Consider the following 288,358-nt stretch of genomic DNA (forward strand, 5'->3'; position numbering starts at 1 on the left):
GTTTGTGGTGGTAAATAGACAGCTATAATAGACAAATATAGATGAAAACTCTCTTGGTAGATAGTGTGGTCTACAGCTTATCAGGAGGTACTCTACCTCAGGCAAGCAATACCTCGAGACCTCCTTAATATTAGACATTGCGCACCGGCTGTTACTGACAAATAGACACACACCACCACCCCTCGTCTTACCAGATGTAGCTGTGCTGTCCTGCCGATGCACGGAAATCTACATGAGCTGGATGAGCATAAGGCCCTTAGTGTGTTGCACCTCTGGGGGGAGAAGAGGGAGTTCTGTGAGGGAGTTCTGTGAGGGAGTACAGTCCGGGTGTTCCTGCAGCTCATTCATTATGACCGGAGGAGAACAAACAGACATCAGCTAAACACACAGTGGACATAATAAAAGATGAAAGGTGGGACAGAATGTGACCTTTTTATATACCGGCGCTGTTGAGTGGAACAAACTCCCACAGCAACTCAAAGCCATGCCGACCATAACTCCATTAAAAAGAATGCCAAAAGCTGGCTAATGATCAAGCAAAATAGAAAAAAAACGGTTAATGTCTGTATGGAATGCTCTAGGCCATGACAATGTCGTCCTGTCCTTTGTTTTGTTTTGTGTTATATGTGTAACCCAAGTATGCCTCATAGGCTAGGTCTACTGCGTAGTTTAGGACTACTATGGTTGTTTGTTTATTTTTTTGACCTTTTATTTAAGAGGACACACAATTCAAACTTTTTTGTGTCGTCCCCGATCATTATATTGTGTCTGTCTGTCCCTGTGTGCCTGAAGATGATATTACAAAAAAACACTAATTCTAATTGTGCAATGAAATCACAAAAGGCTGATGAACATTCTGATTGTAAATGATGGCATCATAAAGGGCTGTTGAAAATTCTGATTCTACTCAATGACATCACAAAGGTCTGTTGAATGTTCTAACTGATTCAAATTGATGACATCACAAAAGGCTGATGAACAATATAATTTATTGTATATATAACATCACAAAACAATCTTTAATCCATATAGAACATTTCTAGAATATAATTCATAGGCTGCACCTCCGTCACATGCATCATACCATTGTTATGAACATTATCAAGCCACCCTCTATTGGTGCCATAGTGGTGCCCTAAAGTGGTGATAAGCCCAGTCATTCTGGACGGAGGCTAACTACTGTTAGGTCTAAATCACACAATATTTAGTAGGAAACAACTTTGCCAGCATTATCATGTCATCAAATTTACTTTAGACAGATGGCAATGTTGTCATTAGTTAGCAAAGTTTGTCAAAAATAGCTTGCAAAATGATGACAAAAGGTTTTTCTACTAATTATAGCACAAGAAATTTCCACAATGCAAAGGGTTGATCTTGCAATGCAGCCATGGTGGCATCTCTGTCCCTTCTTCTGACCAGTGCTGTGTGGGTGATTGCAGGGTTATTCAAATGTTAGTTGTAGATGGTGTCCACATAGTTAGCAAACCATTCTGACTGTGCATGTTATGGAGTGCAGATTGATGGAATCAATCTGATCAGAGCTTTGAGCTATCAGTCTCACAGTATTAGCTTTAAACACATAAGATTACCTATGATCAGATAACCCGATCCCCAATCCAATACATTAACCATTACGGAAAAAAATCTGACCCTGCAACAGTTGTAAGGAGCAACTTATACCTTCTCTCAGTGTCAACAAATCCATCATGGAGAGGTGTGGCCTTCCAAACCAGGGGGCTTGTCCTAGCAGAAACCATTATCTTTAAGAGAGGTAAGGGTTATGTCAAGATACTGTAGGTTTACGGTAAAGTTTGCTGATGGTGTAATAAACCTTTGACACGTTTACCAGAGGTATAGTGATTGTGGAGCAATAAGATGTGATAATGAAAAAGGTCATTTAGCAGATATTCTTATCAAAAGCCATTGACATTCAATTGTATGCAGTGTTTGTGGCCCTTGCTCAGACCTTACAGGCCCCGCGAAACTGCGGTACACAACTGGGGTCATCTGTTTGTTCATCTGCACCCGCCTGCAATTGCTATTAACCCATCTGCAACCGCCCGACTATATGTAATAATGTGAACATTTTGAGGCCTGCACCTGAACCTAACCCGCAAATATAGAAAATGCACTGTAGGCTACAGTCAGAGACGGTGGAACGATTTCTTGACAGGTGGTGCAGGATTATTTGTTAGTCAACTTGTCTATAATTAGATACATGCAGCTTCTCTTCTGTCGTTAGCCAATATGTTGCCCTAGAAATGCCCTGAAGCTTAAGCTTATGCACTAATGCCAGATAGCCTAAAAATAATGAAAGAAAAACCTCAATGTAGCCTATAGAAATAAATTGCACAAGAATGATTCATTTATACATGTTTGTATGCATTGTTTTTCGTTTATTTGACCCGACCGCCACCCGCCCTTCATCCATACAATTTTTTGTGATCTTAAACCCGACTGCCCTGGTTATGAGTCAAGTCGTGCATCACTAGCATGCATGTACTGTGTGTGTCGGTGTGTAATATGGAAAAAATTAATGAATGAATTAGTCGATGTCCAAGCTAAAGCAGGGATGGGCAACTAAAGTCCCGCGGACTCACGGGCCCCCTTTTTATTTTTTAAATTTTTATTTCACCTTTATTTATCCAGGTAGGCCAGTTGAGAACAAGTTCTCATTTACAACTGCGACCTGGCCAAGATAAAGCAAAGCAGTGCGACAAAAAACAACAACAGAGTTACACATGGGATGAACAAACGTACAGTCAATAACACAATAGAAAAATCTGTATACAGTGTGTGCAAATGAAGTAAGGAGGTAAGGCAATAAATAGGCCAATAGTGGCGAAGTAATTACAATTTAGTAATTTACACTGGAGTGATAGATGTGCAGATGAGAATGTGCAAGTAGAAATACTGGTGTGCAAAAGAGCAGAAAAACAAATATGGGGATGAGGTAGGTAGTTGGTTGGATGGGCTATTTACAGATGAGCTGTGTACAGATGCAGTGATCGGTAAGCTGCTCTGACAGCTGATGCATAAAGTTAGTGAGGGAGATATAAGTCTCCAACTTCAGTGATTTTTGCAATTCGTTCCAGTCATTGGCAGCAAAGAACTGGAAGGAAAGGCAGCCAAAGGGGGTGTTGACTTTGGGGGTGACCAGTGAAATACACCTGCTGGAGCGCGTGCTACGGGTGGGTGTTGATATGGTGACCAGTGAGCTGACAGGTGGAGCTTTACCTAGCAAAGACTTATAGATGACCTGGAGCCAGTGGGTTTGGCGACGAATATGTAGCGAGGACCAGCCAACGAGAGCATACAGATCGCAGTGGTGGGTAGAATATGGGGCTTTGGTGACAAAACGGATGGCACTGTGATAGACTGCATCCAATTTGCTGAGTAGAAAGTTGGAGGCTATTTTGTAAATGACATCGCCAAAGTCAAGGATCGGTAGGATGGTCAGTTTTACGAGGGTACGTTTGGCAGCATGAGTGAAGGAGGCTTTGTCGCGAAATAGGAAGCCGATTCTAGATTTATCTTTGGAATGGAGATGCTTAATGTGAGTCCGGAAGGAGAGTTTGCAGTCTAGTCAGAGGCCCTCTGATCAACAAAAAAGAGTAATAATCAGTCTTGGGCTCAACTTACTGTTGCGAGGTAGAGTAGTAGAATACGCAAGGTGCAATTTTGAAAATTTGGTTCTGCATCAACAGTTTTTCTCTTATGTCAGTCTCTGTGATAGTCACTCAATTAGCCCATGTCAGCTAACATGTTTTAGATTGGTAAGATAGTCTAGTGGCCAGCTATCTATATTTGTAGTAATCAAGGTACAATTAGAGGCCGAGGGGCCCCCAATGATTTTGTTTGTCAGTCTCACTCCGATATCATATATTAAAAACTTCAAATATTTCTCTCCACCCTATGGCAAAATTTGTAGAATTGCAGGAAATTAGCTGTAAAATTGCAAATTTTCCTCTCTGCCCCATGGCAAAATGTGTAGGGTTGAAGAAAAATTAACTCTAAAACGTATAAATATTCTCTCCATATAAATGTTCTATAGGTAGCCCGGTAACAGTTAAAAATATTATGGAAGTATATATGGAAGTAGTTAGGTGTCCAAAAAAATATGTAAATAATTTCCTGATCTTTCTTTTAGTCTCTAGGGGTTTAATGAGTGACTATTGAAAGGCCATGGTCACTGTCTCTCTGTACACACACATAGAGGGAGAGAGAGAGTGGCAATAAAAGCTACATCCCCGCCCTCGCTATATTTTTCCTGGCAGCAGACAGAAGGCTTCCAGTAAGTTACGTGCTGGAGTCACATTCTGGCAGCCTGCCAAACACACCTGTTAGACAGGTATGTTGATCTAGCGGGGAGGTGCAGATACCCTTTGTCACCTCACTAAGGTGTGTGTGTGTGTGTGTGTGTGTGTGTGTGTGTGTGTGAGATAGTGTGAAGAGGGAATGAGGGAGAGCTTTGAAATCCCTATAGTGTTTGTTAAAGGTGAAAGGACTTTTAGTCTTGTGTTCTGCACTTGGAAAACCACAGCGCTTTGATTTATGCATGTTTTCAACAGTGTTTCAACTGTGCTTTCAACACATCACATTACTACCCGCAGTGGGCACAGACATCAATTCAACGTCATTTCATTGAAAAAGCGTTGATTCAACCAGTGTGTGCCCAGTGGTCAATCACAAGATGATTTTGATGCTCTCATTAATCCTGGATGTTTCAGTGCGAATTCTTCCAGGCCTAAATAAGGCAATATCTTGATTTGTACAGGAACCTATGACCCAGCTCACCCAATGAAGAGTCTGGCATAGAATGGAATGCCCAGAAACTCCCTGCCAGAGTGTGGAGGTGTGTCTTCCTTAAGTGTGTGTGAATGTGTATGTGTATGTGCACGTGCATGCATGCGTGCGTTTGTGTGTGTGTGTAGGAGTGAGCATCAGACTGAGATGTAAACCATGTCGCAGCAGTGAACCCAAACTCAACCTCAACACTCTCCTGGCAACAGCGGAACCCTTGTAAAAAGTAACATCTATAGTCTCGTCTCTGAAACGTCACACAACACATACACTCTCATCCACATGCATCACGTGTCCTTAAACATGCGTCAGTCAATGAAAAGTGTGCCTTTGAACTTTGATACTTTGAACTTTTAACTAATATTTTAAGTAGAAATTGTGCACCAATATTGCATTTTAAAAGCCGGCACCGGAATTAAAACACGTATTACCTTTATGTAGTTAATAAATCCAACGTGAAAAGTGATAACTACAGTATCCTTAACTAGCATTAAAAAAGTTAATTCATTCTTCTCTAATTTAAAATCTCTCCCTTGTTTCTGAATCAAACTTGTAATGTCAGCAGGCTACGGTAGCCTATGTTTCACAGGGGCAGGTAGCTTGCACACGCAGGTAATCTACACATTTTCAGCTGGCAGGCAGACACTAGAATATGTTTCTGAGTGACAGAGTGAGGGCTTTGCATAGAGCTTTTTTTTTGTTGCGTTTTTTTGTCCAGGAACGTAAAAGAACGTTATTAACCGGTTCCCATGCATTTAAAATAACGATTATGTTCCAGAAAAGAATACATCACTTTCGTTCCCAGTTCTGATTCTGTTCCTTGAAAAATTGTTTTTTCCGGTTCTGTTCCCTGAACCGGTTCCAATCTCTGATGGATACTTCAATAAATCCGATTTTTTTGTACATGAAAAAGTGGCAAAATTATGTATTTTGACATGTCCCTCCTTGCACCCTGTATGACTTCTGGAAGATTTTAACCCACTTAACTCCAAAATGTTTAAAAAAAAGTCAGTGGAGAACAAATTCTTATTTACAATGACAGCCTAGGAACGGTGGGTTAACTGCCTTGTTCAGGTGCAGAACAACAGATTTGTTTTACCTTGTCAGCTTGGGGATTTGATCTAGCTACCTTTCGGTTAATAGCCCAATGCTCTAACCACTAAGCTACATGCCACCCCACATCATCAACAAAAGCTTTAGTTATTTTGTTGCTTTGACCAAGTCATTCATCATTTATTTACTGTGATTAGTGATTCATTTACGTCAGTCCCTCATTTAAGGTCAACCTTAGGTGAACTGAGCTCTCATTTTAATGTGGTGAAACTATTCCTTTCTACGTGCTTTTTATTTTATTTTCAAAAGAAACATTGAACATCTAATAGTCAAATCATAGTGTAAAACAGATGAGCTGGTTCTACTATTTTTTGCCCTTTTCTGGTGTTTTGTGGTGGAATACTGAGTGGGTCGAGGATATCACGTCAGGCTAGAAATGTTTCACTACTGAATGATTTTGTGAAGCTTGCATCTGATTGCCCCTCCCTGTTGCACACAACAAGCTTCCATTCCCCCTGTCACAAGGGGATTCATGGCTGAGTTATGATGAAGTCATCAAACCTGTTACGGTCAACCCTGTTACTTTATTTGGCACTTTTTTATTTAACCTCTTGAGAGGGGGGGACATGTATTTATGAAGTTGAACATGTGCTCTTTATGACAGAATGTGAAAATGAGGTGAAATCCAACGTATTTTTTTAACAAGTTATACTTCTGAAAGGCACCGACTTGGTGAAACGGCCCTGCTATAGACAGACAGTCTGTCACGATTGCATGGTGTTTTTACAACATGACAACAAGAGCTGCAAGTTCCATTCAGCTCCATTTAACACAAAAGAGAATTAGGGCTCTATTCAATTTGTATTGCTGAAGCGTTACTTATAACGCAATAGAATTGTAAAGGACATTTCTAATTGAGCCGACATCTGCAGCATTTACAGTGAAAGTTGTCTCTGCTAACACAGGAACATTGCCTTTGAATTTCAATCACGCTGTAAAGCTGAATCTTAACCATAAGGACTGAATAGAGCCCTTAAACCAACACACTCCAGTCGAGCCATCTCCAATCAATCCAGAATGCTGTGTGTTTGTGGGTGTAATGAGAGAGAGAGAGATTGTGTGTGTGTGTGTGTGTGTGTGTGTGTGTGTGTGTGTATATACATACATGCATACTGTACACTATGTGTTTGTAATCAGTAGCCATCAGTTATTTGTGTAGGCTGGGAATTGTCCCATCTGCCACACTACTCTACAATATGTCCTCTCAGTAAATACATTTGAATTGAGCCTGTCCATGTACTGATGGATCATGTTTGAACAGCGAGCTTACTGTTGCGCTGTAGCAAATCCGAAGGGTAGTTGATGTTAAAAAGCAAACACAGACAATCAGTCATTACTGTCGCCAGGGTGATGGTAGCTCTAGGAGGAGTATAAGCTTACTCCTGCGCCAACCAGAGACAATTGCAACTGAGAGACGGGTTCAAAGCACTGCTTCTTGTAAAGTAGAAACTTGACATGGATCTGAAAACGGCAGTCGATTCAATTTTGATTACACACCTAGGATGACCTCTGTGCTAAATGTCTTGTTCTGTAAGTAAATAGGCCTTGACCGAGCCAGAACGGCCCAACTTCTGTTGTTTGTTGTCCTCCAGATGAGATGTTATACTGAGGTTAAACAGGTGGTTGAGACGTGAAAAAGACATGTCAAGGGAGAGAATATAACTTTAATATATATTACACCGATTGAATTAGGAGTGCTTTTAATTTAAGTTTATGTTCAGTTGGGGTACTATGTGATTTTCTTTCAAACATAATAGTCAGTTTTGTACCAAATACACAAGGACACTTACATTATTTAAAACAGTTTATTTCCGTAAAAAGGCTCTTAACTTTACAAAGCAAGACAATGTGCTGTACATACATGCGTGTGAAAATATCACAAACGATACGATCTGAGATTGAATTCTCATACTCATGATATTGAGTGATCTAGAAGGAAACAGACCAGCTGCATAACAGAATTAAAAATCATGAAGAACAGGAGTTGAGTCGCTGATTTGTTTTAATCTGACGTAGGTCTCGTCTGGTGAGATACAAAAATATTAATATGGCTACAAAGGACACATACCTCATAGACAACATTCACGCTGAAACAGCGAAGTACACAACGTCGTATCACCGATAGTTTATAAATGAGTATCCCTTCATTTTGTTCCCTCTTCTCTATATTTTGTTTGTCCTCCATTTTGTCTCCTCCCTCCTTCATATCAGGTTTACAATTTAACACAAGACCTTCTATACCCATAACTCCTAGAAGAGTAAAACACAACATGAGGCTCTTCTAACCATTGGCTCAATTTAGAAGTCAAAAGTTTGGCAACTAGCCATCTTGCAAATAGACATAGAAAAATGATAGGCTGCACAGGGATAGACTGTCACTTGTTAAATATCAATAGAAACAAAAAACAATACAAAACATATCCAGTGCTTACATTGCCACAGTAAAAATCATAATGACCAGGTGGTTGCCATAGTGACACACAAGGTGAGTTACACCCACACAATGTAAATGCCTTTATTGTTATATTAATCAGACACTTTCATCCAAAGCGACTTACAGTCATGCGTGCATACATTTAACACATAGGTGATCCCGGGAATTGAACCCACATTCCTGGCATTAGCAAGCACCATGCTCTACCAACTGAGACATCCAGTCATACAGGACCACTATTATCTAGAATATAACTGAAAACAAATGAACAGACACACCATCATACCTACCACTGGTAGGCCCAGAGCGATGTCCACAACAATGCCTGATTCAAAATCGAAATACACATAATTACTGTACAATAACTATATCGGTTCATAAAACCTACTGGAGCCAAAAACACTGGCTTAAATTTTCTGCAACACCTCCCCTGGAAGAAGAGAAGTAAGTGTCTTTATATTCTTTCAGGTAGAGTAAAGCTGTCATCCAGAGACTGGGTCATCCTATCTACAATAGGGCCCAGTGGAACTGGTCTGTCCAGTTTATACCTTCGCCACTCTTGGCCATTGGTCTCTACCTGTCCTGTCTCCTGCCTTGTATCTCACATGCCATGCAGCTCGGTCTCTTCCACCTTCCAGCCGGTGGAATTCTTCCCAAACTTATAGACCAGCCGTCTACCATCCACTCTATCCAGGATCTCTCTCTTATAGTAGTATCTATAGGAGGGAGGAAGGAAGGAGAGCCACAGGTTATTCTTATGACCAGGCAATGGTTTATCATTGTCGACACAATAAAAAATCTAACTTCATCCTCAACCGGTTAGCTCTGTTTAGCTTGGTTGCTAGGATTAGGGTTTCCATGGCTAATTGCCATGATGGTGCTACTATATTACCATGGTTTCCTACCTCATGGCGCGGCTGAGTTTCTCATAGGTCATGCTGCTGTTCTTCTTCTTCTGCCCCCACAGCTGGGCCACAGCCTCAGACTTGAGGAACTTGAAGACACCCTCACGGCGGTCCTCCCACTTCATCAGAGCCTGGTTTTGGTTCTGCTCTGGGTGGATCAGGATGTCCCTAATGAACTCCCACAGGTGGGTCCCACGAGGCGCTATAGGGGGAGAAGGGAGATCTACCGTTAGGTGGGTGTAAGACAGCGCAGGTGTGTGCGTGTGCTTAAGCAAGCAAGGAGGAGGTAGAGCAGGTGTGCTTGTGTGTGTGTGCGCATGCGTGGGTGTGTTTGTGTGTGTGTCCGTGCGAGTGTGCATGTGTGGTTATTGGTCTATTTTGACTGTGGCTGTTTTCAGTACCAGATGCAAAAATGTATGCAAATCACGTGACTGATAAAACTGTGCTTCTACAGAGCACCATTGAAAACAGTTGTTGACGTGTGTGTGTGTGTGTGTGTGTGTGTGTGTGTGTGTGTGCGTGCGTGTGTTAGAATGAGAAGAGCCACTCACCATGTTTGCTCTTTGTGGAGGTCTGGTAGAAGTGTTTGGGGTCTCGGCTGAGTTTGGGAGGTCTTCCTCTGCCTCTCTTCTTCATCTCTCCCCTCTCTGTCTTTATGTGCACTTCTGTCAAACACAACGAGTTTAGAACACCAGACCGGCTTTCAAAGAGACATGCACTTTCAAGGCTCACCCATCTGAAGATCAAGAATGTGACGTCCACTTATGAAAAGTTGTACTCACTTGCGAACTGAGGGTAGGAGAACTCTGGGTCAGACTCACTGCTCCTGGATTCTGGAGAGCTGAGGTTCTGGAAGCTCAACATTCCACCTGAGGGCAGGGAGAGAGGAAGGAAAACACTTTCAACTCGGCCGATCCTTCGTCCTGCATTGATCGATTAATAAGGCCATAGGCTCAGTGATACAGGCCAAACCAATCACACACTGATCGAGTGATGTGAGAAGATTTGGGGGAAGAGGAGATGAGAGGAGTGATGATAAAGGAGAAGAAGAGGAAAGAGGGACACCGCTCACCTGACGAGGAGCTGTGCATGCTGTCGGACTCGTATCCGTTATCGCTGAGCGGCTTCATGTTTTCGAAGTTCTTGAAGATGTGTGAGAAGTCAGTGTAGCTGGTGTCTCTCACAACTGTAACAGTAACATCACAGTGTCAGCAAATGTGTCCTACTAACACTTGAGGCTTTGGCGTGGTAGTAGGAAGTGGGAAGAAAAGACGAGAGGAGGTGTTTACCTTCGTTCACTTCTACTGTGCTGAGCAGAGGGAAGTCTGGGAACTCCTCCAGGAAGTTGTCCAGAAGCTTACAGGTCTCATTCAGATCTGGAACCAAAATGACAGACACAAAAATACATTTAATGACTGGATCATTACTATATTGACAAATCAATTGTCTAAATTAAATTACTAAAATGTCTGTGTCTGTTCCTGGAGCCAAATCTAAGATTCCCCCTTTTACAATCATCAATAAAGTTGATTCATTTCACTTCCATCAGATCCTTACCATATTTGGCCTTGAGTTCCACCAGGCTCTGGTAGAGCTGAGTCCCGAGGGACATTCCAAACATGTTTAACAGCTGATCTCTGGTCAGTTGGCATAGTGTAGGTCCATCCGTGGAGCAGTAGGACATGCTCAGTGTGCTGGCATCAAACTTACTGCGCTCCACGTGAAAACTGATCCACTCCAAAACGTTCTGCTTGCTCCAGTACTGAGGGTTCAGGTCATACCATTGAGCTAGAGGAGGACACAGAAGTGAAGGGGGGAGTTAGATTTGTGCACTGTGTGTGCCTGTGTATGTTTGTGTGCGTTCATATGTGTGTTTTTTTTACAGCTTTTTCTTTTGTTGTTACATCTACATTTTATGTGGCACTTTTTTTTTTTTTAACTACAGTTACATAGCAAGAATAAAGTAATTTGATATAGATTCAATCTGGATAGATAGTAATTACACATTATGTTTTCAGTCATAACTATTATAGAACATTTAAAATATGAAACCTTTGTCAATCTAACCACCCACAAGATGATAACTAACTCACGTTTTCCAAATAAATGACAACCCACCAAGAACGCAGATCCTGATCTGGACCTGTGAAAATCTGATTTTGCGGTTTCGCCAAGTCAGAATGTCTGGCTCTAGTTTATCTCTGCTCTGCTGACGCTCTGTCTAGTCACCACTTATCACTCGCTATAGGCTACGGCAAATAAAATAAAGCTTGAGACGTCTGAAAGATGAAAAGACTCTATTAAATACAAGTTAAACATTGTCCAGGTTAATGATTTAACAGCCTTCTAAATGAGGTCATTGCAAAGTTCAGCCAATCCCCTGTCTGTCTGACAGCTTCGCTTAAGGATATGCAGTATGTTTAATGTGTGCTTCGACTGAGTGTCTGCCAACACGCTCAGCCAATAGGTCTATCCAGGGTGAGACAATGGGAAATATCCACGGACTTCACCAGCCGACACAACAACTAAAACGAAACAACCGCCAAAACTCATGACTGAATAAAGATCCTTGAAGAAAACTTTACACACATCCATACTGTGGTTTCCCAGGTGATCAACACACAATGACATATTAGGGACTAAAGTATCCCACATGCTGATAACAAAGCAGAGAAAGTTACACATCCTCCTCTTCTGTCATGATTCAGTTTGTGTCTATTGTTTCTTCCGTCAATAGACATCATGGTTATATCATCTTCTGGGTGTTCTCAGTTATTATGAAGAGGCATTGTTATAAGACGCCTACAGGGTCCAGGTGACCGCAGATGGAAATGAGTTGTTAGCTAAATCTGGTGAAATGCAGAATTTCTCAGTATATTGGGAATTCTTCTTTTTTTTTTGTACACTGTCCCTGTCAAATAAATACATTTTAAAAAGGATTAATTACTGTTCTCACCCAGTATATTGGCACTGCATGAGGAAAGGTCTGAGAGGTGCAGCAGGTCTCCTACGGCGGGCAGAGACACAGTGGTGAGGCTGGGCTGCAGCGGCTCTGAGCTCCCAGTCTGGTACATGGTCATGTTAGCGTCGGTCAGGATCATACACAGCTCACTGGCAGACGACATGGGCTATCTACAAGCAGGAGACAGTCCAGTTAGTAAGACATTACAATGCTGTTTATGGACACAGATTCATAAACAAACATGTACATGTTTTCTCTAACTAGGAGACAATTGAGTGAGCCCTTCGGTGCGTATACAAGGACGATCAACATGTGGATATTGATGTGTTAGTGAAACATTCATTGATTTGAAGTGGGTCACTGTGGTTGTACTTTGCATGTATGCGAAATATTTGTCTGTGTATGAATACACCGTTTTCGTTTCCTTTCCTCCGCTGTGCATGAATATACGCAAAACATATGTTGTCAAGATGCTTGTGACCCCCGACCAAAACACCCACCCCATTACTCCCCAAAGAGCAACTCCATCTCCACACGTACCTGATTCTGAGGCGACCGACAGGTAGCGATGAACAGGTAGCGATGATAATACTCCACAGTTTGATTTAGAGTCCGGTGTTCGGGATTCACTCAGAGAGCTTGTCAGTACACGGTTAATCTTAACTCGATTTCTTCTCTCTCTCTCCCTTTAGCTCTCTCTCTATAAAGTAAAAGATGTACCTGTTGCTAGATTTACCTGTGTAAGGCTTTATAGCCCAGTAAGACAGGTGGGAGGGGCCAGGTCAGGGTAAACTGGGGGGGAATTCCATGGTACCATTAAGCCATGGCATGGGTCACACCCCCCTCTCTCTTCTCTCCACCTCCCTCTCCCTCTCTTCCAGAGAACAGTGAAAAACAAAACAAACCTGCCCTCCCGCTATGCCACCCCCGACACACTCCACATAGTGCCTCCCGCCTCCCTCGCTCCTTCTCTCCATGAAGAAGCTCAAGAGCGTTGGCGGGTGTGTAGAATGGAAAGACAAAGACAGAAGGAAGGGGTGGAATGGAGGGGGAGTTGATGGGTGAAGAGAGTGAGGCTGGAATGGAATTAATGGGACGGTGTCAAACACATGAAACACATCGAAACCACATGTTTGACTCTGTTCCAATCATGCCATTCCAGTAATTTCAATAAGCCTGTCTTCCTATAGTTCCTACCACCAGCCTCCACTGGGGTACAGGTACAGCATTCAAATTAGTTCATATCATGTTTACCGTCACTTTGTTTGGCTGTGACAATGCACAACAAAAACATAAGTTTCAAGAGTATTGAGAAACGATGCGTCGCACCAGATTTAGCTACTTTCCCGACATTGATACCTGCCACACACTCACTCACTTACACATGAGTACACACACACACACACACACACACACGCACACACTCACACACACACACACACACACACACACATCACCACTTCTGACGTTTACATTTATGTCTGAGGAATTAAGTCATTTGTTCCAACATTTGCTGTTGACCTTAGCTCAGTGGACTGGTTCAGCCACAGCTCCACACATGTTTACCCAACGCAAGGACCTGACACTGCAAGTCATTCACTTGATATGGTTACCATGACGCAGGTTCAGTGGCCATTTTAAATAAGATATCCCAGAGAAATTGTCTGGCTTGCCAAAACAAACACAACATTAACTTTTCTGATTGGCTTTGTTTGCAGGGTCATAGTGGGACTTGTTAGGTGGTGGCAGAAATGTTGCCTTAAGAAATTCATCCTGGATCCTTTGTTTGAACTTCCCTAGTTAGCTGCAACAAAACACTGATGCCGGAGAAGAGGTAGAAGGAGCGGGGCCCTAGTCAGACTCAGGTGGCTTGCATACCATCCATCTATTCTGAGTATATTACTCGCTAATGTTCAGTCCCTGGACAATAAAGTAGACAAGCTCAGGTCGAGGATCTCCTTCCAGAGAGACATCAGGGACTGTAACATACTCTGTTTTACAGAGTCATGGATCTCTCCGGATATATTGTCCCCGTCCATTCAGCCAGTGGGGTTCTCCGTCCATCTCATAGACAGGAAGAAAGAACTGTCTGGTAAAAAGAAAGGAGGGTGGGTTTGATTCATGATTAATAACTCATGGTGTGATTGTGGTAACATACAGGAAATCAAGTAATTTTGTTCTCCCGATCTGGAATACCTCACCATCAAATGCTGATCGCATTACCTCCCAAGATAATTGTCTTTGGTCATCGTCACTGCCATTGTACAGTTCCAGTCAAAAGTTTGGAAACACCTACTCATTCAAGAGGTTTTTCTTTATTTTTGCTATTTTCTACTACTTTCAGCTTTGCTCACTCTTAGCTGTCATGCCTTCTCCTGCTTTCGAGGGTGCGCCAGGCTGCCCAGCACTATGCACTCCTACCACAATCATTATGCACACCTGTTTCCCTCGTCACGCGCATCAGCGATTCATTGAACTCACCTGAACTCAATCACCTGCTCTCATTACCTCCCCTATATCTGTCTGTTCACCAGCTCTGTTCCCCACTTCAGCATTATTGTCGTCATGTCGTTTTTGTTTCCCTTGTTCTGATGCTCTTCCTGTCCTGTTCCATGTCCTTTCATAATTAAATATTCACTCTCCGTACCTGCTATTCTACTCCAGCATCGGTTCTTACACTTGGCGTTCTCTCAACCAGCTTTATGATGTATTCAACTGCAATGCATTTCAATTAACAGGTGTATCTTGTTAAAAGTAAATTGATGGAATTTCTTTCCTTCTTAATGTGTTTGAGCCAATCATTTGGGTTGTGACAAGGTAGGGGTGGTACACAGAAGATAGCCCTATTTGGTAAAAGACCAAATCCATATTATGGCAAGAACAGCTCAAAGAGAAGCAAAGATAAACTACAGTCCATCATTACTTTAAAAAATGTTTTACAAATAAAGAAAAATCGTTGAATGGTGTCCACATTTTTGACTGTATATTCCCCCTTATTCCGACACCTCAACGGCCCTCAAGGAACCTCATTGGGTTATGTGCAACTTGGAAACTGCCTATCTGGAGGCGTCATTTATTGTAACTGGGGACTTTATTAAAGGAAATCTGAGGAAAATGTTACTGAAATTCTATCAACACATCTCCTGTACTGCACATGCAACACAGACCCTGGATCATTGCTACTCTCCCTTCTGGGATGGCTACAAGGCTCTCCCCAACTCTCCCTTCAGCAAATCAGATCCCACTCCCCCCCCCCCACCTGTAGGTAGAAACTTAATCAGGAAACTCCAGTGGTAAGGACTGTTCAAGGTTGGTATGACCAATCGGAATCTGTGCTTCAAGATTGTTTTGATCACTAGGACTAGGACATGTTCTTGATTGCTTCTGAGAATAGTATCGATGTATACACTGACTCTGTGACTGGGTTCATCAGGAAGTGCATAGAGGATGTTGTTCCCACTGTGACGATTAGAACTTATCCAAACCAAAAACTGTTCATAGATGGCAGCAAAACTGAAATCACAAACCACCGCATTTACCCATGGCAAGGTGACTGGGAACATGGATGTGTACAAACAGACCTGGTATGACCTCTGTAAGGCAATGAAAGAGGCAAAATGACAGTATAAGGACAAAGTGGAGTCTCAATTCAACGGCACAGGCACAAGACGTATGTAACAGGGACTCCTGACAGTCACAGATTAGAAAGAGCTAAACACCTTCGCCCGCTTCGAGGGGCCCACCATTGCTTACAAGGACTGTGTGCTCTCATTCTTCGTGGCAGATGTGAGCAAGTCATTTAAGTGTGTTAAGGACCATATCACCTTCACCTTGACCCACTACGATTCGCATATCGCCCCAACAGATCCAAGGACGATGCAATCGCCATTGCACTGCACACTGCCCTATCCCACCTGGACAAGATAAATACCAATATAAGACTGCTGTTCATCAGTCTTGTACACCACAGTGCCCTCCAAGTTCAGGGCCCTGGGTCTGAACCCCTCCCTGTGCAACTGGGTCCTGGACTTCCTGATTGGCCAACCCCAAGTGGTGAAGGTAGGAAACTGCTTGCTCAGCCCCACCTGTATTCTTCACCCATGACTTCGTGACCACACACTTTTCAAACTCAATCATCGAGTTTGCTGATGACACAACAGTGCTAGGCCTTATTACAAAACAATTACGAGACAGCCTATAGGGAGGAAGTGAGAGCCATGGTGGAATGGTGTCAAGAAAATACCCTCTCCCTCAACAAAACAAAGGAGCTGCACATTGGTCTTCTCCCCAGCCAGCTTATCCAGCACCCATGCCTCGGCCGGCCCATCAGGCTCGCCCAGGTGGGATGCCGTGTGGCACCCGGGGTACTGTCACTCTTGCTCCCACTCTCTCTCTCTGGCGCTCGAGGGTGCCAGGCTGCCCTTCATTACACACACCTGTCACCATCATTACGTGCAGCAACGCTCATTGGACTCACCTGGACTCCTTCCCTTTGTTGATTTTCCTGTCTATCACTGTCTGTTTCTCTGTGTTTTCCCTGTGTCTGCATTAATGTTGTTATGTGTTCTTGTGCAGACGCTGTCTTGTCCTGTTCCGTTCCATGTCTGTTGATAATTAAATGTTCACTTCCTGTACCTGCTTCTCGTCTCTACCAGCATCAATCCTTACACATTCCTGCAGTCAGCATGCCAATTGCACGCTCCCTTAAAACTTGAGACATCTGTTGCATTCTATTGTGTGACAAAACTGCACATCTTAGAGTGGTTTTTTATTGTCCCCAGCACAAGGTGCACCTGTGTAATGATCATGCTGTTTAATCAGCATCTTGATATGCCAAACTTGTCAGGTGGATGAATTATCTTGGCAAAGGTGAAATGCTCACTAACAGGGATGTAAAGAAATTTGTGCACAAAATTTGAGAGAAATTAGCTTTTTGTGCGTGTTGAACATTTCTAGAATCTTTTATTTCAGCTCATGAAACACGAGACCAACACTTTACATGCTGCATTTATATTTTTGTTCAGTATATATTTATATTCCGCTCTCTGACATTGCTCTATCTGATATTTCTTAATTTATTTATTTTTCTGGATTATGTGTATTGTTTACAAATATATATATATTGCTTTTATTTTATTTATAATCCTATACGCTTTTCTGTTTATACACATGTTGGGGTGCAGCATGTTGATAACAGTCTAACTGGAATCTACTGAGATGTGAAACTAAGGGTGAGCACCAGCTGGCAACTAGTCAATGTGTCATTAGCTGAAACTGTGTCTGGCTCAAAGAGAGCTGCACCGAAACTTGGACACAGAGCAGAGGCAGTCATTTGATTGTAGACTGAATGGGCAATTAGACAATAAACCACCCCTCAAATATACCTAATCCTTCCATTGTGTGCTGCAGAGCCTGGAGCCGTGTGGCTTTGGTGTGTGGTTTTTATTGTCAAGCCGATGGGGTACAAGGGGTTGTTGTGGCTCACTGTCACCTCTTAGTGACTGATAAAGGCCAATACACGTATACTGTAGGATTCTTCGGCGCAAAGACAGAGGCCTGAGTATCTTAGCTCATATCATTCAAAGGGTGATAATGGTTTTAGTTCTACTTCTATCTTACAGTGTAACAGGTTAATGCATGAAATCTCTTGCGCGTCATTTATTTTGCATGGGAAAAGGGAAAGAGTTCTTAAAGTGCTCAAGTTTGCATTTGAGTGAGGTAAGGCGTTGACTGTAGAGGTCAAAGGTTATCCTTGCCTTCCTGAGAAAGCAGATAAGTAGCATTATAAATAGCATTTCCAGTCACAGCATTGGCATGTTGTCAGTATACAGTGGCTTTAGTAGAGGAGTTTGATCAGAGGTTATAGTGTCAATGTATGGCAGGGGTGGGCAATAATATCGGCTCGCGGGCCACATCAAGATTTCAAAATTCAGCAGAGGGCCGCGCAGATTTTTTGGGGACCGATTTGTTTGTCAAAACCAATTTGCGGGCCAGAAAAAGAGCAGGTATTTGAAAATGTATAGGTCCATTATAATTACTGCATACTTTATATCTAGTTTTAAACATTCAAGAATGACCTGGTGTTTTTTTATTAACCTGAGATAGTAATGCCCCCCCCGGGCACAAATTGAATGGGCCACTCTATATGGTTATTGCCTGATGTGTGTAAACAGTTACGCAGGTGAGGAGTTATGTCATAGCAGCTTTGAAGTTGTGACCTCCTGAGTGATCTCTGCTGATTACCTCTACCTGTAAAGAAGGTAATCATTTTTACCCAAATTTCACAACGCCAATTGTCCCCTTCCTTTCCATGTTAAAAGAGAAAACAGCGGTTAGGCAGGAATTCTGCCTGACAAAGGCCATGCACCCGAAACACGTCAGAGTTTTGAAACTGTATTTCCATTGAACATGCCATACAAATAAAGGGATTTGAATTCATTATACGAAGAGTGCCTTGGTCCTCCTTTCATTTTGATGACCAATTTACCCCTTTTACCAAAGAGCCCCTTCTGTCTACCACAATCTACTACTGTGTACCTTAGCAGCGCTTCCCTTCCTCCTTTTTCTACATAGGCTGGAATGCTGTTGGACTGGATGGTGTTGAAACACTGGCTTTTGTGTAATTCCACGACTTGTTTGTCAGTCTCTCCTTCTTTCTTGCCTTTGACATTACTCACACCTACTGTCATTGCTAGAAAGACTGGGTTGCCATGCTTTCCCTTAGAAGAGGGATGAAGCGTGAGAAAGGAAAGGAAGATAATTGGAAAGGAAGATGATTAAGAGTGTGCAGATAGACAGGTCTACGCATGCGTGTAGGGGTGCGCTGCTGCTTTACACATCCTGTGTGTGTCATATCTTTGAGTGTGTGTGTGTATTTGTAGTAGTTCACGTAGCAGTAGTAGCAGTAACAGTAGTAGTAGCAGCATTAGTAGTAGTAGTAGACCAATGAAGAGAGACCATCATTTCCCCCTTATAATTACTGAAAGAGCATTTCCTTTCAACATGTAACTACAATTCAGGTTAAACAGTGATTGTGAGATCTGTGTTAGTGAGCTTTGGTTTGCTGGTGGTTTTGCAAAAGGCCGTTAGAAAACCCCAGTTACACATTCACTAACCCTGGCACACAGGCCAATGAGTCACTGAGGAATCTCAGCATTGAGGTGGTCTGGAGGGCTGAGAGAGAGAGAGAGAGAGAGGGGACCAACTAGGGTCACCCAGCCACATAATAATACACACAAGCACAAATGACCTGAGACCACAGCACTCAAGGGAGTGATTGATAAAGCTTCTTCTACATTCCCCAACGTACAAGTGGTTATCTCCTCCCTGCTAACACAAAAATACCATCCTGCTACAATACAGTGGGTCAATTCAAGTATTTCCCGTGACTATGTCTCAAAACCAAATGTTTACCTGGCCCACAACTACACCCTTGACTTGAACAGCCTTTATGACCAGGTTCACCTATACAAGGCAGCCCCCCAACTCCCGCAAAAAGAGCCTCCACATGAAAGTCACACATACACACAGGCAATGAGCAGGCAAACAGGCCCAACCCCCACTCTTACACTAGCCCAAGCCAATGACATAAATCAGATGCTCAGCAGGCTCTGCTCACACTTGCTGTTCTGAGGCCAAACCACACAATTAACAACATTGGACACTTTATGGAACACAAAGCCTTCCCTATCTCATCCTGGAATATCCAAGGCCGGAGGTCATCTGCCATTGGCCTAACAAGCAGGAACCTGGACTTCACCAAAGAAATTAGAAATGCAGAAATTGTCATCCTACAAAAAACATGGTACGGTATAGAGGATATAGACCCACTGGTTGCCCTCTAGGTTACAGAGAGCTGGTAGTCCCATTCACTAAACTACCAGGTGTGAAACAGGGAAGAGACTCAAGGGGAATGCTAATTTGGTATAGAGCAGACCTAACTAACTCTGCTTAAATTGATCAAAACAGGAACATTTTAGATTTGGCTAGAACTTCAAAAGGAAATGATCTCAACAGAGAAAAATGTCCTCCTGTGTGCTACCTATATCCCCCCACTAGAATCCCCATACTTTAATGGATACAGCTTCTCCATCCTAGAGGGGGAGATCAATCATTTCCAAGACCATGGGCATGTACTTGTCTGTGGTGACCTAAATGCCAGAAATGGACAAGAACCTGACACCCTCAGCACACATGGGGACAAGCACCTACCTGAAGGTGACAGCATTCCCTCCCCCATATTCCACTCCAGACACAACTACGACAACATAACCAACAAAAACGGGTCACAACTCTAACAGCTCTTGCATATCGTGGGTATCTACATAGTCAATAGTAGGCTTCGTGGGGACTCCTACAGCAGCAACACCTATGGTAGGTACACCTTTAGCTCATCTCTTGGCAGTAGTACTGTAGACTACTTTATCAAATCAAATCAAATGTTATTTGTCACATGCGCCATATACAACAGTTGTAGACCTTAGAGTGAAATGCTTACTTACAAGCCCTTAACCAACAATGCAGTTTTAAGAAAAAATAAGAAATAAAACAAATAATTAAGGAACAACAATAAATAACAGTAGCGAGGCTATATACAGGGGGATCTGCTACAGAGTCAATGTACGGGGGTACCGGTTAGTTGAGGTAATATATACATGTAGGTAGAGGTAAAGTGACTATGTATGGATAACAAACTGAGAGTAGCAGCAGAGTAAAAATGAGGGGTGGGAAAAATACAAATAGTCCAGGTAGCCATTTGATTAACTGTTCAAGAGTCTTATGGCTTGGGGGTAGAAGCTGTGCAGTAACAGAGAGAACAGTCTATGACTAGGGTGGCTGGAGTCCTTGGCAATCTCTTGGGCCTTCCTCTGATACCGCCTGGTAAAGAGGTCCTGGATGGCAGGAAGCGTGGCCCCAGTGATGTACTGGGCCATATGTACTACCCTCTGTAGTGCTTTGCGGTCGGAGGCTGAGCAGTTGCCATACTAGGCGGTGATGCAACCAGTCAGGATGCACTTAATGGTGCAGCTGTAGAACTTTTTGAGGATCTGAGGACCCATGCCAAATCTTTTCAGTCTCCTGAGGGTAGGCGTTGTCGTGTCCTCTTCACGACTGTCTCGGTGTGTTTGGAACATGATAGTTTGTTGGTGATGTGGACATTATGGAACTTGAAGCTCTCAACCTGCTCCACTACAGCCCCATCATTGAGAACTGGGGGCGTGACCGGTCCTCCTTTTTCTGTAGTCCACAATCATCTCCTTTGTCTTGATCACGTTAAGGGAGAGGTTGTTGTCCTGACACCACAAGAGGTCTCTGACCTCCTCCCTATAGGCTGTCTCATTGTTGTTGGTGATCAGGCCTACCACTGTTGTGTCGTCTGCAAACTTAATGATGGTGCTGGAGTTGTGCTTGGCCATGCAGTCATTGGTGAACAGGGAGTACAGGAGGGGAATAAGTGTTGCTTGCCTCAAAGCAAGTATAGAAGTTATTTAGCTCATCTGTTAGGCTCGTGTCACTGGGCAGCTCTTGGCTGTGCTTCCATAATCTGTAATAGTTTGCAAGCCTTGCCACATCCGACGAGCGTCTGAGCTGGTGTAGTATGATTTAATCTTAGTCCTGTATTGACGCTTTGCCTGTTTGATGGTTCGTTGGAAGGCATAGCGGGATTTATTTTTAGCGTCCAGGGAAGAGTCCCGCTCCATGAAAGTGGCAGCTCTACACTTTATCTTAGTGCGGATGCTGCCTGTAATCCCAGGCCTTTGGTTGGGGTATGTACGTATGGTTGCTGTGGGGAGGACTTCATCGATGCACTTATTGATGAAGCCAGTGACTGAGGTGGTGTACTGTACTCCTCAATGCCATTTGAAGAATCCCGGAACATATTCCAGCCTGTGCTGGGAAAACAGTCCTGTAGTTTAGCATCTGCGTCCTCTGACCATTTCCTTATTGAGCGAGTCACTGGCACTTCCTGGTTTAGTTTTTGTTTGTAAGCAGGAATCAGGAGGATAGAGTTATGGTCAGATTTGCCAAATGGAGGGTGATGGAGAGCTTTGTAAGTGTTTCTTTGTTTGGAGTAAAGGTGGTCGAGAGTTTTTTTCCCTCTGGTTGCACATTTAACATGGTGGTAGAAATTAGGTAAAACGGATAAAAGTTTCCCTGCATTAAAGTCCCCGGCCACTAGGAGTGTCGCCTCTGGATGAGCATTTTCTTGTTTGCCTATGGACTCATACAGATCGTTGAGTGCCTTCTTAGTGCCAGCATCGGTTTGTGCTGGTAAATACACAGCCATGAAAAATATAGATGAAAACTCTCTTAGTAAATAGTGTGGTCTACAGCTTATCATGAGATACTCTACCTCAGGCGAGCAAAACCTTGAGACTTCCTTAATATTAGATTTCGTGCACCAGCTGTTATTTACAAATAGACACAGACTGCCACCCATTGTCTTACTGGAGGCAGCAGTTCTATCTTGCCGATGGACCGAAAACCCCGGCAGCTGTGTCTTATCCATGCCGTCCTTCAGCCACGACTCGGTGAAACATAATATATCACAGTTTTTAATGTCCCGTTAGTAGGATATCCTTGATCGGAGTGCATCCATTTTGTTATCCAATGATTGCATGTTGGCTAATAGGACTGATGTTAGAGGGGGTTTACATACTCGCCCACAAATTCTCAGAGGGCAACCCGACCTCCGCCCCATTTTTCTCCGTCTTTTCTCAAATGATGGGGATTTGGGCCCATTCCCGAGAAAGAAGTATATCCTTTGCTTCGGACTCGTTAAATAAAAAATATTTGTCCAGTTCGATTCGAGTAATTGCTGTTCTGATGTACAGAAGTTATTTTTCAATCATAAGTGATGGTAGCAGCAACATTATGTAAAAAATAAGTTAAAAAATAAGTTACAAACAACACGAAAAAAACAAACGAAATAGCACAATTGGTTAGGAGCAGTAAAACGGCAGCCATCCCCTCCGGCACCATTCACCGACCTCAACCCAGAGTATCTCAGAGCGTTCATAGTCAGCCCACTGACACCACTATCAGATTACAACCAATCACAATCTACCTGAACAGAGCAATAATCAACCATGAGGCATCGAAGCCAAACAAACAGCATACTATTAAGCAATGCTATAGATTGAAGGAAGGTAGTGTAAAAACCTACCAAAAAAACAATTGGCCAACAACAAGTCCAATCCCTCCCAGCCAACTTCCTGGACAAAATTTTATTGTTTTTCCTGTAAACGTGTAAAATTAGCAGTAGGAAGCCTGGACAATATATTGGACTTATCAGCTAGCTAACATATCAAATTGAAATTCTGTCAGAAAACCCAAGACACTGAGAAATGGTTTGATAAAGAATATGAATCCTGAGAAAGAAATTGAGGAGCCTATCCAATCAGAAACAGAGAGAAACAGAAAACCTTAGATTATGCCTTCACTATGGTAAAACACTAAAATAATACAGAAATACACTAAGAAAAAAGAAGGAACAGCATGACAGAAAACAGCTCATTGTGATTGAAGAATCCATAGAATCAAATCACTTCTGGGGAAAAGTGGACCACACTAAACAAACAACAACACAAAGAGCTATCTATCCAAAATGGAGATGTATGGATAAACCACTTCTCCAACTTTGTGCATATAACAAGGAACGAATAACAAAAACATAGATTTGGCTATTAAAGACTACCAGAACCCACTGGTTTCTCGAATTACATATAGAACAAAATACAAACCCTCCAACCCAAAAAGGCCTGCGGTGTTGATGATATACTATACAAAATGATTAACTATACAGATCACAAATTCAAAGTGGCTATTCTTCAACTCTTCAACATTATCCTCAGCATTATCTTGGCATCTTCCCTAATATTTGGAAACAAGGCCTGATTACCCCAATCCATAATAATGGATCTGGCTACTTCAATCAGTTATCGAACCCATTGCCCTCTATGGTTGTGAGGTCTGGGGTCCACTCACCAACCAATAATTCACAAAATGTGACAAACACCCAATTGATTGCAAAGCCCCAAACAATGTATGCAGAGCAGAATTAGGACTATACCCACTAGTTATCAAAATCCAGAAAAGAGCTGTTCAATTCTAGAACCATCTAAAAGGAAGCAATGGCCACACATTCCACCACAAAGCCCTCACCTACAGAGAGATGAACCTAGAGAAGAGTCTCCTCAGCCAGCTGGTTCTGGGGCTCTGTTCACAAACAGGCACCACAGAGCCCCAGGACAGAAACACATTTAGATCAAACCAAATTATGAGAAAGCAAAAATATAATTATTTGACATACTGGAAAGAATCAACCAAAGAACTGACCAAATTGGAATGCTATCTGGCCCTAAACAGAGAGTTACAGTGTCAGAATACTTAATCACTGTGACATACCCTAAATTAAGAAAATCCTTGACTATGTACAGACTCAGTGAGAATAGCCTTGCTATTGAGAGAGGCGGCCATAGGCAGAACTCGAGAGATGACAGGCTATGTGCACACTGCCCAAAGAATAAGGTGGAAACTGAGCCACACTTCCTAACCTCCTGCCAAATGTAAGACCACATTAGAGACACATATTTCCCATAGATCACACAGAGCCATAAAGAATTTGAAAACAAATAAAACATTGATAAACTCCCATATCTACTAGGTGAAATACTGCAGTGTGCCTTCACAGCAGCAAGATTTGTGGCCCGTTGCCATGACAAAAGGGAGCACAAACAACATTCTAAATACAACCTTGAATTTATCTGTTTATTTATTTTCTCCGTCATACTTCAACTACTTGCACATTGTTACGATACTGTACAGAGACAATAATATAACATTTGCAATGCCTATGTTCTTTTAAAACTTTTTGTGAGTATAATGTTCACTAATGTGTTGTTTGTTCATTTCCCTTTTGTTTATTGTCTATTTCATTTGCTTTGACAATGGAAACATATGTTTCCCATGCCAATAAAGCCCTTTGAATTGAATTTCATTGAGAGAGAGAGAGAGAGAGAGAGAGAGAGAGAGAGAAAGAGAGGGGGAATTAGAGAGAGAGAGAGAGAGAGAGAAAGGTAGAAAACAAGAGTGAGAAAGAGAGTAAGAATGAAAGAAGGAAAAGGAGAGAAAGAAAGGGCCGTGAAAACAGAACCTAGCCTGAGAGAAGAGAGGGGGGCTACAGCTCTCTGACCATGCCTACCTGGTTAATGATCACACAGTCATGTGGTGTAATGCCTGAGAATCTCGGTACAGATTAGCATGGTCAACACAACCACAAATGTTTGAAATTACCTCATCTGGTTTGTGTGTGTGAATGTGTGTGTGTGTGTGTGTGTGTGCGTGTGTGTGTGTGTGTGTGTCTGTGTCCGTGCGTGTGTCTGTCTGTCTGTCTGTCTGTCTGTGTGATCTACTTCCCTTTCTCTTTCCTTTGTGCTTCTCTATCAAATTGAGATGTATATTATTTAGGCGAAACCTTGCCTGAAGCCTCAAAAAGTCAGGCTCAACTGCTGCAAGGTCAAATCACATTGGTCTCAGACGGGCTCTTAGACAAAGTTTCTATTGAATTTCAATTGTATAGAAAATCAACGTCTGCGTTCATCTTCTAGTGAGCTCTTATCTCACCATGGTCTAGACCAGGGTTTCCCAAACTCTGTCCCCCAGCACTACACAGTTGATTCAAGTAACAAACTTATCATCAAGCTTGGATTATTTGAATCAGCTGTGTAGGGCTAGGGTAAAAAACTAAACTTGGGGGGGGGGGGGGGGGGGGGGGCAAGGACCGAGTTTGGAAAACCCTGATCTAGACTACTATCCATTTGCAATCTTGTTTGTTCATTCTTGAGAGGTGTGGGTTATTAGCCTCGTACGAACCATCCTAATCTCGCCAATTTACATTGTGTTACCGTGTAGCGAAACAGAGTGAAAGCTGGCGAGACCAGGAGGGTTCATACGAGGCTAACAACCAGGGAGGGAGGGAGGGAGGGAGGGAGGGAGGGAGGGAGAGAGAGAGAGAGAGAGAGAGAGAGAGAGAGAGAGAGAGAGAGAGAGAGAGAGAGAGAGAGAGAGAGAGAGAGAGAGAGGGAGAGAGAGAGGGAGAGAGGGAGAGAGAGAGAGAGAGAGAGAGAGAGAGAAATAGTGAAAGAAGGAGAGAATGGCTCCTTAAATCATAGGCAATGAACTGTCCTCTTCTTGTAACTACTGTACACAGACACATTCATACTCCCCCCTAGTGGAAGAGTCATGAAAGTGCATGACAGTTTTAAACTACCCGCTAATGCTGTAATGGCATCAAACTCCAAACTTCAAATCCCATCAAAGCAGAATTTAATATGAGGATAATTTAATCATCATAGCATCATTGGTGTAAAATAGAGCTGATATCAGGACTATATTCAGTGGTTGACTATTTGACTGTATGTTTCAATGGTGACTGACTGGCTAATTCTGTTCGCCATTTGGCATTTTGCAGCGCCACATATAACCCTGAGAGCACCGTTTAGGGAGCTGGGAGCAGGGCAGGTGGTGTTGGAGATGGGAAAAACCCCTTCAGCATTAAGTTACACAGAGACAGATTTACTGTTGGCTAAATCCATTTGAATTCAGTGATGGGTACATCCATTTGAATTCAGTGTTGGGTACATCCATTTGAATTCAGTGTTGGGTAAATCCATTTGAATTCAATCACTTTTTGACAGCAGCCCTTTTGATTTGAACAAAACCTTCCATACTATTTGCTCATTGTAGAAGTACTCAGAAAGCGTACTTCTGCACCGTGAGACACGATGTCTGCATCACAGGAAAAGATACATGGTTGCGATTGATATAATTTACAAGCTTACAAACAGGGTCGTCAAACTGTTTAATTAAACGTCAATTATCTAAAAGCACGGTGCTTAGACCCTTATTGACATCGTCTGATGATTTTGTGTTGTGTCCGCCATGCTCAACAAGCTTTTGAATACGGGTGGGTTTCATGTTTTGCCTGAGAAATGTACAAACATTTTTGTCTTTTAAATGGTTGGAGGTCCACACATCAGAGACTGTTGACTTGAATGGGAATATCTTTTGTTTTAAATTATAATGTCAACCCTCCATAGGAAACCTATTGAAATCATAGAAACATAGATAATAGAATAGACATTACCATTTAACTTGACATCCGAAGGTGAGGGAACTGGCGGCCATCTTTGTGTCAGTAATTAGAAGTTAACATTACATTTCAATTTCAATGGTGTACCAGCTTAATTGCAGTGGTCTGAAGGTATAGATCCATTCTATGAATTATATTTCCATGATTGAAATGACACCCACCCTTTATTCAAGAGCATGTTGTGTCTCAACCAAATGCGGGCATAACACAAAAACTCTAGACGGGATACAGCTTTTGTAAAATTTGACTTCAAAAGCATATTTTTTTTAGCATTTCACCTAATTATCCTAACCTGCTACGCTAGTTCTCTTAACCTGCTGCGTAAGTTCTCCTAAACCTGCTACGAAAAGTACATTTTGACAAAAGCTGTATCCCTTCTAGACAAAACCCACAAAAACCTCAGAGGATGTAAAGTAGGGCTTAAGCTACGACACATGTGAATATGAAATTGTAGTTTACTTTGCTGTTGATGGTATGTTCAGGGTGCCAAGGCTAAGGCTGTGAAAGCAATTGAAAGTAAACAGGTTTAATGTTTATTTTATTATATTCACTTGCAAACCCATATGGTACACATCATGCACTGAGTGTACAAAACATTAGGAACACACTCCTAATATTGCGTTGCATCCCCTTTTGTCCTCAGATACAGCATCAATTCGTCAGGACATGGACTACAAGGTGTCGAAAGCATTCCACAGGGATTCTGGCCCTTGTTGACGCCAATGCTTCCCAACGTTGGGTCAAGTTGCCTGGATGTCCTTTGGGTAGTGGACCATTCATGATACACACGGGAAACTGTTGAGAATAAAAACCCAGCAGTGCCTGGCACCTACTAGCATACACAGTTCAAAGGAACTTCAATATTTAGTCTTGCCCATTCCCCCTCTGAATGGCACACATACACAATCCATGTCTCAATTGTTTCAAGGTTTAAAAATCCTTCTTTAACCTGTATCCTCCCCTTCATGTACACTAACTGAAGTGGATTTAACAAGTGACATCAATAAGGGATCAGAAATGTCACCTGGATTCACCTAGTCAGTCTATGTAATGGAAAGGACAGGTGTAATAGAGCTGGCGGGATTTTCCATGTAGCGGCAGAACAGAGAAGCTACATCTTTTTGTCAGTAACAGCTGGTGCGCGATGTGTAATATTAAAGAAGTCTAGAGGTATTGCTCACCTGAAGTAGAGTACCTTATAATAAGCTGTAGACCACACTATCTACCAAGAGAGTTCTCATCTATATTATTTGTAGCTGTATATTTTCCACCACAGACCGATGATGGCACTAAGACAGTACTCAACCAACTCTATAAGGCCGTAAGCAAAAAATAAGATGCTCATCCAGATGCGGCGATCTTAGTGGCCGAGGACTTTAACGCAGGCAAACTTAAATCAGTTTTACCAAATTTTTACCAGCATGTCACATGTGCAACCAGAGGAAAAAAAACTCTAGACCACCTTTACTCCACACACAGAGATGCATACAAAGCTCTCCCCCACCGTCCATTTGGCACATCTGACCATAATTATATCCTCCTGATTCCTGCTTACAAGCGAAAACCAAAGCAGGAAGTACCAGTAACTCACTCAATACGGAAGTGGTCAGATGACATGGATGCTACGCTACAGGACTGTGTTGCTAGCACAGACTGGAATATGTTCCGGGATTCATCTAATGACATTAAGGAGTATACCACCTCAGTCATCGGCTTCATCAATAAGTGCATCGGCGACGTCGTCCCCACAGTGACCGTACGTACATATCTCAACCCGAAGCCTGCATCGAGCTATAGGCTAGAGCTGCCGCAGCGGGACATTAATCCGGACGCTTATAAGAAATCCTGCTATGGTTTAAACTGAGCTTTTTTGTTTAATTTCTGTTTGTAAGTTTGTTTAAAATAATAAAATAAAAAAAAGAATAAAAAAAAAAAAAAAAAGAAATCCTGCTATGCCCTGAGACGAACCATCAAACAAGCAAAGCATCAATACAGGATTAAGATTGAATCCTACTACACCGGCTCTGACGCTCGTCGGTTGTGGCAGGGCTTGAAAACTATTACATACTACAAAGGGAAACCCAGACGCAAGCTGCACAGTGACGGAAGCCTACCACACGAGCTAAATGCCCTTTATACACGCTTTCAAGGCAAGCAACACTGAAGCATGCACGAGAGCACCAGCTGCTCTGGATGACTTTGTGATAACGCTCTCGGTAGCCGATGTGAGCAAGACCTTTAAACAGGTCAACATTCACAAAGCCGTGGGGCTAGATGGATACCAGGACGTGTGCTCAAAGCATGCGTGGACCAACTGGCAAGTGTCATCACTGAAATGTTCAACCTCTCCCCGACTGAATCTGCAATACCAACATGTTTCAAGCAGTCCACCATGGTCCACCCCCCAGTCCACAAATGATTTCCACCCCATAGCACTCATGTTGGTAGCCATGAAATGCCTTGAAAGGCTGCTCATGGCTCACATCAACAGCATCCTCCCGGATACCCTAGACCCACTCCAATTCGCATGTCGCCCCAACAGATTCACAGATGACGGAATCTCAATCGCACTCCGCACTGCCGTTTCCCACTTGGACAAAGGGAACACCTGTATGAGAATGCTGTTCATTGACTACAGCTCAGCATTCAACACCATAGTGCCTACGAAGTACATCACTAAGCTAAGGACCCCGGGACTAAACACCTCCCTCTGCAACTGGATCCTGGACTTCCTGACAGGCCTCCCCCAGGTGGTAAGGGTAGGCAAGAACATGTCTGCCACGCTGATCCTCAACACTGGGGCCTCTCAGGGGTGTGTACTTAGTCCCATACTGTACTGCCTGTTCACCCACGGCTCCTTGGCCAAACGCGACTCCAACACCATCATTAAGTTTACTGACCAAATCAAATCAAATTAATTTATATAGCCCTTCATACATCAGCTGATATCTCAAAGTGCTGTACAGAAACCCAGCCTAAAACCCCAAACAGCAAGCAATGCAGGTGTAGAAGCAGGGTGGCTAGGAAAAACTCCCTAGACATGCCAAAACCTAGGAAGAAACTTAGAGAGGAACCAGGCTATGTGGGGTGGCCAGTCCTCTTCTGGCTGTGCCGGGTGGAGATTATAACAGAACATGGCCAAGATGTTCAAATGTTCATAAATGACCAGCATGGTCAGATAATAATCACAGGCAGAACAGTTGAGACTGGAGCAGCAGCACAGCCAGGTGGACTGGGGACAGCAAGGAGTCATCATGCCAGGTAGTCCTGAGGGCTCAGGTCCTCCGAGAGAGAGAAAGAAAGAGAGAAAGAGAGAATTAAAGAGAGCATACTTAAATTCACACAGGACACCGGATAGGACAGGAGAAGTACTCCAGATATAACAAACTGACCCTAGCCCCCTGACACATAAACTACTGCAGCATAAATACTGGAGGCTGAGACAGGAGGGGTCAGGAGACACTGTGGCCCCATCCGATGATACCCCCGGACAGGGCCAAACAGGAAGGATATAACCCCACCCACTTTGCCAAAGCACAGCCCCCACACCACTAGAGGGATATCTTCAACCACCAACTTAACATCCTGAGACAAGGCCGAGTATAGCCCACAAAGATCTCCCAAGGGGGGGTGCCAACCCAGACAGGAAGATCACATCAGTGACTCAACCCACTCAAGTGACGCAACCCTCCTAGGGACGGCATGAAAGAGCACCAGTAAGCCAGTGACTCAGCCCCTGTAATAGGGTTAGAGGCAGAGAATCCCAGTGGAAAGAGGGGAACCGGCCAGGCAGAGACAGCAAGGGCGGTTTGTTGCTCCAGAGCCTTTCCGTTCACCTTCACTCTCCTGGGCCAGACTACACTCAATCATATGACCCACTGAAGAGATGAGTCTTCAGTAAAGACTTAAAGGTTGAGACCGAGTTTGCGTCTCTCACATGGGTAGGCAGACCCTTCCATAAAAATGGAGCTCTATAGGAGAAAGCCCTGCCTCCAGCTGTTTGCTTAGAAATTCTAGGGACAATTAGGAGGCCTGGGTCTTGTGACCGTAGCGTACGTGTAGGTATGTACGGCAGGACCAAATCAGAGAGATACGTAGGAGCAAGCCCATGTAATGCTTTGTAGGTTAGCAGTAAAACCTTGAAATCAGCCCTTGGCTTGACAGGAAGCCAGCGTTGGGAGGCTAGCACTGGACTAATATGATAAAAAATGTTGGTTCTAGTCAGGATTCTAGCAGCCGTATTTAGCACTAAATGCAGTTTATTTAGTGCTTTATTCGGGTAGCCGGAAAGTAGAGCATTGCAGTAGTCTAACCTAGAAGTAACAAAAGCATGGATACATTTTTATGCGTCATTTTTGGACAGAAAGTTTCTGATTTTTTACAATGTTACGTAGATGGAAAAAAGCTGTCCTTGAAACAGTCTTGATATGTTTGTCAAAAGAGAGATCAGGGTCCAGAGTAACGCCGAGGTCCTTCACAGTTTTATTTGAGACAACTGTACAACCATTAAGATTAATTGTCAGATTCAACAGAAGATCTCTTTGTTTCATGAGACCTAGAACAAGCATCTATGTTTTGTCCGAGTTTAAAAGTATAAAGTTTGCAGCCATCCACTTCCTTATGTCTGAAACACAGGCTTCTAGCGAGGGCAACTTTGGGGCTTCACCATGTTTCGTTGAAATGTACAGCTGTGTGTCATCTGCATAGCAGTGAAAGTAACATTATGTTTTCGAATGACATCCCCAAGAGGTAAAATATTTAGTGAAAACAATAGTGGTCCTAAAACGGAACCTTGAGGAACACCAACATTTACAGTTGATTTGTCAGAGGACAAACCATTCACAGAGACAAATTGATGTCTTTCCGACAGATAAGATCTAAATCAGGCCAGAACTTGTCCGTGTAGATCAATTTGGGTTTCCAATCTCTCCAAAGGAATGTGGTGATCGATGGCATCAAAAGCAGCACTAAGGTCTAGGGGCACAAGGACAGATGCAGAGCCTCAGTCTGATGCCATTAAAAGGTAATTTACCACCTTCACAAGTGCAGTCTCAGTGCTATGATGGGGTCTAAAACCAGACTGAAGCATTTCGTATACATTGTTTGTCTTCAGGTAGGCATTGAATTGCTGCGCAACAGCCTTTTCTAAAAATTTTGAGAGGAATGGAAGATTCGATATAGGCTGATATTTTTTTTATATTTTCTGGGTCAAGGTTTGGCTTTTTCAAGAGAGGTTTTATTACTGCCACTTTTAGTCACTTTTAGTGAGTTTGGTACACAAACTACAAAAAAAGTCGGGCCAAACATGCCCCCATTAACATCAATGGGGCTGTAGTGGAGCGGGTTGAGAATTTCATGTTCCTTGGTGTCCACATCAACAACAAACTATCATGGTCCAAACACACCAATACAGTTGTGAAGAGGGCATGACAAAACCTTTTCCTCCTTAGGAGATTGAAAAGATTTGACTTGGGTCCCCAGATCCTCAAAAGTTCTACAGCTGCACCACCGAGAGCATCCTGATCGTTTGCATCACCGCCTGGTATGGCAACTGCTCGGCATCTGACCGTAAGGCGCTACAGAGGGTAGTGCTTACGGCCCAGTACATCACTGGGGTCAAGCTTCCTGCCATCCAGGACCTATATAATAGGTGGTGTCAGAGGAACACCCATAAAATTGTCAGAGACTCCAGTCACCCAAGTCATAAGACTGTTTTCTCTGCTACCACATGGCAAGTGGTACCAGACCGCCAAGTCTAGGAGCAAAAGGCTACTCAACGGCTTCTACCCCCAAGCCATAAGAATGCTGAACAATTAAAAATGGCCAACGGACAATTACATTGACGACCCCCCCCCCCTATTTGTTGTGTACACAGCTGCTACTCGCTGTTTATTATCTATGACTTCACCCCTACCTACATGTACAAATTACCTCAACTAACCTGCACCCCTGCACACTGACTCGGTACCGGTACCCCCTATATATAGCCTCGTTATTGTTATGTTATTGTGTTACTTTTTATTATTTTTTACTTTAGTTTATTTGGTAAATATTTTCTTAACTCTTCCTGAACTGCATTGTTGATTAAGGGCTTGTAAAGTAAGCATTTCATGGTAAGGTCTACCCTTGTGACAAATAGAGTTTGATTTGATTTGTTCCAAATGTTTTGTGCACTCAGTGTACAAACCCGGCTCCCCACTTCCATCTTTATAACCATCCCCCTGCAATAACAAACACATTAATCAAGGCTCTCATGTTACATCGTACACAATAAATCCCTATCAAGCCTTTGCCCCCCCTTGGGGTCCCTCCCCGCTTCCCCCTCCCTCCTGCCACAACAGAGGGGAATCAGGGGGGTGGGGGGGTGGCATCAGGGGGGAGTCAGGGCCGATCCCCTCCCCCTGGGTCTTTTAATAGACCTGGCTGGAGTTAGAGCAGCAGCTGCCGGAGTGTGTCTGCACCACCTCTCCCCTGTCCCTGTCTGTCCCCTTATCCTGCTTTCTCTCTCTCTCTCTCTCTTTCTGTCTCTGTCTCTCTCTCTCTCTCTCTCTCTTTCTCTCTCTCGTTCCCTCTCATTCCTTCTCTCTCTCTCTCTACTACCCCTCCTCTCTCTTTCTCTCAACCCCACTCCTCATCTCTCTCTCTTTCTCTCTGCTACCCCCCTTCCTCTATCTCTCTGGAACTCTCCTGTCCTCTTTCCCCTATCTCTGCTTCAACCCCCAAACCCTTACCACCTCCCCTTCTCACACACACTCAACTGCACACCTCACAATCACACACACCTCACACACAGGACTACCATTCCCGGACCAGTCCCCATGGCCGACAAGAAGGGCGCTGCTGCCAGCAGCAAACTGTTGGTGAGGAAGAAAGAGAGGACGACAAAGACAGCGGTGACTGTGGAGGTCAAGAAAGAGGTCAAGAAAGAGGTGAAGACGGAGATGAAGATGGAGATGAAGAGGGAGGTTAAGTCGAGTTTAGTGAAGAAGGAGGAGAAGGTCCTGGCAGTGGGGGAAAACGTGGAGGGGAACGGAGATGTCCCAATGGAAGAGGGAGCCACAGCTAACGAAGACGTGGCTAATGGGGAAGCGGCTGCGGCTAAAGCTAACGGAGAAAATGGGGAGTACGAACCCATTGAGCTGCCCCCTTGGGAGATCATCGAAGGGTGGGTGACAACAGATACCATGTGTGTGCGTGCTGTATGTCTGTTGTCGGCAGCTGGTGTGCTGTCATTCTCATTTCATTATACATACAGTGCCAGGGACTTGCCTTTCATATCATTACTATTCAAGTCTTGTTTCCTACAATACAGCTGAGTAGTTACATAGTAGTTACCAAAGTACAGAGTAACTTACTACTCTATATGGCAGTTACTATGTTCAACTGAGTAATAACGTAGTTGTTACCAAAGTAGGCATAAAGAACTGAATGTAAAGTGTTGCCAAATGACCTTTAGAGGGATGGCGAGGGTTACTTTTCCTACTCTGGAGAGAAACATCCACTGTCATTCCAACATGACGGGAAGAAATGGCTTTAGAACGTTGTGAAACACTGAAAGACATTGTAGAACATTGTGGAATGTTCTACAACTCTGTTGAACACTGGAATGTTCACAGTGGTTTTGTTGTGTCTGTCCATACGACTCAACATTGTGACAGCAGTGAAACTCTTAACTAAGTGGTCAAATGTTAGGTAGGAACACAGCCACTGAGTTTTACCATAAAGTCAAATTAAATCCAAAATGAAGGCATACTGTTTTGGATCGTTTCCAACCCATTGAGGCCAGACAGAAAATGTATGGAAGTTCCATTATCATTACCTTCACAGTGATGTCTGAGGGCTTAAATATGCCTCCACAGATTCCAACCGGCCCAGTCATTGGTTATCCACCAGAGGCCTGGATAGTAAAGTTGCACAGTCATTGGTTGATCACCTGTGAGTTTGTGTGTTAGCGTGGTGGGTCATGTTGCAGCAGTGAGGGGCTTGGTTCAGATATAGCTCAGGGGGATTTTTCCATTCTGAGATGATCTGTGTTTGGGTTCCTGTTTAGGGTGAGATTTAAGGGTCTTGGTTTCGGAGGTCATCTTGGGACTGAAGGGCCCAGAGCCCGGAAATACCCTCTGATTTTGTTTTATCACCCCTCCATCTGGTGGATCTGTTGTCATCCTTTGGGTATGGCTGTGATGGGGGTTACATTTGTTAACACTGCAACAAATGGAATATAGATGGTGCATATGTTGCGAAACCAAAGGGATAAAGTGTAATACTTCCCAGTCACCCACTTTGTATGCGTTTCAGCTATGTTTTTTTTATTACTTCAGATGTGTTGTCTTCTTGAAAGTGTCCTGACTTGGTTCAAACCAGCATGACAATATACATAAAAGGAACGCAATCAAAACCAGCACGACAACATGTCGGAAGGAAGGTGAACAAGTGATAAGAAAAGAGTCATTCTCCATATTTTTGGGACAGGGCTTCTGTGTCTGTGAGTGTCACGTCTGGTAGAGCACAACCTGACTAACAGGAGATCTGCCAGTCAAAGGGGATTAAGACTGTTATGAGTTTGAAACACACGGCCCTCTTAAAACAGGACATGCCCAAACAACAAACCCTCAGCCGTTTCTGTGGACAGAGCCTACGCATTACTCAGTGATTACTGGTGTATTCACTTCACAGTTGACTCAAGACATTCATTAAAAGCCTACGGTTAGACAAACAAAATAGCTGACTCATAATCAAAACATTTGGACTGGGTCAGGTTTCCGGAATGCCTGTCATGATATGGACCTGCCTTCCAGAGAGGACTCCTGAAGAGCTGTGACAGCTTGGGAAATAAATGATCGTAAAAGTAGTATGCACTTCGTCTAGTTTACGGTGAGGCACTAAAACTATTGTATTCAACAAGCGACTGTTCCCCTTCACCATCTGACTACATCACAATATACAGTAGCATAGATTATTACTAGACAGGGTAAAAATGGAAAAACAATTGAAATAGATGAGCACAAATATGAGCTTTTTGCTCTTGATTTTGGGTTAGGGCGATGATAAAGGTTAAGAACAGGGTTTGTGAATAGAGTTGTGTCCATAGCTAGATAGTGTAGTCCTGTCCAGTTAGTACCAACCACGTACCGTACCAATGGGGTGATCTTGAGCACCTCGGGCCACACAAAGCCCTGGACGCCATGGTTAATGTTGATGTGGGTCATTGAGTCAGAAGGCTAAAAATACAGAGCTGGCATTCCACGCTAAGCCACACCAATACCCTAAAATTAGTCCTGCGTACCCCCGTCTGTCTGATATAAGACATCATTTCTTATTATATACATTTTTTTACCCCTTTTTCTCCCCAATTGGTAGTTACACGGACTCAGGAGAGGAAAAGGTCGAGGCACATGCGTTCTCTGAAACACAACCCAACAAAGCCGCAGTGCTTCTTGACACAATGCCCACTTAACCATGAAGCCAGCCGCACCAATGTGTCAGAGGAAACACCTTACACCTGGCGACCATGTCAGTGTGCACTGTCCCTAGCCCACCACGGAAGTCTCTGGTGCGCAATGGGATAACAATATCCCTGCCGGCCAAACCCTCCCCTAACCCGGACGACACTGGGCCAATTCTACACCGCCCCATGGGTCCCCTGGACACGGCTGGCTGTGATTGAGCCTGGACTCGAACCCATAATCTCTAGTGGCACAGCTAGCACCTGCGATGCAGTGCCTTAGACCACAGCGCCACTCGGGAGGCCCTTATAGGAGTGATTCTGTAATGATAACTGTATAACACTTGTACTCTTAGAACAAACACTTCTATATATATACGTTTGGGTTGACAAAATGTTCCAAGGTTAAATAACCTTGAATAGAGACCTGAAGGTAGAGAACCCTTCTCCCATTTGTTAAATTAAACCCATCCCCATATTCCCTCTCCATCCAGGGACCGCATCGACCCGTTCCAATTCAAGTTCCAGTTCAAGAACGTGGAGTACTCGTCAGGTCGTAACAAGACGTTCCTGTGTTACCTGGTGGACAAAGGGAAGGCTGATGCCGGTCTGATGAGAGGTTACCTGGAGGATGAACACTCAGGAGCCCACGCTGAGCAGGCCTTCTTCCTCCAGACACTCCCAGACTACGACCCTGCTGTCAAATACACTATCACCTGGTACGTACACTACAGGTCAAAAGTTTTAGAACACCTACTCATTCAAGGGTTTTTCTTTATTTTAAAAATGTTCTCCATTGTAGAATAATAGTGAAGACGTCAAAATTATGAAATAACATATGGAATCATGTAGTAACCAAAAAGGTGTTAAGAAAACTTCTGAAGCCAGCTAAATAATTATAAAAATGATGGATATTACCTAACATTTAGGTACATATAAGTGTCTTATATTGGTTGAAAGCTTATATTCTTGTTAATCCTACTGTACTATCTGATTTACAGTAGCTATTACAGCGAAAACATGCCATGCGATTGTTTGAGGATGGCGCCCCACATCAAAATATTTTTCCACTGGCACAGGTTTCATAAATTTACAAACAGCGATGAAATATTCACTTTTTGAAAATCTTCCTCTGATTTGTCATCCAAAGGGTCCAGTTATAACATGTAGTGTTGTTTTGTTAGATAAAATCCTTCTTTATATCCCAAAAAGTCAGTTTAGTCGGCGCCATCGATTTGAGTAATCCACTCGTAAAACATGCAGAGAAAGGAATTTGAAAATCTACCACTAAACTTTGTTTCAAAAAGTCAAAATATGTTTCTATATACTCCTCAGATACCCTAAAATTTTATCAAACGATAGTATTTCTTACAGAAAGAACTATGTTCAGTAGGAAACCGATTTTAACAGGTGTGTCCTGTCTTCATGGTGCACGCAAACACAAGACTGTGTCCCTGTACTAAAACTGATATTTCTTATTAATTTTTTCTAAAGTTACAAGCCTGAAACCTTGAACATAGACTGCTGACACCCTGTGGAAGCCATAGGAATTGCATCCTGGGAGCTCATTTTCAGTATGCCCTTATACTTGCCATTGTAAGAGCATGGTCTCTCTCAAAAAACTTCTGGTTGGTTTTTCTTTAGATTATCTCCTACCATATCTGTTGTGTTATTTTCTCTTCCATTATTTTAATATTTCTACAAACTTCAAATTGTTGTCTTTCCAATGGTACCAATTATATGCATATGCTGGCTTTACGGCCTGAGCTACAGGCAGTTTACTTTGGGCACGTCATTCAGGCGGAGATTGAGAAAAAAGGGGCCTAGCCTAAAGAAGTTTTAAGAAAAACCCTTGAATGAGTAGATGTTCTAAAACTTTTGACCGTTAGCTTTCAGTATCTCTCGAATACGCTGTCACCTGATATGTATCTCTCCAATACACTGTAACCTGGGACATATCTCTCAAATACACTGTAACCTGGGACATATCTACAGTATTACTCAGTCAAGTACACTGTCACCTGGTACCTATCTCTCAAACACACTTTCTCCTAGTACATATCTATCAAATACACTATAATCGGGGACATATCGCTCAAATACATGGTCTCCTGGTACATATCTCTCAGACACATATCTGCGAAATACACCTGGTAACTATTGGCCTTCACACAGTCACCTGGTCCATATCTCTCAAATATACCGTGACCTGTGAAATCTCTCTCAAATACACTGTCACGTCCATACAGTATCTCCGCAGAGAGCTGTGACTCGTTTCACAGAAATTTAGCAGCACTTAATGAAACAATTAGAACCCTAACTATGACCTCATCATCTGTGCCTAATTCAATTTTACCTTCTCCCCTGTCCCAGGTACATGTCATCCAGTCCCTGTGCGGTCTGTGCAGCTAAGATCGCAGAGGCCCTTCAGGCCAGGAAGAGCATCAAGATGACTCTCTTCTCAGCCCGGCTCTTTGAGTGGGAGGATCAAGACATCCAGGCGGGGCTGAATGCTCTGTCTCAAGCAGGGTGCAAGCTGAGGATGATGAAACCCATGGACTTCACCTATGTCTGGGACACTTTTGTGGAGAATGACGACCTAACGTTCACCCCCTGGGAGGACTGCCAGGACAACTACGAGTACTACCACGAGAAACTGGCAGACATCATGCAGTGACTACAGTGAGTTAATGTAGTGTTACTGTAGTATGACTAGAGAATCTGGCCGATATCATGCCGTTATCGCTGTGAGTTACTGTGGTATTACGATCAACTGGTCGACCTTCAAGGCATTCCTAGTAGATCACCAAACATTTATGTAGAAAAGCCAACGATTAAAGGCTTGCTCTCCTTTTGTTCTTCGTGCTGCACTGTTGGTGCACTTGATTCAGAAGCCCTGCACACTGGGTAGGCAAAGTGTTCCCATTTTGAACCATTTCATTTGTCTGAATAGAAAAACTCTGCCTACACGGCAGACGGGGAGATCTGTGGCTAACTCCAGTGCATCTACTTTGCTGGCCAATTGGATATCTCAAATCACTGTGCATACCTACAGCTTCCATGACCCCGTCCACAGCAAAGTGTGATGCCACGTGAGATTTCGTAACTGTCAAAGAGCACAGCAAAGAGAGCCTGCCAAATATAGCAAAGAGCTGCAGTTTTTATGAGTGAGTTTTATTCAACACTGTCAACACTGTTTCTATTCAACACTATTACAAAACTTAAAACAAGCTTCTCTCTACTTCGACTCCCGCTGCAATGTATGCGAAGCCAAGTGTATAGATAGCCCTGCGTTTGTATTATTATTAGCAGCTCGTCGTGTCTATTTTAATATCGAGGAGTATTTCACTTTCTCTGGTCATAGGAACAACATGAATTTGTGCCTGAGGCGGTGTGACTCGAGGTGGTTCGCCTTCAGGTGGAAGACTGTGTCTTCTCTCTAGTCAGTCTCACTGGAGGAAAGAGCAGGGACCGTGAGAGGCAGACCCTCTGCTGCTCTCTCCCTCCCTCGAGACTAATGCCATTGTCGTGTCTTTACTATCATTTACTGAAGACCGATAGTTTTTATCAAAGATTCTCTGTAATTAGTTACTACGCGATCAACTGATTAATCACGTAACTAATTAACTATGAAATGAACCAAGGAAAAATGTTCAGATTACAAAGTTATAATTTCCTAAAATAACTTTTCAGATATTTGATCTGATCAATTAGTCTTCAAATTAATTAATTATTTACTTTACCTCACGTTAGTCTCATTCCAAACGTCGTAATTTGTTGGTTATCTGCACGAACCCAGTCTTCACTATGAGTCACCCATACATCAATTGTCTTAAATAATTTATTTATTACTAACTAAGTAATTCACAGAAATGCATAAACAAACAAACAAAGGTAAATGTAATGATAGGAGGATGTGCCCTAGTGGGCTAAACCGGCATGGCGGCTTGTTAGACAAAAGGGGAAGTGGGGGTCAACTAAGAAGTCACTACAGAGTTAATAATTATAACAATTGAAATGCTAATCCTTTACACATGAACGCTCACTCATTCAGGAACAATTGCAATCAATATATATATTTACGCTCAGTGTGTCGTCTTGATGGCTGGTGAAAAGTCTTTATTTTGTAGAATTGTCCATCTCTCTCTCTCCCTCTCTCTCTCTGTCTTGGTTAGAGGGGATAGTTCAAAGTGACATTCGTTATAGAATGGATGTTTCGGCGCTTGTCGTTCTTCGCGTTCAATGATACCGAATTCCGCAATGGTCTGCAACCTTTAGCCATCTCGTAATTGAGGAAAGCTCGGTCTGGTGATAATTTCTCAAAGTTGGGTTTTATACGGAATGGCAGGAAAGGGCTGTCCCAGGATGTCTGACCCTAATTGGGCTCAGGGGCGGTCCTCTGATTTAGTTCAAATCCAATTCCCTTTTTGAGTTTTCCTTCATTAAACAGTCCAAAATCACACTGTAAAATTGTGTAAACAGTATCATACTCACTCATTCATCTTATACAACAATTAGATGTAAACCTTATATCTGGGGCTATTATATAAACAGCGTTATGGTAATGTGGCCAACCCATCTCGCATGAGCTTCCCAAGTTGTGACAAATGGACCAGTTCGTAGCTGGATTCTTCACCGATCTTTTACACTTTCTCCAAAACATGAGATGTGTTCGTACCTCTGTGAGTTCTGTGAGGTGGGAGGATTTCCTTTGTCTCCATGAAAAACTACTCTCTATAACTGTGTGTCCATGAGGTCTTCTCAGGAATTTACGACCTCTGACCACAGCAGCCTAGTTGAAGGAGGCAAGGATGGGCTTGCTATACCCGAAGAGGCCAACGTCATGACACCATGTTCAAATTATTATATATATATTTTTATTTAACTAGTCAAGTCAGTTAAGAACAGTGACGGCCTAACCCAGACAACGCTGTGCCAATTTGCACCGCCCTATGGGACTCCCAATCACAGCCAGATGTGGTGTAGCCTGGATTCGAACCAGGGAGTGACACCTTTTGCACTGAGACACAGTGCCTTAGACTGCTGTGCCACTCGGGAGCCCGATTGGCAACTCGGATATCTCAGACTTCCGACTTCAGTGCATTCAAGACATCTGGGAACTCAGACCGACCTGAAGTTCACTGTTGTCATGATTTTGTTTTTTTTCCCAGCTGTCTTGAAAGTACCATGACCATCAGACCAGGTACCATCAGACCAGCAAAATAAAAAAGCAAATGATCTGCAAATTATTTTAATTTATGCTCAACTGTGCCTCTACACCAACTGATCTATTTTGTTATCACATTTAATATGGTCTGAGAATAACAATATTGGCAGGCCAGGCATATAGTTAATATGCTGTGATAATGTATGAGGCCTACTGCACAAACCACATTCCTACAGAACTGTTTTCTGAGCGGTAGAGCTCACCTTGCTTTTTGACTGCGAAAGTGATCTTGACTCAGAAATTGTCGGTGAACACTGCTATAGTAAAACTAGATACACTGACTGACATCATGCAGTGATCACAGTGACTTACTGTAATATTACTGTAGTATAACTAAAGATAAACTGGCTGACATCATGCAGTGATCACAGTGAGTTACTGCAATATTACTGTAGTATAACTAAAGATAAACTGGCTGAAATCATGCAGTGATCACAGTGAGTTACTGTAATATTACTGTATAACTAAAGAGAAACTGGCTGACCATGCAGTGATCACAGTGAGTTACTGTAATATTACTGTATAACTAAAGAGAAACTGGCTGACATCATGCAGTGATCACATTGGGTGGAGGGAGAGGAACACACATACAGGCCATAGGCCAACATATGCACACTTATGCAGGCACAAATACACATGCAGGTATTCAGGGATGCAGTCATTGATCTCAGAAATGTGTATTTTTCTCATGCAAAACCAGTGAGGGGCCAGAACAATGAAGCCAACGAGGATGACGCCAGAGAGAAAGACAAACAGATACAGTTACTGTTTTCCCCTGGCTGATCCACTGCTGCCTAATGGGGGCAGCTGCTAACATTTCTGGGGAGACTGGAAGAGGCAGAGGAGAAAGGAAGAGACAGGGGAGGTGGGGAGGTATGGAGACAGGGGAGGTGGGGAAAAGCAGGAAGGTAAGGAAAGGCTGGAAAAGACAGATCAGGTAGGGGCAGGGAGAGGCAGAGGGAGGCAGGGGGAAGCAGAGAGGTGCCTTGGGAGAGAGGCTGGAGATACAGGGGAAGGCAGGGGTATACATGGAGGCAGGGTGTCGATAAGCATTGAATGTTAGGGCCATGAGAAGGGGTAGAAGAGTCATCAATCAGCCTCATAACCAGTCAGTGTGGGCTTCAACCCTGGGGTTCTGATCCTCAGAGAAAGCCTAAAGGTTAGTTAGAGTCAACAGAGCGTGATGTGTAGTATTCCTGTCTTTCTGATGAAGCGATATCAATAACTTTTGAGTTGTTGTGGATTTCAATGCTCGCTCATTCCCTCCTCTCTCTCTCTTTTTTGTCTCTCTGTCTCTGTTGATCTCTCTGTCAGGAATGTTGTCAGCCCAGAATTATCCCATCACCTGCCACCTCCACTATCTAAGGTCCTCAGTGATGTGCACAGGACTCAACCAATCAGAGGGCAGTTTGTGTGCTTGTGCGTCAAGCCGTCCTGCTGTGTTTGTTTGCCTTTATGAAGCCAGTTCCAGACCACCTCCTCCACATGGAACTCTCTGTCCCAGCTTCCACTCGCTATTCTGGGGTTGTCCTCACAGGACACATGGATCTGTGGATCAATCCTCAACCTCAAGATAACAGCTTTGCAATTATGTACTATTGGTTATAATTCAAGTATAAAAAGTTATTTTATTACAATTTAAGTTATAATAATTCATCCTTCTCCTTCTGTCCTGAAAGGACGTTTCATAACTGCACCAATGTTGCCTCTGTCATCCAGAGGACTAGAATGATATTCTATGCATGGATATTCATATAGATATTGTTCATGACAATACCCCAAACTGTTAAGTTCTAGAGAATTAACAGACATGTTTGTTATTGTTATTAGGAGTAATTCAACATTTGTGAGTTATGAGATACGTTCAATATCTTTTACACATTTTAATGAGGCAAAAAAAAAAACATGAATGTTACTTGGTGTTCGTTTTAAATAGTGATTGAATGATCCAACATTTCTTACAGAAAGACTGAATAGAGATTGTAGCGTGAGCATGAGCACACGATTTCAACTTCAAGATTATATCGATCTGCCTGTAGAAATTTAAGCAAAGTACATTATTTATACACAGTGAAAATAAAGAAGTGTGGAGTTTTAAAAGTGTTGTCTTTTTCTCATTTTTAAGTCATTGTTAGCACAAATAGAACTGACAATTTGGATTTGAAATAAATGTGGTTGACCCCTTTTTCTTGTTGTGACAACTAAAGTCATCTACTTCCCTTTAAATGATACTTCCCTTTAAATGATACTCCCCCCCCCCCCCCCCCGGTCTACAAGTTTCCATATAATCATCTCGACTAATAGGTTGAAAACCCAGTTAGAATCCATGGAACTCTGAGAGCAGAAACCCTTGGCTGTTGAGTTATCTCCAGCCTACTCTTAAGAGGACTGCCTCTAGTCTCCTGATGGGACAACCGAGCGCCAATCAGCCACTATTCACAGATTAGAGTGGTTCTATAATAGAGGGGTTCTATTAAAAGACTGTGGAATGTTCATCGCACAATATTTACAGCACTGATACACTGGGAATATGTGAACGACCAGCAGAGGCAGGGGAGTCAAAGCAATCTGCAGATATTTCTGGGTCTGGGTTAATAAAGAAATTCAACAGAACATTAGAGTAAATTAAGAATCAATTAAGAATGATTGCGATCATCAGCAGATAAAGAAAAAGTATTTTAATGAGACGACCATGCATTGTTGCATACAGCACTAGTTGACATTTACAGTACATCTTCACAGAGATCCAACCTGGTCTCAGAGCATTTAGTATTACTCTGCATGTAAATCCGAGTCACTCCATTTAGTATGATATGCTACCTTTGATATCACATTATCACATGTATTGATTTGTGGATGTCCATCACCCATTTCATATGATTTGTTACAAATTAAAATTCATATTATGTGTTACGAATTTACAAAATGTACAATATGTTATGAATTTGAAAAACATACAATATGTTATATTTTTCAAAATGTATGATATGTTACGAATTCTAACCAGGTATCTAACGTTAGTTAGCTGGCTAAAGTTAGCTAGAATAGGGGTTGAGGTTGGGGTTAGAGTTTAGTTGAGGAGTTATGTCAAAGGGTTAAGGTTATAGTTAGGTTTAGCTAAAAGAGTTAAGGTTAGGGGAACGATCAGCTAAAAGGGTTAGGGGAAGTAGCTAAAATGTAGTAAGTAGTTGAAAGTTGCTAATTAGCAAAAATGCTCAAGTTCTCCTTGATGACATTTAAACTCGCAACCTCAATCGCGTTACACGCCCCACCCACCCTACTTTAGTTTATTTGAGTGTCCCGTATTTACATTTACTATGTTACGTCTAGTCTATGAGACCAGGCTGAGAGATCTGATGGGTGAAAAACATGCCAAAAATAGCAGGCTCAAAGCAGATACCCATTAATAAAAGTCATGGTCTATTTTATTTTCATGTGCAGACTTTTAGTAGGCTAACATACTCATTGACAATCAAAGCAGCGACACAGAATGCGAAATAGAGATGGTTCTGAGAGTTGCGGGGTCTATGGTTCCCCCTCAGAGAGGTCCATGAGGTTGGGGCTGAAGAAGTTTTTCATAAGTCTCTCCAGTGACCCCTTGTGGTTGTTGCTGGCCTCCCCAGATTGTGAGCCAGCAGAGTGTGGTTTGAGGGCAGGGGAGAAGCCCGGGGTGTAGCGCGGGATGGGGTTAAGTGCGGTGGGGGGCAGCAGGGAGGAGGAGCGGGTCTGGGCAGTGTGGAGACCCTCCATGGCACTGGACAACCAGATGAGTCTCTTCAGGCTCTGGATGGTCCTGCCACGGTCATGCATCAGCTGGTGCTCCGTTACCGCTCGCCTGCTGGAGTGGAGAGGAGGGGAGGAGTGGAGAGGAGTAGAGGAAAGAGGAGGGGTGAGGGGGCAGAGATATGTATTATTGAGCAGGGAGGGAGAGGAGTACATTAATATCTTCAGGAAAATAATGTGATAGAAAGATGATAAAGGAGGAGAGACAAGGAGGAGAGAGCTGTAGTGTGTAGTTTGCTCGCAACAAATACAAGGTGTGAAAAATAGACTTCAGGAACTTTCAGCATGTTTAAAAGTATATATAAAAAACAATAAAGGAATTAACCTTAAGAGGAACCAGAGACTTACCTTTCATTCTCCTGACAGTGACCGACTGTGAAGACGACAAGAACCATGACAGCAACGGCCTGCACATGCTTTTGGGATACCAGCATCGTCTGCAGAGATCGAACGTTCACAAAAACTTCATGTAATTCCTCAAAACTCACTGGGGCCATACTTACGAACATTAGAAAAAGTTTCATTTCAAACGTTTTCTGCGTCTCAAAATGCGCGTCAGCCAATTAAAACCGTTGAAGTAGTTGCACATGATCAAACGCTACATGTTAGCTGTTCCCATTACATAACCTGGCACATGTATCCCCATGCTAACCTGAGCAGTGACAGTGATTATTTCCTGTAACAAATTCTGCATCCTTGACTAGTGTAACAGGTTGAAGTTTGTTGTTCTTGAATACAGCCTTCTGCCTCTGTCAGTCAAAGGTGTACCTCGTTCTATTTAAGGGCGTGATTCTGAAATCTGTGCTTCACTTTTGTTTCAGAGTATACCCTAACAATGGTAAAGGCTGACATGTCATAGGAGGATGGGAGAGGCGCCCATGGTGCAGCGAAAATAGATTTGAATCATTAGTGATGTTCTATGGTGCCCATCTCCGTTGGTGCCGCTCTCCTTCTCCCCTGGCGTCCCCTCCTGGGTTGTTGGTATGTTTTGTATGTTGGCCGGAGTTAAACAACTTAAATATGATAGCTTGATTATTTAATAATGGGTGGTGGTGATGATGATTGAACTGATCAGAAGATTCTTTACAGAGTGGAAGGCGCTGAAGATGTTCCAGTCTAAACTTTCTATTGTGAATCACATAGATGTTTGTTTTATACCTGGTCTGTTAATTCCCATGCTCCACATTTAAAGAACCTGTGTTTTAGTTTCGGTAAATCCCCCACTTTATGTTTGACGACAGTCGGCAGAGAACGGAGCATTGGAATATTTTAAGCGTTAAATTAGATCATTTGAAGGTAATCTTTTTTAGCATAGACATGGGATAACTATAGTTTGAAGTATGCTTTGTGGAATGTAATGATTGAGTCGGTGGAACAAATAGCTTAGTTTGAGGTGACTACATATTTGTGGAATGAGTATGCTATTCCAATCTGTCTGACCGTCCTATTTGAAGAGTTTCAAATCTAAAACAAAAGACAAGGTGGGATCTTTTTGGGGTTTGCACAATTCATTATGTGAGAAATGGCGGTGGAAACGCTTTCATGCGCAAATATTGATATAATAACCATCATATCGAAGTAAACTTGGAGTCACCTAATGACATTTTGTGTGGTCCTCGTACTACGACTCGGGATGACATGCCGTTTTAATAGGCTACAGATTAACTAAATTATGATGAACATCACAAGGTGGTAAAAATGCAAGGCGATGAGCTTGATGCACCTTTCCAATAAATATCGAGGGTCTTCTTCTGGTGACATGATAATCGATCTTTGGCTGCCATTTGATAAATTGGAATAATCTCGCTCTCTTTTAACACGTTTAGATGGTTTTTCGGCCAGCTAACTTGTCTATATAAAATATGTTAGCTGACATGGGCTAATTGACTATGCTAATCAAACTGCTGACGCACAACCAAATTTTGAAATTGCACCTTGTTTATTCTACTCTCCTTACTCGCAACAGTAATTTGAGGCCTGTACTGGGGGTAGGGGGGTTTGGTTGAACCGAGGGCCTTCAAAAGGGGGGCCAGTTGCCCATCCCTGTTATACCCGCAAGCTGTTGGTAGGAGCGCACCTGCCAATAGCAGTGGGCACGTTTGTTATATGACGCAACAATTTGTTCCGTGAGGTCATTCTACTGCCAATGTTTGTCTATGGAGATTGCATGGCTGTGGGCTCGATTTTCTACACTTGTCAGCAACGGGTGTGGCTGAAATAGCCAGGTCCACTCATTTGAATGGGTGTCCACAGACTTCTGTTCATATACAGTGCATTCGGAAAGTATTTAGACCCCTTGGCTTTTTCTAAATTTTGTTACGTTACAGCCTCATTCTAAAATTGATTAACTTGTTTCTTTCCCCTCTTCAATCTACTCACAATACTCCTTAATGACAAAGCGAAAACAGGTTTTTAAAAATGTTTGCAAATGTATGCAGCAAAGACAGAAATACCTCATTTACATATGTATTCGGGCCCTTTGTTATGAGACTTGAAATTGAGCTCAGGTGCATCCTGTTTCCATTGATCATCCTTGACATGTTTCTGCAACTTGATTGGAGTCCACCTGTGGTAAATTCAATTGATTGGGCATGATCTGGAAAGGCACACACTTGTCTATATACAGTGCCTTGCGAAAGTATTTGGCCCCCTTGAACTTTGCGACCTTTTGCCACATTTCAGGCTTCAAACATAAAGATATAAAACTGTATTTTTTTGTGAAGAATCAACAACAAGTGGGACACAATCATGAAGTGGAACGACATTTATTGGATATTTCAAACTTTTTTAACAAATCAAAAACTGAAAAATTGGGCGTGCAAAATTATTCAGCCCCCTTAAGTTAATACTTTGTAGCGCCACCTTTTGCTGCGATTACAGCTGTAAGTCGCTTGGGGTATGTCTATCAGTTTTGCACATCGAGAGACTGAAATTTTTTCCCATTCCTCCTTGCAAAACAGCTCGAGCTCAGTGAGGTTGGATGGAGAGCATTTGTGAACAGCAGTTTTCAGTTCTTTCCACAGATTCTCGATTGGATTCAGGTCTGGACTTTGACTTGGCCATTCTAACACCTGGATATGTTTATTTTTGAACCATTCCATTGTAGATTTTGCTTTATGTTTTGGATCATTGTCTTGTTGGAAGACAAATCTCCGTCCCAGTCTCAGGTCTTTTTGACAGTGGGGATGGTGTGTTCAGCTGTGTTGCTTTTACGCCAAACATAACGTTTTGCATTGTTGCCAAAAAGTTCAATTTTGGTTTCATCTGACCAGAGCACCTTCTTCCACATATTTGGTGTGTCTCCCAGGTGGCTTGTGGCAAACTTTAAACGACACTTTAAGAAATGGCTTTCTTCTTGTCACTCTTCCATAAAGGCCAGATTTGTGCAATATACGACTGATTGTTGTTCTATGGACAGAGTTTCCCACCTCAGCTGTAGATCTCTGCAGTTTATCCAGAGTGATCATGGGCCTCTTGGCTGCATCTCTGATCAGTCTTCTCCTTGTATGAGCTGAAAGTTTAGAGGGACGGCCAGGTCTTGGTAGATTTGCATTTGTCTGATACTCCTTCCATTTCAATATTACCGCTTGCACAGTGCTCCTTGGGATGTTTAAAGCTTGTGAAATCTTTTTGTATCCAAATCCGGCTTTAAACTTCTTCACAACAGTATCTCGGACCTGCCTGGTGTGTTCCTTGTTCTTCATGATGCTCTCTGCACTTTTAACGGACCTCTGAGACTATCACAGTGCAGGTGCATTTATACGGAGACTTGATTACACACAGGTGGATTGTATTTATCATCATTAGTCATTTAGGTCAACATTGGATCATTCAGAGATCCTCACTGAACTTCTGGAGAGAGTTTGCTGCACTGAAAGTAAAGGGGCTGAATAATTTTGCACGCCCAATTTTTCCGTTTTTGATTTGTTAAAAAAGTTTGAAATATCCAATAAATGTCGTTCGACTTCATGATTGTGTCCCACTTGTTGTTGATTCTTCACAAAAAAATACAGTTTTATATCTTTATGTTTGAAGCCTGAAATGTGGCAAAAGGTCGCAAAGTTCAAGGGGGCCGAATACTTTCGCAAGGCACTGTAAAGGTCTCACAGTTTACAGTGCGTGTCAGAGCAAAAACTAAGCCATGAGGTCGAAGGCATTGTCTGTAGAGCCCCCGAGACAGGATTGTGTCAAGGCACAGATCTGGGGAAGGGTACCAAAACATTTTTGCAGCATTGAAGGTCTCCAAGAACACAGTGGCCTCCATCATTCTTAAATGGAAGAAGGTTGGAACCACCAAGTCTCTTCCTAGAGCTGGCCGCCCTGCCAAACTGAACATTCGGGCCTGTACAGTAGAGTGGCCAGATGGAAGCCAGTCCTCAGTAAAATGCATATGACAGCCAGCTTGAAGTTTGCCAAAAGCCACCTCTGGTCTGATGAAATCAAGATAGAACTCTTTGGCCTGAATGCCAAGTTTGGAGGAAACGTGGTATCATCCCCACGGTAAAGCATGGTGGTGGCAGCATCATGCAGTGGGGATGTTTATTCAGTGGCATTGACTGGGAGACTAGTCAGGATCAAGGGAAAGATGAACGGCGCAAAGTACAGAGAGCTCCGTGATGAAAACCAGCTCCAGAGTGCTCAGGACCTCAGACTGGGGCGAAGGTTCACCTTCCAACAGGACAACGACCCTAAGCACACAGCCAAGCCAATGCAGGAGTGGCTTCGGGACAAGTCTCTGAATGTCCTTGAGTGGCCCAGCCAAAGCATGGACTTGAACCTGATCTAACATCTCTGGGGAGACCTGAAAATAGCTGTGCAGCAATGTTCCCATCCAACCTGACAGAGCTTGAGAGGATCTGCAGAGAATAATGGGAGAAACTCCCCAAATACAGGTGTGCCAAACTTGTAGCTTCATACCCAAGAAGACTCTATACATATATATTTTTTATACCTTATGTTAATTTTAGTGCTAAATGGATATTGATTACTGCATTGTTGGGTTTGGAGCTTGCAATTAAGGCATTTCACTGTACTTGTGAACATGGCATTTTAAAACATCTGGAAAACTGCAATTCATTTTATGATACCTGAACATACTGAACAGTATAATTCAAAGCCATTTGCAAAATTTGCAAACAGTAATTTGGATGATTAAAAAAAACACTTTGAAAGTCCTTGTTCATCTGAGGGCAAGTGTTCTTGTTTCAAACACACTATGCCATCTTTAGAGATCGGTTACTCAGAATACAAAGTAACATGATTTTCAACCTACCTTGGCTGTAGTCAGGGCCAGATTACCAAACGGGGGCCCCACCTTAAGGGGGCCCACAACCCCCCCCCCCCCCCCCTAGCAAAAGGTGTAAAATTACAGGATTACAACTTTCTCAACCCCATGGAAAAATGTGTAGAAGAACCAAAACTTAGCTTTAAAATGGCAAAATTCTCTCTCAGCTTCCTGTCAAAATGTGAACAAAAGCATGAGATGAGCTATAAAACAATACTATTTTTTTCTGCCCAATGGTAAAAAGTGTAGAATTGCAGGATATTAGCCGTTTTCTTAAAAAAAAAAAGGTCTGTTCCTCGGGGCCTCAAATGCTGTAGTCCGGCACTGGCAGTAGTTGATTCAAGCAGGCAGTCACCCTTTCAAGACTTAATAGCCATGCTTTGTTACTGTTAGCATTCTCAGTAACACTTTACATTGTTATATAATACTTTGGTAATTGCATAGCAATGAGCTGAGAGTACACAAGGAATAGTGACTGTAATAATGCCATTATTATGCGATTTACAAAGTCCTATGCCACAATGTTTCTATTGTAATCAAAGTTACTACACATGTGTAGTAACTTTGTCAAGTGTTACTGCATTACCTTTGTCTCACTCATTATGAAATATATCTGTTAGTCATTTTGAAGCTACAAAAGTGGTCTGTACTAGTGTTGAGGTGATTCCATTTCCCTCAGAAATTGCGCTTATGATCATAGGGGTGGCAGGGTAGCCTAGTGGTTAGAGCGTTGGACTAGTAACCGGAAGGTTGAAATTTCAAACCCCCGAGCTGACAAGGTACAAATCTGTCGTTCTGCCCCTGAACAGGCAGTTAACCCACTGTTCTGTCATTGAAAATAAGAATTTGTTCTTAACTGACTTGCCTAGTTAAATAAAAAATAAAATAGATTTAGACTAATTCAACTAACTGTTGTAGTTTTTGGTAGCCATCAATTACACCGTTTTCTCATTCAAATAACTTAACTATATTCCAAATATTATTTGTTTTTCTGAGACCTGTATTTGAATATAATTGTTTGGGTTGCCTATTAGTTAACTTTATATAAACTATTGTATTGGTCAGTGGCGATTTTAGCATGTAAAACTTTGTGGGGCATTTTTTTTTATTTTTTGATGCACACCAGCAAAGCCACTGCACTACACATCATAACACTAAACAATACATGAATTGCACTATAATGGTGACAAACCGTGCCAACAAACTGTTAGGGTTTACATAAAACTGTCCCAACAGCAGTCCCAACACCTTACCACTGCTACACCTGGCTTTCAGCGGAGCCTTGTCTGGCAGCGAAACAGTTAAATTCAGCCTCATTCACTTCCTGGCATATTACATGATTTATGCAGCAGCATAAACTACACTTTTGGACTCCCATTGTTTTTCTATGCTCACTTGAACAGGAAGGTGTGGTGGTGGTCCTTCATGGTCTGTCATTCTCTGGATTTATGGTGCTTTCAAGACAACTGGGAACTCTGAAAAAAAACAGGGTTGAATCATGATGACGTCAGTGAACTTCAGGAATGAGGTCCGAGTTCCCGACTTGCAATTCAGAGTTGGATAACCATTCAAAAAGTATTTTCCCAGTGGAAGCTCGTTTTTTTCCGAGTTTCCAGTTGTCTTGAACTCACTGAAGTCTGAGATTTGCAGTTGTTTTGAGCATGGCAGAAGTCATGCTGGATTGACAGCATGGCCAATGTTGAATGTTTATCCTTTTAAGCTTGGAGAAGAGACCATTAAAACCAGACTTGGACCACACACCCACTCCATTGAATAGCAGGCTAGTGATTGCTTTACAATGCTTGTAGTTAGCCAATGATTCCTTCCAAACCACTCTTTGTGAATTTATGATTTCCAACTTGTTGTGTATTGTTTGTGTCCAATGGCCGATGATCACCGATACATTTGATCTATTATTTCTCTTCATATGACAAGAAATTAAAAGGATTTGCCAGTAGATTGCCTTGATTCATGATGATGAATGCTAGCTAAGATTTGATTTTGAAAGTATGATGTCCAATCAAAGCTACTGTAGGTATGTGATTTTACATCATTTTATCTGTGGCCAATGACTTTGAGCCTTCTTGGATGGGCATTTTCGAGCTCTATCCGTAGATTTTGTGGTGACATAGTGTCCCCATGAGTGACAGAACACTGAGCCAATCACAGCGCAACTATAGAACATTACCAACCCCTAGGCTCTGTAATTTCCGCTAGCTGCCCCACCACCACAGAAAGCACTGAGCTAGGCTGGAACACCTGCATTTTGGAGATTCCTTATATAAGAAAGCAAAACAATAGACCATGTTTGTATGCAGCTTTATTAACTCAATGATTATTTAAAAAAAAAAAAAATGTTTTAACATTATTTGCAAACTGATTAATTCCAAAATAACGTGCAAAACAGGCACTAAACAGGTTTGGCTCAAAACAGGTGCTCTGATCCACCTGCCCTTGATGACGGGTCGCTACTGGTATTGGTGCATTATGATTTTGTGTGCGGCCCTGGGTTGGCCTTGGTTTTAGGGAGCCTCTGAAGCCTGGTGTGCGCTGTGGTGTTTGGGTGAGTGGGATTGAGATGCGCTAAGGAGCGGTACTTGGCACGGTTGTGTCCATAATTCCATCACAGTGTGTGTGGCTTGGCGGCTGGGTAAGTAGGTTGGAGGTGTCACTGCCATGAGGGAAGTTGGAGGGGATGTTGCTGAGAAGAGTGCTTCTCTGTTACAGAGTTTATGGCTGCCTCAGTGACAAAACACGTTGAGCATAGAGGGACTGGGCTCTTCGTTTGGTTTGGCTGTGGGGTGCAGGCCGAGAAATGGCCCATGCCATCAGTGTAACCAATGAGCGCGTAAGAGCCGCTACATGGTCAATCTGACATCGTCTGCAGTGGCCGTGTAGCATTTCCGCAGAAGTCAGAGCATTCTTACTTCTTGTGTTTCGCATATCTGTTGCGAAGGGAGTTGCCAAGGAAGTGAGTTTGTGTTTATACAGAACCTCCCGCCCTCATCTACCATCAACCAGTCATGTCGATACGGACCGCGCCGCATTGTTACAAAATGTGGGAGGCACATGGCGATTAAGTACGAAGCACGAACCCCAAGTAAGGAGCCTCCAGATTGCATTTCCAGAGCAAGCATAACTTGGCTTCAAGTGGCTGACGAGGAACTCCAGTAAGTAGGTCTACTATTGTTAACATTTGGCAACTGATCCTATGCACCAAGTATTTTTTGAAATATAATTATGAAGATGAAACAAATGATCTATGAAGATAACTGTGCCAGTGTGTGCAAGAGAGTAGGGTATGATGCATTATAGAATCTGGCGAGCGACAGTACCAGTCAAAAGTTTGGACACACCTACTCATGCAAAGGTTTTTCTTTATTTTTACTATTTTCTACATTGTAGAATATTAATGAAGATTTCAAAGATATGAAATGACATATGGAATCATGTAGTAACCAAAAAAGTGTTAGATTTTATATTTGAGGTTCTTCAAAGTAGCCACCCTTTGCCTTCATGACAGCTTTGCGCACTCTTGACCTTCTCTCAACCAGCTTCATGAGAGTCACCTGGAATGCATTTCAATTAACAGATGTGCCTTGTTAAAAGTTCATTTGTGGAATTTCTTTCCCTCTTAATGCATTTGAGCCATTAGTTATGTGACCAGGTAGGGTTGGGATACAGAAGATATCCCTATTTGGTAAAAGACCAAGTCCATATTAATGACAAGAACAGCTCAAATAAGCAAAAGAGAAACGACAGCCCATCATTACTTTAAGACATGAAGGTCAGTCAATCTGGAAAATTTCAAGAACTTTAAGTTTCTTCAAGTGCAGTCACAAAAACCATCAAGTGCTATGATGAAACTGGCTCTTATGAGGACCGCCACAGAAAAGGATAGGTTCATTAGTTACCAGCTTCAGAAATTGCAGCCATAATAAATGCTTCAGAGTTCAAGTAACAGGCACATCTCAACAGCAACTGTTCAGAGGAGACTGCGTGAATCAGGCCTTCATGGTCAATTTGCTGCAAAGAAACCACTACTAAAGGACACCAGTAAGAAGAGGCTTGCTTGGGCCAAGAAACACGAGCAGTGGACATTAGACCAGTGGAAGTCTGTCCTTTGGTCTGATGAGCCCAAATATGAGATTTTTGGTTCTAACCACTGTGTCTTTGTGAGATGAGGAGCGGGTTAACGGATTATCTCTGCATGTGTGGTTCCCCACCGTAAAGTATGGAGGAGGTGTGATGGTGCTTTTCTGGTGACACTGTCTGTGATTTGGAATTCAAGGCACACTTAACCAACATGGCTACCACAGCATTCTGCAGTGATATGCCATCCCATCTGGTTTGCACTTAGTGGAACTATCATTTGTTTTTCAACAGGACAATGACCCAAAACACTTCCAGGCTATGTAAGGGCTATATGACCAAGAAGGCGAGTGATGGAGTGCTGCATCAGATGGCCTGGCCTCCACAATGACCCGACCTCAACCCAATTGAGATGAGGATGAGTTGGACCGCTGAGTGAAGGAAAAGCAGCCGACAAGTGCTCAGCATACAGTATGTGGGAACTCCTTCAAGACTGTTGGAAAAGCATTCCAGGTGAAGCTGGTTGAGAGAATGCCAAGATTGTGCAAAGCTGTCATCAAGGCAAAGGGTGGCAACTTTGAAGAATCTAAAAAATATACAATATATTTTGATTTGTTTAACACTTTTTTGGTTACTACATGATTCCATGTGTTATTTCATATTTTTGAAGTCTTCACTATTATTCTACAATGTAGAAAAGTCAAACTAATGAAAACCCTTGAATGAGTGGGTGTGTGTTACGTTCGTTGGATGAATTAGACCAAGGAGCAGCGTTGTAGGCGAATATCTTACTTACTGCGAGTGAGGAGGCGCACTGGAGGCCTGATGCAGGTGGCACCGGGCTGAGTTCGGGGAGGTAGCACAGGACGTACTGGGCTGTGGAGGTGTACATCAGGGCGAGTGCGGGGAGCAGGGTCAGGACGTGCCGGACTGGTGACACGTACTTCAGGGCGAGTACGAGGAGGAGACACAGGACGTAGCGGACTGGGGAGGCGCACTGGAGGCCTGATGCGTGGGACCGGCCCAGATTGCACCGGACTGGTGACACGCTCCTCCAAATGCCTACGTTGCCGCATACTCCTCACCAACTCCATTCTCCGGTATCCCTCCTCGCACTGTTCTACTGAATGCCAGACGGGCTCTGGCACTCTCCCTGGGTCGACCGACCCCCCCCCCACACACACACACACACACACAATTTTTTGGGGGACTGTCCTTTGGGCTGTCTTTGTGGACACGAACCCCGGTGTTGTCGTTGTTCCTCCCTCGCTGCCTCCGTCTGCTCCCATGGAAGGTGATCCCTTCCGGCCATGACCTCCTCCCACATCCAGGATCCTTTACCATCCAAGATATCTTCCCATGTCCAGGATGTCTGCTCCTCCTGGCCACGCTGCTTGGTCCCACGCTGCTTGGTCCGTTTGTGGTGGGATCTTCTGTTACGCTCGTTGGATGAATTAGACCAAGGTGCAGCGTGGTAGGCGAACATCTTACTTTATTAAAAATGAACACCGAAAAACCAACAAAATACAAAACGATCGTAAAGTTCTGCAGGCTACACAGCACCTATACAAAATCAAGATCCCACAAACTAAAGGGGGGAAAAAGGCTGCCTAAGTATGATCCCCAATCAGAGACAACGATAGACAGCTGCCTCTGATTGGGAACCATACCAGACCAAACAAAGAAATAGGAAAACTAGAATGCCCACCCAAATCACACCCCGACCTAACCAAATAGAGAATTAAAAAGGCTCTCTAAGGTGACAGTGATGAAACTTTTGACTGGTACTGCATATGGTTATGGTTCCCAAGTCAACTGACTGGTGATGAGATTTCATACCTTTTCGCTCTGTCTTTTTGCATGGTGGTTTGATATTTACTATCCCTTAAGTATCTCTTGAGTGTGCCTTTTGCATGATATTTTTTGACCAAACCTTTATTTATATGGTGTGTTTTTGCATTATTACCCTTTATCCTTATTGTATCCTTATTTCTTTCAGAGATTTTGAGTAGAGTGCTTATTTTACTTTGTGTCGAATATGAGGACACATTCCAAAATTAAGGTGGAAGGGATTGAAGTTTGTTGTGGTTCTTGAACACAGCCTCCTGCCTCTGTCAGTCACAGGTGCACCTCAATCTAATAATAAAAAAAGTAAGTCGATAGATGCGCCTGTGGCCCGTGAGTCAAACAGTAACATCATTTTGGATATTGAATAGCTCTCCATGTCTTTATGCTAGAGCCTTACCGTTTGATGGAGTGGCTGCAGCTCAATCACCTCTTTTTGCCAATATAAAGATTGCTTTCACAATCCCCATGTCAGGCGCAATGTTATCTGCACATGAGAGGATTCGGACAATAAAATTGTCACAATCGTCTATAAAATCTGAACCGTTTGAGCTACAAACTAATAAGTCACCAATATTGAAAGGTATTCAGGGGAGTCAACTGAAGGTAACCCATTATATGGCAAAGTGCATAGGGGGTCAAAAGTGGCACAAATAAAGTTACCCAACAGCTCTCTTTCTCCGTTGACATGCCCTCCTGGGTTGTTGGTATGCAGGTTTTGTATGTTGGCCAGAGTTCAACAGAACTTAAATGGGATACCTTGATTATTGAATGACGATGATGATGATATTGATGACGGTATAACTCTGATTCCTTGGCCAGATGATTCTGTGCAGAGTGCTAAGCGCTGAAGATGATAGTTCCAGTCTAAGCTTTCTATTAGTCCTATTATGAATCAAATCTATATTTGTGTATTATACCTGGCCTGTTTATTCCCAGACTCTACTCCTGATTTGAAGAACTTGTGTTGAAGTTAAGTACTGAGGACTTCCCGCTCGTGTATAACAAAGGCGGTGTAGTATTGGCTACGGGAATAGATATTTAGGTGTAAATACCCCGCGCTACACTAGGCTACTACTGAAATGAGACAAAATTCTAAAAGGCATGTTTTCACATATGACAAAATCACACGTTTTTGCGAATCTGTTTCGTACACAATCCATGTGTTTTAATGAGAAAAAAACCCCCATAAAAGTCTATACAACATTTAAATGTATCGTACATCATTGACCATGGGTTCGAGCCCCCCCTCCCCATCAGCCATTTTCTTTTTTTTAAAGGAAAACACTGTTCACTTCTGGTCCTCGACGCTCGATTCAAATAACGTATATGTGGCTAAGTGGGTGATTATAATAATGGATATAACATGTTGTATACGGAATTGTAGGCCTAAACATCTACGTAATATAGCCTATAGTAGAGATGGTCATTTAGGTAGCGTTGCCAGTAGCCTGTGTGTTGGTCTGCAAGAGGGACTCCAGCAAGAAGCTCCTCATCAAATGTATTCGTAATCTTCATTTACAAGGTTTTGGCGGCACTTCTCTTCTCAACACACTAACACAATAAATGTAATTCTACATTTCAAAGAAAAAAATAAATACATATGAGTTTTGAGCCCATTCCACAATCTGCAACAATTTCAAAGAGCTAGGCACTCTATACAGAGCGCTGTTGGAGAAGTCAGTCAAGCGCGCATAATCTCATTGTTTCGGATTATCACAACGTGCCGTTGGACTTCTGTTAAGGGCGCTTTCGTGAATGAATGTTGGATCAGGTCCAACTATGCCAACGATTTTATTTGGCTGATATGAGATTTGAACCGGATATAATCCCGGCCAGCTGTGCAGGTTAGCGCAGAGCTCTGTTGGGAATAGCTAACGAATATATTTGATCTCTCGCAGCTACGTCAACAATTGTAATTAGCTGATGCACATTTTGAGACGGAGAAAATTGTTTAAACTGAAACTTTTTCTAATGTTCGCAAGCAATGGCCCAAATGTATTTTGCATCTGCATCCTACTGTCTCTCTGCCTCTATTTGCATATTCCTTTGAGAACGAGCAACATTTTCGGTGTTCTAATGTTAATCCATCGTTTAGGTGTTAATCTGTTCATCATCAATCAAACTCTCAGAAACACAAAAAAAAAAGACATGTTGACTTTTAGTAATTACCAACTGGAGTAATACAGAGTTTGTTTGCATAGCCCTTGGAGAACACACAGTTTGGGAAACCTCCTTTTTGAATAAAATTATGTCATGCAGACATACATGGTAATAGCAGATACTGTGAAATAATGTTGAAATGTAATAACAGACTTGACACATTTAAAATGAGTTACCAAAGTGATTACTACGTAGTTACTCAATTCACAACATAATGTATGATAAATTCCTGAAACAAAGTTAGTACACACGCCCGGAAATCAAGAATCTCTAGTCAGTAATGGTCAATTCTAATTTGATCTCTAGCCAGTTTACCTGTGGGGAAATTAGAGGGTATCAAGGTGTACTTACATATTCCCTGATACAGCTATAGTCTTCCCTGATTCCTCAGACTCTTACTGTATTAGCCCCCAGAGAGGGTGACATTAACCTTTTATACCTCTCCCTGACACACGCCTGCACACACACCATAGCTGACCTCACACATACACCCACACCCCTCGTTAATTAGGCTACACAGTCACACGTCACACTGCTAAAGATAAAATGTCACTCCGTTTTTTTCCCTTCCTCAAATAGAGACACAAATAATTCCCTGCCATTGATATGCTAATATACAGTATGTTCAAATTGCCAAGTCAATGTAGGAATAAACTCCAATCCCAAAATGGATTTTCAAAGCTTTTTGTCTAGTGTCTTTACTCTTTTGACTGGTGTTTTTCCCAGAGGAAGTAGGGTTGTGAGGGGAAAACGTGCAATTCATCAGATTATTTGTATCAGCATAATTGAATTCCTCTGATGTTCAGGATTTGGGGTTTGGATAGCTTTCATCAGTTGAGGTATTGTCTACATTGTCTGGTTTAATGAAAGGTAGGAGGAGGAGAGGATTTATCAGCATTGTCCAACAATTTCTCTCAAAAACAGTTTTGAAAGACCATTAAATCAAAAGAGAGCGCTTTGAATAGGGGTGCTTGTCATTCCAATGCATACCAAATCAATCTTATTTACAGTGTTTGTGAAGTACAAGACAAAGGCTATTCAGCAACATCTTGATGCTTTGGGTCCTTGGGTATTGTGAGGAGCATTCAGATTCAACTTGAGTGTCAGTCAACAAACTGTAGCACAAGCATGAAGAAACAGAGAAGAGACTGAGTGGGCAGTAGGTTGAACTTCTCTGTTAGCATACCCACCTCACCTCACCACTAGTTAAGATGCCTGGGCCTTAGAGCTGTTTTGTTCTTCAGCTCTCTGACATAACACAACCCTCCCCCTAATGAACCTGCCACAGTGGAGTCTCCCGTTACCACGGCACTGAGAGAGTTGCCATTGGAAATGCAGTCGTCTTGACACCTTCCGGGCCAGGTTTCCCTAGGTGAGAAATGCAGCCCGCCGTTAAAGGTCTGTGGGCGAGAGAGAGAAATGAAAAGGAAAAAGAAAAGAGCTTGGGCAGTTACGGTATGCGTTTATAATGCTGGATTCTCTCACTGTTGAAGACCTCTGACCAGCAACCAACTACACTGAACACTAGTGTAAAGTGTTGGTCTCGTGTTTCATGAGCTGAAATAAAAGATTCTAGAAATGTTCAACACGCACAAAAAGCTTATTTCTCTCAAAGTTTGTGCACAAATTTGTTTACATCCCTGTTAGTGAGCATTTCTCCTTTGCCAAGATAATCCATCAACCTGACAAGTGTGGCATATCAAGAAGCTGATTAAACAGCATGATCATTACACAGGTGTACCTTGTGCTGGGGACAATAAAAGGCCACTAAAATGTGCAGACATAATTCAGCTGGGTTAATGCTTTGAATTTCTCAACGGTCACCATGTTGGCATTAAAAGTTCCAACACGATTCCATTGTTGTGAGACGCCAACCTTGTGTTTTCAAATCAGGTTGAGGTAACAAAGCTACTTTTAATTGATTTAAATGAAAGATTCACCCATTTGAAATATTATATCTTATTTGTGCATTTTTTAGCAATGTTCTGTCTTTCCTTTAATTGTCCAACTGAGTTTAGCTGAACAACAATATTGGGTCTCAAAGTTTCTTCAACCAATCCATTTTTTCAGAACATTGATTACTTCTAGGAGGGAAGGAAGTATGCAGTATTCATGCACAGCCCTGACCTGACCTACTGTGGCTCCATTGATAAGGGAGTATGCAGTATTATTGCACAGCCCTGACCTACTGCCGCCCATTGATTCAGAAAGTATAGTCCCTCTAGTGGTGTGATGGTCTTACTACACCCAGGCTCTACTGCCCGTCAAATCAAATCCGGTACCATACTATCAGTACTATCCACCTGGGCGCAGTTTTTCAAAACATTTAATCCAGATCAAATTATTGTGTGTTGCTTCAATCCAGGTCTCATATTGTGTTCCTCCTTCAGTATTGTATAAAATGTTCTTGGTTGTATCATTTGATGTGATATGTTAGAGATTTTGTTCAGTAAAATTGCATCCAAAGTAAGGATGGACCACATCTGAAGGGGAACAGAATTGAACCCAACACAGGATAATTTTGATCTGGATTCATTTTCATTTTGAAAAACTAGGCCCTAGTGACCCTGTAAACACACTCAAGCTGCCCGCTTGAGAACAGAATAAGACCTTGTGCTGTTGTTCTCATTTGGTAGGTAAAGATAGATCTGTACATCTGTTGCTCAAATATCAGTTCAATTGATAAATCAATTGGCTATGTACATAATTTCTTAGGCCATAGACTAGGAAAACCTAAATGTTTTAATGCTGGAATCTGAACAGTCCTCTTTCAGCTACAAAATATGGTACAGAGAATTTGATTGATGGCTTGATTGAATACCAATGTTGGAATACCAATGTTACCCACACGGTGGTGCTGTTTGATCATTTATTTGATGTCATTAAAACCCTTTCTGACCTTGACTTCATGAAAGAGAAACAAAAAACTGTATATTTGCGAAAATGAGAAGGATCCAGAATAAAAATAAGTTGATGAACATGAAAAGAATGGACTAAGAGGATAAATAAATTACTCTTTCTTACAACTCTTCGAGCAACATCTCTATTCTTGAAAAATCAGCATGGACTTTTTCCATAACTAGAAGGCCTGAATGTTTAGAGAGGAAGGATAAATTGTGATACTGTATCAGAGAATAAAAAATAAAAAAAACCTTCAGTGAAATAGTGATTGAACACAAGATTGGCTGACTTGAATCACAAGACAATGAACCATGACAAAAAGAATCACGCTGAAACCAATGTATTTCAAATTCCAATGGCTTTATTTTATGTATATAGATTTGTTTATATATATATATATATTTATAATAACTTTCACCTCAATTGCTTGATTATCATTTTTTTTTGTTCTGTTAAATTCAAAACAACAGGACATAAAGACCAAGGCATTCCACATGATCGTATATTACAAAAGAGTAAAGAAAAATTCAGGGTGCGTGCACATCGTGCACACACATACATAATACACCAGCTTTTCTTTTAGTATAAAGAATTGAAATATGGGAAACGACTGCATCCATTGAGACATAAACAAGCACACAGACAAAAAGAAAGAGGCGCGAGAGGGAGAGAGGAGGAGAGCGTTAGAAGGTCCAATGCAGCTGTTTTTTTTTATCTCAATAGCAAATCATTTCAGAGTAACAGTTAAGTACCTTACGGGGATTGTTTTCAATTGAAATGGTCAAAAATAAAGTACAAATAGCTTCTTAGCAAAGAGCAATTTTACTAGGAATGTCTGGGAGTGGTTTGAGTGAGGAGGGGAAAACTGAAAACTAGCTGTCATTTGTCTATTAACTCATTTACTGGTGATATCACCAGGCAGGCCTAAACTCCATCCCACCAAAACAGCCTAAGATTTCAGGTGGTCTTTTCAACAGCTCTTACACTGAACAGTCATTATCATCATTTTCACAATTTCACAGTAGGGGAGACGGGTAAATTGAGCCATTTTTTATATTCAGCATCACTCTGTCAAGGAAATAGTATTCTTTCTAACAAAGATATCTACATGTATTTCAGGATGTTGTGTATCCCTGGAAATAGTCAGAATTAATGTACTGTAAACATTACAGTTTTTAAAACATAGTTTGTCCCCAAAAAGTGGTCTCTTAGCACATTTTTTCCAGGGTATGGGATAAGTTAAACCTCCTACAATTATCTGTACTAAATTAAATATTATCCCTACCTTTCTAAAACCATGCCTATCTTTTGTTTCCCAAATTACAACTCAACACAATCACAAATCGCATTTTTTTGTATTTTAGTCATTTTGAAGCATCTTTAAACAAAGGCTTTAATACCTCAGAAAAACGTTGTGCCATTTTAAACACCGCTGTTACTTCATATCCCAGCGGTTATGCCTGGGAAGAAAACACTTCAATTTGCTCAACTTGCCATTGGCTCAACGATGGGCTCAACTTGCCATTGGCTCAACGATGGGCTCAACTTGCCATTGGCTCAACGATGGGCTCAACTTGCCATTGGCTCAACGATGGGCTCAACTTGCCATTGGCTCAACGATGGGCTCAACTTGCCATTGGCTCAACGATGGGCTCAACTTGCCATTGGCTCAACGATGGGCTCAACTTGCCATTGGCTCAACGATGGGCTCAACTTGCCATTGGCTCAACGATGGGCTCAACTTGCCATTGGCTCAACGATGGGCTCAACTTGCCATTGGCTCAACGATGGGCTCAACTTGCCATTGGCTCAACGATGGGCTCAACTTGCCATTGGCTCAACGATGGGCTCAACTTGCCATTGGCTCAACGATGGGCTCAACTTGCCATTGGCTCAACGATGGGCTCAACTTGCCATTGGCTCAACGATGGGCTCAACTTGCCATTGGCTCAACGATGGGCTCAACTTGCCCCAAGGCAAACACATTTGGACTATATTAGCCCACACAGCTACAAGGATGCACTTTCATGCTTGATTTAGGACCTCATAAATGTAGCTTTTAGAGACTGATGTATAAAACATCTTAAAATGATCTACTTTGGTTTAGATACAAGCATCATGAAACCTCTACACAAAAGGGTTTCCAAACAGTTTTGTTCCGGGACCCCATCTTAAATATTTTAAATCAATCGCGACCCCACCATATAAAGACAATAATGTAATCAATTGACAATGTTAACTTTGTAATTGGGCTATGACAGTCTATTACAAATCAGTCTGAAAGTATTTTTGAAAGTATTTAATGCTGCTGGAAGTATGGGTTGAAGTGACTAAAATGCATCAGAAAGGTATTGGGAAGTTCAGATCCTCAGGCAATACTTTTGTATGATCTTCTGTGTAGAAAATAATGTATTGTTGATGATTTTCCTTTTCCAACAGCCTGACTTATTGCCTGGTCTTGTCCACTCTGTTCTATTGAGTCATTGTGGGCATTGTAGAGGGAAACAAAATACTCTTTCTAAACCGTTAGAAAGAGACACACACATTAGGAAGAAAACAAAAATGGCTCTGTTTTTTTACAACCACTTCCAGCGGCTACGGACCTAATGTTTTGATTATTGTCAGAGTTTCTCTCGCGACCCCATTTTCAAAAGACTCCTAGTTTGGGAAACGCTGCTCTGACACAATAAATTCATTTGATTTGGCTAAAATCTGTTGTTTTTAAAAAATCTAACTGGCTTACCACTTTTTCCATATGGTTTCTACCTTCAGACTCCACGAAATTACTTTCTTAAATATTTAGTCAAATTATAATTTATTTTTATGATTTCCTTAACACAATGGTTGCTCAACTTACCCCATAGGCTCAACTTAACCCACTCTCCCCTATTATTTCAACCTCATAGTGTGGAAATATATATAAAACACACGAAAATCACGTTTGACTGCACTGGGCCTTTAAGAGAAGAACTGTGAAAATAACTAAACAACAGTATTATAATTGTAGAATATTGTTGCATAGTTTGAAGCAAACATGGGTGACATTTTAGAATGATAATGAATCTTATTTACAAAAGGGGGATATGGAGAGTACAGCGAATGTGTGTTGTGTCTGTATGTTTGTCAGGTGAGACACACACTGAGGAAAAGTGCTGCTCAAAAGGACCTCCAAGAACTGTTACAGACCGTTACTGTGCCCACAGAAAATGAGCTTCAATACAAACCCTCACACACATATTCGCACATTCATTATTATGCGTGCGCACACACACACACACACACACACACAATTCAAGGAACCACAGCAACGTATTTAATGAACAATTTCAGCCAATTTAATTCCTCCCTTATCTTTGATGCTGCGGTTGTTTCTCCTGCGTCAATCAAAAACAACAGGCCTGACTGTTTCAGTATCTCAGCGCTGTGGGAACATGAAGCCAAAACGCATTTCACTTTAACGCCAAACCATGCCGAGTGCCTGTCAGAATTAGTCATGATTGCATTAACGTCAGCACAGGCCAGGGTGATGAAACAACGGCTCATCCAAAGTGCGAGAGAAATTAGCAAAACACATTTCAAAAGCTGTCAGTGTTAACACAGTTCAACATAACAAAACAAGACAGCGCTCTTTGAAATGGTTGTACAATTATGTTCACACCAAGCCAACCAATCAGCCAGCCGCCTTCTCGGACAGGTCTCCTTGGGAACAGAAATATTTTCGGTCTATGGAACTGCCTGGTTTCAACAGCATAGCTATGAAGAGAGACACCAGTTGAAAGCGGTGTTCAAGACGAGGCACAGCTGTGATGGTCACAGTAGCTGGTGATGTAAACGACACCGACTCAGAGGAAGAACAGAGGAGAAGCTCTCCTTCTCTCTCTCTTATGCCTTACTCCTCTGGACCAGCAGCTCAACCCACAGAGTAGAAAAGAAGAGACAAGCTAGGCTGCGGTCGACACTAGCGGAATACCATTCATTTGTTACCGAGATCGAATTCTTCTCTGGTGCAAGTTGGCCACGTTTTTTTAACTAGACAAGAGACGTATGGCCTCAAACATCTCTGCTCTGCCCCATAGCCCTTGGTGACTGCACGCAGACACACACACACACACACACAGAGATCTGAGCCCTGGTAATCTAAGCAAGTCTGGGCAGATGGTGCAGGACTATCAACATGGAAAGCTGGGGCCCCAAGACACAAAGAGACAAAACACACAGGTCTCACCGACAGAGCAACAGCCTTTCTAGGAAAAAACAACTAGCGAAATATCAAAAGGGAGAAAGACAAACTGTGGTGGTCGATTTGTGTACGAGCCACAAAGCATCAACTAAAAAGAAACCATAATGGATAGAACTGTTGAATAAACCAGTGAAGAATCTCAGGCATCTAGATGCTGCAGCTAGAAGAGAGGTTGACTGCTGTTTGGCACTGACAGATGAGCGCTGTCCTTGGATGGATGGAGATGGAATGAGAGAGGAGAGTTGGAGAGTTGAGAGGAGAGTTGAGGGAGGGCAATGAGGAAATCGATTTATGTGATAGGTGTGAAATGAGTTGATGAGCAAATGCCTACCTTGGTAGAGAGTGATTCTCCGTGGCTGTGGCTGGATGATGGAATAAACAATGAACAGCGTGGTATCATAATTACTTCTCATTTGGTGGTGAAATAGATTCAGCATGGGGGGTACTGATTTAGGAATGTTCTAAAATGCCAATAAAACCTCAAAGTAATGACTCCTCACATGGATAAATAAAACGAATATTAACTGCAAAACTATTATTGCGTTATGCATGATAAACAGCAGTGTTGTGTGTATGGCGTTTTTGTTGGTTATCACGTCGGGCCTCTGTGGTGAGATGGGGTAAAGTAGGATGGTCGACTGCATGCCTGCTGGGAGACACATTGGGAATGAACAGACACAGGATACAGTCAAGAAGTACCTTAGCTAATAACCAAGTAGGAATCATTCAACACTAGTGATGAAGCACCCATCAGGGACTTGCTACCTACAGATAAAACCCTTCATTGAACAGATCTTTGTGCAACTGAATTTAAGTCCCGTTCACTCGCACATCCATCCATTCCATATCTTCAAAGGCAGCATCCTCTCAGTGTATGTTTCACGGGGGACAGAAACGGAGTCAAAATGTGTACGAGTTTGTACGTGCAAGTTTTGTTTTGAAAGCAAGTCAACGTTTGGGATGTCTCATTCCATACTTAACCATGCAGAACATTGAACACATATATTAAACACTACAGTCTTTTTTTTCCTCTTTTAGTACAGCGTGGTTTAAGCTACACAGAACACGAAAGTACCAATCAACCAGGTTGGACATATTGCTTTAAACCACACATTTGTTTATACATCATGCATGCCACATAGATGGTATTATGTTTATACAAAAATAACACCAGTGTCTATTACTGTGCATCATATCAATGACAGAAAGTTATTTTTCGGTCTTTTCTCAATGAGATACAATTGAAAATGTATTAAAACACAAGAACTGGTTCGGGTAAATATCGTCCTACGTAAAATAAGGGGTTATGACTTTAAACTGTGATATTCCAGTTTTCAAACCGTTTTTTTTTTTTTATTATTATTTACAACTGCGGAGAAGCTTCCCCAAAGAAATCCCCCAAATCGAAAGAAATAAAAAGCTATCTAAGAAAGAGAAGCTTTAGAGAAGCAATGCAGTCCATTACAGTTGACAGGTATTGCACAATGCCTTCGCAATTTCATTTTGTCATACATGAGTCATTATTGAGACCTGTGCAATGAGAAGGAACAGATCTTACAGATTGGTCAGACGCCACGGTGGGCTTATCCATCAGAGAAACCAAACATCGGCTTTATCAGGTCGGTCTAGCCGTTTTTTAGTTCTCCCTCCACCTCAGACATGCAGACCTGTTGGTCTGCTTCTGTTGTACAGTTGTGCCAAGGTACAAATAAACAAAAACAAAAACAACAAACAAAAACATTGGGGTGTTTCTAGAGGATGGAGTATATGTTCACCTGTGGGATGGAATGGGAGGGCAACCAGTAAGAGATCACAACAGCACAACCAAGGCCATGGCAATAGAAGAGGGACAATCTTAGTGACGCTTCAAGCTCTTTCTATTCTCTGTCCACGTTTACATGCAAAAACATGAACTATTTTGGGAAGATGGAAAACAAGGAAAACGCCTTCACCTGACAATAATCGTTTAAAACAATCTGTGCAAAAATAAAAAAGGACAAAAAAGCAACGATTGTACAAAGCAAGACTTTGGCAGAACATTCTTAAAGCTATGCTCGGTGATCCCTGACTGGTTGCCCCCTGTTCATTACCAAGAGTTATAAGTTAAGTTCAAAATCATCCTATGACAATATTTACACATACTGAATGTATAAGCGCAGTCTTCCAAATAGAGTAAGTCAGAAGAAAAGAAAGGATTCCAATTGAAAATGTGTCCCCAAAATGAGACTGTCTAATGGTCGAACGGACACCACAACGAAGGCATCTAGTTTCTGTTTATGGACAAAAACAGGAAGAGGAAGTGATGTCACTACCAGTTTAACAGCTCTACTCTCTTCCCATAAACAGTGTTCTAAGCCATTAGAATTAAAAGGGTAATGCTGAATTTGGATGAAATTCATGCCCTCTTTGACAAGTCGACTAACGTCACTACACAGGCATCCGAGAGCACCGATCCTCTCACAAAATAAGTTAAACTCGCAGTCATATTAGTCTGAAAGAACAGAAAAAAATTAACAAAATACATTTATATAGAGATTAAAAAATATATATATATACCCCCAATTAATTTAGCAAATCTTCAATGTTCTGTATACTACCATGTTCTATTTCACTCACTTTCATTGGACCACATTTGATTTAAAGGGATAGTTCGGGATTTTGACAATGAGGCCCTTTATTTACTTCACCAGAGTCAGATGAACTTGTGGACACCGTTTTTTTATGTATCTGGGTGCAGTTTGAAGGAAGTTGCTAACTAGTGTTAGCACAATTGCTTTAGCATTAGCCCCCCGAAACTACCTCTAATTTCCTTCATACTGGACGAGGATACATAAAAAACAGTGTCCACGAGTTCATCGGACTCTGGGGAAGTACTGTAGATTTTCTATTTATTTATTTTTATTTTACCTTTATTTAACTAGGCAAGTCAGTTAAGAACAAATTCTTATTTTCAATTACGGCCTAGGAACAGTGGGTTAACTGCCTGTTCAGGGGCAGATTTGTACCTTGTCAGCTCGGGGATATGAACTTGCAACCTTTCGGTTACTAGTCCAACGCTCTAACCACTAGGCTACCCTGCCGCCCCAGATAAAAGGGTCTCATTGCCAAAATCCCGGACTATCCCTTTAAGCTATTGAAAGAAATAACAGAATTTAAGATACTCTCTTTAAGACTGTATATAGTGAAAGGGAAAGGGGCGGCAAGCCTAGATTGCTGAAAGAGTATGTCCGATCACATGACCTACAGTGAGTAAACAATTTATTTTAATTTAGTTAGCCCCAGCATCAGACGACCAAGCATGGTTTACAAATGTGGCATAAATATACTGTATATAGAACGGCAAAAACATGTTACACTGTCGATTGATCTTATTCATGGTCTGTACTGTCATCAAAACTCTTCAGCCTATACATATTTATATATTTCCAAAAAGTACTTAATATAAAAATACAGAAGAAGAATTGTAAAAAATGAACAAAAAACATTGAGTTTCTATGAAAATCATGCAAGAAAGCTTCCCCATAATTATGTACTAAGACTCACGAAAGCAAGGGAATGAAGGAGACTAGCCGGTTGGAGTGAAGTGCAGCGGGAGCAGGCTTACTGCATCAGGCTGACTATGTTCTGTAAACATCGTAGTGGTCCATGACTTATATACTGTATCGGCAGTGACACATTATTTTGTCTTTGTTTTTTTTTTGTTGGTCAGGGGGAATAGAAAGGAAACCTCAATAACGATGGGATACAAAACAACAACGACAACCTAGAAAATATGGCTCTGAGTAAGTAGAAAAGGCGTATCACCAGAGGGTTCTATCGAAGTAAGCAACCTAGATATGAAAATAAGGTTGAAAATATGGCAGTAGTACATTACTGGTAATCGATAGCACACGTCCTGTCGAGGGCGTCACAATCTCTGTCACAGAGTTGGTGGCCGGAGGCGGAAAATGGGGTCAGCCCAAGTTAACACTCTCTCTACCATCATATACAACAATGACCAGGGGAATCATGCACCCCACACATCTTAGGGGGCACAAAGTACGTGAGGATGGCTGGGGTGGTGGTCCGGAGGGGTGGTAAGCCCCCCGACCATAAATTGGAGAATTTAGCATTTTTCAAACATCTGAAGCAGCTTTTTTTCCTGTAATCTAGAGCCATAATCATTATGCTTAATTCTATGTAAAAAAATGTATATTTTTCTGAATATTTAAGCATACCAATTGAGCTGTCTGTATCCTTCTGACTGGTGGTTCTTAAAAAAAAACAAAAAAACAAAATATACTTCTCTGCATCTCTGGTACAATATTGAAAGGAATGTGAGTCTTATTCAGTACATTTAGTTATTGCTTGCTTTTCTGAAGTCTACCAACCTTGCCAGCGGGCATGCCAGCTAAGAGGACGACAAGCTAGCTACTCTAACTGTATTGATAGCCTGAAATGGTTTCTTGGTAGCTAGTTATATAAAATTGCTAAGTGCCTAGTAGTATTACAGAGAGAAAAAAAAAGGCCCCCAAAAAAAGATATTTTAAACATGACAAATCTGAGGGAGCACGTGCCCCTGTGCCCCCTACGGGCATGACACCTCTGACGACAACATACACTACTGAATACAGGAGCTCTCATACACATCTCTGGTTGAGTCTTTTTTTCTTCTTCTTGTTAGAGTATTCCTCTTATTGTTACACCATTATCTGTGGTTGGTTGACATGTGGGGATGTGCTGTGTCCCTATCCTAGCAGCCCGGAGGAGGGAGGGTGGGAGGGAGCGGTGCGGGGTGAGGAGGGAGGGGGAGATATTGGATTTATATCTGTGCCGCTCACGGTTGGCTCTCCCAGAGGCATGATGGGAGAGATCGATAGTCCCCTGTGTCACTCTGCAGCCAACACAGTGATGCTCGATAACAACATACAACACACGCACACTGGAGCTAACAGGAACAAGCCCAACGCCCCTTCGTCGACAGTGTAAAACGAGGACTAGATTTGTCTTGTTAAGGTACAGAATGTATTTGTGTGGACTTTTTCATTTTTGTGGATTTTTTTGTTGAGACAGACTAAAGCAAAAACAATTACCCATTTCTGTCCACAGGAATACGTACGTCCTAACCCCACCCCAAAATATTGTTTCACATAACCCATCTCTAAATTCCCATTCTACTCAACACAGATGAAACACGGATAATATACGTCATGCATACGAGCGATGGGGGTGAAATATCATTCACTTCACTCTGACTTTCTTAATCGTACTCCATAGAGGCAGTTTCATAAGCTGTCAACTTACTCTCAAGGGGCTGGGGAAAACCAGAACCCTGATTGGATGAGATAAGGATGAGGTCATCAGATGAGGGAGACCTCCACATCGTCTTGCCATGACCCTGCTCCACAGAGAGGGGGTGCCCTCTGGCTCTAGCCTGCTGCAAGCTTTACTTTGAAAATGTTGTTTTAAGAGAATTCACTTTTCTGTTAAAATATCATAGCATTCTTTACACTGTCCTTCAACAAAAACAGGATAAATCATAATGGAATCATGTCAAAAATGGACCCAGAAGAACCAAATTAAAGTGAGAGATGTTTAGATGATTGAACCTATATCGTTGAAACGCTGTAGTGTGTCAGAATCAATGAAGACATGGTTTCCTGCATTGAACTGAGTAACCCATTAGTACATCCTGCTTCAAAACAGATCAAATGCGTACATGCTGTACAATTAAAACACAGATTGAGAAATAGAGAAGAGAAACTTAGTAGCTGAAAGCTGTTAATCACATGGGCCATGTACATCTGATCATCCAATCAGCTTGGAGCGTTGAGCCTATAAAGCATATATACAGTTAACTGCCAAAATAAAGGAAACACCAAAAGTGTCTTAAATAGGGCGTTGGGCCACCACGAGCTGCCACAACAGCTTAAATGCGACTTGGCATAGATTCTACAAGCGTCTTGAACTCTATTGGAGGGATGTGACAGCATTCCTCCACGAGAAATTCAATAATTTGGTGTTTCGTTGATGGTGGAAAATGATGTCTCAGGCGCAGCTCAAGAATCTCCCATAAGCGTTCAGTTTGGTTGAGATTGAGGGACTGAGACACGTACACACACTTTAAACCCCCTATGCTCCTTTGAGGCCTCTTCTTCTAACCATCGAAGCCAAAATAATGGGCAACTGGATATTTGTATACATGACGGGATGTTAATTGCTTAATTAGCTCAGGAACCACATCTGTGTGGAAGGACCTGCTTTCAATATACTTTGTATCCCTCACTTAAGTGTCTTCTTTATTTTGGCAGTTACATGTATGTACATACAATATTAATGTACACATGGGTATATTCTTAAAGTTCTGTGCCAGTTAGTGTATGCAGAGTATAAGCTAGTACAGAAGGATAAACATGTTGCGTTTCAGTTCTAGGCTACTCTGAGGTTTAAAAAAAAAAAAAAAAAAAGAAAATGATATAAAACCCCAAAGATGGACAGAAGGACAGGCTACGGCCTTTGACGGAGCAGATTGGTGGACCCCAAATGGTCCTTCCCACCCATGAGTTAGGGGCACAATGTGATTGGATGCTCTGCATGTCACTCTTCTGCACAGACTTAAAGGGCACACGCGACACAGTCAGTGCAAGCCGATGAGAATGGCAAGGTGGGGGTGGTCAGGTGAGAGGTGGGCGTAGGGTTCAGGAAGTTGAGGGAAGAGGTGAAGAGGGGGAGGCGCTGGGACCGGGACCCCTTGCCCACTCTGGGTGCACCCTCTGTGGGATGAGTCTAAGGATCTGAGGGGCGCACCGCTGGTCCTCCTCATGGTGGAGGAGAGGAACTGCAGGGGGGGAGCCAGCTGGCCGACGGGTGGATGGATAGATCAGAGCGGAGGAGAAGAGAGGAGGTGATCAGCAGGAGGTCTCGTGGCTGACGTCTGGAGCTTCTCCCCCCCCAGTCGAGGAGCTGGGGATGGGCTGGATCTCCATATCCACCTCATCGCTGCTGGACTCCTCTCTCTCAGGGATCTGCGCCTCCTCCTCAGACAGGGGGACAAACTCAGGGTGGGCCATGAAGTTATGGATGGAGTTTCTGGATTCTGGGTTCTCTAGCCCCGGGTAAAGGGAGCTACGGAACGCATTGACCACCTTAATCTTTTAGAGAGACCGAAGAGAGAGAGAGGGGGAGAGACAGAGAGACAGGGGAGATAAAGAGGGGAGAGATGGAGAGAAAGAGAGATAAATAAAAAGGACAGTTAGTATGAGGGTCCTGGCTCGGTCTTCCTGTGTTGATGGTGATGAGAGGAGTCAGGCAGACAGGCAGGGGTTTATGGGTAATCTGCTGGGGGGGGGGGGGGGGGGGGGCAAAAGGTGGTCAGTGAGAGGTGGGATGTGAAGGATTCTGGGATGTCATGGTCGCTCTTTGCAGTCTCGATCACTCACCGATCATTAAATCAAACAGCAAGCAAAAGGAAGACAAACAACCCCCAAATCATACACACAAAAACCTCCAGTCCACTACAATACAGTACATAAGAGCGAAGTGGAAAATAGAGAAGGAGCACCACAAAACAAATAGAGCACAAAAACACAGAATAATACTAAAATACCAACTTACGAGGTGGGAACACTTGATGATGACGGTGGACGGATATTTAGCAAGCATCAGGAGCACAACCACACAGCTACTTAATTCTACAACACCCCCCCCCCCCTCCCCCAAACACCCTGACACATACAGTGCTATCTGAGGCTACAAGCTGCAGTCTCTTATCACTGTGACGCTAGGATGCACACCAACACACCAGCCTACACACAGCTACAGAACAGCACAGCTAGCTGGCAGCATCTCAATGTTCTTCAATGAATAAAGGGATGGAGGGAGTTGTCTGTTGGGCTCCCTGGTTGACGACCAACGACGAGTGGGATATTTGGTGTGATAGGTGGGAGTGTGGTGAGGGAAAGTGCAGGAAGAGCTAGATGATGAGAAGACGTTGGTAGCGGGCATGAAAGGTTGACGCTGCAATGGGGGAAAAAACATGCACTTCATACACACAAACACACACGCACAGTACACACTCAGCCTTTCACACAGAAACACGTATAGTACACACTCAGCCTTTCACACACAAACACACATGCTCAGCCTTTCACACACAAACACACTCAAAGATACTTATGAAGCTGATGGTACTCAACACTCCCTACAATAACCTAATTAGATTATAATCTGTACCACACCACAATGTCTCTCCGTCTAGTTGCCTACACCACCATTCAAAAGTTTGGGGTCACTTAGAAATGTCCTTGTTTTCCAAAACATACATGAAGGGAAACAGAAACCGCACACTGCTCGATCGTATCACTGATCTTTAATAAGCTTATGCATCAGCCTCACGGCCTTCGTCAGAAGGCGGAAATGGCTCCAATTAAGCGCCGTCCACAGGGTATGGCATGGTGTTGCAAAATGGAGTGGTAGCCTTCCTTCTTCAAGATCCCTTTTATTCTGTACAAATCTCCCATTTTACCACCACCAAAGCACCCCGACCATCACACGGCCTCCACCATGATTGACAGATGGAGTCAAGCACTCCTTCGGCATGTTTGAATTTTTTCTGCAGCTCATGAATTCTTTGTGATCCGAACACCTCAAACTTAGATTTGTCTGTCCATAACACTTTTAACCAATCTTCCTCTGTCCAGTGTCTGTGTTCTTTTGCCCATCTTAATCTTTTATTTTTGTTGGCCAGTCTGAGATTTTTCTTTACAACTCTGCCTAGAAGGCCAGCATCCCGGAGTCACATCTTCACGGTTGACGTTGAGACTGGTGTTTTGCGGGTATTATTTAATGAAGCTGCCAGTCGAGGACTTGTGAGGCGTCTGTTTCTTAAACTAGACACTCTAATGTACTTGTCTTCTTGCTCAGTTGTGCACGGGGGCCTCCCACTCCTCTTTCTATTCTGGTTAGAGCCCATTTGCGCTGTTCTGTGAAGGGAGTAGTATACAGCGTTGTACTAGATCTTCAGTTTCTTGGCAATTTCTCGCATGGAATAGCCTTCATTTCTCAGAACAAGAATAGCCATACAATGTTTTGAAGAAATGTCTTTGTTTCTGGCCATTTTGAGCTGATGCTACAGATACAAATGCTGATGCTCATGATACTCAGCTAGTTCAAAGAATGCTGAGTTTATTGCTTCTTTAATCAGAACAACAGTTTTCAGCTGTACTAACATAATTGCAAAAGGGTTTTCTAATGATCAATTAACCTTTTAAAATTATAACCGTGGATTAGCTAACACAACGTGCCATTGAAACACAGGAGTGAGGACTGCTGATAATGGGCCTCTGTACGCCTACGTAGATATTCCATAAAACATCTGCCGTTTCCGGCTTCAATAGTCGTTTACAACATTAACAATGTCTACACTGTATTTCTGATCAATTTGATGTTATTTTAATGGACAAAAACAAGGACATTTCTAAGTGACCCCAAACTTTTGAACGGTAGTATGTGTGTGTGTGTGTGTGAGAGAGAACTAAGAAAAAATGAAAAAGGGTCAAATCCAATCATTTCCATTTCCACAGCATTCTCTGGCATGATGCGGCTGATTATGACGAGAAATGAGCTCTACTTTGGTGGACTGTATGTGGACCTCATCTCTACAGACTATCCAATCAGCATCCAACCTCTGTGATGATTCGGGATATTTAAATTCTTATTTCAGGCAGACTTCTCTGGCTATGTGTGTATGTGTTTAAGAGAGCATTGTGATGTCGAACAAAATATATTTCCATTTTTCATTGCTCCATTTCCGTGCCAGGAAGAAAATAGTCACACACACACACGGTAAAACAAAGATGAAAACTACTGGTCTGTTATTGTTACCCTGTAGTCAGAAAGGAGAGCGTCTTGGGAGAAGAGAGGGAGACAGAGGAGTAGAAAGAGACATACGAGTGGGAGAGGATGGAAACATACGCAGAGCGAGAGAAGCAAGAGATGAAGGAGGGCAACATGGGGAATAGTATCAGAGAAAACAGAGTGAAAGACAAATAAGAAAAAGAGCAAAAGGTTTGGGAATCAAGGCCTGCAGCAATTGGATCAGAAAGCGAAAGGAGAAAAGGTCATGGGTGAAAAAAAGACGTGATCATGTTAAACGACCACCATCCAGCAGCTCTAAATGTGTGCATAGATTGGGGATGGGGTCAGGGGTGAAAGGTAGAAGGTGACCGCTTGCCTCAATACCGCATGAGCCTTTAAAGCGGATACAAATTCCTATGAGTTACGGGAAAAAAAATAACAGCTACTTCAATTCCACTTTGTATTCTCAGTCTTACATGACCCATTTAATATATTTAGATATTTTCCACACTGTATTCTTCAGTCCTAACCATCTTTTCTTTCTATAATCATATTCACATGTTTTCCAGAGACTTTAGTTCTAGTTTGCAAATCCGTTACCTGCACCACCTCTTCCTTTACTCCAGAACCCCAGTGTGTGACGAGTGTCTCTGCAACCTTGCCTCTTAAGCCCAGGGCTTTAAGTCCTCTAATATGGGTTTGTGTGTGTGCGCGTCTACATTTGTGTATAGTTCTCTAGGTTTCTAAGTCCTCTCATATCCATCTGATCTCTGCGTGCCTCTCGTGTGAGCGTGTTGGCGGTTGCGAAGATACACCAGTGTACCACAGGCATCCATCCCCTTTTTTACATAACAAAATGTGGTAGAAATTTATGGCTATCTTTCTTCCCCATAAATCCCTTTTGGTGAGAAAAAAGCAGTGAGATGCAGAGGCTGTCATGGAGGAAGAAGTCAGCTCTGAGGTTGCCAGCCAAGTCTTTAATTTTTTTTATTTTATAAAACACACACTGAGTCATAAGTCCTCCCTGAATAGCGGACTGACAGGGAGAGGGAGGAGAGAGAGGGAAGAGAAGAAGACAAAGACAGAAAGACGACAAGACGAGAGAGATGGAGAAAGAGAGATTGAGGGCAAGGGAGAAAGAAAGATGCATGTGAAGTAGAAAAACGAGAGGGCCTCATCCAAACATATGAGTTAGGGGGCAACTGGAGAAGAGAGAAAGGGGGAAGGAGAGAGAAGGGAGTAGCTGCAGCATCTGTCAACCATCTCCCTGCAGCCCTCTGAGGGTGTGAGGGTGTGTGTGCGCGCGAGCGAGTGTGTGTGTGCGTGTCTCTCTCAGTACTCTGTTGCTGGGCAGACGGCATGTGTGTGTCTCGGAGGGGGGGAGGAAGTGCTGTGTCGTGGTGTGAGGAATGACGTCCCCCTTTTCTTCCCTCTCACCTCTCCATCCCTCCCTCTAGCAAAGGGCAAGGTCATCCCCCATCCCTCTGTCCCTCTCATCCGTACAGAGGAAGCTGCCTATCATATCTCACATGACTTAGCTCATCTCTCTTACTAAAACAGTCCAACACCATCACCGGAACTAATGGACTCTCTATACACTAACCACGCAGATGACTGCATGACTTCTGACACAGAATCAATCACTCACACACTCATTCAGTTATACACAGACTTTCTCCTTCTCCACACATGTATCCTCAGGGCTGGACATGGAGATGGCTGAGCTATCAGTGACCAACTGTGACCATAGCCCTTTAAGGTGCCCCGTGTGTCTTTAGTAACAGTTGGAGAGAAGGTAGAAGATACATGCTTTCTGATATGTTGCCACTGGAAGTAGAAAACAGGAATCTGAAAAATACTAAACACTGCTCACCCACCCACCCACACCCACACACACACACACACACACACCCCCCCCCCACACACACACACACACACACACACACACACACACACACACAGAGAGTGACAGAGAGAGAAGTGCTGAGGCAGCTCAGTAAATGGAGTGATGCACGGTTATTAGACAATGCAATTAACCCTTCGATATTAACCCCCGTGAGACCTCCTGGGCCCTGCTTCAGATAACAGCCTCTCAGATTAGGGCCTGCCTTCGGGATTTAACCTTGTCAAATTATACCCTATGTGAGATTAGCCAGTCCAATTATCTCTCTACCAAGGCCGCTGTATTGCCGGACAGCCAGGGAAATAAAATGGAAGTCAGGATTCCAGATGATAGGATTTTCAGAGTAAGGACTGAGACAGATTTGGCTCTTTGTAATTCCTGACAATTATTTTAGGTTGATCTCATCTCACGGCGAGGTCTCACCTGGGTTAATACATGCAGATCATATATTAGGAGTTTGGAGAACTCCAACCCCCAGGATGCACTGGGAAAGCCATAGGAAAGCCAGAGTGAACCGAGGAGAGAGTGAAACCGAGGAGAGAGTAAATAAAACAACGAGAGAGAAAGGGAACAATGCAGACATAGAACAAGAGAAAGATAGAAAGACAATCATAGAGAGGAAGTAGTCAGCAGGCATCGGCAGGCTGTGGATGGGTTAATGACGGCATGTCAGCAATTCAATCAAGAAATCAAACAGTCAGTCATGCAGCATTCTGACTGGAGGAGAGGGAGGAGGAGGCGGCAGAGAAAAGATAGCTTGTTGTTAAGGGGTCGCCATCGCAACCGCTCACTCACTGCCTGCAGTGGAGGGGGAAGCAGCGGCGGCGGCTGCAGGAAGGGGCGGGGCCCCGGCAGAGTTGGCAGACAGGGAGGAAGAGGAAAGCCCTACGTGGGTGGGGCTAGAGACAGTTTTGGCGTCGTTGTGCTGGCTGACCACAGAGGGCTGGCGTCTCAATGCCCCCGGGACCGGAGCCTGACCCGTCTGGAACGTATAGACCACGTCCATCTGCAAACAACAGCCCACAGCATAGTCACAAGAAACAGAGAGACGTAGGGAGAGAAAGAAAGAGAGAAGGGGGCAAGGAGAGAGGGAGAGATAGAAAGAAGGGAGAGAGGAAAAGAGGAAGTGAACAGAGGAAGGGAAAGATAGCAGAAAGAAACATTGTATGGGCAGAGCAGACAGTGGTTATTGCACAAATTTAGAAAATCCCTAAATCGTTAGTTGGAAGGGACAGAACAGGGGATTGGAGAGATTGAGGAAGAGTGGAATGAATGGAGAGGGAGAGGACTGGAAGGCCTGCCACTGAATGAAAGGGGTAATATTTTGTGACAGAGGAAAAAGGCTGAGGGCACTGGTAGGAGCGAGGGAGGGAAACAAACGAAGACGGCAGAGAGTGTTCCTACAGGCGACTGATAAGTTTGGTGCAAAGTCGTCCTCCTCTTGCCAATTATGTCCTGGTTGTATTTGATAGGGAAGTTAAACTGAGGAAGTGGAACGTCGGAATGGGAATTAGAATCCGTCTCGAACGACACAGAAACCAACTTGGAAGAAACGAATAAGAACGGTCAATTATGGCGTTGTGTCCCAGTAAATGAGGAACATTTGTCAACAGTCAAATATGTTATTCAGTTCTAAATCTACACACATACGAATAAATACCTTAAAACACAATATAAAAGACAAAACATATATTTCTTTATTATTCTGGTCAACCGTATTGAGAGTCTTTCCATCATTAAAAAAAAGACAGTTAATGGACAATAGCAGAGGGAGAGAGGGCTAAAGGACGAGAAGAGAGAGAGAGCAACCAATTCAAGAAGAGAGAAAGATTCAGAAACAAATGTGAGACGAAGAGTTGCATACTTCAGTTGAAGAAGAGGGTAGAAGGTTAGTCAGTTACAGGGTGCACAAACAGTATAGGCTTCTGGTGTGTGTGTGTGTGTGTGTGTGTGTGAGTGTGTGAGAGAGAGAGACAGAGAAAGAAAAAAGAGAGAGTAAGTGAGCGAGAGAGAAACAGACACTAGAGAGACAGGACTGGAGTCTTCCACAGCCCTGTAGATAATGAAATAGTTAAAAAGAAGAACCACGTCCCTCCAGCCGCACCCCCAACGGCAGACCGAGAAAGACTGAACTCTTTTTTGACCCACTGTACGAGAGGGACGTATACGTTTACATCCAAACAACACAACAAGCTAATCATCCTTCGCCCACTCTACAGGGGTTTTTGCTGCAGGTATGTTGTTTCAGCGTTAGCGAAGGCTAATGAGGCCCACAGGGACACAGAAATAACCTCTGTACATGCTAGCGCTATGATTGCCTATAGCTCACTCCTGTAGGAGGGGAGAGCAGCACTGCCGAACCAAAGCTCGGCTTCTGGAAACGTCTCCATAGGCCCACTTTATTGTAGCGTTCACGGCCTAGGAATCCCACTCACGGGGCCGAAGAAAGGACCCAACTTGGCCGATGCATTGTCGGGGAGAACGGGACCTTCTAAAACACACGGAGAGAGAAGAGGAGGTATTCTAAAAAGGGGAACACCGGACACCTTTTAGGTTTGTTTTTGGGAAAACAACTCGAAAATAAACCATGACATTCTCTTCTGTTAGTTCTGAATGTTTCAAAGAATAAAAGCATTGTGTTTGGGACAAATCGTTCAATAAACCCTAAACCTCAACTGAATCTTGTAATGAACAATGTGGAAATTGAGCAAGTTGAGGAGACTAAACTGCTTGGAGTTGCCCTGGATTGTAAACTGTCATGGTCAAAACATATTGATACAACAGTAGCTAAGATGGGGAGAAGTATGTCCATAATAAAGCGCTGCTTTGCTTTCGAAACATCCCCATCAACAAGGCAGACCCAACAGGCCCTAGTTTTGTTGCAGACGGACTACTGTCCATTCGTTTGGTCAGGTACAATTGGCCCAGAACAGCGCAGCATGGCTGGCCCTTAAATGTACACGTAAAGCTAACATTAATAATATGCATGTAAATCTCTCCTGGCTCAAAGTGGAGGAGAGATCGACTTCATCACTCCTTGCGTTGACTTGTCGAATGCACCGAGCTGTCCATTTAAACTACTAGCACACAGTTTGGACACCCATGCACATCCCAGAAGACATGCCACCAGAGGTCTCTTCACAATCCCCAAATCCAGAAGAGTATATGGGGGAGGGTGCACAGTACTACATAGAGCCATGACTACATGGAACTCTATTCCAAATTAATTAACTCATGCTAGCAGTAAAATGAGAAAAAGAAGAGCTAAAAATACACCTCATGGAACAGCGGGGACTGTGAAGAGACACAACGATGCATTTTGTATTGTAGATATGTGACAGTAGAGTGGTGGCCTGAGGGCACACACTTAATCTGTTGTGAAATGTATTGTAACATTTGTAATTATATAGAACTGCCTTAATTTGGCTGGACCCCAGGAAGAGTAGCTGTGAAATCTGGTGGGCATGGGAGTGGTGCCATCTCTACTGCACTGTTTGTGTGTGTATGTATGTATGGAGACAATGGACCTCGGCTTCCTCTCCACCTCCATTAGTCTTGCCACTGATTTCTTTGAGCAGTGGTGGCGCATGCAACAAATTTCCCGCAATTCTACACGGAACCAAGAGACAATTCTGCAGTTTGAAAGCTAGTTTCTTGCAATTCTGCACATTTTACCATTGCCTTTTTTTGCTATCCATGTGCCTCAAATATGAAAGTGCCCCGTTCCATGACATTTTGGGGAATTTCAGATTCACCCTGACTGTGTAGGTTTTATTCTGGAGGCTGTTAGTTCTCAAAGATGATCTAATAAATATATAGGTCCATTATCTTTTCTACAAACTTTATATCTGGTTGTAGTCATTTAAATTTACACTGAAACTGTTTTACCATCACAAAATGTACTAAAATGTACCAAAATGTACGGGGGTGTGTATGTGTCGCCTTCCGATACACCCACAGAGGAAACACAGTGGAGTCCCCTGGCAGTTAAAGGGTGTGTGTGTGTGTCCTACTACATAAGGCAATTGGAGACCTGGTGAAAAGCTCTATTTGAATACAGTCTAAATATAAGCTAGCCAATGGTGTGTGTGTGTGTGTGTGTGTGTGTGTGTGTGTGTGTGTGTGTGTGTGTGTGTGCGCAACAGGCAGTAAGTGTGTTTCTGCTCCCCATCTCCCATCACAGTAAGTCTCTTCAACCCCAAGGCTGTGTACACTGAGACAGTGAAACAGAGTTGGAGAGAGAAAGAAAGCGAGAGAGGGAAGGAGGGAGCGAGAGAGGGAAGGAGGGAGCGAGAGAGGGAAGGAGGGAGCGAGAGAGGGAAGGAGGGAGCGAGAGAGGGAGGGAGGGAGCGAGAGAGGGAGGGAGCGAGAGAGGGAGAGAGGGAGGGAGCGTGAGAGGGAGGGAGCGAGAGAGGGAGGGAGAGAGGGAGGAAGCGAGAGAGGGAGGGAGGGAGCGAGAGAGCGAGGGAGGGAGCGAGGGAGGGAGGGAGGGAGGGAGGGAGGGAGGGAGGGAGGGAGCGAAAGCGAGCGAGACGATCCTTTGTAGCAGCAACAGCAGTATTAGTATGATCCTGAGAGTCATCCATTATAACTCTCCATCAGGTTATATAGAGATATGTCTAGTTGTGTTGGTGGGTAGTGACTATCGCTAAAGGCAGGCCTCCAGTGTGTCTGAGGCGGGTTTCCACTCCCCCACCTGGGGGCCCAGAGCTACTGACACCTTACATCCCAGGGCCCATATTTACAAAGCGTCTCAGGAGTGCTGACGTAGGATCAGCTCCCCTCTATCCATATAATCGTATTCATTGTGATCGAAAAGGCATAACTGATCCGAGATCAGCTACTACCCTGCAACACTTGATACATACAGCCCCCTGGTATCTGATCTCCTCTTGATATTACCCATCAGGATCCTGACTCCCAACCCACCATTTTAGGGATCACTTAGTTAGAGAGCTATCCAGCTAAGGGGTGACAAGTTAGACAGTAGAGACAGAGGTGGCATAGTGACAGGAAATCAAAGCCCAGACATCAGACTCTGTCACAGACTCTGTTGTCTCCCTCAGACAATAACACACACCTGTCTTTCTTCACAGGAGGCAGCAGCAAAATACATCCCAGAGAAAAACCCTTACTTAAAACGCTTAACTTTCAGAGAGACTTAGAACTAGCCTGGGTACCAGTCTGTTTAGCTGGCATTCCACTCCTTGTACTCTGTGTCATTGCAAAATCTTTGGCACATGACACAGATTAGAATGACTGAATTTAAAAAAGTACCAGCACAACAGTTATCAAAATGGTCACGGTGAAGAAATATGTTGTCTTATTCTTCCCCTTGGAGAACAGACAGCAGGTTAAAGCTCTTCACAACAGGGAGGACAAGGGGGAAGTATATCCCTCCTCTCATCACAATGCAGTGCTTCTGTAGCTCTTCTCATCTCTTCTCGGTCTTTACCTGTGAACGCTGGCGAGGGGCGAGGGGAGAGATGGGAGAAAGGGGAGGGAGAGAGGTGGGGGAGAGAGGGAGAGGAATATCCAACCCTGTCAACCCCTTATAGATGGTCTTCTCCTCCTCCTATACCTGCGGAACCCCTGGAGGGGACTGGAAGGAAAAGAGGGAGATAGAGAGGGGGGCTGCTAAAGCGAGAGCAGGTGATGGTAGTTGAGGACCCCCTGGTGCGTACCTGAGTCTGGATGCGGTTGAGTCCCCTGAACCAGAGGACCTGTCCCCTACGGAGCTCCATCTCAGCATGGTCGATCTCATCATCCCCCTCGTTCATCTCGTTTTCGGGAACATCCTCCTTATGGGTGCCGTGGCCAGCCTCCTTGAGGAACTTCAGGCGGTGGGTGGGGATGGCTGTGATCAGCTGGAGGAGAGAGGAAGAGAGAATGTTTGAATAAACAGTTTCTCTCACTCAGCACAGTAGGAGTAGTTATACACCCTGTCATGACGCTGTGTGATTGTACTGGGGAACGGTCAAGATCATCTGGGAAGAAAGAGAGCAGTGCACATGAGAACAGTCAATTTGGTGCATTAACATTCAAAGCCACATACAGTGCCTTCAGAAAGCATTCACACTCCACAACTTTTTCAGGAGAATAAAAGTGTGCTTAACAAGTACCATAAAACGCTTCATGGACTCACTCTGTGTGCAATAATAGCGTTTAACATTATTTTGAAATGACTACACCATTTCTGTACCCCGCACATACAATTATCTGTAAGGTCCCTAAGTCGAGCAGTGAATTTCAGGTTTCAGGAGGTTTTCCTATGGTTCGCAAAGAAGGGCATCTAGTAATTTTACACTTTGGATGGTATATCAACACACCCAGTCACAACAAAGACACAGGTACCCTTCCTTAATCAGTTGCCAGTGAGGACGGAAACCACCCAAGGATTTCACCAGGAGACAAATGGGGATTTTAAAACAGTTACAGAGTTTAATGGCTGAGATAACAGAGGATGGCTCAACAACCCTGTAGTTACTCCACAATACTAACATAAATGACAGAGTGAAAAGGAAGCCTGTACAGAATACAAAATATTCCAAAAACATGCATCCTGTTTGCAATAAGGCAGTAAATTAAAACTGCAAAAAATGTGGCAAAGAATTATTACTTTATGTCCTGAATGCAAAGTGTAATATTTGGGCCAAATCCAACAACACACCACTGAGTACCACCATTTTACCACCATTTTTTCATGAATGGTGACGGCTGCATCATGTTATGGGTAAATCTTGTAATTGGCAAGGACTAGGGAGTTTTTGAGGATAAAAAGAAACGGAATGGCGCTAAGCACAGGCAAAATCCCAGAGGAAAACTTGGTCCAGTCTGCTTTACAACAGACACTGGGAAACAAATTCACCTTTCAGCAGGACAATAACCTAAAACACAAGGTCAAATATTCACTGGAGTTGCTTACCAAGTTACAGTTACAGTTCTGTCTAAAATCGTCTTGAAGATCTATGGCAAGACTTGAAAATGGCTGTCTAGCAATGATCAACAACTAATAATAAAGAATAAATGGGCAAATATTGTACAATCCAGGTGTGCAAAGCTGTTAGACTTACCCAGAAAAACTCACAGCTGAAATCGCTGCCAAAGGTGATTCTAACATGCATTGACTCAGAAGATTGAATACTTATCTAATCAAGATTAGTTTTATATTCCATTTATTTAAACAAATATTTATAATTTTTCTTCCACTTTGACAGAGTATTTTGGGTAGATCGTTGAACAAAAATGACAAAGCAATTTTATTCCCACTTTGTAACACAAACAAATGTGGAAAAAGTCAAGGGGTGTGAATACTTTCTGAAGGCACTGTATATACACTCCCCTATGTATTTATTTGGACAGTGAGGCTAAAACCCTTAATGTCTCTATAGTCAACGATTTTAGAATTGAGATCAAAAGTACGGTGTTACGTTCCCCATTTCACCTTTTATTTGAGAGCATGTTTTATCGTTTAGAAACAAATGCACTTTAATCGAGTCCACCCCTTTTGAAAGTGCATCACATTTAGTCAAAAGTGTGCATTGGGGTCAACATGGTCCATGCCCCAAAGATTTGAGGAAGGTAGTCATCTTTATTGTAGATAATAATATAATACGTTTCTGAACACTTCTACATGAATGAATAATGATGAGTGAGAACGTTTCAGATGCACACAGATCATGCCCCCAAAACCTGTCACCTAGGGCTGTCACACTGGCAGTCATGAGTCAAGACTTGGCCGTTGAGTCACGGTAATCTCCTCTTATGCACATGATAGTAGTACCTAACTCGCTAACAATCGTCAGGTCAGTAATGGCCTGGCACTCATGCCTCTATTGTCCCTCAAACCACATTGACATCAATGCAAAAGCAATCGAAAATCACATCAAAAACACATATCAAAACTGTATGCATTCGCCTCACTATGATTGATCAATTTGAAGAAATAAATTCTACAACAGGTTGAAACTGAGTAGAAAACATGGTCATTGTGAACGTTGTTTCAAAGCCTAACACAACGACCTGGACAGTGCTTTCTAAGGTGATAATTAATTAAAAACACCATATGCATGTTAAGAGTTTAAGCATAGGCTTATATATGAGCCCAGGTCGAAAGAAAAACAGAATTAAAAGAATGATTGTGATATTATACAATTACATAGCCTACACATATTAAGCAAGGCAGAAAAACAGTTTTAACATCTTTGGTTTATAACTGGTAGCCTAAATTAAACAAATTCAGAGTGAGCCTAAAATTAGGCCTAGCGTGAATTTGTACTTGATTTTGAATAGCCTAGTAATAGGGTATTTTTATATTCCATAAATAATAGGCTGACACATTACATTTAACATTACCTATAACTACAGAATATCTCCTTCAGTCCTTTCTCAAGCGATGCAGAAGAGGGTGTGTCAACAGTTAAATGTTTAGTTGTGAAAACATATTACTATTGATGTGCCCGGATAGACTTCGCTTAGTTTCCCAAACTAAGCACTGGGTAGCTGCAGGAACAGAGTTGGAGAGCCCATGGCATACAGAGTTTGGGCTGAATATCACCTGTTGTTGGTGAGAGGCTGCATGCTCCTCAAACAGTGGTTGATGCCCCTGTTCCTGCCAATTTGACAATGGACCACTCTAAATATCTAACTAATTTGACCTATCAGCAAAGACCAGATTCAATTGAGAATAGACTGATGAGTGAAAATGTGATCACTTGGAGAACAGCATGTAGAAGCTGTTAAGGAGTCTTTTGATCCTGGAATTGGCTCTCTGGTACCGCTTGCCGTGCTGTAGAAAATAACAGTCTGACTTGGGTGACTGGAGTCTTTGACAATTGTTTGGCCTTTCCTCTGACACCGCCTAATGTATAGGTCCTGGATGGCAGGACGCTTGGCCTCAGTGATGTACTGGGCCGTACACACTACCCTCTGCAGCGCCTTAGATGCAGAGCAGTTACCATACCAGGCGGTGATGCAACTCGTCAGGATGCTCTCAATGGTGCAGCTGTAGAACTTTGAGGATCTGGGGACCCATGCCAAATCTTTTCAGTCTCCTGAGAAGGAAAAGGTGTTGTTGTGCTGTCTTCACGACTGTTTTAGTGTGTTTGGACCATGAAAGTTCATTGGTGATGTGGACACCAAGGAACTTGAAACTCTCGACCAACTCCACTACAACCCTGTCAATGTTAATGGGGGCCTGTTCGGTCCGCCTTTTCCTGTAGCCCACGATCAGATCCTTTGTCTTGCTCACATTGAAGGAGAGGTTGTTGTCCTGGCACTACACTGTCAGGTCTCGGACCTCCTCCCTATAGGCTGTCTCATCGTTGTCGGTGATCAGGCATACCACTGTTGTGTTGTCAGCAAACTTAATGATGGCATGGGAGTTGTGTTTGGCCACGCAGTCGTGGGTGAACAGGGAGTACAGGAGGGAACTAAGCACACACCCCTGAGGGGCCCCAGTGCTGAGGAGCAGCATAGCAGACATGTTGCTGCCTACCCCTACCACCTGGGGGTGGCCCGTCAGGAAGTCCAGGATCCAGTTTCCACATTCACTTTTAACAAGGCACACCTGTTCATTGAAGATCATTCTAGGTGAAGCTGGTTGAGAGATTGCCAAGAGTGTGCAAAGCTGTCATCAAGGCAAAGGCTGGCTACTTTGAAAAATCTCAACTATAAAATAGATATTTTGATCACTAACACTTTTTGATTCCATATGTGTTATTTCATAGTTTTAATGTCTTCACTATTATTCTACAATGTAGAAAATAATAAAAATAAAGAAAAACCCTTGAATGAGTAGGTGTGTCCAAACTTTTGACTGGTACTCTATATGCAGGAACACGTTTAATTGGAGAACCATCTAATGAGCGAACATGCAAAACATTCTTACGAGACTTTTAAAACATACATTCTATTTCCCATCCCCCAATAAGCACAAGTTTTAAAATCAGTAAAGGATTCCTGCATAGCTATAAAATCTGACTGTAGTTTTGACACAGCCAGATCAACAGTCAAGGAAATAGCATACATAATAGTATCACCTGCATATAGATTAAGTTTACAATTTTTACCAGATTGACCAACAGTGTTTATATAAATAGTGAAGAAAACAGGTCCTAAAATTGACCCCTGTGGTACACCTTTATGTAGCAAGAAATTCAGACTCAACCCCATCAATCACGATGGCCTGAGTTCTGTCACAAAGATAATCATGAAACCATGAACAGGCATCAGAACTCAGGCCTATCTAGGACAACTTAGTCAATAAAATAGCATGATCAACTGTATCAAAAGCTTTTGACAGGTCCACAAACAAAGCAGCACTTTTCATTTTAGTGTCTAAAACATTGACAAGATCATTAACAACTAAAGAGGTTGCTGTCATAGTGCTATGTCCAGGCCTAAACCCGGATTGGTTTACATTAAAAATACATTTCTCAGATAAAAAAAGAGAAAAGTTGTATATTTACCAAGATTAGAGAATCTTAGCTGGACAAGAAAGTCTTGAAATGGGGCGAAAATTATTAAGATCACTACTATCACCTCACTTATGGAGTGGCAGCTCAAAAGCTGATTTCCATACGGATTTCCTGATAACAATATTAAATAAAAAATGAGGGTTATTGAGCCAACATTGATGGGCGCTGCACACTCAAGCAGACCAGGATCCAATTGGTCGCCCCCTGTGGATTTATTGTTGTCTGTTGCTAGCAAAGCATCCCGGACTTATTTTTTAAATAGCCTAAAAGAAAAGCTTTCACTATCATTTCTCTGATAATTCAGCAAATTTCTCCTATCAGCATCCAACCCAATATAATTTTGAATAGAATGGTAAAATTCTACATCAACCCAGGTCCTCTACAATTTTTTAAGTCACATGGAAACTCCAGCTCAAACAAGCTATGCTCAATAGGCGGTTGCAGGCCCTGTCTGATGGTTGACATTGAAATAGTTGGTATGGCTATACGTTTGCATAGAACAAAGTGTCATTTGGTCTATCCCCATTAGTAATAGAGGAAGGAGAAGAAAGTGGAGATACTTTTCCAAGGTTAGCGCCATAGGGTCTGAGGCCGCAGCCGATGTCAATATGAGGAACTCAGAGTAACCAATGATGGAATGTTATAAACTGACTTCCATGGGCTTTGGTTGCTATTGCGCAACAGCCCAAGCCCTCTACGTGATTTGAAAACCGAGGGGGTATTCAAGTTTATGGAATTCTCATTTGAACTAAAAGCACTGGGTGAGCAGACCACATACTCCTCTCTTGAGCTAACAATAGCAGAACTAAGAGGAATTCAAACTAATGGGTACAAGATTACAACTGACAACACCCCCAACAGTAACGTTTAGAGAGGATGGGAGATATATGAGTGGGGCTTGGTACGTCTCGGAGTCAATATCTTAACACGGCCTTGAAAGATCGGGTCCAGGCTCCGAGATGGTTTGGGTGGAGTACATCATCCCTGTAGAGTATCTTTTGTTACCCAAAAGTGTCAAAATTGTCAATAAAAGTTAGGCATGTGAGTAAGACTTTTAAACAGGTTAACATTCACAATGCCGCAGGGCCAGATGGATTACCAGGATGCATACTCACGAGCATACACTGACCAGCTGACAAGTGTCTTCACTGACATTTTCAACCTCTCCCTGATGCTGTCTGTAATACCTACATGTTTCAAGCAGACCACCATAGTCCTTGTGCCCAAGAACACCAAGGTAAGCTGTCTAAATTAATATCGCCCCATAGCCCTCACATCTGTAGCCATGAAATATTTTGAAGGGCTGGTCACGGCTCACATCAACACCATCTTCCCAGACACCCTGGACCCACTCCAATTTGCATACCGCCCCAACAGACCCACAGATGGGGCAATCTCTATTTCCCATCCACACTGCCCAACGCCTATGTGAGAATGCTGTTCATTGACTACAGCTCAGCCTTCAACACCATAGTGCCCTCCAAGCTCATCACTAAGCTAAGGACATTGGGACTAAACATCTCCCTCTGCAACTGGATCCTGGACTTCCTGATGGGCCGGCCCCAGGTGGTGAGGGTAGGCAACAACACATGCGCCACTGTGACCCTCAACACGTGTCCCCTCAGGGGTGCTTGCTTAGTCTCCTTCTGTACTCCCTGTTCACCCATAAATGTGTGGCTGTGTACAAATCCAATACCATCATTAAGTTTGCTGAAGACAACGGTGGCAGGCCTGATCACCGACGACCATGAAACAGTCCATAGGGAAGAGGTCAGAGACCTGTTAGCGTGGTGTGAGGACAACAACCTTGCACCACACAAAGGAGCTGATCACGCCCACATTTACATTGACGGGGCTGTAGTGGAGCTGGTCGAGAGCTTCAAGTTTCTCAGTGTACTCATCCCTAAGGATCTATCATGGTTCACACACAACACAGTCGCTAAGGCACGACAACGCCTCTTCCCCCTAAGAGGACTGAAAAGATTTGTCATGGACCCTCAGATCCTCAAAGGGTTCTACAGCTGCACCATTGAGAGCATCTTGACTAGCTGCATCACAGCTTGGTATGGAAACTGCTTGGCATCTGACCGCAAGGCGCTATAGAGGGTACTGTGTATGGCTGGGGCCGAGCTCCCTGCCATCCAGGACCTCTATACCAGGCGGTGTCAGAAGAATGCCCCAACAATTGTCAAAGACTCCAGCCTCCCAAGTCATAGATTGTTCTCTCTGCTACCACGCGCCACCAAGTCTGAAACCAACAGGACCCTAAACAGCTTCACCACCAAGTCATAAGACAGCTAAATAGTTAGTTAAATAGTTAACCTAATAACTACCCGGACTATCTGCATTTACCCTTTTTGCACTAATTATATGTTCATATGTATCTCAACTACTTTGTAGACCTGCACATCGACTCCGTACCCCATGTACAGTACATAGCTAAGTTATCGTTACTCACTGTGCATTTATTATTACTTTTAAAAATTATTTCTCAATTTTCTTTCTCTCTGCATTCTTGGGAAGGGTTTTCTACACCTGTTGTTTACGAAGCATGTAATGAATAGAATTTGATTTCAGTATACCATTAAAGAGCTCGGACTTGAAAATAACACCTTGTCTGATCTAAATGTAATCGGTCCACTGGTTTCTCCTCCCATCATATTTCTTGGCAGGCTCATGCATTAATAATGTTTCATATGAACTTAGAGTGTACAAAAAGATTCCTAATATTAAGTTGCACCCACTTTTGCCCTCAGAACAGCCTCAATTCATCAAGGCATAGACTCCACAAGGTGTCGAAAGCGTTCCACAGGGATGCTGGCCCATGTCGACTCCAATGCGTCCCACAGTTGTGTCAAGTTGGCTGGATGTCCTTTGGGTGGTGGAGCATTCTTGATAAGGTTGAGCGTGAAAAACCCAGCAGAGATGCAGTTCTTGACACACTCAAACCGTTGTGCCTGGCACCTACTACCATACCCTGTTCAAAGGGATTCAAATATTTAGTCTTGCCCACTCACCCTCTGAATGGCACATTCAATCCATGTCTCAGTTGTCTCAAGGCTTAAAAATCATTATTTAACCTGTCTCCTCCCATTCATCTACACTGATTGAAGTGTATTTAACAAGTGACATCAATAAGGGATAATAGCTTTCACCTGGTCAGTCAATATCATGGAAAGAGCAGGTGTTCCTAATGTTTTGTATACTCAGTGTATATCGGTTCAGTAACTCAATTAAATGAATGGTCTGAAATTCATTAATTTAAAGCATTCCCTCCATTTTTCCCAGCAATAATGCCACTTAAGCGCAAGCAAGGTCATTTCCCAGGCCCAAACTGAAGAAAGGGTTGTCCACAGAGAACTTACTAAATTACTGTAATTCTATGGTGTTGTCAGCATAGAGATACATGGGCCTCCCAAGTGGCGCAGGGGTCTAAGGCACTGCATCGCAGTGCTAGCTGTGCCACTAGAGATTCTGGGTCGATTCCGCGACCGGGAGACCCATGGGGCCGAGGACAAATTGTGGAGGGCAATTGGCCCAGCAACGTCCGGGTAAGGGGAGGGTTTGGCCGGCAGGGATGTCCTTGTGCCATCGCGCACTAGCCACACGTGGCGGGTCGGGCGCAGTGCACGCTGACACGGTTGCCAGGTGTATGGTGTTTCCTCCGCCACATTGGTGTGGCTGGCTTCTGGGTTAAGTGGACATTGTGTCAAGAAGCAGTGTGGCTTGGTTGGGTTGTGTTTTGGAGGACGCACTGCTGTCGACCTTCGCCTCTCCCGAGTCCGTACGGGAGTTGCAGCGATGAGACAAGACAAACTACCAATTGGATACCACGAAATTGGGGTAAAACAAGAAATAAAGAAAAATTAATTTCAATGACTATTTATATTGAATGGTTCTAGTTAATTAAGTGGTTGCTAGCCAGTTTGTCTTCATGTGACTGTTTTTAAGACATGGGTTGGTTAAGCAGAGAGATATGGTAGGATTCCCCAACTGGTAACCCGCGGGTGGTTTTATTTGGCCACCAAAGTTCTGAGCAAAAATAAATAAATAAAATACTTTTTTTTTTTTTTTTTCATTGTTGCACATAAAAGACTGTAAAAACACCAGGAAACCAGCTCCAGGTGATTTTAATTTAAGACATCTGTTCCCAATTATTCCCGTGTGTAATAGAGAGACACATGCCATTTGGGATGCAGCCTAAAACAAACTGCAGTGTCAGTAGAAGGGTGTCAAACTTTCTTGCTGTATCATTCCTTAGGGTGGAGATATAGATACTAAGGTAATGCGGTGCCGCGTTATGTTCTCTTGTCTGCATTTCAAACAAGGTACGCTTATGTAACAAGTCATGATGACTCAAATTCATTTAGTCACCTCTGAACGATTATGCTTTCAAAGACTCCCACACACAGACAAACACAGAAATGTATATGCATGCACGTACACATGCTGGAGGGCATCATCATGTAATATTTTAAAATGGGTGATTCAAGCCCTGAATGCTAATTGGCTGACAGCCGATTAATTATAGGTGGATACAGGGAGACTTACACTAGCTTGTTCTACCTGGTTTTACAGAGAGATCTCTCTCTCTCTCTCTCTCTCTCCGCCTCCAAGCTGAATTCAGTGTGGGGAAGCTCGTCTTTGAGGGAACAGGCTCCTGTCTATAGACAGTATGAGATCTCTTTCTCTGTATATATGAGTCTGTGGGTGTGAGTGTGTAGGTGTAAAGTGAGAAGAGCGTGTGTCTTTGAACGTGTGTGTGTGAGTTCATGCAGATGGAGAAGCGTGTGTGTGCGTGTGTGTGTGTGTGTGTGTGTGTGTGCGTGTGTGTGTGTATATGTGTATATGTGTATATATATATATATATATATATATATATATATATATATATATATATATATATCGCAGAGGGAGTATTGTGCTGGGTTCTCGTCCTCTGGGGTGTGGGCAAATGTGGGCCATGCTGCTTTCATGTGCGCCAGCGCTCATTACCACAGTGACGTATGTGATGGTAACCATGGAATGCAACTGCTTTGTCTTCCTGAACCCGTCTCAACTTAGCAACAGTTCACTTGCACCTATAGTACCAGCTGCCTCACGCACACACACACACACACAGAGATTGTTTGTGTGTCTTACCTGTCCCCAGAGCAGCTCTCCCACTCCAATGAAGACACACCAGAGCCACTGGTCAATGCTCAGAGCTGTGCAGGAAAAGGGCTTTCCTCCAAACTGGACAATGACAATCTGAGACAGAGACACAGAGTGAGTGTGTGTACCTGTAGATCTAATAGACACTAATACAGATGGAGAAACAGTGTGTGAGAGAGAGAGTGCATGTGGTGTGTGTGAGTGTATGCCTGGTTGTGTTTGAGTTCGTTTTAGTCCTCATTTGGACTAATATTCCAGAGTGCTTACACATAAAAGTGCAATTTATAATACAATCACATGTTCACATATAACACACACTGTTACAAACAGACATACACTGACGTATTGACCAGATAAATACTCTTGACAGTCTGAAAATATAGATTGATAGATCTACCCTAGTCTGCACAACCTTCCAATTTAGTATATTTAAATTGTTCTAAAGTATTGTTTGAATTTATAAAGTATATTTAAAGGTTTCTGGTTTGCTCAGATTCATTTATCTATTTCTTCATTGCTCTGAATCAAAATGTTATTTTGCCTATTTCTCTTTTCTGCCAGAATGACTCAGATGGTGGACAATCTATTTCTAGTATTGACTGAACGTTTGTCTCTTAACAACTGAATACTTAATAAGAAGTGGACCAATGCAGCTGCCCTGCGGTACTTCAAAGCATGAGGGAAAGAAAACGACCAATTGATCAAGGCGGACTGTTTTCTGACAGTTAGATATGACTGTACCCAATTCAACACTGCCTCCTTAAACCCATGGTGCAATATTTTTGTCCAAATTATTTCATGATCTGGAATCTACAAATATTACAACCTGCCATTATCCATAGCATTGAGCCAATGGTTAGTCATGTCAACCAATGCAGTGGTTGTGGATTGTTTTTTGCGATAAGCATGCTGATCGGCTGTGATCATTCTTTTCCATGTACTCCCATATTTGTCTACTCACACCCTCCAATATCTTACTGAGTGAAGGGAGTTGACTGATTGGTTGACTATTGGCAGGAATAATGTGTTCTTTTTATTTGTGTTGTAACCTTTATTTGACTAGGCAAGTCAGTTAAGAAAAGTTATTTACAATCATGGTCTACACGGGCCAAACTCGGACGACGCTGGGAATCCCAATCACGGCCGGTTGTGATAGAGTCTGGATTTGAACCAGGTTGTTTGTAGTGACGCCTCTAGCACTGAGATGCAGTGTCTTGGACCACTGCGCCACTTGGTAGCCTCAAATGGATGGACACAGCTTAGCATGGACTTTTCCCAAGGTTCCAAAGAAACCCCCAAAGATTGTGACCAATCAAATATGTATTTCAGTGGAGCTGCAATCCGGGGAGCAGCATAGCAAAGTAAAAAAAATTCCATAAGATCATAACCTGTAGATTTGCCATTTGGTATGGAAGTTTTTTATTTATTTGAGAAAACACCTCACCCAGGTCATCATCAATCCATGGAGATGGATGAGCCCCAACTGTACTCTTTCTTACTGGGGCATGATGGTCCATTACCCCAGTGAGCAAATCAATAAAACATTCTGTAGCGTGATTTAAATCATCCTCTAGATAAGTCCGCTCCCAGGGTACAGCAGCCAAATCATTTTAAAATTGCTCATGATTTAAAACATATTTTTTCCCTCTTGACCACAATCTTTGGGGGTTTCTTTGGAACCTTGGTGTTCATGGTTATGGTCACAATATTATAGTCTATCCAGCCGACAGGCATTGATCTGGCCTCTAAGCATTGCAATGGTATATTATAGAATATCAGATCAATGCATGTGTCAGAATAGTGACACGTCTTGGTTGACGATCTAGTAGTGTCATTAAGCATTTGCTTCAAACCACAGCTCTCAGCATCTCTCAATAATTTAGTTCTATTTGAATTATTCTGATCCAATTGATATAAAATCCCTAAGATAAATATATCTCTGTTACTATGTGTGGCCTGGTCAAACCCAGTGCCTATGTCATCCAGATAAGACACCTTTGAGCTAAGAGGTCTGTACACACATCCTATCAATATGGGTGCCTGGTGAGGCAGATGTACGAGGCTATAGTGTATCTATTTGACACACATTAAGGTCATCCCTAGGGCTGTAGAGGTCACAAAATATTGTCTACCGGTGATTGCCAAGCAAATAATTGTCAGTCTCACGGTAATTGACCGTTAATTAGCATAAACACACTTAGCATCTCCTGGCTTCCAGCCTATAAGCCACTGATGCAGACCTTCGTAACATACATTTCCCTGATCTGGCTATGCCATATGGCTGTGGGCTACGCTAGTTCATTTAGTAGACCAGATTTGGATAGAATTCCATGGCATTATTTTATAGTATGAAGAATACAAGTGAACAAAGCTGAATAAAATAGGAATTTGAGGGAGTGCGCACATCCGGCTATACTGTGTTGAGCGATTAACAAAGAAATAGGTCCCCCTATAGGCTTAATTTAGAGTTCTTAATGTAACTTGTTCTACAAACGTTGGGCTGTATGTTTTGATTCTTAATACATTGTAAAGCTGCATGATGCGACTAATGATGATTTGAAAAAAGCAAACAGGTGCCGAGTTTGAAGGTAGGTCTTGAAATGCATCCACAGGTACACTTCCAATTGGCTTAAATGATGTCAATTAGCCCTATCAAAAGCTTCTAAAGCGATGACAATTTTCTGGAATTTTCCAAGCTGTTTGAAGGCACAGTCATCTTAGTTTATGTACATTTCTGACCCACTGGAATTGTGATACAGTGAAATAATCTGTCTTTAAACAAAGTAGATGTTCTAACCGACTTGCCAAAACTAGTTTGTTAACAAGAAATTTGTGGAGTGGTTCAAAAACGAGTTTTAATGACTCCAACTTAAGTGTATGTAAACTTCTGACTTCAACTGTAAATATAGTAGGCCTGGCCTATAGAAATCTGATGGCATCCTCCTCTTTTTAAGAGGCCATCACTCTGTTTTCTCTAGCAATTGCATAGCCTTTAGAAATATTGCGCAACATGAACTCATTGGGTCTCATGAAGTGTTTGATTCGATTTTCGATTACATTTGCATTGATGTCAGAGTGATTAGAGGGACAATAGAGAGCTGAGTACCAGGCAGTTAAGCAAGTTTGGTAGGCTACTAATGTCCATCAGCAGCATCAGAGTTTGTAGAAGCCTAATTACTGTGACTAAACAGTCACGTGGAATTTGACTGCCTTCATGACTCGTGACTGCCGGTGTGGCGGTAATAGGCTCGCCGCAACAGCCCTAGTCATCCCTCCTCTTGAAAGGTATAGGATTCTGAATGTACAACGCTTCACCTCCATCTCTATTCCTGTCCCATCTACATTCATTTGCCCATCGTTAACGGATGCATCCAAATGCGTTTCGGTTAAAGCTAGAATGTGAACGTTATTTATGTTGACCAAGTTCAAAACCTCATTTATTTTATTAGGAAGGCTACATACATGAACACGGGCTATATGCAGCCCTTTCCTTGTCAAGTGAAAACCAGTAGAGCATGTATTTGTTGTAGTTGAAGTCGTGATGATACACTACAACACACAAGCTCAGGTTTGAACGACGCTTTAAAATTGCCAGGGAGTGATTCTAGAGTCCCAATGCAATTGCGTTGCCCGTTGACGTAAAGTCTATCCATCACCAAGGAGACTCGTTAGTTCAGGCAATGCTTTTTGTTTTCATGATGGGATACAGTTTTTTTTCTTTCATTGATCTCCATGGGGAAGTGATCATTCACTCCAAAAGCAGTGCATCTGAGTTCTCAGCCTCTGCTCTTCACCATCTCCTTTCCTTGTGTGTGTGTGTGTGTGTGTGTGTGTGTGTGTGTGTGTGTGTGTGTGTGTGTGTGTGTGTATGTATGTATGTATGTATGTATGTATGCATGTATATATATATATATATATATATATATATATATATATATATATATATATATATATATATATATATATATATGGTGTTTGTGAGTGTATGCATATTTGTGTGTCTACAGTATGTGTGTGTTTGTGTGTGTGTGTGTGCGTGTGTCTACAGTATGTGTGTGTACCTGCAGGATGAAGGTTCCCATAACCACGCTACAGAAGATGGGGTTACGGTAGATGGCCTCGAAGACGTTCCTCTCTCCGTGGATCTTCCTGGCGTTGATCTCGTTGAACAGCTGCATCATGACGAACACGTTGAACACGATGGTGTAGTGCTCCGACGGTGGTGAGTGAAGAGGCGCGTTACGCCCGCTGTCAATATTAAAGAAGTTCTCTCCTGGGAAAGGGGAAGAGCAAACAGGATAATATATATAATATATTATAATATAATATCAATTTTTGTTTAAGCATACTGTCTCGAGATTTCAGCGGGGTCTGACTCTCTGTGTGTTCCAGCGGGGTCTGACTCTCTGTGTGTTCCAGCGGGGTCTGACTCTCTGTGTGTTCCAGCGGGGTCTGACTCTCTGTGTGTTCCAGCGGGGTCTGACTCTCTGTGTGTTCCAGCGGGGTCTGACTCTCTGTGTTCCAGCGGGGTCTGACTCTCTGTGTGTTCCAGCGGGGTCTGACTCTCTGTGTGTTCCAGTGTGTGATGGTCTCACCAGCGAACAGCAGGGTGAAGATGATGGTGAGCTGGTAGACGGCATGACCCAGGATATTCTTCATCATGGTGCGGGAGATCAGGGGCTTGTTGCGGCCGTACGGCTTCCTCAGCAACAGGGACTCGGTGGGGGGCTCGGTGGCCAGAGCCAGGGATGCCAGGGTGTCCATGATCAGGTTAACCCACAACATCTGCACTGCTTTCAGAGGAGAGTCCTGGAGAGAGGGAGGAAAAGAGGGAGGATGGAGTGGAAGCGTGAGAGACAAAGAGAGAAAGCGAACGAGGGTGGGAGAGAGAGAGGTGGTGTTGAAAATGAATTTCAAGAAGGATCAAAGGGTAAGTGTGTTACCTGTGTGATGCAGGCGCCAGTGAAGGCCACGATGACGGCCACCACGTTGACAGTGAGCTGGAACTGGAGGAACTTGGAGATGCTGTCGTAGACGTTGCGGCCCCACATCACAGCCTTGACGATGCTGGTGAAGTTATCGTCAGTCAGAATGATGTCAGATGCTTCCTTAGCCACATCTGTACCGGCAATACCCTATCAGGAGACAGAGATGGTGTTGTTCGGTTTATAGGGATGATGATGAGGCTGATGATGATAGAAATGGCCGTGATCGTTCCCATTGTTTTTATATATGTTATTACATATTCCCTTTAGGCCTATTAACAATGAATTACATTTATATAGTGCTATCGATTACATCTCAATTGCTTTACATTGTAACGTGTAACACCAATCTACTGTGCCAGGCTGATAACGGCAGCCATTTTTTGCCAGATGTGACCTCAGTTCGGCCGGCCGTAATAATAAAGGTTCAATAAAAGTTGCAGTCAGTCAGGGACATGAACCAGCTACATCATTGACAGCTGACGAGTGGTGAGCGGTTCAGCACAAAATGGCTGCCGTGCATCAGCCAGGTGGATGAGAGTGAGTAACCAGTACCCACAGTGTTAAGTGTCAAAGTTTGAGTCCCCGTGAAAAGAACTAGCAAGCAAACCGCCTGCATTTCATTACATATTGGTACTGCATTCCACCCCTTTAACATCTGCCCCTTTCTCCTCTAAATAATGTGAGTCAATTAACTTTGGAGAAAAAAAAAGGGAAGGAGACAAAGTCTAGCTATTAAAATGTATTTCATCTCTCCGCGACCCTTCGTCTACACAGAACATTTGGGGCCACTAATACCCGAGGCTATATCATTATCCTTTCTATTTTCAATTACTGTGCTTTTAATTTTCATTCTCTTTCCCTCAAAGCTTTGTTGAACTCACTTAGGCCATTTTCCTCATTACATACAAGGACAGTGAGTGTTTCATGAAGATCTATGTGGGACTATAGACTCTCTGTACCTAGTCAGTGTTTTCCTCAGTTTTCTATCAGACACAGTGGTCAGATAGTCTGCCACCATGTACTGTCTGTTTAGAGCCAAATAGCATTGAAGTTTACTTTGATTTTTTGTGGTGTCTTTCCAATCGGTGATATATTTTTCTTTTTGTTTTGTGATGATTTGTTTGGGCCAGATTTTCTGAGTGCTGTCATGAGGCTCTATAGGTTTGGTTTGGGTTGGTGAACTGAGCCTCAGAACCAGCTGGCTGAGGGGACTCTTCTCTGGTTTCATCTCTTGACATTGTAGAGCTGTGTGGTGGAATGTTTTGGGGTCACTTGTTTTTAGATGGTTGTAAAATTTGATGGCTCTTTTTTTCTATTCGAATGAGGGGGTATTGGCCCAATTCTGCTCTACATGCGTTATTTGGAGTTTTTCTTTGAACTTGCAATACAGTCTTGCAAAACTCTGCATGCAGTATTTCAATTGGATGTTTGTCCAATTTGGTGAATGAATTAGAGAGTGGACCCCATACTTCACTGCCTTATAGAGCAATTGGTTCTATAACCGATTGGAACATTTTGAGCCAGATTCTAATTGGAATTTCTATTTTAATGTTCCTTTTAATGGCATAGAATGCTCTTCTTGCTTTGTCTCAGCTCATTCACAGCCATGTGAAAGCTACCTGTGTTGCTGATATTTAGTCCTAGATATGTGTCGTTTTTTTGGTGTGTTCTAATAGAACTGTGTCCAAATAGAATTTAGATTTCTCATCCTGATTTCCGGACCTTTTTTGGAATACCATTATATATATATATTTTTTAGGTTAACGGTCAGAGCCCAGGTCTGACAGAACCTGTGAAGACGATCTAGGTGCTGCTGTAACCCCTCTTTAGTGGGAGACAGCAGCACCAGGTCATCTGCGTACAGCAGACACTTGATTTCAGTGTTGTGTAGGGTGATACCAGGTGCTTCCGATTCTTCTAATGTTCTTGCCAAATCATTAATGTAGATGTTAAATAGTGTTGGACTTATTGGGCAGCCCTGTTTCACTCCCCGTCCCTGAGAGAAGAAGTCTGTTTGCTTGTTGCCAATTTTAACCGCACATTTGTTTTTAGTGTACATTGATTTAATAACATCATATGTTTTACCTCCAATACCACTTTCTATTAGTTTATAAAAAATACCTTTGTGCCAAATTGAATCAAATGCTTTCTTGAAATCAACAAAACACGAGTAGATTTTGCCTTTGTTTTGGTTTACTTGTTTGTCAATTAGAGTGTGGAGGGTGTAAATGTGGTCTGTTTAAGATCATTTTGCTCAGGACGTTGTGTTGGTCAAGGAAATGGTGTAGTCTGCTATTTATAATACTGAATTTTCCCCAAGCTTCTGTTAACGCAAATTCCTCTGTAATTATTTGGGTCAAATTTGTCTCCATTTTTAGATTGGTGTGATCAATCCCTGAAACCAAATATCGGGGAAAATACCTGCAGTGAGGATAATGTTGAAGAGTTTGAGTATAGCCAATTTGAATTTGTGGATGTATATTTGATCATTTCATTTCAAATACCATCAGCACCACAGGCCTTTTTGGGTTGGAAAGCAAGTAGTTTTTCCAATAATTCTTCTTCTGCAATTGAGGTATCCACAGGATTCTTATAGTCAGCTCTCTCAAGCAGCTCGCGCTCTCTCTCTAGCAGCTCGCTCGCTCTCTCTCTAGCAGCTCGCTCGCTCTCTCTCTAGCAGCTCACTCGCTCTCTCTCTAGCAGCTCACTCTCTCTCTAGCAGCTCACTCTCTCTCTAGCAGCTCACTCTCTCTCTAGCAGCTCACTCTCTCTCTAGCAACTCACTCTCTCTCTAGCAACTCACTCTCTCTCTAGCAACTCACTCTCTCTCTAGCAACTCACTCTCTCTCTAGCAACTCACTCTCTCTCTAGCAACTCACTCTCTCTAGCAACTCACTCTCTCTCTGATTTAAACATTTTTTACCCCCTTTTTCTCCCCAATTTCGTGGTATCCAATTGTTAGTAATTACTATCTTGTCTCATTGCTACAACTCCTGTACCGGCTCGGGAGAGACTAAGGTTGAAAGTCATGCGACCTCCGATACACAACCCAACCAAGCCGCACTGCTTCTTAACACAGCGCGCATCCAACCCGTCGGAGGAAACACCGTGCACCTGGCAACCTTGGTTGGCGTGCACTGCGCCCGGCTCGCCACAGGAGTCACTGGTGCGCGATGAGACAAGGATATCCCTATCGGCCAAACCCTCCCTAACCCGGACGACGCTATGCCAATTGTGCGTCGCCCCACGGACCTCCCGGTCGTGGCCGGTTCTGACAGAACCTGGGCGCGAACCCAGAATCTCTGGTGGCACAGCTGCGTTGCAGTACAGCGCCCTTAACCACTGCGCCACCTGGGAGGCCCAGCTCGCTCTCTCTCTCTCAAGCAGCTCGCTCGCTCGCTCTCAAGCAGCCCGCTCGCTCTCAAGCAGCTCGCTCTCTCTCAAGCAGCTCGCTCTCTCTCAAGCAGCTCGCTCTCTCTCAATTATCTCCCTGTTTCGGAGGACCTGAGCCCTGGGACCATGCCTCAGGACTACCTGGCCTGATAACTTGCTGTCCCCAGTCCACCTGGCCGTGCTGCTGCTCCAAATGCTACCTGTCCCAGACCTGTTATTTTCAACTCTCTAGAGACAGGAGGAGCGGTAGAGATACTCTGAATGATCGGCTATGAAAAGCCAACTGACATTTACTCCTGAGGTGCTGACCTGTTGCACCCTCGACAGCCACTGTGATTATTATTATTTGACCCTGCTGGTCATCTATGAACATTTGAACATCTTGGCCATGTTCTGTTATAATCTCCACCCGGCACAGCAAGAAGAGGACTGGCCACCCATCATAGCCTGGTTCCTCTCTAGGTTTCTTCCTAGGTTCCAGCCTATCTAGGGAGTTTTTCCTAGCCACTGTGCTTCTACACCTGCATTGCTTGCTGTTTGGGGTTTTAGGCAGGGTTTCTGTACAGCACTTTGTGACATCAGCTGATGTAAGAAGGGCTTCATAAATAAATGTGATTGATTCTATAAACTGGTCTTCCTGGCTGTGGGGTCTCCCCGTTAGTGTGACACAGGCTCGCAGAGGGAGTGTAGTCTGAATGAATGTGAAGGGGACTATATTGGGATGGGATTTAACTGAACCACAAGGACGACTGCTAATCTGAAACAAGGCTCCTCACAACGGCATACTGACACGGGCTGCCAAGCACACAGATAGACAACACAGTATAGACAACACAGTATAATTACACATGTACACTCACACACTCACTCTTATTCTGTAACTCCCAAACCCAGAGGTCTTTCTACGAGGGGTGCAGTGTGTGTGTGTGTGAATGTAGTGGGGCTTGTCTGGTGATAAGCAGATTTATCCAGTCGTTACTCCCTCTAATGATTTATTATCCAATTACCCAGCCATCTTAAATGGGGGCACTTGGAGTAAATTGGAGAGTTACAGAGATGAGGTTTGGGCAAAATTAGCTTGTCATGGCTGTTGTGTAAGTTCTCGCTAACAATTCTTGTCTGAGAAAATAGAGGGAGTAAAACCGGAAGGAAATTTGTTACAAGGGAACCATGAAAACAGACCGATATGAAAAGAGAGTGTTACCATAGCGAATCCGACATCGGCCTTCTTTAGGGCGGGGCCATCGTTAGTTCCGTCGCCTGTCACAGCCACCACCTGTCGTGTCTCGAGGACGGTGCTGTCCATGATACCTGAGGGATAGGAACAAGACCACACCCCTCAGATATCAGTACACTGGACAGCAGTATACACATTCTCTGAGGAATGGAATTTTGTTGGATGAACATAACTAACAAATGTCGGTCCCCCAATATTTCGAAATGGCCTTTTACCCATTTCATTTGCTTTTTCAGTGACTGAAATTCAGTGGTTTTTTCCCCAGTTAGTCTTCTAGTCAAGAGTCTCCATATTCATGACCAACACCTGCGTTATGCCTCACCTGGCCCGTAACTCTCTCTCCACCCCTCCACCACCCCCAACTGAGATGAAACAGGCTAGTCTTTGAAGAAAACTGGGTTGGGCTGAAGGGGATGGCAGTGCTAGAGACCCCTGGGTCCGCTGTGTGTGTGTTGATCACACATGAAAGAGAACACATTTTAGGAAGGAGGAGGGGAGTAAAAACAAGAAAAGGAGAGATGTGTGACAGCTTTAACCCACCTTTGACCAGAGTGTGTTTGTCAGTGGGAGAGGAGCGAGCCAGCACACGCAGCTTGGGCCACACCTTATCCAGACGCTCTTGCTCCACCTAGAGCACAGGAGGACACGGAGTCAGAGGGACTGAATCTCGAGCAATGAAGAACTTTTACAAAATGCATCACTCCCAATGTTAGTACTACTACTAGGACATAATTTAAGTCCCCAAGCCTGTCTCATCTTTAATTTATAATAAAAAAGTCCTGTGGTGTGTCTCACCTCTCCCTGGTCGTTACGGATCAGCTGGTTGAACTCTTTGCCCTCCAGACACAGGAAGTCCTCACCCGGCAACAGGATGCCACACTTGGTTGCTATGGCGCGGGCAGTGTTGATGTTGTCCCCGGTAACCATGCGCACGGTGATGCCGGCCTTCTGGCACTTGAGGATGGCATTAGGTACCTTTAGGGGAGGGAGGAGAGAGTCATGACTTGAACATCACTACAAGGACATTGATCAGCCAGTATTCTGTAGTTATATATCCACTTCACAACAACACTCCTTGGTATAGTATCAGTGCTGATCTCAGGCCAGTCTGTGTAAGGTATATGTTTGTATCTGAGTGATTCTGTATGTATATTCCCCTCCATATGTTCCCCACTCCAGGGTTAGTCTCAGTAACAGTAAGTGTCGGATGTTATTTTAGTTTCTCTCTCAGCATGACAATGTGAAGCCCTGACAGCTTTTGCTCATTCGGGCCTGACCTCTCAACCCGCTGTGTATGCGAGACGCTCTCTCTGTGTGTTTGAGTGAGTGTGTATATGTGTCTGTGCTTGTATGTGAGCTTGCGTTTGAAGTCCTGTGTAATTATCCACCCTCAGGCATGTGATGAGTCACTTCTCATTAGATCAATCAGATTACTTATTTATAGATCATTTGAAACCCCCCACAGTTGTCTGCCTGTCAATCACACCGCTGAACCCCAACCTGGCACCCCCACCTCCCACCTCCTCTGCCCTCACATAGACCACTAAACATGTAGCTACACTCTTTGCGTAACCCTCTCACACCCCCAAAGTAACAGAGAACCGCAAAGAAACAATAGAACCTTGACCCACTATGGTGGAATGATCCCACAATAACACTGGCAGACCACCTTATGCAAACATCCACTCACGCCCTAACGCAGAACAACTCAGGGGCATGATGGACTGATACGACGTTAGTTGTAATTAACTAGGCTATTCTTTGTCACCGGAGGTGGGCAAGGTGTCGCCTCTACCGGAGAGTTTTGACAACTGGAAGAGGGACCCACGCATTAAGGACCAGGGTATGTGAACAGTTGGCTAAACTCGTGGGTTAGGAGTTTGAGCTTGTTGCCATAGGTTTATGAACCAAAATATATAGCGCACATTTGTATATATAGCGCACATTTGCGGTGGTAATTCCAAACATACTATTCCATCTGATGATGTATCCGTTATAGCCTATATAATAAACAGATACTAGCCTACACAGAAAACACATTGTTTATCTATATGTTTAGTCATGTTATAATCATGAATAGCTATAATGCTGGTAATCAGACTTTTGAAATCAGTGGAATGCCCAGTGGAAGAAGTGAGATCATTGCCAAATGTGGAGAGTCAAAAAGAGAACACAGAAGGCTGTTGTATAAAACACCCGTCTCCGGATTACATCTTCAAACTAAAGGGCAACCATGGCATCCATGACAGAGAGAGAGAAGTGTTCATCCATGTATACGGGTAAGAGTCTAGCTAAATGGTCTGTATGATCTATGGAGTAATATTATTTGTATCTCAGAGATACATTTGCATTGCTAGTTATAGCCTAATTAGCTAGCTAGCTAACATTGAACATAGTTGGTTAGCTTTAGACACCTGCAGATTCATGCATGGTGCATGGTAGTATGAGTTAGGATTAATTTATGGTTGATTGTTTAGCTAGCTAGCCACATGTCTAAACAAAATATTCTACTATGCAAGTAACCATTTCACTGTACCGTTTACACCTTCTGTATCCTGTGCATGTGACAAATAAACTTTGATTATATTTGATATAGTGTGTGTTTACCAAAGACGGTAATGTGAAGAACAATATGACCTGCTTCAAAGTCAGATTAGGATATAGGCCAAGGACTAGATAAAGTGTATTTTTACTACTACTTCTTACTACAACTAACCACTTTTAGTCTTGAAATCTTTGGTTGTTTACTACACTACCCTATTCACCATGTTTAGCACATGGCCTCACATGTGAATCCTTAAAGAGATGGGTGGGGCTAAGGCTTAAGAGGATGTGAAGGATGCTGAATGGGTGTAGATAAAGAAGAGCTCTCCAGTAGAGGGCCTCCTGAGTGGCGCAGTAGTCGAAGGCACTGCATCGCAGTGCTTGAGGCATCACTACAGCCCCAGGTTCGATCCCTGGCTGCGTCGTGACCGGGAGACCCATGAGGCATACACTACATGAAAAAGTATGAGGACACCTGCTCGCCGAAACATCTCAATCCAAAATCATGGGCATTAATATGGAGTTGATCCCCCCTTTGCTGATATATTTAAAAAAAAGAATAATAATATTTCACCTTTATTTAACTAGGCAAGTGAGTTAAGAACAAATTCTTATTCACAATGACGGCCTAGGAACAGTGGGTTATTTGCCTTGTTCAGGGGTAGAATTACATTTTTACCTTGTCGGCTGGGGGATTCAATCTAGCAACCTTTCGTTTACTGGCCCAACGCTCTAACCACTAGGCTACCTGCCGCCACAAAACAGCCCAATAACAGCCTCCACTCTTCTGGGAAGGATTTACACTACATGTTGGAACATTACTTGGAACAATAATGCAGGGATTTGCTTCCATTCAGTCACAAGTGCATTAGGAAGGTGCTGATGTGGAGAGATTAGGCCTGGCTCACAGTCAGCTTTCCCAAAGGTGTTCGATGGGGTTAAGGTTAGGGCTCTACAGGCCAGTCAAGTTCTTCCACACCGATCTCGACAAAAATGACTGAATGTACTTTGCTTTGTGCAATGAGGCATTGTCATGCTGAAACAGGAAAGGGCTTCCCCAAGTTGTTGCCTGGAAGTTGGAAGCCCATAAGTTGTCTAGAACGTCATTTTATGCTGTAGCGTTAAAATTTCCCTTCACTGGAACTAAGGGGCCTAGCCCGAACAATGAAAAACAGCCCCACACCATTATTCTCATCCACCAAACTTTACAGTTGGCACTATGCATTGGGGCAGGTTGCGTTCTACAGGCATCTGCCAAACCCAGATTCATCCTTTGGACTGCCAGATGGTGAAGCGGGATTCGGTGGTGAATGAGGACAATTTTTAAGCGCTATATCACTCAGTGGTCCCGTTCTGTGAGTTTGTGTGGCCTACCACTTTGCGGCTGAGCCGTTGTTGCTCCTAGACAATTCCACTTCAAAATAACAGCACTTACAGTTGACTGGGGTAGCTCTAGCAGGGCAGACTTGTTGGAAAGGTGGCATCCTATGACGGTGCCACGTTGAAAGTCACTGAGCTCTTCAAAAAGGCCATTCTACTGCCATTGTTTGTATATGGAGATTGCATGGCTGTGTTCTACACCTGTCAGCAATGGGTGTGGCTGAAATAGCCGAATCCACTAATTTGAAGGGGTGTCCACATATTTTTGTATATACAGTACATTTGGAAAGTGTTCAGACTACTTGACATTTTCCAAGTTTTGTTACATCACAACCTTTGTTCTAAAATGGATTAAATTGAAGAAAAAAATCTTAAATCTACACACAATACTCAAGTGACAAAGATTATTTCTCAAATGTATTAAAAATAAGACAAATATATTATTTACATAAGTATTCAGACCCTTTGCTATGAGACTCCAAATTGAGCTCAGATGCATCCTGTTTCTATTGATCATCCTTGAGATGTTTCGAGAACTTGATTGGAGTCCAACTGTGGTAAATTCAATTGATTGGTCATGAGGTCTCACAGATGACACCATATCAGAGCTAAAAACCAAGCCATGAGGTCAAAGGAATTGTCAGCAGAGCTCCGAGACAGGATTGTGTCGAGGCACAGATCTGGGGATGGGTATCAAATCTGGGGATGGGTTTGCCAAAAGGCACCTAAAGGACTGACCATGAGAAACAAGATACTCTGGTCTGATGAAACCAAGATTGAACTCTTTGGCCTGAATGCCAAATGTCACATCTGGAGGAAACCTGGCACCATCCCTATGGTGAAGCATGGTGGTGGCAGCATCATGCTGTGGGGATGTTTTCCAGCAGCAGGGACTAGTGAATCTAGGCAGGATCATGGGAAAAGTGAAAAGTACAGTGAGGTGATGAAAACCTGCTCCAGAGTGCTCAGGACCTAAGGCTGGAGCGAAGGTTCACCTTCCAATAGGACAACGACCCTATACACACAGCCAAGACAACGCAGGAGTGGCTTCGGGACAGATCTCTGAATGTTTCGAGTGGCCCAGCCAGTCTGGACTCGAACATCTCTGGAGCGACCTGAAAATAGCTGTGCAGTGATGTTCCCCATCCAACCTGACAGAGATTGAGAGGATCTGCAGAGAAGAATGGGAGAAACTCCCCAAATACAGGTGTGCAAAGCTTGTAGTGTCATATCCAAGAAGACTCGAGGCTGTAATCACTGCCAACGGTGCTTTCAACAAAGTACTGAGTAAAGGGTCTGAAATCTTATCTAAATTTGCAAAAACATCTAAAAACCTTTTATTGCTTTTTCATTATGGGGTAGTGTGTGTAGATTGATGAGGGGCAAAAACAATTTAATCTATTTTTAGAATAAGGCTGTAATGTAACAAAATGTGCAAAAAGTCAAGGGGTCAGAGTCCTTTTGAATGCATTGTATATAGAAGCTCAAAAATATGAGCCTTGTAAGATATACTTGGAAGAGGCTAAATCAAGCAAGTCGGATTGAAAACTTTCTTGTGTCCTTTTCCATGGTGCCAAAAGTTTTAAAAAGTGCAGATTGAGGAATGAACTCGATCAGACCATCAGCTTATAGCCCTCCATATAGCTATGACAGACTTTCCACAAGGGCAGGGATATTGGAAATTTAACCTTTTCACATGCGAGTTCCAATTATCTCTAACGGTCGCCCCAGAGTGAGTTGTATTATGCACGTGATATCAGAATGCACTCACTGTTCCAAAATGTGACTGTTACGCAACAGGACAGTTAACAAGCACCGCCTGCTAATTATCTATAGGCTATGTTTCAACTTGTCAATTTCAAATTATTTTCATGGTCAAATGCCTGACACACAAAAATAAGGGATTACTCTCTTACTGAAGCAGGAGCCGGGGGGGGGACAGTATAAAGATCCAATCTCACAAAAAAAGTGATGCCCCTCTCCCATCAATGTTACGATACAAAAATATTGGCAACATGTATTGCTCATAGAATTAAAAAAGTAGTATTTTCTGACAACAGTTTGAATTGAAGTGTGTTCCGCCTTCAATTCCTTAATTTACATAGAAGTAGCCTCCTTCTTCAAGGAGAGCGCTTCCCCATTTTTTCTGCACGTCAAATATGCAGACATTTGTGCAGTCTTGCAGACATTTGTGCAGTCTTGCACGAACTGGCACATTTTCTGGCTGGCACTCACATTGTTGTTTTCCTTACAAATAATAACTTTAGACAAGTGTGCATTCCGATCAAAGTAAGTTCCTTATTTTCTGTATATCGTGTTGTCGCTTCTACTGTAGCATACACTATGTACGTACGTACGCACGCACGCACGTATGACTGTTTTATTCACGTTTTGAAGTACTGGTGACAAATAATGCAGTCCAATTATTGCATACATTGTAGTATACTATACAATCGACACCTACGATGTGTGTAAAATACTTTTTTGGTATTTTGTTGTATTGAGTATAATGAGCTAATGCTAAGCTATTTTCCAGCTACGTGTGGCGCCACGTTTGTTAACATTATACAATGCATTCTGGGTGTCAAGTAAACGTCTGTCAGACCAAAGAAGTTATGAGGTGAAGGAATGGTTCACTTATCTTTAGTGTAAACTTCTGGAAGTGAATGAAGGGAAGTGAATGATCGTAGACTACACACCCCCTTTAAGATCCATACTATAAACAGACCAACCTCGTATTACCTTTGGTTGACGATGGGTAGTTTCCAGCGCGCACAAACTACCCATCGCCGGATTACTTTTGATTTCGAGAAAGTGTTTGACTCAATTATTTTGGTCAATGTTGAGCTCACACGTGATGTGATGAATTATAAATAGTAATTGCTATTAGCTCATTTATATTGTGGTTTCTGTCAGCTGAGAGTTCTCTAAACATGGCCGCTAGTGTTGCATCGATCTTTCCTCAGTTAGCGCTAGGACTAAAGTAGGCTACATTTTCCGGTTCGAATGATTGTGTGTGCTGTCGCTACTTCTGTGAATGTCTGAACATTGTATCCAAAAATAAACCGGTCACATTCAAGACAACTTAGTAAGAACTGTGTTTATGCAAAAAAACAACAACAAAAAAAACGTGAAAAAAAAAAAAACAGCGTGGCTAGCTCAAATACTGACTGTTGCGTCAATCGAAACCGGACATTCTAAACGTTCTAATCACACTGGTTTGAGCGTACGCTGCAGGGACCACTGCAGAATGATCACACCCGTGTGTTGGTACGTCTGAAAAGTTAATCATAGGTAATTGACGGACAGTACATGTATAACGAAAACTAAGGAGTTTATAACAGATTTTGTCTTGCATAATACAGGTTCAGTGGATCCACTGATGGTATAGGATGCCTTTAAGCATGTCTTTAGAGGCCATTCAATTCCATTTTCATCCCAAAAACAAGAAAGGATTCGGTCAAGAGAGAAAAGACAGCAGAATAATACCGAATAGTTTAGACACAAAACAAAAGGAGTTTGAGGAACATATTCAAGAAAGATCTGGTTTCATTTATATAAAAAAACTAGCAAATTGGATGGAGAACTGTGAAAAATGAACCTACAGAAAATAGTTAAAAATGATGAAAACATTGTCTCACAAAAGGACATTTTGAATGAAGAAGCAACATTTTTTTTTACTAATGTTTTCCTTTCAAGCTCTTCTAACCTCTAAGTGTTGTGATATTAATCTGCAACACACAAAAACAATATTGCGAAGGACAAATTACAAAGGACGAACTACGGTTGGCAATTGACTCCTTTCAGACATGGAAAACACCTGGCCTTGATGGCATTCCAATAGAAATATTTCTCAAACATTTTATGAATTATTCAAAGATCCAGTAACAGCATGTTTTAATTATTCATACATAAATGGTCAAATGCCTGACACACAAAAATAAGGGTTGATTACTCTCTTACTGAAGCAGGAGCCAGGGGGACAGTATAAAGACCCAATCTCACAAAAAAGTGACGCCCCTCCCCCATCAACGTTACGATGTAAAAAGAAATGGCAAAATGTATTGCTCATAGAATAAAAAAAAAGTCTTACTGGATATTATTCATCATGATCAGACAGGATTCGTAAAAGGAGGACATACTGTATTGGAGATAGTTTTCAATTATTTCTAACAATTGCCTAATGCTATGAGAGTGTAGGGAAACCAGGCATAATCTTTATGACAGATTTTTGAGAAAGCCTTCGATAAAGTACGGCTAAAATGTATTTATAAGTGCCTGAATAATTTCATTTTTGGAGAATCTCTTGTAAAATGGATAAAAGTCACGTATAACACATTAGAAATAATGGTTATTTCTCTGCAAATTAGGAATTGTTAAGAGGTGTAAAACAGGGTTGCCCTCTTTCACCATACTTGATTGTTATGGCCATTGAACTGTTAGCTATAAAAATCAGATCCAATTATAAAATGAAAGAGTTTAGAAATGAACATATGCTGAGGATTCAAGAGTCCACAATCTTCAACCCTGAGCAGTCTTATTGAAGACCTGGATAATTTCTCCAATTTATCTGGATTAAAATCCAAATATGTATGATAACTGTACTATATTACAGATTGGGTCTCTAAAAGACAAACTTTAAATTGCAATGTTGTCTCCAGATTAAATGAGCGGATGGTGCAGTTGAAGTGCTTGGTGTACAAGTTCCTGAAAAGTTGAATGATCTTTCAACTATCAATTTTGACAGAAAACTCAGCAAAATAGATAGGATCTTTAAACCATGGAAAGGGAAAGATCTGTCCATCTATGGGAAACATATGATACACTGATTCAGTCTCTAGTGATATGACAGTTTACATCTTTATTCATGGCTCTACCAACTCCAGGAGAATATTTTTTAAAGAATTTTTCTTTTTGTTTTGGAAGGGAAATCCATATAAAGTAAAATGTGTATTTTTTATGAGTTTGGAGGGCTAAAATGAATAAATATCAAGACATTCAACCTCTCTCTTAAAGCTTATATTATACTGAAACTGTATCTAAATCCAAACTGGTTTTCCAGGAAGAGACTAAGTGGCACATCCGATGTTTAAAAGGTGGCTCTTTGCTGTTATATAGATTAAAACTATCCATTTCCAGTGGATTGTAACCCTGTTTAAAGTATTCTTATTTTTAAATGAAGGTATACAGAGTTTTCTAAAATGACAATTTATCCTCCAGAAGAGGCAGAATCCACACGACCCTTCAAAAGTTTGGGGTCACTTAGAAGTCCTTATTTTTGAAAGAAAATCACATTTTTTGTCCATTAAAATAACAAAATTCATCAGAAATACAGTGTAGACATTGTTAAATGTTGTAAATTACTATTATAGTAGTATTACATGGAATAGGAGTACAGAGGCCCATTATAAGCAACCATCACTCATGTGTTCCAATGTTGTGTTAACTAATCCAAGTTTATCATTTTAAAAAGGCTAATTGATCATTAGAAAATCCTATTGCAATTATGTTAGCACAGCTGAAACTGTTGTGCGAATTACAGAAGCAATAAAATTGGCCTTCTTTAGACTAGATGAGTATCTGAAGCATTGTGGGTTCGATTACAGGATCAAAATGTCCAGAAACAAATAACTTTCTTCTGAACCTCGTCAGTCTATCCTTGTTCTGAGAAATGAAGGGTATTCCATGCAAGAAATTGCCAAGAAACTGAAGATCTCGTACAACGCTGTGTACTACTCCCTTTACAGAACAGACAAAACTGTCTCTAACCAGAATAGAAAGGAGTGGGAGGCCCTGGTGCACAACTGAGCAAGAGGACAAGGACAAATACATTAGTGTCTAGTTTGAGAAACAGATGCCTCAAGTTCTCAACTGTCAGCTTCATTAAATAGTACCCGCAAAACACCCGTCTCAATGTCAACCGTGAAGAGGCGACTCTGGGATGCTGGCCTTCAAGGCAGAGTTCCCCTGTCCAGTGTCTGTGTTCTTTTGGCCATCTTTTTTTTGGGCCAGTCTGAGATATGACTTTTTCTTTGCAACTCAGTCTAGAAGGCCAGCATCCCGGAGTCGCCTCTTCACTGTTGACGTTGAGACTGGTGTTTTGCGGGTACTATTTAATGAAGCTGACAGACTAAGGACTTGTGAGGCGTCTGTTTCTAAGTGACCACAAACTTTTGAACGGTAGGGTATATTACAGCAAACAATATGGCTAAATGCCAATGTACTGAGAGAGATGTATAAGAAAGGTATGTTTATGAATGACATTGTGAACAACGACGGTGTTACAACCAATTCATCCAGGTGTATGGAAAATATAACCAACTCATCGTAGCTCCGACACAAAAAATGGAAAATGCAATGAAGTAGTTTGTCTGCCACCAATTAAAAATGCCAAATCCTTGAAATCACTCATGTAAATTGTAAAATGTATCAGTTTCACTTACGGTCAAGAGTGTTGACAAATATGTCGCATAAAATTCAAGATAGTTGTCTCAATACCATGGCATTGGGTTTATGAACTGATATACCAAACAATTTATGCATCAATTTAAGCTATTATATTAAATTCTCGCCCCACAGAATCAATAGAGAATCAATAGAGCATCTCTTTGGTACTGTCCATCAGTAGCTTGTTTTTGGAGTCAGGTCCAGGAATGGTTGTTATGCCATAATATCAGGGTAAGGTTGACCTGCAAACTGTATTGCTGAGGGATTTGAAGGACCACACAGTCAATAGGAAATATAATTGTGCTCTTGGCTAAATTGTTTATTTTTGGGGCAATTTCGACAGAAATGCTGCAAACTGGGAGGTTCAAGTCCCTAGTGAGACACCATGGGAGAATGGTGGGATGAATTGCGATAGGAAATGGTAGAATGACTTATTGGGGAAGAGGGGTTGATCTCTGGCTGTCTGAATGGTGGAATTGATGGGTGTTGGAATAATTATATACACAAATGTACAGCATAAATGGTTGAGGTCCTCCAATCAGGGGAAAGGGTGGGAATGGGATTTTTGTACGCTTTGCGTTTCGCTATTTATGTTTTGTGGTTTGGTTTCATGCTGTGAGCTGTGTGTGTGCTGGTCCTGGTAGTTATTTGTGCGCTCCACCCGGGTGCCGGGCTGTGCTTGGTTTTTCCTGCCTTTGGAAAATCCATTTGGGCCAGGGCCTTGCTGGTGTCTCGGGGCGGGTGGGGGCGAGCGCACCATCTGACCAGAGCACCCACTGATGGGAGCAGCCATTTTTATTGTCTGTATTGTATTATTGCTTGAAAAAAAGAAATATATATATAAAATTCAAAACAACTCACAAACCTACGATCACTCACTCTGATGTTCCACATTTCTGGACTTTAGTCGAAACCGTGATAATATCCCTGATACTTTGCATTTTTCCCCTCAGTTATGCATTTGAATAATAAAACGACACAGGTGTCCTTTCCTCATTTATCATGGAAATGAAGTGTTCTTCATCTCCATAATTAATAGATGATACGAGTAAATCTTCGACATACCAGCAGCTCATTTCAGAGACGCCGCTGTCATGAAAGATCAGCACTAAAGTGCACAGCCATTATACTGGCGGCTACAGTACAGTATCTTTCATCTAGCAGCTAGCCGCCCTTTCCTTCCAACTCTATTGGGAAATGGTAGAGTCAGTCACCTACTGGCTACGAAGCTATTTCCATCCACTCTTATCTGCTGCTGCTTGACATTCAAAACTCTAATGACTATCAGTCTGTCACGTGAAGAACACAGCAAGTGGCGGTTGGGCGGAGCAAGGAAATAGTGAATATGTCACAGTCACACTCTCAAAAATTGCTATATTAGATTTACATAATGCTGTTTTCCCCAAAGTTCAGTGCTCTGTGATATTACATTTGAATTCTAATTATCAGGTTTACGGGCAATATGGCTCTGGCTGGAGCTATAGAGAATACTTTTTTTAGGAGACAACAGGGACATTTCAGTCCTCTAGGGCCACAGTGGAGTGAGGTGGTGTGTTCAGCTGGGGGGCATCCTAATAAAATACTTGGGCTTCACTGAACGGGCGTCACTTACATGTGATGTGTGTGTGTGTGTGCGCATGTGTGTGTGAGAGAGAGAGAGAGAGAGAGAGAGAGAGAGAGAGAGAGACTGTGTATGTCTGAGTGTGAGACTGTACGCATGTGTCTGTGTGTGCAGATGAGCTTTTCAATCATACTCGCAGTTTTATAACATTGATTTGAACATGTTGATTTGATACACTGTTAACATCAGCGTCATATGCCCCAGTAAGCAATTATAGTGCCTGTAACTGTATTTTGACATAGCTTATTCAAAACAAGTTGGGGTTTCATTTTGATTAGAATTGTAGGCCTCAATCGTCAATTTAATCGTGCTTATTGACAACGTTTGGCATGTCCACGGCATGTACACGGCACCTGGAATAGAAATGATCCATACTGTTCCCGGAAACAGAATCGTTCTTTTAAAAGCTTGGCAACCGGTTAATAATGTTATTTTACACTCCAGATATGTTTTTTCTAGTCCCACAACAACATGCAACAAAGCGCCTATGCAAAGCGTATTTAGGCTTCCTGCACCTCCCCCTCCGAATCATAGGCTATTTTACTGAAATTACAAGCTTGATTCAGAGGACAGGGAGAGAGATTTCTTATTAGAAGAATAGAAGAATGGATAAACGCTTGCTGATGACACTATAGGGCTAGTTATCACGTTTCATTTTGATTGGATTTATTAACTACAAATAAATATAGAAGACGCGTTTTTAATTCTGGTGCCACTCTGCACACACAAGCGTGTCGGCTAGCTAGTTCAAAGGACATTCAAATATTAAAGCAACAGACTATGGAGGGTTTGACGCATATCTAAACTTTTCACAGAAGCTGGACAAAGATCTAATATAAAGAGAAAGGGAGAATGTCCACTCACTGCTCCCAAATATGTTCTAGAAAACATTATGGAACCATTTTACAGAATGCATTAACACTTTCTCATCATAAAGCTAGGACTGAATTATTCTAAGAAATGTGCAACATGTTGAATTAAACTGTCTCCCTCTCACTCTAATATTGAATATCTTACTCCTTCCACAGTCAAGAGACTCAAACTAATCTTTGGGCTTCTTATAATCTTCTTTCCTCTCCTCTCCCCTCTTTCACTGTCTTATCCCTCTCCTCTAATTAAACGAGAAACAAGCAATATGTATTTTTTCCTCATATATTTTTTAAACAAAAACAATATTTCTTAGTAGGTTGGGGTCAGAAGCATGTTATCATAAAATCTGCAGGATTGAAAAAAAAGATGCATTGCAGTTGAATCAGCTTTCGTTATTGTAGCCTAGGCCCAGAGTAAAGGAGGGAGGGCTTGGTTTTTAGTCATGTCAAATGGAAAACGAGAAATTGTTACAAGAAAATGACTTCTAAATACAAGGGTCACCATCATCATCTCTTGTTCCATGATGGGCATATGTACACAGGCAGCCAACATGGAGTTTTTATTTTTACGCACGTCCAAAACGGGAGCTTGCAAAATAGTAGTAAAACTCAGTTCGCCAAATAATAGTTTGCCAAATTTCAGTTTAGGCAAGTATAATAGAGAATCATTGTACCATCTAAACGGCTGTGAAATATCTTTTCCATAACCAAACTATTGTGTTTTCAGCTGTTTGATGCTGGTGTACGAAACCGAAAGTAAAAGACACAAAAAACAAAACTTAAGAACGGGAAGCATAGAAACAGTGCACATAGAACAGATCTACCAGTTCTTAGACTTGCTTTCAATGCGAATGACATATCTATAACTCACATTTCTATGTGAATTTGGTCAGGTCAGCCAAAAAGTTACATATTGCAGCTTTGAACAAACTTTTTTGTGAACACATGTTTTGTTTACGTCATTACAACAAGGATGGTAGCAACATGTGAAAATCGTTGTGGGTATCTGTTGCAGCTCAATTTGATTACAAAACCTACAATGCAATGCTCTCTCTCTGGGCTGGCTGGCTAACTAGCTAGCAAACATAGCTACACTAGGGTGAACAAACGGGGACAGTCCCCGTTTTTAGTGGCCTGTCCCTGACTGGAGATGTACCCGGAAATGTCCCCGTTTTTAACTGTGTGTTCAAAACAGACCGCAAAGTGAAATAATATTTTAGGTGGCAAGAAAGACCAGGCAACAGAGCCTACCAATTGACGTCTCAATCACATTGTGCTTGTTTTGGCCAACAGAGGGGGCTGCTCGCTATAGCAGCTTCATTCACTCTTCTTCTTCTACTACGGACTACTTATTCACGCTAGTTTTAGAGAAAACTGCTGTGGAAAACTCAGCCAGAAGCTATTAAGTGTCGAGTGAATCCACAACATCACCACAAATGTATTTTCAAGCCAGGTAAGTAAGTTACAATCGTTTGTGTTACTAGCTAGTGATGTTATGTCACAATTTATTATATAGATAGATGATCTGCTCTATAAGGTTTTAAATAAGTTATACTAGCTAACGTTAGTCTACATAGACAAGTTAGCTAGCTACTGTCATGGTAGCTAGGTTATGATTAAATTATAATATTAGCATAATGTTTTCTGTTAGAGAGTGGAGAGGAAGGAGAGGAGGAAGACTGGATAGGAAGAAGAATGACAGAGAGAGGAGAAAAGGTCAAAAATATTATTACAGAGCCTGCCAATGTATTATTCCAAACTATGTTTTTGAGATTAAATTAATAAAAATGGGTCAAGCAACGGGAACCTGTTAACCAAAGTATTTTATCTAATAGTGTACTATTTATTATTAAAGATTGGAGCAGAAGGAGAAGAGAGTGAGAAGGACCAATTGAGTAAAAAGAGTGAAGCGAGGAGAGTGCAGAAGAGTGAGGTGGAAAGGTAAAGAGAAGGAAAGGAAGAAAGAGAAGGAAGACGAGTGAAGACAAGAGGAGGAGCTCGATTGGAGGAGAAGGAAAAAGTTGAGAGCAAGAAGAGTGACAAGGAGAGTGAAGAAGAGACAGAGGACAGACAGAGGAGGTACAATAGCTCGCTCCAAGAAACAGAAATGCCACTTTAATGACAACATGATGAAAGAATTTCCATTTATACGCTCAGATCAAGAATGGTTCACTGCACCCTTTGTAATTCCTCTTTTTCAATTGGCTGCGGGGGAAGAACGGCAGTGGAAGAACATGAAAAAGCATAAAGCCTGTCTGATTGGCGGTGTTGGTATGCCCTCTGTCACCACATTCTTCAAGAAGGTAGAGCCTTCCCAAGAAGAATATGATTTAGCTGTGCAGGAGGGTGTCTTTGCATACCACACGATGCTACACAATCATAGTTAAAGATATATGGACTGCACAGCACAACTGACACGGAAGCTTTAGATCAGGTTGAATTTGTGTCCCTATCCATTGATGCGTCCAATCATAGACAGATGTAAAGCTGCTGACAATAGTAGTCAGATATTGTAAGATACATGATGGCAGCACATCTGTGGAAACAAAACTGCTTGATTTTGTTGAATTGAAGGGAGAAACAGCAGAGGGAATTGCAGAGGAGGTCCTGGTGTTCATCCAAAAATGTAACCTGGAAAACAAAGTTGTGCCATTCTCTGCCGACAACACAAATACCAACTTTGGAGGACTGAATAGACTGGGGAGGGTGAATGTCTATACCAAAGTTTAAAATAATCTGCAGCGGGAGGTGATTGACTTAGGTTGTCCTGCCCACATCATTCATTACACAGCCAGAACAGATTTGCATATGATTCCCCTTGATGTTGAGTACCTGCTCAAAGATATTTTCATATTTTTACCATCAGAGTAGAACGACTGAAGAGGTTTTGTGAGTTTGTTTGCCAGGAGTACCATAACATTTTATTACACAACATTGTTCGCTGGCTGTCCATGCTCCCTGCTCTAGAAAGAATGCTGAAAATGTATGTGCCATTGAAATCCCTATTTGCTTTCTGAAGACAAACGCCCTGTTGTCCTGCAAACTGACTGAACTTTGCCTGGCCTTTGTCCATGGAAACCTGACTGTATTCACTGACACGATCAAGATGCTCGAAGGCCAGGACCGCTGTGCTGTGGAGTCCGCTGCAATTCTGAGAAACGCTGAGGCAAAATCGACTGCAAGACGTGATGAAAACGTCACTCCAGTTTTGGTCAGAGGACTTCTGAGAGAGCTAGAGGAAAATGGAGCAATGTCTAAAAGAGAGGTTTCTCAAAACATCCCACTCGTTCTTCAATACAGCTGTGAACTACATGCAAGCAAAGATTTACATGGTCTCCGTTTAAAAAGGCAACCTCAGCGTGAAGAGATCCAGAAGGCAGCAGCCACACTGCAGAACAAAATGCCCCAATGTGACCATCAATGAGGATGCATTGTGTGACGAGGTAACTGGCCTGAAAGAGTTCCTAAAGGGGGGAATTGCTTGAAGAATGGAAAACATCTGAGACACCGCTTAGTCAGAGATGGAGCACGGTGGTTACCCACTTCAAAGAGAACGACATCCCACACACTAACCTGGCTAGATTAGCGTCTGTTGTCATGTGCTTACCTGGAAGTAACGCACCAGTCGAGAGAGTGTTCTCCCAAATGAATGATATATGGACAGCAGCAAGAAATAGGTTCCTACCATCAAAGACATGCTTATTGTGAAGAAAAAAATGAATCCTCCCCTGCCAGGAGTTCATGGAGAAGCTAGCCAAAGACAGAGCAATCCTGAAGATACATTCTTCTGAGAAATTTACAATTAGGTTGGTATAAGTATGTTATGTAGTTACTAATCTCCTCATAATCCTATTTCTTTATTATTTATTAACGTATTTCACACATACTATTGTCTCTGTTTTTTCAATTTTGCTCATGTTCTCTTCTGCTCTTATTCTACCAGGACCACTGAATGGCTGTTCAGATCAGACAGTTCTGTCTAGTCTGAAGTGTTACTGTGGTATAGTTGTTTTCTCTGCCTATCAGAATGTGCCTGTTAGATTAAATACCTGAAACCCGGAATTGTCCCCCTTTTTTTATTTCATAGATAATAACATTGGATATTTTAATGACATATTCACCGCCGAACTGGAAATGTCCCCGGTTTTCATTTCAGAAATTTGGTCACCTTAAGCAACACACAATAACACCAAAGTCAATACCAGCATGTGAAGTAGCTAGCTAGTTGTCAAATCACCTAAACAAACTGCGCTATATACTTAGGAGTCCATATCACAGAGTTCAACTCACAGTTGCTATGGCAACACCCGCCCTTTCCCACAGACACGCTGGCAGCTTCATTAAATAGTACCCACAAAACACCAGTCTCAACGTCAACAGTGAAGAGGCAACTCCGGGATGCTGGACTTCTAGGCAGAGTTGCAAAGAAAAAGTAATATCGCAGACTCGCCAATAAAAAGAAAAGATTAAGATGGGCAAAAGAACACAGACACTGGACAGAGGAACTCTGCCTTGAAGGCCAGCATCCCGGAGTTGTCTCTTCACTGTTGACGTTGAGAATGGTGTTTTGCAGGTACTATTTAATGAAGCTGACAGTTGAGGACTTGTGAGGCATCTGTTTCTCAAACTAGACACTAAAGTACTTGTCTTCTTGCTCAGTTGTGCACCGGGGCCTCCCACTCCTCTTTCTATTCTGGTTAGAGCCAGTTTGCGCTGTTCTGTGAAGGGAGTAGTACACAGCGTTGTATGAGATCTTCAGTTTCTTGGCAATTTCTTGCATGGAATAGCCTTCATTTCTCAAGAACAAGAACAAGAATAGACTGGCGAGTTTCAGAAGAAAGTTCTTTGTTTCTGGCCATTTTGATCCTGTAATCAAACCCACAAATGCTGGTGCTCCAGATACTCAACTAGTCTAAAGGTCCGTTTTATTGCTTCTTTAATCAGAACAACAGTTTTCAGCTGTGCTAACATAATTGCAAAAGGGTTTTCTAATGATCAATTAGCCTTTTAAAATTATAAACTTGGATTAGCTAACACAACGTGCCATTGGAACACGCCCATGTAGATATTCCATAAAAAAAATCTGCCGTTTCCAGCTACAATAGTCATTTACAACATTAACAACGTCTACACTGTATTTCTGAAAAATTTTCTGTTATCTTAAATGGACAAAAAATGTGCTTTTCTTTCAAAAACATGGACATTTCTAAGTGACCACAAACTTTTGAACAGTAGTATATATGTGGACAGCGCTTCAAATTAGGGGATTCAGCTATTTCAGCCACACCCGTTGCTGACAAGTGTATAAAATCGAGCACACTCCATAAACAAACATTGGCAGTAGAATGGCCAGTGGTCTGTTCGTAAAATCTCTGCCCTGCTAGAGGTGCCCCAGTGAACTGCAAGTGCTGTTATTGTGAAGTGGAGACATCTAGGAGCAACAATGCCTCAGCTGAGAAGTGGTAGGCCACAAAAGCTCATAGAATGGGACCACCGAGTGCTGAAGTGCGTAGCAAAAAATCATCTGTCCTCGGTTGCAACACTAGCTACCGAGTTCCAAACTGCCTCTGGAAGCAATCTCAGCAGAAGACCTGTTCGTCGGGAGCTTCATGAAATGAGTTTCCATGGCAGAGCAGCCCCACACAATCCTAAGATCACTATGTGCAATGCTAAACGTCGGCTGGAGTGGTGTAAAGCTCGCCGCCATTGGACTCTGGAGCAGTGGAAATGCGTTCTCTGGAGTGATGAATCACGCTTTACCATCTGGCAGTCCAAAGGACAAATCTGGGTTTGGTGGATGCCAGGAGAACGCTACCTGTCCTAATGCATAGTGCCAACTGTAAAGTTTGGTGGATGAGGAATAATGGTCTGGGGCTATTTTTCATGATTCAGGCTCCTTAGCGACAGTATACAATTAATCTAGACGATTCTGTGCCTCCAACTTTGGCAACATCTCTTTCCTGTTTTAGCATGACAATGCCCACATGCACAAAGCGAGGTACATACAGAAATGGTTTCTCGACATCGGTGTGGAAGGACTTGACTGGCCTTCGCAGAGCCCTGACCTCAACCACATCGAACACCTTTGGGATTGATTGGAACGCCAACTGAGAGCCAGGCCTAACATCAGTGCCCGACATCAATGCCCAACCTCACTAATGCTCTTGTGGCTGAATGGAAGCAAATCCCCGCAGCAATGTTCCAACATCTAGTGGAAGCCTGCCCAGAAAATGGAGGCTATTATAGCAGCAAAGGGGAGACCAACTCCATATTAATACCCATGATTTTGCAATGAGATGTTCGACGAGCAGGTCCCAACATACTTTTGGTCATGTGCGGTGCGGTGCGGCAGGTAGCCTAGTGGTTAGAGCGTTGGACTAGTAACCGAAAGGTTGCAAGATTGAATCCCTGAGCTAGCAAGTTCAAAATCTGTCATTCTGCCTATGAAGAAGGCAGTTAACCCACTGTTCCAAGGCCGTCATTGAAAATAAGAATTTGTTCTTAACTGACTTGCCTAGTTAAATAAAGGTTATATATATATATATATATATTTAACCTTTATTTAACTAGGCAAGTTAGGCAGAAAAGGGGGACCAACTCCAATTTTAATGACCATGATTTTGGAATAAGATGTTCGGTGAGCAGGTGACCTCATATTTTTTTCATGTCGTGTATGCCTCATGGGTCTCCCGGTCACGGCCGGCTGTGACGCAGCCTGGGATCGAACCCGGGGCTGTAGTGATGCCTCAAGCAATGCAGAAAATGCCAGAGCGACAGTTTACACATGGCGAAATTGACAACAAGTTTTTTTTTTAAGCTACAAATCCAAATAATTCTGATTAAATGAATCAATAAGGTAGTACATAACAATTCATTACAAGACTTGCCCCGCCTTAACGCCAGCTGAAAATATAGCCCCCGTACATTGGGTTTCATGTCTAAACTCTGATACTGGGGACAACCTCCACACAACCTCCAGTCAACACCCTACACAGCTAATCTAAGCAGTGTCCAGCCATATCCAACTTAAGCTCTGAAGGGATCAACTACAAAAATCCCAATCGCTTTCTGATCAGGCTGAGGGTGTCCACCAGTGTGTTTTGTTCATGCAGAATGTGTCTTTCTGTGTCCCACCTCGTGTCTGACGGGATCCTCGATGCCGACCACACAGATGCAGGTGAGCTCATCAAGGATGTCGCCCTCGTTGTCCCAGTCTGGTTCTCCTGCCTCGGCAGGGAAGTCCCTGTAGGCCACACAGATTGTCCTCAGACCGTCACAGGCCATGGGCTCAATCACGTTCTTCACCATCTCGTCACGGTCCTTAGGCTTGAAGATACGTGGCTCCCCGTTCGTGTTCAGGATATGAGAACATCTAGAGAGGGAAGGGGGAAGAGATGTTTAACTCATCACATCGCAGATGATCAACGCCATCTTTCTGTTTATCTATCTCTGTGTATCCGTTCATCAGGGAAAAGACAAGACCAATCTCCCTCCCTTCCGTACTTGCGTAGGACGATCTCGGAAGCTCCCTTGCTGTACATGCGGAAGCCACTACCGTCTGTGTTCTTCAGCACCGTGCTCATGCTCTTACGGGACGAGTTGAAGGTGTACACCTTGAAACACACCAATCAGTTATAACTATCATATTACTCTATATTATTATAGTACAGTAGCTTGTGTATAAGTAAGCTCTGTAAGAATAATGGGTAGTAGGTTATTTGAACATTTTGTCTTGGGGCCACCGGGAACAAAACACACATATACATGCATTAGATAGACAAGTTACAGATTGCACCATTGACGTTATGGATACATTTTGAAGCAGCTACACACCTTGTATAGACTCTCTTCGGGAATCTCGTCCCTGATTGGCTGGTAGTCTCTCTTCAGCTCCAGCACGAAGCCCAATAGGGAGCACTCTGTCTTGTTGCCGACGTGGCGGGGCAGACCTCCCTCCTTCTCTGGGGACTGGAGCAACAAAAACGTTACATATAACCTACATACCGTATCCTACCAACATGCCGTATCCTACCAACATGTATATTTCATGAAGACATACAGCAAAAGGGACATTGAGACATGCATCATATAGAGTGTAAAAGCAACCATGTAGATATGCACTAGAGAAGAAGACACTATGCTTTCGTATGGATGTGCACACACTGTGTAGAGGTAGGGTGGTGAGCCATATGTCGGGGTGCTACGCTCCAAGGAACGAGCCGAAGGTGAGTGAGGGCTACTCCCTAAGGGCTATTTCAAGCCTGTGTCTTCCATCCTGTGTGATTATCTGAAATGGTATTGATGGGCTGATGAATGAATGGATGGAAGGCAGCATACATTTTTCTGAAATGCCATTATGGACCATTACTGAAGACTGGGACGATATTAGAGTGTGCTTCATGTGTGTCTGTGTGTCTGTGTGTGTGTGTGTGGGTCTCTCTCTTACCAGAATCTTAGTAGTATAGGCTGAGTTGATGGCGATGCTGTTGACCATGACTTCCAGAGTGAATGGTTTGATGACGTCAGGTTCCGGTACTTTCTTGTAGTGTGTATCTCCCAAGTAGGCCTGCACCACGGTCATACGGTTCATGGTGAGGGTGCCTGTCTTGTCGGAGCAGATGGTGGTAGCGTTCCCCATGGTCTCGCATGCATCCAGGTGACGCACCAGGTTATTGTCCTTCATCATTTTCTACACAGGGGACAAGACAGACAGTAGAGGTTAGAGCTGTGTGTGTGTGTGTGTGTGTGTACCTGACAGAGTAAGTCTGGGAGGTGGTGACAGCTAGCGGCAGCCCCTCTGGCACTGCCACTACCAGCATTGAGTGTGTGTGTGTGTGTGCGCTCACACTGTGTGTCTCTCTGTGTGTACCTTGACAGAGTAGGCCAGAGAGATGGTGACAGCTAGGGGCAGCCCCTCAGGCACAGCCACCACCAGAACAGTGACTCCGATGATGAAGAACTTGACAAAGTACTGGATATAGATGGGGGTACACTCCTTCAGCCATGGGCGACCCTGCACCCCGAACGTGTCAATCACGAAGTACAGGATGAGAATGATCACCGTCACAGCTGACATGATCAGACCTGGGCATAGAAAACGAAGTAGACAGTTGCAATCCTGCTGTCAAATCCAGGAGAAGGAATATAAGAACGATGACGTGTGTCCTAACGTTTTTAAGACCTTCACTGCCTTCCCAATCTGCATGGTCTGTCTCTGTGTGTGTCTCTCTATGGTTTTTCCGTCACAATATCAGATACCAAAACGATATTACGGCAAAACAAAAAAAAGGCGCATTAGCCAAAGTCACAGAATGGCACTTCCAGACAGATCTTTTGAGTTCAATATCATTACATGCATACAATCAATCTAATTACACAACAATATGACGGTAATAATTTATTTCAATGGTAAATCTCGGTTGATAAACTGGGCCAATCAAGATGTAGCAATACAGGTGAATGCATATTCAATAGGAGTGTGCACATGCATTGAGTTATTGAGCTTTGTGTGATTACATGGGGCTATAGATGAAAAACTGTGTTGTTAATAAGCACATTTTTACTTCTGAATTTATTTAGGCTTGCCATAACAAACGGGTGTTCAGCTTTGTTTTTTAAATTAATTTGTTAAAATGTTTAAACATTATTCCACTTGGATATTATGGGATATTGTGTGTAGGCCAGTGACCAAAAAAAGCTAAATTTAATCAATTTAAAATTCAGGCTGTAAAACAACAAAATGTGAAAAAAAAAGTCAAGGGGTGTGAATACTTTACTTTCTCTATGCTGTTCTTTGCTCTCAGTAGATGGAGTGAGACATTTGACAGAAGTACAGTAAGTAACAAAAATTCTAATACCGAACCGTTTTCTATGTTCTAGTATCGAAAGAGTACAGACGTTTGGTATACCGTGCAGCACTAGTGTCGTCATCAATCTACACACAATACCCCATAATGACAAAGCAAAAAGGGGTTTTCATTTTTTTTGCAAAAAATTAAATAAATACCTTATTTACAGAATTATTCAGACCCTTTGCTATGAGACTTATTGAGCTCAAGTGCCTCCTGTTTCCATTGATCATCCTTGAGATGTTTCTACATCTTGATTGGAGTCCACTTGTGGTAAATTCAATTGATTGGACATAATTTGGAAAGGCACACACCTGTCTATATAAAAGGTCCCACAGTTGACAGAGCATATCAGAGCATATACCAAGCCATGAGGTCGAAGGAATTGTCCGTAGAGTTCCCGAGACACGATTGTGTCGAGGCACAGATCTAGGGAAGGGTACCAAACCATGTCTGCAGCATTGAAGGTGCCCAAGAACACAGTGGACTCCATCATTCTTAAATGGAAGAAGTTTGGAACCACCAAGACTCTTCCTGGAGCTGGCCGCCCGGCCAAACTGAGCCATCGGGGGGAGAAGGGCCTTGGTCAGGGATGTAATCAAGAACCCAATGGTCACTCTGACAGAGCTCCAGAGTTCCTTTGGGGAGATGGGATAACTTTCCAGAAGGACAACCATCTCTGCAACCCTTGATGGTAGAGTGGCTAGATGGAAGCCACTCTTCAGTAAAAAGCACATAACAGCCTGCTTGGATTTTGCCAAAAGGCACCTAAAGGACTCTCAGACCATGAGAAACAAGATTCTCTACTCTGATTGAACCAAGATTGAACTCTTTTTGCCTGAATGCCAAGCGTCACCTGGCACCATCCCTACGGTGAAGCATGGTGGTGGCAGCATCATGCTGTGGGGATGTTTTTCAGCAGCAGGGACTAGAAGACTAGTCAGGATTGAGGGAAAGATGAACAGAGCAAAGTACAGAGAGATCCTTGATGAAAGCCACCTGCTCCAGAGTGCTCAGGAACTCAGACTGGGGCGAACCCTAAACATACAGGCAAGACAATGCAGGAGTGGCATCAGGACAAGTCTCTGAATGTTTATGAGTGGCCCAGCCAGAGCCCGCATTGAACATCTCTGGAGAGACCTGAAAATAGCTGTGCAGCGACGCTCCCCATCCAACCTGACAGATCTTGAGAGGATCTGCAGAGAAGAATAGGAGAAACTCCCCAAATACAGGTGTGCCAAGCTTGCTGCGTCGTATCCAAGAAGTCACAAGGCTTTCTAAAAAAACAGTTTTTGCTTTGTCATTATGGGGTATTGTGTGTAGATTGAAAGATGAAAAAAAAACATTTTAGAATACGGCTATAACGTATATCGTTTTATGTCCATCTGTGTGTGTGTCCGTGTAAGTGTGTATCTCCGCCTCGGTCCTCACCTGCCTTCCCAATCTGCACGGCCAGTTTGGTGAGTTTACCCTGCAGCACAGACTTCTCCTTCTTGTTGACCTGAACCTTCTTCACCCGTTTCACCTCCACCTCAGGCTCCTTCTCCTCAGACTCAACCGCCTCGTCACTCTTCAGGGGCTGGATCTCCAGGGCAATGCCGTCCTGGGTCTTAGCTATTGGATAGGGTAACGGGATGGGGAAGAGGGATGGGTGGGATAGAGGGAGGGGGTAAAGGGAAGTGGGATAGAGGGAGGTGGAGTGGGAGGTTGAGCGGAGGGAAGCATTTAGTAGTGGTGTGGGGAAGGTTTGGCGGGGGGGGGGGGGGGGGTTAAGATAGTGATATGAGGATGAAGATGATCGGTGGTGAGGTTTTGTTGGGTCGGGGAGAGGAGCAGCAACAGTAAGGGGATCAAGGAGGGGTTGGGGTGAAGGGCAGAGAGACAGAGAGGTTGTGGTTCAGGTACGGTTGAAAGAGAGACAGACACAGTCAGTCACCAAACCACCAGACTCCGGTCCTGAACAGTGATCCACTGAAACAACTCAGCTGTGGATCACTTAGATCTCTTTAACCAGAACAAATCCCTTAAGGTGATCAACACTGATGTTATTATGTGTTGTTACCTGTCAGGTTGATGGAAAGTTCAGCAATGTGATGTATTCTTCATTAAATAAAAATCGGTATTCCAAAAAATTAAAATCGACTGATTGTTTAAGTACTCTTATGCATAAATGAAACATTATGAAAGAAGGTATTGGAAAGAGTAAACACATAGCACATAATTCAGCAGGAAATGCTTGAGATAAAAGGATTTAATGATACAAAACGGATTTAAAGCAGCAATTTAACGATATACAACTTGTCCCAGAGTCTATGGAGACATTTTTACAGCATTCATATAAAACAGAGAATAGATTCAGAACAAGAGATACAGGTTGTACATTTTACAATGGTTCATTGTCGGGGGATTGTCAACTTAACATTTTCCATCTCTGCTACAGAGCTCAGTCATGTTTTACATACGCAAATATGAGATTTGCATTTCACCACTTCAACAGCTTAGATTTGCTCTGTTTGTTCTCTGGGAGCATTGTGATCTCGGGTGTTTCATCTTTATTCTGCCAACAACCTGGCACTGCAACAATTCACTATCTATTTTACAGTAGAAATAATCCACAATATCTAAGGGTGAGTATAATAAAGGTGATAAAGTAATGGATGAATAGAGATATCAGAATTCTATGGTAATCAGTGCCTTATTGCATTCCATTTGTGGCACATGCAACACTCAACACTAGTCAGTTCACACAAAAGCAGTACATTCACAATCTAGCAGGATCATTTTGTACCGTCTACTTATGTTGTTATTGCCTAGATAATAGGACTTTGCATGAGTCCCCCTGTGCTGAGCAGAACAGGCCACCAGTCTCAACACAAAACCCATTAGAACAGACCAGAATAAACACAGCCACACACTGACTGGACTGGCAGACGGACGGACTGACTCACGCACAGCACTTACAAACGCAGCACGGACCACGCACCACGACGAAGAAGGGGGGCGAGTGTGTGTCACGAAAAAAAGAAAAAAAAAACATGTCAACAAACAAAGGAACCGACAAACTGCAAAAAGATACCCCAAAAAACCAAGCAGAGCGATACAACCACCACAAAAAAAGAAGAGGAGGAGGGTAGTAAGAAGAGGTAGAAGAGGAGGCTGCAAATCTCCAGAGGTAGTTTTTTTTTGCGAAAGAGAGGGAGAGAGAGAGAGACAGAAAGAGAGGCAAAACAGTGATAAGAGAGTACGAGACAGCATGAGGTCCTGAGCAACATCCTGGAAAGAGGCAACAGTGAGAGAAATTAAAGAAAAGAGAAACAATAGAGAAACAGACCAGACAACAATCCACAGCCAATTGATACTGTCAGGGTGCAATTCCCACACTGAGCCACTTCCCAGAGCTAATGCTGTCTCCTTAACCCCTAGAGACTAGTGTTAGATATTCTACTATTCTATTATAATTCTATTAAGACCCCTTCTCTTTTACACTAAGCCCAATCACTATTGCCAAATTCCCAGATTCATGATATGTATGTGGAGCATGGTATCAGGGGTCCTACGACTCCCATTCCATTACCTCTCAAGAGCCAGAGATGACTTGGCGTCCATAAAGCTACACTGGGTTCACTGCAATTAAAATAAGTATGTAGACATTTTCAGAATATGATATGTTGTGAAGTGAATGCAGAAGTGAATGTCCCAATTAATTTAACCTTCTCCTGCTCCAGCAATATTTCTCCATGCTAGAAAGGAGAGAATCTGTTCACTAGTGATAAAGTCCAAGGGCGAGGGGAAAGAGAGGGCAGGAGGGCTGGGGAGGTGTAAGTAGCAGATGCTCGGGCCCTAGGTGGCTGGGGGACGGTATGGTGTGTGAGGGGGGAGGCGGGGGGGAGGGGGACAAAGCTTGGATGAGTTCTGAATAACACGCCACAGAGGGTGGGAGGGTGGACCCGTCCAGGCCAGGAAAGCCGGGAAGAGCTACAACACCCGGGTCCTTTGTTTAATGTATCTGACCTCTCCACATCTGACACACACCAATTTTTTTTTAAGTACTTTAATTAAACCTTTATTTGTTGAGATGAAAATATATGTGGAATGTATCTTTTCAATCTCAACATAGCATGTGAGGATGGTGAAACTTCTAGAACTAATCCCTTTGCAGCTCTGTGAGCGAGATAAAGCTAAACCCATTTAGCTCTATAAGGGTTAAAAATCTACTGGAGTTAAATAGCTCTGAATGATATAACTGTAGTCAATAACAGTAATGCTGAATGCTAACCCTAGCTAGCTTAGTGATTGATTGGGTCTGCTACGGTGGCATTGACGGCCTACCCCACTTTTCTCTGTGTGCCAGTGGCAGGTGAGAGTTGCATCCTTTCACAGGTAAAGCGAGACGAGAAGAACCTCCCCTTTTCAGCAGGTGGAGGGAAGCGAGAGTGAGAGACAGAGTGAGACGGACACGAGACTCCCAGACTGCTGCTGAATGGAGGGGGGAGGGAGGGATGGAGGGGTTACCTTTGTTGCGATTTTCGGGGGGTCCTTGTTTTTTACCTGTTCAGACAGAGAGAGAGAGTGCGGAATGCTGACAACATGGCTTAAAAGGAAATAAAAAAATCATAAAGCCAAACAGAACAGAAGATCAAAACAATAGAAATTCACGTGTGTTGGGGGCTGGAACGGGCCATCAGAGGAGAGAGAGCACTAGTTGGTTTAAGGCTGTAGAGTATAAAGTAGAGCATCCACCCATAGACAGCAGGTCGGTTACTGATGACTGGTTTCACTGGGCTCTTGTCTGTTTCAGTCAATACATGTGTAACTAACGGCAGTAAGTTTATAAAAACACATGCATATACACACACACAGACATACACACACAGACATACACACACAGAAACACACACACAGAAACACACACACAGAAACACACACACACACACACACAGAAACACACACACAGAAACACACACACACACACACACACAGAAACACACACACACAGAAACACACACACACACACACACACACACACAGAAACACACACACACACACACACACATCCCATTCCATCCCATCCCATCCATTCACTCATGCCTCGGTCTTGACATTCAGGGAAGCAGTCATTTCAGATTGATGTCAGACAGACGAAGAGGCTGCATTGCCGCAGGTTTTTCTCCTTCTGCTTGAGAGTGGTGGTGAAGAATTGGGGGGGGGGGGGGGGGGGTGTATGTCAGTAAAAGATGTGTGTAGCTGAAGGGGGGGGGGTGTATGTGGAGATTAGTTGTGCGCGTGTGTGTAACAGTTGTCAGCAAAATGCCCTGAAGTCTCTGGCCCCTCATCTACTCTATGAGTAACTGTATCAGTATGTGTCTCTGGCAGAGGTGTGTGTGGGTGTGTGTGTGTGTGTGTGTGTGTGTGTGTGTGTGTGTGTGAGATTTCATGCAGATGGAGAAGTGTGTGTCAGTGTCTTTGAACATGTGTGTGTGTGTGTGAGCATGAAGGGGAAGTGTGTGTGCATGAGTGAATGCATGGGAGGTGAGTTTATGTGTGTGGAGTGGAGGTGACACAGCACTCTTTCTGTTTCCATCCTCGCTGTACACACCTGTCTCAGAGGAAGACAGCCATTTCAACATCTAGTGTGTGTGCCTGTGTTGCAGCCAGTGTGTGTGTGTGTGCCTGTGTGTGTCTGTATCTAGCATGTACTTGCTCTGATCTACTTTCTTATAAACCCATAACATTAAGATCATGATGGTGGCGCTCTGCGGTTTCATGAACAATTGAAATCACAGTCTAATTCTGTGACGCCATGAGATGCCAATTGGAATGAGTTGTTGCCTTGCAGCTCCCTCCTCTGAGCAGGCACATTCAGCCCCTTTAGAATGAATGCCTGAAGAACTGAAATCTTAGCAAAAAACTCTTACCAAACAGAAAAGAAGACGTGGCAAAGTGTTAGTACGGAACACACGCTTATTAGAGGCCATATTGATAGATACACAGATCGAATGTACTGGGAGGCCTTTGTTGTTTAACGTGATCATATCTATCCATGAGCTTCCCCACGTCAAGTCCCTTGAGAGTTAGCTGCATGACAGATGTTGAACACATACAGTGATGTCCCCGCTTTAGCTCTTCTCACTTCAGCGCCTGTGACGTCATAGATTTAAGTAGGTTAAGTACAGGGTTCTGACAATGGCATTCCAGTGTAGTTAGAACAGATACGAAAGGGGGGGATGAAGGAGTGGAGAATAAAATGACCACCCACGAACAGAACCCCTTCTGGGAAGGAGTGGTCTAGAAAGGGCATCGGCTTGGAAGTAAAATCTAACACCAAAGGATTCGATTAAAGAAGGGTAGGACAGCGACGTCGATGACACTGAGCATTCAGAACGGAACCGCTGGCCTCCATAGTACAGTGTCTATCATGGCCGTCCCATTCTTCGCTACAACATTCTAGAGTTCAGCAGACTGTGTAGTTACTCAACCTAGCACCAGAATCTTACCTCGGGGAACCAGCAATCCGAGAACTCATGTAGAAAGACCGAGAGAGCTCGGTGGAAAAGAAACGCAGAGGAAGGAGACCACTTGTAAAAAGCAAGTCACTGACTCTCTGTGAACTGTGACCGTGGCGACATGTGTTGTCGTCAATTGTTCCCCGTTTATCTCTCACCTTTCTTGATCTTCTTTTCCTCGTCGCTGTCTCCCGCCCCCAGCAGAGTGAAGATGATTCCAGTCTGGGAGTTGAGACCCACCGCAGACACCACCATTCGGCCTGATCCCTCCATCACATGGGTGCCTGGAGGAGGGAGGGAAGGAAGGAAAGAGAAATAGAAAGAGAGAATACTAGCACATAAACAGAAAGGTCATGACTGTGCTACAGTATACTGTACGTATGAATGACTGTACTGTATGTTACTCCATTGTGTCCTCCATTTTCAGTCTCCATATACTACATCTCACGCTTCATGTTATCATTCAAGCTAGAATCCTTGGTTGCTACACCAATTGTTGGACTTCTAAATGAGTGATATATACCCATTGATTCCTGAAGACTATAACTTATGCGTAAATGCCTCATGAGCTTATTTCAACTGTTGTACCCCATCAGAACACAAAGTACAAGGTTGTTTTAGACCAATGTTTGTAAACAACGTAAATGTGAACACAATTTGCATAGCATAAAAATATGCTTAAAACTATAATTGGTATATCATGGATGGTCAGTCCTATGACCCAAAAAAATTTAGGCCCATCCCACAGCTTTTTACAAAAACAGAAGCGGGATGAAAGCTTGGATAGTTTGAATTGCGGACTCTATCTTTAAAGGGGCAAAATGGATGTAGCAACTGCATATTACCCCTTTTAAAGACAAAGTTCCTGACTGGAATATGTTCCGGGATTCTTCCGATGGCATTAAGGAGTACACCACATCAGTCACTGGCTTTATCAATAAGTGCATCGAGGACGTCGTCCCCACAGTGACTGTTCGTTTCTACCCCGACCAGAAGCCATGGATTACCGGCAACATTCGCACTGATCTACAGGGTAGAGCTGCCGCTTTCAAGGAGTGGGACTTTAACCCGGAAGCTTATAAGAAATCCCACTATGCCCTCAGAAGAACGATCAAACAAGCAAAGTGTCAATACAGGACTAAGATCGAATCATACTACACCAGCTCCGACGCTCGTCGGATGTGGCAGGGCTTGCAAACTATTACAGACTACAAAGGGAAGCACAGCCAAGAGCTGCCCGTTGACACGAGCCTACCAGACGAGCTAAATAGAGGCAAGTAACACTGAAACATGCATGACAGCATCAGTTGTTCCGACAACAGTGTGATCACGCTCTCCGCAGCCAATGTGAGTAAGACCTTTAAACAGGTCAACATTCACAAGGCCGTAGACGGATTACCAGGACGTGTACCCCGAGCACGCGCGACAAACTGGCAAGTGTCTTCACTGACATTTTCAACCTTTCCTTGTCCGAGTCTGTAATACCAACATGTTTCAAGCAGACCACCATTGTTCTTGTGCCCAAGAACACCAAGGTAACCTGACTAAATGACTACGGACCCGTAGCACTCACGTCTGTAGCCATTAAATGCTTTGAAAGGCTGGTCATGGATAACAACACCATTATCCCAGAAACCCTAGACCCACTCCAATTTGCATACCGCACCAACAGATCCACAGATGATGCAATCTCTATTGCACTCCACACTGCCCTTTCACACCTGAACAAAAGGAACACCTACGTGAGAATGCTATTCATTGACTACAGCTCAGCGTTCAACACCAGTGCCCTCAAAACTCATCACTAAGCTAAGGACCCTGGGACTAAACACCTCCATCTGCAACTGGATCCTGGACTTCCTGACGTGCCGCCCCAGGTGTTAAGGGTAGGTAACAACACATCTGCCACGCTGATCCTCAACACGGGGGCCCCTCAGGGGTGCGTGCTCAGTCCCCTCCTGTTCACTTATGACTGCACGGCCAGGCACGACTCCAACACTATCATTTAGTTTGCTGATGATACAACAGTGGTAGGCCAGATCACCAACAACAATAAGACAGCCTATAGGGAGGTCAGAGACCTGACCGTGTGGCGCAAGGACAACAACCTCTCCCTCAATGTGATCACAGGTGATAATTGTGAACTACAGGAAAAGGAGGACCGAGCATGCTCCTATTCTCATCGTCGGGGCTGTAGTTGAGCAGGTTGAGAGCTTCAAGTTCCTTGGCATCCACATTACCAACAAACTAACATGGTACACCAAGACAGTCATGAAGAGGGCACGACAAAACCTATTCCCCCTCAGGGGACTGTGTTACAGCTGCACCATCGTGAGCATCCTAACGGGTTGCATCAATGCCTGGTAAAGCAACTGCCCGGCCTCCGATCACAAGGCACTACAGAGGGTAGTGCGTACGGCCCAGTACATCACCGGGGCCAAGCTTCCTGCCATTCAGGACCTCTATACCAGGTGGTGTCAGAGGAAGGCCCTAAAAATTGTCAAAGACTCCAGCCACCCCAGTCATAGACTGTTTGGGGCTGCTTGCCGTGCGGTAGCAGAGAGGAGTGCCAAGTCTTGGTCCAAGAGGCTTCTAAACAGCTTTTACCCCCAAGCCATAAGACTCCGAACAGCTAATCAAATGGCTACCCAGAGTATTTGCATTGCCCCCCCCCCCCTCCTCCTCCTCTTATACACTGCTGCTACTCTCTGTTATTACCTATGCATATTCACTTTGACAACTCTACCTACATATACATATTACGTCAACTACGTCGACACCGGTGACTCCGCACATTGACTCTGTACCGGAACCCCCTGTGTATAGCAACACAATTTTTAATTTCAACTGCTATTTAACTATTTGTTACTTATTTTGGGGGGGTATTTTCTAAGCATTTCACTGGTCTACACCTGTTGTATTCGGCGCATGTGACAAATACAATTTGACTTGATTTGACTGGGATATGGAATGTCTGATAATAGTGATGTTATTAACAGGCGCTCTCACCGGACAGCAGCATGGGGTCCTTCTCCAGGGACTTCCTGACTTGGTCTGATTCGCCGGTCAGAGAGCTCTCATCGATCTTCAGGTCGTTGCCCTGGATCAGGATACCATCAGCTGGCAGCAGGTCACCTAGGAAACAGTTACACAGTTATATGACTGCGATATACAACGTCTCATCATATACCCTACCTTGGTGCATTCGGTCAATGTGTTACCTCATTATATCGGTTCACTGTATCCTGTCTGGGGTATATTACAGAATGTTGAATTCAAGCTATATCTCTCACCGCGTTTTAACAGAACCCTGTCTCACCGCGTTTTAACGGAACCCTGTCTCACCATATTTGATCTGGGTGATGCCTTACCTTGTTTTATCTGAACCATGTTTTACCGCGTTTTAATTGAACCATGTTTTAATGCGTTTTAAATGAACCATGTCTTACCATATTTGATCTGGGCGATGTCTCCTGTCACCAGTTCGGAAACAGGGATCTGGATGACCTGGCCCTTGCGAATGACGGTGAACTTTTGCTCCTGCTCGATGCGGTTCTGCAGCCCACGGAACTGCTTCTCCTTGCTCCAGTCGTTAAACGCTGTCACCAAGACAACGATTGCCACAGAGAACAAGATGGCGGCGCCCTCGATCCAGCCCGCCTGCGCCTCCCCCTCATCCTCCACTCCTGACGCTGTCTCACCACACACTGGGGAAACCAGAACACAACCATTTTTAATAACAACAGACCAAAACACAACCAGGTCAGTGGAACAGAGCTGAAACACCACCAGGTCAATGGAACAGAACCGAAACCCGACAAGGTCAATAGAACAGGAACAAAACATGGCCAAGTGAATAATACAGGACCAAAACTTTTACAAACACTCTTCATTCTCCCACCTGTCCAAAACTGCCCCGGGTTAGGGTGTACTACTCACGCTCGCTATCTCCCCCAGGGGGGTGGTAGAAGGACAGGCCCAGGGAGATTACGGCAGCAATCTCCAGGATGATGAGAGTAACATCCTGTAGGGCCTCCCATACCAGCGCCAGGAAGGACTTAGGCTTTTTAGGAGGGATGAAGTTCTTCCCAAATGCCGCGTGGCGCTTCTCCAGATCCACTGGGTTACCAGACAGACCTGAGAGAAATGGAGGAGGAGGAGGAGGAGGAAGAAATGGAGGAGGAAGGAGAAGAGACAGTTAATAGAGTAACCAGTTATCACAGAAATGCATATAACGAGATCAAAACAATAGATGTTGAATATATACACTTACTATTAAAAAGGTATGAAAACATGACAACCCGTCAGGGTTAGAAGTCTTTAGGGTATTCTATAGGAAGTGGCGTAAAGTACTTAAGTGAAAATACTTTAAACTTTTACTTTACTACATTCCTAAAGAAAGTAGATGTACTTTATACTCCATCCCTTTTCCTAAACACCCAAAAGTACTTGTTACATTTTGAATGCTAAGCAGGACAGGAAAATGGTCCAATTCACACTCTTCTCAAGAGAACATCCCTGGTCATCTCTACTACCTCTTATCTGGCGGACTCACTAAACACAAATGCATCGTTTGTAAATGATGTCTGAGCGTAGGAGTGTGCCCCTGGTTAACCGTAAATAAAATAGTACCATCTGGATTGCTTAATATAAGGAATTTGAAATTATTTATACTTTCACTTTTGATACTTAAGTATATTTAAAACCAAATACTTTTAGAATTTTACTCAAGTAGTATTTTACTTTTACTTGAGTAAAAGTCTAGATGTCTTAATAGAAAATTACTCAAGTATGACAATTGGGTACTTTTTCCAACCACAGGTTGCCACAGGTTGCTGTATAAGTCTGGGTACAAATGTCTTAAATGACTTTTGTAGTGAAACGTCTACATCACCCTTTCTTTATCTGAGGATAAACATGACAACAATGGCTGTTGCCATACCAAACAGAACCAAGTAGAGCTGACAGTCCAAACACACCCATCCACACCCCATGTCAGCCTCCCGCTGCTGTCACAAGCTGCTAGACAACCACTGCCAAAGACTTTGAATTTCAGTTGGACAAAACCACACATCGGTCTGACAAAATATAACATCCCTTTAGTACATTTTTCATCAATCAAACCGCTAGATCATCTGGTATTGTCCTATTAAGATCAAAAAATATTTTTAATACATTCTGAGTAAGATACCTCATGGAAATCTTATGATTCATAAATGTTGCAAATAAATCTAGAAAACTGCAATAAAAAAAAATACAAAAAGGAGGTCAGTCAATGAGAACCCATGAGGCGTTTGAAATTATCACAAGGGTGTTGAACACATTGGGCGCATCCCAAAATGGCAAGCTACTCCCTATGAAGTGCACTACTTTTAACCAGGGCCCATAGGGAATCGGGTGTCATTGGGGATGTAGCTGTCATGACTGTTTCCTGTCCTCTGGGATTGAATGTCGGCAGGATCAGACAGTGAATCAATTATGCTTTAGTCACTCCCACATTGGTCCAGGATTTAACCACTCTCCCTGCTTGGTTCAATCTTTCACTCAGCAGCTTTACACTATGTCCTCGTTGTATCAATCTCCCTCATGTAGTTAAAGGTCTATTCAAATAGATCAGATACTGAGATATGTGGCAAGCTATGGATAACCGGAGTGTGTAACTGGTGAGGTGTATAGGATACATCGATAGTACAGCACACTAGCAGTTATACAAGATCAATAAGTTCAGAATACATTTAGTATTGACATGGCTAGTTATGGTAGTGCATGACTGGTGAGTAGATCCACAACTAAAGACAGCTAGTTATGCTAACATGCTGATGTATTACCATGCTGATATGCAGAACTGTAGTTAGCTATGCTAACCGGATAAATGTGAGAACGAGCTGGATAAGCAAAATACAGTATACAGAGTCCCAGCCCTCTACGACAGATGCCCCTTAAAACCACCATCACATTGCTTTCCCGCTACTGTGAGCCAGCTGGACAACCGGAGGGAGGGAGGGATGGAGGGAGAGAGGGGGGCAGGGAGTGGGTGAGGCAGTGGGGAAGAAAGGAAGGCAGAAGGTGAGGGAAGTGTGAGGGGGGGGGGGGGGGGGACGAAGACGACTGTCTTATGTTGCTAAAAACAGCTGGACGTAATGACGTCAAACCCCCCAAAAAATATTGTTATGCAAAAACCTTGAGAGTCAAATAAAAATGGAGTGGTTGAAGTCTTTCCATGATCCATTCTGGCAAGTTGCATATTAATACATTGTCGACAGTCTGTATACCCTCCCACCTATCTGTTCCACGTCTCAGGAAGACCGCAAAAACAGCATGGATAGAATGCACTAATTGAATCATATTTGCCATATTCTAATAATTGTCATGTGCCAATGTATCCCACCGGTTCGTGCCATGGGGAAACTTGCATCCAGCCAGCCAGAAAATCAAGATGAAGCCATTCAGGCATTCTTGAAAGTCCAGACAACCCTTGTCCTGCAAAGAAGCATTATTTTTATAGTTTAAAAATAGATTTAGCAAGCAGTAGGAATTTAGAATAAAAATGGGGAGTTCAAAAAGCAATCGTTCCCATTATGATTTTTCGCAATAAATAAAGTTCAGCAAGATAAAAATTCAGCCGTCGAACAGATCTTGAGAACATTTCTCCGATAGATTCTTCCTAGTAGCCACCCTTTGCCTTGACAGCTTTGCACACTCTTGGCATTCTCTCAACCAGCATAATGTGGTAGTCACCTGGAATGCATTTAGCAGGTGTGCCTTGTAAAAAGTTATTTTGTGGAATTTCTTCCCTTCTTAGCACATTGTGTTGTGACAAGGTAGGGGTGGTATACAGAAGATAGCCCTATTTGGTTAAAGACCAAGTCCATATTATGGCAATAACAGCTCAAATAAGCAAAGAGAAACGACAGTCCATCATTACTTTAAGACATGAAGGTCAGTCAATTCTGAAAATGTCATGGTCGAATTGCTGCAAAGACACCACTTCTAAAGGACACCAATAAGAAGAAGAGACTTGCTTGGACCAAGAAACTTGAGCAATGGACAATAGACCATTGGAAATCTGTCCTTTGGTCTGATGAGTCCAAATTGGAGATTTTTGGTGTCTTTGTGAGACGCCGAGCCGGTGAACGGATGATCTCTGCCTGTGTGGTTCCCACCGTGAAGCATGGAGGATGTGCGATGGTGCTTTGCTGGTGACACTGTCTGTTATTTATTTAGAATTCAAAAGGCATACTTAACCAGCATGGCAACAACATCATTCTACAGCGATACAACATCCCATCTGGTTACAGTGCTGCATCACCCGACCTCAACCCAATTGAGATGGTTTGGGACGAGTTGGACCGCAGAGCGAAGGAAATCAATCGCTGTCATCTATTATTATTATTATTATTATTATTATTATTATTATTATTATTATTATTATTATTATTATTATTATTATTATTAGGGATGAAACATGCCCTTCTCCTCCCCAGTATAAAGCCCCCATGACCCAATTCACGTCAGACTAAGCAAACCCCAGCGTGAGCTGTGGTTTCAAATGGTTAGGACAACCTACAAAACGATAAGCCTAGAAAACCATCCCATGTGGAGCATTGGCTACATGGCTGGAAATGGTTCAACTCTGAGACTATCGATTCACTACAGAATGAGTGAGAAATTCTAGACGACACGGAATACTAGACTGCGGCTAGAAATGACATAAACCTAGGAGGAGAATTCTAAACATCTACCACCACGAAAGACTTTATGACTTCTGGGAAAGTTATTCAGAGACTGATGAACCCTACAGGATGATCGAGGATTCCAACAGAAGACAACAACGACATACGGGCGTAAATATAAATTGCAATTTATTTTCGAATGAGCGGCCATTCATAGGCAAAGGATTAGCATTTCAATGAATAAAATTATAGACTGTGTAATGAATCCATTTGTCTTTCCCGCTCTCTCAGTCCCACCCCTTTCTCTTTGTCTACCAAGCTGTCATATCGGCTTAGCCCACTAGGGATTTCTCCATCATTGTTAGTAATCAATATCTACTGTTTGTTTATATGTATTTCTGTGATTATTTAGTTAGTAAATAAATAATTAAGCCAATTTGTATATTGCTGATTAATAATGAATGCTAGGGTTCATGCAGATAACCAAGAATTTTACAACCTTCAGATGAGACTGATAGAAGGTAACAATTAATAATCATGAATGGAAGACTAATTGACAAGATATGAAAATATCTGAAGAGTCGATTCGGGAAAGAGAGACGACAACAAAAATCCCATGGTTCTCCGACATCCTAGTTAATTAAAGTGTACATGATTAGTTTAATCGCGTAATAATAATTACAGAATTGATTGGATAAAATTACAGTCTTCACATTTAAGGAGAGACATGACAATGTCTACCAAAGACATGACAATGTGTCTACCATGGGACATGACAATGTCTACCATGGGTCTACCATGGGACATGACAATGTCTACCATGGGACATGACAATGTCTACCATGGGACATTTGTCAGACTTGAACGGCCATTTGAACATCATCAACCTCATTAAAAACAGTGGTATATTTACACAATTTAATAGCATATTTCAAATTTCATAGGAAACATTATACCCATCATATATAATGGATAAGTTGGAGGATTCTCCATGACTTTCTAGTAATTATAGAAATAGCTATTCATATCAAATAAACACACAGTTCAATAATAAATATTACGTGATTATAATAGACCATTTGCATACTGTTTGGATGGTTAGGCCCACTATATGCACACAGCCTTCCAGATGCATGCCCACTGATAAGGCTAAGACCTGCAACTCCTTCATGGTTAAAAGATCTATCTTGAATGGAAAACAACAACCTACAACAACTACTCGCACAAAGGTTCTCTCTTCCTATCTGATCAACTCTCACCATCTACACCAGAGACGACACAGACATTGTCAGCTATCGTGACAAATGCATGTGTGGACTCTGTTGAAATGGCACTCTCACGCCTTCCTGTTGGAGGGAGTGATACTGAACACCGCAGGGAGCTAGTGTGCACTGATGTCTCGCTAGCGGATTGGGGGGCAGTGTTCAGAGGAATGACAGCGAGTGGACGCTGGAGCCCCCCATGGAGTGGCAAGCACATCAATGTGCTGGAGCTCAGGGCGGTTCGCCTGGCACTCCAATAGCTCCAGAAGCATGGAAGGGTAGCATGTTCTGGTCAGATCAGACAACGCGGTAGCGGCGTATATCAATCACCATGGCGGACTGAGATCATGGCACCTCCACAAAATGGCTTCCGAGCTCTTGCTGTGGGCTTAGACCCCGGTTAACGCACATCCACGAGGTCTTGAACCGTGTAGCGAACATGCTTTTGAGAAATGGCCTGCTGAAGGAGGACTGGAGTCTACACCCTCAGTTGGTGTTAGAGCTGTGGGAAAGGTTTGGGAGAGGGCAGGTGGACCTGTTTGCATTCATTGTCCCAGCTGGTTGTAGATGTCGGACAACAAGATCTTAACTAGCTGAATCAGAAATTATGAATCAGGGTTGGACTGAAAACCTAGAGGACAGTAGATCTCCAGGAAGAGGATTGGGCAGCCCTGCTCTAGACCCTCTGGGTTTGGACGCCCTCGCTCACGATTGGCCAGCAACAACACTTTGTGTTTCCACCATTTCCCCTGATCACAGCTACGCTAGACAGGGTCATCTTGAAGGGCCACCGGCAGCTCTTGATAGCCATATACTGCTCTCCAGGTTTATGGAGAGAGTTAGAAGTCTGTGTCTAGTGAAGGCCCCTTCGGTGCGAAACTGAGACCTTGACGTGGTGCTGTCAGCACCTTGCTAGGCCACCTTTTGAGCCCCTGGGTTAGTGTCTTTGAAGCACTGATCCATAAAGGTGGCATTTCTGTTGGCTATTACCTCGACTAAGAGGCTTAGTGAACTTCATGCTCTTTCAGTGAGCGCTGAATGTTTCCGAATGGGTGCAAACAAGTGCAGTGTTATCCTCCGGCCTAGCCCCTCTTTCATGTCAAAGGTCCTGTCTGACAGACATGTGAACTGGCCCTCGCATTTATCCGCATACGCACCTTCCATGGCTGCAAGTGGGCTGGGTTTTTACCCAAGTTTGCTGTGCCCGGTGAAGGCACATGACACTTACGTTATACAGACTAAGACAAAATGACAGTCGGATCAGCTGTTCGTATGTTATGGTCAGAGAGTTCTGGGGAAGAGCCTATCGAAACAGAGACTCTCACATTGGATTGTGGACACTATTACTACAGCATATCCGCTGGCTGGCCGGCCTTTTCCATCTGCTGTAGTGGCGCATTCTACTAGAGGAATAGGTACATCATGGGCCCTGCCCAGAGGAGTTTCCCTTGATGAAATTTGCCCCTGGGCAAGTTGGGCGTCGTCTAGCACTTTTGCTAGGTACTATCGAGTCAATGGTGCTGCCGCGGACCAGGTCAGGATAGCCGTGTTGGGTGTTGCCTCCACTTGCTTAGAGGGGGATGGAGGGACACAGCAACCATGACTGCCCTGAGTTTAGTCCGACAAGATTATACTCGTCTGGCCATGCCTAGTTCACGATTAATCTGGTATTGTGATGCCATATTGGAGTGATCAAATACAGACGACGCAATCGCAATCACACTGCCCTAACTCATCTGGACAAGAGGAATACCTTTGTAAGAATGCTGTTCATCAACTACAGCTCAGCATTTAACACCATAGTACCCTCCAAACTCGTCATTAAGCTTGAGACCCTGGGTCTCGACCCCGCCCTGTGCAACTGGGTCCTGGACTTCCTGACAGGCAGCCCCCAGGTGGTGAGGGTAGGAAACAACATCTCCACCCCACTGATCCTCAACACTGGGGCCCCACAAGGGTGCGTTCTCATCCCTCTCCTGTACTCCCTGTTCACCCATGACTGTGTGGTTACGCATGCCTCCAACTCAATCATCAAGTTTGCAGTCCACACTACAGTGGTAGGCTTGATTACCAACAACGATGAGATGGCCTACAGGGAGGAGGTGAGGGCCCTCGAAGTGTAGTGTCAGGAAAATAACCTCACACTCAATGTCAACAAAACAAAAGGAGATGATTGTGGACTTCAGGAAACAGCAGAGGGAGCAGCCCCCTATCCACATCGATGGGACAGTAGTGGAGAAGGTGGAAAGTTTTAAGTTCCTCGGCGTACACATCACAGACAAACTGAAAAGGTCCACCCACACAGACAGCATGGTGAAGGCGGCGCAGCAGCGCCTCTTCAACCTCCCGAGGCTGAAGAAATTTGGCTTGTCATCAAAAACACTCACAAACTTCTACAGATGCACAATCGAGAGCATCCTGTCGGGCTGTATCACTGCTTGGTACAGCAACTGCTCTGCCCACAACCGTAAGGCTCTCCAGAGGGTAGTGAAGTCAGTACAGGTGCATCAAAGCGGGGACCGAGAGACTGAAAAACAGCTTCTATCTCAAGGCCATCAGACTATTAAACAGACATCACTAACATTGAGTGGCTGCTGCCAACATACTGACTCATCTCTAGCCACATTAATAATTAAAAATTGGATGTAATAAATGTATCTCTAGCCACTTTAAACAATGCCACTTTATATAATGTTTACATACCCTACATTACTCATCTCAAATGTATATACTGTACTCTATTGCATCTTGCCTATGCCATTCGGCCATCGCTCATCCATATATTTTTGTGTACATTTTTTCGTATTCATTCCTTTACACTTGTGTGTATAAGGTAGTTGTTGTGAAATTGTTAGATTACTTTTTTAGATATTACTGCATGGTCGGAACTAGAAGCACAAGAATTTCACTACACTCGCATTAACATCTGCTAACCATGTGTATGTTTAAATTGCATTTCACTATTAGTTTTACACAAATAATTGTAAATATTCAGAAATTGTTCATGTTTTATTTAAAGTACTGATGATGGGTGTACTGTTGCTTGTAAGTGTTGTGTCCTTGTGCTTGTCACCCTGATATTAGCCACTAGGTAGCTACTTCTGACGCGTTGCAGGACAAGTAGTGATTGGCAAGAGAGAGTTAAGGTCACTGTATCCCAGTGTTGTTGCCGTTCATGCCCGCCACATTGAGTAGACTGCATGTATGTATCAAAGTGACATCTAGATGGTTATCAATTAGACATTTCTTGTTTAGGTTACTATCCTTCCTAAAGTCATGGCTACAGCTACCGCCTGTCACACAGTGATAAAGCTGCCCAGTGGGAAGGTTGGCAAGGACCTCGATACAAACACCGGTGCACTGATCGCCATGTTAGCTACCGCCAGCAATACAGATTCCCAGGCACCGCAATACAACCTAGACATTCGCACTGATTTATTGACAAGTCATGCAGCCCAATCAGCCATGCAAAACGGTCTTGAGTGGCAACAAATCTGCCCAATTAGCTGATTCCATACACCCACTCCTTTCGACACACCCACGCGCCCATACGCCGGTCGCCACATTGGCTTGCAGCTACCCATACTTGCTTTACAGCCCTACCAGACTGATAACCGTGTAGCAAACATCCATGTAAGCTCACGAGATCAGGTGGCTTGTGAGGCTAGAGGAGGAATGTACTGTGGCCAAATAAAATAAGGAAAAAGGAGAAAAAAAAGCCCCAAAACAAAGCACCGCTGCCAAGCGCTCTCTGGTTGGCTATCTGTCAGGATCTGAGTCTAGTCAGGAGATTGGGTGCTATCAGAAGTGACAGAGTATTGTCTGTGGACACTGGCTGTCTGCCTAAAGTCCTGTTCTGTTAGTCTGGCCTCCCAGTTACCATGATAAATGTGAAGCGTTGCTGTCACTTTTTCGTCCCTCTATTTCCATGGGCAGTGATACGGGAGCAGGTGCAGAGGGAGGATAGAGGGAGGGAGGGGTCGGTGGAGAGGAAGAGGAAAATAGGTATAGAGGAAGCCATATGGAAAGAAAGAAAGAATGAGAGAGCGAGAGAAAGCGAGAGAGGAAAACTGAAAGGAAATCCATCTTGCCGCAGCCTGACAGAAAATACATACAAGACAACCGTCGTTCAGCGAAGTCGAGGGGTTATGGGATGGCAGCCGCAGAGGGGGCCAATGAATAATTTGGGAGAAGTTGCCGTGGAATACAGAAGAAGCGAATGATGAGGTGTCTGGGATTTCAGGGGCATCGTCTGCACACAGACAAACATGACACAGCAACGGGTTGTCAGGCTAGTCAAAAACCACAATTTTACAGTCTAAAGTTGCCAGGTTGAGTCATCATCGCCATTTATAGCCTTTTTTAAAATATATATTTTTTACATTTAACTAGGCAAGTCAGTTAAGAACAAATTCTTATTTACAATGACGGCCTACCCGGACTACACTGGGCCAATTGTGAGCCGCCCTATGGGTCTCCCAATCACTGCCCGGCGTGATGCAGCCTGGATTCAAACCAAGAACTGTATTGACGCACCTTGCATTGAGATGCAGTGCCTTAGACCGCTGAGCCACTCGGGGGCCCAAATAGTCTGAGGCTAAAACCAACAGATAGGTGTTTTATTTGTCACATGCACCGGACAGGTGCAGTCAAACGCCTTTATAGTCTTGGGTTGCCAGTTTGGGTACACATCTCTTAGTGATCTTTTAACAGGGTATTATGCGGAATAATGTATTTCTGTGGATGAAACGTAATTTCTCTGAATAGAAGAACATATTTCTGTGAGTATTCTCTGTAGTCTATAGCCCCCAAACTCAGCTCTGGACCTCGAAGCCAGTTGCACTGCTTTTTATTTTATTTTTCTACTCCAATCAGGGACTGATTTAGACCTGGGACACCAGGTGTGTGCAATTAATTATCAGGTAGAACAGAATCAGCAGGCTCCAAACCACGTAAGGTAAGAGTTGAATACCCAGGGGCCCAGTTTCCCGATAGCGATGGAATTTAGGCTTAGGAGTGTTTTAACGATGCATTTTTCCTACAACGGACAAATATTTAACATGCGTTTCCCAAAACACCGCGGAGAGAGAACGGTCGCTACGTGCAATGTTGGAGCATGTGTCGATATACAGTTGAAGTCGGAAGTTTACATACCCTTAGGATGGAGTCATCAACACTCGTTTTTCAACCACTCCACAAATGTATTGTCAACAAACTAGTTTTGGCAAGTCGGTTAGGACATTACTTTGTGCATGACAAGTCATTTTTCTAACATTTAATTACAGACAGATTATTTCACTTATAATTCACAGTATCACAATTCCAGTGGGTCAGAGGTTTACATACACTAAGTAGGCCTATGCCATTAAACAGCTTGGATAATTCCAGAAATGTAATGGCTTTAGAAGCTTGTTCCCTGTAGTAATAGGCTAATTTACATAATTTGAGTCAATTGGAGGTGTACCTGTGGATGTATTTTCAAGGCCAACTTCAAACTCAGCGCCTCTTTGCTTTAAATCATGGGAAAATCAATAGAAATCAGCCAAGACCTCAAAAAAATAATTGTAGATCTCCACAAGTCTGGTTCTTCCTTGGGAGCAATTTCCAAATGCCTGATGCCACGTCGATTTGTACAAACAATAGTGCACAAGTATAAACACCATGGGACCACGCAGCCATCATACCGCTCAGGAAGGAGATGCGTTCTGTCTCCTAGAGATGAACGTACTTTGGTGCGAAAAAGTGCAAATCAATCCCATTGTGAAGATGCTGGAGGAAACGGGTACAAAAGTTTCTATATCCACAGTAAAACGAGTCCTATATCGACATAATCTGAAAGGCCGCTCAGCAAGGAAGAAGCTACTGCTCCAAAACCGCCATAAAAAAAAGCCAGACTACGGTTTGCAACTGCACATGGGGACAAAGATTGTACTTTTTGGAGAAATGTCCTCTGGTCTGATGAAACAAAAATAGAACTGTTTGGCCATAATGACCATCATTATGTTTGGAGGAAAAAGGGGGAGGCTTGCAAGCCAAAGAACACCATCCCAACCGTGAAGCACGGGGGTGGCAGCAGGTGGGGGTGCTTTGCTGCAGGAGGGACTGGTGCACTTCACAAAATAGATGACATCATGAGGTAGAAAAATTATGTGGATATATTTAAGCAACATCTCAAGACATCAGTCAGGAAGTTAAAGCTTGGTCGCAAATGGGTCTTCCAAATGGACAATGACCCCAAGCATACTTCCAAAGTTGCAGTAAAATGACTTAAGGACAACAAAGTCAAGGTATTGGAGTGGCCATCACAAAGCCCTGACCTAAATCCTATAGAACATTTGTGGGCAGAACTGAAACTGTGTGAGCAAGGAGGCCTACAGACCTGACTCAGTTACACCAGCTCTGTCAGGAGGAATGGGCCAACATTCACCCAACTTATTGTGGGAAGCTTGTGGAAGGCTACCTGAAACGCTTGACCCAAGTTAAACAATTTAAAGGCAATGCTACCAAATACTAATTGAGTGTATGTAAACATCTGACCTACTGGGAATGTGATTAAAGAAATAAAAGCTGAAATAAATCATTATTATTATTCTGAAATTTCACATTCTTATAATAAAAGTGGTGATCCTAACCTAAGACAGGCAATTTTTACTAGGATTAAATGTCAGGAATTGTGAAAAACTGAGTTTAAATCTATTAGGCTAAGGTGTATGTAAACTTCTGACTTCAACTGTTAATGGGATCAAAAGAAAGGGAGCGTTGCTCTAGGATCAGCATTCTTTATTCAAATCTTACCTTAGCATTATTTCACAATACTGACGACAGATGAGCTTCTAGACAAATATTTCCACCTACGGCTGCACATTTTGATGCAGGTTATTCTAACGCTTACCTGATAAAAATGCCTTAAACCTCTGATTGGGCACATCATGCCATATACTGAGACAAATTACAAACAGTAGCCTAGCCTACAAGTAGTAAAATAATAATAACTCGATTGAACACAAAATGTATTTCAAAATGATTAAAAATAGGCCCACAGCCTACTCTTTATTTTTTAACGCAGTCATCTCAGTTTCCATTTGACTCATATTTGTATACGTCACGTGGTTGTATCAATTGCAGACATTGGCAATTTGTACTGAAGTTCTCGGTCAGAGTGGAGATGGATACACCATGTGATGCTGTTTAGCAGAGATCTTCTGTGTAAAAAAAATGACACGGAAGGGCATCCTTTCCTCTTCTCCTACAGTCTGACCCATGCCCTTCCATTTATCTCCTCCGTTTCTCTTTCAATCCCCCTCTCTATGTGTGGATCACCGACTTCAATGTGCTGCTACATATGGCCGCTCATCAGGGTAAACAGCTAGCCAATTGAGAGTCACACCCACCCACCTCTTCTTCGCCTCCCTCCATCGTCCCCCCCTTTCTCCCGTCTCTCCCTTCCTGCTGAAGCAACACTTAGGTTCTTCCATCCATAAAAGTCAACCATTACACACACACACACACACCCTCTCTCCCTTCCTGGGTTCTGATAAAGTGCCCTCCGTGCCAACTGGCCTGTGAAGCCTGCTACTGTATATCTCTCCTTCCTTCTGTCAATCTTCCCTTGCTCCATCTCCCTTTATATCCCTCGTTCATTCTCCCTGCCTCCACTTCTCTATCATTCCCTCTCCATCATTCGGTCACCTTTATTCTCCTCACAACATCTCCCCGCTCCTTCTCCCTCACTACCCTCCCTCTTAGTGTTGAGCGATTAGCTGAGATTTATTTTCAGTTTTAATTATTAGCTGATCTGGAACTTAGTCGGTAGTTGTAGTTTTAAAAATGAAAATAGTCAACATAATTTACCGTAGAAAACGTGGTAATAAACTACAATGACCATAATACAATTTTCCCCTCTTGACACACAGACCTCGTGAGAGGTGGGAACAGCAGAGCACGACGTTAGGGAGACAGTGGAAGGATAGGGAAAGAGACGGAAACAGTTGCTTTTTGAGGTTGCCTATCTCTAGTCGACAATACATCTGATTGTTTTAATGTAAATCGGTCTTGAAAGTATGCCTTATCTACTTTGAAGAGCTACTAAAGTAGTGCTTTCGTCAGACAGCATAGCCAGCTAGCAAGCCCAATTAGGATGGCTCATTGGGGAGCACAGAGATACACAGGTGACTGCCCAAATAAAGGAAATGCCAACATAAAGAGTCTTAATAGGGCCACCATGAGCTGCCAGAACAGCTTCAATGCACCTTCACATAGATTCTACAAGTGTCTGGAACACTATTGGAGGGATGTGACACCATTCTTCCTCAAGAAATACCATAATTTGGAAAATGCTGTCTCAGGCGGCGCTCGAGAATCTCTTGTGTTCAATTGGGTTGAGATCTGGTGACTGAGATGGCCATGGCATAAGGTTTACATAATTTATGCTCATTAAACCATTAAGTGACAACTCTTGCCCAGTGGGCCATAAAATCATGGAAGCTCTGCAGATTTTGTTGTGAGGATACAGAATCAATAGACCAATTGGTATTGCCCTCAGGTAGCCAGTTTCTGTTCTCAGGTTCAGGAATGGCTGAAAATGACCCTAGAAATAGTACTGTGAGGAGATCTGGAGAGACCGGGTCAGTCAATTACTAATATACTAATACACTTAGTAAAAGTATTTATCTTCAACACGCAATCTGTAGATTCTATTCGATTAGATAGAAATTGTATGTTTAACATCATAGCATAGTTGAAAGATATGTGTTGCGTAGAAACCCGAAGTGGGTGGCCAGCAGAGATAGATGGGATGGGCTGAGGGAAGCTGAGGGTTGGTATGTGGAATTGGAGACAAGTGGGAGTGGAGTTGCTGTGTGAGAGAGAGAGAATGATGGTCAAAAGATAACATTTAAAAAAAGTCTAAATAAAACATAATAAAAGTGCATTTGAATGACACGGGTGTTTGTACACGTCTATACACAAACTGTCATTCAAATAAAACACATACAAGAACACACACATACATGTAATAGTGCCAGACATGCACACAAACATATACAGCTGGCAGTGCTGTTATGATTTCAGTTGTCCTTGATATCCTTTGTTTTAAATGTATTTTGTATATTTTTTTTTGCACTTTTGTTTTCTTCTGTCTTTTCCTTTTTTCTCTTTAGTTCATTCTCTTAGTTGTTGGTGCATTGGGGGGTTTTGGGGTGTTCGGGTTTCACAAGATTGTGATCATGAAAATGGAAACTATGACATATTTTATATCACTATCATGCACAAACACCCTCACACAATAAGGATGGCTCTGTTGCGGAAAGTCTGATACATGTTTGATAGTGTCTTGATGCTGTATTGTTTGTCCTTCATGTTCTAATAATTTAATGTTACCCCTTCCTTGTGTTTTCTGTTATAAATAATAATAAAAAAATAAAATAAAGACTCTTGCCCTGTGGATGGTGGCCCACCCAGCAATTTTTTATACATGCATGATGCGATGTTATTTGCGTAATTAGCTCAGGAACCCCACCTGTTTGGAAGCACCTGCTTTCAAAATACTTTGTATCCCTTATTTAATTGTTTCCATTATTTTGGCAGTTACCTGTAAATGGTGGCTGCTACTGTCCGAGCAGAGATGAGATGACTTGAAATAAAATAATAAAGTCATCAAATAAAAATAAATGTAATAAACACAACTTCATTATTTTATTAAAGTAAAGGATTGTGATAAAGGGTGGTTTGCTAATAAGTAAATGGGAAGACACTACTTGCTATTTTTTATGAAATAGCTATAATAAAGTCATCATACTAAAACAAATACGCATTTATTGTACTAAATAATGTAAAAAAAAATCTAAAAAACGAAATTGAAAACTGTCAACATTTTCCAAAAACCGAACCAACCTCAAAAATCACCAATCACTCAGCAATACACCCTCCATCATTTTCCTCTCTCAATCTCATCCCCCAATCTCTCCTGTAAGCAGTGTTAAAGTTGATAAAACCGGAACAGTCCAATAAGGGTTGATGCCCACCCCCCGTGTGTCAATGTTTTACTGTTAACGGCCTGTGCCGCCTTTTTACTGCAGAGGCAGCCAAGTGTTTTTATGTGCGCTCTGACACTTTTACTGGATTGGGAATTAGTCCAAGAGCATCTGAGGCTTCCCAGAGGTAGCGCTGAAAATCAAAGGCTTCTCCGGCACAAAAGACAACACTATCTGTATAGACATGTACAACAATTTATTTTTTAGTGTTTCTCCCTCTAAAAACTTCTTCCCGAGCCATGTTTGAAACCATGGTGACCAGATTGTTGTACTTGTGCACCATGTATCGTCAGAAATTTAAACAGACTCTCAGCAAACATTTTAGGGGTGTAAGATTAAAGAAATCACTTTAAGATGCCCCCATAGTTCACTCCTAGCCCTGATGACAAATACCATCCACTGAGACCGCCCACTCCAGGGGAAACACCATAGGGAGCCAATCAAAATACCCCCTTGGGCTCCTTTCCTTCCTCAGTGGCTTCTGGAGGACACAGGCTTCTCTGAATCACTCATCCAGACTGGCGGAATCCCAAAGTTACACCCAAGGGCCCATTACCGGGGGCGATGGGTGTCAAGGTGACTGAGATATATATATGTGAGTGAGTGAGTGAGTGAGTGAGTGAGTGAGTGAGTGAGTGAGTGAAAATGCAAAATGACTCAATAGGAGAGTAATTCAAATAAATAAATAAATAATAATCACACTATAGTGAGGTAGGCCTTTACACTCGTACCCGGGTTGAAAATGGCACTGAAAAACAAATTGGAACTCAGTGGCTGTACAGTAAAGATCTGTACTTGACGTCAGAACTCTGGCTCCGTGCATCATAGTGCTTCCCTTGAGCACCTCGTGCGACAAGAAGTTGCCCCCACCCCTGACGCTAATTGGGCAACTTGGCACAACTGACTTAGGGAAATGCTGTAAATGAAGAGCACTATGTAATTTGAAAGATGAAACATTGAGGATTATAATAAATACCACTAATGTCATACAAGCAAGGCAAACACCCGTGTGTGCACGTCACATTTCCATATAATAAAACACATTTAATATACAGTGTAAATCTTTATGGTCACTATGTTTAATGTACAGTTACAAGATGACATGGCGTCATACCCTGGGTTTTTCTGAAGAGAATGAAGTTGTTTGTCATGTTTGTCTTTTGTGATGAAAATTCACTGCGGCACAAGTACCCGAAAGCACTCATGACTCTTTCTATGGGCACCATAATGATGATCTGTTTCTCTGAATTGCATTGTGAAAGACTGTAATGTCATATTTGATAACTTAGCTAGTCATGTTGGCAATAGAACAAGCTTTAAGATGCTCACCTGACCCTGATTGCTATTTATAAAATGGTACATTTTGGATTGCATAAACAACTGTAATTGTGTGATGGCGGCGATGCAGGGTTGTGTTCCAAACAAAACAACTGCAAGTGTGCTTTGCTCTACTTCCTAGGAGAGCTAAAAAAAACACCTTACAGTTGAAGACTCTTCTTTGAATCATAAAAAGAACATTGAAATGACTTAGGAACTGTGCATGCTTTGGAGAGATGTGGCCACGTAGAGACACCAGTTAGCCCTCTCACTAAAACCCTTGTCATTGTTTTGTCTTATGTTGCACCTACCCCACATTTTCCAGGAATATTCTTATCATGTTGCTGAATGTAGCATTTTCAGGGTTCGTTCTCAACAGATACGACGAAAAATACAGCAACTGTAAAAATGCACCTCAAATCAACAGTGAAATGTTTGGATTCAGTCTTGTCGGGTGAACGGTTGGGTCTTCACTTTGGGAGTAATCATTTTACCATGAATTCCAAACTGTTCCCTTTCAATTTCTACCATGGTTATTGCATATGATTTTCATATTTCTTGTGTAAGAAACATTTCAATTTAGCCCTATCCATATACACCAATTCTCATGAGTATAAAGGGTTAACGGGTAAAATAGCAGGAATGGAATGGAGACAATCGGTGAAGCCATTTTGATAATTACGCACGTAATAAAATATAAGAAAAGGCCCTACTGTTTATACAGAGCGATAAAGAGTGTGCGTCTGTGCGACAGAGAGAGAGAGAGACAGAAAATCTGAATAAAAATAAATCAGAATCAGATGCTGTCCACCTTAAACAGGACACACCCATTATCTGGAGGAGGCCCCTTCCCATTATGCACGTTTCGTTCTCGCTAAGGCAGGGGTTCTCAAATCTTTTGAGTCTGGGGACAAATTCATAAATCAGAACACACAAGATAATACATTACAGTGCATTTATAAAAATAAAAATATTTTTTTTTTTGTGTGGGGGGGGGGGGGGTAACAATAAATATTAAGTTGGCACATTTATAAATTGGTGAACTGTGGATACCAATATCCCTGTGAGTCTCCCAGGCCCAGGGTTAAGAAAATAAATGATAGATTAATGGTATTGTATTAGACCCCCCACATTTATTCCAGGGATCCCTTCACCAACATTTGTTTAGTCTATTGTTTTCAGTAATAAACTATTTAAAAATCTGCTCTGACACCACAGAAGTCTTGTGGTTCCTGAACACATGGGCAGCAGCAGGGCACAAGCTCTCATGGAGGGAGGCCAAGTTGCCCTCACCCTCTGCCTCTCCCCCTCACTCCCTCTCTCAAACCCCATGTCCCACTCTCTCCCTCTTCTCAATCCGCCATCCTACCTCAATTTCTCACTTCTTTGCACTGTCATTTTATCTGTCTCCCACACTTTCTCTCTTACTCCCCTTATATATTGTATTCTCTCTCCCCATAATATTCCTATTTTACTTGTATCCTAATTACCACACTGTGAATGTGCTTCATTCATCTCCAGACAGCTTGATAACTACATTTCTGTTCCCCTTCCCCTGAGAATCCTCGCCTGCTCTGAAAGAAGCATGAACATATGCATCACACAATCACACATCACACGCTCCACGCCTTCACACACCATCTCCACCGTTATCTAGATCACTTGTCAACAACCATTGAAAAAAGCTTGTTAAAATGAAAGCACAGTAACGAGGGAAGCCTGGGCTTACAGTAAATCACAGTGACTCCAGATCAGCAGTCTATATATGCACTGTCCGAGTAGAGAGCATACCAGGCTATACTCTAGATTTGATTTGATTGATCAGGATCCCCATTAGCCGACGCCAATGGTGACAGCTAGTCTTAATGGGGTCCGACATAACTAAAAAGGCATTACAGACAAAAGACTTTAAACATACATGTCAGTACATAAACACAGCAAGAGGGTCACATGGGGGCTAGGAGTTGTGCCATGAGGTGTTGCTTTGTTTTTTGAAACCACATTTGCTGTTCACTTGCGCTATATAAGATGGGAGTTCCATGCACTGATGCCTCTGTGTATAATGTGTACATTTCCTTGAATTTGATCTGGACCTGGGGTCTTTGAAAAGACCCATGGTGGTATGTTTTTCTTATAAAAACAAGTGATGTAGTCAGTCTTTCCTAAACTCGTAGCAAATTGAGACTGGCATGCATAGTATTAATATTAGCCCTCTGATTGCAATTAAGAGCAAGACGTGCTGCTCTGTTCTGGGCCAGCTGCAGCTTAACTAGGTCTTTCTTTGCAGCACTTGATCAAATGACTGGACAATAATCAAGATACAATAAAACTAGAGCCTGCAGGACTTGGAGTGTGGTGTCAAAAAAAATCATAGCATCACTTTATAACAGACAGACCTCTCCCCATCTTCACAACTATTGTATCTATATGTTTTGACCATGACAGTTTACAATCTAAAGGTAAGACCAAGTAATTGTCTCATCAACTTGTTCAACAGTTACACCATTCATTTCCAGATTCAGCTGAGGTCTAGAACTTAGGGAATGATTTGTACCAATGCTCTGGCCATCCATTCCAAAAGACTGTCACTCTTTGTGTTTCAGTGACTTAATTAGCTGCCATTGCTGATGCATATATGGTTGAATCATCAGCAGACATGGACACACATGCTTTGTTTAATGCCAGTGGCAGGTCATTGATAAAAATAGAAAAGAGGGCCTAGAGAGCTGCCCTGTTGTACACCACACTTTACGTTTGACATCAGAGAAGCTTCCATTAAAGAACCCTCAGATATATTAGATAGATAGCTCTGAATGCAAAATATGGAATGAGTTGAAAAGCCATAACACAAGTTCTCAACAACAGGTTTTGGTCAAGAATATCAAAGGCTGACTGAAATCTAACAGTACAGCTCCCACAATCTTCTAATTATCAATTTCTTTCAACCAATCACCAGGTCATTTGTATCAGTCCAGTACATGTTGGGTGCCCTTCTCTAAAATCATACTGAAAGTCTGTTGTTAATTTGTTTACAAAGAAATAGCATTGTATTTGGTCAAACACAATTATTTCCAAACAGTTTGCTGGCAGAAAGCTGATAGGTCTGCTGTTAGATCCAGTAAAGGCCACTTTACCATTCTTGGGTAGCGGAATAACTTTAGATTGAATATGTATGCAATACATGTGGTCCTACGGGGCTCAGTTGTTAGAGCATTGAAACTTCAGGATCAAGAGTTTGATTCCCGCGGTGGACACCTATGTGAAAACGTATGCACGCATGAATGTATGTCACTTTAGATAAAAGCATTTGCTAAATGGCATATACAGTACATTCAGAAAGTATTCAGACCCCTTCCGTTTTTCCATATTTTGTTATATTACAGCCTTATTCTAAAGAGAGTAATACATTTTAAAATCTTAATCAATCTACCCACAATACCCCATAATGACAAAGTGAAAAACGCTTTAGAATTATTTTTGCAAATGTATAAAAAAAATAAAAAACAGAAATACCTTATTTACACAAGTATTCAGACCCTTTAATATGATACTCTAAATTGAGCTCAGGTGTATCCTGTTTCCATTGATCATCCTTGAAATGTTTCTACAACTTGGAGTCCACTTGTGGTAAATTCAATTGATTGGAAAGGCAGACACACCTGTCATTATAAGGTCGATACAGTTGACAGTGCATGTCAGAGCAAAAACCAAGCCATGAGGTCAAAGGAATTGTCCGTAGCAGTTCAAGACATAATTGTGTTGAGGCACAGATCTGGGGAAGGGTACCAACAATTTCTGCAGCATTGAAGGTCCCAAAGAACAGTGGCCTCCATCATTCTTAAATGGAAAAAGGTTTTAGAGAAGGACAATCATCTCTACAGCACTCCACCAATCAGGCCTTTATGATATTGGCCAGATGGAAGACGCATGACAGCCCACTTGGCACCTAAAGGACTCAGACCATGAGAAACATAGATTGAACTCTTTGGCTTGAATGCCAAGCGTCACATGGTGGTGGCAGCATCATGCTGTGGGGATGTTTTTCAGCTGCAGGGACTGGGAGAGTAGCTAGGATGAAGTGAAAGATGAACGCAGCAAAGTACAGAGAAATCCTGCTCCAGAGCGCTCAGGACCTCAGACTAGGGTGAAAATTCACATTCCAACTGGACAACGACCCTAAGCACACAGTCAAGACAATGCCGGAGTGGCTTGAGTGGTCCAGCCAGAGCCTGGACTTGAACCCGATCAAACATCTCTGGAGAGACCTGACAATAGCTGTACAGCGACGCTCTCCATATAACCTGACAGAGCTTGATAGGATCTGCAGAGAAGAATGGGAGAAAAACCACAAACACAGGTGTGCCAAGCTTGTAGTGTCATACCCAGGAAGACTTGAGGCAGTAATCGCTGCCAAAAGGTTATTCAACAAAGTACCGAGTAAAGGGTCTGAATACTTATGTAAATGTTGTACATTTGCAAACATGTCTGAAAACCTTTGTCATTATGGGGTATTGTGTGTAGATAGTTTTTCTCTCTCTCATCAATTTCATCCATTTTAGAACAAAGCAGTAACGTAACAAAAAGTGTAATGAGTCAGGCGGTCTGAATAATGTATGTATGTATGTATGTATGTATGCATGATTCGTTTCAGGAAACTAGGCATATGTAGCACGTCACTACTTCACAGGAGCAGCATTTGAACGTAAACAAATGTTTTATCAAAATGCGTTTTTTGGAACATGTCAACTTTCATGTGCCTTAATAATATAACTCATATTCCATCCATGAACACAAATAAAATTGTTAAATTACGAGCCTAGTTCGTTTAGCCACGGAACCTTCCCGCTAGCCATGATTGGCCGAGATAATGGATGGGCTGGACATGCCAAGAGATGAGTTTGGATTGGTCTGGCATGTAGCATGCTCCATAACGTGAGCTGTTCAGTATGTGTTGACAGTCCGTTCTACTGCGCCGTTTTTGAAAAATAAAACATTAGCCACTACAAACGTTTTGCTACTTTACTCAACATTGATGCACTGAAATTAGCAGTTAGAAAAATAAATGGGTTACTTTCTGCACACACCACAGTCAGTGTGAACCAGAGTGACTGGACACAAACAAGATGTAGCTGCAAACAAAGCAGAGTTAAATGGTTCCAGTCTGCCGTGAAGCGTTCATCCATGTACACGGGTAAGAGTCTAGCACCATTTTCAGAAATATATATGTTTCAAATTTTGCCAGAAAGTCATTTTTATTGCAAGTTAAAGCGTCCTGTAACGTTTGCTAGCTAACGTTACGTTTATGATCTGTGTGGTAATATTATTTGAAATCAGAAAACCATTTGCATACTAGTTAGAGACTAATGTTAGCGAGCTCCATGACTCCACTTTGACCAGATTATTATATGACCCATGAAATTAGCCAGGTGTGTCTAGGGGAGATTATGACCATCTATTGTATTTCATGAACATGTGTCTAGACAATAGTGACCCATCCACCTATCTAGATTTGGCTGGGGGGTGTTTATAGCATTTCTTTCACATGACCCATTAATTTAGACAAGTGTCAGTTAAGCATCATCTAATAAGGATCAAATATTTATAATATACGCAAGTAACCACTTCAACGTACCATTTACACCTTCTCTACATTGTGAATGTGACAAATAAATGTAGATATTTTATTTGATATAGCGTGTGTTTACCACATGTGAATCCTTTAAAGAGATGGGTGGGGCTTAAGAGGATGTGAACGACGCTAAACGGTGTAGACAAAGAAGAGCTCTCGAGTAGGTGTACCAAAACATTCAAGGGCCATTTTCTCAAAAGTGGGAATACAAGTTTATCAACTTTCAAAGCAGAATTACCTTCTTTCTCATTGTTCCTCAACTGCAGTGCACGATAAGACAATTTTCTAGCTGAGTCTCTATTTTTATCCAATGTAAATAAACACTATTTCAAATTTTGCTACATAAGACTGAATCGAGACAAAATCAGGGGCATTAACATGCTATAACAGTGGCGCAGTGGTCTAAGGCACTGCATCTCAGTGCAAGAGGCGTGACTACAGACCCTTGTTCTATCCCGGGCTGTATCACAACTGGCCGTGATCGGGAGTCCCATAGGGCGGCACATAATTGGCCAAGCGTTGTCCGGGTTAGGGGAGGGTTTGACCGTCATTGTAAAGTAAAAATGTGTTCTTAGCTGACTTGCCTAGTTAAATAAATAACAGCCTCCACTCTTCTGGGAAGGCTTTCCGCCAGATGTTAGAACTTGCTTCTATTCAGCCACAAGAGCATTATTGAGGTCGGGCAATGATGTTGGGTGATTAGGCCTGGCGTGCAGTCGCCGTTCCAAATCATCCAAAAAGGTGTTCGATGGGGGTTGAAGTCAGGGCTCTGTGCAGGCCAATCAAGTTCTTCATCACCGATATTGACAAACTATTTACAGTGCATTGCGAAAGTATTCGGCCCCCTTGAACTTTGCAACCTTTTGCCAAATTTCAGGCTTCAAACAAAGATATAAAACTGTATTTTTTTGTGAAGAATCAACAACAAGTGGGACACAATCATGAAGTGGAACGACATTTATTGGATATTTCAAACTTTTTTAACAAATGAAAAACTGAAAAATTGGGCGTGCAAAATTATTCAGCCCCTTTACTTTCAGTGCAGCAAACTCTCTCCAGAAGTTCAGTGAGGATCTCTGAATGATCCAATGTTGACCTAAATGACTAATGATGATAAATACAATCCACCTGTGTGTAATCAAGTCTCCGTATAAATGCACCTGCACTGTGATAGTCTCAGAGGTCTGTTAAAAGCGCAGAGAGCATCATGAAGAACAAGGAACACACCAGGCAGGTCCGAGATACTGTTGTGAAGAAGTTTAAAGCCGGATTTGGATACAAAAAGATTTCCCAAGCTTTAAACATCCCAAGGAGCACTGTGCAAGCGAGAATATTGAAATGGAAGGAGTATCAGACCACTGCAAATCTACCAAGACCTGGCCGTCCCTCTAAACTTTCAGCTCATACAAGGAGAAGACTGATCAGAGATGCAGCCAAGAGGCCCATGATCACTCTGGATGAACTGCAGAGATCTACAGCTGAGGTGGGAGACTCTGTCCATAGGACAACAATCGGTCGTATATTTCACAAATCTGGCCTTTATGGAAGAGTGGCAAGAAGAAAGCCATTTCTTAAAGATATCCATAAAAAGTGTCGTTTAAAGTTTGCCACAAGCCACCTGGGATACACACCAAACATGTGGAAGAAGGTGCTCTGGTCAGATGAAACCAAAATTGAACTTTTTGGCAACAATGCAAGACGTTATGTTTGGCGTAAAAGCAACACAGCTCATCACCCTGAACACACCAACCCCACTGTCAAACATGGTGGTGGCAGCATCATGGTTTGGGCCTGCTTTTCTTCAGCAGGGACAGGGAAGATGGTTAAAATTGATGGGAAGATGGATGGAGCCAAATACAGGACCATTCTGGAAGAAAACCTGATGGAGTCTGCAAAAGACCTGTGACTGGGACGGAGATTTGTCTTCCAACAAGACAATGATCCAAAACATAAAGCTAAATCTACAATGGAATGGTTCAAAAATAAACATATCCAGGTGTTAGAATGGCCAAGTCAAAGTCCAGACCTGAATCCAATCGAGAATCTGTGGAAAGAACTGAAAACTGCTGTTCACAAATGCTCTCCATCCAACCTCACTGAGCTCGAGCTGTTTTGCAAGGAGGAATGGGAAAAAATGTCAGTCTCTCGATGTGCAAAACTGAGAGAGACATACCCCAAGCGACTTACAGCTGTAATCGCAGCAAAAGGTGGCGCTACAAAGTATTAACTTAAGGGGGCTGAATAATTTTGCATGCCCAATTTTTCAGTTTTTGATTTGTTAAAAAAAGTTTGAAATATCCAATAAATGTCGTTCCACTTCATGATTGTGTCCCACTTGTTGTTGATTCTTCACAAAAAAATACAGTTTTATATCTTTATGTTTGAAGCCTGAAATGTGGCAAAAGGTCGCAAAGTTCAAGGGGGCCGAATACTTTCGCAAGGCACTGTATGTATAGACCTTGCTTTATGCACAGTAGCACTGTCATGCTGAAATAGGAAAGGTCCTTCCAACTTTAAGGCAACAGTTTGGGGAAGAACAGAATCATCTAGAATGTCATTGTATGCTGTACTGATAAGCTCTCTTCACTGGAACTAAGGGGCCTAGCCCGAACCATGAAAAACACCCCACACCATTATTCATCCTCCATCAAACTTTAGAGTTGGCACTATGCAATGGGGAAGGCAGCGTTCTCCTAGCATCCGCCAAACCGAGACTTGTCCTTTGGACTGCCAGATGGTGAAGCGTGATTAATCACTACAGAAAACGCATTTCCACTGCTTCAGAGTCCAATGGCGGCAAACTTTGCAGCACTCCAGCCAACATTTAGCATTGTGCATAGTGATCTTAGGCTTGTGTGCTGCTGCTTGGCCATGGAAACCCATTTCATGAAGCTCCCAACAAACTGTTATTGTGCTGATGATGCTTCCAGATACAGTTTGGAACTCAGTAGTGAGTGTTGCAACTGAGGACAGATTCCTTTTACGGGCTATGTGCTTCAGCACTCGGTGGTCCTGTTCTGTGAGATTTAGTGGCCTACCACTTTGAAGAACTGACTTGTAGGGAAGGTGGCATCCTATGATGAGCTCTTCAGTAAGGCCATTCTACTGCCAATGGCCGTCTATGGAGAATACATGGCTGTGTGCTCTATTTTAATACACCTGTCAGCAACGGGTGTGGCTGAAACAGCTGAATTCACCAATTTGAAGAGATATCCACATACATTTGTTTGTTTGTTACATACAGTACCAGTCAAAAGTTTGGACACACCTACTCATTAAAGGGTTTTTCTTTATTTTACTATTTTTCTACATTGTAGAATAATACTTAAGACATCAAAACTATGAATGAACACATATGGAATCAAGTAGTAACCAAAAGTGTTAAACAATCAATAGATATATCTATCTATATATAGATATTCTTCAAAGTAGCCACCCTTTGCCTTGATGACAGGTTTGCACACTCTTGGCATTCTCTCAACCATCTTCACCTGGAATGCTTTTCCAACAGTCTTGAAGGAATTCCCACATATGCTGAGCACTGGTCGGCTGCTTTTCCTTCACTCTGCGGTCCAACTCATCCCAAACCATCTCAATTGGGTTGAGTTTGAGTGATTGTGGAGGTCAGGTCATCTAATTCAGCACTCCATCCCTCTCCTTCTTGGTCAATTATCCCTTACACAGCCTGGAGGTGTTGGGTCATTGTCCTGTTGAAAAACAAATTATAGTCCCACTAAGCGCAAACCAGATGGGATGGCATATCGCTGCAGAATGCTGTGGTAGTCATACTGGTTAGGTGTGGCTTTAATTGGAAATAAATCAATCACAGACAGTGTCACCAGCAAAGCACCCCCACGCCATCACACCTCCTCCTCCATGTGTCATGGTGGGAAACACACGTGCAGAGATCATCCATTCACCTACTCTGCAAAAATCTCAAATTTGGATTTCCACCAGTCATTTTTCTTGGCCTAAACAAGTCTCTTCTTCTTATTGGTGTCCTTTAGTAGTCTTGTCTGGTCTGATTCAAGCAGTCTCGTCTGAACAGTTGATGTTGAGATGTGTCTGTTACTTGAACTCTTTGAAGCATTTATTTGGGCTGCAATTTCTGAAGCTGGTAACTCTAATGAACTTATCCTCTGCAGCAGAGGTAACTCTGTCTCTTCCTTTCCTGTGGCAGTCCTCATGAGAGCCAGTTTCATCATAGCTCTTGATGGTTTTTGCAACTGCACTTGAAGAAACTTTCAAAGTTCTTGAAATGTTCCACATTGACTGACCTTCATGTCTAAAATTGATGGACAGTCGTTTCTTTTTGCTTATTTGAGCTGTTCATGCCATAATATGGACTTGATGTTTTACTAATCTTCTGTATACCACCAGTACTTTGGCTCAAATGCAATCAGAAGGAAAGAAATTCCACAAATGAACTTTTAACAAGGCACACCTGTTAATTGAAATGCATTCCAGGTGACTACCTCATGAAGCTGGTTGAGAGAAGCTGCCATCAAGGCAAAAGGGTGGCTACTTTGAAGAAGCTTGTTTAACACTTTTTTGATTCCATGTGTGTTATTTCATAGTTGTGATGTCTTCACTATTATTCTACAATGTAGAACATTGGAAAATAAAGAGAAATGAGTAGGTGTGTTCAAACTTGACTGGTACTGTATATACACACACACAAAAGTAATGTCCCTGTGTAGAGCATAGTAACCTGTACTTTTACTTCAGACTGAATGTGTACAATGTCCCAATAGAGAACATAGAAACTGGTGTGCTCTTATTGGTTGAGAATGATGCAAATGTGTGGCTAATTAAAAAGCTCACATAAAGGGGGACGGCGTGGAGAAACAATTTAAAGCTGGCACCTTATGGAGAGGGTGTACGTTGAGGGGTGTAGTCACGACTCACTGAACTTTACATATCCTTTGGGGGCAAAGGGTTTAAACATTTATATTTTTAACAAACAACATTTTTCAAGCTTACCACTACCTCAAACTGTTGAATGGCAGGGACAAGATCACAGTCCACAGGCGGAGGTAAGGGAGGAGAGTGGGAGATGGGGGATGAAGAGGGGAGATATAGGGTGAAAAGAGGTAGATATGGAGAGAGAGGTTTAGGGATAATGAGGAGTCAGAGGGTGAATGAGAAGATATAGGGGAAGAGGGAGAGGAGCTAAAGGGGAATGAGGGTGAAAGAGGGAGAGACAAGAGGTACAGTATACTAGGTGGTTGGCAGGGAAGAGGCCTGCATGTCTTTTAACTGCTGGTGCACCTTCAAAAGACATCCATCCCTAGGTTGTGTGTGTACTGTATGTGTTTTCATGTATGTGAGAACAAGTGAAATTGCTGTGACTATCCTTGTCACGCACTCATAGTTCCCAGTAAGAGTGGGGATGCACAATTTCTCACATCACTCATTTCTAAAAGCATCCACAGACTAACAAACTCTAACCTGAACATACATGCTTACAGACCATACACACACTCAGTATATTCCATATGTGTAATTGTGGTAAATTGTGGAAAGAATGACCTTTTAAAATGACAATGACCCCCCAAAAAGCATTCATTCACTCTGAAAGCTAACAGAGCTAAATAAAGAAGGGCACTTATGTCATGATGTCCAGAATCTCCAAACTCTTTCTGCTCTAAGGGCCAAAATGGATGGAGCAGAATGAGCCAAATGGAACCTCTGGGACCAAGGTTAAGGCCATGTGTCCTCTATGACATAATGACATCAGCATTGTCCACTACAATGCATATCTGCTGGTTGACACAGCAACAGAGCTGGTAGTCATAGAGCCCAGTCCAACCAATCAAATCAAAGCTATCACAGGGCACACACTGGTTTGTACTATGCTACACTGTATTTCCCCAGACTATGACCTTGAAAGAGATAACAATGCTTTAATTCACTAACGACGTTGGAACATTAGCCTACTTCTGAAATTGTATTTTTTTTCTGAACAAAACCACCCTTCTACCCTGTCAGTAGAAGAATACTTTTTTTGTTTTTCCAACCAAACCAAGATGGCTGCATGTCTGCCTCCGTGACAGTCTGCAGTGGAGGGATAATGCCCAGATTGTCCATCATGTGTTCTGTCCATTCCACATTAATTTAGAGTAGCCTAGAGACCAGATATATTTACACTGGAACGAGAAAAAAACACCCATCTCTCTCTCCCCCTCACTCCCTCCTAACTTCTCAATTCAAGAAGCATTATTAGCATGACAAGGGGATGCCAAACCAAATTATGACAAAAGCATCTACCTGCTCGCTCTCTCTCTCTCTCTCTCTCTCTCTCTAAATGAGTTTTTATTCTTTAAAGAACTTATGAAAGAGGTTGGTGTGTTTTTTTATTATCTAATCATGGAATGGGGTTGTTCAATGACATATTTTAAACAAAATACATGTCTATCACTTGATGGTTCCATTTCAGAGACAAAATAATAATGTCTTTTTTTAACCAAATGCTATATAAATCAGCCTCATTCTCAGATAAATAAGTAATACTGCTAGGTCTAAAATCCAACTGGGATTGAGATAAAACTAAATTATTAAACAGGAAGTCTTTCAACTTTGAGTTCACCGGGTTTTACAAAACTTTTTCCAGTGCAGACAGTTTAGATATGGGACGATAGCTATCCAACCGTGACGGATCTCCACCCTTATATAAAGGGATGATGTAGGCTGCTTTCCAGACTTTTGGAATCATATTAATTGCCAATGAAATATTGAATTTATGTGTGAGAGGGTCAGTAAATGATCTCTGCACCAGTTTTTTTTTATATTTTTTTTTTAAGTTCAATTAGTCCGGGCTGACCGCTATCTTAATATCAAAAGATTTGAGTGCCTTTACAACTTCTGAAAGCGCAATCTCGGTCAAATGAAATAGATGAACCGTAGGTCGGCTTGCGACAGTTTCATGCACAGCCTCATTCGAGACGCTAGGATGGAGTTCATTATTAAATTAATGCCCAGCCTTAGAAAATTGCTCATTAACCATGTCAAGCAGTTTATTCTTGTCAGTCACATACATTGAATTTGAGGTCAACTTCAGCGGAAGACCAGAGGAGTTCGTGTTAGCATTTATGGACTTAATGGTTTTCCATCATTTCGTCAGGTTACTGAGGGTTGCCTTGATAGAGTCGTAATAGAAGCTACATTTGCATTTCCCTATTAACAAAGTGCACTTATTTCTCAGTGCCCTGAATAATTGCCATTCAGCCTGGGAGTTGTCCTTTCTGGCTTTGGCCCATTGTGTATTTCATTTATGGATCAAATCAGATAATTCCCTGTACTTTTTAAGAGGGGCGTGTTGATCACAGATTGTAGAAAACATGGAATGAAAATAGGAGAACCATTCTTCGATGTCAGTAATATACGCAATCCTATCCCAGTTGCAGGTGGAACATTTGTACAGGAAAGCCTGCACACAGAATTTCTTAAAATGATGTTTGACTATGAACCGAGGGGGCACTTTAGGGATTTTAGTGTGTAATGCAAGCAACTTTACAATGATCACTTAAATCATTAGCTAATGGAAAATATTAACAGCCTGGTACTTATGCAGATTGTTAGTTAGAATAACATCAGTAAGTGTGGACTTGGAGATGTATTTTGGGTTGGGTCTTGTGACTGCATTTATCAGTTGAGTAAAATTCAGTGGTTTGCACAGTCCTCTTATAGCCTCAAGAGAGTCCCAGTCTTAGTTTAAAATCGCCCATGAGCACCATTTAATGCTTTCCCCAACAACGCAGTACTTCAGCCAGAGAATCCAGGGATTCTACTTTTGCAGATGGAGGAATAACATCCTATTAAGTCTAACTTCACAGCATTTGATAACTGCAGTGCCGATGCTAAAAAACGTTGGTTTAGATAAAGACCTTAGTTCAATAACCACATGTATGTCTTTAATATACTCCGTCACTTAACCATTATAACCAGCCAAGCCTGTAATAAAACACCTTGATTTGCTGCTTCCTCAAATCTCCCTACACTTAGAACACTTAAAAGATGCACGATGCAGAAATCGCTCCGCCATTTCCTGGTTGCTAAAACACTAATAGTTCGACTAATTTCAGTTTATGTGACAAATCAAGCAAGTATAGTGTAGAAAATGATTGTTCCAGCTAAACCACTGTGAAAGATATTCTCCATAACCCAAAATATTGTATTTTCAGCTGTTTGAAGCTGGTGTACAAAACTGAAAGTAAAAAGACAAAAACTAAACTTAACGGGAAGCATAGAAATAACACACAGAACATCTACCACTTCCTACACTTGCTTTCATTGAGATTGACATATCTATAACTCCCATTTCTATGTGAATGGGTCACCCAAAAAGTTACATTTTGCAGCTTTAAAATAATACAAACTAAAGTAATCTGATGCAACAAACTGTTTTAACCAGACCAAATCTTGTCGATAAGAAAGTTTAAAAAGCATGTCACAGTAGGAATCAAATGGTAACACAGTCAGACCTCTCCGAAAGATAAAACCTGCTGTACTGTCAGTCAAAGTAGGGTTTGGCAGCTTTTCTGGGGTAAGGAAATAGTTATCAAAAGCAGAGACAGGCAGCTATAACCCAGATATGCAGCTATTAAAACCTTAAGTGCCCTAACATTTTTCAGCTGTAGCCTCCAGGTCTAGTTAAGTCAGAAACCAAGTGTGTGCCCTAGCGTTGGTGACTTAGCTGCACGTTCAACAGCTGCTGGAGGAGTGCGCTGACACGGAATTCACCCGGTGTGTGAATCTGGTCAATTCACCCAGTCGCTTCAGTGTTCCGCACAGTGAGGCAGCAGCGGGACCTGTAGAACTGCAAATCACCGGTGGCGAGTCTACCTGGCGGGCGTATCCTGGGCTAGCAAACCCAGCGCATCTAGATGTTCTGTCACAGGGCAGATACTGACCTCCGGCTTCCACCACCCAGCACAGCAAGGCAGGAGAGGACACCGGTAGGTTGGCAGAACACAGGTGAAGAATCTGACTGTCAAAGAGTATCCAAGGCTAGTCAGCCCAGCGCATCTAGACAGTCAGTCACAGCACAGATATGTCCTCACAGCTTTCAGGGAAGGCACCACACCGTCACGGTCTCTTCGTGTAGAGACAGCAGACGTCACTGTGGTTTCCTTGCAATTTTAACACTTGGATTACTTTGTTGCGTTCAGTGTTGTTCAATGGCAACTCTCGCAGCCTATAACAGTATTGCAAACAACACGATCAACGGAACTGCCCTGCCACCATCTTGATACATTAGTATTGATGGGAAGTAAATTTACAGAGCATTCAGAAAGTATTCAGACCCCTTGATAATTTACACATTTTGTTACGTCAAATCAAATTTTATTTGTCACATACACATGGTTAGCAGATGTTAATGCGAGTGTAGCGAAACGCGTTACAGCCTTATTCTGAAATTGATTTAACAAATAAAACATCCTCAATCTACACACAATAGCCCATAATGACAAACCAATAACAGGTTTTTAGAAATTTGTGAAAATGTATTCAAGATCATTTACATGAGTATTCAGACTCTTTGATATGAGACTCTAAATTTTGGTCCTGTGCATCAATTGATCATATTTGACATGTTTCCACAACTTGATTGGAGTCCACCTGTGGTAAATTCAATTGATTGGACATGATTTGGAAAGGTACACACATCTATATAAAGGTCCCACAGTTGGCAGTGCATGTCAGAGCAAAACCCTAGCCATGAGGTCGAAAGAATTGTCCGTAGAGCTCCGAGGATTGTGTTGAGGCACAGATCTGGGGAAGGGCACCCAAAATTGTCTGCAGCATTGAAGGTCTCTACAAACACAGTGGCCTCCATCATTCTAAAAATGGAAGAAGTTTGGAACCACTGACTGTTCCTAGAGCTGGCCGCCCGGCCAAACTGAGCAATAGGGGGAGAAGGGTCTTGGTCAGGGAGGTGACCAAGACTCCGATGGTCACTCTGACAGAGCTCCAGAGTATCTCTGTGATGGTAGAACCTCCCAGAAGGACAACCATTTCTGCAGCACTCCAACAATCATGCCTTTATCATATAGTGACCAGACAGAAGCCACTCTACCATTAAGTAAAATGCACATGACAGCACACTTGGAGTTTCCCAAAAGGCACATAAGACTCTCAGACCATGAGAAACAAGATTCTCTGGTCTGATGAAACCAAGATTGAATTCTTTGGCCTGAATGCCAAGCGTCACATCTGGAGGAAACCTGGCACTATCCGTACGGTGAAGAATGGTGGCAGCATCATGCGTGGGGATGTTTTTCAGCAGCAGGGACTGCGAGACTAGTCAGGATCGAGGGAAAGATGAACGGAGCAAAGTACAGAGAGATCCTTGATGAAAACGTTCTTCAGAACACTCAGGACCTCAGATTGGAGCGAAGGTTCACCTTCCAACAGGACAATGACCCGAAGCTCACAGCCAAGACAACGCAGGAGTGGCTTCGGGACAAGTCTGAGTGTCCTTGAGTGGTCCAGCCAGAGCCCGGACTTTAACCTGATCGAACATCTCTGGAGAGACCTGAAATAGCTGTGCAGCGACGCTCCCCATCCAACCTGATAGAGCTTCAGAGGATCTGCAGAGAAGAATGGGAGAAACTCCCCAAATACAGGTGTGCCAAGCTATATATACACACATTTGAAGTCGGAAGTTTACATTCACATTAGCCAAATACATTTAAACTCAGTTTCACAATTCCTGACATTTAATTCTAATAAAAATTCCCTGTTTTAGGTCAGTTAGGATCACCACTTTATGTTAAGAATGTGAAATGTCAGAATAATAGTAGCGAGAAAGATTTATTGTCATCTTTTATTTCTTTCATCACATTACCAGTGGGTCAGAAGTTAACACGCACTCAATTAGTATTAGGGAGCATTGCCTTTAAATTGATTAACTTGGGTCAAACGTTTCGGGTAGCCTTCCACAAGCTTCCCACAATAAGTTGGGTGAATGTTGGCCCATTCCTCCTGACAGAGCTGGTGTAACTGAGTCAGGTTTGTAGGCCTCCTTGCTCGCACATGCTTTTTCAGTTCTGCCCACAGATTTTCTATAGGATTGAGATCAGGGCTTTGTGATGGCCACTCCAATACCTTGACTTTGTTGTCCATTTTGCTACAACTTTGGAAGTATGCTTGGGGTCATTGTCCATTTGGAAGACCCATTTGCGACCAAGCAAATGATGTCTTGAGATGTTGCTTCAATATATCCACGTAATTTTCCAGCCTCATGATGCCATCTATTTTGTGAAATGCACCAGTCCCTCCTGCAGCAAAGCACCCACACAACATGATGCTGCCACCCCTGTGCTTCACGGCTGGGATGGTGTTCTTCGGCTTGCAAGCCTCCCCCTTTTTCCTCCAAACATAACATTGGTCATTATGGGGAAACATTTATTTTTGTTTCATCAGACCAGAGGACATTTCTCCAAAATGTACAATATTTGTCCCTATGTGCGTTGCAAACTGTAGTATGGCTTTTTTTAATGGCGGTTTTGGAGCAGTGGCATCTTCCTTGCTGGGCGGCCTTTCAGGTTATGTCGATATAGGACTCGTATTACTGTGGATATAGATACTTTTGTACCCATTTCCTCCAGCATCTTCACAAAGTCCTTTACCGTTGTTCTGGGATTGATTTGCACTTTTCGCACCAAAGTACGTTGATCTCTAGGAGACAGAATGGGTCTCCTTCCTGAGCGGTATGATGGCTGCGTGGTCCCATGGTGTTTATACTTGCGTACTATTTTTTGTGCAGATAAACGTGGTACCTTCAGGCGTTTGGAAATTGCTCCCAAGGAAGAACCAGACTTGTGGAGATCTACAATTATTTTTCTGAGGTCTTGGCTGATTTCTATTGATTTTCCCCTGATGTCAAGCAGAGGCACTGAGTTTGAAGGTAGGCCTTGAAATACAGCCATAGGTACACCTCCAATTATGTCAATTAGCCTATCATAAGCTTCTAAAGCCATGACATCATTTTCTGGAGTTTTCCAAGCTGTTTAAAGGCATAGTCAACTTAGTATACATAAACTTCTGACCCACTGGAATTGTGATACAGTGAATTATAAGTTAAATAATCTGTCTGTAAACAATTGTTGGAAAAATTAGTAGATGTCATAAACGACTTGCCAAAACTATAGTTTGTTAACAAGAAATTTGTGAAGTGGTTGAAAAACGAGTTAAATGACTACAACCTAACCTAAACTTCCGACTTCAACTGCATGTGTGTGTGTATATACACTGCTCAAAAAAATAAAAGGGAACACTAAAATAACACATCCTAGATCTGAATGAATTAAATATTCTTATTAAATACTTTTTTCTTTACATAGTTGAATGTGCTGACAACAAAATCACAATAATTATCAATGGAAATCTAATTTATCAACCCATGGAGATCTGGATTTGGAGTCACACTCAAAATTAAAGTGGAAAAACACACTACAGGCTGATCCAACTTTGATGTAATGTCCTTAAAACAAGTCAAAATGAGGCTCAGTAGTGTGTGTGGCCTCCACGTTCCTGTATGACCTCCCTACAATGCCTGGGCATGCTCCTGATGAGGTGGCGGATGGTCTCCTGAGGGATCTCCTCCCAGACCTGGACTAAAGCATCCGCCAACTCCTGGAAAGTCTGTGATGCAAGGTGGCGTTGGTGGATGGAGCGAGACATGATGTCCCAGATGTGCTCAATTGGATTCAGGTCTGGGGAACAGGCGGGCCAGTCCATAGCATCAATGCCTTCGTCTTGCAGGAACTGCTGACACACTCCAGCCACATGAGGTCTAGCATCGTCTTGCATTAGGAGGAACCCAGGGCCAACCGCATCAGAATATGGTCTCACAAGGGGTCTGAGGATCTCATCTCGGTACCTAATGGCAGTCAGGCTACCTCTGGCGAGCACATGGAGGGCTGTGCGGCCCCCCAAAGAAATGCCACCCCACACCATGACTGACCCACCGCCAAACCGGTCATGCTGGAGGATGTTGCAGGCAGCAGAACGTTCTCCACGGCGTCTCCAGACTGTCACATGTGCTCAGTGTGAACCTGCTTTCATCTGTGAAGAGCACAGCGCGCCAGTGGCGAATTTGCCAATCTTGGTGTTCTCTGGCAAATGCCAAACGTGGACGTTGTGGACGTTGGGCCCTCATACCACCCTCATGGAGTCTGTTTCTGACCGTTTGAGCAGACACATGCACATTTGTGGCCTGCTGGAGGTCACTTTGCAGGGCTCTGGCAGTGCTCCTCCTGCTCCTCCTTGCACAAAGGTGGAGGTAGGTCCTGCTGCTGGGTTGTTGGCCTCCTCCACGTCTCCTGATGTACTGGCCTGTCTCCTGGTAGCGCCTCCATGCTCTGGACACTACACAGACAGACACAGCAAACCTTCTTGCCACATCTCGCATGATGTTCCATCCTGGATGAGCTGCACTACCTGAGCCACTTGTAGCATGAGACGGAGTCTACAATCCACACCACTAGAGTGAAAGCACCGCCAGCATTCAAATGTGACCAAAACATCAGCCAGGAAGCATAGGAACTGAGAAGTGGTCTGTGGTTATCACCTGCAGAACCACTCCTTGTCTTGCGAATTGCCTATAATTTCCACCTGTTGTCTATTCCATTTGCACAACAGCATGTGAAATGTATTGTCAATCAGTGTTGCTTCCTAAGTGGACAGTTTGATTTCACAGAAGTGTGATTGACTTGGAGTTACATTGTGTTGTTTAAGTGTTCCCTTTAATTTTTTGCCACATTTCAGGCTTCAAACATAAAGATATAAAACTGTATTTTTTTGTGAAGAATCAACAACAAGTGGGACACAATCATGGAGTGGAACGACATTTATTGGATATTTCAAACTTTTTTAACAAATCAAAAACTGAAAAATTGGGCGTGCAAAATTATTCAGCCCCTTTACTTTCAGTGCAGCAAACTCTCTCCAGAAGTTCAGTGAGGATCTCTGAATGATCCAATGTTGACCTAAATGACTAATGATGATAAATACAATCCACCTGTGTGTAATCAAGTCTCCGTATAAATGCACCTGCACTGTGATAGTCTCAGAGGTCCGTTAAAAGCGCAGAGAGCATCATGAAGAACAAGGAACACACCAGGCAGGTCCGAGATACTGTTCTGAAGAAGTTTAAAGCCGGATTTGGATACAAAACGATTTCACAAGCTTTAAACATCCCAAGGAGCACTGTGCAAGCGGTAATATTGAAATGGAAGGAGTATCAGACCACTGCAAATCTACCAAGACCTGGCCGTCCCTCTAAACTTTCAGCTCATACAAGGAGAAGACTGATCAGAGATGCAGCCAAGAGGCCCATGATCACTCTGGATGAACTGCAGAGATCTACAGCTGAGGTGGGAGACTCTGTCATAGGACAACAATCAGTCGTATATTGCACAAATCTGGCCTTTATGGAAGAGTGGCAAGAAGAAAGCCATTTCTTAAAGATATCCATAAAAAGTGTCATTTAAAGTTTGCCACAAGCCACCTGGGAGACACACCAAACATGTGGAAGAAGGTGCTCTGGTCAGATGAAACCAAAATGGAACTTTTTGGCAACAATGCAAAACGTTATGTTTGACGTAAAAGCAACACAGCTGAACACACCATCCCCACTGTCAAACATGGTGGTGGCAGCATCATGGTTTGGGCCTGCTTTTCTTCAGCAGGGACAGGGAAGATGGTTAAAATTGATGGGAAGATGGATGGAGCCAAATACAGGACCATTCTGGAAGAAAACCTGATGGAGTCTGCAAAAGACCTGAGACTGGGACGGAGATTTGTCTTCCAACAAGACAATGATCCAAAACATAAAGCAAAATCTACAATGGAATGGTTCAAAAATAAACATATCCAGGTGTTAGAGGAATGGGAAAAAATGTCAGTCTCTCGATGTGCAAAACTGATAGAGACATACCCCAAGCGACTTACAGCTGTAATCGCAGCAAAAGGTGGCGCTACAAAGTATTAACTTAAGGGGGCTGAATAATTTTGCACGCCCAATTTTTCAGTTTTTGGTTTGTTAAAAAAGTTTGAAATATCCAATAAATGTCGTTCCACTTCATGATTGTGTCCCACTTGTTGTTGATTCTTCACAAAAAAATACAGTTTTATATCTTTATGTTTGAAGCCTGAAATGTGGCAAAAGGTTGCAAAGTTCAAGGGGGCCGAATACTTTCGCAAGGCACTGTATATAAAATAATGACATTTACACACACACACACACACAAAGATTTCTAAAAACCTGTTTTTGCTTTGTCATTTTGGGGTATTGTGTGTAGATTGATGAGAGAAGAAACGATTGAATCCATTTTAGAATAATGTGGAAAAAGTTGAGGGTTCTGAATACTTTCCGAATGCACTGCACATGTTTCACATCTCTAGAAGGTGGCTAAAACATGCTTCCCCTCAATATGAGATCTGTATGCAAAACATTTACATTAGACATTTTAGTAATTTAGCAGATGCTCTTATCCAGAGTGACTTACACTAAGTGCATTCATCTTAAGATAGCTAGGTGAGACAACCACATACTGTATCACAATGAAATATACAGGATACGAACATTCCATTCCAGCTTAACAATGGACATTTAGGTTTTTGCAACAACAAAAAAACTACCTTTTAATCCACATCTAGAATCTATGAATAAAACATCTATGTACAGTAATATTTTGGACAAACACTAAGCAATCATTTCTGGTGAAAAAAAACACAAGTGAAAAATTGGTGGATATAGCACTTTGGAAATAAACTCATTTATTTATAACATCAGAGACCAAGAACGTCAAACTACGCATGGTCTAATCGCCTATAATATATTCGGAGTGAATCTCACCAGTACACTCAAAAATACAGGGGTGACCACATTCTAGTCTTCATCACTCTTAAAGGCAGTCTCGTGTAATGCTGTAATCCTGCTCTTTTCCTGCCATGGCGCTAGCAGCATAACTGAGCTGATGTGTCATACAACCCCACCCACCGAACAGGGAAATCCTGGGCCAATGAGGCTGGGCCGTTAGCTGCAGGCACAGCGATGAATCACTGCTCTGCCCGTGTCATATATGCCTACATGCCACGCCATTCTAACCGCCTCCACAAGAGAACTAGGGCGTGTTTACACACATCTAACTAGGCTTATATCCTAAGTAATAATGTCTAGTTGTTTCTTTACCTTGCTGGACTGTCGTAAGTTTCTCCCCTTTGCCTGAAATAGTGATGTGTCATGTTCTAATTCTGTGTAAGCCTTGCCTACGTAAGTTGTTATGGAGTCCCCCGTGTTCGATACCCTGGTCCCCCGTCTTCGATACCCTGGTCCCCTGTGTTCGTTACCCTGGTCCCCCGTGTTCGATACCCTGGTCCCCCGTGCTCGATACCCTGGTTGGATAACTTGAGCAGATCCAGTCTCAAACCTAGGTTGGACAGCAAAATCAACAGGAGCAGAAGCATTTCATTGTGTTTTCAAAGAAACAGTAGTGTCTCTGGAGCAAACAACGCTACACTGAACACAACATAGCAGAGAAGAGCAAATCCGATGAAACTGTACTTATGGCAATGCTGAGTGTGTCCAAGAGTGTGTGTGTGCGTGCGTTTGTATGCACTTTTGTTTGTGTACGCAGGCATGCATGTGTCTGTGTGTGTACGGGCACGTGTGTGTGTGTGTGTGTGTGTGTGTAGTGGGTGGAGAAAAGGGGAAAGTGCCTCTCCTCTCTGTGTAGTAGTTCAGGTGAGTGTTAATGGAGGTGGTAAAGTGTTGTTAAGGTGGAGGTTAATGCTCATCTTTCTCTCCTCTCCCGCCTCCACTGATGCACCACAGAGTAATGAACCATAGAGATAAAACGACTGGATCCATCTCTAGGAAATGAACAACCACATTTATCCTGGATCAGGTGATGCACTTAGTGCTACTGCATCAGTATTCACATGTTCCCAAATGGCACCCTATCCCCTATACAGTGCAATGCTTTTGACCAGAGCCATATAGGTCCTGGTCAAATGTGGCGTACTACAGTATATAGGGAATAGGGTGGCATTTTGGATAAAACACATTGTAGTTGGTAGATAACTAGCCAGCCATATCAAATAAGGAAGTGTTCTGCTAGCTACAGTACTGTGTACGGAAGCGGTACAGACGGACAAAGATATACATTTGTAACATGCACTGGGCTGTGGTGAGATGAGAGTGACGTCATTGTCAGAGAAGCCCCCCGGTGGATAGAACACTTCCTCACACAACCAAGGGACTGAAGTAGAACTGTATCGGCAAGGCAAACCGAATCCTAGACAAGTCATTTGAGCCGAGCGGCCCCTTCTTGTCTAGTGAAAGAAAGAAAGTGAATCCACGCACTAAATAGCGGCATTATGACAACAGTGATATGAGATGCCAGGCTTCTGAGGACCATTTGCTTACAAAACAACCAGCAGAAAACCCATCTTGTTTTCTACTGCAATTAACCAGCCTTTCGTTATGTGTTTGAGTGGCTCTCCCTCCCCCCCATCCACCCGTCAGTCCACTGAAAACATAATTATGTTTCCTTCATTAAAAATAGTCATTTATTGTGCGGAGAACGGCGCTACAGCTGTCCCTTGATTACTAAATGGAATAGAGCAATGATCTATGAAGTCATTAGGGCTACAGTGTGGAACTAATTCCAACCCTGGAATGAACCGCAGAACCAAGGAGGGGCACTTGCGAGCAAGCAAGCGAGAGAGAAAGGAGGTGGGAGGGAGAGAGAAAGGAGGTGGGAGGGAGAGAGAGAGAAAGGGAGGGTGGGAAGTGGAGAGAGAGAAAGGAGGCGGGAGGGAGAGAGAAAGTAGCAGTGGCCATGTTCTACTCTCAACCCATAGTTGATCAGCTGTCAGATATCATGTGATTAATCTACTCTGAGTGATTCCAATCGTGTATGTACGTGTGTGCACGTGCGTAAATGTTCTGATGATAAATCAGAGTGCAAGTTGTTGATGGCAAAAGATTATCTCCTTGTTTCTAAAGCCAGTCCGGGGATGGTTTGAAGGCCTGGTTAGCAAACGGTGTCTAACTCATTAGCAGTAGGCCCATAGCCACACCTGCGCTAATGGATAGCATGTGCAGGAGGGAGCAGTTAAAGGAATACTTCACTAGCTAAAGGCATGCTGGGGACTGGGGAGTGGCTGTACAGTGAAATAGATACTGTATTGGGTTAAATGGTTAGCATTAGCAGGTCATTGAACTTGCACAGCCCATACTGGACCTATATTATACATATGATGTACTTCAGCCTGTATTTTCAAAACTTTGGGTAGGAAACAGCAACGATAAAAATGTCCTACACACAGCATCACTTAACCTCCATAATTAACCCTTCACTCTCTGCTGCTCAAACGGATTTAAAAATCAGTCATGTCAGAGCAGTTTAGCCCTGGGACTCAGCACAACCAGCGGCCTAACTCTGGCCATGGGCCCTATTCATGGGTTAAATGTTTCGTCACAATATTGTTTTGAATGTTCGAGTGAATTTTTTAGGGGTCATGGTCTTTTTTTATTTTATTTTTTATTTTTACCCCTTTCCCCAATTTCGTGGTATCCAATTGTTGTAGTAGCTACTATCTTGTCTCATCGCTACAACTCCCGTACGGGCTCGGGAGAGACGAAGGTTGAAAGTCATGCGTCCTCCGATACACAACCCAACCAGCCGCACTGCTTCTTAACACAGCGCGCATCCAACCCGGAAGCCAGCCGCACCAATGTGTCGGAGGCTACACCGTGCACCTGGCAACCTTGGTTAGCGCGCACTGCGCCCGGCCCGCCACAGGAGTCGCTGGTGCGCGATGAGACAAGGACATCCCTACCGACCAAGCCCTCCCTAACCCGGACGACGCTAGGCCAATTGTGCGTCGCCCCACGGACCTCCCGGTCGCGGCCGGTTACGACAGAGCGAACCCAGGGACTCTGATGGCACAGCTGGCGCTGCAGTACAGCGCCCTTAACCACTGCGCCACCCGGGAGGCCGGGTCATTGTCATTTAAGAGGGCATTCTTTCTACAATTTACCACAATTACACATATGGAAGGTCACCTGATTTTAGCTAGCTGACTTGAGGCATTGCTAGCAATTGTTGACGAACTTTGCTAGCTAATGACAACATTGCCATCTGTCTAAAGTACATTTGACGACATGATAATGCTGGCAAAGTTGTTTCCAACTATACATTTGACTACTTTCTCAATGTCATCGTATTTCCAGGCACTATTGTGTAATTTAGACTAAACCATATTTAGCCTCTGTCCAGAATGACTGGGCGCTTATCATCACTTTAGGGCACCACTACTGTGCCTCTGGTAGAGGGCGACTTGAGTAGATGTTCATAACAATGGCATGACATGACCAACAATGGCATGACGCGACCGAGTGACAGAGGTGCAACCTATGAATAAGGGTCAGATATATGATGACATCATCATTATAACATTCAGTAGGACTAATGGGGTGATACAGTAATGTGTGAGTGTAATGTCTCTTACCCTCGATGGGCGATGTCTTGAGCCTGCGGCAGACCCCCTGCACGTCTCCGTAGGAGTCGGCTATCTTGGTGACGGCCTCTCCACTCCTCAGCTCCATCAGCTCTCGGAGGTCCATCACCGTGATGCCAAAGTCCCCCTCCTGGTTGCCATCGGCAACAGAGTTCCCGGGAGGGTGGTCCGCCGTGTTGTTGGCCATTTTGTCGGTGTTTGATTGTTTTTCTATTTACTCGCCTACTGTCTCTCTAAGATCACTGTGCTTGACAGTTGTAAACTAGGAACTGGCTCGTAGTGCGGAAATAGTTCAATAGTACAACAAGGAAGTCCAAGTCACCTAAGGGCTTCAACACCTAAGTCCTTACTTTGTGCAGACAGGAAATGTGGGTATTGTAGTAGTATTGAGTGGTGGTCTCTCTGCCAGGTGTGGGAGATGAACATCAGTGGACGAGCGTCTGGACCCGGAAGTGCATATTATCTACCAAGGAAACAGTGGAGTCATGATCCGTTGACCACTTCTTCTGTTCCACAAAACTGCAGGAGAAAGAGACAAGAAAAAAAAAGGTTTTAAAACATGAATATAAACCACAGGAATAGCTTGCTATTGAGGATTTCTATCAAATACTACAAGATCACCACCACATAACCAGAAAAAAAAAGAAAAATTATTGTATTATTATAAAATTATTGTAGGAACAGTATGGCAGCGGTTCCCCAAACTGTGGGGCGGGCGAGGGGGGTCATTTGTATTTTAAGGAACTCAGCCCGGTTTGAAACGTACTCTTGAAAGTTACAATTGTAGAACGCGCAAGGTGCAATTACGAAATTGGGTACGGCATCATCAGTTCCTCGTCGTGTTAGTTATTGCAGACCTTAGAGAGCGATGTATAACTAGTCAGAAAGTGTCCAGATCAACCAGCCCATGTCAGCTAACGTTTTTCTATCAAGTTTTTGTTGTTGCCCATAGTCATTTTTTTGGGTCACGCAAATACTACACGCATACACAGTCGACATTGCAAAATGTAAAGAATTGCAAGAAAATTGCAAGAGTGGAAGAACTGAGATCAGAGAAGAAAATGCCAAAACGCTAAAGAGATTCTCAAAAGCAGAGAGCATGTGATTCTCTGAATGGGAAAGACAGCCATGCTTTGCATCGAGGTTGGACAGGCCATACAGTGGGAAACATATTTAGGATAATCCGACTCTCACTTGACACACACAGACCCATTGTTTGTATAAGATTAGCCGTCTCGCAGTGGATCCAACTGCTTGTCCCAAAACGACTGCTTTTCACATAGAATCCTAATTCCCCTATATGGAGGCAGAGGATAAAGACGCCATGGGAATCACCATAGTGACCTGGTTCTATGACACCAGTGCTATGGAGTAGTTATCAGTGGTGTGTAGCTGTAGAGAGGAGCTATAATAGATTGTTAATATCTCCCATACAATACAAAGTCTAATACAGCAGTCTTTAATGCAGCGCTGTGTTGAAACTGACTGGAAGGAAGAAGACATTATGCTAATGTGAGATAACGCTCTGGACCACTCATCTGAGCCAGTGTGTGTGTGTGTGTGTGCGTGTGTGTGTGTCCCACTCCTCTGGGCTCTCCATGACATACTAAACACCCCAAATGGAGGTCTGCCTTTGATGTGTGCTTATGTGATAAGAACTGATGTGCTGGAGTGTGACTCTCCAGACTTCCATTCTCTGTCTCACAGGCCAGAAATACACTCATGCACACGCGGATCCACACCAGGGTTCCGTTAGCCGGCAACAGACGACTTTTGGCCGATAAAAAATGATGAAAAGCCGATTCATAAAAATTGTCATGCACCTGATGCTGAGGAGCGAGAGACGAGCCTTGGCCTAAGTTACTGTTGATTGTGAAGATGGAGGCCATTTTCATTGAAGTAAAACGAAAGTTAGAGGGGGAAAAGTATGCCGATAGTGAAAGGGGGGGGCTGTTTATAATAATTTGTTGTATTATTATTATTATTATTGTAGGCCTATTTATTCATCTAAACCAGTTGTTTAATATTCAAAAAAAGTGTTTTGTTTCATTTGGTTTTCTCAATACGATCTGCCGTTTTAATTGTGTGCTCCGTATTTAGTTAACGAGGTCAAGTAGACCTGCCTATTGCTGTCATTTGTTGGATACGGGAAGCACTAGACTTTGTTGGTAATTGCTGCAATATAGCCTGTTCAAAACATTTGTGAATGTTTAAACCAGTTCACAAGTGTTTTATTTCATTCTGTTGGGCCATTTTCTTTGGCCAAATTAAGTTCCAACTGTAATATTGTGTTTGCCAAAATATAATATCCTGCTCTTATTTTGCCTATAAACAATGGCTTGACTTAGTTTTGAAATTACCCAAATAAAGTTTAGAAACTTTTGTGAAGGTTTGGTGTTGTGTGGCAGTGCGCACCAACTGACTCTGAAAGTTGAACTTGAGGTGAGGAAGAATGTTTTAGGCCTCACCGGGGTGAATCCTAGAAATTAACAATATAATGCTCATCATTAATTATGATAGAAAATTAACGAATTAGTCTCCTTGTGTACGCCTATATCATAGCAGACGCAGTAGCCCATCTGAAAGGCATGTCAGTGCAGCATTCCACCAGCATCTCTGCAGCTCTAGGTCTAACCTTTATCTTCATTTATATCTTTTTTTAAATATTAATATCGTACAGTGAATGCCTAAGCCTATTGGCATATGCATGCAACGCCCTGGTGCGTTTAGTGCTCAAATCTCCAACAGCTGAATAATTATTGTTTTAGGAAAGTAAAAACCAATAATGCAAATGGGCAAGAACGTTTTTGCATAGGCTACGCACCGAAAACACAAGGAATAGTGTTTTAGAAATGTGTAATTAGGGTTGTTCTCAAGGACACGTAAATGTGGCTCATTTGGCCAACATTGCTCGTTTATTGATGGTGCTGGCTGCTTGGGTGGACGCCCTAATGGGTTACGCACCCCAATACATATGGATGACCGGGGCATTTTCTCAAAATGTCAGATAAATGTAAATATTCACAGTCACTTGGCAAATTTTCCTAACAAAAACCCTGACTGACACACACACACAACCATATTATAATTAGCCTAGGAGCGGTTATTTTATATATGGGAAAGTGGTGTATGTGAGGTGGTTTGCTTGTGAGAACCTGCAGGAAGGCATTAACCTAGATTGGGTTAATATGCTCTTCTTTATACTCTGACATCTTCCCTGGAATTTGATAGAAATGTAAAAACAAAGAGCACCTCACTGATTTAACCTCAGGCCTTTCACTGAAGCAGTTAGACAAAACAACCACCATGGCCATGTACTGCTCCTCAATGGAAGTTTCCACACACTTAGGTTGGAGTCATTCAAAAAAAACGTGTTTTTCAACCACTCCACAAAATCCTTGTTAGCAAACTATAGTTTTGGCAAGTCGGTTAGGACATCAAATTTTTCCAACAATTGTTTACAGACAGATTATTTCACTGTATCACAATTCCAGTGGGTCAAAAGTTTACATGCACTAAGTTGACTGTGCCTTTAAATGCTTGGAAAATTCCAGAAATGTCATGGCTTTAGAAGCTTCTGATAGGCAAATTGACAGTCAATTGGAGGTGTACCTGTGGCTGTATTTCAAGGCCAACCTTCAAACTCAGTGCCTCGCTGCTTGGCATCATGGGAAAAATCTAAAGAAATAAGCCAAGATCTCAGAAAAATATTGTAGACCTCCACAAGTCTGGTTCATCCTTGGGAGCAATTTCCAAAACACCTGAAGGTACCACGTTCATCAGTACAAACAACAGTATGCAAGTATAAACACAATGGGACCACGCAGCCCTCATACCGCTCAGGAAGGAGACACGTTCTGTCTCCTAGAGATGAACGTACTTTGGTGTGAAAGGTGCAAATCGATCCCAGAACAGCAGCAAAAGGACCTTGTGAAGATGCTGGAGGAAACAGGTACAAAAGTATATATATATATATATCTCCATAGTAGAGGTCAACCGATTCTGATTTTTCAACGCCGATACCGATTATTGGAGGACCAAAAAAAGCTGATACCGATTAATCGGATGATTTTTATTTATATTATTAATTTATATATAATAATGACAATTACACCAATACCGAATTAACACTTAATATAACACATCAATTTAGTCTCAAATAAATAATGAAACGTGTTCAATTTGGTTTAAATAATGCAAAAACAAAGTGTTGGAGAAGAGTAAAAGTGCAATATGTGCCATGTAAAAAAGCTAACGTTTCAGTTCCTTGCTCAGAACATATGAAAGCTGGTGGTTCCTTTTAACATGAGTCTTCAATATTCCCAGGTAAGAAGTTTTAGGTTGTAGTAATTATAGGACTATTTCTCTCTATACCATTTGTATTTCATATACTTTTGACTATTGGATGTTCTAATAGGTACTTTAGTATTGCCAGCCTAATCTCGGGAGTTGATAGGCTTGAATTCATAAACAGCGCAATGCTTGTAGCACAGCAAAGAGCTGCTGGCAAATGCATGAAAGTGCTGTTTGAATTAATGCTTACGAGCCTGCTGCTGCCTACCACCGCTCAGGTCAGACTGCTCTATCAAATCATAGACTTAATTATAATATAATAACACACAGAAATACAAGCCTTGGGTCATTAATATGGTCAAATCCGGAAACTATCATCTCGAAAACAAAACGTTTATTCTTTCAGTGAAATACGAAACCATTCCGTATTTTATCTAACGGGTGGCATCCCTAAGTCTAAATATTGCTGTTACATTGCACAACCTTCAATGTCATAATTATGTACAATTCTGGAAAATTAATTACGGTCTTTGTTAGGAATAAATGGTCTTTACACAGTTCGCAACAAGCCAGGCGGCCCAAACTGCTGCATATACCATGACTCTGCTTGCACAGAACGCAAAAGAAGTGAGAAAATTGCCCCAGTTAAAAGAAATTCATGTTAGCAGGCAATATTAACTAAATATGCAGATTAAAAAATATATACTTGTGTACTGATTTTAAGAAAGGCATTGATGTTTATGGTTAGGTACACATTGGTGCAACAACAGTGCTTTTTTCGCGAATGCGCTTGTTAATAAATCACCCGTTTGGCGAAGTAGGCTGTGATTCAATGATAAATTAACAGGCACCACAACGATTATATGCAACACAGGACAAGCTACATAAACTAGCAATATCATCAACCATGTGTAGTTAACTTGTGATTATGTTAAGATTGATTGTTTTTTATAAGATAGGTTAAATGCTAGGTAGCACCTTACCTTGAGTGCAATGTAATCGGCCATAACTGGTGTCCAAAAATGCTGAATACCGATTGTTATGAAAACGGCCCTAATTAAAATCGGCCATTCCGATTAAATCGGTCGACCTCTAATCCATTGTAAAACGAGTCCTATATCATCATAACCTGATAGGCCGCTCATAAACAAAGATTGTACTTTTTGGAGAAATGTCCTCTGGTCTGATGAAACAAAAATAGAAATGTTTGGCCATAATGACCATCGTTATGTTTGGAGAAAAAGGGGGAGACATGCAAGTCGAAGAATACCATCCCAACCGTGAAGCATGGGGGTGGCAGCATTATGTTGTGGGGGTGCGTTGCTGTAGGACGGACTGCCGCACTTCACAAAATAGATGGCATGAAAGGCTTGAAAATGATGTGGATATTTTGAAGCAACATCTTAGGACATCAGTCAGGAAGTTAAAGCTTGGTCGCAAAATGGGTCTTCCAAATAGACAATGACCACAAGCATACTTCCAAAGTTGTGGCAAAATGGCTTGAGGACAACAAAGTCAAGGTATTGGAGTGGCCATCACAAAGCCCAGACCTCAATCCTATAGAAAATTTGTGGGCAGAACTGAAAAGGCCTACAAACCTGACTCAGTTACACCAGGTCTGTCAGGAGGAATGGCATTTTTACTCTGATTAAATGTCAGGAATTGTGAAAAACAGAGTTAATGTATTTGGCTAAGGTGTAGGTAATCTTCCGACTTCAACAGTATATACAGCTTACCATTCAAAGTGAATGGCCATCTATATTGCTCCCCCAAAAAGTGTGTGTTCCTCTCTGTGTATGTGTGAGAGAGAGAGACTTTCCACAGAGGGGAAGTGACCTGGCCTCTAGAGTTTCAATGATGGCGTTTTCAGCAATGCTTCTGGACAAAAAGTTGGTAGACGCTGCTCGGGTCTACAAATGCATTAGCCTGATGTAACCAGTATGCATGTGTAAATGCCACTTGAGCTCAGTTTCCAAACAAAATCTATCGACTTTGCGAAATGTCAGCAGTCGCCTGGGGACCATTAAAGGGCCACTAAATGGCTCCCTAAATTAGGGGCCCAAACAGTGAGAGCTTTTAGACAACATACAGTACACTGCAATACACTATATATACAAAAGTATGTGGACAAATTAGTGGATTCAGCTATTTCAGCCACAGCCAATGCTGACAGGTGTATAAAATCGAGCACACAGCCATGCAATATCCATAGACAAACTTTGGCAGTAGAATGGCCTCACTGAAGAGTTTAGTGACATTTAATGTGGCCCCATCATAGGATGCCAACTTTCCAACAAGTCAGTACATCAAATTTATGCACTGCTAGAGCTGTCCCGTTCAACTGTAAGTGCTGTCACTGTGAAGTGGAAATGTCTAGGAGCAACAACGGCTTAGCCGCAAAGTGGCAGGCCACACAAGCTCACAGAACAGGACTGCCCAATGCAGAAACGTGTAGCGCGTAAAAATCGTCTGTCCTCGGTTGCAACACCACCAAGTTACAAACTGTCTCTGGAAGCAACTTCAGTACAAAAACAGTTAGTTGGGAGCTTCATAAAATGGGTTTCCATGGCCGAGCACTCTTCCCAGAAGAGTGAAGGCTGTTATAGTAGCAAACGGGGGACCAACTCCATATTAATGCCCATGATTTTGGAATGAGATGTTCGATGAGTAGGTGTCCACATACACTACATGACCAAAAGTATGTTCCCACGTCACCAGCCTCTCCCCTTCTCTCGCTCTATCCCCCTTTTGCGCTCTCTGTGTATTGTTCTCACCCTCACTCTTATCCTCCTCTGTGCCCCTCTTCATCTCTCTCTTCCTCTCTACTTAGTTAACGTGGTCGTGAATACACGGTATGAAAAACAGCCGTAAGCATGACTTTTACCGACTTCTTCTCGTTTCCCACGGTCACTTTGCTATAAACCACATTAACCATCATCGATCCATCGCCAGAGAGAATGAGCACCACCGCCACCAAAATGAACAACAACACAGATCTGTGACACGTCTCTATGAGAAGAGATGTTTATTAATGTCGATGGGTGAGGATCTAGCTACTCATTAAGACAAGCTAATCAACTGGCACGCTAATTTTACCAATAGTCATTTCATTAGTGAAATTAGCCCAAGCGCCGGAGCCTCTCCAACACCAAGAAAATAACGCAGATGCCTCTGCTTGTTCCCTCATTATGCAAAACAGCGCGGTGATGTCATTAACACGGAATGCAGTAATTATAGCTATTGTGATGATACAATTAGGGAGAGAGGGGATGTGAGATGGAGAGATGAGGAATGAAAGAATGTGAAAAACAGGGACGAGGAGAATGATCTAATAATTCACTTGAATGCCGAAATGATGGGGGGGGGGGGGGGGGGGGGGGTACCCTCATTATTCTAGTAACATGACCTGATTAAATACATCCAAACTATGGCCTATGCCACAGCGATGGGAGAGAGAGGGTAGAGAAAATAAAAGACAGAATACCTTAGAGAAGTAGACGATAACATGGAAGAGAGCAGAGTAGCGAACAGCCAAAGAAAAGGCTGTGTGCGTCCAGCTACTACTAGCTGAGGGATTCCCTCTGAGTAAAGGAAGTGAGAGCAGCACAAATACAAGGCATGTGGCCAACTACCTACACTTACTTATTCACACAAACACACAGCATACAGCAGAGCACAGGGAGGTTCTGTTTAACAGCGTGGCTGTGTATTTGACTAACTCCACACACACACACACACCACTCCACCCTGATCTGCTACCAGGCCTGTTGTCAAGTAACTCACCACTTACACTGTAATCATCACTAGATACTATTCAGAATACACCGCCAAGCTACTGAAGAGCCCCACTTTCTCAACTCTGGCATGGAATGATGTAGCGAGGGAGAGATCAAGAGCAAGCGAGGAATGTGAGAGAAAAATGAGGATATAAAAACAGAGGGGGTGGAGGAGGAGGAATGATATGCATATACTGTAGAGAGGGAAATGAGCTAGATGAAAAAGGAGAGCAGTAAAACAAGGAGGCACATATAGTAAGTAGAAAGGCAGATCGTACAAAAGGGAGCGAGGTAGAGTAGAATGAGAGGTAGAGTAGAACGAGGGGTAGAGTAGAACGAGGGGTAGAGTAGAACGAGGGGTAGAGTAGAACGAGGGGTAGAGTAGAACGAGGGGTAGAGTAGAACGAGGGGTAGAGTAGAACAAGGGGTAGAGTAGAACGAGAGGTAGTGTAGAACGAGAGGTAGTGTAGAACGAGAGGTAGTGTAGAACGAGAGGTAGTGTAGAACGAGAGGTAGTGTAGAACGAGAGGTAGTGTAGAAAGAGAAATATGGATAACCCACCAGAGCAATAACGTTGCTACATGTGTCTCATTAAATTACAGTCCTCATTACTGTGTTGTCCTTCTAAATTGCTATTAACAATGGACCATTGAGGTCTGTTTTTTTACTCAAATCTATCTGTGCCATCATTTATTTGGGTTTTCATGCCAATAAATATGTTTTAATTGAATTCAAATTGAGGGAGAGTAGAAAAATCAAGTAGATTTCTATGAGAAGGGCAGACAGAGGTAAAGTTAGAAATATAGGTAAAGTAGATGACAAACCTGTTAAGTCTACCCCCTCCTTTTTCGAACATTCTGTTAAAAATCGCGCAACATTTCAGCGTCCTGCTACTCATGCCAGGAATATAGTATATGCATATGATTAGTATGTGTGGATAGAAAACACTGAAGTTTCTAAAACTGGTTAAATCACGGCTGTGACTATAACAGAGCGCAAAAGCGCAAGAAAAACTGGTCACTGAAAACTGAAAAAAATATCCATGCGCCACTTGCATGTATTGTTTAAGGGGCACCAAATTAAATAGGGCCGAGATTGCAATTCCTACAGCTTCCACACGATGTAGCCAAAAACGTCATTTTCATTGACAAAAATCCTTTGTGTCATGACAAATAGATCCTTCATTCCGTCCAGCATACAGCAATCTTTTTTTGGAAAAGAGAAAAAGGGACATTGTTTTCTTGAGTAGCTGCTATTGAATACAGATCGCCCAGTGATCAATTTGATCGCTTATTAACGTTTACAAATACCTAAAGTTGGGTTACAAAAGTAGGTTGAAGTGTTTTGTCAAAGAATATAGGCAACTTATATAATTTTAAAAAATGACGTTGCGTGTTGGAAGAGAGCTTTTTTCCTGAACCAGACAGGCTATACAAATGGATATTTTGGGCATACATGGACGGATTTAAAAATCGGGAAAAAGACCAATTTGTGATGTTTATGGAACATATAGGAGTGCCAACAAAGAATATCATCAAAGGTAATGAATGTTTTATATTTTATTTCTGCGTTTTGTGTAGCGCCGGCTACGCTAATTATTTTGTTTACGTCCCCTTCAGGTATATTGGGGTGTTGCATGCTATCAGATAATAGCTTCTCATGCTTTCGCCGAAAAGCATTTTAAAAATCTGACTCGTTGGCTAGATTCACAACGAGTGTAGCTTTAATTCAATACCCTGCATGTGTGTTTTAATGAACGTTTGAGTTTTAACGAGTACATTTAGCATTTAGCATAGCGCATTTGCATTTCCAGGTGCCTAGTTGAGACGTCTGCGTCTCAAGTAGGATCAACAGGTTAAAGAGAGTCGAAAAAGAGGTAAAGTAGAAAGAGGTAAAGTAGATGATATGTTAAAGAGAGGGAGGGCAGCAGGTGATTGTAGCTTTAACGGTTCAAAAGATAGAGCCACATTTGAAGGAAGAAAACTGAAACCGCTCTGTTTATTACAATCGCATCTAGCGGCTACCGGAGGTTACCGACGTAACCCCGGTTCTGTGAACCAGCCCGCTTTATTTTATTTCAGAGTTTCTTTCGCAACCCCATTTTCAAATCAGGTGGCCCCACATGGGGTCGCTATCACCAGTTTGGGAAATGCTGCTCTACTGGCTCAAAGACCATGAGGCTACATGACAGCCTATGCTAGGAACAAAACCTGCTCTCCCTCGTTCTCTTTTCCATTCTCCCTTCCCTTCTACCCCGGTCTCTTTGCCTCTTTCTCCCTCTCCCTGTGGGGAGTGTCCCAAATGGCACCCTATGCCCTATATAGTGGGCTCTGGTCATTTGTACTACACAGGGCATAGGCTGCCATTTGGGATTCAGCCAATGACTCCATATAAGCTTAGTCATTCTGGACAGAGCACTCTACTGTTCATCTGCTTACTATCGGCCAGCTGATGAAATTAGTGACCACGGTACCTCAGGCTAGATCAGTGTGTGTGTGCAAGCGTGTGCGTGCACAGAAATATAGCAAACCAGGAACAAATTGTCTTACGACTATTAGAGCAAACAGCTACCACAGTAGATACCCAAAGTGTACACGCAGTATTACTACAGTACTGGAGATACAAATAATTATACAATACGCAGTGTGTGGTAAGTGAATGTTAAGCGTGTAAATTCCCAGTTACACACTGCTACTCCCATTCCACTATTCTCTCACTTCTCTTCCTCTAGTACTAGGCCACTTCAATACAACGTGCTGTGAAGAGTGGCAGCAGCATTTACCAGCGAATAAGTGAACAAGGTAAATCCATTCTAAACACTGACCTTCCATTCCAGCCCTTTACTTGACAACAAGAGGACATTGACAGGACATGGCTGCCTGGTTTAAATGGTAGCATATTATTTAAGGCATCATAACCCCGCTAGAGAGAGAGGAGAAAAAAGAAAAGAAGTAGAGATAGAAAATGTCTGGAAGAAAAAAAGCTTCACATCTCATTCATACTAAACTGTTAAGCGTCTAGTAGGCATTAAAAAGTGCAGGATCAAATTTAGAGTTTTCCAAAATCAGACTTTTCATGATTAGTAGAAGAAAACACAAATATACCGTCATGAACTGGCATCAAATTATAGTTAAGATATATAGATATCCTGTATCTAGAACAGAAAACAAAGGGAGAAAAGTGGAGTGCAGCAACAACAGCAACCTGGGAGCAGCTCTTCGGAGTAACATGGGGTTAACAGTTGCTGGGTTGGTGATGGAGAGAGGGTCAGTGTATTTTTTTGGGTCCTCCTATGTCCAAATAGTGAAAACAAATATATATTACACACACACACACTTGTGTGTTGAACCGGTATTTATTTTTCATATTTTAGTCGCTTAGCAGAAGCTCTTGCTCAAGGACACGTCGGCAGATTTTTCACCTAGTCGGCTCAGGGATTTGAACTAGTAACCTTTCAGTTACTGGCCCAACACTCTTAACTGCTAGGCTACCTGCTGCCTAGTCTAACAAATTCTAAATGGCACTAACAGTTTGCAAATTAGTTTAAGTGGAAAATAGAGGGGACACATTTATTCCAAAACTGCAGCTCGTTGTTGGAACAATCAACCAGTCCATTTTGAATTGTTGCTAAAACTGTCGTCACTTGGCAAGGAATGTGGCTTGTGTATCCCATCGGTTTTTAACAGGCACTTATACCTGTAGGCCTAACGGGAGCTTGTACGCGCACTCACGGTCGTAACGCAACTGAGTGAGCCATGGAGGGAATTTAGGGAGAAGAACTGTGTGATGTTTGGCATGGATTATTTTCTGTTGTGCCCCACAAATCCACGTCAAATAAAATTAACGTGGTCTTCAAGAACATTTCACTTGCCCGCTCAGGCATCCACAAACCACATTCCCCCAAATTGATTTACAGTGTTTTTACATTCAAAAAAAATGTACATCTAAAATAAATAAATACATAAAAAAAAAAAAAAATCGAGCTTTGGCATCCGAGTACTCGAACACTCATGTCCATCCCTACACCCTCCGTTCATCCATCAGCAGTCAGGGTATTCAACAGGTGGGGATGGAAAAACAGATTGGCTGGAGGCGAAACAGATCACAAACACTGGTAAACAAATCAGGGAGGAAAGGGAGATGGGGGAAGGGGAGGTTAGTGACACAGGTGAAAGATGAAGAGCTGGGTTTGTATTCTAATGGAGGTAGAAAGGGGAGCGCAGAGATGAAGAGAAGAGAGGGGGAAAGAGAACAAGAGGAGAGAATAAGGTTCAGTTGGTAGGAGGCAGAACTCCTCACCTCTATCATTCTCTTGCCCCGCAACTTCTCCCTCCTCACCTCTCTCCTCCCTGCCCTTTCCCAATCATCCCTCCTTGCCTCCTCTCTTCCTGCCTCTGCAGACACACCTGCCTTGCATACTAAAGCACGGACTGCGTCTCTCCCTCTCCTTCCCTCCCTGCAGAGCAGACACGCAACCCCCCCACTCACAGACTGCACCAAACCCCCCCCCCCCCCCCCCCCCTGCCACTAAGCAAATGTGGCTGTGGCCACACCCTAGACAGTGGGGAACTTGCCCAGTCGCACCCAGCAACAGCTCAAAAAATCAGCTTTACAGTTCCAGCACCACATGCTATAGCTGGCTGATCGCTTACGGCCCTATACTGCCTACTAATGACTCATACATCCCATGTGATGTAAAGTGTAAGCACACGCACGCTGCCAACACTTGCTCCACCCACACCCAGTATGGTGTGCACACACACACACACGCAGATCACAGTTGACTTCAGATATGAATTAATATAATAAACGGTCTTAACATATAACACTCCATAGGGAAAATCAGGCCCTTCTCAAAGAACCAGCTTCCGTTCAACTGTGCTTACTCTCACTACAACACCACACAACCTCAGAATACACAATCTCAGAGTAAGAGAGTACGAGAGAGAGAGAAGCATTGAAGTGTGTTATTCAATAAGCAAATGTTTTGCATTCAAACACACTGTCCACTCCCCTATTTTTAGATACGAGTCCATATAAAAACCTAGATGATAATATCCAGCAAATCACAGCTAAACAAACATTATCTTAGCATGTGGTCTGTGTTTGTATATGCAGTGTTGTGCTGCCTCTGTTCTAAAGAGCTGACCAGTTGCTGGTGTTTACCAATGAAAAAGCTGCAACAGGACACACACCAACATCTCTCCCCCTCCGCCTCTCTCCCCCTCGTTCCACTGTTGCAGTGGCAGAAGGATAAAGCAGGAATGAAGGAGACCACACCCTATCTGCAGTCACATGACCTGCCTGGAGGAGGAAATCCCTTACTGCAGAGAGAGGTAGAGAGAGAGAGAGAGAGAGAGACGGAAGAGAGAAGAAACTGAAAAAGACAGACGGACGGGATTTTAAGAGTACAGAGAGAGAGAGTGAAAATAGATGAACCATGTAAGTAGAGAGACAACAAGTGGAGTCAGGCAGCGAATAAGAGGCAAAGAATGAGAAGGGGGAAAACATGAAGAGAGAGGGCGAGGGTTGGTGGCGAGGCAACTCTCTCCCTCTTCTCCTCAGACACGTTGAACTCATTTGTGTTCTCAAACATGCAGTGAGCAGAGCCATAGCTGGCCAGCCCAAATCACAAAGACACCTCCCATCTCCTCTCCTCTAATCCTCCTCTCCTTCTCATCCCTCTCTCCCGCCGTGTGTGTCTGGTAGGCGCCTGGCCCTAAGGTATGAACAAGACATAACATCAGCGAAGACGGTGGCACACACCCCAACACCCCAGACTATATAAGGACACAACTACAATAAGAAACTACACACACACACACAGCTCTATATAAGGACTCAACTACAATAAGAAACTGAATACACGCACGCACACACAGCACTATATAAGGACTCAGCTACAACAAGAACCTACACACACACACACACACACACACACACGTCCATATAAGGAGCTGACAACAGTCAAATGGAAATCACAAAAAACATGCAAACATATTTTACATGTTGAGCCATTAGCAGATGCTTCCCATAGCAACTTACACTCCGTTCTTTCAACTAAGGCAGGTAAGACAACCACATATCATTCATTGCAAGTAAAACGTTCCAAAGAAAATCTTCTATTAAAAAAACCACACACGTTCAAACATGTAATCTGGTTACAAAAAAAAACAAATCCGTTATGTTACCCTGTAAATGTAATCAGTTTTCACATTACAGATACTTTTGAAAAAGTAGATGATTTCTTCTTGGATTACTTTTAAAATCATAAAGGATGCTTCTGAAAAAAATACATTATGACACCTTTCTGTTCTCTCAATGACATTCAATTCAGCATTGAAAAAAGGCACAAGTTTAAGTTCGTTCCACCACGCTCAGGTGAAACAAACAGAGACCACTATGAAGACACACCAAATACGTTTGATGGATCCCTTTTGTCTTCTTCAGAAAGAAGAAACAGAAAGTAACCTGATTACATTACTGGAGTTCAGGTAATCCAAAAGTTGTTACTGATTACAATTATGGACAGGTAACTAGTAACTGTAACATTTAGAAAGTAACCTACCCAACCCCACACAGCTTTACATAACGACCTCCTGTACAGCTCCTCAATGCCAGAAGGTTTTGACCATTTTCCTCCTCTCGGAGTGTATCTGAGATATAGTACACTAAATAAATAGCTGGAGACACAGACAGACAGCACCACCTGAGTCACCGGAGGACAGATGGAGTGGATCAGAACACGGAGGCTCGATCTGGGACGGGCTCTGGAAGGCATGTTGGCACACAGACAAACACAACGACATGCCAGGGTGCTCACAGAACTAGGATGACTATTACATGAATGTACCAGTGGCATTAGAAAAACCAAGTACAGAGCAAGTTACTTCACAGTAAAATAAAAAAATAAAAAAAATAAAAAATTGATATTTTCCGGTGATCTGTATTCTTTCTCCGTGTGTGATCAGTGGTTCCCTTTTCCATCCACTGTGAGACCCAGGGATCTCTAACCCTCACACTGGTCAGAGCCAGAGTCACAATATCTCCATGGCAACCCTCATTGATAAAGAGCAAAGAACACACACACACACACACACACACCCCACTACTTATCTCCTACTCCAGGGTCTTCCTGCTGCTGGGGTTACATTTGGGTCTCACAAGCGCATATACAGTCAGGTATAGACAGTGGACAAAAACACTATTTACGGCCTCTCCCTCTTTCAACCTTAGCAAATATGAATGAATTTAGAGGAATTAAAAGTTTCCACCCTGACAGCTTCGCATTCTCTCAACCAGCTTCATGAGGAAGTCATGAATCAGGGCTTCATGGTCAAATTGCTGCAAAGCAACCACTACGAAAGGACACCAATAAGAAGAAGAGACTTGCTTGGGCCAAGAAACACAAGCAAATGGACATTAGACCACTGGAAATCTGTCCTTTGGTCTGAGGAGTCCACATTTTAGATTTTTGGTTCCAACTGCCATGTCTTTGTAAGATGCAGAGTAGGTGAACGGATGATCTCTGCATGTGTGGTTCCCACCGTGAAGCATGGACGAGGAGGTGCGATGGTGTGGGGGTGCATTGCTGGTGACGCTGTCATGATTCATTTAGAATTCAAGGCACACTTAACCAGCATGGCTACCACAGCATTCTGCAGCGATACAACATCCCATCTGGTTTGTGCTTAGTGGGACTATCATTTGTTTTTCAACAGGACAATGACCCAAAACACACTTCCAGTCTGTGTAAGGGCTATATGACCAAGAAGGAGAGTGCTGCATCAGATGACCTGGCCTCCACAATCACCCAACCTAGTGATGTCTTCACTATTATTCTACAATGTAGAAAATAATAAAAAGTTAAGAAAGACCTTTGAATGAGTCGGTGTGTCCAAACTTTTGACTGGCACTGTAGAAGTCTACTTTTAACAACTGCTACTGAACATTTTACTAAAACACATTTACTTGAAGAGTACAGACGTACATTTTGGCAACAGAATGACAGTAAAATCTCCAAGTTTACATGACCACGTTTTCCAAAAACAACGTTAAACATCTACTCTAAGGCCTCCCGGGTGGCGCAGTGGTTAAGGGCGCTGTACTGCAGCGCCAGCTGTGCCATCAGAGTCCCTGGGTTCTGGCCCAGGCTCTGTCGTAACCAGCCGCGACCGGGAGGTCCGTGGGGCGACGCACAATTGGCATAGCGTCGTCCGGGTTAGGGAGGGCTTGGTCGGTAGGGACGTCCTTGTCTCATCGCGCACCAGCGACTCCTGTGGCGGGCCGGGCGCAGTGCGCGCTAACCAAGGTTGCCAGGTGCACGGTGTAGCCTCCGACACATTGGTGCGGCTGGCTTCCGGGTTGGATGTGCGCTGTGTTAAGAAGCAGTGCGGCTTGGTTGGGTTGTGTATTGGAGGACGCATGACATTCAACCTTCGTCTCTCCCGAGCCCGTACGGGAGTTGTAGCGATGAGACAAGATAGTAGCTACTACAACAATTGGATACCACAAAATTGGGGAGAAAAAAAGGGTAAAAAAAAAACATCTACTCTAAATAAAGATTCAAAAGATGTCTGCGGAAAGATTAGCTATGATTATGACACCTTGACTTTGAGAAAAATATTTACAGTAAGTGAAGTGGATCAACACTTGGTAACAGAATGACATCATGGGTCCTCGATCTGCACTTTCCAGAAATGATTAGTTATGAATGTCATTTTATTCATGAAATATGTACACAAAAAAGTACTGTATTATCCCTTTCTTTACTCTACTGTATTATCCCTTTCTTTACTCTACTGTATTATCCCTTTCTTTACTCTACTGTAGTATCCCTTTCTTTACTCTACTGTAGTATCCCTTTCTTTACTCTACTGTATTATCCCTTTCTTTACTCTACTGTATTATCCCTTTCTTTACTCTACTGTAGTATCCCTTTCTTTACTCTACTGTATTATCCCTTTCTTTACTCTACTGTAGTATCCCTTTCTTTACTCTACTGTATTATCCCTTTCTTTACTCTACTGTAGTATCCCTTTCTTTACTCTACTGTATTATCCCTTTCTTTACTCTACTGTAGTATCCCTTTCTTTACTCTACTGTAGTATCCCTTTCTTTACTCTACTGTAGTATCCCTTTCTTTACTCTACTGTAGTATCCCTTTCTTTACTCTACTGTATTATCCCTTTCTTTACTCTACTGTATTATCCCTTTCTTTACTCTACTGTATTATCCCTTTCTTTACTCTACTGTAGTATCCCTTTCTTTACTCTACTGTAGTATCCCTTTCTTTACTCTACTGTATTATCCCTTTCTTTACTCTACTGTATTATCCCTTTCTTTACTCTACTGTAGTATCCCTTTCTTTACTCTACTGTAGTATCCCTTTCTTTACTCTACTGTAGTATCCCTTTCTTTACTCTACTGTAGTATCCCTTTCTTTACTCTACTGTAGTATCCCTTTCTTTACTCTACTGTAGTATCCCTTTCTTTACTCTACTGTAGTATCCCTTTCTTTACTCTACTGTATTATCCCTTTCTTTACTCTACTGTAGTATCCCTTTCTTTACTCTACTGTAGTATCCCTTTCTTTACTCTACTGTATTATCCCTTTCTTTACTCTACTGTATTATCCCTTTCTTTACTCTACTGTAGTATCCCTTTCTTTACTCTACTGTAGTATCCCTTTCTTTACTCTACTGTAGTATCCCTTTCTTTACTCTACTGTAGTATCCCTTTCTTTACTCTACTGTATTATCCCTTTACTCTACTTTGTACTGTAGTATCCCTTTCTTTACTCTACTTTGTACTGTATTATCCCTTTCTTTACTCTACTGTAGTATCCCTTTCTTTACTCTACTTTGTACTGTAGTATCCCTTTCTTTACTCTTTGTACTGTATTATCCCTTTCTTTACTCTACTGTAGTATCCCTTTCTTTACTCTACTGTAGTATCCCTTTCTTTACTCTACTTTGTACTGTAGTATCCCTTTCTTTACTCTACTGTATTATCCCTTTCTTTACTCTACTGTAGTATCCCTTTACTCTACTTTGTACTGTAGTATTCCTTTCTTTACTCTACTGTATTATCCCTTTCTTTACTCTACTGTAGTATCCCTTTCTTTACTCTACTTTGTACTGTAGTATCCCTTTCTTTACTCTACTGTAGTATTCCTTTCTTTACTCTACTTTGTACTGTATTATCCCTTTCTTTACTCTACTGTAGTATCCCTTTCTTTACTCTACTGTATTATCCCTTTCTTTACTCTACTGTAGTATCCCTTTCTTTACTCTACTGTATTATCCCTTTCTTTACTCTACTGTTGTATCCCTTTCTTTACTCTACTGTATTATCCCTTTCTTTACTCTACTGTAGTATCCCTTTCTTTACTCTACTGTATTATCCCTTTCTTTACTCTACTGTAGTATCCCTTTCTTTACTCTACTGTAGTATCCCTTTCTTTACTCTACTGTAGTATCCCTTTCTTTACTCTACTGTAGTATCCCTTTCTTTACTCTACTGTAGTATCCCTTTCTTTACTCTACTGTATTATCCCTTTCTTTACTCTACTGTATTATCCCTTTCTTTACTCTACTGTAGTATCCCTTTCTTTACTCTACTGTAGTATCCCTTTCTTTACTCTACTGTATTATCCCTTTCTTTACTCTACTGTATTATCCCTTTCTTTACTCTACTGTAGTATCCCTTTCTTTACTCTACTGTATTATCCCTTTCTTTACTCTACTGTATTATCCCTTTCTTTACTCTACTGTATTATCCCTTTCTTTACTCTACTGTTGTATCCCTTTCTTTACTCTACTGTAGTATCCCTTTCTTTACTCTACTGTAGTATCCCTTTCTTTACTCTACTGTAGTATCCCTTTCTTTACTCTACTGTAGTATCCCTTTCTTTACTCTACTGTAGTATCCCTTTCTTTACTCTACTGTATTATCCCTTTCTTTACTCTACTTTGTACTGTAGTATCCCTTTCTTTACTCTACTTTGTACTGTATTATCCCTTTCTTTACTCTACTTTGTACTGTATTATCCCTTTCTTTACTCTACTGTAGTATCCCTTTCTTTACTCTACTGTATTATCCCTTTCTTTACTCTACTGTATTATCCCTTTCTTTACTCTACTGTAGTATCCCTTTCTTTACTCTACTGTATTATCCCTTTCTTTACTCTACTGTAGTATCCCTTTCTTTACTCTACTGTATTATCCCTTTCTTTACTCTACTGTAGTATCCCTTTCTTTACTCTACTGTAGTATCCCTTTCTTTACTCTACTGTATTATCCCTTTCTTTACTCTACTGTTGTATCCCTTTCTTTACTCTACTGTATTATCCCTTTCTTTACTCTACTGTAGTATCCCTTTCTTTACTCTACTGTATTAACCCTTTCTTTACTCTACTGTAGTATCCCTTTCTTTACTCTACTGTAGTATCCCTTTCTTTACTCTACTGTAGTATCCCTTTCTTTACTCTACTGTATTATCCCTTTCTTTACTCTACTGTATTATCCCTTTCTTTACTCTACTGTAGTATCCCTTTCTTTACTCTACTGTAGTATCCCTTTCTTTACTCTACTGTAGTATCCCTTTCTTTACTCTACTGTAGTATCCCTTTCTTTACTCTACTTTGTACTGTAGTATCCCTTTCTTTACTCTACTTTGTACTGTATTATCCCTTTCTTTACTCTACTGTAGTATCCCTTTCTTTACTCTACTGTAGTATCCCTTTCTTTACTCTACTTTGTACTGTAGTATCCCTTTCTTTACTCTACTGTATTATCCCTTTCTTTACTCTACTGTAGTATCCCTTTACTCTACTTTGTACTGTAGTATTCCTTTCTTTACTCTACTGTATTATCCCTTTCTTTACTCTACTGTAGTATCCCTTTCTTTACTCTACTTTGTACTGTAGTATCCCTTTCTTTACTCTACTGTAGTATTCCTTTCTTTACTCTACTTTGTACTGTATTATCCCTTTCTTTACTCTACTGTAGTATCCCTTTCTTTACTCTACTGTATTATCCCTTTCTTTACTCTACTGTAGTATCCCTTTCTTTACTCTACTGTATTATCCCTTTCTTTACTCTACTGTTGTATCCCTTTCTTTACTCTACTGTATTATCCCTTTCTTTACTCTACTGTAGTATCCCTTTCTTTACTCTACTGTATTATCCCTTTCTTTACTCTACTGTAGTATCCCTTTCTTTACTCTACTGTAGTATCCCTTTCTTTACTCTACTGTATTATCCCTTTCTTTACTCTACTGTATTATCCCTTTCTTTACTCTACTGTAGTATCCCTTTCTTTACTCTACTGTAGTATCCCTTTCTTTACTCTACTGTATTATCCCTTTCTTTACTCTACTGTATTATCCCTTTCTTTACTCTACTGTAGTATCCCTTTCTTTACTCTACTGTATTATCCCTTTCTTTACTCTACTGTATTATCCCTTTCTTTACTCTACTGTATTATCCCTTTCTTTACTCTACTGTTGTATCCCTTTCTTTACTCTACTGTAGTATCCCTTTCTTTACTCTACTGTAGTATCCCTTTCTTTACTCTACTGTAGTATCCCTTTCTTTACTCTACTGTAGTATCCCTTTCTTTACTCTACTGTATTATCCCTTTCTTTACTCTACTTTGTACTGTAGTATCCCTTTCTTTACTCTACTTTGTACTGTATTATCCCTTTCTTTACTCTACTGTAGTATCCCTTTCTTTACTCTACTGTAGTATCCCTTTCTTTACTCTACTTTGTGCTGTAGTATCCCTTTCTTTACTCTACTTTGTACTGTATTATCCCTTTCTTTACTCTACTGTAGTATCCCTTTCTTTACTCTACTGTAGTATCCCTTTCTTTACTCTACTTTGTACTGTAGTATCCCTTTCTTTACTCTACTGTAGTATCCCTTTCTTTACTCTACTGTATTATCCCTTTCTTTACTCTACTGTAGTATCCCTTTCTTTACTCTACTTTGTACTGTATTATCCCTTTCTTTACTCTACTGTAGTATCCCTTTCTTTACTCTACTGTATTATCCCTTTCTTTACTCTACTGTAGTATCCCTTTCTTTACTCTACTGTATTATCCCTTTCTTTACTGTAGTATCCCTTTCTTTACTCTACTGTAGTATCCCTTTCTTTACTCTACTGTAGTATCCCTTTCTTTACTCTACTGTAGTATCCCTTTCTTTACTCTACTGTATTATCCCTTTCTTTACTCTACTGTATTATCCCTTTCTTTACTCTACTGTAGTATCCCTTTCTTTACTCTACTGTAGTATCCCTTTCTTTACTCTACTGTATTATCCCTTTCTTTACTCTACTGTAGTATCCCTTTCTTTACTCTACTGTATTATCCCTTTCTTTACTCTACTGTAGTATCCCTTTCTTTACTCTACTTTGTACTGTAGTATCCCTTTCTTTACTCTACTGTAGTATCCCTTTCTTTACTCTACTTTGTACTGTATTATCCCTTTCTTTACTCTACTGTATTATCCCTTTCTTTACTCTACTGTAGTATCCCTTTCTTTACTCTACTGTAGTATCCCTTTCTTTACTCTACTTTGTACTGTAGTATCCCTTTCTTTACTCTACTGTAGTATCCCTTTCTTTACTCTACTTTGTACTGTATTATCCCTTTCTTTACTCTACTGTATTATCCCTTTCTTTACTCTACTGTAGTATCCCTTTCTTTACTCTACTGTAGTATCCCTTTCTTTACTCTACTGTATTATCCCTTTCTTTACTCTACTGTAGTATCCCTTTCTTTACTCTACTGTAGTATCCCTTTCTTTACTCTACTTTGTACTGTAGTATCCCTTTCTTTACTCTACTTTACTGTGCTCCAATGCCACTGCGGTTGGTGACTATGATTTCCCATAGTGGCCGATTAAATTGCAGTCATTCTGTTACTGATCTGTCACTGTTACCAATTTGGTAACATCATGACATGTTTTAGTCACTTAATAATTCAGAAACAAAATTGCTATCCATAAAAAAATCTCAAAGATATGTGTGTTTTTGGTAACAGAATGGCAAGACACGAGGCAATATTTGTTAAACTTACAGAAGGCAAATGATTTCTGCAAAACTAAAGATAAAAGCTTATATTAGTTGTCAGGGGCCATTTCTTCAACATGAGTGTGTTTTGATGTAGTCCTAATAGCGTTTAAAGACTCTCTCCATCTGTGTGACCAGAAATCAAAGCCTTTGCTTTTTATTTTTTTAAGATGGAAAATAGTCATTTCCCAAAAATAGACTCTTAGCTTTCAATTGACACAAAATGTGATATGCTCCTATAAAGTCGTGTTGGGGCTCTTGGGGCTTTTAAGAGGAAATGACCTGTCTCTCTGTGTGTCCTGGTCTGGAATGTCACCACACTGATCTGGGAGGGCGGGTCTGAAGCAGAGACATGATCACACCCCTGCCCCTCCCACCCCACACAGGCAGGCATGAAGACACAAGCATTCTCACAGACATGCATACACATGCACACTCACACAAACATACAGGCTTGTAAGTAGGCATAGGCTTGCACACAAGCACCGATGGAAATTCAAAAAAAGATGCACGCACACACTATAGTTTCATGCATTAAGCTCATTCTTGGCATTCCTGTCTCGTACTCCATTCCTCCCTCTTGCCGACTTACTCCGGGTGGACGGTGGAGTCACATTCCTCAGTCTGAATGTAAAACTACACACCGTGTGTTTCTAAAAGGTTGTAAAGAGAGATTATCGAGGAAACATTTGGCTAAAGCAGGACTCTCTCCTCCCTCTCAAATGCTTCCTCCTTCCATCTTTCCCCTCTACCTACCTTTTTGCTTCCTTATTTCTGTCGTTCCCTCCCTCCTCCCTCTTTCACTGAACAGAACAATGAGCTGTATGTGTGCCCAAGCACTCTGAGCCACTCCCAGGGGTGCGTGGGCTCTGGTTCCATTTAGAAATTATTCCATGCTGTCAGCTACTAAATGAGAGGGCCCGCTCAGAGAAGAGGGAACGAGACAGAGGGAACGAGTAGAGAGAGCGCGGGGGGAGGAGGGATGGGGGGGGGGGGGGGGGTAGATTGAGACCGAGGTAAAGAGTAGAGTAAGTGAGAAAAAGATTTATGCAAAAGAGGCAAGAGGAAAAAAATGTGGAAAGAGGAAGGGGAAGGAATATAGCGAGTATGTTCGAGACAAGAGGCAAGGAGACTGTGCTAAAATTGTTTGAGGAGAGAAGAACGATAGACAGAGGGAGGGGGAGAGAAAAAGGGGGAAAGAGAAAGAGCGAGAAGAGGAAGGGACCTGGTGAGTAAGCATGAGACATGGAAAGAGAAGAGGAGAGACAGCAAAAAATATTTGAGGGAAGAAGAAGAATGATAGAAGAGAGAGAGGGGAAGAGAGAGCGAGCGAGCGAGAGGGAGGGACACTGTGAGTAAGCACGAGACACATGGAAAGAGACAAGAGGAAAGACTGAGCTAAAAATGTTTGAAGGAAGAAGAAGAATCGAAGAGAGAGGGGAAGAGATAGAGCGAGAGGGAAGATGAAGGGCGAGGGGACATGGTGAGTAAGAATGAAACACATGGAAAGAGAGGGCAGAAATAGAGAGAATTGACTCATGCAGAGACCAAAGGACAAAGAAACAAAACTAACCAGAGAAACGTCTGGGGGGGGGGGGGGGGAACAGCAGTGCACATGAAAGAAAGTGAAGAAAAGGTGGATATGTTACATGTTGCCATAGTGATGGTGAGTCCATGGACAATTGCCAAAAGCCAGTCCCTTGTACTAGTAGCCAAATACACAGAGTCTCATCTCTAGCTGATCCTGTTGGTTTTGGCCCAGGCTCATCTTAAACTCTTTAGAATGTGAATCTGGTCCCTCTGTCCCATAAGAAGGGTTGTTGAAACATCAACTCACAGATCAACCAAACCTAGCTCTAAAAACAACATCCAACCATCTGTCCGAGTTGGTGAAAGCTCAAGAAAAAAGCAAATTCCTGCAACAGGCATTTAAGCAAATTCAGGTAAAAGGCTTTTTTTTTTAAAACATTGAAGGACAAGTTGTGTTAACTCTACTTGGGTTGTGGTTGGAGTTGACATGAATACGCACGTGCGTAAGTTTTCCATCTCACCTGGGAATGTTGCCACTGATCATGGTTGACTGCTGTCATTGAATTAAAGTCCTTACTCTTGGCAGCTCTACGCTATGTGTGCGCGTGTGATCAGTGTGATTGTGTGTGTGTGTGTGTGTGTACACTTGTTAGTGGGAATTTACTGCACTGACAGATGACTTAGGCTTCCATTACAGCCGGCCAATCAACACGAGGTTGACATTCAGAGATGAGCGCAGGCGAACAGAGGGGTACTACAAAACACACCTCAACCAACCGTCAGCCACAATTAGCCACTTTGTTTTCATATTGCATGTTACTTGAATTTATTTTTTTACCCCATAATTCATCATGTTTCTTTTTTTTGTTGTGTGTAAATCTCTATTTATTTGTTTATCTGCCTTAGGTTCTTTTTGTTGTGTGGTTTGTGTTATGAATACTTGAAAGGAGGTGACTTACAAGCCTTTGAGTTTGTACCTCTCCTGCATTCTTTTTGTTTGCGTATTAATCTCTCATCTTGTTTTATATTTTCTTGAGTGCAAATACAAAAAACTAAATGAACACACACACACACACACACGGTTTATTAGTAGCATAGACATAGCTGTGTAGGAGTGGACGCTCACGTCACATCAGCACAAAACCCTTTTACTGTACAGGGGCCTATAAACCCCCTTCAGACTAGGAACCCTTGTTGACCCCACTGGCCAGAAGAAGTCCCTTCAAGCCAGGCTTGACCAGGAAAAGGCCCCAATCAAGCCCGCTATCTTCATCCAGGGCTATAGAACATATTATGGACAAACCAGAAGAGCCCCAGCTGGAATGCTTTTTTTCTCCAGTATATGACTGGGCAATAAAGTCCTGATCCAGAGAGGCCTACTTCCACTTGACCATGGAAAGTGACAAGTCTTATTCTAAGAAAATAGGCCTACTCACTCAACAACGGACCAAGATCGAGACCACCTTTCCTAACAGCACATCAAACATGAAGGACTCATAACATCTTGGGGTTAGTGTAAAGTACGTTGTGTGACATTATTTCGTTTTTTTCCTATGTTATTGCAAGGTATAATATGCGCATCACAAGTAATCATGCAATGTGTAACCTAACCAATGGCGGTTTGGTGCCTTGGAATGGCAAACCTCATTTCATTCACTATAGGACTGTTTCTGTGAGTGTATGGTACATGCAGAACATTCTATGGACACTTATGGACCAATTCCTAATTTATCCTATTGGCACAAACATACCAACCCTAGGAGAGGCTTACATGGCTTTCTCCCCCTTTCAAAGCTTGAACCAAATCAGCAGGGTCAGATGGTTTGGCGGGACATTTTCAACCTTCCCCTCAATATGGAGGAAGAAAAGAACAGCGGAAAATGTTTCACACTTTCGTTCCAGTGAATGTTTTGGCTGTCAGATGGTGACTGTCAAGACGACTTCTAGACGAACTACCGAAAAAAGGACTTCCTCTTGCGAGTTGTCATTTTCCCATTGAAGCCGAGCTAAGGATTCCAGATTACCAGCTTGCATCGGACTGATCCCGTCAAGAGCTCAGTCAGAAGGCCAACGACCGTTTTGCCTTGCACAGCCCAGGACCACCCGGTGTCAGCGCGCAACATCCGAAGACCCCCATTCTATCTATTGACTGTAACTACACAACTAAACTGGCCTTTCTCTCCCCAGCATTGGCATGAGGTGTAATGTGTAGCTCTTTAGGTTAACGTTAAAGCAGCAATAATCAGTAGAAACAATAACAAATTAGATTCCCCGCCCCGTTGTGGTAAAAATCTAAGGCATGGGGCTGGAGAAACGTAACCACTCTCAAATTCATAGACAGAGCTATGGATGCAAGGACTGACCATACATGATATCAAAATTATAGTTTCAACCATGTTTTGAGACTTTATAGTGTTTGTTTACAAAACTGAGTAAAACAAGCTTATATTTTGGGGTGTGATGGTGTACAACAGTTGAACTAAGCTCATGAGGCATTTAAAAAAAGTTACAATCTTCAAGAATCTATGGATGCATATTTTTTTTTTTTATATATTTTATTTATTTAAACTTAAACTATTTTACTTGGCAAGTCAGTTAAGAACAATATTCTTATTTACAATGACGGCCTACACCAGCCAAACTCGGATGACGCTGGGCCAATTGTGCACCGTCCTATGGTACGGTCGGTTGTGATACAGCCTGGATTCGAACCAGGGCGTCTGTAGTGACGCCTCTCACACTGAGATGCAGTGCCTTTGACCGCTGCGCCACTCGGGTGCCCAAAAAAGGATATAGCAACTTCTGATTGGAACAGGATCATTTAAACATTAGAACTGAACCATTACTAGCCCTTTTAAGTTTGTCCCTCCATTCACAGAAATATAGGAAATAGTCTTTCACAGTATTCACCCGCGTGACCTGTTAAGTAGAGTGGAGTGTGTAAATGTCGGTCTATCCAAATTGAGAATATCATCTAACAATTTGCTGGAATATATATTTTTTAATTCATACATTCCCTGTATCGATCATATGCCATTATCATTCATCCTGTAGCCATTGAATCATTTTATCTATTGTTTTCTGATACAAAACAAGCTTTAGAAAACATACGAATTCATGAATGTGATACTAGGCTCATCAATATACCTTCAGATAAATCAATTATTAATAATATCCCTGTTTTTTTGTTTGTTCTAAGTGTCATTGTTAAGGTCACTTATAAGCCAGGTCTTCATGTACAATTTATTTTCCAATAAACAGACTGGTTCCCAGATTTATAGCATATATTCATTTGTCATTAGAGATACATTTTTTTTTATTTATAGTAATAACTTGACCAATATCTCTTACAGCCGGGGATGTCCAGGCTATTGCAACACCTACAGATGTAGGATCTTAATTTGATCACTTTTGTTGCTGAGAATTTTCCTGCACAGGAAGAAATGCAAACTTGTAATGTATTCAAGGTTTAAAAAGGCTTCTAAAAGGTTTGTAAATTCCACTTAAAAATGTCAGACTTGATTTTCCCTAACGAGAAATGTACTAACCCCTACAAAAGAAATGCCAATTCATTATAATTCACATAATCCCATTTCCTGTTGCTGGGGGATTATTTTCCTGCTGTAGAAAACTGGCTCAAATTAAGATCCTAGATCTGTATCAATGAATAGTTACACCTCCATGAATGAACCAAGTCATTCCACTCTCAGCACTCTTACCTATAGAGGACTTTGAAGGGGACTCCTTTGAAGTGCATATCAACATCTGTGCTCTATAAAGCCTTCTCAATCAGCGCCCATGGCTAATGAGAACCAGAGGGCTCACAGGGAGGGGAAAACATCTTTGATTTAGACCAGGTTTAGACCAGGCCTCGGATGAGGTAGCTGGCAGCTGACCTCCACTGGGCTGAGCCTACATCCAGGCTGGATGAAGAGATACTGTCACCTGGTTCAGATAAGCGCCTGATCAGATGTGGAGGTATCCCCAGGTACAGATGAGCTTGTGTTGGCCTGAACACCCATGTACAGAAAAGACGGGGCCTCTAAACCGATGCTATTTAAAGGGAAGCCCTTTCTGGTGAACATTGAAACAGTTCATGTAAGCCTGTAGCTCTGCAGTAGTCTGTCGTTGGAGCTATAGGACATGTCTTAAACAAGCTCAGGCGAAGCGTCGCTGACTGCTTGTCCTCTCTGTGTGTGTGTATGTGTGTGGACCAAGCTCAGAGAGGTCTACTTTAGCACCAGCGGATCCTTGTTCTCCTAATTGCGACATGTCTTGGCCGTTAGTGCTAGCAGGCCGTGGTTACGCTAGCAGTCTCAGAGGATATGCTAATCTCTTAATTAGAATCGCTCAGAAGAGCTTTCAACAGTCTTCCACTCTCCCGCTCCTCCCCCGCTCCCTTACTCCCATTCTCCCCACCATCTCTCATCTAGTGTCCTCTCTGCGCCCCTGTTTTCCCTTTGAATCTCCTTTCCATCTACCCTCCTCAGCTTTCTCTCTCCCCTCCATCGCCCCTTTCCTAACCCGTCCCCCCATCATCTCTTGCTGTCTAGGCCAGCCAGGTCACCCGTGATACAAGTCAGTATTTGACATCCATCCATGTCAGGAGATGTGTAAACTGACCACCAGGGGCAACAGTGAGCGCTGTTACCTTCAAGTAGGTTTCAGTTGTGGAATATTTTTGTATTTAAAAAAAAAAAATCACTTTTATTTAACTAGGCAAGTCAGTTAAGAACAAATTATTATTTTGGCCTACCCCGGCCAAACCCGATGGGACTCCCAATCACAGCCAGATGTGATACAGCCTGGATTCGAACCAGGGACTGTAACGACATCTCTTGCACTAAGATGCAGTGCCTTAGACCGCTGCGCCACTCGGGATGGCGGATGGGTGTAAGTATCTGCCTCCGATTCCAAAAGGTTGCAAGTTCAAACAAATGATAAAAAGTTTTTATATTTTAGCTTTAAGCCTATCCCAATCCTTACCTTAACCATTCCGAGTTAATGCCTAAACTTAACTTTAAAAACACCACAACCTTAACAATTTGACATTTGAGAAACATGGATGTACATCTAATTCTGAAGTGAGACAGAGCCGGTAGGTCTAGGCACTGGCTACAGAGACTGACATTGAAAAACTAAAACCAACAGGTGGTTAGATGACAGTGTGTAATTATGCTAATTACACAGCGTGAAGGCTGCTAAGTAAACATCTGACATGATATTGCAAAAACCAAAGTTGAAGCTCTCATTTCCCAAGCGCTCTGTGGGAGAAATAGAGACGGCCCTTTAGCCACCAATGCCTAATTCTCCACCCACCCCCCTCCCCCTTCCCGCATAGCACCTCTCGCGGCAAGTTCCACATACAATACCTCAAGGAGATTGGGCGGGGAGAGAGAAGATGGGTGGCTGAGGGATAGGAGAGTGTATAAATCCCCTGAATTGGAAAAAAAGTGTGTGTGTCGGGGGGCTGGGACGGCTACAGCAGTGATTATTAGATAGCGCAGAAGGTCCCTCAGATAAAGGCCAGTCATATCATCCCTCTCTCTCCATCACTCTCTCCCTCCCCCTCCCTTCTCCCTCTCACACACAGATACATCTAACTGCATCAATTGACAGAGAGAGGGAGCGTACCAGTGCTTAAGGACGAGAGAGGCACCATACCAGCCTCCCACAAATCCCAGCCTGTATGGAGTCCAACACAAATCAGGGTTCGGGGTGAACGCCTGTTCACATACCTGCTTCCCCATTCACTCACTCACACACACACACACACACACACACACACACACACACACACACACACACACTACTTCTAAAAACGGGCTCTCCAGGACTGGAGCTTTTAAAAGTGGAGATATTTTTACATTAAATGTGATGCACAGGATGCAATCTCTACTGGCAGTATTCCATTTTTGAGTACCTTGCAGTGGATTAAGTATTTTTGGACTAACAGCTTGACATTGTGTCAATAGGAAGTCAACAGTTTCACAGAGGAAGAAAAACAAAACGCTGTTAAAGTGGTCTACTTTTGAGACGGTAACACAACAGCTCTTATACTGACAGACCCATTATAGAACCAGTCACCCTGGAGCGTGGTGTCACTGAGCATGCTACCAGTGTGTGTGGTCAGAGGTTAGAGGCAACAGAAAAACTACATCTGGTCCTGACCCTATTCAGCTGACCTCTTGTTCGATTGATCCCAGAGACACCGGTGGTCACGGGCTGGCCCTATCCCCAACAGGCCTGCTTTGGTGTTAACAAAAGATTGATTCAGAATTATGGTGGTCTTGTTTGGGATACAATGGCTGAGCTGTACAGGCCTACAGCCAACTCCCCGATATATTCAATGAATTGAGACTAATGAAATCAAGCACTAAACTGAAGCAAGTAGTACAAAATGTATTTGAATGGGACATGGTGAACTGCGGTGCACTGGAAGAGAATGACACATATCAGGAGTGAACAGTAGAGCGCAGAATCATATTACGGAGGGAGATCGGTCCACTTGGTTGGATGGCATGTTACTACTGCCTCTGCTGGTGCCATGGTTTCATTCATAATGACTAGCTGGGTTCCACTTCTAATTCCATTCATGTAGGTTATATGCTGGCTTGGCTACACACCCGGTGTTGTGTTGCATTCTGGGGCAGAACACCCCACGTCAGCCAATGACCCTGAGCCTGTCTTCTAACCAATCACTCAGAGGCATGCTGTCAAGTGACATTACTCTGGATTACAATTCAAAAAATAAAAAAATAAATATATATATATACACTGCTCAAAAAAATAAAGGAAACACTAAAATAACACATCCTAGATCTGAATGAATGAAATATTCTTATTAAATACTTTTTTCTTTACATAGTTGAATGTGCTGACAACAAAATCACACAAAAATGATCAATGGAAATCAAATGTATCAACCCATGGAGGTCTGGATTTGGAGTCACACTCAAAATTAAAGTGGAAAACCACACTACAGGCTGATCCAACTTTGATGTAATGTCCTTAAAACAAGTCAAAAGGAGGCTAAGTAGTGTGTGTGGACTCCATGTGCCTGTATGACCTCCCTACAACACCTGGGCATGCTCCTAATGAGGTGGCGGATGGTCTCCTGAGGGATCTCCTCCCAGACCTGGACTAAAGCATCCGCCAACTTCTGGACAGTCTGTGGTTGGTTGATGGAGCGAGACATGATGTCCCAGATGTGCTCAATTGGATTCAGGTCTGGGGAACGGGCGGGCCAGTCCATAGCATCAATGCCTTCCTCTTGCAGGAACTGCTGACACACTCCAGCCACATGAGGTCTAGCATTGTCTTGCATTAGGAGGAACCCAGGGCCAACCGCACCAGCATATGGTCTCACAAGGGGTCTGAAGATCTCATCTCGGTACCTAATGGCAGTCAGGCTACCTCTGGCGAGCACATGGAAGGCTGTGCGGCCCCCAAAAGAAATGCCACCCCACACCATGACTGACCCACCGCCAAACCGGTCATGCTGGAGGATGTTGCAGGCAGCAGAACGTTCTCCACGGCGTCTCCAGGCTCTGTCACGTCTGTCACATGTGCTCAGTGTGAACCTGCTTTCATCTGTGAAGAGCACAGGGTGCCAGTGGCGAATTTGCCAATCTTGGTATTCTCTGGCAAATGCCAAACGTCCTGCACGGTGTTGGGCTGTAAGCACAACCCCCACCTGTGGACGTCGGGCCCTCATACCACCCTCATGGAGTCTGTTTCTGACCGTTTTGAGCAGACACATGCACATTTGTGGCCTGCTGGAGGTCATTTTGCAGGGCTCTGGCAGTGCTCCTCCTGCTCCTCCTTGCACAAAGGCGGAGGTAGGTCCTGCTGCTGGGTTGTTGCCCTCCTACGGCCTCCTCCACGTCTCCTGATGTACTGGCCTGTCTCCTGGTAGCGCCTCCATGCTCTGGACACTACGCTGACAGACATAGCAAACCTTCTTGCCACAGCTCGCATTGATGTTCCATCCTGGATGAGCTGCACTACCTGAGCCACTTGTAGCATGAGACGGAGTCTACAACCCAAACCACTAGTGTGACCAAAACATCAGCCAGGAAGCATAGGAACTGAGAAGTGGTCTGTGGTCCCCACCTGCAGAACCACTCCTTTATTGGGAGTCTTGCTAATTGCCTATAATTTACACCCGTTGTCTATTCTATTTGCACAACAGCATGTGAAATTTATTGTCAATCAGTGTTGCTTCCTAAGTGGACAGATTGATTTCACCGAAGTGTGATTGATTTGAGCAGTATATATATAAACAGCAGGGGGTATCCAATGTTGGCCAACATTGACTACTACTAAATGTCACAAATAACACTTGGCATGTGCAGCAAGGTCACATTGTGTAATTAGCGATGATTTACTAAAGCGACAAGTGTTCAGACTGAACGAGACTCATTCGACCCTCAAGACATTGGAAACACACAAACATTGTGTAATAGCACACACGCACAGAGAGAGAGAAGTGCTAGTTCTTTAGGAAAATGAGTTTGTCAGCTTCAGATGACTGTTGCAAGGTTGTTCCTCTACTGCAGTCACAAGATGGTCCCAGATGTCGAGGCACAACAAATGTCGTGGTTTTCAGTGTGTTCAGCAAACCACCAGCCTTCCTACCTCACTGCCACCGCTTGTTTGAAATGAAGTCATGCTAATGCTACTGGAATGTGTGCTAACCAGGTTTGCTTGAGACAGTGACGCAAACACAGAGAGCCATTGATACTTGTGGGATGGGACGGGCGTATCTCACAATCCTATCTCACAGTCCTCCCAATCTATACGGCGTCGTCCTCATTCGCTCTTCTAGAATCCACTCTCCTTGTCTCGGTTCTGTGACACAATCAGCTTACTCAGCAGCTAGACGCGATGTATAGAGTTGATCAGATGTTTCATTCCATACAAAAGAGGCGTGTAGGAACTACACAATACATACAGCATCGGTATGAATGCACCCATGTGCTTTTCGGTCTCCGCACCCACTCGCTCTCCCTTTCCCCTTCCCCTTCTGTAAGGCCTCTTGTTTAAATGGGACCAGCACGTCGGGCAGCAGTGGAAAAACACGTTATTTACAGCATTCATATGATCATAACGCAGAGCTATTTAGGTCCAGGACAACGGCACCTTTGATTGTTTGACACACACGGAAAGGCTTGTCCTAAACCTCAAATAAGCAGGAACTCTGATACACGCAGACTAGCCAGTTTAATTCAATTAACACCACTGAGCATTTATAACAGCAGACTAAATGTTTTCGAACTCTGTCAGAGGAATGAACGGACATGTAGGTTGGTTTATGCTGTATAAAACGTGGAATAACTTCTGTTCCGTTAGTGGAACAGTTCGGTAAGGTCTGTTTCAGGTTTTCCAGACATTTCATTTAAGTATAATATTCCTATTTCCTTCTTCCATTTTGGATTTGATGTTGGGCCAGTCAACTGAATGAAGTTCAGTGAGTGTGTGTGTGTGTATGTGTGTGTGTATGTGTATGTGTATGTGTATGTGTGTGTGTATATATATATATATATATATATTCAGTAAACAGCCGCAGTAGGAGAGAACAGCTCAGCCTCATTGTGTTCAGTAATAATGTCCAAACAGCACCACACCCTGTTTCTCAACCCAAATACAACATTCAGCATTCAACCCCCATTCACTGCTCCAGACACAGGACGCGCACACACACACACACACACACACACACACACACACACACACACACACACCTCATTACATAACCAACAGCTAACGATGCACAATCAGTTTTAATACAAAACGCTGTTTTAATAGCATTGTGTGTGATTTGTAAACTAGCTTATTGTAGCGCATAAATATCCGAGCAGTTAATCTCTGTGACGATATGTGTGTGTGTGTGTGTATGTGCACATGAGGTTAAGGCGGTGACCGCTATAAAAACACTCGCCTGTCTGGAGGCTGGTCTGGGTGGACAGATCAGACCCCTGACACACACCCCAACTCCCCCATCCCAGAGAGAGAAAGAAGGGGGAACGATGAATGAACCGAGAGATAGACGAGTAAAATAAGGAGTGACGGGGGGGGGGGGGGGGGGGGGGGGGTACGAAGGACAGGGAGCAGAGAGAGGCAGAGAACAAGGGGATGGAGGGGGGGAGGGAGGCAGTGAGCCAGAGAGTTCCCTCTTGGCATTGGGCCCGGCAGCTACATCTGACGTGTGTTACTGTTACTCCCAGACTTCCAAACATACAAACAACTACAGCACTAGAACTACATACACTGGCTACATAAAACACACATTTAACTACACAACTACATCACACACACTCCAACTCCCCCATCCCAGAGAGAGAAAGAAGGGAGAATGATGAATGAACCGAGAGATAGACAGGGAGGAAAAAGGAGTGACGGGGAAAACGAGGGGGGGGGGGTACGAAAGACAGGGAGCAGAGGAGGCAGAGGGAGAGAACAAGGGGATGGAGGCAGTGAGGCAGAGAGTTCCCTCTTGGCATTGGGCCCGGCAGCTACATCTGACGTGTGTTACTGTTACCGCCAGACTTCCAAACAACTACAGCACTAGAACTACATACACTGGCTACTTAAACACACATTTAACTAAACAACTACATCACACACACACACACACACACACACAAACAAAAGCTGGCTACATAAACACAAACAGATGTAAAAGAGGGACAGAGGGAGAGGCCTCAGCCCAGTGTCGTTAAAATATCAGGAAGTGAAATGGCGAGGAGAAAATATGCATGAGGAACACAGAACATGAGGAAACCATCCAGATCTCCACTTCCTCTGCGCCTACAACACTCCACCTCGGACCCCTTTGTCCCACCCCCTCTCCTGTCCCCTCATCCACCTCTCCTCTGTGAGTTTAACTGCCGTACTGTTACCATACATAGTGAGTTCAGTAAACGAGTGCAATGCGTCGCGCTCCTTCCCTGGAGCCAACGTGAGCTCCACGACCAGTGCAGTGCATCCCTCCGTCCCTCCCTCCCTCCGTGCAAATACATTCCATTGGTTCGAGTAAATGACTACACTTCATCCTAACCTCACCACTCTCCCTCTTCTTCTCTCCCTCCCTCCCTCTCTGCCCGTCTCAAATTCCGCTTCAGATCAGCTTTATTATAGCAAGAGTGGCAAAGCCAAGCAAAGTGGGACAGACTATGATATTAAAAACAACAAATCATTATGGCAACAATAATAGGTATAGCGAGAGACAGGACATTTCTTTTGAACACTACTGTGATGATCTAAAAAGCATATTTTGCTTTGAATATCTAAAAATAAAAAAGATGTGAGACAGTGTGCTACTAAAATGCAGAGGCTTGCTATTTATGATCGTCAACAATTTGCTCTGATAGATAAAGCCACAATGAACAAACGGGCGTGCATTAACCATGCTGCGGAGGATGATAAAAGAATGCAGGAAATAACTCAGTAGCCTACTATCTAAGAGTCCCTTGCTTCACTATGTGTGTATGAATGTAGGTGTGCTCTCAATGTAAACAACCATCTGGGTTGGGTACTAGAGTCACACCGGTTTCATCACCGACAGCATATGTTAAATGGCCCTCTTTCACTGTCTCCATATATTCCTCTTGCCTCGGACTTTCTCTCCTCCTGCTCTCGGTCACAATCCCCCCCCCCCCCCCCTTACTCATACCTGTTCTCTCTATCGTTCTGTGCCTCTCTCGCCATCGCGTTCTCTCCTTCATTAGCATGTTTTCTAATCAATCCAACCTCTTCGTCAGTGTTCCACATTTTTTGCCTGTCTGCTAATATCCACACACACACACCCTTGCAGCAGGGACAAAGAGTCACATTGTTTGGCACCATAGATGAACTCAACAATGACAACTTCATGTGTTCAGAAACCGGTGTGTGTTTGTCTTAATGAGTACGCCAGTGATGTTTTGTGATAATGAGCTGAAGCCGCACGCCCCCCCCACACCTCTACTCTGTGTCGATCCTGTCAACACGCCACAATCCCACAATGCACCACAGGGACTCTCAGGGGACACTTCACTTCCACGCTCTATTAATACAACTCACAACACATCTAGCAGCTGTGTGTGCGCTGAGCTGTCACTTCACACTCACCACACACATACACACACACTTGATGGAGCCTGCTTACAGCTCATCACATCCTCAGCAGCAGTCTGCAACACCTTAACGAGAAGTTCATCATGACTAAACACACACATACAGAACAAAAACACTCAAAACAAATTTGCCACGATGACGAACAAAGGAGAGAAACGGAGTGGAGAGGAGAGAGCAGAGAGAAGAGAAGAGTGTTGCATTGTATACCGAAACTTCTGTACTTTTTCGATACAAGAACAGGAAAAACGGTTCGGTACTATAATTATTTTGTTATTTTTTCCCCTTCGGTACTTCTATCAAATGTGTCTCATGTCGTCTACTGATTGAGAGAGAATCAAGTCTATCAGTGCAGCCGATGCCCCCTTAAAGCGCAACGTGCCTGTTCTACTTACTCATTGCTAGCTCTAGCCTGAACCACTGCACTCACATGGAGTCTGGCCTGCATCACCACTTATGCTGCACAGAAGCTAACATTTACATTTTAGTAATTTAGCAGACGCTCTTATCCAGAGTGACTTACAGGAACAATTAGGGTTGAGTGCCTTTGAATAATGCAATATGGCATGTAGCTAGAAATGTCGAAAGTGTTCGCAAAACAATGTCCATTACAGTCTAGAACACTTTACAATGCAAGAAGATACCAGTAGCTTCCAGCTTTGTAGATGAACTTTCCTTGCTTACAGCCTGAATATAACATCAATTCACTACCCTAGTACCTTGTTTGTGATGAAGCAAAAATACTGCTGATATCATAACTGGGACATATACACACCCACATGTGTGTGTTAGACTAAATCTATACATAAAACATATTATATACACCCAGGTGGCGACACGCATCTCTGCGTGCCTGGCAGTTATACTATATATAAAGTATGTGGACATCTCTTCAGATTAGTGGATTTGGTTATTAACAGTCCCACCCGTTATTGACCGGTGTATGAAAATCGAGCACACAGCCGTGCAATCGCCATAGACAAACACTGGCAGTAGAATGACCTAACTGAAGAGCTCAGTGACTTCCACCGTGGCACCGCCATAGGATGCCACCTTTCAAACGGGTCAGTTCATAAAATGGCTGCCCTACTAGAGCTGCCCCGGTCAGTTGTAAGTGCTGTTATTGTGAAGTGGAAGCACCTATGAGCAACAACAGTTTAGCCGCGAAGTGGTAGGTCACAGAAGCTCACAGGAGGGGGCCGCCGAGTGCTGAAGCGTGTGGCGTGTAAAAATCGTCTGTCCTCGGTTGCAACACTCACTAGCGAGTTCTAAACTGCCTCTGGAAGCAACATCAGCACAAGAACTGTTCGTCGGGAGCTTCATGAAACAGGTTTCCAGGGCCGAGGAGCCGCACACAAGCCTAAGATCACCATGCACAATGTCAAGTGTCGGCTGGAGTGGTGCAAAGCTTGCCTCCATTGGACTCTGGAGCAGTGGCAACGCGTTCTCTGGAGTGATTAATCCCGCTTAACCATCTGGCAGTCCAAAGGAGGAATCTGGGTTTGGCAGATGCCAGGAGAACGCTACCTGCCCCAATGCATAGTGCCAACTGTAAAGTTTGGTGGAGTGTGGAAGAACTTTACTGGCCTGCAGAGCCCAGAGCTCAACCCCATCTAACACCTTTGGGGTGAATTGGAACGCCGACTGCGAGCCACATCAGTGCCCGACCTAACTAATGCTCTTGTGATTGAATGGAAGCAAGTCCTGCAGCAATGTTCCAACATCTAGTGGAAAGCCTTCCCAGAAGAGGAGGCTGTTATAACACCAAAAGGAGGGACCAACTCCATATTAATCCCCATGATTTTGTAATGATATTATCAACGTATGTCCACATACTTCTGGTCATGTAGTGTAGCAGCACCATAACACTACAGGCCTATATCTATCTATCTCCTCTCTCTTTTCCAGATGGGATAGGACTCAGAACAAACTCACCCAGCAATGCAGGCTTAACACTCTCTGTGCGTATGTGTTTTTGTGTGTGTGTGTGTGTGTGGGGCCCTTTCTGAGATGAGATAGGGTGCTAAAGGGGCTCTTGGTTTCAGGGGCTTAACCTCTGCTATGAATCGTGACTCTGAGACTAACTCAATTCTTAGTTCACTCAATCCTGAACATGAGGAGGAATTGGGGGGGGGGGGGGGGGGATTGAAGAGAGGAGTGGAATAAGAAGAGGGTTGAGGAGCGGGGGATTTGAACGAGGGAAAATAAACCGGTCAGCCTCTGCATGAGCCCAATCCTTTTGGAAGATGTTCCCCTCTTCCCACTCAAATCGGGAATTGGAACGTCACCGCCCAGAACAAACAGTCTTGTAGAAAAACCTTCAATAATGGGTTAGCGGTGTTGGTTACATGAAGAAAATACAATTAAAAACGTAACAAGAGAAGTGAGTATAATGGACGTTGAAAGTTGCTAGGTTATTACATTCTATTTAGATCTCTACTGATGAGGTTTCCTAGAGGGACAGTTCTGGCAGGCCACCCAAGCCCACCCAGAGTGCAAGACAAAATGTAGAACATGTACAATTAGTTGGGACGATGCAGCATAGTGAATACTAGAATATTAATTATGGTAGTCACATATATGGAATAATTGCGGCACAATAACACTACAGGCCTACAGGTCCGCAATACACACCAACTAGCATAACAAACACCTAAAAAAAACACACTAACAAAACAAACACCACAATACGGACGAACAAAACCCAATAAAAACTAATAAAAACACGTAACACAGAGCCCGTCAACCCTGTAGCAACGTGTGCAAGACACATTCACAATAACACAGTTTAGACAAAGAGGTGCAGTCTGACAGAGTTTTGTCTGTGTTCAAACCCTGGACAATAAGGATGTGCCTCCGTGTGGCCCTCTGTTGATGATACCAACACAAAGGTTGTGGGTTCAATTGACACAGGGAATTCATAACAGTACAGGGAGTGCAATCCAGTCTTCTAAATGGCATATATTATTATCCTTGTGGGCCCCTGGGACCAACACTGAAGAGTAGCATACTGTCCCAAGGGTATATATTAGCTTAAAGGGGCAACCTCCCCCATCAACCTTGGTAGACAAGTCCCCTCGGGCACAGTGGAGATTTGAAGGATGGATGAGCAAGAAGAAAGCTGAGGCTGATTAGATAGAAGAGATGGACCAGTAGGAAGCTGGGAATGATGACGGTCGGTAGCCATGATGTCTTTATGATGGGACTGATGAGATTTTGTGAATCCCTAACCACCCCCCTTGCCCCTACTAACTCGCTTTGAGGGACCTCCATTATCACGTGTTGCTGACAAAACTCAGAGGGTGACTTCCAGAGAGTGGCATGGCGGAGACACCGGGGCAGTCACTCATGCATGTGACTAGTGGATTAACGAGGCAGAAAAGGATGTCCCACGGGATCATGGGACAAGGACAGAGGACACAATCCTCTGCTCAGAAGTTGCTGACCCCTGCCAGATCTTACAACACCTGGATAGGCATCTTACGTATCAGCTCACGTACTATATTACAGCAATACGTCAGTCGACGCCGTGGCATGCAACCATTGGTGGATGCCGGCGACGTTTGCGGAGGGGAACGCAATCTATATGACAAATGTCACACTGAGAAGCTGACGTCACCATTTGCTGTTCTGTCTGGAGTACGATGGAGTTCAGAGTGCGTCTTGAACCAGCAATTACTTTCTGCTATAAAAAAGGTCGATACCCTTTATCAGAGGGACGAAACACACTTAGAGAGATGTTTGCTGCCTTTTTCAGACAGTCCAAGATAATAAATAACCGGCATATCACCATACAGACGGGACAGAAAGACAGGACAGACACACAGCACTATGCATGCATGCAGTGTCATTTACTATATTGATAATGTGAGTGTTATTGATCAGGCTGTGAGTTTAATTGATCAAGTTGACAGACAGGACACAGAACATTCCCTCAGTCAAAGAGATGAATGAGACACACTATATTAATAATAATAATAATAATAATAATAATAATGATGCCTGTGACAGACGATGCTATACATAGAGAACCAATCAAAAGTTTGGACACACCTACTCATTCTTGTGGTTTTTCCTTATTTGTACTATTTTCTACAATATAGAATGAAGTGAAGGCACCAGAAACTATGAAATAACACATATGGAATCAAGTACTGAAAAAAAAGAAGTATAAAACAAATAAAAATATAATTTATATTTGAGATTCTTCAAAGTAGCCACACTTTTGCCTTGATGGCAGCTTTGCACACACTTGGCATTCTCTCAACCAGAATGCATTCAACTAAAAGGTGCACCTTAATAAAGTTGTAGAATTAATATCTTAATAAATTTGAGCCAATCAGTTGTGCTGTGACAAGGTAGGGGTGGTATACAAAAGCAAGCCCTATTTGATAAAAAACAGCTCAACAGCTCAAACAGCTCAAATAAGCAAAGAGAAACGACAGTCCATCATTACTTTTAGGCACAAAGGTCAGTCAATACGGAAGATTTCAATGTTGCAAAAACCATCAAGCGCTATGACGAAACTGGCTCTCATGAGGACCGCCACAGGAAAGGAAGACCCAGAGTTACCTCTGCTGTAGAGGATAAGTTCATTAGAGTTACCAGCCTCAGAAATTGAAGCCCAAATAAATGCTTCAAAGTTCAAGTAACAGACACATCTGAACATCAACTGTTTCAGAGGAGACTGTGTGAATCAGGCCTGGGACTGTCATTTGTTTTTCAACAGGACAATGACCCAACATACCTCCAGGCTGTGTAAGGGCTACGAAGGAGAGTGATGGAGTGCTGCATCAGATGACCTGGCCTCCACCCAATTGACATGGTTTGGGAAGAGTTGGACCGCAGAGTGAAGGAAAAGCAGCCAACAAGTGCTCAGCATATGTGGGAGCTCCTTCAAGGCTGTTGGAAAAGCATTCCTCATGAAGATGGTTGAGAGAATGCCAAGAGTGTGTAAAGCTGTCATCAAGGCAAAGGGTGGCTATTTGAAGAACCTCAAATATAAAATATATTTTGATTTGTTTCACACTTTTCAGGTTACTACATGATTCAATGTGTTTTTTCATAGTTTTGATGCCTTCACTTTCATTCTACAAGGTCTAATCAGTCAAAATAAAGAAAAAAACCTTGAATTAGTCAGTGTCCAAACTTTTGACTGGAACTGTATGTTACAGCATTTAAACACACAACAAATAGTAGTCAATAAGTTAAATATGTAATGTTTTTCTGAGGCTGTTCCTGAGGGGAAGGTGTAGCCTACAGTATGATTAGACATGTTCAGTTTACTGCAGCAGTCACACCTAGTCTAGTCTAGTCTAGAGTGAAGGTGAAAGTGCGTATATAGGATAAAGGCCGGCTTTAAAGGGGTGAGATCAACCTGAATGTTCTGAATATAATAATATTGCAATAATAGCCGTGGTCCCTGACACTCCGCTGCCGGAGGAAAATAACAGCGCAGATGACCTCCTTTGGAGGTCACACAATCTGAAAAATAGTCACGAGCAGATTTTGCGGGGTCTCCCCCTGTAGAAACGCAATAGCGCGAGGACACACCCAGAAAAAGGAAGGAGAATGGAGAGGAGAGCCGATGCCCATCCCTTGGAAATTATGTAAGAAGGATTTACTTCTCACGAACGAGCGCTTGTTAATTAAACAAGGTTGTCTCTTCTCTTTCGAAGCTCGAGCTAAACATTCTGTTTGAGTAATAACAACAAAAAAAACACAACCATTCACTACAATTGACATGTAGAATCTGAACTAGGAACAACTAATGGATCAAGCTAAACCGGCGTATCCAATAATGCAGACACAGAGCTACGCGCAGATAAATACACGCACACGCGAGCACGATCAAATACACACGAGACGACCCTGATGACAGTTGCGCATTGCCGTCTGTGACATTTACGCGGATTCTCCAAATAAAACGATAGGATAAACCCACGAGCGCATAAAATGCCTCCCCAGACATGACCAACCATTCATTTTCTACCTGAGACAAACTGTTGCGACAAACACTCATTGGTGAAGGACACAGACTCCCTGTCTGAATAGTAGCCGCACCCCCCATTCGGAAATTAGCTGTTCCCACCTATAAAACATCAGTGTTTATTACCAAACCAGGGGAGGTTGTTTATTGCAACTTGACTATTTTCTCCCAGCAAGACTGAACTCGTTATCTGCAGACAACAGGCGGATGGTTGCATTGGTAGAGCCAGTGCAAAACACACGCATCGCACGAAACCATTAATTCGTTCCACTCATACACCTGTGGAAAATAACATGACATTTGGAAGAGAAGGGTAGAGGCAGCAGTCCTTACCCGGATGCTGAGGGCAGTCAGGCGGTTAGGTAGCCTACATGACAACCAGACGGCGGGAGATAGTCTAAGTGAGCGCTCCTCTCAGCTCACCAACACACACAATCACACTGCACTAGCGGGTAAATCCACTATCCCGTATCTCAGTCTTCTTCCGCTTCTGTCAGAGCTGGGTAGTGCAAAAGGTATTTCAGTGAGTAGGCGTACAGTTTGACACCGAAAAACACCACACATACACACAAAAAAATCAGTGCCTATATTGATATTGTGCCTTTGAGATGGGGAAATAAATCAGTGAGATGGGATTTACCACTATGTGATCGGCGCAAATATGCGTGCTGTAGAAGTGCAAGCTATAGCCTACGGTTTTGTTTTTTCCTCATCTGGGCTCCGATGTGACAACTGTGGCATTGCACAGAGACGGGCTTGATCGTGGAACTTTGTAGATTTTCCTTTTGTTTTAGATATCGGTAACTTGGCGTGAAGTGTGTGACAAACTAGACCAACGCGTTATGAGTCCCAAATGGAAACCAACTGTTGAGATTTCACTTCGAAAACTAACACCCTTCCTTTCCAAATAGGAGGAAAATATCGCGCAGAGGAAGGATCCTCTTGGTGGTCCGAATGCACAGCAGCAGTCCCAATAGATTCACTCCGCAAGGTTTCTTGTTTTGTCTAGGCTAAATTGTGACTGGGTTCACGTCCATCCGCGGTAAAAAGTACAGATAAACGCGACCAATCTCCGAACTATAGAAAGATCGGTTCACCGATTTCCGTGGCTGGAAAAACGAAAGAGATATGCAGCGTCTGAAGCGAGCGCCGCCACGGAGCGGGAGGGGGAGGCGGGCGGAGGGAGAAAGAGGGAGGGACAAAATCGGGATTACCCATTTAAAGTGGATCCTTGAGGAGACATGATCGTTTCTCTTGAACAGTTGAATCGATGATCGCCTGAATAGTCCCGTAATGGCATCAGGAAACCTATATAATTATCATAATTCCGTCCCAGGTCTGCGTTGTAGCTTGTCTGCTCTGCCCTCCACGGTGTGATTCATGAAATGGTTCAATTTAGGCCTAGGCCTGGTTACATGTCCCCAATACAGGAATACATGTTTGATTAAGACTCCACAAGTAGCCTAAAGTTTAGTAGAATAAGAATGTACCTATAGGCCTAAATAGTGTTTCGGATTATGTTGGGCCCAATAGAAATTAGTCACTTTGAGTTACTTTTTATTACATTATTAATATTTTTTAAACATTTTATTTAACTAGGCAAGTCATTAGAATAAGAATGTAATGTTTCTGAGCAAATCTACATTATTCTGGGTGCTACCATGATTCTGGGTAATCATGAATGAATGGTGAGTAATGATGAGTGGCAAAGTTACAGAGATGATGCTGAAACTAGTTTCACAACATTTGTTCACAACGAACGTGGGGCAGCGCACAATTGGCCCAGCGTTCTCCGGGTTAGGGGAAGTTTGTCCGGAAAAGCCGTCATTGTAAATAAGAATTTGTTTCTTAACTGACTTGCCTTGTTAAATAAAGGTTAAATACATTTGGAAAAAACATAATACGAAACACAACCAAAACAAACTGCAAATGTATCCAGCAAGTTTTGCTAGGAATATGGGACCAAATACTAAACTTTTGATTACGTACATTACTTATGCCACCTTCAAATGGGGGGACTATATACATAAAGTGCATTTATTTCTAAATGCTAAAACGGATATGTATGAAAATACCCTCAAATAAAAGATGACATTCTGTACTTTCGCCTCATATAAAACATTTGATCTCAAATCCAAAATGCTGTAGTGTATAGCCAAGTTTTAGCTCCTCTGTCCAAATAAATACATAGTGAATTGTGTATAACCCAAATACAGCAGATTATGTAGGCTACTGATGATACGTGGTTTATATGAATGCAGTGGTTGTTTCCAAGGCAGCGGTTTAAGTACCTTCTTAGCAAAGAGCATTTTCTCAAGCAAGAATTTTGGTAGGACTGTCTGGGAGTGGTCTGAGAGGAGAGGGGTCAACTGAAAATGAGCAGTTATTGGCAGAGAGGTTTGTAACTCTGTGTCCTTTTCGTCTATTTAACAAATTTACTGCACAGTGATGTCACCATGGAAGGCCAAAACTCCAACCCACCAAAACAGGCTGAAATTTCAGGCGGTCTTTTCAAACAGCTTCTACACTAAAAGGGCATTATCATAATGTTCTCAATTTCACAGTATTATTCCAACCACATAGTGTAGAAATATATACAATAAATCATGTTTTTGACTGCACTGGGCCTCCAGTGTGTTCTACAAAGCTAACATATGAAATTATTTTAAAATGTTCATACATCGGACACTACAGGCCTTTTCGTGAGAAGACCGATTTACAGGATGTCTCATGGTCTGACAAACACCGCTCTAGCTCTGCCACCTTTCACCGCAGATGTGGAAGGGCGACATCGGCTCTGCCCCCAGATATCTCCAGTTTAAACCGACAGATGTTGATGGGGATTTTTGTATTATGCTAATTAGATTTCAGCGGGGGCACGGAATCCGACTCTAGTGGGTTAAAGGTAAAAAAAAATATAAAAATTAAACTCACTATAAAAATACACATTATGTGCACGGGTAGCCATGGAAACGACCGGTCATACTTGTCAGCACATATATGGAGAGATTTACATGCATTTCTATCTTCCCTCTATGCTCAAATCATAGAAAAAATTCAATTATTTGATGAATTAATATAATTTATGAAAGTGGACATTTGACTCAACTGTTCCAGGTGCTGTATTAGTATTTGTAAGCACTGAGCAAAAATAGGTTAAAGGTAGAAAAAGAAATGCAGTCTGGTTGAAACAATGAGATGGGTTGCTAAAATATTAACGACCATACAGTGCCTTGCGAAAGTATTCGGCCCACTTGAACTTTGCGACCTTTTGCCACATTTCAGGCTTCAAACATAAAGATATACAACTATATTTTTTTGTGAAGAATCAACAACAAGTGGGACACAATCATGAAGTGGAACGACATTTATTGGATATTTCAAACTTTTTTAACAAATCAAAAACTGAAAAATTGGGCGTGCAAAATTATTCAGCCCCTTTACTTTCAGTGCCGCAAACTCTCTCTAGAAGTTCAGTGAGGATCTCTGAATGATCCAATGTTGACCTAAATGACTAATGATGATAAATCCACCTGTGTGTAATCAAGTCTCCGTATAAATGCACCTGCACTGTGATAGTCTCAGAGGTCCGTTAAAAGCGCAGAGAGCATCATGAAGAACAAGGAACACACCAGGCAGGTCCGGGATACTGTTGTGAAGAAGTTTAAAGCCGGATTTGGATACAAAAAGATTTCCCAAGGAGCACTGTGCAAGTGATAATATTGAAATGGAAGGAGTATCAGACCACTGCAAATCTACCAAGACCTGGCCGTCCCTCTAAACTTTCAGCTCATACAAGGAGAAGACTGATCAGAGATGCAGCCAAGAGGCCCATGACCACTCTGGATGAACTGCAGAGATCTACAGCTGAGGTGGGAGACTCTGTCCATGGGACAACAATCAGTCGTATATTGCACAAATCTGGCCTTTATGGAAGAGTGGCAAGAAGAAAGCCATTTCTTAAAGATATCCATAAAAAGTGTCATTTAAAGTTTGCCACAAGCCACCTGGGAGACACACCAAACATGTGGAAGAAGGTGCTCTGGTCAGATGAAACCAAAATTGAACTTTTTGGCAACAATGCAAGACGTTATGTTTGGCGTAAAAGCAACACAGCTCATCACCCTGAACACACCATCCCCACTGTCAAACATGGTGGTGGCAGCATCATGGTTTGGGCCTGCTTTTCTTCAGCAGGGACAGGGAAGATGGTTAAAATTGATGGAAAGATGGATGGAGCTAAATACAGGACCATTCTGGAAGAAAACCTGATGGAGTCTGCAAAAGACCTGAGACTGGGACAGAGATTTGTCTTCCAACAAGACAATGATCCAAAACATAAAGCAAAATCTACAATGGAATGGTTCAAAAATAAACATATCCAGGTGTTAGAATGGCCAAGTCAAAGTCCAGACCTGAATCCAATTGAGAATCTGTGGAAAGAACTGAAAACTGCTGTTCACAAATGCTCTCCATCCAACCTCACTGAGCTCGAGCTGTTTTGCAAGGAGGAATGGGAAAAAAATGTCAGTCTCTCGATGTGCAAAACTGATAGAGACATACCCAAGCGACTTACAGCTGTAATCACAGCAAAAGGTGGCGCTACAAAGTATTAACTTAAGGGGGCTGAATAATTTTGCACGCCCAATTTTTCAGTTTTTGATTTGTTAAAAAAGTTTGAAATATCCAATAAATGTCATTCCACTTCATGATTGTGTCCCACTTGTTGTTGATTATTCACAAAAAAATACAGTTTTATATCATTATGTTTGAAGCCTGAAATGTGGCAAAAGGTCGCAAAGTTCAAGGGGGCCAAATACTTTCGCAAGGCACTGTATGTAGATAACAGAGTGTTCTAGGAACACAAACATGTTATTAGCTAGGAGAAAAAGAGCGAGAAAGAAAGAGAGAGAGAGAATGGTCTCGACTCTAGCATACAATACAATGATTTCAAATGTAAATGAGTTCAACATGTGTTTAAAGTTGTGTAGCAGAGTCGTGAGAGTGAAGTTGTGTAGCAGAGGGGGTTCGGTAAATTATGCTCGCATAATGAGCAATCTTGCCCGAAGATTTGTTTTTACCACAAAAGTTAACGCCAAGGCTTTTTATTAATTAAATTTTTATTTAATCTTTATTTAACTAGCTCTGTGCGCCATCATGGTCTTAGGGTTAGGGTTTGATTTTTGGTTTGATTCCTGGTTTGTGGTTATGGTCAAAAACAGAGACACAAATAAGGAAGTCACAAATCGATATTGTCATACCTTTGTGCCTGAGTTATCCCTCTGAGCTAAAGCCTATGCATTAGTTAGGGGAGCTAACATGAGTCTTCAGTTTTCTGACAGTTTGAACATAGTTCAGTCAGTAAACCACCTTTACTGCATCTACATATTAGACCTGATAGAATACAGAGGCGAGAATGTATGCCCAAGGCCTATACGAAACGCCAACGCATGAAAACACTGCATCTGATATTCATGAGCACCTGTTCTACATGTAGGCGTTACAGGCTGAGAGGTGCCAGTCAACATCTCAGCTCTTCTGTGACTGACACCCTCCCTTTGCACTTAAAGGGATAATTCAACACCAAATCTTGAAGGGGTAGTTCAACACCAAATATTACAGGGATAGAACAACAACAAATATATAATGGAGAGGTCAACACCAAATCTTTAAGGGGTAGTTCAACACCAAATATTAGAGGGACATTTATAAAACAAATATAAAAGGGACAACTCAACGCCAAATTTTGATGGGACAGGTCAACACCATAGAGCACAAAATCTACATTTTAAAGTAGTAATTTTTCTTCTTCTTTTATGTTTGAAAAAGCATGAAGCTAATATTGCCGATTTACTGACACATGCAGTGCTGTGAGTCCTGAATCTAAACTTGTCATTTATTTATTGTTGCCACTAGATGTCAGCGATATAGCTTAAAGCCATTGACATACCATAGGCAAAAAAAATTGAAGAAGAAGACAATGCTCTGATCATTGGCTGATCGTTCCAAGGCCATAGGAATCCCCACCCTGTTGACTACTTTAGAAGGGTGGAAGCCCTCAATGGCAATGTCCATGCTAAAACAGGTTATATGAGTCCTCTATCTGTCTCTATGGTCAACACCAAACGTTAAAGAGATAGGTCAACACCAAATCTTAAAGGGATAGTACAACACCTAATCTTAAAGGGTAGTTCAACACCAAGGTCGGGTTTCCCTGCAGACAACAACCAGGTGTGTTGAAGCGTGAGGCTAAAGTTCTCCACTGTTTTGGTCCCGTAGCTACCACGTTGTAGCGGTGTGAAGCGCACCTGTGCACATACTCTGTGTGACTTTGTAAGAGCAAAGTCTTGCATTGTGCTTAACTCAATGGGCTCGTTTGAGCGGATCACTTTTGTCAAGTTGATGGACACCGCCCGTCAAAGTGTGTTGCATTCTGGGGGGGGACATTTTTTCAGACTTGCGCATAAATGTCGACTGCATTTAACTTTACAAAAACCATGCGATGTTTTGACTGCAGTCGACTGCAAGTTTCTGCAGTTTCTGATTTCATCCTGGCAGCACTGCCATGTTGATCTGAGCCTTGCTGTCGGAAAACCACATGAGTGTCTGACTTTCAGCTGTCACAGATGCACCTCCCCCGACTCCACTCCTCGACTTTTGGTTGCTTTATCCACTCAAACAAGCCCAATTTCTGCGGTGTTGCTCGCGGCAACGTCATCTCGCTGAGTCTCCCTTTAAATGATGAAGTCAATCTCAATGTGAGCCGCCAGATTCAGAGGCCTGATGATAACCAAACTGGAAAAAAAACTGAACGTAATGAATGTCTTATTTAAATTTGATTTGAGTTAGTTTTGGAGTCAAAGATAATAGTTTCAGTATAGTTTTAGTTTTCCAAACAGGTTTATTAATTATTTTATTTTATTTTACTAAGTCATTTTTTCATGATTAGTTTTAGTTCAAGTTTTAGTTTACTATAATAACCTTGGTGTGTGTGTGTGTGTGTGTGTGTGTGTGTGTCCATGCGTGCACGTGCAGATGGTTAATTCACCCTCTGACAGGTCCCTGCACTGCAGCATTAGAGCAGGTATCAACCCTCCTCTTCCTTCTCATCCTCCTCCTCCTCTTCCTCCCATACGTTTTTGAACGTTTCCTCTCTTTCTATTCTCCTCCTTTTATCTATAATTCCCTCCCTATCTCCTCTCTGTCTTCTCCTTCTTACTCTTTTCCCCCATCTCTTCCTGTCTTCCTCTTTCGCTGTCATCTCTCTCTCTATCCCCTTTTTTAGAGTCTCTCATTACCTCTATCCCCAAGCTTGTTGACTCTCTCTCTCTCTCTCTCTCTCTCTTTCTCCCTCTCTCTCCAAAAACATTGAAAATGTTTCCCCTCTGTTTCTATTCCCCTCCCTTTCTCTCTCATTCCCTGCCCCATCTATTTACTCTCTTCTTCTCTGTGTTGTGTAAGGCAAAGCCTCCGTGGGCTGAGCTTTGCGTAGCTGGACAAACACACAGATTAACCAGTACATCTACAGCACCGTACACAACTCATCTCTTCATCTCCTCACCTGGAGCCTTGATCACAGGATAGACACGCGCATTACCAACCGTATCACCAGCCGTATCACCAACTGTTACCATCCACTCAGGTTGGGTTAATGGAGAAAATGCATTTGAGTTCTTGTGCTCTCACTCCTTCTGTCACTGTCTCTCCTTCACCTCTATCCCTTTCGTTATCCCAACCGTCTCTTTCTCTCTCTCTCTCTCTCTCTCTCTCTCGCTCGCACACACACACACACACACACACACACACACACACACACACACACACACACACACACACACACACACACACACACACACACACATACACACACACACACACACACACACACACACACACACCCTTTCCTTTCCCTGCCAGTCTACCCTCCAGAGAAGGGATGTGATATGTAACGGTGAAACCTGATTGGCTGTTGCTGGTAGCACTGTCCCATATCCCCTCGTTCTGTTCTTGTTGCCATAACAGCCTTGTGTATCTAATGTCAATACAGCGCTGGCTAGGAGAAGAGAGTAGAGGAGGATTTGATAGGAGGGAGGACGCAGTATCAGGGATAACTCTTGCTAGTGAAGGAGACCTCAATCAGCTGTAGCTCATTGTGGAATTTCTTTTGGCTTGTGTTAGGACTGACACCTGTTTGGAGACAATGGTTTTGTTGACTCGATGTGTCAAAGAGCTTTTGGTGTGTAATAGTGTGTTCCCAGGTTTGGGGACCCTTATAGATTCTAGCAGACATGTTATGTTCAGGTATAAAAGTGTCCCTTGCTTGTCTCTCCCTCTATCTCTTTCTTCCCTCTCCTTTTGTTTCTCTCTCCTTTCTCTCTGTGTATGTGTTTTGGACATATTTGAAAGTATTTAAAAAAACAAATCCTATAAATAGCCTACATTTTGAATATATTTTCAAATACTTATTTCACATCTAATTGTAAATATCTGTGTTAAATGCATGGGGGTGTATTTGAGTCAGTGTATTTAGTAAGTAATTCCAACTACTGTACATTCCAAAATTCAACTACTTATCTTAAAAAAAAAGGAATGTCTAAATACTTACTTTCAAATGTCTTTGAAAGTAATTGAAATACCCTAAATAGTATTTGAACCAAGTCTGACACACACACACACACACACACACCACACACACACACACACACACACACACACACACACACACACACACACACACACATTCATTTTCACTTTCACTTTCTCACCTAGAAATAATTGTTTCCAAAATAGTGAGGAAGAAGAAGGAGAGATAGAGATATAATGATCACAATTATATTTTGGTGGAAGGAGACATCCCCCTGACCTACTGAAGAACTGTTGTAGCTTGTTGAAAGGGTACCCCTAGAGGCCTAAGCTTACCATCTAAATACTTTATAGTTACACATTTGGTAAGAATTCAAGTATAACAACACAGTCATCAATCAGAGTGTTTAAACATGTATTTGCTAAGAGAAGAAACTGAAACAGAACATCCCTCAGAGCCAACTGCATGTAAAGCACAGTAACCATAGTTACCTGGAGTCAGTGAGAGGGAGACCACACAACGAGAACATAATGCAGCCCTGGTGGTCTTTCACATTCCCTTTAAAGGTTTCCTTTCGAGTATAGTTTTTTTCAATATATACTCACTTAAAATAAAATGTAGTCACCACTGGAGTAACGCAGTTTCTCAGGACCCCCCCCCTTGAATGGGTGATCAAGACAGCCACTCACAAAGTATAGCCATGGTGCTGAAATTGCGACATCAATGATAGGCTTTCGGTGGTGCCAGGGCATGTGTAGCTTTGCTTTAGCTAATGGATAAATGTTTGTAATTTTCTCAGGTGAAACCTAACATTTCACAAAGCTATACACAGTGTCGCAATGCTGGCATTTTTAGACTGGTGGCTGGTGGTAATAATGTAATTACTTGTTCAGTAATTAAAGTTGGAAACTAAAACATTGCAGATTGTAAAATACATTTTCTCTGCAACAGCATACCAATTAATTTTTTTGAATATAAAAAAAGAAATGTCCCTTTTTCAGGACACTGTCTTTCATAGATAAATCGTAAAAATCCAAATAACTTCACACATCTTCATTGTAAAGGGTTTAAACACTGTTTCCCATGCTTGTTCAATGAACCATAAACAATTAATGAACATGCACCTGTGGAACGGTCGTCAAGACACTAACAGCTTACAGAAGGTAGGCAATTGAGGTCACAGTTATGAAAACTTAGGACTCTAAAGAGGCCTTTCTACTGACTCTGAAAAACACCAAAAGAAAGATGCCCAGGGTCCCCGCTCATCTGCGTGAATGTGCCTTAGCCATGCTGCAAGGAAGCATGAAGACTGCAGATGTGGCCAGGGCAAGAAATTGCAATGTCCGTACTGTGAGACGCCTAAGACAGCACTACAGGGAGACAAGATGGACAGCTGATCGTCCTCGCAGTGGCAGACCACGTGTAACAACACCTGCACAGGATCGGTGCATCCGAACATCCCACCTGCGGGACAGGTACAGGATTGCAACAACAACTGTCCAAGTTACACCAGGAACACACAATCCCTCCATCAGTGCTCAGACTTTCCGCAATCGGCCGAGAGAGGCTGGACTGAAGGCTTGTAGGCCTGTTGTAAGGCAGGTCCTCACCAGACATCACTGGCAACAAAGTTGCCTAAGGGCACAAACCCACCATCGCTGGACCAGACAGGACTGGAAAAAGTGCTATTCTCTGACGAGTTGTGGTTTTGTCTCACCAGGGGTGATGGTCGAATTCGTGTATATCTTCGAAGGAATGAGCATTACACTGAGGACTGTACTCTGGAGAGGGATCGATTTGGAGGTGGAGGGTCTGTCATGGTCTGGGGCGGTGTGTCACAGCATCATCGGACTGAGCTTGTTGTCATTGCAGGCAATCTCAACACTGTGTGTTACAGGGAAGACATCCTCCTCCCTCATGTGGTACCCTTCCTGCAGGCTCATCCGGACATGACCCTCCAGCATGACAATGCCACCAGCCATACTGCTCGTTCTGTGTGTGATTTCCTGCAAGATAGGAATGTCAATGTTCTGCCATGGCCAGCGAAGAGCCCGGATCTCAATCCCACTGAGCATGTCTGGGACCTGTTGGATCGGAGGTTGAGGGCTATGGCCATTCCCCCCAGAAATGTCAGAGAACTTGCAGGTGCCTTGGTGGAAGAGTGGGGTAACATCTCACAGCAAGAACTGGGAAATCTGGTGCAGTCCATGAGGAGTAGATGCACTGCAGTACGTAATGCAGCTGGTGGCCACACCAGATACTGACTGTTACTTTTGATTTTGACCCCCGCTTTGTTCAGGGACACATTATTCTATTTCTGTTAGTCACATGTCTGTGGACTTGTTCCGTTTATGTCTCAGTTGTTGAATCTTGTCATGTTCATACAAATATTTGCACATGAGAAATGTCGATGGAAAGGCATTTACGCACAAATACTGACATAATGACCATCATATCGAAGTAAACCTGGAGTCACGCGATGCAATGTCGTGTGGTCCTCCCACTACAACTTGTCGGGAAAGCACAGAGTTTCTTAGGCTACAGATGAAATAAGTGATGATGAACTTCACAGGGTGGTGAAAGTGCAAGGTGATGAGCTTCATGCTCCTTTCCAATAAATATCTAGGGTCTTGTTCTGGTGACATGATGCTTGGCTGCCATCTGTCCATATAATCTCATCATATGGACAGATGGACAGCGCACGTATCAGTGTTCGATACGTGCGCTGTAGCCAACAGTGTGCAGATAGCGCGGTTGGCTAGAGTGCTCTTGCCAATACCATTGTGGGCACACACTATATAAAGCAAACATTTTTTGGTGAGAACCATCGGTAGAGTTAAAAATGCAATGGAAAATGTAGTGGGAATTTAAGAGAAAAATAAATGTGTATATGCACTTCATCATCACGCACAGCCTTTATCTGCAATAAGTCCATTTGATGGAAACATCTCTGGTGGGAAAATGCGCATATTGTTTTTATGCGGATTTTAGAATATTTGCATGAAAATCTGTCGCCAATTGGATGGAAACTTAGATAGTGAGGAAAAAACTAGTCGGCTTGAGGATAAATTCAGCAGGTTTTTTTCTGGCTAATAGCCTACAAAAATGGCCTGCAATATTGAAGGTCAATTCAATTAAATCAAAATAAATCCAACTTGAGAGACTCCCTGTCACGTTCTGACCTTAGTTCTGTTGTTATGTCTTTGTTTAGTTGGTCCGGGCGTGAGTTGGGTGGGTTGTCTATGTTCCTTTTTCTATGATTTGGGATTTTTGCGTTTGGCCTGGTATGGTTCTCAATCAGAGGCAGGTGTCGTTAGTTGTCTCTGATTGAGAATCATACTTAGGTAGCCTTTTCCCACTTGTGTTTGGTGGGTGTTTATCTTCTGTGTCTGTGTGTTCCACATGGAACTGTTTCGGTTGGTTATTTCACGTGTCCTTTATTGTTTTGTTTCAGTGTTCAATTGGTTTGATAAAGAGCATGAACACGTACCACACTGCACATTGGTCCTCCGATCCTTACTACTCCTCCTCGTCAGAGGAGACAGCCACTACACTCCCCTGGTCTCCTTATGTCCTCCTTTTTAGTGTGCAAATGGTTTCACCACTGCCTGTTGGTCCAGGTTGCGGGCCCGACTGTTTCCTATACTGTATATTGCCAACCCAGACAGTCTTTCCTGAGACATTGTGCATTATATGTCCATTGCGCTGCACACAATTTAAACTTAGTCTTGAATGATGCATGCCAATATATACCAGGGATATGGGACTGTTGATATTGCAACCACACAACTCAAATGCTGGTTCACCAGTATGAAAAAAATCTTAAAATATTTTTTTTGTTCAAGCCCTCAAGAACTGTTGTCCTCTAAAGATAATAATCTGTTTCCATCTGACAATTTATTGTCTGTCCAGTACCCAGATGATCTGTCCTAAGAGCTTCCAATACAGTTAATCCCTTTCCGTAATGTGTTGAGGCCGGAAATTAAGGAGAATGTGAGGCTCAATTAAAAATGTTGCAGAACTTCTGAATTTTTAAACACCACTCCCTTCTGTTCAGTTTTCCTGATATTGCTACAGCAATCAAGCTTTCTTTCCCATCCCTGCAACTGGTACTTCTGCGGAGAGATCGTTTTCATGAAGAACAACCTAACATGCTGACCAAACCGGCTCTGCGTGCGCAATCGTCGATTTGATCTATCCCCGCCAGACGCATTCCTCACATGCAGGTTAAATACCAAAACTGTGAACCAATTACAGTACCAGTCAACCGTTTCGACACACCTACTCATTCAAGGGTTTTTCTTTATTTTGTACTATTTTCTACATTGTAGAATAATAGTGAAAACATCTAAACTATGAAATAACACATGGAATCATGTAGTGACCAAAAAAGTGATACAAAAATCGAAATATATTTTATATTTGAGATTCTTCAAAGTAGCCACCCTTTAACTTGATGACAGCTTTGCATTCTCTTGGCATTCTCTCAACCAGCTTCACCTAGAATGCTTTTCCAACCGTCTTGAAGAAGTTCCCACATATGCTGAGCACTTGTTGGCTGCTTTTCCTTCACTCTGCGGTCCAAATCATCCCAAACCATCTCAATTGGGTTGATGTCGGGTGATTGTGGAGGCCAGGACATCTGATGCAGCACTCCATCACTCTCCTTCTTGGTCAAATAGTCCTTACACAACCTGGAGGTGTGTTGGGTCATTGTCCTGTTGAAAAACAAATGACAGTCCCACTAAGCGCAAACCAGATGGAATGGCATATCGCTGCAGTATGCTGTGGAAGCCATGCTGGTTAAATGTGCCTTGAATTCGAAATAAATCACTGACAGTGTCACCAGCAAAGCATCCCCACACCATCACACTTCCTCGTTCATGCTCCACGGTGAGAACCATACATGCGGAGATCATCGGTTCACCTGCTCTGCGTCTCACAAAAACACAGCGGTTGGAACCAAAAATCTCAAATTTGGACTCATCAGACCAAAGGACAGATTTCCATAGGTCTAATGTTCATTGCTCGTGTTTCTTGACCTAAACAAGTCTCTTCTTATTATTGGTGTCCTTAAGTAGTGGTTTCTTTGCAGTAAGTCAGCCATGAAGGCCTGATTCACGCAGTCTCTTCTGAACTGTAGATGTATAGATGTGTCTGTTATTTGAACTCTGAAGCATTTATTTGGGCTGCCCTTTCTGAGGCTGGTAAACTCTAATGAACTTCTCCTCTGCAGCAGAGGTAATTATGGGTCTTCCTTTCCTGTGGCGTTCCTCATGAGAGTCAGTTTGATCATATCTGTTGATGGTTTTTGCGACTGCAGTTGACGAAACTGGGATTGACTGACCTGCTTGTCTTAAAGTAATGATGGACTGTCGTTTGTCTTTGCTTATTTGAGCTGTACTTGCCATAATATGGACTCGGTATTTGACCTAATATGCTGGATCTTTGTAGAATTTTGACCCATTCTGAGTCATAGAAAATCGTGTGTGATCTACTCCGACAATTAATCCACAGATAAAAAAAGCAGTTTCTTGATTCATCTCTCCTTGTTCATCTTTCTTCTTCTGTGGATTTTATATGATTTTATATGGTTGGTGGCGGTAATATACCTTAAACCAAGTTATGTTTTAGCGACTGGCTATGCAGACGCTTGTTGACGCGCACAAGCAGTTTGGTTGAAATGATTGAATAACGTGTATGTGTACATTTATTTCGCAACGTCCTTGCACACACAACGCGGACGGTTTGGTCAGCGGGTAAGAAGCATTAGGCTCTCGGTCTGATCTGCACTTTTGAACACCTGAGTAATCTCCAATCATTGTACTGGCGCCGTCGAAGCCTTGACCACTGCATTTGTTCAAAGGTATCCCCTTACACTTTCAATCAGTAAAATGTTTTCTTTTTCCAGGCTTGAGGCACTTTTTCAGTCACATTCCTGAAGCCCAAGAAACCAAAACTTAACATCCTAGTACATATGGAATTGAAAAAGGTTCATTAATTACTTTTTGGATGGACCTCTTACCAGGCCAAAAGACTGTTGAACAGCTTCTATTACCAGACCATCATACTGTTGAACAGCTTCTATTACCAGACCATCATACTGTTGGACAGCTTCTATTACCAGACCATCATACTGTTGAACAGCTTCTATTACCAGACCATCATACTGTTGGACAGCTTCTATTACCAGACCATCATACTGTTGGACAGCTTCTATTACCAGACCATCAGACTGTTGAACAGCTTCTATTACCAGACCATCAGACTGTTGGACAGCTTCTATTACCAGACCATCATACTGTTGAACAGCTTCTATTACCAGACCATCAGACTTTTGGACAGCTTCTATTACCAGACCATCAGACTGTTGGACAGCTTCTATTACCAGACCATCAGACTGTTGGACAGCTTCTATTACCAGACCATCAGACTGTTGGACAGCTTCTATTACCAGACCATCAGACTGTTGGACAGCTTCTATTACCAGACCATCAGACTGTTGAACAGCTTCTATTACCAGAACATCAGACTGTTGAACAGCCATCACTAGCCCTCTACCAGGTGATGCACACTCACTCACACAAAATACACACACAAGCTATCATACTCACACACCTCATACTCACAAACACATGCACATACACACAAACTCACACACACACACACACACACACACACACACACACACACACACACACACACACACACACACACACACACACACACACACACACACACACACACACACACACACACACACACACACGCACACACACGCACACATACACAGCCAACGCTGCTGTCCTGTGTTACAGAAACATTAAACCACTGGACATTTCCCGTTTCACACTGTGTATTTAAATAGTGTATTCTCGACATAGGTCATTCTAATAAATTTCTACTGTACATTGTATTTTAGTTTTTTTTTAAATTACACACCGCGTATTTATCTATACACTGGACTCTTGACATAGCTCACTGATATATCTATTGCTGTACCTATCATTCTTAGTGTATCCTGTGCAAATTCATCTGGTATATAAATATGTATAGATTGCCTTCGGATTACTGGTACCATGCTAGTTGGGTAGTTCATTTAATTCATTCCAACATTTCTAGATTTTTTGTTGTTGTTGTTGATTATTTGTATACTTGTTTGCATTGTTAGGATCTATTAACATAAGCATTTCGCTCCACCCCGCTATAACATCTGCTAAACTGTGTACGTGACAAATAAACTGATTTGATTGGATTTGAAATCCTTTCTGGGTAACAATTAAAGCAACAGTCTTTTTCCTGGCCCTTAGAGGAGAGGCTGTTCCACCTACAGTAGATTATGTGCTACTGAGTGGGCTATCAGCAGGTGCGCTGCTTGGAGAATATGCAACACGTCACATAGTAGATTCCTCCACCTCTGGATTGTGAGCTGTGTGACAGGGGTTGGTAGCAGTGAACAGTCTCTGGCTCAGGTGACTGTGAGGTCCATAATGATCTTCTTGGCATTCCTTTGACACTAAGTGCTGTAGATGTCCCGGAGGGGAGGCAGTGTGTCCCTGATGATGCGTTCGGCTGACCACACCACCCTCTGGAGAGCCATGCAGTTGAGGGCATTGCAGTTGCCGTACCAGGCGGTAATGCAGCCCGACATAATGCTCTCAGTAACGCCTAACTTATGTAGAAGTTTGTGAGGCTCTTAGGGGTGCTGTTCCTGCCTTCTTCACCGCGGTGTTGGTGTGTTGAGACCATTTCAGGTTTCATTGATGTGCACGTAGAGGAACTTGAAGCTTTTGACCCTACCCAATGTTGCCCCGTCAATGAGGATATATCTTCTGTCTGCTGTAGTCCACGATCAGCTCCTTTGTTTTGTTGATGACGAGGGAGAGCTTATTTTCTTGGCATTGCTACACAAGGGATCTGAGGTCCTCCCTGTTAGGCTGTCTCAGGCCTACCCCTGTCATGTCGTTAGCAAACGTGATGATTGAGTTGGAGTCGTGCGTGGCCATGCAGTCATGGTGAACAGGGAGTACAAGAGGGCAGCACACACTCGCTTGCTGTGCACTAAGGTTTTTGAAAGTTGAGCTGCAGCCCACGATCAGCATTCTCACATAGGTATTCCTCTTGTCTAGGTGGGATAGGGCAGTGTGCTGTGCAGTGCAATGGCGATTGCGTTGTTCGCGGAGCTGTTGAGGCGGTATGCAAATTGTAGTGGGTCCTAGTTGATATGGTCCTTGACTTTCAAAGCCCTTCATGATGACAGAAGTGAGCGCTACATGACGCATGCTCTGAGAACATGGTTTGGGATGCCATCCGGACCGGCAGCATTGCGAGGATTAACGTGCTTGAAGGTAGTAGAATGATGCATGTGACATAAAATTAGAGAGCTAACAGGAAGCTCTCACAATAACATATTTCCAATGAGGAGCAAGACAGGTCCATTGTCACATGAAATTAAGCAAATAGTTTTGATTAGCTACAGGGGCCATTTGTAAAGTTCTATTATTTTGCAGAGAGAGAGAAAGGCAGAGAGAGAGAGAGAAGGATGGGGGAGAGAGAGAGAAGGACGGAGAGAGAGAAGATCGGAGAAAGAGAAGGACGGTGACTTGGAGAAAGTGTTATCTTATCATCAGGCAGGACCTCCTTTAATGTCAACCAACGGGCCTGCGAGGATACACACACATACATATACACGCATGCACACAAAGCACTGCACAGCTCAGTGACGGGTTGTCCCATAGTGAAGCCCAAAACAAAGTACTAATGATGCTGTAAGCGTTTGCTCTGGGTAATACAATAATATCATCTTCCATTCTCTAGCTTAGAGACAGATGCATGGCCCCTGCAGGGTGGCTGTGACCAACTCAGTAGACTGCTCCTTCATACACTCTGTAGCAGTCTACTAGGGTACCCTATTGGCCCTGTTCAAAAGTAGTGCACTATATAGAGAATAATAATAAGAAGAAGAATAATACATGGGACTTACAGTATATAGCACTTTTCAAGGACCCAAAGATGCTTTACAATTATAGAAATGAAAAAGACAAACAGAAAATCATCCTAAACAATACATAAATGAAGAGAGGGGTGGCCTCAAAAAGGGAAAGAGTGTGATGTATCAGTCTATGGGGAGAGGATTGGGATTTGGATATGGATATGAACCAGATTTAGGGCAGAGGGTAAGGTAAGGTTTAAATGCTGCTTTTTGCTTGTGTGTGTGTGTTGGGGGAGGGGGGGGGGGGTGCGTGTGGATTGGCAGGGGAGAAGAAGGTTTGAGAGGTAAGGGGGTAGAAGGAGAAGATGGGTTGAGAGGTAAGAGGGTAGAAGGAGAATATGGTTTGAAAGGTAAGGGGGTAGAAGGAGAAGATGGTTTGAGAGGTAAGAGGGTAGAAGGAGAAGATGGTTTGAAAGGTAAGGGGGTAGAAAGAGAAGATGGTTTGAGAGGTAAGGGGGTAGAAGGAGAAGATGGTTTGAGAGGTACGAGGGTAGAAGGAGAAGATGGTTTGAAAGGTAAGGGGGTGGAAAGAGAAGATGGTTTGAGAGGTAAGGGGGTAGAAGGAGAAGATGGTTTGAGAGGTAAGGGTGGGCAAGGTGGTGTAGTGCTTTGTAGATCAGAAGGAGGATCTTGAAATCAATGCGCTGGGAGACAGGGAGCCAGTGGAGTTCACAGAGGACAGGGGTGATGTGCTGCCAGGACTTGGTGTGGGTGAGTCGGGCTGCAGAGTTTTAAACCATTTGGAGCTTATGGAGGGAACTTGAGTTGATCCTGGAGAGTAGTGAGTTGCAGTAGTCAAGACGTGAGGAGAAGAATGCATATGTGAGGGTTTCAGCGGCAGGACAGGAGAGGGAGGACCTGACTTTGGCAATGTTGCAGAGATGGAAGAATGAGGATTTGACAGTCTGTTTTATGTGGTGGTCAAATGAGAGGGTGGAAAGGGTTAAAATGGGGTTAAAATGGGACAGCAATGGTGAGGAGTTCAGATAGTTCTGACAGGAACGATTCATTATCTTTAGGAGGACGGTACACAAGTATAGTGGTCATGGAGACAGATGATTTGTAAGCAAGGTATTCAAATGAGGAGACACTCGGGAGAGACAGTTCAGTTATTTAAATTTTAGAGTTGAACAGTACAGCTAGGCTGCCACCACGGCCGGTGAAGTGGGGGATGACAAAGGTAGCCATAACCAGCAGGAGTCGATTAGTTAAGAGAAAATAAATCACCAGGATGTTGCCATGTTTCCGTTAGGAGGAGGAAGTCTAGCTTGTTTTAAGTCAATGGAGTAAGGGGGCTTTGTGGTTCATGGATCGAGTGTTGAGGAGACCAAAGTTAGTATTGTGGTGCTCAAGAGTTGAGTTTATGGATAGTGGTAGGCTGAAGGGGGTGTAGGCAGTCATGGTCTACAGTACAAGATGATTGGGAGCAGGGCGCGAGTGAGACCAGAGAGAGTTAATCTTGCTACCAGTAGTATAGTTAACAGACCAGTTGCGGCGTGAGCCACGATGCAGGTAACGGCGTCAGAGGAGAGACGTAAGAGGAGAGACGATAGTTCTTATTCCGGCGGGGAAGCTCAAGGGGGGAGTAGTATTTGGTCTGGAAAAAACAGGGAAAGGGAAACCATAGTAATCCAGGTCAGAGAGCAAACAGGAGGAAGAGAGAGGAGCCAGTGGGCATGACAGGGTGCCACCTGGGATGTAGCCAGAGTGTATGAAGGAGCAGTCTACTAGAGTTGGTCACAGCCACCCTGCAGGGGCAATGCATCTGTCTCTGAGCTAGATGGAGGATGATATAATTAAGCAATAAGGCACGAGGGGGTGTGGTACATGGGCAATATACCACGGCCAAGGGCTGTTCTTATGCACAACGCAACGCGGAGTGGACACAGCCCTTAACCGTGATATACTGGCCATATATCACCAACCCCTGAGGTGCCTTATTGCTATTATAAACTGGTTACCAGCATAATTAGAGCAGTGAAAATACATGTTTTGTCATACCCGTGGTATACGGTATGATATACCATGGCTGTCAGCCAATCAGAATTCAGGGCTCGAACCACCCAGTTTATAATGAAATTTAAAGACTAATTATGTAATATGCTATTCTATAGTTGAGGAAGACACAAGCAGTCGTGTTTGTATTTGATATTAGGAAGATGTTGCCTGAGGATATTTTATCATCCCCATGTCAATATAGAGGCTCCACTACAGACCTGGCTCGATACCAGTCTGTATCACAACCGGCCGTGATTGGGAGTCCCATATGGTGGCGCACAATTGGCCCTGTGTTGTCTGGGTTAGGGTTTGGCCGGGGTAGGCCGTCATTTTAAATAAGCATTTGTTCTTAACTGACTTGCCTAGTTAAATAAAGGTTAAATTAAATAAATAAATAAAACATATCTACTGATCTCTCCCTGATTAGAGGGGTAGAATTAACCAATAGTGCTACTGACCCCAAGGCCTGAGTTGATGAAAAAAGACTGCTATATGGTTAGCGATCAATTAAAAAGGCATCTGTGGAGCACAGTACGTCCTTCTGTGCTTTAGCTTGGGGACACATAATACATAATGACATCGGAGATGACCTCTGGACCGCTGAAGATGGAGGCTGCATCCCAAATGGCACCCTATCACCAATATAGTGCACTGTTAGGGACATAGCCCTAGGGTCTAGGCTCTTTTGTCCTGTTTTCCTGTTCTCTCTGTCACATTAGCACTTAGTCACCCAGCAGATGCTCTTAGTGGCTTTCAGGAAGAAGGACTACTAGGAAGTACACAGGAAGATGTCTGAAAAACATCTAACCCCGCTCCAGTGTTACTATAGCTACAGTAGCTGCAGTAGAGGCCAGGGCTGATAGAGCTCAGTACCACAGCTCTGTCTTTCTAAACACTCCTGTTCAATCTGCCAGCTAGACCCAATGCCCTGCCACTCACACCTGATGAAGAGCTCCTGCATCACTCCCCCATGACTGTGTGTGTGTTAGAGCGAGAGAGCGTTATGTGTGTGCGGAAGCTCAAGCTGTCAAACTCGACAGGTGAGATCTCTCCTTATGGCATGTGTGTGTGCACCTGCATGTGTGTGTGTTTCCGCCTGTGTGTGTGTTTGTATGTGTACCTCAGGAGGGAGGCAGGGATCAGGTTGGAGCTAGCTAACCACTTGTGAATCTTTCCACCATCTCTGAGGTGCCCTGGCCTGCTTCGTTAACATATGCGAGACCTGCTTGCCTGACACCTGCTCCCTGCATGCCTCCCTCCCTCCCTCTCTCCCTCTCTCTCTCTCTCTGGATGACTTAGAGGGATGGAAAAAACTATGTAGGAAGTGCAGGACCATCCTCCTCAGGGAATTTCATAAAAATCTAAATAGTGAAACATTAAAAAAGTTATCCTTTTTAGATAAAACTATACTAACTATATTCACATATCCCCAAATAATTGATTAAAACACACTATTTTGCAATGAAGGTAGCCTCAGCAGCTCTCAATAGTCTCAGCAGTACTCTGTAAGGTAGCACCTTGGTGTAGCTGGAGGACAGCTAGCTTCTGTTCTCCTCTGGGTACATTGACTTAAATACAAAACCTAGGAGGCTCATAGTTCTCCCCCTTCCATAGACTTACACAGTAATTATGACAACTTCCGGAGGACCTCTTCTGACCTATCATAGCTCTTGCAGCATGACGTTATCCACCCAATCAAAGGATCAGAGAATTAATCTAGTACCAAAAGCATTTTATTATTTTTTTGTGTGTTTTTTTTGTTTATCTGCTGGCCCCAGCCGCAAACACAGGCTCTGTCTATAGTTAACCGACCCTCTGCCCATTCATCGCCATTTTACCTGTTATTGTTTTAGCTGATTAGCTGTTGTTGTTGTCTTAGCTAGCTCTCCAAATCAACACCTGTGATTACTTTATGCCTCGCTGTATGTCTCTCTCATATGTCAATATGCCTTGTATACTGTTGTTTAGGTTAGTTATCATTGTTTTAGTTTAAAATGGAGCCCCTAGTTCCAGTCATTATACCTCTGATACCTCCTTTGTCCCACCTCCCACACATGCGGTGACCTCACCCATTATAACCAGCTTATCCCGAGATACAACCTCTCTTATCATCACCCAGTGCCTGGGCTTACCCCCTCTGTACCCACACCCCACCATACCCCTGTCTGCACATTATGCCCTGAATCTATTCTACCACGCCTAGAAATCTGCTCCTTTTATTCTTTGATGTCCTTGCCGTGTCTGAATCCTGGCTTAGGAAGGCCATTTCCATACCCAGCTACAACATTTTTTTGTCATGATTGAACTGCCAAGGGGGAGTTGTTGCAATCTACTGCAGAGAGAGCCTGCAAAGTTCTGTCATACTTTTCAGGTCTATACCCAAACAGTTTGAACTTCTAATTTTAAATATTAACCTCTCCAGAAATAAGTCTCTCACTGTTGCCACCTGCTATCGACCCCCCTCCTCTACCAGCTGTGCCCTGGACACCATTTGTGAATTGATCGCCCACCATCTAGCTTCAGAGTTCTGTTAGGTGACCTAAACTGGGATATGCTTAACACCCTGGCAGTCCTACAATCTAAGCTAGATGCCCTCAATCTCACACAAATCATCAAGGAACCCACCAGGTACAACCCTAAATCCGTAAACATGGGCACCCTCACCCGCTGTTTTCAATCAGGATTTCAGCGATCACTGCCTCATTGCCTGTATCCGCTATGGGTCCGCGGTCAAACAACCACCCCTCATCACTGTCAAACGCTCCCTAAAACACTTCTTCGAGCAGGCCTTTCTAATCGACCTGGCCCGGGTATCCTGGAAGGATATTGACCTCATCCTGTCAGTTGAGGATGCCTGGTTATTCTTTAAAAGTAATTTCCTAGATTTCTTAGATAAGCATGCCCCATTCAAAAATGCAGAACTAAGAACAGATATAGCCCTTGGTTCCCTCCAGACCTTACTGCCCTTGACCAGCATAAAAACATCCTGTGGCGGACTTCCATAGCATCGAATAGTCCCCACGATATGGAACTGTACAGGGAAGTCAGGAACCAATACACGCAGTCAGTCAGGAAAGCAAAGACTAGCTATTTCAAGCAGAAATTCGCATCCTGTAGCTCTAACTCCAAAAGGTTTTGGGACACTGTAAAGTCTATGGAGAACAAGAGTACCTCCTCCCAGCTGTCCACTGCACTGAGGCTAGGTAACACGGTCACCACTGATAAATCCATAATGATAATTGAACATTTCAATAAGCATTTCTCAACGGCTGGGACAGCTCCCCCCCCCCCCCCCCCCCGCAGCTACTCGTCCAAGCCTCCCCAGCTTCTCCTTTACCCATATCCAGACAGCGGATGTTCTGAAAGAGCTGCAAAACCTGGACCAGTACAAATCAGCTGGGCTAGACAATCTGGACCCTCTCTTTCTAAAACTCTCCGCCGCCATTGTTGCAACCCCTATGACCAGCCTGTTCAACCTCTCTTTCGTATCGTTCGAGATCCATAAAGATTGGAAAGCAGCCGTGGTCAAGGGTGTTCAAAGGGGGTGACACCCTAGACCCAAACTGTTACAGACCTATATCCATCCTGCCCTGCCTATCTAAAGTCTTCGAAAGCCAAGTTAATAAACAGATAACTGACCATTTCGAATCCCACCGTACCTTCTCCGCTGTGCAATCCGGCTTCCGAGCCGGTCACGGGTGCACCTCAGCCACGCTCAATGTACTAAATGATATCATAACCGCCATTACATCGGCGATGTAATCTACAAAATAGCTTCCAACACTCTTCTCAGCAAACTGGATGCAGTCTATCACAGTACCATCCGTTTTGTTACCAAATCACCTTATACCACAAACCACTGCGACCTGTATGCTCTAGTCGGTTGGCCCCCGCTACATATTCGTCGCCAGACCCACTGGCTCCAGGTCATCTATAAGTCTATGCTAGGTAAAGCTCCGCCTTATCTCAGTTCACTAGTCACGATAACAACACCCCCCCCCCCCCCCCCCGTAGCACACATTCCAGCAGGTATATCTCACTGACCATCCCCAAGCCAACACCTCATTTGGCCTTCTTTCCTTCCAGTTCTCTGCTGCCAGTGACTGGAACGAATTGCAAAAATCGCTGAAGTTGGAGACTTTTATTTCCCTCACCAACTTTAAACATCAACTATCTGAGCAGCTAACCGAGCTGTGCATAGTCCATCTATAAATAGCCCACCCAATCTACTTACCTCATCCCCATACTGTTTTTATTTTATTTACTTTTCTGCTCTTTTACACACCAGTATCTCTACTTGCACATCATCATCTGCTCATTTATCACTCCAGTGTTAATCTGATAAATTGTAATTATTCGCTCCTATGGCCTATTTATTGCCTACCTCGTCATGCGTTTTGCACACACTGTATATAGACTTTCTTTTCTCTACTGTGTCATTGACTTGTTTGTGTTATTGGCTTGTTTATTGTTTACTCCATGTGTAACTCTGTGTTGTTGTCTGTGTCACACTGCTTTGCTTTATCTTGGCCTACCTGGTTAAATAAAGGTGGAAAAAAAGAACTACAGCTGGCTAGCACCATAGTGCATAAAAATAGAAAGAAAATAGTGGAAGTTTTCAACAAATTCATTTCTTCCAAATTAAGGAGAAGAGAGAGAGAGAGAGAGAGAGAGAGAGAGAGAGAGAGCGATTTGGTTGTATTTTTTGAACTTTCACTTAGCTAGCAATGCAGCTAGCTAGTTTAGTCTACTCTAACAGAGGGATGTTATGTTAGCTAGCTGGCTATGGCTATCCAACACTGGAACTCTTCCAAGTCAAGGTAAGTTTTTAAATGTGTTAATTTATTGTGCCGGAGTATCCCCGCAAAACGGGGATAAAAATACCTAATATCGTCCAATAAAAACTTACATTTGGAAATGTTGGACTAATAATTACACCCTAACTCAGCTAGACGCAGGCAAGAGTGTGCAAAGCAATATTGAATGTGTCACAAAATTCTCTCGACCTGTGCACCTACGTTGTAAACTTTAATTTATAGGCTAGGTTGTAGCAACAGGGAACATTTCAGTATCATGTAGTAGCCTAAACCTATCGATGTTACATTGAGCTGGGTAAATGGGAGGGATGGAAAGAAGGGATGTAACAGTAATGGAATAAAGTGATATAATGGATGGATGAAATGGAGGAATTGAAATGAAATTGTATATCGGAGGGAGGGATGGAAGGCTAAAAGGTCAAGGGGGAATCCATCAGGAGATGTCAGCTATTAGGAGCGAGATAGAGGAAGAGCGAGAGGGGTGTGTTCCTACCCCCCAGACTCACTCATCATCCAGATCACCATGACTCTCCACCCCGCTGAAGGATGCCAAGCAAGGTGTGTCCGATGCTGGGTAGGGAGAGGAGCCTTGCCTCCCTGGCTGGAGCTGCTCGACGGTCCCTGTCATGGAGCGTGTCCATGTAATTACCACTGCCCAGGGAGGCAAGGGGAATGTTAGAGGGTTTGGTAAGGTGTGGCCTTCGCACTGAATGGACCCAGATATCATCTTCAAACCTGAAATAAGATCAATCATCCCCCCCCTCCATCAACAGAGAGTGAACCATGACATTTAACAGAGATGAAAGGAATACCACACAGACTCTCACGATCATCATTATTCAATATGAAAGAACGTACCCATACAGTTCAACACTGGCAATGCCATTCCACAGGATACGCATTAATCGGTCAATAGACAAGGGCATTCACACATAGTCCTGTCATGAAATCAACATTACCTGAAATAACAAGGGACATTATACACATACAGTGAGGGGAAAAAAGTATTTGATCCCCTGCTGATTTTGTACGTTTTCCCACTGACAAAGAAATGATCAGTCTATAATTTTAATGGTAGGTTTATTTGAACAGTGAGAGACAGAATAACAACAACAAAAATCCAGAAAAACGCATGTCAAAAATGTTATAAATTGATTTGCATTTTAATGAGGGAAATTAGTATTTGACCCCCTCTCAATCAGAAAGATTCCTGGCTCCCAGGTGTCTTTTATACAAGTAACGAGCTGAGATTAGGAGCACACTCTTAAAGGGAGTGCTCCTAATCTCAGTTTGTTACCTGTATAAAAGACACCTGTCCACAAAAGCAATCAATCAATCAGATTCCAAACTCCACCATGGCCAAGACCAAAGAGCTCTCCAAGAATGTCAGGGACAAGATTGTAGACCTACACAAGGCTGGAATGGGCTACAAAACCATCGCCAAGCAGCTTGGTGAGAAGGTGACAACAGTTGGTGTGATTATTCGCAAATGGAAGAAACACAAAATAACTGTCAATCTACCTCGGCATGGGGTTCCATGCAAGATCTCACCTCATGGAGTTGCAATGATTAAAGGACATTGAGGAATCAGCTCAGAACTACACAGGAGGATCTTGTCAATGATCTCAAGGCAGCTGGGACCATAGTCACCAAGAAAACAATTGGTAACACACTACGCCGTGAAAGACTGAAATCAGACCAGCTGGCTGGTGTGTTTACGGACATATTCAATCAATCCTTATCCCAGTCTGCTGTTCCCACATGCTTCAAGAGGGCCACCATTGTCCCTGTTCCCAAGAAAGCTAAGGTAACTGAGCTAAACGACTACCGCCCCGTAGCACTCACTTCCATCATCATGAAGTGCTTTGAGAGACTAGTCAAGGACCATATCACCTCCACCCTACCTGACACCCTAGACCCACTCCAATTTGCTTACCGCCCAAATAGGTCCACAGACGACGCAATCTCAACCACACTGCACACTGCCCTAACCCATCTGGACAAGAGGAATCCCTATGTGAGAATCCTGTTCATCGACTACAGCTCAGCATTTAACACCATAGTACCCTCCAAACTCGTCATCAAGCTCAAGACCCTGGGTCTCGACCCCGCCTTGTGCAACTGGGTACTGGACTTCCTGACGGGCCACCCCCAGGGGGTGAGGGTAGGTAACAACATCTCCACCCCGCTGATCCTCAACACTGGGGCCTCACAAAGGTGCGTTCTGAGCCCTCTCCTGTACTCCCTGTTCACCCACGACTGCGTGTTCATGCACGCCTCCAACTCAATCATCAAGTTTGCAGATTACACTACAGTGGTAGGCTTGATTACCAACAACGACGAGACGGCCTCCAGGGAGGAGGCGAGGGCCCTCGGAGTGTGGTGTCAGGAAAATAACCGCACACTCAACGTCAACAAAACAAAGGAGATGATTGTGGACTTCAGGAAACAGCAGAGGGAGCACCCCCCTATCCACATCGATGGGATAGTAGTGGAGCGGGTAGTACGTTTTAAGTTCCTCGGCAAACACATCACGGACAAACTGAATTGGTCCACCCGCACATACAGCGTCGTAAAGAAGGCGCAGCAGCGCCTCTTCAACCTCAGGAGGCTGAAGAAATTTGGTTTGTCACCAAAAGCACTCACAAACTTCTACAGATGCACAATCGAGAGCATCCTGTCGGGCTGTATCACCGCCTGGTACGGCAACTGCTCCGCCCACAACCGTAAGGCTCTCCAGAGGGTAGTGAGGTCTGCACAACGCATCACCGGGGGCAAACTACCTGCCCTCCAGGACACCTACACCACCCGATGTCACAGGAAGGCCATAAAGATCATCAAGGACAACAACCACCCGAGCCACTGCCTGTTCCCCCCGCTTTCATCCAGAAGGCGAGGTCAGTACAGGTGCATCAAAGCAGGGGACCGAGAGACTGAAAAACAGCTTCTATCTCAAGGCCATCAGACTGTTAAACAGCCACCACTAACATTGAGTGGCTGCTGCCAACACACTGACTCAACTCCAGCCACTTTAATAATGGAAATTGATGTAAAATATATCACTAGCCACTTTAAACAATGCTACTTAATATAATGTTTACATACCCTACATCGCTCATCTCATATGTGTATACTGTACTCTATACCATCTACTGCATCTTGCCTATGCCGTTCTGTACCATCACTCATTCACATATCTTTATGTACATATTCTTTATCCCTTTACACTTGTGTGTATAAGGTAGTAGTTTTGGATTTGTTAGGTTAGATTACTCGTTGGTTATTACTGCATTGTCAGAACTAGAAGCACAAGCATTTCGCTACACTCGCATCTGCTAACCATGTGTATGTTACAAATACATTTGATTTGGTTTGATTTGATTTGAAATCCTGCAGTGCCCGCAGGTCCCCCTGCTCAAGAAAGCACATATACATGCCCGTCTGAAGTTTGCCAATGAACATCTGAATGATTCAGAGGACAACTGGATGAAAGTGTTGTGCCTATGACCCCAAGAACACGGGGCGGCAGGGTAGCCTAGTGGTTAGAGTGTTGGACTAGTAACCGGAAGGTTGCGAGTTCAAACCCCCGAGCTGACAAGGTACAAATCTGTCGTTCTGCCCCTGGACAGGCAGTTAACCCACTGTTCCCAGGCCGTCATTGAAAATAAGAATTTGTTCTTAACTGACTTAAATAAAAAATAATAAAAAAATAAAAATAAAAAAACACCATCCCCACCGTCAAACATGGAGGGGGAAACATTATGCTTTGGGGGTGTTTTTCTGATAAGGGGACAGGACAACTTCACCGCATCAAAGGGACGATGGACGGGGCCATGTACCGTCAAATCTTGGCTGAGAACCTCCTTCCCTCAGCCAGGACATTGAAAATGGGTCATGGATGAGTATTCCAGCATGACAATGACCCAAAACACACGGCCCAGGCAACAAAGGAGTGGCTCAAGAAGGAGCATATTAAGGTCCTGGAGTGACCTAGCCAGTCTCCAGACCTTAATCCCATATAAAATCTGTGATTGCCAACAAGGGTTTTGCCACCAAGTACTAAGTCATGTTTTGCAGAGGGGTCAAATACTTATTTCCCTCATTAAAATGCAAATAAATTTATAACATTTTTAACATGCGTTTTTCTGGATTATTTTGTTGTTATTCTGTCTCTCACTGTTCAAGTAAACCTACCATTCAAATTATAGACTGATCATTTCTTTGTCAGTGGGCAAATGTACAAAATCAGCAGGGGATCAAATACTTATTTCCTTCACTGTAAAGTGCCTTCAGAAAGTATTCATACCCCTTGACTTATTTTGTTCTATTACAGCCTGAATTGGATTAAACATATATATTTTTTAATCACCAATCTACACACATTAGCCCATAATGTCAAAGTGAAAACATGGTGTTGCTTTTTTGTGCAAATATATTGAAAATGAAATACAAAAATATCTCACATCTCACACCCCTGAGTCAATACATGTTAGAATCCCCTTTGGCAGTGATTACAGCTGTGAGCATTTCTGGGTAAGTCTCTAAGAGCTTTGCACACCTGGATTGTACAATATTTGCACATTGTTATTAAAATAAATCTTCAAACTCTGTCAAGTTGGTTGTTGATCTTCACTATACAGCCATTTACAAGTCTTTACAAGTGGTTTCAAGATGATTTCAGTCAAAACTGTAACTAGGCCACTCAGGAACATTCATTGTCATATTGGTAAGCAACATCAGTATATTTGGCCTTATGTTTTAGGTTATTATCCTGCTGAAATATGAATTTGTCTACTAGTGTCTAGGATTTTTCCTGTGCTTAGCTCTATTACGTTTATTTTTATCCTAAAAAACAGCCTAGTCTTTGCCGATGACAAGCATACCAATAACATGATGCAGCACCCACCATGCTTGAGAATATGAAGAGTGGTACTCAGTGATGTGTTGTGTTGGATTTGCCCCAAATATAACACTTTGTATTCAGGACATAACGTTTATTTATTTTCCATTTATTTGCTGTTTTACTTTAGTGCCTGCCCTATTACAAACAGGATGCATGTTTTGGAGTGTTTTATTTTGTACAGGCTTTCTTCTTTTCACTCTGCTAATTAGGTTAGTATTGTGGAGTAATTACAATGTTGTTGATCCATCCTCAGATATCTTCTATCACAGACATTAAACTCTGTAACTGTTTTAAAGTCACCATTGGCCTCATGGTGAAATCCCTGAGTGGTTTTCTTCCTCTCCAGCAACTGAGTTAGGAAGGACGCCAGTATCTTGTATTGACTGGGTGTATTGATACACCATCCCAAGTCTAATTAATAACTTCACCATTTTTTATTAATTTTTTAACCCATCTACCAATAGGTGCCCTTCTTTACGAGGCATTGGAAAACATCCCTGGTCTTTGTGGTTAAATCTGTGTTTGAAATTCACTGCTGGACTTAGGGACCTTATATATAATTGTGTGTGTATGTGGCAATACAGTACCAACCCAACTTCCCTCACCTCATCTTCCATCCCATCCCAATACACACAGTTTTCATTTCCAGCTAAACAACAACTCACCAAGCCCCTAAAGAGCAACCAATCCCTCTGAAATTGGCCTATGTGGCGTCGATATGAGTCAGAAACATTTAATCTAGTGACAAATTTGATTACCATGTGTAAATAGGATAATTTTGGTCATAAAGTCAGTCTCATTGAAAACAGAGTCTGGAACCTCAGTGTGTCACGAGTAAATAAAGGTTGGGTTTGGATTACAATTATGTCAACAAATCATACCCTCTTCTGCTAAACTCCACGTGCAAATCCACCCCTCCTCCCACTTCGCTCCCCTTTACTCGAATTAGTCTGGCCCTGGCGTGTTTTGCTTGCATTCATTTTGGAACAGGGGTGCCTCCCGGGCGTGAGCCAGGTTCCTCGTTCAATGCCAAAGGTGAAGTCGGCTCAAAAAAAGTGACTAATTAGAATGTGGAGTAATGAGTAGGATCTGTGTTTTTACATGCAAAATTACTTTTGATTAAAAAAACGATTCTCAATGAAAACAAGTTTCCAAAAATGTAAATATATATATATATTTTATGGAAAGGAGATGTTATATGTTTCTGGGCGATGCACCATGCTGCCTTGATGACAATATGACTAAGCGGCGCAGATTAATGTTAGATTTGAGAAGGGCGGTCCTCCCTCGTCGCTTTTCCCTGTTCACGTTAAGGGCCATAGACCGGTGCCTCGGGGCTCGGCATAATCGGATCCACCCATTGAATTGGGCAGAGGTGTGCAACGACCCATGGTGGTTAGTACAACCAGAGATCCTGGAATATAATGAACTCTCTGCAGGGGAGGCTACTGAGGTGAGGACGGCTCATAATAATGGCTAGAACGGAGCAAACGGAATGGCATCAAACCATGTGCTTGATGTATTTGATACCATTCCACCTATTCCGCTCCAGCCATTACCAAAAGCCCATCCTCCCCAATTAAAGTGCCACCAACCTCCTCTCACTCTCTTGTATAACTTGGCAAATGACGTTAGATAATGTTATTGCTGGTTATATAGTTAGCTATACTTTGATAAAGCGAGCCAGGCTAGCTAACATTTTAGCTAACGTTAGCATAGCTAGCTAGCTAGATAACTATTTACCTAGCTACCGCATTATAACTTAGTTAGGTCATAGCTCATACAAGTTTCTAATGTATTTTGTAGATACTGATGGTTATGTAACGTTATCATTTGATAATCCTAGCGAGGCAGGGTAGTTAGCTAGAGGCTAGCTAACGTTAGCCTACAAGTTGAATTTGTAAGTTAGTTTGTAGGTCATCCAAGTGTATTTTGTATTGTCTAAGGCAAAACTAAATAATGGATGCTGCTATGGTGGTAGCTAACTCATGTCTGAGTCTGGCTAATACAGTGAACTAGGAGCAACAAATAATAACAGTGTCACCGGCCTGAATCTAATTCATTCTGGAACTACAGTCAGTCTACATCTGTAAAGCGTAGAATTAGGGTTTCACTATTTACTACAGACACAAAGTCACAATTGACTATATCGTATGTAAAAAATTAATGAAAACAAAAATGTGCTTTTTGGTCATAATTTAAGGTTAGGGTTAGGCATATGTTTAGCAGTGTGGTTAAGGTTCACATTTTAAGAAGACAAATTGTAGAAATAGGCCACATTACTTTTTTCTGAATGTGGTAACTAGTAACAACCTAGTATTAGCTTGATCCGGGTTACTGCCCTGATGACACAGATGGCCTCATCAACAACGGTAATGTGTGTTATGTGAAAGGTTGTATACCCGGTTATATAAACTAGTAGTTTAATTATCCAGCCAAGCGGATACAAGTAGTGGTCATTTTGGTTGTGAATCGCATTATCAAAAAGCTTTGTCCTATCTTTATAACAAAATGCAATTACCACTTGACTATAAATGGAACAGGGAGGACATTTGAATCAGGTTGGTGACATTTGAACTGATCAAAGTTCAAAACTGTTTTGAGTTTTGTTCCAATTCACCTTCATAACCTATCCTGGTGGAACCAGCCTGATCTCTATGTTAACCATTATTTTTCACTTCACATATTATGATATCTGAAGTGAAATAGAAAGGTGAATGCAGCAACCAGGTTGGTTCCACCAGGCTGATCATAACAGTGGCGGTCAGTGACAACAATTGTTTTTCATGAGCATGGCCTTACTTCTATTACAGCATCTTGGATAACTCTCATTCATATTCCATTCAACCAGTTCAATGTAACAGCGATAGGTTTAAGCTACTACATGATATTCTGATTTTCCCTATACCCATCATGAGGTTGCCAGCCTAATGAAAGTTTACCACGTAGGTGCACACAAGTCAAGACACAAATTTGAGGCGACAGACAGTGACACATGGACAGACAGTGACATTCAATACCGCCTTACACACTCTTGCTTGCATCTAGCTGATCTAGGTTGTAATCATTAGTCAGTTGCAACAGTTGCAAACAAGAGTTTCTATTGGACAAATTCAGGTACGTTTATCCCTGTTTTGTTCCTGTTACGTCCGTTGTTGGAATGAGACCAAGGTGCAGCGTGGTAAGCGTACATCTTTCTTTATTTATTTTGATGAACACCAAAAAAAAAGAAGAATATAAACGAACGTAAAATTCTGCAGGCTATACAGCAACTAACAAAATCAAGATCCCACAACTGAAGGTGGGAAAAAGGGCTGCCTAAGTATGATCCCCAATCATAGACAACAATAAACAGCTGCCTCTGATTGGGAACCATACTAGGCCAACAAAGAAATAGAAACATAGATTTGCACACCCAAGTCACACCCTGACCTAACCAAATAGAGAATAAAAAAGGCTCTCTAAAGTCAGGGCGTAACAGTTCCGTTTGCTTCCGTTTAAGAAATGTTTTTCAACAGAATCGGCGGAAAGAATATACCCCTGATCACGTGTAAACACAGTTCACTTTTATAACAGCCACGTTGTAGTCCTTCTATGCGTTCTCCTCCTCTTACCTTGTCCCTTCGGCTGTGGACTTCAATGCACAACACATCAGCTGTATGTGACCAGGCAAAAAAAAAACATTTCAAGCGCGCTAAACACAGCCTACATTGTTGTCACCATATTAGCTAAAGTAAGTCAGCGTAGCTAATATAACTAGTTCGTTAGTAAACCCATAATCATGCAGTAACTTTAGTGTACAGTCAGTATGCAGTTACATGGGTGAGCCCTGGTGGCAATAAATTAGAAATACCAAAAGCTTTCCTCGACTTGGAAGAGGTCAAGTGTTGTGTTGGATAGTCATAGCCACCAAGCTTGCATAGCATCCATCTGTTTGAGCAGAGTGTTTCAGTAGGCTAAACTAGCTAGCTGCATTTGCTAGCTAAGTAAGTGAAACTGAAACTGAAAAAAATGACAAAATCTATCTATTTCTCTCTTGCTTCTCCTTCATTTTAGAATAAATTAATATTATTAATAAATTCAAAACAACTATTGTTTTTCTCTCTCTTTGAGTCAACTACTCAAAGTTAGTTTAGTTTATGCTTTCAGTACTAGATTAATTCTCTGATCCTCTGATTGGGTGGAGAACATGTCAGTGCATGCTGCAAGAGCTCTGATAGGCAACGTCCTCCGGAAGTTGTCATAATTACTGTGTAAGTCTATGGAAGGGGGTGAGAACCATGAGCCTCCTAGGTTTTGTATTGAAGTCAATGTATCCAGAGAAGGACATAAGTTAGCTGTCCTCCGGCTACACCATGGGGCTACCCTATAGAGTGCTGTTGAGGCTACCGTAGACCTTCTTTGCAAAATAGCGTGTTTTAATCAATTGTCTAGTGACGTGATTATATTTAGTATAGTTTTATCTAAAGAGGATAACTTTTTAAATGTTTTACGACATTTTTATGAAATTCACTGAGGAGAATGGTCCTCCCCTTCCTCCCCTGAGGAGCCTCCACTGAATCATAACCACCATTGATAATGTAATCAGTGCTCTGTGTCTGTGTGTTTGTTTGTTTGTGACCAACACGCATCTTTGAGGGGCCAGGAGCTGATCTACGCTGCTATGCCCATCAAGGGGGCGCTGGAAAAGACCTTACCTCTAGCCTCACTCTGACAGGTTTGCCAAGGTAGCCCCATTACCACCATACAAAATGCAGATAGGCACAGTATGTGTATAGGCTGGGAATGACAATGGAAGGTGAAAGCTGCACATTGTTAAACTTTGAATGGTATTGACCTATTCAAAGCTTCCTCCGACATCTCACCATTCATCTGCTTGTAGTTATTGAGCTCAACCTGCAGGAGGTTTGTTTGTTTTGATTGAGTGGGAGGAAACAGCTGCAGGCAAGGTTCTGACAGATGGGTGTGTCTTGGTGGTGGCAAAGACACACCCAAGAAACACCCACATCAAACAACACCCCCAACTCAACTCGTTTGGCTTCTGTCATTGCCACCACCGTTTCTTGAGGAGCAAGCCCAAAAAATTAGCCAAATCAGCGGGTGTAGTTTCCCTCTCTGCATAAATCAACAGTTTGTTTTTACAACATGTAAACCAGTGTAAGGAATGGCAGGCTGTGAATGGCTGAGCCATGTCTCTGGAGTACAAGGTCTAGCGTGGGCAGGTTCTGGCCTTTTCCCCTCCTCTCCCACGTTCAACCAGCTAGCATAGCCGCAACATTAACATTCCAACCACAGCTGTGCCTCTGTGCCCCATCGCTCACTTCAAACAGTTACACAACCCTGCAAAATGCACTACTCGGTGCATGCTCACTGCTCACAGCTGACGCACCAAGCTCACTGCCAAGAGAAAATGGTAACTCACACCATCCCTGCTCAAAGCGTACATCCAGCTAACACACTCACAGTAGGCTATGCAAACACACACACACACACACACACAAACACACACACACACACACACACACACACACACACACACACACACACACACACACACACACACACACACACACACACACACACACACACACACACACACACGTACCAGCCCTGTTTGCCGTAGAGGTGAGTGCTAGAGACCCCTGGTAGATATCAAGACATACAGTACATCCCACAAGGGTATACATGCATCCACATGCCACCCACACAGTGTACATCCAGTATTGTATAGCTAGCTATACATCCCACACACCAACACAGAGTATACTGTACATAAAACACTATTTATGCAGAGCCATTTTAGCCATATCAGTGCAGTCATTAACATGCATCCCAGTGAGTCTCCCAGTGAGTCTATCTGCAGTGCTAATCTATCTCAGCCACAACTTTATCACATCTAGCACAATGAGTTAACACAAAGGACCTCAGCTCCTTTGTATGGTAATCAGCATCTGTCACTGGCACCAGTGTGTGTGTGTGTGTGTGTAGGCACACAGAGAGACTGTCTCTTCTGTTATTCACGCATCGTGTCCTCCCACTGACACACGCCACCACAACCCAACATGTGAGGGGCAAATTAGAACATGTGTGTTATCGACTGCTGTCATACTAAACACACGCTTAGGCGTCCAGGTCCCCCATCACAGTGACAGCTCATAGCCTCACACACGTTCAGGTTCCACTCCAGTAAATGCTATGCAAATCCGCTTAAACATTGTCGTTCTGAGTGATTCATTCTTGTTCTGTGTGGAACGCAAACATACACACACACATGCACACACACACATGGACACACACACACGTCAAAACAGGATTGCCCCACGACGCACACGGCTTGGCATCGCTACTATTCATGCATGTAGCCCGGGCCCTGAGATCTCCATAGAAAGTGTTACCGTGCAGCTGTTAGTGCAAAGAAGGCAAGACCGTGTGTTTTCTCTTTTCATTTCATCACAGATCACTCATAGATAGGTCTGTGAAAGCAACACGGCCGACTATGCAATATAGTAGAACCATGACAGTGATATACTAGGTGAAGCAATTGCTTATCTGTCGAGCCATCTTAGATCTAATGTGTGGAGTGAATGACGACCGGGGAGGGGAACACTTTCTGGAATGAAACGCAGCCATGAGCCCTTTTACTGCATATCAATTCAGACTGCTGACTGCGAGTCATGAATGTGGAATGTGAATAGCATGTTTAAACAGAAAGGTGTTTCATATGTTATGCTGCAGATGTAGTTGCTGTCTCAGCCTACTTCCCTTTAGCCATGTCATTAATCCATCTCAGTCGGCAACACAACAAACAATTTACTCAATGTGGAAGGAAAGGACACGACTGTGTACGTGTTTGTGTGTGTGCATGTGTGTGTGACAGAGATGCAAAGACAGAGATGCAAAGGGTGTTTCTTATTGCACACTGCTGCAGCTGTAATTGAGAGGAGAATCTAAGCTGTAGCATGAGCATGTTTAGGAGCAGAACTCTGTCAATAATCCAGTGTATTCCCTCTGGGTACAGCAATGCTTCATGATGCTGTCGCTGCACAGCCAACGGGAAGATAGAGCCTGCTGTGCTGTGTGTGCTGTGTGCCTGGACTGGAACACAATAGCATTCTGTTTTGTGCATTATTGTTAGCTATGGGCGCTAACATGTGACGCTGTAATATACTGTATGGTTTGATTGAGTAAGCTTGTGATAGCGGGCCTATCAGTTCGTGCTGCTGCTGCTGTGCATTGGGAATTAGAATTGAGGAGCTGCCAGCTAGCGTTAGCGTGTGAAACTATGGTACGTGTACTGTGCTTTGCTGTGCATTGGGAGCTGATGAGTTAGCCATGGGAGTCAGCCTTGGGAGTTAGTGTATGGGATTTAGCCACTGGAGTTAGCCATGGAGGTTGGCATGTAAAACTGCAAGATATGTTGATAGGCCGCTAGAGACGTTTTCCCAGTGATGTATGTCATGACTCCCAAAGGACTCATGTCCTATGCTCCCCTATCTTATTCCATTCATGGACTGAGGGTGGGCTTCCATGCTCTTATGGCTTGGGTGTGTCAGTAGGTGAATGTACAATGTATCAGGTGAGGCATTCGCAATGTGTACCAGTACCTGTATGTATCTATCAATGTATGAATGTGCACTGTATGTTTCTCTGAGTCAATATGGTTAAAGGTTATATAAATAAATCAGGGACACGAGGCTCTCCTAGGAAGTAAAGACCACTATCACGCCCACACACTTTCACAAGCACACATTGAGTGTAGTGGAGACTATGTGTGCTTGTGCAAGTGTGTGTGGGCGTGATAGTGGTCTTTACTTACTAGGAGAGCCTCTAGTCCAGGATTTATCTAACCTTAGATCTTCCTCCAAAACATTTCTTTTAGCTTTCGAACCCACTTTAAATGGCGTGCAGCTTATAAAGGAGTCATAAAACCTTCATTAACACTATATAAAGATGTCACAAATCATCTAGAACAGTATGTCATTCTATATAAAGGGTTTATAAATGTGGCATAACTGTTTGACATAACCCACTATGTCAAATATGACATAAATATGTGCTTTATAAAGGGTGGCATAAGCACTGCTTAATAAAGGCTTTACAAATCATATTAAATTGAAGCTTCAAAAAGCATTGGTAGAGCATTGCCAAGTCCACCCATACGTAAAAATCTATACACGCATGTCTGTAAGTTGCTTTGGATAAAAGTGTCTGCTAAATTGTATATATTATATTATGTTAATTTAAACATTTCTAGGATGGCCAAACCTCTTTCCCCGTTGGGTGCGTAGACAATATGTCACGCCCTGACCTTAGTTATCTATGTTTTATGTATTATTTTAGTCAGGTCAGGGTGTGACGAGGTTGGATATGTGTGTTTTTCCTGTCTAGGGTTTTTGTATATCTATGTTTTTTTTGTATGTCTAGGTAATGTAGGTCTTTGGTGGCCTGAATTGGTTGCCATTTTCCATTTTGGTTTTGTGGGTTATTGTCTATGTATAGTTGCATGTCAGCACTCGTGTCTTATAGCTTCACGGTCGTTTTGTTAGTTTATCACGCTGCGCCTTGGTCTCCTTGTTATGACGAACGTGACACAATATTGAACCTGACCTCAACTTTCCCCAAAATGCATTGGTAGGGCCTTTTAAAATCTGTCTTTTTTTTTTTGCAGAATTATTTATTATTATTTTATTTATTCAATTTTCTCGCTTTGGTTTTTTCAGGTTTCGGATATCCCCAATTTTTTTCTGCGTTTTCCCCATTTTTCACACTGTTTTAATATATAAAAAATAACATTTGATTTTATGTGTTCACAACATGCTTAAACCACATCAGTGAACAACTTTTGAGATTATTATTTTTTTGTGTAAAGTAGATGCCCTTTTTATCTGTAGTGCAGTAAGCAGAAATGTGATGAGTTAGCAAATCAAGTGCCCACTTGTGATGCCACTGGACAGTGAAAAATGATCAAGTTAACCTTTATTTGTGCAATTTACATGAATTTGTAGTAGTTAAGAGTTAGCTACCTCAATCGTTATTTCAAATAATTTGGGTGACTTCACAGCAATTGCTAGGTAGCTACATAACACAATTTACCTAGCAGGCTTAGCTAAATTAAAGTCAGTCACGACTCATTCAGTCACAACTCATAGTCATGTCATGAGATTTGTGAAAGAAAGAGGAATATAATAATATGAATCAAATGGAGTTTCCCATCGCCCCATGTTAGAGTATTTCTAGTGCAGAACAGAAATACCCTTGTACAGATGGTGTGACAAAGGCATTTCCTAATGGTGTGTATACAGTTAGCAGGTTTAACTATCTCTGTTGTTACTTTTAAGGTTGGAACCAACATGCAGTACCTCCAGCAGGCAGAGAGGCAGCTCAGGGACCAGCTACATTATTCACAGCCCTGTGTAATGTTCAATGTAATTGCATTGTTGGACTTAAAAAATAAATAAATGTAATTGTATTGTTATAAAAAAAAAAGGAAATGTATGATTTAAACATGTCTTTAATGTTTATTTGTTTTAGCTGTTAGTGATAATTGTTTTGTGTTAATACATTTGTATTTACATCATTAAGCCTTTATGTATGTGTTACTAATGACCTAAAGGGTCTCACTTCAAACAAGGTATTACAGGACACTACATGAAGTTTCAATAAATAGGTTACTAACGTTCTGCTGATTTATGAAGGTTCTCTCATGATCCACAGGTTACTGTAGGGTGTGAGAGGTATTGAAATGAATCAATGGACCTACAAAGGTTGTGCTTGTGTAAGTGTCAGAGCCAAGATGATTTGGAGGAGTCCAGCCCTGAGACTACTGCACCAGGTATTCCTCTTCTGTTCCCATGCTGGAGACCAGGGCTTGATTACAACCTGTTACAATGGTGCCAACATTTTGTGGTTGGGTGAATGTGTCAAAGACCTGACTGGGCCCAGCACCCCACAGTATGGTCTGTTATATTGTTGTGTCGAAGACCTGACTGGGCCCAGCACCCCACAGTATGGTCTGTTATATTGTTGTGTCGAAGACCTGACTGGGCCAAGCACCCCACAGTATGGTCTGTTATATTGTTGTGTCGAAGACCTGACTGGGCCCAGCACCCCACAGTATGGTCTGTTATATTGTTGTGTCGAAGACCTGACTGGGCCCAGCACCCCACAGTATGGTCTGTTATATTGTTGTGTCGAAGACCTGAATGGACCCAGCACCCCACAGTATGGTCTGTTATATTGTTGTGTCGAAGACCTGACTGGGCCCAGCACCCCACAGTATGGTCTGTTATATTGTTGTGTCGAAGACCTGACTGGGCCCAGCACCCCACAGTATGGTCTGTTATATTGTTGTGTCGAAGACCTGACTGGGCCCAGCACCCCACAGTATGGTCTGTTATATTGTTGTGTCGAAGACCTGACTGGGCCCAGCACCCCACAGTATGGTCTGTTATATTGTTGTGTCGAAGACCTGACTGGACCCAGCACCCCACAGTATGGTCTATTATATTGTTGTGTCTAAGACCTGACTGGGCCCAGCACCCCACAGTATGGTCTGTTATATTGTTGTGTCGAAGAACTGACTGGACCCAGCACCCCACGGTGTGGCTTGTTATGTGACCGACGTCAGTTCAATTATTTGAATTCCATTTCGTTCTTGTTTTTTTCTGCGAGCTCAATGTGCACATTGCACAGTTTCTCTAGAGATAAAACAGATCCAGCCTGAACTGTGTGATGTAGTAGGGAGTTGTAGTTTCAAGCAGACCAATATTCTACATAGGTTAGCACATAAAACGTGGTAATTAACTACAATTACCATAATCCATTGTGCATCTACTTCTGTCTTTCTTTTATGCCTGCTTTGGAAGAGACAAGGATGCGTGATTGTGAGGTGATAAAGAGAGTAGCTGTTGCTTCGTACGCTATCTCTACCTGAAATTACATGATGATATAAGTGATTGATAGTTGGTATTCAGCAGTCCTAAAAGTATGCCTTATTTACTTTGAAGAACTACAAAATAGTGATTTTGTCAGACAGCATAGGCAGCATCTTTATAGAGGTTAGATAAAACAAATGTAATATACACAACAACTGAAATATTTTATTAAACTGAAGTAATGTGAATAAATTATGGTTAAGAAATGATAAGCAGTAATTGGCAGTCACTACCATCATGGGACTTTTATGAATTGTTTTATTCTGTGTTGTTACACCATTCACCTTTCAACCCCACATACACCATTCACCATTCAACACCACATACATCGAAAACCATGATTATATAAGGGCACAGAGTGAGACCCAGATGCAGACACAGGAGGCAGATGGTTTGAGTCTCTGATATTTATTATAATCCAAGGGGCAGGCAAGAGAATGGTCGTGGACAGGCAAAATATCGTTAACAATGTCAGAGTCCAGGAGGTACAGAGTGGCAGGCAGGCTCGAGGTCAGGGCAGGCAGTTTGTTCAGGCAGGCGAGTTCAGAGTCAAGGCAGGCAAGGGTCAAAACTGGGATGACTAGCAAAAGAGAGATAATAAAAAGCAGGAGCATGGAAAACCACACTGGTTGACTTAACATGACAAGACAAACTGGCAACAGACAACCAGAGAACACCGGAATAAATACCCAAGGACTAATGGGGAAAACGGGTGACACCTGGAGGTGGGTAGAGACAATCACAAAGACATGTGAAACACATCAGGGAGTGACAGATTATCTTCTAATAATCGAATCGAACCACCCTCAAAAAGCCCTAATCGCTCAGCACTATCCACCAGACCTTCTGCGCATTTTGGCGGAAGTGTCTGGGAAAGAAATGAGGTGTAATGTGACTAACATGACTTGCGTTGAAGAGTGTGCATCCTTCAGCACAACATGTCACCCTTTATAAAACACAAGTTTGTATCATATTCGACATAGTGGGTTATGTCACATTGACATTGGTGATTATGTCTCACAGTTATGCCACATTATGAAGCTGAACATAGTTTAAAGCGGGACCAACTTTCTTTAACATCCTTAACCCCTTCCACCTTTCTTTCCGCCCTGTAACTTCTCCCACAGTTAGTGCTATCTGTAATCCTTGGTACGTACCTACCCTAAAACCTAACCCTAACCTTAACCCGGTGCCGACAGAGATGGCCACCTCGCTTCGCGTTCCGAGGAAACTATGTAGTATTTTTTGTTTTTACGTGATATTTCTTACATTGGTACCCCAGGTCATCTTAGGTTTCATTACATACAGTCGGAAGGAACTACTGAATATAAGAGCAACGTCAACTCACCATCAGTACGACCAGGAATATGACTTTCGCGAAGCGGATCCTGTGCTCTGCCTTCCACCCAGGACAATGGAATGGATCCCAGCCTGCGACCCAAAATAACGATGTCATAAAAGAGGCAAACAAAGCGGTCTTCTGGTCAGGCTCCGGAGACGGGCACATTGCACACCACTCCCTAGTGTACTACTCGCCAATGAATTATGGTGGAAAATAAGTATTTGGTCACCTACAAACAAGCAAGATTTCTGGCTCTCACAGACCTGTAACTTATTCTTTAAGAGGCTCCTCTGTCCTCCACTCGTCCTCCACTCACCTGTTTGAACTTGTTATCAGTATAAAGACACCTGTCCACAACCTCAAACAGTCACACTCCAAACTCCACTATGGCCAAGACCAAAGAGCTGTCAAAGGACACCAGAAACAAAATTGTAGACCTGCACCAGGCTGTGAAGATTGAATCTGTGATAGGTAAGCAGCTTGGTTTGAAGAAATCAACTGTGGGAGCAACTATTAGGAAATGGAAGAAATACAAGACCACTGATAATCTCCCTCGATCTGGGGCTCCATGCAAGATCTCACCCCGTGGGGTCAAAATGATCACAAGAATGGTGAGCAAAAATCCCAGAACCACACGGTGAATGACCTGCAGAGAGCTGGGACCAAAGATACAAAGCCTACCATCAGTAACACACTACGCCGCCAGGGACTCAAATCCTGCAGTGCCAGACGTATCCCCCTGCTTAAGCCAGTACATAACCAGTCCTGTCTGAAGTTTGCTAGAGAGCATTTGGATGACCCAGAATAAGATTGGGAGAATGTCATATGGTCAGATGAAACCAAAATATAACTTTTTGGTAAAAACTCGTCGTGTTTGGAGGACAAAGGAGTGGCCTCATAAGAAGCATTTCAAGGTCCTGGAGTGGCCTAGCCTGTCTCCAGATCTCAACCCCAAGGTTGTGGACAGGTGTCTTTTATACTGATAACAAGTTCAAACAGGTGCCATTAATACAGGTAACGAGTGGAGGACAGAGGAGCATCTTAAAGAAGAAGTTGCAGGTCTTTGAGAAAATCTTTGGAGGGAGTTGAAAGTCCATGTAGCCCAGCAACAGCCCCAAAACATCACTGCTCTAGAGGAGATCTGCATGGAGGAATGGGCCAAAATACCAGCAACAGTGTGTGAAAACCTTGTGAAGACTTACAGAAAACGTTTGACCTCTGTCATTGCCAACAAAGGGTATATAACAAAGTATTGAGATAAACTTTTGTTATTGACCAAATACTTATTTTCCACCATAATTTGCAAATACATTCATTAAAAATCCTACAATAGGGCCTCCCGGGTGGCGCAGTGGTTAAGGGCGCTGAACTGCAGCGCCAGCTGTGCCATCAGAGACGCACAATTGGTCCAGCGTCGTCCGGGTTAGGGAGGGCTTGGCCGGTAGGGATGTCCTTGTCTCATCGTGCACCAGCGACTCCTGTGGCGGGCTGGGTGCAGTGCGCGCTAACCAAGGTTGCCAGGTGCACGGTGTTTCCTCCGACACATTGGTGCGGCTGGCTTCCGGGTTGGATGCGCGCTGTGTTAAGAAGCATTGCGGCATGGTTGGATTGTGTATCGGAGGACGCATGACTTTAAACCTTCGTCTCTCCCGAGCCCGTACGGGAGTTGTAGTGATAAGACAAGATAGTAGCTACTAAAACAATTGGATACCACAAAAAAAATTCTCATTCTGTCTGTCATAGTTGAAGTGTACCTATGATGCAAATTACAGGCCTCTCTCATCTTTTTAAGTGGGAGAACTTGCACAATTGGTTGCTGACTAAATACTTTTTTGCCCCACTGTAGCTATTTTATAGATAAAGGATTCCTTGACTTAGGGATGTGTTCCTTAAAGCAAATACTGTACAGCATATGGAAGCAGACAGTAGATTAGAGGACAGCCGAAGGGAAAGTCACATTTAAACCCTGTATTACACACACACTACCCTGCCTCAGAACAGAACAAACATCCAGTGTGTGTGTGTGTTTCTCTCTCTCTCTCTCTCTCTCTCTCTCTCTCTCTCTCTCTCTCTCTCACACACACACACACACAATACACACACACACACACAATACACACACACACACACACACAGACAGACAGTAGGGATTTTCAAATAGACAAAAATACACATGGTTATTCTAAGCAAACGTTTCTAACCTGCACACTGCTGCTCATATCCTGAAAAGGTCCATATAGCACACACAATCGATCTTGTATTTCCACTCGTTCAAAACACGTTTGACTGGTTCTAGAACGTAACCAGACTTCACTATATCATTAGGGGTGCAGTAAATCCTATAGGACACCAAATTTGGTCAGAGAGCGACTCCTTCATGGCACGGCGATGAAGTGGCCGGTCTTCACTTGATCGACTCTAACTTTGTCAAATAAGCACCTATTAGGGGTCAAACAAAGCCAGCTAGATAGCCAATGAGCTGGGCTTTACGGGAGTATTATGTATCTGTCACAAAATGTTGCTGCTAACCTTGTGCGACATCATCTCTTTTTCCTTTTGGACAAAAATGATAAGAATATTCAGAGTTAGGAAGTTTTGAAAACTGGATGTTTTGCAAATTTTGAACTTATAATATGGCTACTAATACTGGAAAAGCTAAATCAATGTACAAGTATACAAATTTGACGATATTCTTGGAGAAAAAAGCAATATAAAAGCAAACGTCTCCTTCACGATTTGCCCAAATGTACCTGGTGACTTCACACTAAATGTCATGTAGTTTGCTCATACTTCAAGATATCCATCTTTGCACATACACTGTTGCCATCTTGTGGACACCATATAAATTACAACCAAAGTGGCTAGATGGCTAGAAGTGGGACCTTTCTGTTGCATTTCAAAGATGGTGGTAGAAAGAAAACGATTGTTTTTTTCTTTGTATTTTCTTCTACCAGATCTATTGTGTTATATTCTCATACAGTCAATTCACATTTCCACAAACTTCAAAATGTTTCCTTTCAAATGGTACCAAGAATATGCATATCCTTGCTTCAGGGCCTGAGGTACAGGCAATTAGATTTGGGTATGTCATTTTAGGTGAACATTTAAAAAGATTCTCAGCAAAGTCAGAGTAAATTTTTCATCAGTATGAAACAAATCATAATGTTGATACTGAGCATACTCCCATTGGTCAGCATGGTAGAAATACAGTGCCTTGCGAAAGTATTCGGCCCCCTTGAACTTTACGACCTTTTGCCACATTTCAGGCTTCAAACATAAAGATATAAAACTGTATTTTTTTGTGAAGAATCAACAACAAGTGGGACACAATCATGAAGTGGAACGACATTTATTGGATATTTCAAACTTTTTTAACAAATCAAAAACTGAAAAATTGGGCGTGCAAAATTATTCAGCCCCCTGAAGTTAATACTTTGTAGCGCCACCTTTTGCTGCGATTACAGCTGTAAGTCGCTTGGGGTATGTCTCTATCAGTTTTGCACATCGAGAGACTGAATTTTTTTCCCATTCCTCCTTGCAAAACAGCTCGAGCTCAGTGAGGTTGGATGGAGAGCATTTGTGAACAGCAGTTTTCAGTTCTTTCCACAGATTCTCGATTGGATTCAGGTCTGGACTTTGACTTGGCCATTCTAACACCTGGATATGTTTATTTTTGAACCATTCCATTGTAGATTTTGCTTTATGTTTTGGATCATTGTCTTGTTGGAAGACAAATCTCCGTCCCAGTCTCAGGTCTTTTGCAGACTCCATCAGGTTTTCTTCCAGAATGGTCCTGTATTTGGCTCCATCCATCTTCCCATCAATTTTAACCATCTTCCCTGTCCCTGCTGAAGAAAAGCAGGCCCAAACCATGATGCTGCCACCACCATGTTTGACAGTGGGGATGGTGTGTCAGCTGTGTTGCTTTTACGACAAACATAACGTTTTGCATTGTTGCCAAAAAGTTCCATTTTGGTTTCATCTGACCAGAGCACCTTCTTCCACATGTTTGGTGTGTCTCCCAGGTGGCTTGTGGCAAACTTTAAACAACACTTTTTATGGATATCTTTAAGAAATGGCTTTCTTCTTGCCACTCTTCCATAAAGGCCAGATTTGTGCAATATACGACTGATTGTTGTCCTATGGACAGAGTCTCCCACCTCAGCTGTAGATCTCTGCAGTTCATCCAGAGTGATCATGGGCCTCTTGGCTGCATCTCTGATCAGTCTTCTCCTTGTATGAGCTGAAAGTTTAGAGGGACGGCCAGGTCTTGGTAGATTTGCAGTGGTCTGATACTCCTTCCATTTCAATATTATCGCTTGCACAGTGCTCCTTGGGATGTTTAAAGCTTGGGAAATCTTTTTGTATCCAAATCCGGCTTTAAACTTCTTCACAACAGTATCTCGGACCTGCCTGGTGTGTTCCTTGTTCTTCATGATGTTCTCTGCGCTTTTAACGGACCTCTGAGACTATCACAGTGCAGGTGCATTTATACGGAGACTTGATTACACACAGGTGGATTGTATTGATCATCATTAGTCATTTAGGTCAACATTGGATCATTCAGAGATCCTCACTGAACTTCTGGAGAGAGTTTGCTGCACTGAAAGTAAAGGGGCTGAATAATTTTGCACGGCCAATTTTTCAGTTTTTGATTTGTTAAAAAAGTTTGAAATATCCAATAAATGTCGTTCCACTTCATGATTGTGTCCCACTTGTTGTTGATTCTTCACAAAAAAATACTGTTTTATATCTTTATGTTTGAAGCCTGAAATGTGGCAAAAGGTCGCAAAGTTCAAGGGGGCCGAATACTTTCGCAAGGCACTGTAACTATTTCCATCCCCATAGTACCATCTGTAGAAACTTAATGAGCATATCCTGTTGGACAAATCCAGGTGTTGACTACCTGTTTAAGTATAATTTATTCAGTTTAGTGCTTAATGAACATGACCCAGGACAAGCATCCAGATCCCACTATTTATAAGGGCATCACCTATGTTCCATTAGCATAAACCTGCTATAGTTCCTGAGTGTTATTATTAAAAATTGCAGTTTGGTAATGGATATAGGTCAACTAGATTAGGATCAGTTTCACTCTCAGGATCAGAGTTCACCTTTCCATTCACCAAGTACAGTGTCAACATTTTCAGTACACAACACCTTCTTTACCCATGTCACCATTAGCATAGCAACAATCAAAACAATCAACCCATAATACATGAATTTCTCCACTCATATCGTTATTAACATACACAAACTTACTCAAATCAAACAGTCCGTTTTAAAAAGCATAAGCTTCCAAATCCTAATTAAAACCCAATTAATTATCCAACCAAAATTAAGAAGGAAATTGCTCAGTGATTTACATTGGTTCTATCACTCAACATTTAAACCCTCAATTTAACATACATCAACACTGGCAGAATGTACATTTATATTAACATACAATGTATTCATCTTATACATTCATCTTATACCTAGCAATAACCTTCTCATCAAAATTAAAATAATTCAGACTAAATCAATTACGGCACAGTTGACCAACCCCTTCCTTCCCCGGCATTCAATTCTTCTGGCATCTCTTAATTTTCTTCTTCAGTTATGTTCACAGTTCTAAGTGGGTGGCACACGATAATTGCAATGTCTCAGGAGTAATCAGATTTTCCCAAACAGACTAACGTCTCACTTGAGCCCCACCACAACGCCTATTATGTCTTGTCCATTTGCTAACTAGTATACCAGCAACATAAGATGAGTTTTGGAATGGATCTCTCTTCATGCTCACTCCACGTGGACTCATGTCGCACCCCGAAGAGAAAGGGCATGAGAGAAAAGGCAGTTGATAGCTTCGATTGGATTCTGTGTACAGGTTACCGGCTACGACTCAGGTCTCACAATAGAAGTGATGCAGGACAGGGCCGTATTGAACGCCATTTCTTCCGCCGGTTAGAGGGGGTTTTGAGGTCCACACCGTTTGGTCAAATTATCCCTCCCATGCATCTAGATACCATGTGTAGTCACCTTCACCATATCTTCGAGAAAGGACAGATCAGAAAAACAGTTTAGTTCAGTTAATTTCTGATTCAGGAAATCCAGGCAAGCATTGACTGTATGACAAATTATTACTTTTACCAATATTCTTTATACAAATTTCTAAAACAAATATCAAAGAAAATAGCATCAAATTCTGCTGAAACAATGTTTCCAAATTGGCTTAAACTCTCCCTATGGCACTGTCAATCTCATCGCAGAGTCACAGGGTCAGGAAGTTTTCCCCATCATCCAGCAGACCCAATCTGGTGAGATTTATATTGAAACAAAACAGAACAAACAACAATATATTCCTTCATATATCATTCAATACATTCCAACATATCACTCAAGGTGTGTAAACTTCAATCCAAAAATCTCAGAGGACTGGTAATTCCCCCATTTTGACACATGACTCAAGTAGTGATTAATGTGTAAAAACAACAAGACTGCTGGCTAAACTAAACAAAACAATTTAAAATGATAAACTCGAATTAAAATCACTACCCATAACTCCATAAATATTTTCCCCCCCATAACTTCATAGTAAGAATAGACTAGAGACTATCCTTCTCATGGTCCGATTCACACATATAACTATTAATTATAAACGTAATTATCAGTATTACAAATTACCTTTAAATCATCATCCAATGTCTCTCAGCTTTCCAGTGAGGGTGATCAAACCACACTAGAAAGTCAGGATATAGGGTCATTCAAACCCTTCAAATAAGTGTTTCTTTCTCTTTTAGACAAATGATTTTAAAACAGTGAAACATGTCATACATTTTGTATCCAAGGGTTACAGTAAGTTTTTTTCAGTGCATTTATTGTTCAATTAAACTAAGAAAATAAAACTTCAGAAAATTACATGTGGGTGCCCATTTAAGATGAAAAACCCAATAAAACCAAATGAAAATAGACCACTCACAATAAATCAGACCTGATATTAAAACGCTAACAAATATTCATAACGTATGGTAAAAAAAAATGTAGGAGCTACCTTAACAGACATACTAGTGGACTACCATCAGTGCTGGAAGAAAGAATCCTACTCAGACACATCAGATAATACAGTGTTCCACTAAGTGGAATAGACACCTTTCAAAGTAAACAATCCCTGAGTGCCTTTCCGGGTATCGTATCAGTGTAACCTGTTGCATCAATTCAGTGAAAATATAAAACCTATTGGAACAAATCTAGGACCTACAAAAATGTTGCCCCGTCAGCTCAATATCCAATCAGCTCAATATTCAATACTAAAACATTCACTTGAAATACTTGACACTGTTCACATAATGGAAACAGATGATCATTTTAAATTACATTACCTTCCTGCTCCAATTAACTGGTGTTACGTAAACTACAGAACCAAGCAACAATAATCAGAAACTGTCAAATAACATGTATCATACCTCTGCTTCAAATGGCCCACTTCCTGCTTCAACCACAGCCAATCTATTTTACAATCTCAAGGCTCAATCACTAAACCTTGTTTTGGAAAGACCAACTTCTTCTAATTACTAAAATATCGCATCATTAGAGTGCTATCCAAACCCCCCCACTAATAACATATTACCATTCACATACTGGCAACACTCATTAAGTTTACATCAACCCTCGTTATCAATGTTTTCGTCACTGTCACCCCATCGTAAGGTTTATGAAAATAAAGGAAACCAAACATGATTATTCTCTCCTTAATAATAGAAGGCAATGTTTTCATTGTAGTCTACCCTAACAATACTCTATTTTTAATACCAACATCTTCTTCACACTTATTAAACATCTATTGTTTTAAGATGAATCAGTAATGCGGCAAATGTATAAAATACATCAGCCAATTCTTAAGGAAGAAACACATTTTGGTGGGCACAATACTATAGCCTCTTACTGCCCACAACTTCTATCCATTGCTGTTGTAACCTAGTTGTGTCATGATCATGGTCACAGCTCTATCGTAATTGCCTATCTGCTATTATTATAATTGTTTCGATTTAGGTAACTGTCTCTTCTGATTAGGCTACAGGTAATAAAACAAACACTTGAAATTGTTGACAAGCTTGTATTCAGTTCATGATTCAGGGATTCAAATACGACTCCATTCTCAGTAGGTTATTCCTGCAGACCATTTAGGCCACACAAAATGTATTACCTCAAAATTGCTATTAATGTTGAATAAATTAGCCTTTCAATTCGAACTAAGCAAGCTGTTAAAAGGTTCAATTTACATATTAAAACAAACACTGGCTGCTATATCTACCTAAGAACACATTGCAGGATTCAGTCAGTAACATAGACCCAATGCTAATGAAATGACAAGGAAAACCTGCAATTAACCCAATTATAAAGGTTTGCAGTCTTAACATCTGGCACATAGTAACGACACAATTACCAGGTCAACATTTTTATATATTTTTTAATAGTCAAAACAAACATAACTTCTGTTCACAGGGAGGCCACTTTAATTACTATGTTATCTCTTGTTTTGCTGGTTGTATTTTCCCATATGATGTCCTGTGACCCTGCTCTACCAAATAGTTTACTAATATGGTTATGTTTGTCGTATGAGTTTCTTTGTCTTTTTTATGCAAATATCAAATTTACTACATATTGTTTCAACACATAACTCTCAAATGTACACTATTTTCAGATTGTTTAAATGCGGCGTGATATAAAGTTTGACTATTTGTAAACATAATTCGTGCTCTCGCCCATATATACTGTCAATGTTAATATGTTACCTAATATCCACTGTCCTTGATTCTCACATAGGCAGTCAAGCACCCAAGCTAACTGGCTAAAGTTGGCTACCTTGCTAGCTAAAGTTACTTCCAGACACAAACAAGAGAACACATCTTCACTCTGACCATTCTACTCACCCTAACAGAGCTGGTTAGGCTTTTTTCATGTTATTCAAAGCATTCGTGACTAACTGTGCTGCTGGCAATAATTGAATTACGTTCTTTTCTCTAACGTTTACTGACACCAGCCATATTCAATGGGCGTTGACCGTTGGTAAATTCATCAGTTATTCTGTGCCCTGGTACACTCAGACAAGAATGCTCTGAAGTCAGAACAAATAGCCATAGCGAATTTACCAAGCACCCCATTTAACAAGGTCATTCAGAACGCACAACGATTATTCCATTTATCTAAGCTAAGAATAATGTGAAAAGTTACTATACTAGTTCGAAGAAATTATATGCTATGCGGTTCATAAGGATAGTGTAACCAACAAATCTGTTAGCCAACAACTTTATTTGAAATGTCTTTACTTTATAACATTGCTCAACATTTTCATAACATTCGTCATAATTAGTTAAAACAAAGAATTTGTATCTTAAGACAAATAAGCATACTACATACCCAAATTACTTCACAAGTAATATGGTTAGTGCGATTACGCTGATAGAACGCTAACATTGATATGCTGGTGTATTGAGCTTTTGACTCTTCTTTAATTAATGTCATTGTGGCAAGTCACAATTGCATCCATGAATTCTCTATTAGATTGGAATTGTCCTGTCAGCAGGGAAATGCTGCTGAATATTGGCCATGATTAGTTTTTTTTACCATATTCGAGCCAAATGCTCATGCGCTTCTTTTAGAGCCTCTATGGCTTTGCTATATTTCACCACGCATATGATGGTTATTTCTGCACCTCTCTCAACGATTTGAATATATGTGACCGGATTCAGGAAACTAGGCATATGTCACAAGTCATGACATCACAGGAGAGCCATTTGAATGTAAAAAAAATATTTTTTTATCAGAAATGCCTTCTCGAACATGTGAACTTTCAAGTGCCTTAATAACAAACTTGTATTCCATCTGTAAATCCGAATACAATTGTTAAATAATGAGCCTTGTTGGTTAAGCCACAGAAAAAGCCAGCAACCTTCCCACTAGCCATGATTGGCTGAGATAATCTGTGGGCTGGACATGCCGAGAGAGGAGATCAGATTGGTCTACCGTTTTGAAGGCTTCTGTCTATTTGAGCTCGTCAGTCTGTGTTGGTAATCCTGTCGAAAGCACATTTTTTATAAATGTATTGTGTAGTGGAGCTGCATAAGTGTTGCTTTCTGGAGGATCAAGTTTTGAAATCAGTGGAATTAGAGTATGATAGCTAAAGAGATGGAGAAAACACCTGTCTTCGGATTACATCTTCAAACTAAGGGCAACTGTGGTATGGCATTCCTGACAGGGAGACGCATCCATCATGCATGATGATGTATACAGGTAAGACAGTCTAGCGTTAGATTGCTACATTTTCAGATTTTGCATGTTAAGAATTTTGACAAAAAAATGTTTAATTTCAAGCTAAAGTGTACTGTTAGCTAGCTAGCTGGCTGGCTCCCTAGCTGACATTATTATTTGTTTCCCAGAGCTGTTTGCTTTTCCAGTTAGAGCCTAATGTTAGGTAGCTAACATTGGACCTGGTTGGTTAGCGCCCAGCACTGTGGATTTGTTGGCACGTTGTTCATTGTTGTTTAACTAGCTAACGTTAGCTGGCTGGCTCGTTAGATAATGTTACGTGATATATGTGATCTTTTGTTTGATTTTTTTACCATTATTTTACTAGGCAAGTCAGTTAAGAACAAATTCTTATTTTCAATGATGGCCTAGGAACAGTGAAAGAAGGCAGAACAACGGATTTTTATCTTGTCAGCCCGGGGATTCGATCTTGCAACTTTTCGGTCACTAGTCCAAAGCTCTAGCCACTAGGCTACCTGCCATGGTTAGAGTGTTGTTTACCTAGCTAGGTTCATTGTTAACCTAGCTAGCTAGCTATATGACTTAAGCTAAAGTGTACTGTTAGCTAGATAGTTAACGTTAGCTGGCTGGCTGCCTAGCGGAGGTTATTAATAGTTTCCCAGAGCTGTATGCTTTTCTAGTTAGAGCCTAATGTTAAGCATTGTTGGCACTTTTTATTGTTGTTTAACTAGCTAACGTTAGCTGGCTGGCTCGTTAGCTAACGTTACGTGACGTGTGTACAACACCCATTGAATATGGCCAGTGTCAGTAAACATCTGCAAAAAAGTGCCATAAAATTGTTGCCAGCAGAGCTGGTTAGGCTGTTTTCATGTTATCCAGAGGTAAACAAATCATTGGAGCGTCGCGTGTGCTCCAAGAGCGAAACGAGACAGGTGGGGCTAAAGCTTAAAAGGGTGTGCATGATGCTGAATGGGTGTAGACAAAGAAGAGCTCTTCACTAGATACCAAAACATTTAAAAGGTGATTTTCTCCAATATGAGTTTACAAGTTGATCAACTTTCAAAGCAGAATTACTTTCCCATTGTTCCTCAAATGCAGTGTACATTTATCCAATGTAAAAAAACAAACAATTTCACATTTTGCAACATAAGAATGAATCCAGGTGATGAGTCACATATGCCAATCTTTTTCTGAGGCTATCTCGCAGATCCTGTAGACAGTCATATCATGCTTTAACCTTACCTCTAACAAATGACCCATACGTCTACGTATGGCTTGTTTAAGTTGCATAGAATTATTAATTCCCATCATTACTTGATCAAATCTCTAGTAATAGATTATGCACACATACAATTTCAAATTATTTTCATTTCTTCACAGAAGCCATGCATAATGTTAGAAATCCTAGGTACTCACATCAACCAATCCATTTGCGTTTTCAATGACTCTCAATCGGAACCCAAAAACATTAGTTTCCCGGACACTGCCCGGCCGGTCATGGGAATAATGCTCCACACGTATCCTCAGCGGTTCTCTAGACTTCCATTAATTATAGACTTGCCGCTACTTATCTAAAATAACATCCCACACTCAATACCACCCTTTTATATTCTATAATGGGCAGTGATGGACGGAACCCCAAGATAACGCTACATATCGAAACTTATTATCAAAATTTAAATCAGCTTAATATACACATTTCTATATCTTATTAACTTCGGGTGAACACTTATTTCCACACTCACACAACTCTGATATCACATTCACAAACACAGAACACACAGGGAATAACACCTAACAATAGTAACCCAGGGCATACCTGTTTACCTCCTTTATCAAACATTTTATCAAAACACTACACTTTATAACTTTATAAGGAGTGGCTTCTGTCTGGACACTCTACCATAAAGGCCTGATTGGTGGAGTGCTGCATAAATGGTTCTCTTTCTGGAAGGTTCTCCCATCTCTAAACAGGGACTCTGGAGATCGGTCAGAGTGACCATTGGGTTTTTAGTCACCTCCCTGACCAAGGCCCTTCTCCCCCGATTGCTCAGTTTGGCCAGACAGCCAGGTATAGGTAGTGTCTTGGTGGTTCCCAACTTCTTCCATTTAAGGATTATAGAGGCCACTGTGTTCTTGGGGAATTTCAATGCTGCAGACATTTCTGGGCACCCTTCCCCAGATCTGTTGCCTCGACACAATCCTGTCTCGGATCTCTACGGACAATTCCTTCGACCTCAGGGCTTGGTTCTTGCTATGACATTCATTGTTAACTGTGGTACTTTATATAGACAGCTGTGTGCCTTTCCAAATCATTGAATTTACCACAGCTGGACTCCAATCAAGTTGTAGAAACATCTCAAGGTTGCTCAATTGAAACAGAATGCACCTGAGCTCAATTTCGAGTATCATAGCAAAGTGTCTGAATACTTATGTAAATCAGGTTTTTCAGGTTTTTATTTGTAATACATAAACAAATGTGGCAGAAATGTCTAAAAACCTGTTGTCACTTTGTCATTATGCGCTAATGTGTAGATTAAAGAGGATTTATTTTAAAGATTTTAAGATTAAAGCTTTAATATAACAAATATATTTTATTTTATTCTTCTTTTGATAGTTCTATTGAATTTTTCATGACAATTATTTTAACTATGCATCTTTTGGAAAGGGTCGTAAGCAAGCATTTCACTGTAAAGTGGACACCAGCTATGTTCGGTGGGCCATTACAATCTTTGATTGTAGTGCCCCTTTAATTGGCCGACAAAAACAAGCCACATGTTTGAAGGCTACGCATGTCATAAAAACTGCATTCAAAAGTTTGTTTTTATTAAATTAACAATTTGAAATGTCATGGTATATCCTTGTAATTAACAATGTTACATGGATATTTTAATTTAATTTAACCTTTTGATTTGCCTATCATTTTTTTTTAAATGCATGAATATTCACACAAGTAACCGAATACTGACATCCGTTCGGATATTAGAATATTCAAATAACTGTGACCATCCCTAACAGACACACACACACAAGGTGGCCATAAGGCCATGATCACTGTCAGCTACTCGCTAGACAAAAATGGAATATTGATGTTTAAAATAGCTGAATTTTGATGTATGCTGCATACAAAGGACCTGGTGTCTCACTCGCTTTCTCCCTCTCTTTCTCTCTGTCTCCCCATCTCACGCACACACGTATGCACACAAACAGACACACACACACTCACACACAGCGAGTCCTATGGACCAGTCTAGTTGAAAGCGTGGTCATTTAGAATGCGGCAACAGCAAACCAATAACAGGCCAGAAACATATAATCCTGTGTTTACAGGCCCTTTCTTCCCTCTCTGCATGACACCAGGACTTCAATCATGCTGCCATGCTCAACCGCTCCCAGTAATGAGTGTGTGTGGGGGAGTGTGTGTATGTGTCTGTGTGGGTGGGCACAAACAGTACAGAGGGGAATGTAAGTATATGTACAGGAAAATGTGCACATGCTTGGGAGAGTGTGTGTGCATGGGGGGGCAGAGTGTTTGTGCGTGTGTGTGTGTGTGAGAGATGCAAGGCATTCAGTTAAAATGTCCCCATACCACCGTAAGCACAGTGGTAGGTTACAAAGCACAATGTTGACACACAGATATAGAAACCATGGAAATAACATTATGCACTGCCATTACATAAACCCGATCAATAGCTCAGAGAGAGAAAGACAGAGAGAGAGATAGAAAATGTTGATTAAAAAATATTTTAATCAATAATAGTACTAATTGCACTATATGGGAAAAAAGTGTGAGGTCCACTTTCAAAACAAGAATTTGACAAATGGAACAAACACCCAATAGAAATCCTGCATGCAGCATTCTATAAGAGCATCCTCAGAGTACAAAGAAAAACTCAAAACAATGCATGCAGAGCAGAATTAGGCCAATTCCCTCTTCTGATTGATATCCAAAAAGAGCCACCAAATTCTGTAATCATTTAAACACAAGTGACTCCCACCTACTAGTACAATTACAAAGCCCTCAAACGCCAAAAAGTGACCATAGATAAGTGTACCCTCAACCAGCTGGTTCTTAGGCTTGATTCACTAACCACTTCCAACCCAACAAAGCCTCAAGACAGCACTGAGAAAAGTTGGCCCAACCAAATTATCACAAGCAGAAATAAATATATATTACAGTGTTCTTGTTATAGTGTTTTTAACTATGAAGTAGTTAATGTTCGTAGCTATATCCTTTGAAAATAGACACGTACAAAGATTCTGGGGATGAGATTGCACATCTTTAATATATACCCATTGTTCCTCTTTAGTGCATTTAACTATGTCGCAAGTAAAAGCTGTGTCTTCGGTGGGGAAATTAGTATTACCGGAAAAATACAAAAACTTTGGCTGCCATGCCATTCTAAAGAGTTTTATTCTACCTATAAGATGTATTTATTTATTGGAAGATTATTCCATTCAATTAGATCTGCTTTCATATGGTTGAGTAATGGAATAAAGTTATCTTTATATATTTGTTGTTTGTTGTCACTTATTAAGCATCCAAAGTATTTCATATTTTTTTGTGGTTCACTTAAAGGATTGCTGTTAGTACACTTAAAGGATTGCTGTCGTGAGTTATTATTTTGCCTATTGCCATTATTTCGTTTTTTTTACACATTCATTTCATATTTTGACATTTATGACAATTTTATTGTCACAATTTATTGAACTTATGGGTCCATAATCAGCAGGGGACTGTCCAGATTTTCATGGTTTTAATCAGTGGAGGCTCCTCAGAGGAGTTAGGGGAGGACTATGCTCTTCAGATAATTAGATATTTTTTTTGTAAATAGTGAAATGTTAAAAAAGTTATCCTTTTTAGATGAAATTGTAATAACTATATTCACGTAATCAAATAATTGATTAAAACACACTGTTTTGCCTCAACAGAACTCTGTAGGGTATCACCATCGTGTAACTGGAGGACAGCTAGCTTCCGGAGGACGTCCTCCAACCTATCAGAGATCTTGCAGCATGAACTGACATGTTGTCCACCCAATTAAAAGATAAGTGAATTACTCTAGTACTGAAAGCATACGCTACAGCTAGCTAGCACTGCAGTGCATAAAATGTGGTGAGTAGTTGACTCAAAGAGAGAGAAAGGCAACAGTTTTCAAAAAATAAATGTATTCAAAAATGGAGAGGCAAGACAAAGAGAGATTTCGTTAAAAAAAAATCACTTTCAGTTTCACTTACTTAGCTTTCAAGTACACCCGGCTAGTTCAGTTACTCAAACACCCAGCTGAAACAGAGGGATGCTATGTTAGCTAGCTGCCTATGACTATCCAAGACAAGTTATTGCCACTGGGGCCCACCGGTGTAACTGCTTACTGACTATACACTGTAATGTTACTCCATGACTGTAACGGGTTTACACATTAGTTCTATTAGCTATGTTGACAAGGACATTACTTTAGCCAATATGGGGACAATGATGTAGGCTGTGTGTAGAGGTTATGACATGGTTTGGCTTGGAAAGTTTTTTTTGCCTGGTCACATACAGCTGATGTGTGGTACATTGAAGGCCACAAACGAAGGGAAAAGATGAGAGAAGGAGAGTGCATAGAGGCTAGAATGAATACAACGTGGCTGCTATGATCAGGGGAGTATTAATTCCACCGATTCTGTTGAAAAACGTTTTTAAAGAGAAGCAAATGAAACGGGGATAAAAATAACTGAATTTGTCCAATAGAAACTCTCGTTTGCAACTGTTGGAGTAATGATTACACCCTAGATAAGCTAGATGCAGGCAAGAGTGTGCAAGATGGTATTGAATGTGTCACTGTCTGTCCATGTGTCATTGTCTGTCATCTTACTGAACACCTCTCGGAGGTTCTGGTACTCCGCGGGAATGGCGGAGAGGTCAGGGGCAACTTCCGAGCCACCAGAAAGATGTAATGGGGCAGGCTGCGCTGACGTCAGGCACTGAGCATGGGACGGGCTCCAACCCATGATGGCACCAGCAGACCAGTCAATAAGGGGATTGTGTGGCTGGTGCCAAGAAATTCCCAGTCCCACGGGAACCCGAGGAGACCTAATGAGCAGGAATTGGATCGTCTCGCTCTGGTACCCTGATGTTGATGTTGATGGGGGTGGTATTGTAGGTGACCCAGCCTATGGCGCACCCGTCCAGTGCTCTAACGTCCATGGGAATGGAAAGGGGCTGAGTGGGGATGCCTAGCTCGGACGACAGCATGGCGTCCATAAAGCTCTGATCGGCCCCAGTGTCGATGGGTACCAATAGAAATTTAAACTGGTTTCCCCACAGCATAACAGCATGAAAAGGGGTGTGATTAAGGGGAGAGGAAAAGTTCTCTGTGTGGCCCACCAGAGTACTTGCACCTACCGGTGAGCCTGGTCTTTTAGTGGACAGGTGGATATGAAATGAACAGTAGTTTCATAATACAGGCAACTCTTAGTGTGAATCCTGTATAGCAATTCAGCTGGAGACACCCTAGCTCTGCCTATTTGCATTGGCTCGGAAAGCGGTGAATCGGCAGCCTTTGGAGACTCTCGAGGAAATTCGGGTAGCCTCGGGTTCTCTCGGCAACGGCACCATCTGGGACTTCCGTGATGCCTCGAGTAACTTCCGGCAGCCTCTCTCCCAGACAATGGAGCATTGGACACTTTCTTTACCTCCGCCACAAACTCCTCCAGGCTGAAGCATACTGCCGACTGCTGTTCCAATACTGCCGTAGTCCAGGCGAGAGCCCTCCTGGACATCAGCGTGATGAGGTACGCTATCTTAGAGCGGTCCGAGGGGAAGGAGGAGGGCTGCAGCTCAATGATGAGGGAACACTGAGTGAGAAACGCCCTTCCGGGCGAGGTAAGCAGAGTTCGTGGGAAACCACGGTGGCCGTGGAGGCAGCGCTACTAACAGCTGGGTTACTGAGGGGCTGAGAGGTTACCGTCGTGGTAGGCTGCCTGACAGGCAAAAAGCGGAATTGCTCCAGCAATGTGGTCAACGCTCAGCCATTGCGTTCGGCCAAGGTCTGGAACCCTTCCATAAGACCATGAAGCAACTCCACATGCCTTCCGATGGTCGCTCCTTGGGAAGAGATGGCGTTGCAGAGCTGGTCCAAGTCTGTTGGGTCAGTCATGGCCAGTTTGTACTATCACGTTTTACGGAAGACCCAGATGCAGACAGTGTTGAAGTAACAAACATTTATTACTAGAACAGGGGCATGCAAAATGACAGGTCAAGGGCAGGCAGAGGTCAGTAAACCAGATCATAGTCAAAAGGTACAGAACGGCAGGCAATCTCAGGGTCAGGGCAGGCAGAGGTCAATAATCCGGGGTGGTGTGACAAGATACAGAACGGCAGGCAGGCTCCGGCTCAGGGCAGGCAGAATGGTCTAAACAGGTAAAACAAGAAACCAGGAATTATAGAAAAAGACAGGAGCAAGTGGAAAAACGCTGGTAGGCTTTACGGACAAAACAAACTGGCAACAGACAAACAGAGAACATAGGTATAAATACACTCGGGATAATGGGGAAGATGGGTGACACCTGGAGGAGGTAGAGACAAGCACAAAGACAGGTGAAACAGATCAGGGTGTGACACCATGCTCATGAAAAAAATATATTCCTCCCTCATCATAAATATTGTATGACAACTTAATTACCTGGTCCTTATATTTCTTATTTTTATTTGTCATGTGTTTTTGTTCTACCTTGTCTTTACTATTACATCGTTATTGATTACTGCATTTTTGGATTTAGAGCTTGCAACAAAGGTATTTCACTGTACATGTGCATGTGACATTAAAACTTGAAACTTGATTTTGGATTGAGTTAATTATGACTTTGATTTCTTTGTCAAAGTTCCTTGTTGTATATATATACTGTATATATTTGTGTTAGTCCCTTTGCCTATTTAGCATTTTTATTTACCGCTACAATTCAGTGATTATTTTGTTCGTACAATCACAATGTATTCCTTGCCTCCAGCCTCCCTGGAAGCCTACTAGACATGTTAACGTTTGAATATCAGATTGGCAGACAATAAAATAAATTCCGGCTTCGATTCCGACTTTGACTCATCTGCCCTGGGCTCTTTGTGTACCTCTGAAACAATCCTTGGGCTTCCCAAGAGGAAACGCCGGAAAAAGTCATCAAGGCAAAGGGTGACTACTTCGAAAAAGTAGGGGCAGCCAGTGGAAAATAAAGAGCGTTAGGGTTGGTAATCTTCTCTTGTTGCCATGATTGGCTCAGTGTTCCGTCACTCATGTGGACAGGAGAGCTAGAAAGTTCAAGCCCTCTTGGGTGCTGCCATATATTCACATTATAATTGCCCATCCAAGAAGGGTCAAGGTCATTGGCCACAGATAAAATGACATCAAATCCCTTTATAATCAAATCAAATCAAATTTTATTAGTCACATGAAACAAAACACCAGTCTCAACGTCAACAGTGAAGAGGCGACTCAGAGTTGCAAAGAAAAAGCCATATCTCAGACTGGCCAATAAAAAGAAAATATTAAGATGGGCAAAAGAACACAGACACTGGACAGAGGAACTCTGCCTAGAAGGCCAGCATCCCGGAGTCACATATTCGCTGTTGATCTTCACTGTTGATAAGTGTTTTGCTGGTACTATTTAATGAAGCTGCCAGTTGAGGCCAGACTGTTTCTCAAACTAGACACTAATGTACTTGTCCTCTTGCTCAGTTGTGCACCGGGGCCTCCCACTCCTCTTTCTATTCTGGTTAGAGCTAGTTTGCGTTGTTCTGTGAAGGGAGTAGTACACAGCGTTGTACGAGATCTTCAGTTTCTTGGCAATTTCTCACATGTAATAGCTTTCATTTCTCAGAACAAAAATAGACTGACGAGTTTCAGAAGAAAGTTCTTTATTTTTGGTCATTTTGAGCCTGTAATCAAACCCACAAATGCTGATGCTCATGATACTCAGCTAGTTCAAAGAATGCTGAGTTTATTGCTTCTTTAATCAGAACAACAGTTTTCAGCTGTACTAACATAATCGCAAAAGGGTTTTCTAATGATCAATTAACCTTTTAAAATTATAACCGTGGATTAGCTAACACAACATGCCATTGGAACACAGGAGTGATGGTTGCTGATAATGGGCCTCTGTACGCCTACGTAGATATTCCATTTAAAAAAATCTGCTCTTTCCAACTACCATAGTCATTTACAACATTAACAATGTCTACACAGTATTTCTGATCAATTTGATGTCATTTTAATGGACAAAAAATGTGTTTTTCTTTCAAAAACAAGGACATTTCTAAGTGATCCCAAACTTTTGAAATGTAGTGTATATTATTATCATTTATTTTTTATTAGGCATACTATTTTGATATTGATTACTGCACTGTTGGGTAGAGCTTGCAAGTTAAGTATTTTACTGTACTTGTGCATGTGAGAATAAAACTTGAACTTGATTAATCAGGCTGTAATGCACAATGAATTGGTATATACAGCCTGAAACTAATTACAGCAAAATCATGTAAATGTTCCTCACAAGCCAGAATCTTGAATAGAATTACATTTGAACTTGCTTGTATTTTCGTCTTGTGCGCGCTATGCATGTTGTTTGTGCAGTTTGTCCTTTAGCTGCTCAAAATTTGAGACAAAATATGCACAGGAAAGTATTTTTAGAGCTCCAGTACTGAAGTTGACATTTCTATCACCTGGCATATGCATAAAACCATGTAAATATCAGCTGACTTCATGCAAGACGAAAGTACAAGCATGCAATGCATGCATACTAACTGAAGTTAGCAGGTGTTTACATGGTTTTGCGCATGTGCCAGGTGATAGAAATTTCAACTTCAGAACAGCCGCTCTAAAAAGTTGGGTAAACAATACGTTGGATATATTGTCATAAAATGTTGGCCATCTGAAGGACCAACACCACAGACAACCGGTACAGTAAATGTAATTGCATTCAACATTCTGGCTTGTAGGGAACATTTACACGATTTTGCAGTCATTACTTTCAGGCTGTGTACAGTATACCAATTAAATTGTGTATTACAGCATGATTAATCAGACTACCCCAAATCATGCTGAAAATAAACCCTGCCTGCTGCGTACACTGCTTCATCTGCATTCCAAACGCAATTACCACACTCTGAGTCTCCAGGCAAGCCAAATGCAACTCACAATGTACATCTTCAACCTGAATGACCTAAAAAAAAATGGAATCCAAAAATGTTGTTTATCACCATGACCCACCCCCACCACAACTACACCACCCCAGCCCCTGCCAGCAGCAGGACTGTACATTTCTAAACATCTGCCTGATTCGGGAATGTAGCGCTTTCTCCAGAACCCCTCTCCACTCGGATTATTCCATCATTAAATTAGCATATGAGCTGTATGCCTGGCAGCGTGCAGTGAACAGCAGCCTGGTGGTTGTTGGTCTATGGAGCGTGGAAGGAATGCGGGCGCTGGTTCTCCCTCCGCCCAGCCAGCCCAGCAGAGGAAATTATTTCAAACAGCTCTGGTCTGTTCAAAGACACACTTCCAATGGAGAATGTATCAAAGTACTGCTGCTTAACGAGTGGTGAATGCCTGACACACAACTTTAATGTTTCAGAATATTCTGCCTAGCTTTAGGGGATCATTTGAAATGTTGTTGTTTTTTAAGCTGAGCTTGGCATATATTACCCCTCTCATTTTTTCTGATTTTTATTTTTTTTTACAGATATATGCTTTTCCTCAACCACTCTTTTGGATCAGTGGATGTGGATCAAGCTAAAGCTTCCCTACATCTTGAGATGGCTGTGAAGCTTGCAGTCTGAGTTTTGTGGGATGCAGTGTGCAAGAATTTAGCATGTGTAACATGAACCAAGGACATACATTACATTTTAGTCACAGAGCAGATGCTTTTATCCAGAGCAACTTACAGTAGTGAGTGGATACATTTTCAACTGGTCTCATGTGGGAATTGAATCCACAACCTTGGTGTTGCAAGGGTCACACAGTTATCAACTGAGACACACAGCTTTACCAACTGAGCTATTATAAGAAATGTAGTGTCTTAACACTTAGTACTTATTTATGTAATAAGAAAGACAAGCAATACAAGCAATTGAACTGGAGCTTCACATTTACTCAAACTAGTTAGTACCAGAATAACATAGAACAATACTGCGCATGACCAAGGGTGCTCCATCCTTAAAGGGGACATCAGTAATTAACAGAACATAACAAGAAATATGAACAAGCCCTAGGGCAACCTTTGATGTTGATTATTATGTGACAACTATTATTCTGTACTTTACTCAGACTGACTGTAAATTACTGATTTAACACCCTCCAGAAAAGCAATATTATCACACTAATTATACAAATATTGAATTCAATCTAAGGAACACAGTCTTCTTTACAGACTTCTTTTGAAAGACTTCTTTCTGTACCTGTTGGTGTACCTGTTGAAGAGGTAAGGTGAGTGGGTGATTTAGGTTGGACTCAAAGCAATGTGTTATTGGTTTCTTCCCACAAATACAGGTAATCCTACCTGACTTGAACTGACAGTGAGTAAGTTGTGCCTGGGGGTGTTCTGTTGAACTTATGGAGAACATTTTTGATTCATAGTTTAGAAACAGAAGGACATCAAGAAAGATGGATATGAACTCTGGACTTGTGTGTAGCTGCAGGGTGTGTGTGTGTGTGTGTGTGTGTGTTTCTCTCTCTCTCAGGCCCCATTCCTGTCAGTGTAATTGTGTAGGGACGTGCTCCATTCCCTCTTTGGATTAAGGCTGGCTCTATCTGCTCTGCTGTCAGCTCTCAGCTCAAAACTGCAGCCCAACAGCTCCAGCCTAACACCCCAACTACATCCCCCAGGAACTAACCAAATGTGTGTGTTATGTGTTTGTGTGTGTGTGTGTGTGATTCTGGGCATGTTTAACCATTTATTTAACTAGGCAAGTCAGTTAACCCTCCGTTGTCCTCCTATTATGCCTACCACACAGTGTCACCCCGGGTCACCCTGTCCCGTCTTGGCTAAGGCCCAGTGGGCACAAGTGTGACAGTATGCGTGTGAACAGCCTTTGCAGATGTATTTCTTACACCTGCAGCACGCGGTGTGTGTCTTGGCGTCCTTCTTGGGTGGGCAGAGCTGACACCTCTTCCTCTTACTCGCCCCCGGCGGGGCGGCAGGGGCGAAGGTGGCGGCGGCCGGGCCAGCGGCTTGCTCCTGGGCTTGCGGACGAGCCTCGGTGGTGGCACTCTGTAGGACTTTGACAAGTGCGGACGCGGTTTGGGTGCGTGGGAGACGCTGCCTTCTTTGGATCAAGGGCTTCACGAGTGCCTTTCCGAGCTGCTCCAGGAAAACCCTCCTCTTGTTCCGCTTCCCAGGCATCCAGTCGGGCTTGATCTCTCGCCATATGACAAAGGCGTTGTAGGAGGACACGTCAAGGATGTTGTGGAAGATGACCAGGGGCCAGCGGGCGGTCATCTGTCTGCAGCTGTAGGTCCCGACCACCTTGTCTAGGTTGTCCACGCCGCCCTTGTTGCAGTTGTAGTCTAGGATGAGGGCCGGCTTCCGGTCGCGGCGATCGCTAACGTCAGGCTCCGCGTGCAGCGTGCTCAGAAGTAGCACGTTCTTATTTCTCTTTGCCAGGTAGGACACTAGAGTGGCGGTGGGCGTGAAGGCGAACCTGGAGGACGAGACCTGTCTGCCCTTTGACTGGAGCAGCGCGGGAGGGAGCTCGAGAGAGGAGATTAGCAGCGTCATCGTTACTGGCTCACCATGGGGGGCGCACTGCGTTTATGTTACACGCAGCCGCCGCTACTGCCGATTGCTACTACTGCCAATTGCTACTTCTGCCGATTGCTACTACTGCCGATTTCTACTACTGCTACCTCTCTATGCTACACGTACATACACAGATACATAGACGGTACCTCTGAATGGGACCAGTTGTTCGTCCACCGTCACGTCGGGCCCCGGGTTGTAGAGGGCCAGCAGCCGCTCCTCCCACAGGTCCCATACCTCTTTTATGCCCGCCAGTCTGTCGGTGGTGAGTCTCGCGGGTCTCGACTGGCGGTCGTCGAATCGCAGCAGCCACGAGTACGTGTGAAACACCTTGAGCGGCATGGTGGCGCGGAACACGGTCCTGCCGCTCTCGGCGTCCCACAGGCTGGCCGCGGCCTCGCCTCGGGACCTGTAGACGCCGGCTAGGATCAGCAGCCCTACGTAGGCGTGCAGGTCGGTGGAGTCCATGGGTCGCCAGCCGTCGCTGTATTTTCTCACCCCCTGCAGATTTGTCATGTCCACAATTATCCTTTCTATCGCCGGTGTGACAAACAGCCGGAAGGTAGACGCGATGTCGAGCGCTCGCGACGCGGCGTAGGCCGTGGGGCCCGGCGTCACAACGGGGCCGGGGCGGCGGATGGCGCGGGGCCGGTCCGGGCCGCGATAGGCCACAGAGGACCATTTGATTTTGCCGTGTTTTGACAGCAACGTCTCCCTTTGGGCTCGGGCGGCTGCCGCCGCGTCCTCTCTGTCTCGATCTGGCTCTCTGTCTCGCTCTCGCTCTCTGTCTGACTCTCTGTCTCGCTCTCGGGCAGCGGCCGTGTCTACCTCTCGCTCTCCCTCTCGCTCTTCCTCCGAAGAGGAGCACGACCACGAGGCCGAGTCGTCGTCGTCGTCGTCCACATCACGCTCGGGGTTGTATTCCTCACCGTCTTTATCTTCCGAAACGTCCTCCTCTTCGGATTCGCAGTAGTCTTCTTCGTCTTCTTGGTCGACACTGGAGGATATCTGTTCCAGGACCTGAGCCGCGCTGAAACAAGGACTGTGAGGCGTCGAAGGCGGATGGCTCATGCTCGGCGGGGTCGTATTCCTCCTCCTCGTCCTCCTCGTCGTTGTCGTCCTCATCATCGTCCTCATCTTCTTCTCCTTCTTCTTCTTCTTCCTCCTGACAATATTAGTAGCCTCTCTACGGCCGGCTTACAGTCGTAGACGGAGGGCTCACGCGCGGCGGGGTCGTATTCCTCCTCGTCGTCGTCCTCATCTTCTTCTTCTTCTTCTTCCTGACAATATTAGTAGCCTCTCTACGGCCGGCTTACAGTGGCCACGTGAATGGGACGAGGCACGCGAATGGACGAGGTGCATGGTCGGCCCTGTCTGCTCCTTCGGGCCCTTCAGCCCATCCGGTACGCTTGGCTGGCCTCCCCGTGTGATTGCACCGAGGTCGTGCACTGAGTTCTTGGGGACAAGTGGTACCAGGGTCACTCTGACCCGGCCCAGACAGAGGGGAACAACTCGTAACACAGGGCCAGGGTCACTATGACCCGGCCCAGACAGAGGGGAACAACTCGTAACACAGGGCCAGGGTCACTCTGACCCAGCCCAGACAGTGGTAGGAGGGTTACAACATACACCTTGATAACACTGCCAGGGTCACTCTGACCCCAGCGTCCGGGACAGAGGGGAACAACTCACAACACAGGGCCTACACAGGGCCCGGGTCACTATGACCCGGCCCAGGCAGGGGTAGGAGGGTTACAACATACACCTTGCTAAGGCTGCCAGCGTCACTCTGACCCACACAGACACGGGGGATCAACTCGTAACGCTGCCCGGGGTCACTCTGACGTCACTCTGACCCTGCCCACACAGGGGTAGGAGGGTTACAACATACACCTTGCTGGTTGACTAGTATCCACCAGGTGGTAGTGTGGGTCACTATGACCCGGCCCAGACATGGGTAGGAGGGTTACAACATACACCTTGCTAATGCTGCCAGGGTCACTCTGACCCACACAGACACGGGGAATCAACTCGTAACGCTGCCTGGGGTCATTCTGACCCGCCGAGACAACAGGAGGGTTAAGAACAAATTCTTATTTACAATGACGGCCTACCAAAAGGCAAAAGGCCTCCTGCGGGGACGGAGGCTGGGGTTAAAAATAAAATAAAAACCGAGGACAGAACACACATCACGACGAGAGAGACAACACAACACTACATAAGAGACCTAACACAACATAGCATGGCAACAACACATGACAACACAGCATGGTAGCAACACGACATGACAACAACATGGTAGCAACACAACATGGCATCAGCACAACATGATAACAGAACAAAACATGGTACAAACATTGTTGGGCACAGACAACAGCACAATAAGGTACAGACAACAATACATCACGCAAAGCAGCCACAACTGTCAGTGAGAGTGTCCATGATTGAGTCTTTGAATGAAGAGATGGAGATAAAACTGTCCAGTTCGAGTGTTTGTTGCAGCTCGTTCCAGCCGCTAGCTGCAGTGACCTGAAAAGACGAGCGACACAGGGATGTGTGTGCTTTGGGGACCTTTAACAGAATGTGACTGGCAGAACGGGTGTTGTATGTGGAGGATGAGGGCTGCAGTAGATATCTCAGATAGGGGGGAGTGAGACCTAAAAAGGTTTTATGAATAAGCATCAACCAGTGGGTCTTGCGACGGGTATACATAGATTACCCGTTTACAGAGGATTATAGAGTGCAGTGATGTGTCCTATAAGGAGCATTGGTGGCAAATAGTAAAGCACATCTAGCTGCTCGAGAACACCCTTACCTGCCGATCTATAAATTACGTCTCCGTAATCTAGCATGGGTAGGATGGTCATCTGAATCAGGGTTAGTTTGGCAGCTGGGGTGAAAGAGGAGTGATTACGATAGAGGAAACCAAGTCTAGATATAACTTTAGACAGCAGCTTTGATATGTGCTGAGAGAAGGACAGTGTACAGTCTAGCCATACTCCCAAGTACTTGTATGAGGTGATTACCTCAAACTCTAAACCCTCAGAGGTAGTAAGTACACCTGTGGGGAGAGGGGTATTCTTCTTACCAAACCACATGACCTTTGTTTTGGAGGTGTTCAGAACAAGGTTAAGGGCAGAGAAAGCTTGTTGGACCACAAGAAAGCTTTGTTGTAGAGCGTTTAACACAACATTCAGGGAGGGTCCAGCTGAGTATAAGACTGTATCATCTGCCTATAAAAAGATGAGAGAGATTCCTACTACCTGAGATATGTTGTTGATGTAAATTGAGAAGAGTGTGGGGCCTAGGATCGAGCCTTGGGGTACTCCCTTGGTGACCCTAAACCCCCCAGTTGGTCGAAATGCTTTAAAAAGTCATATTTTTTTATATTTAAAACGTAGGCTTCCATATTATTGACACTCTTGTTTTCAATACCTCACCTTGCGAGGAAAATGGCAGTGAGCCATTGTCTAAAATGTTTAATGAGTTGGAGAACACACTGGTGCTTTTAGATATAATTCAAGCTACAGTATAGTAGATCAAATCCAGACAGGAACAATTATTTTAGCAGTCGACCTAAATCATTTGATAAGATTGACAGATGTAACAATAAAAAAAGGCAAATTCAAGGAAAGAGGCTGAAAAATGTAATCTGTACAAATAATTTAGAGGGCACCTGGAGACTACAAAAGACAACAACAACAAAAATCTCAAAGTAAGAAAAGCTATTCAAGAATTGAACTACATTTTAATTTCCCAAAATGCTCTCAACAATTAACTGGGTTAAAAAATCCATGACATCCTCCAGTATCATGCTTAATTACGGCAAGAGAAAATTAAATTAGTGACAGGATATGGAGAATGAACAGAATGAACCCAACATGTATTATGTACATAAGTGAAAAAATACAAACCTTTACCCTTGTCGTTGTATTAGTTAATATGACGACTATTGCTCATCAAATTATTAAAGTTTCTAATTGCGTGATT

The 288,358-nt window shown here is 42.8% G+C and overlaps 4 protein-coding genes and 1 long non-coding RNA gene across 27 annotated transcripts; 1 reads left to right on the forward strand and 4 right to left on the reverse strand.

The window, feature by feature from the left end:
• Window positions 1-7,707: 7,707 nt before the first annotated feature.
• On the reverse strand, window positions 7,708-13,194 carry elf3 (E74 like ETS transcription factor 3). 2 transcript variants are annotated; one of them, XM_021568741.3, is made up of 9 exons: window positions 12,758-13,194; window positions 12,212-12,387; window positions 10,813-11,043; window positions 10,545-10,631; window positions 10,328-10,441; window positions 10,038-10,124; window positions 9,807-9,920; window positions 9,256-9,457; window positions 7,708-9,066 (listed from the first exon to the last, which is right to left on the reverse strand). In XM_021568741.3, exons 2-9 carry the CDS (start codon window positions 12,378-12,380, stop codon window positions 8,952-8,954), a joined length of 1,119 nt encoding a protein of 372 aa, XP_021424416.1. In that variant the 5' UTR covers window positions 12,381-12,387; window positions 12,758-13,194; the 3' UTR covers window positions 7,708-8,951. The 2 variants fall into 2 exon arrangements, with proteins under 2 accessions (XP_021424416.1, XP_090061441.1); XM_090205315.1 differs by lacking the exons at window positions 12,212-12,387; window positions 12,758-13,194 and adding an exon at window positions 11,374-11,529.
• Window positions 13,195-34,120: 20,926 nt separating this feature from the next.
• On the forward strand, window positions 34,121-44,143 carry LOC118959023 (C->U-editing enzyme APOBEC-2-like). Its single transcript, XM_036974395.2, has 4 exons — window positions 34,121-34,536; window positions 37,311-37,535; window positions 39,190-39,498; window positions 43,358-44,143. Exons 1-3 carry the CDS (start codon window positions 34,190-34,192, stop codon window positions 39,491-39,493), a joined length of 876 nt encoding a protein of 291 aa, XP_036830290.2. The 5' UTR covers window positions 34,121-34,189; the 3' UTR covers window positions 39,494-39,498; window positions 43,358-44,143.
• Window positions 44,144-44,706: 563 nt separating this feature from the next.
• On the reverse strand, window positions 44,707-59,625 carry pth4 (parathyroid hormone 4). Of its 2 annotated transcripts, none has more exons than XM_021568743.3 (3): window positions 59,562-59,625; window positions 46,175-46,263; window positions 44,707-45,881 (listed from the first exon to the last, which is right to left on the reverse strand). In XM_021568743.3, the coding sequence occupies exons 2-3, from the start codon at window positions 46,258-46,260 to the stop codon at window positions 45,569-45,571; spliced, it is 399 nt and encodes a 132-aa protein (XP_021424418.1). In that variant the 5' UTR covers window positions 46,261-46,263; window positions 59,562-59,625; the 3' UTR covers window positions 44,707-45,568. The 2 variants fall into 2 exon arrangements, with proteins under 2 accessions (XP_021424418.1, XP_021424421.1); XM_021568746.3 differs by having other exon boundaries at window positions 44,707-45,878; window positions 59,562-59,624.
• Window positions 59,626-67,451: 7,826 nt separating this feature from the next.
• On the reverse strand, window positions 67,452-227,598 carry LOC110493206 (plasma membrane calcium-transporting ATPase 1). 21 transcript variants are annotated; one of them, XM_036950056.2, is made up of 24 exons: window positions 220,423-221,066; window positions 220,116-220,281; window positions 177,990-178,517; window positions 136,490-136,687; window positions 136,000-136,257; window positions 135,560-135,685; window positions 132,709-132,834; window positions 130,560-130,595; window positions 127,479-127,661; window positions 125,069-125,283; window positions 124,646-124,888; window positions 124,033-124,167; window positions 123,703-123,812; window positions 123,334-123,571; window positions 104,134-104,313; window positions 103,879-103,966; window positions 103,306-103,412; window positions 98,664-98,855; window positions 98,316-98,529; window positions 97,782-97,993; window positions 93,709-93,816; window positions 83,773-83,955; window positions 78,884-79,094; window positions 67,452-73,481 (listed from the first exon to the last, which is right to left on the reverse strand). In XM_036950056.2, the coding sequence occupies exons 3-24, from the start codon at window positions 178,183-178,185 to the stop codon at window positions 73,477-73,479; spliced, it is 3,564 nt and encodes a 1,187-aa protein (XP_036805951.1). In that variant the 5' UTR covers window positions 178,186-178,517; window positions 220,116-220,281; window positions 220,423-221,066; the 3' UTR covers window positions 67,452-73,476. The 21 variants fall into 21 exon arrangements, with proteins under 21 accessions (XP_036805951.1, XP_090061444.1, XP_090061445.1 ...); XM_090205318.1 differs by having other exon boundaries at window positions 220,477-220,948; XM_090205319.1 differs by lacking the exons at window positions 220,116-220,281; window positions 220,423-221,066 and adding an exon at window positions 227,344-227,598.
• Window positions 227,599-260,402: 32,804 nt separating this feature from the next.
• LOC149975927 (uncharacterized) lies at window positions 260,403-261,641 on the reverse strand. The gene is made up of 2 exons (XR_016487909.1): window positions 261,359-261,641; window positions 260,403-260,590 (listed from the first exon to the last, which is right to left on the reverse strand). It is a non-coding gene; the product is annotated as an uncharacterized LOC149975927 (long non-coding RNA).
• Between the last annotated feature and the right edge of the window lie 26,717 nt (window positions 261,642-288,358).

Source organism: Oncorhynchus mykiss, chromosome 17 (genome assembly GCF_057628025.1).
Source record: "Oncorhynchus mykiss isolate SJ-2025 chromosome 17, ASM5762802v1, whole genome shotgun sequence".
Lineage (NCBI taxonomy): Eukaryota > Metazoa > Chordata > Actinopteri > Salmoniformes > Salmonidae > Oncorhynchus > Oncorhynchus mykiss.

Excerpts from the sequence above, each read along its gene's own strand:
- elf3 (XM_021568741.3), bottom strand. The coding sequence starts at position 12,380 with ATGTCGTCTGCCAGTGAGCTGTGTATGATCCTGACCGACGCTAACATG. Across the intron at positions 10,632-10,812 it reads GGAACTCAAGGCCAAATATG|ATCTGAATGAGACCTGTAAG; the intron begins GTAAGGATCTGA and ends TTTTGGTTCCAG. Across the intron at positions 10,442-10,544 it reads CACAGTAGAAGTGAACGAAG|TTGTGAGAGACACCAGCTAC; the intron begins GTAAACACCTCC and ends TTACTGTTACAG.
- LOC118959023 (XM_036974395.2), top strand. The coding sequence starts at position 34,190 with ATGGCCGACAAGAAGGGCGCTGCTGCCAGCAGCAAACTGTTGGTGAGG. Across the intron at positions 34,537-37,310 it reads CCTTGGGAGATCATCGAAGG|GGACCGCATCGACCCGTTCC; the intron begins GTGGGTGACAAC and ends CTCTCCATCCAG. Across the intron at positions 37,536-39,189 it reads GTCAAATACACTATCACCTG|GTACATGTCATCCAGTCCCT; the intron begins GTACGTACACTA and ends CCCCTGTCCCAG.
- pth4 (XM_021568743.3), bottom strand. The coding sequence starts at position 46,260 with ATGCTGGTATCCCAAAAGCATGTGCAGGCCGTTGCTGTCATGGTTCTT. Across the intron at positions 45,882-46,174 it reads CACTGTCAGGAGAATGAAAG|CAGGCGAGCGGTAACGGAGC; the intron begins GTAAGTCTCTGG and ends TCTCCACTCCAG.
- LOC110493206 (XM_036950054.2), bottom strand. The coding sequence starts at position 178,185 with ATGGCCAACAACACGGCGGACCACCCTCCCGGGAACTCTGTTGCCGAT. Across the intron at positions 130,596-132,708 it reads GGAAAAGAAGATCAAGAAAG|GTAAAAAACAAGGACCCCCC; the intron begins GTGAGAGATAAA and ends CTGTCTGAACAG. Across the intron at positions 103,413-103,878 it reads CAAACACACTCTGGTCAAAG|GTATCATGGACAGCACCGTC; the intron begins GTGGGTTAAAGC and ends CCTATCCCTCAG.